This window comes from Pinus tabuliformis, chromosome 9, assembly GCF_031772625.1.
Source record: "Pinus tabuliformis cultivar Carrire ecotype Pingquan chromosome 9, CPIR1, whole genome shotgun sequence".
In the NCBI taxonomy this organism is placed as follows: Eukaryota; Viridiplantae; Streptophyta; class Pinopsida; order Pinales; family Pinaceae; genus Pinus; species Pinus tabuliformis.
In genome coordinates, this window is record NC_142307.1 from 550,162,094 (window position 1) to 550,450,451 (window position 288,358).

Below are 288,358 nucleotides of genomic sequence, written 5' to 3' on the forward strand. Positions count from 1 at the left end.
ACCATCTAAAAAAATAGGTAATTTAGGAATGGCCTCCTCCGGAAAATCATGGAGACGGTGAGTAAAACGACATGGTTTAAATGAATAATCCATGATGAATAATAAGGGATCAGATGGATGATAGAACTAGCTCTTTGTTCAAGAAAATCAAAAGATGAAAGAAGTGGAGTCGCCACTTGAACAATGAATCTGATTCTAAGATCCAATAAGTAATCAACAAACAAATATGCGGGATGCTTCCTGTCTGGGAAAAATGAAAAAAATGGAGTCGCCACCCAAACAGGAAACAAACCCAAGAGATGTTGCTGATATGGAATGAAAAGATGCCAAAAATATTGAATCTGCCAGCTCAACTGAGAGATGAGAGATGAGAAGATGAATGTCGATGAAACCTCTAGGAACAGAAAAACTCTATTCCCCGGCAACGGCACCAAAAAATGTTGGCGTTGCCGGGCCAGATGAAAAGATAAAAAAAAATGAGAAGGATGATTGTCGTTGAAACGCCGAGAAAACAATTTCCCCGGCAACGGCGCCAAAAAATGTTGTCGGATTGGCACGACAACGCTCAGACCGGGGGCTGTCACTCTGATCCCCGATCCCTCCATTTAAGCCTGTCTCCCGCGGCTAAGGGGGGTAGTCCCTGTGAGATGATGAGGCCAACTGTCGACCAATTGGCTGGGAGACACGAGATACGATTAAGATAAGCACTAAAAAGATTTGATTAAATTAGCAGACCAGTGCCTTAAGAGATTGTTATTTAAAGGATTACTTGTTAGATGATATAGAAACATGAACCGCGAACATCAATCATATGTCATCACAAGATATCACAATGCTCTTAGAATAACCAAAACGATATCCAGTAACTGAGAATTTTGAAAAGATGAATGCTTTAAACCACCACGATAATCATAAATCATTAACCAGATATCATATTTCGCATCTCGACTTGAAAATTCAGCATGAAAGATATAACATGAAAACCACTGAATCTGGCAAAATAATTTTCCACGAAGTTTTTTTTTTTTTTTTTTTTTTTTTAATTATTAAAAGAAAACGAAATTTTAAAACTAAATCTAAACTAAAACCCTAAAAAACTCATTAAAAATATTTTTTATTTTTTATATTATAAAAATGAAAATTAAAATAAAATAAAATAAAACTAAGGCTAAAACAATCAAAACATCACACTTTTTTTGTTTTATATATATATGTTTTTCAAAAGAAACAGAATTAAATCTAATTCTAATTCTATAATCTAAAAAAAAATAAAATTAAAATCTATGAAAAACTAAATCTAAACGTTAATTAAAATATAAAACGAACTATATATAAAAAAAATCTACGTTAAAAGGGAAATCAGATTTTTATTTTCATATGATTTAAAGTTATTAAATCTAAAACTAAGACTATGCTTACCAGCGTTAAAACAAAAAAGGAATCAGAAGGCATCGACATGGAAACCCTAGCCGTCAATCAGAAAATGATAAGCAAGCGCTGACCAAAACAACGCATTACCACTTCAGCAACGTTACCTGGCATGTGATATTTCTCAACTGAATTCGGAAGCAATTTGCGTTATCGCCTGTGTAACCTTACCAGAAATTCGACGGCCAGAAGGGGACGGATTTCGTGCTTGCTGAGAATCCTTCACACTGGCATTGTGATCTGGCCCGAAAAAGACTGCGTGATGGAGGACTAGCTTGGTAACCTTGACGGCCGACAGAGAAGCTCACCACGGTTTTCGTTGATATCACAGGCGTGACCAGATGCGTGAAGAAATCTGAGTCGCTGTTCAGACAGAAGAAATGTAATCCTAGACCGAAGGTTAACCACATATTGCATACACGATGATGAAGAGCAGAGAAGAAATAAATGCAAGCTGTAAAAATTTCGAACTGCCAGTCGTATTCTTAAACCAAACATTAAATCGAAAGTGACGCTGCGTTAAATTTACCTGAGCCCAAAACGTGCTATATGGTCACAAAAAATGAAGACGATTTACCTGTTCCGGACTGCAAGTGATTGGAGCTTACCTGCGGCGATGAATCGATTTTACCTCAGCTGGTGGTGCATATATGGTCGATTGCTACTTGATTGAAACGGAGAACACATGTCCCACGTCATGATCACGCTGACACAACCTCTAGATCGCGTGACCCATTATTGCAAAGAGACAAAACCCTATGCCTGCAATCACAAAAAACAACAAAACCCTAATGAAACCTGAGATGAGCAAAATTAAAACCCTAGATCAGAAAAATTTGAAAACCCTAAGACAACTGATTAATTTACAGATTTGGCCCCTTAACAGCTAGATTCAGCAGTAGGCACAGAAATATTTTAAAGAAATAAAGATTTTCAGATTTTCACTGTGAAGAACTTCAGAAAATCTCTCATGCAAATAAAAAAAAATAAACTGAATAATAAACCCAGGATCAAATCCAACTGGGCTCAGCAAAAAAATGCTTGCGGGAGTTGGCTGGTTCAGCCGAGAACTTCCTCGAACGCCCACAATTTCCTTCAGAAAGGGTTTTCTGCACAGCTCAGAACAACCATCAGTAAAGAGGGCAAAAATGCTGCTAGATCTCAAAAAGTAATGGAGATACCTGCGATTACTTCAGAAACCCTAACAACACCCAAACCCTAACAAGTGAACAAGATACCTGTGCTCACAATACTCTACAAAAAGCTATTATTAACGACTGAAAATAACATATGCAAAAAATGAAACAATCTCACAGCATTTTAAAAGAGTAACACCAGCAAGATATGGACCCCAAAGTCTTCTTTTATTAACCAGAAACAGATTTACAAGAGAGCTTCTTCAGTATCAGACTCACAGATCGAATGATCTGAACTGACCCCTAGCACCCTACTTAAAGGAAATGACTCCAACGGCTAGTTCGAGTGATCCATGTTGAAATGATCTCGACCGTTGATGAGGATCAAGACATCTCTTGATCTCATTCGTCGATTTATTAAAAATAGTATTTTGCATTCATTCACCTAAAATATTATTATTTTATTAGTTAGGGTTTTTGCTTTATTTTTTAATTTTTATTTATTTTATTATTTTATTATTTTTATTCATTTTTTAATTTCTTAATTCATTTTAAAATGGATCATCGAACTAAGCCTTCGGAAACATCACCTAGGACCTAGGACTTAAGACTCATGAGGGGATTCAAAACATTTTCAACCCTCAAAACACATTTCATGATGACTTTTTACAATTTACATCTCAAGGGGACAAACCCACTTAACATAGACCCTCATAAACCACCCAGTTCTGCGACACAACTATAATCTAGCAGATCAACACACTAGGATTCTCCTAAAATTCCAATGACAAAATCCATCCCGGCTTTGGGGTCAGGTTTGAAGGAAAACTCTGCCGATCCATGGATCGGTGAGACGAAAAACCTTCCAGGACGTAGATTACCACTAGAAAGTTAGGTCCACCTAGGCAATTCACATACACGACTCATGTCTGCTAAGATTATTTACAATTAATACATGCAGACTGGGTTTACAATAAAAAATGATCAATTTGCTGATGACGGCAGGATGGCACGGACATGCTGATCAGGTGCTGCCCCTTTCTTGGCAAAAAGGGGGTGCACTGCATGGGTAGTTGACCAGTAGAGGTCAACAGGCTGCTATGGTTGTGCTTTCTTCTCTTGCATCTTTTCCAAACCAAATATAGATACCAAATTCTTCTTCAATCCCAACACATACATCACATCATGAAGTAAAACAGATTCCCTAGATTCCAAATGAAATTTAACAGACCTAAAGCCTTTCACATGATGACTGGAGTTGTCTCCAAGAATAATTTTCAAACTTGATTCCCTCTCCACCAAATTAGAGAGAACATCCTTATAGCCAGAGAAATGATGAAAGAACCCACTATCAACCATCCAACTATCCCAAGTATTTGGAGGAGAGGAACTAGAAAGTGCAGAAATAAGAATATATTCAGATTGATTTGCAACATTACTTTCATACCTAGTGTTTCTTGACTTCTTTTGAGGACGGTGGTCTTCTTCATGATCATTCGGAGCATCTCTTCTTCTCTTTCATTTCTTCCATTATGATCATATCTTTGATCATCTCTTCTTCTTTGATTATTAAACCTGCTATTGTTGCTTCTAGTGTTGTAGCATGGACCATTATTCGTCTCAGGGCAATCTTGAGCATAGTGAACTTTCTTGTGACAATTGTAACATTCAATATGCAATGCTTCTCTTTCATTCCTTCTCTTTGATTTTCGAGGAGGCTTCCTTGAATTTGATGGACCTCCTTTTTGTTGATTACTGGTAGCATCGGATGTGCTCTAAGCCTCAAAATTTGCAGGGAGGCTAGGACACATGTATTCCACCATACCCAAAAATCGGTTTGGGAAATTCCACCCGGAGACATTTTATTAAAATAATTAATTATTTTTAATGGGTGCCTAAGTCTAAACTTGGGAAATTAAAATAATTAAAGGGTATTAATCTAACTATGGGTGAAACTTCTAGAAGAAGACAAGGATCAAGCAAAAATGATTTGAGCCATTGATTAGGATCTAATCTGGGCAGTTGGTTCTCAACATAAGGATTATAAGAGGAGGCTTGAGGGGAATTTGGAAAACACATCGAATAGAGTTCAGAAGATCGAATTTCTGAAGCAGAGCAGCTGCTAGTGAGAAATTCAAAGTGAACTTTTGCAATGAGGGGCAGGGATAGTTCCGGTTGGAGATTTCTCTTGATCCGGGAATACTCAGCAGAGGAGGCAAAGAGAGATCCAGGAGAGGCAGCGCAGAGCCAAAAGAGGTCGACACAGGGCCACCCAGAGGCAGTGTAGGCTGACATAAAGGCAGTGCAAAACCATGAGGAGATCTGAAAATTGATGGAGGGATCGATTTCTGTAGCTGGAAGCTAGGGTGTGAGACCGAGAGAGCAGAAGTCAGAATCTCAAAGGCAAATCGATCAGCCGGGAGGAGTGACGCAGACCCCAGACAGTGTGACGTTGGGCTGACGTAGTGACTGCGTAGAGGCAGCCAGGGGCTAGTCATTCAATGGTTGGATCAACCAGGGTCTCCTGTGATAGTGTGAGGTAATCTCACTTATCTCTCTGTCAGTGATATTCTCTGTATTGGATAGCCAGGAGGGCATCCAGAGATTGTATTCAGAAATTACTACTGCATAATAATAAAACCCTCAGCTACTGCACCGGTTTTCCTGCATTGGGTTTTTCCGGGGACATTTGTCCACAAATAATTGTGTAGACGTGTGATGATTATTTCTCTCTTGTGCAGTATTCAGTGTCCGCAATTTTTATTTGTGTAGGTTGCAATGTATTTAATTCGATATTTGTCGTAGCACACAACAAGTTAATTGGTTAATCGAATTAACAATTAGAAGAATTAACATCAGCTGCTGCAATAGGAATCAGGAACCGATTTTTCACATGGTATCAAAGCACAAATCGTGAGTAGAAGAGCTTAGAAGCAGAAAGGAAGAGGCATTCGAATTCACTGCAGAGGCAGCAATTCGAAACCCAAAGGCAACGCAGTTTGTGGGCCAAGGAGGTCGAAATTTTGAGGAGAATTCGATTTCTCTTAGTGAGTTGACCAAGAAATTCGATCTCCAAATCGAAGCTTTCCAAAGGCTGAAGTGAGCAGCATACTTTTCCTTGCAAAGCTCATCTTCAGCTGGGACGCAGATATTTTGCAACAGTTGCTGGCAGAATAGCATCAGTGGGAGAGAAGGAGACACACTAGAGGGAATTTCTTCCTCAGAGAATTCCTAACCAGGGAATTCGAATTCTCAGTTGTTGAGCAATAGCAAGGGGAAACAAATCTATTGACTCCAAGAGTGAGTGCATAGGCTAGCCCTACAGCAGCGTAGAGGAGAGAGGAGGTCATTCGACTATGGCAGAGATGGCAGCTAGTGGATTACAAGATCAAGACCGGTTGGATGGTGCATCCAACTATGTGATCCGGAAGTCGAGGATGTCATGCCTTTCGAATGAACATTTTCTCAAGATCTACGTCGACAGTGTGGTAGTTGAGCCTGCGGATCCAAATCCGCTCAAAAAGTACAAGGGAGAGATGGCGAAGTCCAAGTGAATGATCCTCGACGGAGTAAAGGATCATGTATTTTGTCACATATCAGGCAAAGGGACTGCCAAGGAGATGTGGGATGCCTTGCCCACACTATATCAGGGATCTTCCGACCAACGAGAAAGATACTTGGAGCAGAAGATCAGATCCACGCAGATGTAGAAAGGGGAAAGCATTGATCCGTTCCTTCCAAAGCTTCAGGAGACCTGAGATGAGTTGGCAGCTGTGGGGTCAACACCTCAGCGTATCGAGATGGTGAGGCTGCCCCTAAACTCAGTTTCAAAAGAGTGGCAAGTATTTGTCCAGAGCATCCTGGGCAGGGAGAAATTGCCACACTAGGAAGGAATGTCGTTCGCCCTTCAACAAGAAGAGATGAGGAGAGACTTAGTCAAGTGCAAGCTTGAAAATAACAATAGCAATAGTGGGTTGAAGCCTAAGGATGAGAATGAGAATGCAACCCTCACATCTAAGGGGCAGCAGGAGCAACAAAGAAGAAGAAAGATGTTTCAAAGATCAAGTTCTTCTGGTGTGGAAAACTTGTCACTATGCTACACAATGTCCTCTCAAGAAGAAGGACAAGGATGAGAAGCATGATCCGAAGGCTGCATCCACACAGATCGAGGAGGATTTTGCCATGGTTGCCCAGAGGTGGGGTGATATAGAACTATAGTTCGAAAAAACTGCAGATGGGCAAGATCCTTGAGGAGTCCACCTCTTGGATCAATACCTTGCTACGAGAGTCTATATCAGTAGTAACAGGATGGATAGGGTCAGTTGATGCAGAGGAGTGTTGGAGTGACAGTTGCAATAGCTAGGAGCGTCAAAGACTGAGCAGCGCAGAGGCTTCAGAAGGTCAGTGCAGAGACTAGCAGCAGTCAGAACTCCAACGACAAGGTGCATCATGCTGAACACCAGTTCAATAAATTGGGATTCTTTTCCATTGTTGATGCAGTGGCAACAGCAGTTGGAGAATATTACAATGCAGATGCATTGTTGGCAGTGCCAGCAGCAATATCATGGATGCACAATTTGAGAGGGAGTTGCAGTACGGATGCAGTGTTGGAACTTGGAAGTGGCAGCGTCAGCAGCAATATAGATGTAGCATTTGCGCAGTAGTCGCTGGGCAGCGATGTCAGACATCAACAACGCAGAGGGAGATGTTTCAGAGTAAGAGTGATGCCTCAGCAGGTTGCATTACTAGAGCACATTCCTCGATAGGAGGGAGTGTTGATTTATGGTAGCATCGGATGTGCTCTAAGCCTCAAAATTCGTAGGGAGGCTAGGACACATGTATTCCATAATACCCAGAAACCGTTTTAGGAAATTCCACCCGGAGACAGTTTTATTAAAATAATTAATTATTTTTGATGGGTGCCTAAGTCTAAACTTAGGAAATTAAAATAATTAAAGGGTATTAAGCTAACTATGGATGAAACTTCTAGAAGAAGATGAGGATCAAGCCAAAATGATCTGAGCCATTGATTAGGATCTAATCTGGGTCGTTGGTTCTCAACAGAAGGATTATAAGAGGAGGCTTGAGGGGCATTTGGAAAACACATCGAATAGAGTTCAGAAGATCGAATTTCTAAAGAAGAGTAGCCGCCAGTGAGAAATTCGAAGTGAGATTTTGAAGTGAGGGGCAAGGGTAGTTCCGGTTGGCAATTCTCCTGATCTGGGAATAGAGAGAGATATGGGAGAGGCAGCGCAGAGCCAGAAGAGGTTGACGCAGAGGTAGCACAGAGCCATGAGGAGATCCGAAATTTGTTGGAGGGATCAATTTTTGTAGCTAGAAGCCAGGGTGCGAGACCGGGAGAGTAGAAGTCAGAATCTTAGAGGCAAATCGATTAGCCAGGAGGAGTGACACAGACCCTAGATAGTGTGACACTGGGCTAAAGCAGAGACATCCAAGGGCTAGTCATTCAGTGACTGGATCAGCCAGGGTCTCCCGTGATAGTGTGAGGTAATCTCACTTATCTCTCTATCAGTGATATATCTGTATTGGATAGCCAGGAGGGCATCCACAGATTGTATTCAGAAATTCAAAAATTACTATTGCATAATAATAAAACCCTTAGTTGTTGCACCAGTTTTCCTGCATTGGGTTTTTCCGGGGACATTTGTCCAAAAATAACTGTGTAGATGTGTGTGATGATTATTTCTCTCTTGTGCAATATTTAGTTTCTGCAGTTTTTATTTGTGTAGGCTGCAGTGTATTTAATTCAATATTTGTCGTAGCACACAACAAGTAAATTGGTTAATCGAATTAACAATTAGAAGAATTAACATCAGTTGCTGCAGTAGGAATTGGGTAACCGATTTTTCATACTTTTCCCTTCTTTTTCTTGTTATGAGTGATAAATGCAATGGGTTCTCCTTCTTCATGTTTTTGTATCCTGCCTCTAGAAACCATCCTTGATTCTTCTTGAGTGAGCTTTCCAATGAGCTCATCAAATGATGGGACCACATTGTTATTGCTTATAGTGGTAATGAAGGTTTCCCAAATAGGAGGGAGACCTCTAAGGGTCACAATCACCAATTCCTTGTCATGCACAGTTTCCCCAACTCTCTGCAATTGATCTCTAAGACGAGATATCCTCATAATATAGGATTGCATAGACTCTCCTTTATTCATCTTCATATCTTTGAGTTGATCTTTCAAGGAGATGATTTCATTCAAATTGTTGACTTCATACATGCCAACTAGCTTATCATACATATCCTTAGACTTCTTCAAATTCCCAACATAAGCAAGTAAATGATCTTGTAAACCATCAGTTATAATTTTCTTTGCTTTTAACTCACCTTTCTTGTACTTGTTCTTGGTAGCAACGGAAGCATTCTCTGGAGGCTCAGGTACTTTTCCTTGTATGTATTCCCAAGCATCATTATCTTCAACTATGATTTCCAACCTGATCTTCCAAGCAACAAAGTTAGATGAGTCACCCAACTTCTCATTATCCTTGAAGAAAGAGGAAGACATCTTGACTTGATTAGATAGGCTCCTTCAAATTTTCAAAGATGATTGCTTCAACTCTTGTCTCCTTTGGTCTTGTCCTTCACCTTAGCTCTGATACCATGTTAATTTTTACACTGCTCTATGTTGTTTCAATTACTTTAGCCCAATTCAATTGTTCAATTAGCAATCTTTTAATAAAAATTAATATTTTTCATCAATCAATAGTAACTGAAGTTATAACAGTAATGCAATGACAATAGGAGACAATCAACACATCAACAAGAGACACCAAATTTGGTCAAAGACCAGGGAAAAATCCCACAAGGGGGAAAACCATTTGTAACCATTTGTAATTCTTCTTCTATTAGATTGTCATAAAATGTTCAGCAAAGAGTACAATGAGCCCATACAAAATATCCAACAATATCAGAAATATGATCCCAGCAACAATACTAATCAAATTTAGCTTTCCCAATCTGCAGTCAACTATCAAACTGAAACCTTAGATCCCAACCACATGGAGGAAGAGTTATGCATGCAGTTGAGTTGCTCCAACCGCATGCATGAGCCTATGTGCCTATGGCTATAGCCGAAAATTTTCAGAGTCAACCCTGCGGCTGGAAACCAAAAACCGTAATCACACGTGTAAGCTTCAAACCCTGCAATTTCAGACATGTACAAACCAAACTTCGCAAACCAAACTTCAAACCTTATAAACCAATCCAATGAAGAGAGAGAAGAATAAGATTCCTGATGATGGTGTCCAAATGAGGGTCACTTGACTTGTATTTATAGGCTTCCAAGGGTGACCAATTTGCCTTAGGGCCGACCTGATCAAATGTGACATTGTGGGCTTCAATTCAAAAATACACTTTCCCTTGTCCAAATCGAATGCTTCAAAAGTCAAAATTGATCCTCTTGAAAAGAGGAATCTAATACCATGATCGGAATTTGTCATTGAGTTTCCAAATTAACAGTTTTGTCCTTACCATATTTTTCACAACCCTTTGTGTTGGAGTGCGATGCATCTGGATAGGGTATTGGGGCAATTTTGATGCAGGGAGGCCACCCAATTACATTTGAGAGTTGAAAGCTATAGACTTGTGAGGGATTGTATTCCATCTATGATAAGGAGATGTTGGCTATACTGCATGCATTGGCCAAATTTAGACAGTACTTGGCGGGTAACAGGTTTAAGGTGAAAACTGATCACAATAGTCTTCGCTTCTTTTTGGAGCAGAGGGAGCTTCAAGAGAGGCAAAAGAAGTGGGTCAGTAAGATCCAGCCTCATGACTTTGAGATAGAGTATGTCAAGGGAAAGCAAAAAGTAGTAGCAGATGCACTATCTAGGAGGCCCGCAATGCTCTCGCTCATGGACATCACCCAGGATTGCAAGGCACCGCTGTTGGTAGAGTACTCCAAGAATCAACAGGCATGCGAGATCTTGGATGGTACTTTTGGGGATGACAAATATCAGGTGATGAATGAGGTCATATATTATAAGGATCAAATATATTTAGTACCAAGCTCACAACTAAGGGATAATATTTTGCATGCAGCACATGACTCACCCATGGCAGGCCACCAGGGGCTTTTCAAAACCTACTGGGCCATTAGGGAGTGTTTTACTTGGAGAGGCCTGAAGGAGGATGTTCCAAGGCATGTTTAGGAGTGTGATGTTTGTTAGAGGAACAAAGGGGAGTAGACACACGCAGCTAGTTTACTTCAACCCCTTCCAATTCCAGGGAGGAAGTGGGAGAGCATCTTTATGGATTTCATAATTGGACTTCTAGCAGTACAGGGGCGTGATTGTATATATGTGGTGGTGCACAGATTGACCAAGTTTACTCATTTCCTCGCTATTCCATCTAGGTCCTCAACCTCATAGATAGCTAAGCTCTTTTTCAGTAAGTTATTCAGGTTGCATGGTCTTCCCTAGACCATCATCAGTGACCGAGACAACAAATTCATGGGGGTAGTTTGGTAGGAGTTATTCAGATTGGTGGGTACTAAGCTCACTCCTAGCACTAGCTACCACCCCCAGATAGATGGGCAGGCAGAGATTACGAACAAATGATTGGAGGGATATTTGCGAAACTATGTGACTGAGCAGCATCACACATGGGTGAAATGGCTTCACTTGGGAGAGCACCACTACAACACCACTCAACATATGTCCATCGATATGTCACCTTTCCATGCCATTTATGGTTATGATGCATTATCTTTTGCTAACATGATTTTTGGAGAAAGACAGTCGATCCCCTGGGTAAAAGGATTGGATACAGGAGAGCCAGGAGATCCTAAGTGCTCTCAAAGACAACTTATAGACAATGCAAAACTAGCATAAGATGTATGCAAATAGACACTGTGTGGGGAGGATTTTTGAGGTTGGAGACTTAGTTTTCTTACGTCTCTAGTCGTACAAGCAGTCTACACTGAAGTAGAAGAGAGTCGAGAAGCTCAAACCACATTTTTATGGGTCGTAAAGGGTGATCCACTGAGTTGGGAGGTGGTCTATGAGCTACAGCTTCCGCCAGGATGCAAGTTGTGTAATGTGTTCCATGTGTCTTGCCTGAAAAATTCCTTGGAACAAGAAGCTACTACTACCACAGAGTTGCCACCCCTGGATGATGAGGGACACTTAATTTTGGTACCTACTACCATCTTGTAGGAGAGGGAGAGGAGGCTCAAGAACATGACTATTAGAGTATCTTCTCAAGTGGAAGGACCTATCAGAGGAGGATGCCACTTGGGAGTGAGAACAGGTTCTACAGCATCCAACATGGCAGTTGTTTGAGGACAAGCAACATCCAGGAGGGGAGGATTGTCATGTCCCCAATAAATAAATTTTGCTAAGAATTATTCTCAATTTTGCAATTTTGGCGATTAATAAATATTTTGGAATATAAACTTAGGAAAAGTGGGCTATGGAGACACTAATTAATTTTTGGAGAGAAAAGAAGGCTAAACTTAGGAGAAAAGATACATTAAAGTGGTAATGGGTTGTGGGGGGGCACTCAAGAGGGGAAATTGAACACCCTTAAGAAAAATTGAACCACAAGGAAAGAGATGAGAAGAAAGATAGAATTAGAGGAGCCCACAAGGAAGAGAGGAGCAACAAATATAAAAGGGAGATAAGAGACTCACTTTTGGCATCTTTTGGCATTTCATTTCAAAACTAGAGAGTTTGCTTGAGCTGCTTAGCCAAGTCAACCAGTGTTGTTTAGCACAAGGAAGTTCCAAGCAGGAATTCCCTCTCTTCTTCAGTGAAATAGGAGTATCACCCCAGAAGAGGATTGAGAGCCAAATTCAGAGCATTTGGAGGGCCAATTCACAAAAATCCTTCAGCTAGTGCGAGTTCCAGGAAGACGCAGAAGGAAAAATCATGGAGCTTAGGTGGGAAAATAATTGGTGGAATTTGGGTCGAAGAATTTGCAAAAAAATTCCATAGTGGAGGACGAATTTCCCTTGGAGATTTTTCGGGCTGAGATTACTGCTAATTGGAGGACCGAATTTCTCTCTTCCAAGTCTGCGCAGGGATTTTCTTGCACCATATAGCATAAAGGTTTGGAGTGGAGGTTTTGAGTTGGAGTTGGACTAGAATTTTGCACTTATTTTAGGAGGAATTTTGCATAGGAATTTCCAACAGCTTGAAGGAGGAAATTGGAGCCATTTTGTAGCACAGGTTTTTGGCTGGGCACAGAACCCATTAGCTGGGAATTTCACACTATTATAGGCATTTTGGGTTAGCTAGAATCAACCCAAAACATTTATGGGTTTTGTTGGTTAGGGTGTGAGGAGCCTATCTCTAATTTTTCAGAATTTTTGAAGCCGTTTTGGTTAGTTTTTGTAGCATCGGATGTGTTCTAGTCTCGAAACTTGGTCGAGAGGCTAAAACACATGAGATCTCCATAACCCAAATATCGTTTCTAGAAATTCCACCTAGAAATGGCTCAATTAAATTAATTAGCCATCATTTAATTTTTTTATAAGTCTAACGTAGGAAAAAGGGTTAATTAATAGAAATTAATTGAGAAAGACATGAATTATCTAGAATAGAAACCCACATAAATTGACTTAGATATAATCTCAACCATTGATTAAATTTTAATCATGGTCGTTCAAGACTCAACTGGAGAACAAATTTTGTAGATACTCAATGATCTAGATAGTTTGAGAGATTGAGTAGCAAGTATCACAGGGGCAGAGACAGTGTTCCAGAGGAGGATTTCCAGATCCAGAAGAGGCAAAAGCGAGTGACTGAAGTATTCCACGACGTAGCTAGCCCAAATCAGCCACAAGGGTCGCCCGGATTTTTCTGATGTCATAGATTAGGGCTATGTGATTTTTCCCAAAACAGACGCGTGGATCGTATGGGATTTCCCAATACAATTGCGCGGATCGTCAGAAGCATATTTGGCTCGCACAGAGGTTGACAACCAGATTTCAAAGGCCGCAGGTGGCTCTCTAAGTATTTTATGTCAAATCTTGTTGTTTGGAACCACGATTAGACTTCCAAATATTGTACTCAGAATTCACTACTGCATAATAATAAAAATCCTCAGTTGTTGCACCGATTTTCCCACATTGGGTTTTTCCGGGGACTTTTGTCCAAAAACAATTGTGTCATTTTATGTGTGTGCTATAGCATTTCTTAGTTCATATTTTTGCTTAGCAGTATTTAGTTTTGGTGAAGAAATTGCAATGTGATTAAATCAGTATTAATCCAAAAATTAATAAATTGTTAATCAGTTAGGAGAATTAATTCCATTTGCTGTATTTCAAGGGAATTTTCACATGGAATCAATGCGTATTTGATCAAATAGGGAGCTCAAAGGCGGAAAGGAAAAATTTGCAGCATAGAAGGAGTCGCGGGATTTCGCGAGATTTTCCTGTACAGACACGTGGATCACGCGAGTTCAGATTGAACGGTCGTGCAAGTACGGAAACGCTGCAAGTGCAGCACAGGCAGGAGTAGCAGTGACTTAGATTTTCACAAAGCAGATTCTTTTCTAGGCACAAAGGGTTCGCAGGAATTTGCAAGAGCAGATTTAGTGCCAGGTAGAAGAGAAAAGCACATGCACAGGGAAAATTTCTCTCAGGGGGCTTCAAGTTTCAAAGGTCCAATTTTCCGAAGTAGATTGGCAGTAGTTGAAATCATATTTCCTCACTCCAGAAGGGAGTGCGAGTAGTAGAACCAACATCCAAGCAGAGGGAAAGAGGGAGTTTTCAACTAGATCAAAGATGGCCACAGCTGGGATTAGAGATCAGGATAGGTTGGAGGGTTCCTCCAACTATGTCATCTGGAAGGCCGGGATATCCTTTCTGTTAGATGAATTCGGCCTAGAAGCCTATATCGATAATGTGGTAACAGTGCCCTAGGATGTGGATCAGCTAAAGGAATATAGGAAGGAGATGGCGAAGGCGAAGCAGTTGATCCTGGATGGAGTTTGGGACTGTATAGTCTCGCATATATCTGGCAAGGACACTGCCAAACAGATGTGAGATGCTCTTGCCCAGCTATATTAGGGTAATTCCGAGTAGCCAAAAATGTTCCTAGAAGAAAAGATGAGGTGCATCAAGATGCAGAAAGGGGAAGGCGTAGATCCCTTCCTCACCAAGATTCAGGAGGTCCAAGACTAGCTTGCAGCTATTGGGGCAGTTTCTCAACCAACAATTTTTTTTGCACTAAACAAGGTCTCGAATGAGTGGCAAGTTTTTGTCCAAAGTATATTGGGTAGAGACAAGCTACCAGAATGGGACAGGATGTGGTCCAACTTGCAGCAGGAGGAGTTGAGGCCAACTCTTCTAAAGAGCTCCATCAGTCGCAGCAGTAGTAGCAGATCAAAGGCTGTGAAGGAGGAGGAGAATGTGGCCTTGGCATCAAAAGGTCGTAGTCAGGGACATGGGGAGAAAAAAAAGGACCTGTCAAAGGTCAAGTGCTTCAGATGTTGTGAGCTTTGTCACTACAGTGCTCAATGTCCTCTCAAGAAGAAGGACAAGCAGGAGAAGCAGGACCAGGCAATAGTGTCGCGAAGATTGAAAAGCTATATTCTAGGTTGGAAGAAGAGTTTGACATGTTTGCATCCATACCTCCAGGAGAGAGGTGGGGCGACTTGGAGTCATAGTCCCAAAGATTACAAAGAGTGGGCAGGGTCCATTGAGGAGTCCACCTCATGGATCAACACCTAGATACTAGGGCCCACAGTATTCAGTAGCAGGATGGATCAGTGTCAGAGGTGTAGTCAAAATTCTAGAGTGACAGTTGTAGACTAGTAGCAGTCAGCTGCAAGGGAGCATAGTGCAGTGTTTAGAGCAGTGCAGATTGGCATAGTGTAGCGTCAGCAGCAACACAGATTCTTCAGTGACAACGCAGTGTCTAGTAGTAGTCAGATGCTCAGGAGACAGATGCATCATACTGAACACAGTCGATTCAATATTTTGGATGCTTCTCAGTTTTAGTAGGTGTAGTTGTAGTTGTAGTCGCAACAAATGAGAGGGAGTTGCAGTGAAGATGCAGAGTTGGCAACAATATGGCAGTGTCAACAGCAGCACGGATGCAGCATTAGAGTTGTGCAATGGTTAATGGGCAATAGCAGCTAGACATCAGCCGCGTGATAAAGGGTGATACAAAGACAGGGTGTTGTGGCACAGTGTGCAGCACTAGAATGTGAAAATTCTTAAATCTAACACATCAGAAACCCCTACTACAATATCTGGTTTATTATCTCCTACTTGTTATTTACATTAACAAGTTATTTAATAATATAAACATCGAAATAAACACAATTGCAACCTTCACAAACATACAGATCAACAACTTAAATAAAATGAGACAACACAAGGGACACCGTTATTTTTGGACAATCGTCCTTGAAAAAACCCAATGTGGGAAAACCAGTGCAACATATAGAGGGTTTTATTATTAAGCAAATTTTGAATACTAATAGGGTGCCAAAAATGGCTCACCCTTCAGAGAATTTCCTTGGCAGCAATACCTCTACCAAAGACAGATATTCCGGCTGCTCAGCAACATGATTAACAATCCCAAAGCAACTCTAGTTGTTCCTTGTGTTGGACAGCGAAAGCTGCTCCATGCACTCTTTGGAATTGCGTCACCCTCTTAGAGACTGCGTCAGCCTCTCTGGCTCAACATCAGCCAATCAGCTCTCAGTCTGTCCCACTGGATCACCTCAATGCAGCGTCTAAAGTCCTCTATGTCAACTCCGTCAGCCACTACGGCTTCTGCGTCAGCCTCTTGGCCCTCCTATGTCCTCTGCATTGGCCTCCTCAGCCTTTGCGTCAAACCTTGTTGTCTCTACGTCAGCCTTCCTAGACTTTGTGCTGCCTTTTTTGGCACTCTGCTGCCTCTCTGATATGTATTCCTCGGCCTCCTGCCGAGTTGCCCCTCACCGCAACTGATCACTTGTTCGATTCCCTCAGCGAACCATGCCCTAGAAAATCGAACTGACTGATCTCTCAAGTTTTTTGGTGTGTCTCCAACTGACCCTCAAGCCTCCTCTTATACTTTTCCTATTGATGATTCAACGGCCGAGATTAAGTCCCTAATCAATGGTTAAGATTAGATCTGGCTTGATCCTTGTTATTTAGAACTTTCTCACCCATATTATATTAATACACATTAATATTTTAATTTTCCTAAGTTTAGACTTAGGGTCTCATTAAAAATATTAATTATTTTAATATCTCTCCATCTGGGTGGAATTTCTCCAAATGATTTCTGGGACTTGGAGATCTCATGTGCCTTAGCCTCTCCACCAATTTTCATGGCTAGAGCACATCTGATGCTATCAAAAATCAACACTCCCTCTTAGCGAGGAATGTGCTCTAGTAATGCTTCACCATAGAAACATCACACTGATCCTCCACATCGGTACCTGTGCTGATGCTTGGCCTGCTGCCTCACATCCCCTGCACTGCTGCTTCTTGTACTACTGCCCATGACACTACCACTGCCACTGCTACATCTGTACTGCAGCTCCCTCTCAACATGTTGCATCATGCTGCCCATAGCACTGCCACTGCTAACTGTCGCACTGCAACTCAGTTACCGAGAAGTAAGCATCTAATTTCTCCCAACCACTAACATCCCAGTCAGTCTGGAGGCCTCGTGATGCTGAAGCTACCTTTGCTGCTATCCTGTGTTGCCTTTGTTGCCACTACGCTGCTGCAAACACATCTGTGCCTCTCGCACTGCTACAGCCTCCACTGCGTTGCTATAGACTTCTGCATTCTAGCACTGCCTTGCCGCTCCACCACACTTTGCTCCACCTGACACCTGTCATCATGCTACTGTCATTAAGGGCTCTCGTAGCCGAATGTGATCCAAGAGTTTGGATACCTCAAGGATCCTACCCCTCTTCTGTAGTCTTTCAACTATAGCTCTATGTCACCCCACCTCTTCTCTAGAGGCGCATGAGCACTCATGGCACAATCATCATCAGTCTCGACATCCTTCTCCGCCTTTGCTGGAACTACCTTTGAATCAAAAGCTTCTCCCTTGCCTTTCTTCCTGGGGCACTGAGATGAATAATGTCCCAGCTCCCCACAATTGAAGCACTTGACCTTGGAGATATCCTTCTTTTTCCTCTTCCCTTGCTGTCTCACAGATGCTAGAGCCGCATACTCCTCCACCTCTTTCTTGACTCGAACTCCCTTACCACTACTCCCCACCTTGGTCAACCTCCTCATCTCTTCCTGTCGAAGAGCTTCCCACATCTCTTCCCAACTGGAGAGAGTCGCTCTGCCCAAAATGCTTTGGACAAACATCTTCCAGTCCTCGGAGACTACATTCAGAGCAGTCTTGACCATAAACTCTGGATCCGATGTAGACCCCACGGAAGTAAGTTGGTCGCGAATTCCTTGCAACCTGAGGAGGAAGTGATCTATCTCCTCTCCTTTCTGCATCTGATATGACCTCAGTTGATTCTCCAATAGCATCTTCCGTTGCACAAAAGAGCCCTGGTATAAGGTGGTCAGGGCCTCCCACATCTCCCTTGCTGTGTTCTTCTCAGCAATATGTGGTATGACATGATCTTTGACCCTGTCTAGGATCATGCATTTCGCCTTCGCCTCGGCCTCCTCATACTTCACATTCACATTCGGGTCAACTGGGATAGCTACCGTTTTCAAGGCATAGTATTTGATGCAATGTTTATCTAGGATTGCCAGGATCCTGGCCTTCGAGATGACAAAAGTGGAAGCCCCGTCCAACCAGTCCTGATCCCTTAATCCATTCACTACCATCTCTACCCCTCTTCTAGACTCCCTCTAAGTCTTGACTTCCCCCCTGGAAATCAGTCAACTGTCAAATCGCTCCTCTCCAATCCTCCTTTGCCTTTGCAACTCGGATTTGGATTTCTTGGCAAGAAATCTGTCGAGGTAGTGCTTCCCTCTACCTTGGTTCCGTCTCCTTAGACACTGTTCTGTACATACAAAAACAACGTCCCACCAGCTCCTCAAATCACAATCTGCACAACTCCCTTAGCCCCGGCAACTAAAGAATCTGAGCCCTTCAAGCTCTGTGCAATCACGGCGAAGGTTGAATATGCTCCTTTGGCCAACTGTGTCAATCCTACCTGGCAGAGAAGGATGACGTGGCTCTGCGTGAGCTTCTTCTGCCTCTGCACTGGCCCTTCCCTTGGCTCGAAATCCTGACACAGGCTCTGCGTGAGCCTCTGCGTCACCTTCTAAACACTGCATCACCTCTTCTCTTGCTGCTTCATCTCTGGAACAACGTTGTTGTAATATCCCATTTCAGGGATATCCCTCAAACCCAATCGATCTCTAACCAGATAATCAAACTCTAACCAGATAACACACATGTGATACAGTAGCCGGAAAGATCAAGAGATAAAAATAACAGTGATGCAACATACAATAATGTATACACAGAATATAAGCAGATACTCAAGAAATGTGGAGAGAAATGCTAAGCCATTTTATTATACTGAGTAATGGAAAGAGTACGGAGGTGATTAGAAATATAGCACCTCGACTTGCACAAGGCAAGTGAAGAAACACACTCAGAATAGTAAGGAAATGGCTCCTCTCCGAACTACGTCCAAGCTGACGAAGAACCGCTGTGTTGCTGCTACTGCTGGAATCAAGTGAGGATTTGCGGCTGTTCCCCTCCTCAGAAAATGCTAAAACTCTGGAATCAACCTCTGCTCAATAAACCCAGAAAAGCCCAGAAAGTTTTTCTAAGATAGCTGATCCCCGAAAATCACCCCCTTGAGGATCTACGCAATCCCTCAAGGCTCTGTGCTGCCACTGAATAGAACCCTCTAAAAATCTACCTGAAACTCTGCCAAAATCCTCCAATATGCAAGGACTGATCCCTTGCTCAATCTCCAGCTCAAATCCTCCACATAAACCCAATCCGGAACTCCTACTAGAAGAGACTGCGTCCTCCTCTCTCAAGACTGCACAATCATCAAAAGGTTCAGCTCCTCCACAACTCCAAAAGATAGATCCTCCTGTAAAAGACTGATGAAAACTACCTTGCCCGAGTAGGCACTCGAAGTCCCTCAGGGCTAAGGGTGAGATCTCCGAACGGAGACACTCGATGCACTAAACAGTGCTGTAGACAGGCTAAACAGCGAGCGTGCTCTAAGTCGAAGTGACTAGCTAAAAATGCTCATAATCGAATGCCAAAATGAGGAGGCTCCTCTCTCCTTTATAGCGTTGGCCTCTCTCAAACCCTAAGGCCCACCTCCTCCAACGTAGCCTCTCTCTCTTGCCACGTGCTCCTCTCCATCTGCGCAGTCCCTCCAAGTGTCTACGTGGGCCCCCTTCTCTACGTGGTCTTTTGGCCCCCTTGGCTCCCCTTTAAGTTACAACGTTGTGCTACTAGGGAGTGACTTTATTCTAAAAGTGAGTTATGTCCCCCTTTCCTCACCTTTTTATTTATAAATAACTACAGAAGGCAAAATTGAGGAAAATCGAATATTCCAATTAGCCATGGCTAATTAGGAATATTACAGCTGTCTCTCGGGAAAGCTTCTTCTACTGCAAATTTTTCAGATTTCTCCTACTGGAGTCTTCAGTCCTCCTGTGATCTGCAATCGCTTTGATACCATGTGAAAATTCATGAATCTAACACATCAGAAACCCCTACTACAATATCTGGTTTATTATCTCTTACTTGTTATTTCCATTAACAAGTTATTTAATAATATAAACATTGAAATAAACATAATTGCAACCTTCACAAACATAGAGATCAACAACTAAAATAAAATGAGACAACACAAGGGACACCGTTATTTTTGGACAATTGTCCTCGAAAAAGCCCAATGCGGGAAAACCGGTGCAACATATAGAGGGTTTTATTATTAATCAAATTTTGAATACTAATAGGGTGCCAGAAATGGCTCACCCTTCACAGAATTTCCTTGGTAGCAATACCTCTATCCGAAGAAAGATATTCCGGCTGCTCAGCAACCGGATTAACGATCCCAAAGCAACTCCGGTTGTTCCTTGTGCTGAACAGCGAAAGCTGCTCCACACACTCTTAGGGACTACGTCACCCTCTCTGGCTCAGCGTCAGCCAATTAGCTCTCAAGCTGTCCCACTAGATCACCTTAGCGCAGCCTCTAAAGTCCTCTGCGTCAACCTCTACGGCTTTTGCGTCAGCCTCTTGGCCCTCCTGTGTCCTCTATGCTAGCCTCCTCAGCCTCTACATCAACCCTTGTTGCCTCTGCGTCAACCTTCCTAGGCTCTGTGCTGCCTTTTTCAGCACTCTGCTGCCTCTCTGATATGTATTCCTCAACCTCATGCCGATCTGCCCCTCACTACAACTGATCACTTGTTCGATTTCCTTAGCAAACCACGCCCCAGAAAATCGAACTGACTGATCTCTCAAGTTTCTTGGTGTGTCTCCAACTAACCCTCAAGCCTTCTCTTATAATTTTCCTATTGACGATTCAATAGCCGAGATTAAGTCCCTAATCATGTTGGATGGTGTTGTCATTGATGTCAACCCATGGAGTTGACTGGGTTTGAATTTGACCAAAAACACCAGCCATTGATATCAAATGGTTAATGAATGCTTCTTAGTAATTGTCGGATTACATCAAGATGGCAGCTATATTGTTGGATGGTTAAAAACCCAAGTTTTAGGGTTTGGGTTCCTTGGACTGAGGATATGCCCCGACTTTGTTGAGGGATTTTGGCAGGTCAAATCATTGAGTTTGGGTCAAAGATCTATGTCATTAGATTCTCCTCGAAAACATGTTTTTTTTATATGTGGTACACCCCAAGAGGCCTCTTGGTTTGAGAGATATTCACAATTGAAGTTAGTGACCCTAATTTCTAGGCTAAAAACCCCAGGGGTAGTGACATGACACCTCTTCCAACGATTGTCAACATACGACATTGTTTATCACTGTAATCTCACCCCATATAAGTTACATAACTTCAAAACCAAAGACAATAAATCAATCATTGACTTAATACACTCATATGTCACCTACAAAACACACAAAAGAGGGTTAGTGTACAAATTCCTTAGAACTTAAACAAACAAATTTATAATACTTATAAAATAAGTTAACCATACCTTAAGCAATCTTAAGAAAAGTATTAAATTGTTTATTTATTTTTACAATAGGTATCCCTCATATTGTAAAGGCTAATATCTTTCACTCATAAAACTCACAGCCTTTCTCACTCCTAAGGCTCAAGGCCTTTTTTACTTAACACACAAGACAAGACTTAATTAAAATCACGGCCTTTCTTACTTAAGACATGAATTAATTAAAATTTTAATAACTCCTTCATGAAGCCCTTTCCTTGTCCTATAACGGTCACTTATGAAGTCCCTCTACAAACTATAAAGGAAGAGCCATCACTCCTCTAAAGACATAACTTCTCGCGTGTCTTCTGAAATTTTCGGCCTAATTTGAGGCAAATTACAACGAATAGGGCTCCCTCTCAAGCAAAATACAAGGTAAGTTCTTGTAGATTTCTTTAAGTTGTTTTGGTTTTCGTTTAGTCCAGGTGTAAGGTTAGGACACAATCCTGTTTGAGCAGTTTTCTTTTGCTAGTAACGTAGACTATACCATGGTCGAAGGCATCAAATTTTAAGGCCTGTTTATGTGGCATAATTTGACGTTGTAGTGTAGTACTAAAGTCTCCATCTATGTGGCATTATTTGTAGGTACCGGTGACCTTTCAAAACTAGTCTTGAATCCTTTTAGGACTGCGTATTTCTGATCATCTCTAAGTATACATGACTGTGGTTCTTGTGGAGTACTTCAATGCTTGATGCTTGTGCAAAATTCTTATAACTTCACGATAGTACGGTCTCTCACCTGAAACACTACAAGCAGTACTCTAGTATATATACTTGTGACTACAACTTAAAGTTAAGCCGACCTGTTGAAGTCACTTAAGTAAAGAAGCCAACTTTACTATCATTCTAATAGCAGTCCAAATTAAGTTCATTATAGTAACAGTTTTGCATGAAAGAAGATATCTAACAAGGTATGATCATGTGATGTTTGATCCTTGTAGTCACTGTGTGAGTAGGTTGATCTAAGGCACATCTTTCTCAATTATCCAGAGAGTTGAAAACTAGAGTCTCTAGCAAAATTCTGAGGGTAAGCGCATCTGTTGTGGCATGCACTGAACCACTAATCAAAGACGTTGAAGGGCTGATACTTAAATAATTCATTGTGAAAAGTCTTAAGATTGATGTTGCGCTCTTTTCGATGCTATTCTTGCAGACCTTAGAACAATGATTTGGAATTTTGACATAACCTCTGTAATATGATGACTTTTTGGCAGCCGCAGTAACACTAAATACAAAATGACATTCATCATCATGTGTTAATAATTGTGATAACAGTCCTCAAGTGTATAGATAGATTTAACAGAGACTTATAGCCAAAAGTGATGCAGTGATAGCCAGCAGTTATGCAATGACAGTGATGTGCAATTGAACAATGATAGCTTGTTGTGTAGCATCGTGCAGCAACCCGTTTGTGGGCACAATGATCAACGACTACCAGGATTCGACATCTATTCTACATTTTCCTTACAGCTATTCTACATTGGTTCAAAGTACAATGGACCTAGTCTGAAAATTGTGAAACGTGGTCTTCTGGCTCGTCAAGGCAAGTGATTGGAGTCACCTTCAGGGTGTGGCTTGAGAACACTTCAAGGTGGCAAGGTGGTGCTAGGGCAAGTTGTGGCTTGCACAGGGCATTGTGGCTGATAAAGTTCCATAGTTTTAAAATTCGGCCGATTCGAAACGGAAACGGCCGAGTTGATCCGTTTCATTGCCCAAAAATGTGACTCGGTGGAGGAAACGGTTCAGTAGGCTGAGTCAGCCATGACTCGGCCGAGTCATGGCTGACTCGGCCAACTCGGCCGTTTCTGTATTGACTCGGCCGAGTCATAACCAGTGGCCTGTAACCCCATCAAAACAGCGATTTGACATTTTTTAATGAAATTTTGAAGTGTTTGATGATTCGTTTGAACTCCAATGTGTTTTATGAATTAGTTATATGTTATTTGGGGTCCATTTCCCCCTCCCAAACCCTATTTAACACACTCAAATGCTCTCTACTATTGATATGCTATTCAAATTTCATGGTAATGTTAAATTCTTAAAGTAAAAGTGACATTCTCCTTAATCTTCATTTTCATCCTTTTACTTAAATTTTTAACATTACCATGAAATGACTCAGGATGTTTGAGAGTGGTTTCGGCCTCATTGGATTTCATATGGAGAAAGTAGAATTTTATATTTCATTCAAAATCTAGCAGACTTATCAGTTTTTCAGGATTTCAGGATTGGAGGATTGCAATGTTTCCATTGATTTTTGTCATGTATTAGGGTATGGAACTCGTACTTAATCAAGAGCACCAATCCCTCTATGTACCTTGATGTTAGTGACATTGGTTGTCGAACCCCTCTGGGATTCGATCCCAAACCAAGAGCTTCTGAAAATGTCGCTCCCGCTCCCGTTTTCGCTCCTGCTCCCAAGTAACACAAAGAAGAGAAACCGTTTGGATCAAAAACGGTTAAATGATCTAGTTTATGTCCAATACAACCTCCAGCTCAAATGAAACCATTTGCTGAACAAAAGACCTGATTCAGATCCCATTGTGTTGGAAGACATTGATCCAACATCAGATTGGGTAGTGGAGAGTCGTCCAACAGAGTTTGATCCTGATGAGGATCTTGATTTAGATTTAGATATTGAGACATCACTTGAACTTGAACATGCTGTTCAGTTGAATGCAGATCCCAATCCACTAGCCTCAGTCTCACAGCCAGCAAGGACTCCAGTTGTAGGTGCTTCCTCTGCTCAACCACGACAGAAGCGCAGCCGCATATCTACTCTATCTCAGCTTGCATCTGCTGCAGTTGCACAGCTTGCTAGTGGTACCACTTCTACAGCTGCAGTTGGAGATGATGATGATGAGGAGGAGCCATGGGGCCCCCTGTCTGACTCTGATGATGATCCAGAGATTGATCGACATGATCTTGGCTCATCTGGCAGTAGCTACTAGCCAGTAGCTGTAGTACTAGTACTAGAGTCTGGTCACAGTTTACTTTTGTTGTAGAGGCCATTTCTAGCCTCCTTGGTTATGTGTTTTTTGTTTTGTGTCTTTGATCATGCATGACAGTTGACTATGTATTGCCATTGGGTACCATTTTGATATAATGGATTGGTTCATGAGCCTACTTTGATCATATGTTGTCTTCCATCTATATTATAATGCTGTGCGTTTGGAAACATGAATGAAAATCTTTAAAATTATGTTTAAAATCTTTAAAATTATGTTTTTTTATAAAAAAAAAATATTTAATGTATTTTTTACAACGACCGAGTCATTGAAATCGAGCCGGCCAAGTCATTACCGTTTCGGAGTCGGAGTCGGAGTCAATCCTCGGCCGAGTCAGAGTCGGAGTCGGAGTTTTAAAACTATGTGATAAAATAATAGGGAAGCGAAGCATCCTTTCCGATAGCAGCCGGTAAACAAAGTGTTGGGGCACTCATCAGATTGTGGCCTGATCTACAGGGTGTTGGGGCACACTTTTGATTGCAACAAGATATTAGGGTTTAGTAGCGTCCTACAGGTTATGGCCTGTGAATCAGGGGGTTGACGCCTCCCTCAGTTGTAGCTGAAATCTTGAAGTAATCAATTTTCTTTTAACAAGGATAAGACAATTACTAAAGAAGCGTTTGGTGGTTTTTGACTTAGAGAGAGTTTTCCACCTAAAAATCTGTGTCCTTTGTTTTATCTTTCTGCATTGTTGAATGATGTTGTCTATTGTTGATTATTGTTTATGATCATCTAAAGAAGAACAATAATAATAACTGAAGATTAACTAATGCTCTGGAAAAGATTAAAAAGTGTTAATTGCTAAGAAATACTGATTCACCCCCCTCGCAATATTTCCAACAAATCAACGACTAATATTAGATCTGGCTTGATCCTCGTTATTTATAACTTTCTCACCCATATTATATTAATACACTTTAATATTTTAATTTTCCTAAGTTTAGACTTAGGGTCTCATTAACAATATTAATTATTTTCATATCTCTCCGTCCGGGTAGAATTTCTCCAAACGATTTCTGGGTCTTGGAGATCTCATGTGCGTTAGCCTCTCCACCAATTTTCATGGCTATAGTTCATCCGATGCTACCAAAAATCAACATAGAACACAGTCCTCCCTAAGAGGGAGTATTGGTTGTTGTAGCATTGGAGGTGTTCTAGTCTCGAAACATGGTGGAGAGGCTAAAGCCTAAAACACATGAGATCTTTATAACCCATAAATCGTTTCTGGAAATTCCACCTAGAAATGGCTCAATTAAATTAATTAGCCATCATTTAATTTTCTTCTAAGTCTAACTTAGGAAAAGGGGTTAATTAATAGAAATTAATTGAGAAAGGTGTGAATTATCTATAAACTCACACGGATCGACTTAGAGATAATCTCAACCATTTATTAAGTGTTAATCATGGTCGTTAAAGTCTCAACTAGAGATTATAAGGATTCGATGGGTAGATGGAGAACAAATTTTGCAGATACTCAGTGATCTAGACAGTTCGAGAGATCGAGTAGCAAGTCTCAGAGGGGCAGAGATAGTGATTCGAAGGAGGATTTCCATATCCAGAAGAGGCAGAAGCGAGTGACTAAAGTATTCCACGATGCAGCTAGCCCAGATCAACCGCAAGGGTCGCACAGATTTTTCTGACGTCGCGCAGGTTTTCCCAGAATAGACATACGAATCGCACAGGATTTCCTAGTACAGTTGTGCGAATCATCAGAAACAGGTTGACAACTAGATTCCGACACTGCGGGCTTGCTTGTGGAGGGAGGGAATTATTCTCTCTAAGTATTTTCTGTCAGATCCTGTTGTTTGGACAACCAGTTGGGCTTCCAAAGATTGTACTCAGAATTCACTACTGCATAATAATAAAAACCCTTAGCTGATGCACCAGTTTTCCCGCATTGGGATTTTCCAAGGACTTTTGTCCAAAACCAGCTGTGTCATTTTATGTGTGTGCTAGCATTTCTCAATTCATCTTTTTGCTTCTGCAGTATTTATTTTTGGTGAAGAAATTGCAGTGTGATTAATTCGGTATTAATCATAAAATTAATAAACTATTAATCAATTAGGAGAATTAATTCCAGTTGCATCATTTCAAGGGAATTTTCACAGTTTTGAGGGTTAAAATCACAATTTTCCTCCAGCAGTAGCAGCAACAGCAAAAATTCTTAGGCAGTGCATTTGGAAAGATTGGGCCATTTCAGTTGGAGATTTCACTTAGTTTCACACCTAGGTATTGAATGCTACCCGAGTTCTATCACTTCATTCCATTGTACTTGGTTCCAACTGTGAAATTTAATAAAATGGCTCCGATTTTTGGCACCTATTCTATGGTTCATTGATTTATATTTGCTTGTGTAAATTTGTGCCTACATGTGTGAATTTCCTTGTTGTAGTTTAGTGCATGTATTCGATATTCACTGTATTTCCTAGTTAGGAACATTACAGTGGTATCAAAGCATGTCCTTTTCCAATGTGGGGGAAATTTGATAGGTGATGTCGCCCATATAACAAGGTGTAGTCTTCCAAAGAGGCAGAGGCAAGGGTAGAGGAGAAGAACCTGATCATTTCTCTGATACAAAACTTGACAACGCCAGAGAACGCGTGGAGGGTCAAGAGGGAAATGAGCAACCAAGACGAGGAGGTCAGAACCAGGTTATGGATGAGTTGTTGAGGGTAAACCAACAGATGTTGAGGTAGGGCCAATTGATGATGGATATGATGCAGCAAATGATGGGCCTGCGAGTGCAGAACCAACTAGGGCATGACCACAATGGAGATGGGGGTTGTAAAGCAGGAGGTGGAAGCCACCACACACATGAGCGTACATTTCAGCAGCCGCATACTTTCGTGCGTGGCCAAGATAGCCATCCCACTATGCCATAGTTTATGGATGAGCCAGAGAGAGATAGGGAACCAGATCTTGTTGCAAATTTGGTGCACTCTGTGGAGACGAGGATTGATGAGTATGAGGGGCTAGACCCTAGGATTCAACGTGTCATTTCTTTTGGAGAGTTTATACACCTCAAGGGGAGATGCAAGATCGAGGTTGGTACATCTTATAGAGGAGAGCAATCAAATCAGGAGGGGAAGAAGGTGTCGGGGAAGGTCACACTTTCGAACTTTGAGGGGTCAGCCAAGAGTTCAGCTAAAGCTTGGGTCCAGAAGCTAGACACTTATCTCCACCTAAACCCCATACGAGAGACTAATGCTATATGATTTTCCACCCTACATTTGGAGGGAGATGCACAGGAGTGTTGGTACACCATGGCCTGATCACTCTTGGGTCACTCTGCGTGGTTCTGTGTCAGCCTGTGTGAGGATTGCGTCTCTCTGGACTGCGTCTTCCCTCTGTGCTGTCTCTTAATACCTCTACATCGCCTCCTCCTCAATCACTGACTGTTGTTGATGCCCTCCTCTACCTCCACCCTGCAACACTCCCTCTGAAATTGATCTCCTTCTCTTTGAGAATCGAATTTCCTTGGGATACTAAGTGTTATCGGGAAATCTAGTGTCTATGCAGAGCTGCTAGTCCCACTAAGACGGGTAGCTATCTTAGAAACAAACAGATTAAAGTTACTTTCGTTTTCCTTTATGAGAAGTAGATAGGAGAGGATCAAAGAATACCAACCTCGATTTTTCGCTCGGTTCCTTGCTTGTTCCTTCTCCTCACCAACAGGTCTTTGTCGTTTCTCCCTTGACCACTCTGCTTCAAAGAGTACCTGTAAAGTCAAAGCAACATAATACCTTCAAAGTGCAGAGATCTACAATCATAAGCAATATAGGACCAGATATATATTGACCAAAAAAATGCATATACTATCAGACATACAAGAATGTGGAGGAAAACTTGAATAGCTTTATTGATGTGAAGATTAGAAGAGAGGATTACAACCCATTGATCTGACCCAGCGTCATCCTCCCAGCATGAAAGCCCTTCTTCACCTCATGAAAAGCTTAGATCACCCAACAATATGATATTCCACCAGGAAACCAACAGCACTTCCTTACAAGATACAAAATTCCAGCCTCTGGATCTCTGGGATGAGGGATCCATATATAGATGATTGCAGGGAGGTGAGTCAGCTTCTGGGATTTTGATTAGTGTCTTCTCTCTGATAGTTCTTGATTCCACTTGGAGATTGATGATCTCTTACTCATCCCTGGGTGAATTCAGAGAGGCAAGTGTCACAGGAGAAGTTTCTGGAAGATTCCATGATCATCCACCTTGCAAACTGTCTCTGCCATTTGTCCATTCTTGCCCATCGCACCCTACAGAAGGGCTTTTCAGTATGCATCGTACCTTTTACACTGGGTAGGTGAGATGCATCGCACCCTTAGCACTGAGCAACCTGTATGGTCCAGTTTTGACCAGTTTTGAGCAGTTTTCTGTGGAGAACTTCTGGGAGATGATGTAATCAGCTGACCTTGTTCCTTTAGGGCATGAAACAACACTTTTAGGGACTCAGAAGCCCTTGGTTTATGGACATATATGATTGGGGTTGCAGTGCCCAAAAATGTCTATAACAGTTTCCCCCTAAAGCATGAGGTCGTTAATCTTTTGATGTCGGGTGAAATGCTTTATCATGAGGATCTGAGGTTTTTTGAACTAGAAGGCGACCTGTAATAAGATACAATACAATACATTATCTCCAAAACATTTTCATGATCTAGCTGGGCATTCCCATGCTCAACTTTATAGATTCATTTTCATGTACATAGGACAAACAACCGTCTGTGTGGCAGACTGATGATTCTGATAGAGCCATCATCCTTTGATTTGGATGATCATCTGTGCGGCAATGATGTACATTTGATGTCTTTATTTCCCTGAATATATCGCAGCCCGGATGGATGATGTATAAATTTCTGTTTTCCCACCCCGGTTTTCAGTTTCACCTTATTTCTCCCATGTAGTTAAATGCCCTTTCCCATAACCATACATTTAACAAGCTGAAAAAATAAATATTGCTGAAAACACAAATTCTGGAAATTTTACAGAATGCTGGAAATTGCAGAAATAAAAATCAGCAGTAATAAACAGCCTTTAAAACACATTTAAAAACTGAGATTTTTGGTCAACTTGACCCTGGAAAAACCCCCTACAACTCTTGGGGAAAACCAGTTTGAGAGCTCTTCTTTATTTCTGGAAAATGCCTTTTTACAGTGAGAAAATTTTCAGCAAAACAATTTTTTCCAGCAAGTAAACTTATCTGTTTTTCAGCTAATAGACAATCTGGAAAATGCGCTGTACGAGCTGTACAGACCGTACGGATGTACGGACTGTACGGACGTACAGACCGTACAGACTGTACGGACTGTACGGACGTACAGACCGTACGGACTGTACGGACGGCCGTACGGACTGTACGGACAGAACTTGAAATTTGTGCAGAAAATCGCCTCCTCGATATTCGTGCCTGAAAATCAGTTTTTCCCTATTTGCTCACAAAAATCTGCCTTTTTCTACTTGTTCTTTGAGCTGTACGGATTTGCTGAAGTGCTGCCTTGGTATGTGTGCCAAACTGCTGCCTCTTTCTCCTCCTTGCCCAGAAATCTCCCTTGCTCTCTTGCTCTCCTTCTCCCAATCTGCTCATGAAAGAATGAATGATCTTTTCCTCATTTTCCTCCCTTAACCCAACCCTAAGTGACTTTTGGGTGATCCCTAAATCCAATGGCTGAAATAGATTTAGATCAATGGCTGAGATTAAATGCTCATTTAAATCTCACTTTCTATTTTTTAATTCACCCCACTTTAATAAAGACTCACTTAGTCATTTATTTCCAAAGTCACTTTTCCTTTCTAATTTTTCATTGACTTTATAAAAGTCACTTTAAAATTAGACTTAGTAACTTTATCACTTAAAGTCACTTTTAAATTAGATTTAACTTTATAAAAAATTATAAAGTTGCTTTAGGAGAAAAATTAAATTCTTTTGGACACTTTTCCCTAGGCCAAATATCAAAGCCTAAGGGAACCACCTGTCCTCCGGTACCAAATTTCAACACTCCCTCTTACCGAGGAAGGTGTTCCTCACCACACCCATCTTGTCTCTAAAGTAGACATGCTTGCCCCGTGGTATGGCTTTGGTAAGAATATCTGCAACCTGCTCATCAGTGGAAATATACTCAAGCTTCACAGCTCCCTTCTGAACATAGTCTCTGATGAAATGATATCTGATCCCGATATGCTTTGACCTGTCATGAAATACTGGATTCTCCGTGAGTTTAATGCAACTCTGATTATCACAGTAAATCACTGAAGGTCTCAACGGCTGACCAAATAAGCCAAACAACATCTTGCGAAGCCAGATGGCCTCACAACTAGCTAGACTGGCTGCCATATACTCTGCTTCCGCTGAACTCAGTGCTACTGACTGCTGCTTCCGGCTGAACCATGACACTACTGCTGAACCCAACCCAAAACAGCACCCTGAAGTGCTCTTCCTATCAGAAGCACAACCTGCCCAATCAGAATCAGTGTATCCTGCCAATCTCACTCCATCTCCTTGCCTGTAGTCCAGACCATAATCCACTGTCCCCTGCAAGTACCGCAAAATGTGTTTTGCAGCCACCCAGTGAACCTTCCTAGGCTCACACATAAACTGACTCATCGTGTTGACTGCAAAACAGATATCTGGTCTAGTGTTGATCAAATACATCAAGGAACCAATCAGCTGCCTGTACAATGTGGGATCCACCAACTCGGAATCCGAAGCATGAAGCTTCTTCCAGTTGGTGATCATCGGTGTCGACATGGGTCTACAATCCTCCATGTGGAATCTGCTAAGGATGTCCACAATATACTTCCCCTGCCCCAGGAAGAAATGGCCATCCTCCTGCCACACCTCCAAACCCAAAAAGTAATGCATCAAGCCGATGTCCTTCATCTCAAACTCCACCGCAAGATCTCTCTTGAAGTGCTCTATGAGTCTCTCTGCACCTGTAATGACCAAGTCATCCACATACAGCACCAGAATGAGAGGCTCCTCACCAATCACAACAAAGTAAAGGTTCAGATCTGCCTCACTCTTTGTGAAACCCATCCCTTGCAAATATGTATCTATCCTGGAGTACCAAGCTCTGGGAGCTTGCTTCAGGCCATAAAGGGCCTTCTTCAGTCTGCACACATGGGACTCCTTCCCATGCACCTCAAAGCCCTGTGGCTGCTCAATGTACACCTCCTCCTGTATGAAGCCATTGAGAAATGCGGTCTTCACATCCATCCGATGGATCTTCCAACCCATCTCTGCTGCTATCGATATAATGGAGCGGATCGAAGTATATCGAGCCACGGGAGCGAAGGTCTCCTCATAATCAACTCCCTCTACTTGGGAGAACCCTCTAGCCACAAACCTTGCTTTGAATTTCTCAATGCTGCCATCTGCAACATGCTTTACCTTGTAAAGCCATCTGGAAGTAACCACGGATTTGCCCTCAGGCCTCGACACCACCTCCCAAACATCATTCTTCATGATAGAAGAATACTCCTCCTGCATGGCCTCTCTCCAGACCTGCTGGCTAGCTGCCTCCTCATAGCTAGAAGGCTCAGAGTCAAGGATGTTGGTAACCATCGCCATATAACTACAAAACCTCTCAGGTGGTCTACTCTCTCTGACTGGCCTCTTCGGCTCAGCAACAGATGTGGCATCTCTCAAGGTGTCCTGAAGCCACTTGGGCTTCCTCTTCCCTGAGCATGCTTCTCCCATCGGAGAATGAAACTCCTCCTCATCACCATCAGTAGCCTGAACTCCTGACTGTCTGTCTGTTGTCCTCCTGCCTGCACCTGAACCTGTAGAAGCTGAGGTACCATGTGAATTGTCCATCAGTGGACTCCCTAGTGAACTGCTTTGTGAACTGCTCTGCATGTTGCCCGGAGCACCACCCCTCTGGCTCGGCAGGCCACTACTCACTGATGGACCTGACATCCTCATAGATGTACCTTCGGATCCTCCTGATCCCTGCCCACTGGATCCCTGCGACTGACTCAACTGCTGCTGAGGGTCTGGCTGATCCAGATACTCTAACTCTTGTGACCTCCTAAAGGCCCTGTCCTCCTCGAACTTCACATCCCGTCTGACAACAACTCTCCTCTGTGCAGGAATGTAAATCCGAAAGGCCTTTGAGGTCTCACTGTAGCCCACAAAGATACCCTTCTCTGCGGTGGGCTCTAGTTTGGTCCTCTTCTCCTTGGGTATATAGGAGTATGTAATGCATCCAAAGATATGAAGATGACCAATATCAGGCTTCTTCCCAGAGAAAGCCTCCTCCGGAGTCATGTGCCCCAAGGCACAATGCGGACTCCTGTTCTGCAAGTAAACAGCTGTGTTGCAGGCCTCTGCCCACAAGAACAATGGCAACCCCTGATCATGTAACATGGCTTTGGCAGCCCCTATGATGGATCTGTTCTTCCTCTCCGCAACCCCGTTCTGTTGGGGGTTGTAAGGAACAGTGAACTCCCTCCTAATGCCTGCCTCCGCACAATAGTCAACAAACTCTCCAAGGGTGTACTCTCCTCCATTGTCCGACCTCAGGGACTTGATCTTCCGACCTATCTGTGTCTCCACAAGAGCTCTAAACTCCTGAAACCGCTTGAAGACCTCACTCTTGGTCTTCAAGAAATAAATCCAGGTCCTCCTGGAGTGATCATCAATGAATAAAACATAGTACTCATATCCACTCAAGGAAACATGAGACATCCGACCGCTCACATCGGAATGAATCAAATCAAGTATCCCAGTCGCTCTGCTGTCACTGCTGGGAAAAGGGGATTTGGCAAACTTGCCCATCGCACAACCTCTGCAAGTATCAAAGTCATCAGTACTGAAATCTGGCACACCTGTAGTGATCTCCTGCAATGTCCCCAAGGCTCCATGATACATGTGTCCCATCCTGCGGTGCCAAATCTCACACAGCTCAGAACTGCTAGCTCTGCTGTCGGTACTACTGCTCAATGCCAACAGGGGCTGGAATGCAAACTTGTACACCTTTGCATGGCGTACACCTATCACTCTAGCTGAATCAATTGGAGCGCCCCTGGGATACATCAACACCTGTCCTCCCCTGAACAGTACCTCATATCCTCTGTCCTCCAAAGCTGAGACGGATATGAGGTTCTTCCTCATCCCTGGTACATAAAGAACATCTGACACTTTCAAGGGAGGTTTGGACTCCCTCTGAAATGTCAGTGTCCCCACCGCGACTGCTCTAACAACTCTGTCATCACCGAGTACTACCTCTATATCAGTGCCACTCTCTGAAAGCTCTGAGAAGTACTCACGGACTCCTGTCATATGACGTGAAGCCCCACTGTCCACATACCAGATACCTGAAGATGCTCCGCTAATCGAGGAAAAGCATGCTCCCTCTGAACCTGTGTGGCAGGTGATCCTGCACTAGAGGACTCATATGTAGTGAACGCAAACTCCCGGTCAAAATGACCTGCAAAGTCCTCAATCTCTGTTGAAGCTGCCACGTCCTGGTTCTTCCCCTTCTTCTTCTTCTTCTCCGGACACACAGCTGCATAGTGTCCCATCTTCTGACAATTCCAACACTTCACCTTGGAATAGTCCTTCTGTGTGTTCCCCTGTTTAACTTTACCTTTGCCTTTGCCCCCACCACCGCTTGTGGAAGCCTGCTTCTTCCCTTTGCCTTTCTTGCCTCCTGCCACCAGTGCTACGTTCGCATCCTGCTCAACTGGCTTGGCTGCCCCAAGCTGTCCTTTCCTGATCTCTGTCTGAATGCAATCATCCCAAAACCTCTCCCATGTGGGAAGGGTCTCACGTGCACAAACCCCATCAGCAAAGTTCAACCTCTTACCCTTGTTGTTCCTTTTATTATAAGCTGTCAACTGAGTAGCATCAGTAGGCACAACAACAGGGTTCTGTGTGGTATGCACTATGATATCCCAGACTTCTGCCTCCTCAAAGATACTCTGCATTCTCTCCTTCCAAACGCTGTAATTTGTATGCCCATCTAGCCTATCCTCTACCCTCAATCCCAATGACATCCTGCTGTCCTAAAACTGAAAAATAGCATTGCTGTGGTAAAAATAAAACTGCTGTTTATGAAAAATCAGTTTGTTGGAATTTTCTGAGTGAAAAATCAGCAGCTGTAATTTTTCCTTTTGTTGTCCCAAACTGCCCTTCAGCACTCAAGCTCTGATACCATGTAGAAATTTCTGTTTTCCCACCCCGGTTTTCAGTTTCACCTTATTTCTCCCATGTAGTTAAATGCCCTTTCCCATAACCATATATTTAACAAGCTGAAAAAATAAATATTGCTGAAAACACAAATTCTAGAAATTTTACAGAATGCTGGAAATTGCAGAAATAAAAATCAGCAGTAATAAACAGCCTTTAAAACACATTTAAACACTGAGATTTTTGGTCAACTTGACTCTGGAAAAACCCCCTACAACTCTTGGGGAAAACCAGTTTGAGAGCTCTTTTTTATTTCTGGAAAATGCCTTTTTACAGTGAGAAAATTTTCAGCAAAAAAATCAGCAAAACAAATTTTTCCAGCAAGCAAACTTATCTATTTTTCAGCTAACAGACAATCTGAAAAATGCGTTGTACGAGCTGTACGGACTGTACGGACGTACGAACCGTGCGGACTGTACGGACAGACCTCGAAATTTGTGCAGAAAATCTCCTCCTCGATATTCGTGCCTGAAAATCAGTTTTTCCCTGTTTGATCACAAAAATCTGCCTTTTTCTGCTTGTTCTTTGAGCTGTACGGATTTGCTGAAGTGCTGCCTTGGTATGTGTGCCAAACTGCTGCCTCTTTCTCCTCCTTGCCCAGAAATCTCCCTTGCTCTCTTGCTCTCCTTCTCCCAATCTGCTCATGAAAGAATGAATGATCTTTTCCTCCTTTTCCTCCCTTAACCCAACCCTAAGTGACTTTTGGGTGATCCCTAAATCCAATGGCTGAAATAGATTTAGATCAATGGTTGAGATTAAATGCTCATTTAAATCTCACTTTCTATTTTTTAATTCACCCCACTTTAATAAAGACCCACTTAGTCATTTATTTCCAAAGTCACTTTTCCTTTCTAATTTTTCATTGACTTTATAAAAGTCACTTTAAAATTAGACTTAGTAACTTTATCACTTAAAGTCACTTTTAAATTAGATTTAACTTTATAAAAAATTATAAAGTTACTTTAGGAGAAAAATTAAATTCTTTTGGACACTTTTCCCTAGGCCAAAGATCAAAGCCTAAGGGAACCACCTGTCCTCCGGTACCAAATTTCAACAGATGAAACTAGATCCGGGGTCTTCAAACTCGTCCAATCTTCACCCGAAGTACAAGTCGATCCATGTGAAAAAATGTTCTGGAGTCAAACATGGAAAGACATCGCCTGATTACCAGCCAATGATGTAAGTTGTTAACAGGCGCGAGAGGAATCACCGATAATGATGATGACCCTCAAGGTACAACAATACAATTCGCGTGGTGTGAAAATGGGACTTGGCATCGAACACCACGCAAAATCTCTCGGTCGAAGGCCATTGATGTAAACCTGTCGCCAAAAGTGAGAAACTTACCATTGAGGCATGCAAGCTTCAAAGTACTGAAAGGGGTGTTCCTAGGTCGACTTCTTGGATAATGAGCTGATGTCGACAAGAAGTGACCTGTCGTAGGAGGGCCTTAATGAATCCCACATCTATGACACGGAACGGAGCAAATGACTTTTGGAGGTGAAAACGATCTGATGAAAGAGGGTTCAGAGTGGCGGTCATGAAAGAATGAAGCGTAAAGGTATTACAACGGATGAGACACAAGATGGGTTGGTGAATTCTCTGAGCGACTTCTCTTGAACATATCGGCGACTCTGAAATGGATTGGTAGCATTAACCCCAAAGATGGATGGTACGGTGGACCAATGGTAATTTGACCGATGAACGGAATAACCCAACCTGACTCAATCATGGTGACGGAGTGTAAGTGTCATGTTCAAGAGCGACTCGCTACCAATAAAGTTTCTTCAAGTTTTCTTCCCAATTTTTCCCCTGTCATTGCTGACCAGTACCTCTTTATTTTTATCAAGCTTGAGGAGGATAACATATGCTTGTTCTATAATTTGCCCTTCGGGAAAACCCGTCGCTATGTTTTAAGTTTTTAATGAGCCTAGCGACAGTGAAACTCGTTCTTGTTTGCATGGACAAGTTTGTCGCTATTGGTTTTAACGAGTTTAACGACAAAGACAACTCGGTCCTCTTTCAATTTTAGAGAGTCTGAAAAGGGACAGAAAGGAAACTCCAGTGATCCTTTTTCGTCATGTAATCCCTTAAGTCCGAAAAAGTATAAAATAATACAAAAGGGATGAATTTTCGATAGTTTTAACGAGCCGAATAAGACAAGTGCTCATTCTTTTTGTGTAATAATCCCTCAGGTCCAAAAAGATTAAAATCTAGAGGGATAGCACTCTCGGTAGCTCTAACGAGCTGGAGAGGCCAACTGCTCTGCAATATTTTCATATTTTATGAGTTAGACGAAAAGAGCTTAAAAGAGACTCGTTTCTTGAGGAACGAGTGATATTTTCAGGTAGCAGCTGATTCCAGGTAAGGTTTGGAATTTTCCAATCACGATAGTGTCACAAGGATGGCTAATAGAATCACTCTTCGCAGATGTTCCTCAAAAAGGTAAACAATCAAATGGAGGCGAATGATTGGCTAAAACAGAGTGGAGGTGATGGTAAGAACACGACCAAGGCTCAAAAAGCTGATGATAATGCGTTCGCAATGGTTATTTACCGGAGGTTGGTTCATTTTTTAATGAGCTTAAACTCTGGGGGAACGTTTGCTCATTGCTTAGGTTTAATTTTTAATGAGCTTGAACTTCACATAAAAACTGCTCATGCCAGTCGTATAATAAGGATGTCTCATCGATAGGTTCAATTTTTAGGGAGCTTGCACCATTCGAAACTTTGCTCCGGATCCTTTCTTTACGCAAGCTAGGGACGACCAATCCTACGAGTTTAAAGGGTTGAGAATCTACAAACTTAAGAAAATAAAAGGTCGTCCTTCGCTTGCATGTAAAAAGGTTTGCATGCCCCCAGGTATAGTGAAGTAGAGTTTCGAGGTTACCCTTCAATTTGCAGACAAAACATTTGCTTTATCGGGAAAAGCCTACCTTTTCCAGGTTACCCTTCAATTTGCAAACAAAAAATTTGTTCTATCGGGAAAGGCCTACCCTCTAACGGAGGTATCTTATTCTAGTCTAATCCCATCTTCCTATACGGACGGGTGTCGGACCAGTCATATATCCTTCGCGGAAACCTACCTTATACCTAGAGTTTTCCTGCCAAAGCAGGCTAGGGTGCATGCCCCCTGGGTTTCAGTCATGACCCCCCAAACTACTCGCGTTTTTCAGGTGGAGGGACTGGGGATTGATGAGACATACCTTGCATGAAAAGACCATTTAGGGATGTGTTGATGCTTCGAAAATCGCTGCAACAACATCGGGGAAAACCACCCGGTCCGGACCTTAAAGGCAGCTCCTTTTCCGTTTGGTGTGGTGGCTCCGACTGGAAATAATGGGACCAGTTTCCCAATAATTTGTAGATAGGATGGATGAGTGGTTGATTCTCTAATATATAATGATAATGGATGAATGATTTAATCTAAAAAGTAAAATTATAAACAACTATCCTATCCCGGGAAATTTCTGCTTTAGTGTAACGTTTGATGATCTTTATCTACAAACAGGCATATAGATGACTCTATTGGTAAACAAAGACATTTATTCATATGATAATTACTTTGTTCAAGTAGTTGAACAAAGTAATCATGAAAACATTATTACACTATTCTTCATATATCATTGACATAAATATGGTTGAAAGAATAACACTCCTTAGACATTCAAAAGTGATAAGTATAAGGATTGTTGTTAAAACTCATGCATATATTCAATGATAGCAAGATTAAATAAATGCTAATTCACATGAAAGAATGAAAAAAGCACCGATAATAGTACCATATGTTAATTGGATCACTCCCGATATCAATCACATTCAGATTCCTTCTTCTAACTTAGAAGCGCTTCCACAACAAAGCAATAGTGCACATCTCATCAAAGCTTTCTTCGTTAAAATTCAGAATATTGGCCCAGTCTTCATAAAAATATATCAGAAGCACAATAGTGTGACTTTCTGATTTGAGTTTATACAAAAACTGAGGACCCTTTCTAAAAACAATGAAAGGGTGTATAAATACTATCTAAGCTAACTAATTATGAAATAAAAATGCTATTAGGTGGTATAACTAAATCATGAGAATCTCCTCGAAATAGGCCTGTTTGCAGTCGGCAGCATGATTCACTGTTTCAGACGATCTTCCTTTGGCTTGAGCTGGCAGATAGCAAGCATTGGTTGCAATTCTGGAGGGTGACTCAGACGAGAATGCAGTTGGGCTGAATATGTGGCATCATGGATTTCGGGAATCATGTAACCGATTGCATCGGTTAAACATTTGAGTGCTGCCCTTTGACTGTATGGTTTAACTAGGAAAAACCAAAAGGTATCCCAAGTTAAACTTTGGATGCCGACGATTAATCTTCCGTTCTTCTCCAATTCTTGATTGCATGTTTGTTCCAATACTTTGGTTGACGGCAATTTACCTGGAGTGCACTGTGAAATCAAGTTAGATAGATAAAGAGTATCATTGATTAACTCAATTAAATTACTGGTTGCTAATCTGCATCTTGAGGTTTCTCTTTCTGCTTTCATCAATTGTGACTGCCATTCTAGGAAAAAGATTTATTTGTGTGACTCTAGAATTTTAGGCAGATTTGCGACTTGCCTTTCACTGGTTTCTTACCAAGCAAGAAAGTTCGTTAAAGTCTCATCAGCGTGTTCCAAATCCTCCCTGGCGTCGACTGATTTGTTAATTATTGATGAAGTAATCTCACAGAGGGGCTCCACCAGGGAAATATTATGACATAGCAATTTTAGCTGTTTAACCAATGCTTTATTGATCTAGAGAGCTTCAGACCTGAAGTCTGTTGGTTGAGGAAGACTCTTGAACTTTTCTACTTGGTGTGACAGTTGAGCGATTTGCTCATCTTTTGTCTTACTCATTTGTTCATTCATTGTCTTCAGCTTGGCCAATGCTTCGGATAATTCTTTTTGTTTCTGTACTGCGCTTTGGTCTATCCTCTGCTTCTCCTTGAGCAATTGCTCATTTAATTGGTTGTTTACCTGCTACTGTGTTGATAGTTTTTTTTTTGCTAAGTAAGTTTAATCTATTAAGAGAAGAAAAAAGATATTTACAGAGTGGTTCTGGCTGTAAAGGAAAACAGCCTATCTCAGCTTGCCGAAGAACTAGTTCTAAGACTGCCCCAACAGAGGGGAAACCAGTCTGATAGTGCGGGAATTACAAAAAAGAGGACATCATTGAACATTTGCCACAGTTTTCTGGAAAGTGCTAAGAAAACAACATAAAACCAGCAATTCATCCTCCTGGATGCGCCTACGTGGACAAAAAAGAAGTAGAACCAAAAGTTAGATGAAGTGCCACCTGGCATTGGTAATTTTGTTGATGAACTCCTCCGTGGCAGGTTCCTCCACTATCGGGCAGCTCCAATCTTCGCGATTGTCTGGCTGAGATTGCTCGCCTTCTCCTCTTCCTTCAACCAGCTGCGTGTCCTCCTCGTTCAGCTTGCGCTTCTCCATGGCTGGCGTGGCAAGCTGAGGCTCTGAATCCTCATGCCTTTCCCGCACAACCTCCTTTCCTTTCCGTTTGGGCTGTCCACCATGCGCAATTTCCTTGTCTTTGTTTGCATTCTGCTGAGCTCTGTGTTGATTGGGTTCCACTTTAAGCGTATCGCTCCCGGGGAATGGCATCTGGGTGCTCTGAACCGCTTCCTCAGAGAAGGAGATGGAAATGGTTGCGGTGATAACTCGCTGATTGAGAGTGCTGCGGAAGTGGAAGAGCGTGGTATGGGGGGAGTGATGCTGGGGTAGAGGAAAGGGAGCTGAGCGAAGGCCTGCTCTACCCCGTCCGCTTCTGGTATTGGGATAGCGAGGATTTTCCGCCAAGGAAGAGGGAGAGCCCGAGGTGCTTCGCCTCCTAACCTGCTGTCGAGAGCTTCCACCCCTCTAGCCACCCCTTCTACTGATCAAACGTTGTCGCACCATGATGGGATAAGGAACAGAGAGAGTGCAAAGGTACTCAGAGAGTGGAAAGAAGAGCAAATTAGGAGCAGGCGGAGGGCACGACTCAGAAGCCAAGCGTAATGCAACAGCCTCCCATAACCCACCTTTGCCAGACCATCGATGCATATGGAGCTTCCAGACGAGTCTGTTGCAATACATTAAGTTAACTTCAACGCCTCTCCTCGGCTATCCCCCGCCATTACTCCTGCATTGAATGGAGCCGAAACCCAACTTGGCCTGAAGCATGCAGAGGTGATGGTCCGTTCCTTGTTCAAATTGTGCATGCCGTCTTCCCAATTCTTGAATCCATGTGATCTCCCCTTCCTCTGTAGTAGATGCGTCCCTTCCTTATCCAGGTGGTGCTGGGCTGGCAGGTGTCGTCCAGCTTTGCCGCACCCTTGTCCCATCACCTTAACTGTAAGCTGAAGCACCCGCATCCGGGGAGGCTGCGTCCTTTTGGACTAGAATGTTGCATTCCTGTTCCTGTTCATGATTCTGTATTATATCTAGGGCCCCTGTGATCCGGATTTAAACAAGAACACAACAAATCACAAAGATAACCATATACACAAAGATGCAGCGGAAATAATACTTCATTTCATTAATGGAAAATACTGAAATATGCTTACAACCAGAAATGGAAATAAACCAGCTAGGGCGATGGTAGCTTATCTCTGAGAAGAGATGTGATGGCTACATGCCTCTGAACTGTGTTACAATGAGGCTCGAAGGCCTATTTATTGTTGAGAAACAATGGAAAACCCTTAACATTCCAAAACCTAACCCTAGGAGATGAAACGCCAAACTGTGGGCCCCGTTTGGGGGTAAATTGGTACATCAACTTCCCGGGGTCGTAACTTTGGCATATGATCTCCATTTGACGCGTACAATAGCTCATTAGAAATATCTATCTGAGCACTATCATTGTTGGAACGGGCAACATGGTCCATTCCATGGACCCATGTTGCCCCTGGATTCCCCAAAAAACGTCGTTTAGGGCCTCAAAACGGCTCCGGAAGTTCAGGACCCGAAAAACTGCTAAAAATAGTAAGTTGTGCTACAATTAAGGAAACTGAAAATGCTGAGAAAGACAATGGTGGGGGTCAGGTGGACTTGGCAGGTGGCCACCAATATCCACCTGGATCATTCCTCCCCCCTTAGGAAGCAATGGTCCCCATTGCGTTGAGCTCTTCCATGAGATGAGGAAACTTCTGCTGAACTTGTTCCCTGGTGAGCCACTTGCCCTGCTGAAGGAGTTGGCCTGCTTTGACAACTCGATACAGTTGGATATTCTGTTGGCGAGTGTTCTTGATCTGTGTGTCCATGATCCGATCAGTTGCAGCTTGTTCCATGCAATCTAGATTTAGTTCTGTGGGTTTGAGCTGTTCTGCAATGTCGGATGTGTCTAGCAATGGTGGAAAGTATGGCCGAAGGCGGTCCACATTGAACACTGGGTGCAGGCCAAGGAATGGGGGAATGCTGAGCTCAAATGCATTGTCTCCCATAGCCTTAGTAATGGTGCAAGGACCATATCGGAGTGGTCTCAATTTTCGATAGGCTCCAGTAAGGCATTCCTTTTGCAAATGCAACCAAACTTTGTCGCCCACCTGAAACTTGTGTGGCACCCGGTGTTGATCATGTCGCTGCTTGTACTTGGCATTTTATTTCTCAAGAATATCATGCACCTGCTGGCGAATATGTTGGATGCGCTCAATGAAGCTGGTGGCCTTATCTGTTTCGGACTGGACATGAGCTGAATTCATGTGAGTAGCTGCAAGGGGCATGGCCACATCAATGGGGCATAGTGGCTGGAATCCCAAACCCACCTGAAAAGGGCTATGGCCAGTGGAGCTGTGAAGAGCTCGGTTGTAGCTGTGCTGAACATAGGGGAGGCTCTCGTCCCATGTGCGTGGATGCTTTGAGTTATACATGCGCAGAATGTGCACAATCATCCTGTTGACAACCTCTGTCTGGCCATCAGTTTGAGGATGGAAGGTTGTGGACTTCGTGAGTTTGGTGTCCAGCATTGACCAGAGACTGGACCAAAATGTGCTGAGAAACCGACTGTCCCGATCTGAGATGATAGACTGTGGGATCCCAAAGTGCACCCACACTCGTTCAAAGAAGAGTTTAGCAGTGGCTTCTGCTGTTATATTCTTCTTGCAGGCCATCATAATGGCCATCTTCGAGAACCTGTCGACGACCACAAAAACACAGTCATTTCCATGCTTAGTAGAAGGAAGGCCTGACATGTAATCCATGGAGATGGATTCCCAAGGTCGACTAGGGGTAGGCAACGGGGTATAGAGGCCGTGCTTCTTAATGGTCGGTTTGGCAATGGCACAGGCAGTACATGATCGGATGTACTTCCCAACATCCTGTTGAAGATTCGGCCAATAGAAATAATTTTGCAGTTCTGCCACTGTTTTCTCGACCCCGAAATGCCCAGCAACCCGACTGTAGTGTGCTTCCCAAATCATCTTGGCACGCTCGCTTGAAGGAACACAAAGGTGACCGAGGTGGCATAATAGGGCGTCCTGGAGGTGAAAATCTACAACATGCCGACCCTCCAAGAGTGTCTGGTATGTGTGGCCGAATTCTGGGTCGCTTTTGTAGAGAAGTGGCCAATCAGCAGTCTCGTGCCCACAAGAGTTGAGCACGGTGGTTAGTGCCATGATCGGTGGCCGACTGAGGCAATCTGCAACATTATTGGTGCTGCCCTTTTTATACTTGATATTCAAGTGAAACTGTTGCAGGTATGTAGACCACTTCTGATGGCGATCATTCTGCAATTTCCCTTGGGTCTGTACGAACTGCAGAGGTCGGTGGTCTGTGTGGATGACCGTTTCCTTCCCCAAAATGTAATGCTTCCATTGTCGGCAGGCCTGTACAATGGAATACATCTCTTTATCATAAGTGGGATACTTCCGCACTGTGTCTGAAAGTGTTTCACTGTGATATGCCACTGGATGTCCATGTTGAATAAGGACTGCCCCAATAGCATAGTCAGAGGCATCTGTCTCGACCTCAAATGGTTGTTGTAAATCTGGTAACGCGAGCACTGGTGCCGTGCAGAGGCGATCCTTCAATTCCCTGAATGCCTTCTGTTGAGATTCAGACCAAAATAATTTTGCTTTCGCCCCGCCCTTGGTGACTTGACTCAAGGGCCAAGAAATATGAGAAAACCCCAACACAAACCTGCGGTAGAAGTTGGCAAGACCTAGAAAGCTGCGAAGCTCTGTCAGAGTGGTTGGAGAGGGCCAGTCCCGAATGACTTGGATCTTGCCCGGATCGACATGCACCCCCTGTTCATCAATGATGTATCCCAGATACTGAACCTGGGTCATGCCAAAAGTGCATTTCTCCAAATTGGCACATAGCTTGTGTTGCCACAGTGTTTGGAGAACCTGTCGGATGTGGTGGAGGTGCTCTTCCCAACTCTGGCTGAAGATCAGAATGTCATCCAAGTATACTACTACAAAGGAGTTGGTGAATGGCCGCAAGATGTCATCCATTAACCTCATAAAGGTTGCAGGAGCATTCGTCAATCCGAAAGGCATGACCAACCATTCGAAGAGGCCCTCCTTGGATTTGAAGGCAGTCTTCCACACATCGGAGGGTTCGATTGGTACCTGGTGATATCCTGACTTCAGATCGATCTTGCTGAAATATTTCGCCCCCTTTAGTTGGTCTAGGAGGTCATCAATCCGCGGGATCGGGTACCTATTAGGGACAGTGATCTTGTTCAGCGCCCGATAGTCAATACAGAGTCTCCACGTCCCATCCTTCTTCTGTACCAACACGATCGGGCTCCCACAGGGCGATGAACTCGGACGGATGTGACCTTTCTGCAGGAGCTCCTGAATCTGCCTCTTGATTTCATTGTTCTCCAGAACGGAGCGCCGATAAATTGGTCCATTGGGTAGCGGCGCACCTGGGGTCAGATCGATGGAGTGCTTGACCTGACAGTGCAGAGGAACCCCTGCCGGGGAGGTGAAGATGTCCTCGTACTCCTCCACAACCTTGTCCATCTGTAGTTGTCGTGCACTGGGACCCCGTTTGGAGGCCGCAGCCACTGTCTTCTTCTTTCCTTGAGGGCGTATCATCAGGAAAACAAATTTCCTGGTTTTGGAAATGATCTTATTGCATTGTTTTGCAGTAATCAAAGAGATGGCGGCAGGTGGTGCTACCTCTGGTATCCTGAACAACTTATTTCCCAATGTAATAATAACAGCACGGGGCCTTGATTCATACACAGCATGTCGCTTCCACAAGTATGGTTGTCCTAGTAATACATCACAAACTTCAAGGGGAGCAATGTCACACAATACCTCATCCGTGAAGGGCTTGATGTTGTATGGAAGGCGACACTGCTGGCTCACGCGAAGATCTCGTCCTTGGTGAAGCCACCCAATGGTGTATGGTTGTGGATGTGCTATGGTTGGTAAGCCCAATCGCTTCACGACCTCTGCCGAAATGAGGTTCTTTTGACTCCCGCTATCAACAATGAACTGTATCGGGGAGCCCTTTACCCACATCTGGGAGTGGAAGAGACGCTCCTCCTCCTCTGGATCTTCGGGTTCATTTTTCTGGATCTTTGCGGTAGCAATAGTGGCGCTGGGATCTGCATCAATGATCTGCTTCCCTTTTTCATACCCCTTATCGGGTTCTGACTCAGAGTCGGAACATGCATCTGATTCTGAAACCTTTAGCTCAGCCACCAGTGACTGCTTGGCCCGACACTCACTTGTGTTGTGAGTGGAGCTCTTATGGAACTCGCACCATTTTCCAGTGTCCTTTCTCAGCTTCGCGGCGCTGTTCTTTGCTTGCGGCTTCGGCTGGTTGTCTTGGGCTGTCCCGCCTTGGATTTGTCCTTTGTTCTGTGGTTTAGGGGCACCTTTCCCCTGCTTTGGATTCGCAGATCCAAAGTCTCGCTTCTTTTGTTTAAACTTCTGCTCGACCTTGACGGCATATCGGTATGCAGCGCCGAGCGAGGGGATGTTTAGGAATTGTATTTCTTCCTGGATGTACTTGTGTAGGCAGCCACGGTATTTGAGTATCAAATGTTGCTCCGAATCCTTGATGCCCAACTTTGTGCGAAGGGTATGGAAAAGATTGGTGAACTCCGGCACGTCTTGGTCCCTTCCCTGCCGCAGCGTGGTCCACTTTATGTATTCATCCTCATAGCTTCCGACAGGGTAGTACTGCTCCTTGATGGCATCCCGGAACGAATCCCAGGTGGGTGCGGCTGAAAATAGTGAGCCAATACTTTCATCCTTCTGCTCGCAGTAGGTTTCCCACCAGTCCTTGACATGGGGGGCTGCTTTGAGAAGAGCAAAAACAATCTTTTCCCGACTCGAAAATTCATGAACAGAAAAATAACCCTCTAGCAGATTTAACCATTTATCTACAGCATCTGCGTCTATCTAACCCTCGAATATGGGGATTTCAAAATTAACTTGTACCTTAAACTTTAAAGGGTGTGGCGTTTCCAGAGTAGCTGCTGGAAGCCGATGCGTTGCTTCTGGGTAGCCGCTGAAGGATCTGGCAAAACTGTCCATCATCGCGTTCCGTTGTCGCTCGAGGGCTTCTTCGAGCAAGATTTTGGTGGGATCTCCTGCCCCCTCGTCTTTCTTCTCGTCCGCCATGGGAGGCCGTCGGGATTTATGAGGCTGGTCTTGCAAAGGTTCAACCAGTTCAAGCCCTAACTCCTTATATCCCGACCTTGTTGGGGACATGCAAAGAAAAACAGAGAAAAAGCATACCGCTCTGATACCACTGATCCGGATTTAAACAAGAACGCAACAAATCACAAAGATAACCATATACACAAAGATGCAGCGGAAATAATACTCCATTTCATTAATGGAAAATACTGAAATATGCTTACAACCAGAAATGGAAATAAACCAGCTAGGGCGATGGTAGCTTATCTCTGAGAAGAGATGTGATGGCTACATCCCTCTGAACTGTGTTACAATGAGGCTCAAAGGCCTATTTATTGTTGAGAAACAATGGAAAACCCTTAACATTCCAAAACCTAACCCTAGGAGATGAAACGCCAAACTGTGGGCCCCGTTTGGGGGTAAATTGGTACATCAACTTCCCGGGGTCGTAACTTTGGCATATGATCTCCGTTTGACGCGTACAATAGCTCATTAGAAAGATCTATCCGAGCACTATCATTGTTGGAACGGGCAACATGGTCCATTCCATGGACCTGGATTCCCCAAAAAACGTCGTTTAGGGCCTCAAAACGGCTCCGGAAGTTCAGGACCCGAAAAACTGCTAAAAATAGTAAGTTGTGCTACAATTAAGGAAACTGAAAATGCTGAGAAAGACAATGGTGGGGGTCCAGGTGGACTTGGCAGGTGGCCACCAATATCCACCTGGATCACCCTGTGAGAAGAGAGTGCCTATTTTCTACTCCCAGGTTGGCAAGGAGATTTGCTACCTTGTTGCTTTCCCGCCTAACATGGTTGAAAATGATTGCTCTGTTGGTGTTGAGAATATTTTCTATGGCTTCCAGTCTGGCCTCAAGTCTCCAGCTAGTGGAGATTTTATTCGCATGAGCTCCATTGAGCAGTTGTTTGGCCATGTTGATGAGGATTTGGGAGTCTCCTTCGATCTCCAGAGGCTGGAAGCCATGGTGTTGGGCTAAGAGTAATCCCTGCCAGAGTCCCTCCAGTTCAGCTGAGTTATTTGTGTCCCATCCTATATTGCCGAAGTAGATTAAGAGAGGAGAACCCTTATGATCTCTGAAAATGCCGCCAAATCCTGCGTTCCCTGGGTTACCCTTAGAAGCTCCATCAAAGTTGAGCTTGAATCTGTGTCTTGGAGGGGGGAGCCAAAGATGCTTACTGATGTTTGTTTTTCCTATGGGTTTGCAATCAGGGCTTCCTTGCGGGAGTTGGAGGTTCCAATTTTCCCATATGGTTTTCTCATTAGCCTGCATGGGAAAGTCATCCGGGAGCCAAGTTTTAAGCGACAAAGTCTCTTCTAGGTTCTTGCCGAACTTGTCCCAGATGATTTTTGGAGGAGTGCTTTGGTCTTTGAAAATACGCTTGTTCCTTTCTTTCCATATAGTCCATATAAGGAGGCCGGGAATGATTCTCCATAGATGGTTAAGGATAGCGCTTTTGTAAGGACTCTGGTGCCAGAGGCGAATGGAGTTGATGATGTCCTCAGATGTTCGGCAATTTCTTTGACAGCGGAAACTGGTTTTCTCCCACAGATGGTTGGCCAGAGAACAAGAGTCCAGGAGATGTTGTAACGTTTCCTCTTGAGATTGACAGTTGGGGCATATGGAGGGCCCATGTATGTTCCTTTTTCTTAAATTGTCCCAAGTTAGGATTTTACGATGCCCAGTGAGCCATAGAAATATTGAGACTTTGGGCCAAATGCCCGGAGTCCAGACCCTTCCCCAGATGGGATCCTGAGGCGCATCATCTTGGCATTTGATTTTGTATGCTTCTTTCGTGGTAAAGGATCCCCTTGGGGTATATCCCCATCTCAATAAATCTTTACCTTCGGTATATCTGATTCTTCGTTTTTGGAGCTCTCTTTCCAGGTTTTCTCTTGTCTGGTTGTCGATATTTCTTGAACAAATGGGTATCCGAAAAGCATGTTGTCATCCACGAATTGTTGATGGGTGGTAGCAGGGGTATTGTGAATGGAGATTCATTTAAGAAGCTGGGAGTGAAGGGCATGCTTGATGAGTCTCCCTAGCCCTTCTACCATCAGAACAAAAAGGAAAGGAGATAGAGGGTCCCCTTGTCTGATACCTCTAGAGGGGCTGAATGGTCGAGAGGGGATGCCATTAATGAGGAGGGAGAAAAAAGTGGAGGAGATTAAACTTTGAACCCAGCGAACCCACATTGGTGAAAAACCAAAAGCATGTAGCATTTTTTGAATGTAAGTCCAACTTAATTTATCAAAAGCTTTGGAGAGGTCAATCTTGAGAATCATACCTGCCTGTTTGGAGATCTTGAGGGAGTGTATGATTTCATGAGTGAGGATAATGCCATCCAATATTTGTCGACCTTCAACGTACCCTGATTGTTCCGGCGATATGAGCAGGGGTAACAGCGGCTTCAGCCTGTTTGCAATGACTTTAGAGATGACCTTGTAGATGACATTACAAAGTGCAATTGGGCGAAATTTGTCCGGAGTGATAGTGCTGTCTTCTTTGGGGATGAGAGCAATAAAAGTTGAATTGAGCGAAGGCAGCAGCCAGTGAAGAGATCGAGATTCCTCCACCACTTGCCATACTTCCCCTTTTATGAGCTCCCAGAATGAGTGGAAGAAGGTGGTGGAGAAGCCGTCAGGACCTGATGCTTTGCCTTCCTTGAGTTGCTTCATGGATAAGTCCACCTCCTCGAGTATTACAGGTGTTAAACTCACATGGAAAACATAGAATATAGGAAAGATAAATCAGTGAGTGTATTTTTTATTAACATAAGATACACATTTATAGTACAATAGGTGACTCTTGGGATTCAGATCCCAAGGTCTCTTGGACTGCTTTGTCCATTCGAATTCCACACTAACCCTTTAGGATTAGGTGTCCAACATTCCCCCCCTTAATCCGAAGGGTTATGTATGAGTCCAAGAAGAGAGCTGTAATACAAAATGTGCAAAGAATGCATGGCAGCACTAGGCTGAATGTGCTCTATGAAATGTTGGTATAAAAAGGGCGGTGGTTTAAGGATGACCACCAACACTGGAACGCTTAGTGCAGTTCCCGGAACTCTTCCAAAACTGGCAAGAAACTGGAGTCTTCTGCTAGAGGAAGTGTTCTTAATCTGTGATGGTTTAAGGATGACCAACAACTCTGGAATGCTTAATGCAATTCCTAGAACTCTTCCAAAACTGGCAAGAAGCTGGAGTCTTCTGCTAGAGGAAGTGTTCTCAATCTGTTCCTGGAATGCTTCCGAAACTGGCAAGAAGCTGAAGTCTTCTGCTAGAGGAAGTCCCAGATTGCCAACTGAAGGCATGTTCAGGCATCTTGTCTCTGGCTACAACTCTGAAACTGGTGTGGCAGGTTGTGGCTCAGGCTCGCTTGATGTGACTTTGAAGCTTGTAGATGACCATCATTTTCCCCCCTGTCAGGTACAAGGTGAGAAGATGGAGAAAACTCAACTGCAAGATTGTTCAATACTCTGGAACAAGTTCTGACATGTGTTTGGAATATCTTCTTGGCTGTTGATGCCCATTGCCAAGAAGCGATCCATCCAAGATGAATCTTTGTTCTTGCAGGACGTTTGTTTCTGAAGCATCTGTGTGAAGAATGGCTGGTTTTATGACAGTGCTTACATGGATGAAGATCAAAACAGTGATCTTTCAGATGGCCAACTCGGTCACAGTGTTGGCATTTGACGATCTGTTGTTGTTGTTGTTGTTGCTGTGGAAGAGGGGCAGAATCAGGAACAGTTGAAGCTGAACTATCATAAGGAGCAGGTGAACTGTCATAAATGAATCCAGCACTCTGAAACTGAATGGGCTTGGCATAGTCTGGAATATGAAAGGACAAGTCCTTGTCATATCCAAGACCAGTTCTGTGCTTGTTGTGGACAAGCTGTTCCCAAGGTCTGATGATGGGCTTGGGAAGTGCAGAATGAGTTTCTGCATCTGCATGTACGACTGCTGCTTTATTGGAATGAACAGTAACATTAATGACTTGCTGCTGATGGGTGGTTGTATCAATGTTCTGAACAAAAACAGGTTCAGAATGGTGTCTATTTTGATGTAGCTCTTCTTGCTGTAGCTGTGATTCAATCTGTAAAAAATCAATCTTTTCCTGTGCACTATATAAGCATGTCTGAATTTCTGAGAGAGATCTTTTGCTGATTTGTAATGTGTCATCAACAGTAGATTGTATAAGAGTTTTCATGAACTCTAATACTTCACTGATTCTGGCCATTTATGCGTTAAAAACTGATCAAAACTACTACTTAATGCAGAAAAGTAGTACCCACTCACAGTACACAGCAATATTCTTTATAAATGTCAGCAAATGATCAGTGTGCAATATAAAGGATTACAATCAGCTCACCAAAAACTTTATGCAGCAGTGGAATCAAGAAATCAATGCACTATAATGAGTTTTAAATACAACAACTGGGGCAGCAGCAACTGCAAACTTGTTTGGATCCTTCACTTTCAAATCAGCGTCAGCAACAAATCAAAAAACTCAATAGCTGGCAATTTCACAACTGTACCATTGCATGCGGAAGCTTATCTTTCATGTGATTCAAAATCATTCACCATTGATTTCTTACTTTCATTAAAAGCCATCATATATGGAATTATCTCAATTCCAATATCTACTCATCAATAGGAAAATTCATAACTTCTTAAACCCAATGACTCAAATCATTCAGATGCTCATCAACCAAATAAATATCATTCATATATGACCAAAATTTAATGAAACAATGTAACCAGCTTCATCAATCCAGCTAACATCCCTCATCTCATCTAAGTGAGCCAACAAGTTGTTTGCATCACACTTGATGTTTGCAGGCCTTTCAAAAAACATAAACTTCCGGTTAGAATCTCAGCCTACCTCCGAATACAAGGCATCAAGTAAATAGACCTTGGACCTTCATGCCCAAATTCGCATCAAGGAAACTGACCTTATATAACCTTATAGCCAAATGAGCAGACGGGCATCCAGAAAACAGATTCGAAACAAACTTGAGAATCCTATCTGCATGTGGGTGTCAAACAAAAGAGTCGAATGAAACCAGAAGCGTTTCCCCAGTAGCATTCTGAAAAACTTTTGGCCAACCTTGGACCGATTCACAAAATTCCTCAATACACCCCTTGCTAAGTTATGTATTTGCTTCACAACATTCTCACTAATATTCTCAGTCTCCATTGATAGCCATTTCACTCTAGTGCATATATCCAAACAAATTCAGATGAATACTGTGAAGGTAATTAGTGAAAGAGTGGTTACTAAATTATGGAAAACCTACTCGAACGAGAAATTCAATGAAACACTAGAAACATAGTCTCTTTGGATTACATTAACTTTCCTTTGAATTCTTCTCATGACTTTTGAATTTATTTATGCACTGCACTCTTTATTACATGTTGCCGCTCATAGTTACCTTCCATGCGATGAATGAGGATTTTCCCACCCTTGTGCACGTTTGAAGAATAAGCATTGTATATTGTATTCGATAACGTTATCAGGCAGTGATGGCTTCACCCGCAGCTGAATTAGCGTTCGTCAGGCCACTCATGGATTCCTCGCTGAGCCGAGTACAAACGGGTTATTCTTTCTCATTCTGCACAAATCATTTCCATCCCCAGCAGCAGAAGAAGAAGATTCAGCTCTTTGTAAGACGTGGGACTAGATGCAATAACATCAGGAACGCTCTGTTGGAAACCCGAAGAGATAGACTTTTTTTCATTTCTTTACATTCAAATGTTATGTCCTCGTACACTTAACCCTGTCTCAAGTACCTGATCAAGCTGTAAAATCACACAACTTGCACCGAACTTCAAGTAACAGGGAAGCCACTCACTGTGAAAATACCGGAATATTTGTAGCTGCTAGGATGGTTATGCTCACTCACTCATGTATATTACTGGCTGTGCCTTTAGGCTGTCAGTGCCTCTGATAGAACTTAAACACACCAACAAACTTTAAGAAAATCATGTGGTTCATGTGGGCAAACAACTTATGCACAGGAAATTAAACAACCCCGACAGACAGAATAATTGTAGCTCTTGCTACATACCATCTAGGTGATGCAGTACCCACAGTACTTTGTCATTGTTCCCAGTAGATACATGTCCTTATATTTCACTCAGCTAACATGTCAAATAATGCCTCTGGATAAATGCAGTTGCAATTTCAAATAACACAGATGCAATCTATCCAAACACCAACAGCTGGGCAGACCCCTTGTGTATATCTCTATTTTTCTTTTTTTAATTCAGAGGGGACTCGGCAACGTCTCTCTTATATTTATATATCTATATATACACGCAAGATATATCTCTACCGAATTAAATACCCATTTAGACAGATCATCTTCTGTATGTACTGTGTATATATATCTGGATTGGATGTTGGAGAGAACCTGAAACTGAAACATATCTGAAACGAAATGCCAAGTTGAAATGTATTGCTCGCTTTGAAATCTTCGAAGGGGCCAGAAGGTTGCGTGTAAAGATCGTATTCTGGAAGTCCTCCCAAAAGAAACGCTCAACAATTACTCATGATCTGAGGGCGCAGTCTCCAGAGAAAACGGATGCGCAGTCAGGTCAGAGGCAGCGCAGAGAGGGGCAGAAGATAGACGCGTTATATGGCAGAGGCAGCGTTATATGGCAGATAAATCGACAGACAGTGGGGTAGAGCCTATTAATGAGTAGGTTGTTGCCAACCGCTGGAGTGTCTAGGCGTTACATATGGGATGCGTTACTATGCTCAGCAGAATGGCAGCCAGAATGGCGCTGACCAATGTTCAGATTCAATATGCTGCTCGGTCTCTCTACGCATCCATCTCCCAACGTTCAGATGTAATAAGTGCAGGCTTGAGCCCAAGAATAAACCTAACTAAGTAATCAGACCATATCAACGCGTTATTCAAGGCAGCTCAGACACAAAATTATGGAGAATTATGGGCAGAGGTGCAGGATTGACATGCACATAACAGGCCACAGAAAAACAAGTGGCTCTGATACCATGTTAAACTCACATGGAAAACATAGAATATAGGAAAGATAAATCAGTGAGTGTATTTTTTATTAACATAAGATACACATTTATAGTACAATAGGTGACTCTTGGGATTCAGATCCCAAGGTCTCTTGGACTGCTTTGTCCATTCGAATTCCACACTAACCCTTTAGGATTAGGTGTCCAACAACAGGTCAGAGAAGGAGTTGGTTGTGTTCTTCCGTAATGACTTTTGGCACATGTTGAGTGATCTTTTCTATGGCATCCCTTCTGTCAATTTGGGGTTCTTGTAGGACTTCCTGAAAGTAATTGATAAATTCCTGTTCGATCTCTGCATGGTCCTCCACTCTCCCCCCCCCCTTGCTTTTGGATAAAGGAGATAGTATTGTGCATTCTTCTTTGAATAGTGGTTCTGTGGAAGAATTTGGTGTTTCTCTCGCCTTCTTTCAGCCATCTGATTCTGGATTTTTGCTTCCAGAGAATTTCTTCCTGCTTATTTCTCTCATCCATTTTATTATGTATGTGCTTCTCCCGTTCCAGAGTTCCGTCCTTGTACCCCTCTGTTATTATTTGTTGTTGGAGATCCCTCATTTCCTTGTTGAGGTTTTTTTGGGCCTGAAAGATATTGCCAAAAGTCTCCATATTCCATCTTTTGATTTGGGCTTTCAGATATTTGAGTTTCTGTTGGAATTGGAACATTTTTTATCCTTTAGGCGCTGAGAAGTTGTTCCAAGTATGTCTGATGAAGTCTTTGAAAGCGGGATGAGATAGCCAGCATGCCTCAAATCTGAAAGGATGTCTGGTGGAGTTGCCTGGTCGCTGCCATTGGAGCGCTATAGGCCAATGACCAGAACTGGAGTATGGGAGGATGGATGCTGATAGGTCGCCTCCGAGATGAATTGCACTATCCGAGATGAGGAATCTGTCAAGTTTCAAAGCAATTTGATACTTCCCAGCCCTACGATTGCTCCAAGTGTGCATGCCATTGGGTGTTTGCATGTCGATAAGCATGTTGTTGTGGATAAAATCTTTGAAGTGGTCCGTTTCCTGATCCAACTTGGCCCGGCCTCCCTTCTTTTCCTCTAATTTGGTGATCATATTAAAATCTCCACCTATGAGCCATAGAGAATGTTCTCTGTTGGAGTTGAGAGTTGCGATGGTGTCTAAAAGAGCAATTTTATTGGGAGCATCCTGTGGAAAGTAAACGTTGGTCAGGTGACCATGTATGTTGGTGCCAATTATATGAAACGTTGCCTGGATGATGTTGTGGGATGCGTGGAAATTTGACAGCAATATTGCTTGCGTATTCCATGCAATTGCTAAGCCTCCAGATGCACCTGATGCATCCACTGCTACCGAGTGACATCCTGGCCAAGCTTTTGAAAGGATGCTTCCCAGGGTGTTACTGTTGCACTTTGTTTCCTACAGGAGGAATATCTGGGGTTGTCCCTGCCTTATCATATTTTTAATCATTTTGAGTTTCCCAGGGCTATTGAGCCCTCTTACATTCCATGAGGTGAGCTTCTTTGTTCACTGTGTGGAGTGGGCCTATAGTACTTTGTCAATTTAGCATATCTGCCTAAGTCGACCAGGATTTTCCCTGCTACTATAGTTCTCTGGAGATCTGTCTTTCTTCCCCTCTTTTTGGAGTCCTTTGGAAGGAGGTTGCCATCCCATTGACTTCCTGGTTGTATACCCAATTGTTGTTGCTGATATGCTCTGGATAATATAGTTTCCAGAGTACTGAGCTGATGCTCTTGGATTTTATCATACTCCTTCTTTCTACAAGCTTGCTCCAGTCCAAAAATGTCTAGCCCTTTTAGATCTATGCTCTCCGGTTCTTCATCCATATGCTGCACTTGACTGCTTTCCTCTGAGATAAGCGCTAGTTGCCAGGATTGATTTTGTGGTTCATCCGTCTCCATGGCTTTGGATGTTCCTTCAGGGTTTTTCGGGTCTGCTATGGGAGTTCCGCTTGATTTAGATGGAGTGCCCTCAACTTCCATATCCTTTACTTTCTCATTAAGTCCCTTTTGGCTCTCTTTGGGGGTTGCATTGTCATCCCGGGGGAAAAGTGATGCACGGGAAGAACCAGGAGGGGGATGGAATGCAGAGGAGGAGATGGGCATGGAGCTGTGCTTCGAGTTCAAGGGTTGCTCTTCTGAGGCTTGTGCTAGAATTTCAAAGCTATTACTCGTGGAAGGGATAGAAGCCGTATCTTGCTGGGGTTTTTTCCCGGTGGAAGGTTTTTTGTGCGCTCGTTTGCGGCTAGGGACCTTGGTAAAACCATCTTGGGCGACAGTTCAGAGGGATCGGAGGCAGTGGCTTTGGCATTTAGCGGACAATCCCTAAAGAGATGCCCGTGAGCATGACATTTGCGGCAGCGAAAAGGTACATGTTCATAATCCAAGGGTTGAATCCATTCATAATCATCATGAGAGAGACTTACCGAGTCCGGTAGGGCTTTGTCTAGGCGCATGAAGACACAGATGCGGGCATAGGAAGTGTATCTTCAGAGCTTTGTCTCTTCCGCTGCTTTTATGTATTCCCCCAGTCCATTTCCAATGTCTTTGAGCAGCCCTTCATCCCAGTATTCCTCTGGAAGTGAATACATTCTGATCCACACTGGAGCCCAGGTGAGGTCTTCCTTATCCGGGTTAAATCTTGCTACCCAATCCCTTAGATACAATCCTGCTGAGTTGAAAAAGTATGGCCCCTCATCCATGATTCTGAACTTGTCTTCTAGGCACAAGAATATCACAGTAAAGAACCCCTTCGGTCCTAGCTGCAATGTTATATGGCCCTTGGGTTTCCATTTAGCAGCGATCCAGCCATACAAGGCTTTTTCTGTCGGCCAGAATCCTATAAATTTTCCGATGAGTGCATGATCCGTCATATATTGGATTCGTTCATTGATCTTCTGACTAGGCAGTTCTATCTTGGGTCTTTCAGCTGCTATTGGTTTGCATGTTTTCGAGGTGACCTTGGTCGTTTCCTCTGGCTTGTCTTTTCCTTCTGGTGTTTCACTGCTCTTGTCTGACTGACTAGCAGGTGCATTGGGCTTATGCTGCTTCGGCATCTCACTGTTATCCGCCTCTGCATGGATCGATCCAAAGACTAAAGACCCCGTTTGCCCTGGCGGCGAGGTATTGGACGAGGGGGAGGGCTTTGAGGCCCCCCCTGCGGGGGTTCCATGCGCTTTGTTGTTATGCCTGCGGTACTCTGTCGAGACCAGGAGGTCAGGCCCTCGGTGGATGCTGAGTCGTGCTTGTCTGCGCCGTCTCAGAAAGTTGCCAGAACCCTAGTTGCAGAGCCCTCAGACTGTCTCCCTGCTAACTCTTAACCGAATGGGAACCTCCTGCTGTGTTGATAGTTGTTGTTCTAACTGTTCTATTTTTTGCTGTCTTTCGGATACCTGTGACTGTAATGAAACAATTGTTTGGTCTTTTTCCTTAAGTAAATTGCTTACTTCCGATGCTTTATCCATAGTAGCTGCCGAGTAGGCTCTGGCATACTGAGAAAGTTTTGTGAGGTCTTCAGAAAGATTGAATTCTTCTTTCCATACCACATTAGCCATCTCTGTTTGTGCTGGTAAAAGGGAAGATTGATCAAGTCTTCTCCTTTTCCTTTGTCTTTTTACTACAACCCTATGTTTGGGACTGTAAAAGACATCTAATGGTGGTATGTCTTCTATCTACAAAACAATTTGATTGGATGGATCCTTAGGAATTATTTCTACATCTTTGCTGGTGGGTAGGTCGTTGGTTCCTTCAATTGGAACCGTAGTTGTTGTTGTCTCCTGACCAATTGTTACTTGAGGTGTGTTGAAACCTTGTGAACTTTCAGGATTGCTTATAATGGAATCAAATTGTTGCCATTCTTTAAGGAGTTTTGGATCAATCTGAGTATCTATATCGATATGTTCACTGTCCTGTCTCTGTTCTTTCTCCTATTCTGGCTCTTTTCTTTTCTCGGGAATCTTCTCCATAGCAGGAGGTTTGTCAACAATTTGCTGTTCAGGCTCGCTTGACTGGGTTGTTGGGCTAGTAGCTAATAAGTCCAGAGGCAGAGTTTGCAACCTCTGTTCTCTGAGCCTATTGAATTCTACCAGCCTTTCATCTTTATATCTCATTTTAGCTAGTGTTTTTACCTGAAATAATGATTCTGCTGAGAAAAACAGGTCATCAAATTCATCTTTTTCATGATCAAACTTTGTGAGTTTGGCTTGTTCAAGAACATTATAGGCAACATTCCTTGGATCATATTGCCTGTTAGGAATGGTTGCAAGATTGAGCATGTTTATTTTCCCTGCCTCCTTTTCTGCATGTTTGTAATTCCGTAGAGTGTAAACACCGCATCTCAAAGGAAATGTAGGCCACGCCTGCTTTTTAGAATTCCTAAGAGTTTTGGATGTTCCTGCTGTTGTTATCTGGTAGGCCAATTCTCGAGCTAACAGCTTATCAGGTACATACAAAGGAAGGACATGGGGTCTTGCAAGGCTACCAAAAAGCCTTATATATGTGAACTTGTCTTCCCCGAACCAATTTCCTACAGCAGTCAAATCGATCCCTGCTTCCTCGGAAATCCTTGGGGCAGGCTTATCAAAAATAGCATAGTAGATAGGCAACATGAAACCATTACAGATTTGGTACAAATGGTCTTTATAGTGAGCCTTCCATAACATCTGATGATAAATGTGGATTGGCTTAGGGTCCTGGGGAGTCCATCTCCATCCAAGTACCGGATATTCAGAATTAAAGCAAAGAATATCCATAATATAAGCACTGTAATAAAAAGGGGGAATGGTCCTGGTAGTTTTGCGTGAATTTGATCTAAATTCAAGAATTGCAGTGGCTAATTTGTCAAACAATATGTTTGCCCAATCCATCACATAACTATTGACCACTGCTTCCATTAAAGGAACCATTTCAATAGTGAACTTTGCAGAGTCATGCATTCCCCACATTCTACACATCATTGCCCCAGCATAACAATAAGGAGAAGATAATGATTCCACAAAGTACTTACCTGATGATTCATTTTTGTGCTTTGCGAGAATCTGTCTCCACTGCTTAATTGGGGCCGATTCAGTCTCGTTCTCATCTGCGAACTTTTCAAGAAAGGCTTTGTTGTATTTCTTTTCAGGTTCAGGTAAGTGATACATTTTCTTTAAGTCATCAAGCTGAAATGGGCCAAAGATCCTTCCATCAACTGTGCAAAACGTTCTATTTGAAACTGGAATTTCTTCTACCACCCATCTCACTACATCAGTGTATGGAAGAATTTTCTCACGCGTTGCTATCCTGTGCAAATATGAATCGGCTAAATCTTTGAGGAAAGCTTCCGATTTATTAGTTGAGTCTGCAGTAGCTTCTTCTGATACTTCCTCAAGCTCCTCTGCTTCAATTAAATTGTAGATGCTTTGCCAACTAGTATTTCCAAGGCCGAGACACGTAGTGTCTGAGATTAACCTTTTTTTGCTTGGTCCTGGATCATTGGTTGGCTGCACTATTGTTGTAGGAGCCGTTGTTGCTACGGATTTCTTTGATTTCTTTCCCATTTGTTTCAAATTCGTTATTTCGGCGAAGTTCTGCACAAGCAATGAAACCAACGTGATACAGAGAATAGCTAGTATGAACCAATATGAAAGAATTATGTCGATTAGCGGATAATAATTGATTATAGTGAAACTGCCGCAGATACAATCTAAAGGAAAATCTCGCCATAACTGCTTCATTAATTAGCCGTTTAACCTGTCAATCATGGTAAAGGAGTTTTTAAATACCCATTATATCGTTTATATGATGAATGATCCATTCAAGCGTGGCTTAGATTCTTTGGCGGATAATCAGAAGTAAATCGCAATCAACGATTGGTAATGTGAATAGAAAGGCTTCAATATTTGTCCAAAATATCTTTCGATCACCGAAAGGTGATACAATGCATGCAAGCCTTTTAATTACGTTTTCGAAACACGCACCTTGATTTAATGCATCGCAATCGGAGATGGATTCGGGTCTTATTACTTATGCTATTGTAACTTCGCCGATTGCGATATGCCTTATCGCATCGGAGGATTTGAATGTGCCATTAAACATGTGTTGGGTTGTTACTGCCGATTGCCGATAGCGATATCGCATCGGAGAAATGAGGGAGGCTCTTTCATTATACTTGTGATTTGCCTTTCCCGATATCCGATAGTTATTTGCTTTTCGGATCGGAGTGAGTCAATGGGTCTTTATATATGTTTTCCTTATCATTGCGATATGCGATCTTGCAATCGCTTTATCGCAATAACAAAGAACTTTATATTTATTTAAAAGACCGACTAAAAAAGGTTTATTTTAAAATGTATCATTTCCATTGAACCTTTTGATGAGGGTTTTTCTAATGATGGGTTAATACCAATTTATTCACATGTCTAAGTTTAGAAGGGACCCATTTCATATTATGATTTTTTAAGTAAAAATTTTATGAAATGGGGGGGGGGGGTTGTTGTACAGCACAACAATTGGCGATTCACTGGGAGAAACAGTTATCTCTGAGAAATTAATTAAAATACTTAAACTTTCTTAATCTGGAAATCTCATCTAATAGAAGACTTCTAATATAACTAGGTAATCATAAATCCTGAATATAATAATAACTATTTTTGCTATTTTCTTCTCTTGTTAAAATTAAATACATTCTAAGTTTTAAATTAGCCTTAATTGGATGATAATGATAACAAAAGAATTTTCCAACTTAGCTTTATAATGACTCCTTTGTCATAGGTAGTCTCTGCTGCCAGCAAACGTCTATAGTTTCAACAGGGATACCTTTTAACCATTTGATCATTCATTATTCCATCCATTTCAGAGTATAATAAAAAAGAATGAATCTGCAAATATGTCTCCGTATTTTTGTATCACTTTTCCTTTTTTCTTATTTTATAAGATAAAAAGCCATTGTCTTGGTTTGGTGGCCAACTGTTTAGACAATTCCATTCACTGGTTGTAATTTAACTGAACAAGTTGGCTCGTGATGAGACCCCTTGTCTTATAATTATAAGCCATTACCCTGTTTTGGTATGCAGTATTGGTAATGTCAGTTGAACTATTCCCCTTATGATCATGGTAAGCAGGCTTGTAATAAGACCTCTTATCTTTTATATCATATATATTTTAGAATTACACTCTGAGTAAGTATAAACTTTGATGAATGGGATGAACAATTTTCTCCTTAAGAGAACATGGATGACAAGGTAAGAGTCGACGATGCTAAGATTGAATTAGTTTCTGTTTTGTATTGATAACCGTTTTCAAGCTGCTTGAAAACAATAAAATGATTTACAATACTTCTAAATCTTGATAAGATTTCACAAAAATAAAATGGGGTTTTCAGAATCTAAATATATCTAATTCCATAGAAATTTTCCTTTCGTTAAGGCTTCCATTTCTCAAAAGTAAATACCAGAACTATTTCTTTTGAGTAACTTTTCAATATAGCAAAGACCAATGGGAGGCTTCTTACAACTTTATTTTCCTAAGATCCTAAAAATAAGTTATGTACACAAAAATTGAATATTTACAAAGGGAGGAGGGGTTACCTCCCTAATTGAAATTTTTTTTTCAAGATAAGGCCGTTAACAGGAAGAGAATCTCTCTTTCCCGTTAGATCTTGCAATATGAATGTGGAAGGGCCTATCTTCTCGCTGATTTGAAATGGTCCAAGCCACATTTTCTGGAACTTAGTGTGTTTCCCTTTATCTTCATGGGCTTTGTCCCATTTCAAAACTAGATCACCGACTCGTAATTGTTTTGAACTGGTCGAAGTTGTATCGAACCATGACTTGATAATTTGCTGATGTTTTGCATGTATGAATCTGGCTTATTCCCTTTCTTCTTCTAATTTCAAGATTTGATCATATCTTAGTTGAATACAAGATGAGGGACTTTCTTCAATAAACTACACTAAAGCTAGAGATGGAAATAGTAAATTTGCTGGTATGACAGCTTCCTTTCCATATACTAGATTAAATGGAGAAGTTCCTATGGAGGGCTTCTGTGTTATTCTGTCAGCCCATAGTGCAAATATCAAAGATTTATGCCAGTTTTTATGATTCTGCTCAATAGTCCTCTTAATGATTTTGATAAGATTTTTATTGGTGGATTCTGCTAAACCATTACCTTGAGGGTAGTAATTTGCAGAATACTTCAATTTAAATCCCCTTTTAATAGCAAACTCAAATATAGAATTTCCAGAGAAATAAGATGCATTATCAAAAACAAGAGCGTTTGGGACACCGAATCTGGTAATAATGAATTGATCTATGAATTTCATAATTGCCTCAGAGTTTGTTGTCTTCAACGGAATTGCTTCAACCCACTTAGTGAAGTAATCAATGGCGGTAAGAATATATCTGTGCTGTTTGGATGAATGTGGAGTGATTTCCCCAATGATGTCCAATCCCCATTGCTCAAAAGGTTGTTCAATGTTAACTGGTTGCAAAGGGAAAGTTGGCTTCCTTTGTCTTCCACTAGTGGTTTGACAACTTTGGCATTTCATTACGTATTCATGAGTATCTCTGAACAAAGTGGGCCAATAATATCCAGCATGAATGATTTTGTGAGTTATTGTATCAGCTCCAAAATGTCCTCCTGCTGGTCCATCATGTAGTTCCTGCAAAACATTTTGCGCTTCAGGTTTTTCTAAACATCTTAATAAAATTGAATCATAATTTCACCTAAACAATACATCATTTACAATTATGAAGTTCTTCGATTTCAATCTAATGGCACGTTTGTTTTTATAGGAAAGATTAGAAGGAGCGTATCCATTTTTTAAATAGAAGATCAGATCTGCATATTGTGATTCAAGATTTGTGATACTTATCTGATTGATTTCTTCAGTATCTTCTATACCTTCAGGTTCCTGAATATTGGATGCTCCTGCTAACAACCTGCAAAAACCTTGGCCTTTGACAATCTTTGCTGGCTTGATTTCTAAGTCATATTCTTGTAATGCTGTGACCCAATTTGCTCTCTTTTCTCCTAATTCCCTTTGAACTAGTAATTGTCTTACTGCTGAAAAAGGAACTATAACTTTTGTGTGAGCTTTTAAGAGAAAGGGTCTGTAGTGTTTAATGGCTTTGTACACAGCAAAGGCTTGTTTTTCAACTTCCAAGTAATTAAGTTCAGCACCTTGAAGATTTGAGCTGTAAAATGAGATTGGTGCTTCCAAGTTTTGATCATTAATCTGAGTCAGCACTGCTGCATAAGATGAAGCGGATGCGAGGGTATATAGCATGAAATGACTTGAAAAATTGGGAGTGCTTAAAGCAGGGGCATTAATGATTGATTGTTTGATGGAATCAAATGCCTCTTTCTCTGCAGGTCCCCATTTAAACACCGAATTTTTCTTGATCATCGTTTGCAATGGTAAAATAATCTGGGAAAAATCTGGAACAAATCTTTTAACAAAGTTAATTTGACCCAAAAATGACTGCATGGATTTTTTATTATGAGGGAATGGAATATCAGAAATCTCTTTAATTCTATCTGGATCAATATAAATACCATCCTTTGAAACAATGAAGCCCAAAAGCTTTCCTTGATTAAGAGCAAAAAAGGACTTCTTTGGATTAAGCGAGATACCATACCTTTTGCAGCGTTCAAAGATTTGTTTCAAATCATGTAAATGATTAGATCTTTTCTTGGAAAATACAGTAATATCATCTAAATAGACAACTACTGATTTATTGATCAATCCTTTGAATGCTATGTCCATTGCTCTCTAGAATGTAGCTCTAGCATTGATAAGTCCAAAAGGCATTTTTTGGTAAGCATAAGTTCCCCACTTAGTTCTGAAGGTAGTTTTAAGCCTATCATCAGGATGGACCAAAATTTGGTTATATCCTGAAAAACCATCTAAAAAGGACATTAACTCAGAACCAGCTACCAAATGGAGTGTTTGTTCCATGGTAGGTAAAGGGAAGTTATCCTTTTGGCTTGCCTTGTTAAGATTTCTGAAATCGATACAAATCCTAATGTCGCCATTTTTCTTTCTTACTGGCACCATATTGGACACCTAGTTTGAATGTCTGACAAGAAAAATTATCTTAGCCTTCAAGAGTTTATTTAGTCCAGCGTTTATTTGACTCTCTCGGTTAGGATGAATCTTCCTTAACTTCTGTTGCACTGGCTTTTGTTCGGAAAGTATTGGAATAGTATGCTGAATGATTGATGCATCGTATGTTTTCAAATCATCATATTTCCAAGCGAAGACATATTTATTTTTCCGCAATAATCTAATGAATGTCGTTCTTTCTTCTAAAGAAAGTCCTAATCCCAAATTGATGTTTTGAGGATTTTCCTCAGTACCTAGGTTTATCAATTCAAATCATAAAGTCGAACTCTGAAGCTTTGAATTGGTCACCTATTTAAACCTGTCTTTAATATCATAAAGATCTTCAAGCTTGACCACTGGTTTAGGTATATAGTTTTCTTCTTGCTTTTCCTTCATTTGAAGGTCATGATCACTTTCATCAATGATTTTATCATCGTAGGACTTGTTAAAAGTCAAGAAATTTAAAATGTCTTCATCATGATTGAACACTCGCCAATTGGCGACATTATTGGGAATTGATGGCCTAAAAATTAACTCTACTAAAAATCTGTCTGGGTTGTAATCTTCGGATGGAAGGAGTTTGGAAGCAACATTAGCTAGTAGGTCTGCTGCTGCATTCTGGGACCTAGGGATGGGAGAAATATTGAATGCTAAAAATTGAGATATGAGTTCCTGCATCAAAGACTGATAGTGCTTGAGATAACTAGAAAGGCAATGAATTGTATTTCTAACTTGTTTTATAAAAATTTCTGAATCACCGAACACTTTCAAATATTGAACTTTAAGACCAATTGCTTTGTAGAGTCCTTGAACTAAGGCCTCATATTCGGCTGTATTGTTTGTGCATTCAAATTCCAATCTGCATGATAACATAGTTTTTTCTCCCTCAAGACTAACTAAAATACATCCTGCTCCTGCACCTTCACTAGATTTAGACCCATCAAAGTATAGTGACCAAAATAAAGAATTATCAACAATTTTATTTACAGTTTCCTCAGTAATATTAACACATCTTGATCTATCTGTTTGTGAAAAATTTTCGATTTGAGATGTGAAATTATTAACTGAGAAAGGAGATGGTTGGGCAGTGAAATTGCCAAAGAATGATTCAGATGAGTAATTCCCCAAAATATTGTTATTGAATGCTATTGGTTGATTTTCTTGTTCAAATTCAGTAACAATATGGGTCATGTGTTTCTCTCGATCGATCTTGATCTGATTTGGCTTTCCTTTATAAGGTAGCCACATATGGGACCAATCGGTGGAAATATAACCATGGAGTTTCTCAGACCAGTCTCTACTCAAAATCAAACCATAAAATTCAGGTATATCAGCGATTAAAAATATCAATTTTCTGAACCACTCTTGGATCAGCTGATAACTTGATAGTTACTGAGTTGATTTCCCCTAAAACCTGGACCTTGGTTCTATCCAACTGTATAATATGAATTGCAGACTTTTGGGGTTCAATGTTCAGTTTTGAACAAACTGAAGTTGGCATTATATTAGAAAAAGCCCCTGAGTCAATCAAACAGTTGTGTAAATTTCTATTATAGATCTCATAGGTTAAGAGGAAAGGAGGAGGGGGGATATGTGTGAGCCAGTGAACGAAAGCTGGTCTACGAGTTGGACCACTCTGCCTTCATGCGGAAAACACATTACTCGAAAGAGTGAGGAGACGATGGCTCCCATGCAATAAATATAGTCACGCCCAAGGAGTAGATTGTAGTCTAAAGGTCCTTGGACTACCATTACGTTCATGTACACGGTTTTCCCTCTCAAAGTTATGGGCAAACTTGGAAGGATCCCTAACGGTCGACTGGTTCCTTTGTCGAAGCCTGTTAGATTTCTCATCTCAGGCATAAGCGATGGTGAACCAAGCGCTTTCCAAGCAGTTGAGGAAAGGATACTCACAGAAGCCCCTTCATCTATGATGGTACCGACCATGACCATTCTGTAAGCTTGTACAATGATTCAGAATGGTACACTAGCCGGTAAACGGGGTCTGCCTAGTAGATTCCAATCGAAGGAAATGACTAGGTTGCTCGGAGGTGGGACTGAATAAACGACCGGGTATGACTCTGACGAACTTCCTTCCTGCAGTAAAGGAACGGGTAGATTGGCCCCATGTTCATCGAAGTCTGTGTTTACGAAAAGAATTTGAACGGTGTCGTTCTCATTCTCTTCGGTGATTGTATCATCTGAAGATGGACCTTCTGAAGACAAGACCGGGTCGACTGCCGCCTCAACCTTTTGACTTTCGTCTGGTATGGATTTAGCGGGTTTATCTTCAATGATAGATGCTTCGACTGACCACAAAGTTGTGTCGGTCGGATTTTCAACTAGCGATGGACTCGGTAAGAGTTTCTTGTATCCAGGAGGAAGCCACAGCGGTGAAGCGGGACGGTTATCCAAGACTCTTTTAGCTTCGTCCAGGAAGGGACAACGGTGGACGACATGATTGCCTTCGCACAGTTTGCAAGGAAATTTACATCTTCCTTTCTGTCCAGAGACTTCGTTTTCACTAGTTGATGGTGTGCTTTCAACATGATCATCAGAGGTTGATGACACCGCATTGTGCAAAAGAGGAGATCAGTCCCTTAAGATCCGAGGGATACAAGGGCAATCTCGATGATAGTGGTCCCCTTTGCAAATGACACATGGAGATTTAGGTCTAGATGGTGTCGTGTGTGGATTTTCGCTAGATGATGCATGGTTACCCCTTTTTGCCTTTGGCTCCTTCTTCTTCTTTTCCTTTTTTTCCTTCCCCTTCTTCTCCTTCTTAGTTACTTGATTTTTTGTTTTTACCAGCGTCATCAAGCGAAGAGGAAGGAGAAGAGGGAGAAACGAACGAAGTAGAAGGTTGGGGGGTAACTCTAGTATCATCTAGTTGCTGACTTGATTGTTCAGGAATCACGGTATTCTGAACGACGGAGGTCGAGAAGAGCCATATTGGCAAGCCAATCGTCAACCCTGGAAGTGACAACGTGGCCATATGAGGTGCACCAACATCTCCCCAAGAGGAGAAAGAACCAGGATTTCCTCCAAGGGGAAATCCTTGGTTAGTGGACTCCATTTTCCCAACCTAAGACCAACGAAGCGAATAGTGATGTTATTCCGATTAAAATAAATTTTAGACGCTTTGACACAACTTGCTTTTTCAATTTTTAAGAGTCCAGAAAAAACAAAAGATGACTCTAGTTGCCTTCGATTTTTAATGAGCCTGAAGTGACAAGTGCTCAGATGGACCTTTTCCTTTAAGGAGTCTGAAAAGGAACGAAAGAGACTACTCTAGAAATCTAGACAGAGGGATTACCAAACCAATCGCAAAACTGCAGAATACTTTTTATGATACGGCAGTCAATCTTCCTGAATGATGTGTTCAGTGCATTGCGATCGATAGGGCGGCAGACACGGCTTCGTAAGGATAAAGGATATAGCCTATTGTGGTCTCCCAATATATACTCGACGGTATGTGGGAGCACAAGTCCATACTGGCACTTGTCGTCTCAAAGAGGAGGAAGAATCACCCAACCTACGATGAAAGCGATAGTTACCAGGCTTTACGACGTCGGAATACGTCTCTAGCCTAGACTTCTAGACATTGTGCGTTAGGTTCCAAAGCGTTTTTATGTTCATTGAATTTATTTTACAATTGATCTTTCTTAAGAAGTTTGCCTTTCAGGTTCACCACGCGATGTAGATATACAATTCCTAAAATGCAATCTAAGATGATAAACAATCTTTTGATCTTCTTCTTGCAATGAAAATCCTAGCTACTAAGCAAAGAGAAATGAGATTCTTTCAACATAGAGCAAAGAGTACACATTAGATGCACTGTCCTAAATCAACAAGCAGTCTAAATGCAAATGCACATGCATGTATTTGTTTTCAGCCTTCTTAATGTGTGAATGACAAGAAGAATGCTAAGTACAAATCTGAATTATCTTCTCAAAGCGACAATACTAACAATTTTTCTTCAAAACACGAAAGGAATATAATGACGACACTTTGCGATTTTGAGTTGAAAACTGTTTTCGACACTTAAAAAACCACTAATTCAAATCAAATACAAGAGTAATTGTATAATCGACCATCAAGAACGATAGGATTCTTTTCTTTGACTGAAAACAACACTTGCGACACTTCCAAATCAAAAAACGACAGTTTGATTACGCTACTTTTTTGTAAAAGAGAACTGTAAATGGCGCACAATACATAAAAACATTCACAATTCTTTGTATTATGGAGGAGGAATCATGCAAAGGAAGGGAGTTTCCACAGTGGTATACTGATCACAGACAGCAAAACTCCTGAATAATGCTGAAGAGAGTGGACAAAAAAACCAAAATCTGGAAGTAAAAGAGGTCTTATCTGATCAGCGCACCTGCAACACAGGGAAAGTGCGATGCAGCGCACCTACTGCACACGGGAAGTGCGATGCATCTAGATTCCCAAGAGGAGAAAGTGCGATGGGCCAGTGACGAGACTTCAACTTGGTTTTTGGTCACAGTTTGCAGCTTAGTTCAGGGATTTAGGCCGAGCTAATGATAGTCAGTAAATAGAAATCACAGGGGCTGATCTAATGAGGTTATTAGACACACCACCAGGGCAATTAGGATGTTTGCAAATCGATTGTTCAGTTTATAAACAAAACCCGGAGATAGACTGAAGTAGCATTGATCTACTTTGCATTTGCATAGCAAATGCAGTTCGAAGGTTAGCTGGCTTGACTTCAGGCTCCGTCTGTAAGTTTATAAAACAAACAAATATAGACAAGCAAACAATCTATTCGCTCCCCAGTGGAGTCGCCATTTTGTTATCGGGAAATCTAGTGTCTATGCAGAGCTGCTAGTCCCACTAAGACGGGTAGCTATCTTAGAAACAAACAGATTAAAGTTACTTTTGTTTTCCTTTATGAGAAGTAGATAGGAGAGGATCAAAGAATACCAACCTCGATTTTTCGCTCGGTTCCTTGCTTGTTCCTTCTCCTCATCGACAGGTCTTTGCCGCTTCTCCCTTGACCACTCCGCTTCAAAGAGTACCTGTAAAGTCAAAGCAGCATAATACCTTCAAAGTGCAGATATCTACAATCATAAGCAATATAGGACCAGATATATATTGACCACACAAATGCATATACTATCAGACATACATGAATGTGGAGGAAAACTTGAATAGCTTTATTGATGTGAAGATTAGAAGAGAGGATTACAACCCATTGATCTGACCCAGCGTCATCCTCCCAGCATGAAAGCCCTTCTTCACCTCATGAAAAGCTTAGATCACCCAACACTATGATATTACACCAAGAAACTAACAACACTTCCTTACAAGATACAAAATTCCAGCCTCTGGATCTCTGGGATGAGGGATCCATATATAGATGATTACAGGGAGGTGAGTCAGCTTCTGGGATTTTGATTAGTGTCTTCTCTCTGATAGTTCTTGATTCCACTTGGAGATTGATGATCTCTTACTCATCCCTGGGCGAATTCAGAGAGGCAAGTGTCATAGGAGAAGTTTCTAGAAGATTCCGTGATCATCCACCTTGCAAACTGTCTCTGCCATTTGTCCATTTTCGCCCATCGCACCCTACAGAAGGGCTTTCCAGTATGCATCGCACCTTTTACACTGGGTAGGTGAGATGCATCGCACCCTTAGCACTGAGCAACTTGTATGGTCCAGTTTTGACCAGTTCTGAGCAGTTTTCTGTGGAGAACTTCTAGGAGATGATGTAATCAACTGACCTTGTTCCTTTAGGGCATGAAACAACACTTTTAGGGACTTAGAAGCCCTTAGTTTATGGACATATATGATTGGGGTTGCAGTGCCCAAAAATGTCTATAACACTAAGTATCCGCTGGTGTGTCTCCAAATGATCCTCAAGTCTTCTCTTATACTTTTCCTGTTAATGAATCAACGGTCGAGATTAAGTCTCTAATCAACGGCTAAGATTAAAACAGACTTGATCCTCGTCTCTTTGAAGCTTCTCACCCTTATCTTTATTAATACCCATTAATATTTTTATTTTCCTAAGTTTAGACTTAGGAACCCATTAAAAATATTAATTATTTTAATAGCTCCTTATCCGGGTGAAATTTCTCCAAACGATTTCTGGGTCTTGGAGATCTCATGTATTCTAGCCCTTCCACAAAATTTTGAAGTTAGAGCACATCCAATGCTACCCAAAATCAACAAGACACACTACACACCAAGGGGATAGAGATACTAGACAAATACATAGGGAGGTTGGACGTGGACAACTTGATGATGATATCAGGAGGGACCTCCAGAGGAGGAAGTTGGGTTTCCTGTGTTAGGAGCTGCGGGAACCACGACACAAGTGCACCAAGGGCAAGGCCCATTTCATTGAGGTGTATTCAGATAGCGAGCCTGATGATGAGATTGCGCAAGAGGTTGTTGTAGGAAATAGAGGACCCAAGTGCGTGGGAGGTGGACCACCACCACCACATCCACTTGGGGAAGGAGGGTCGTTGTTGCCTACTGGAGGTATTATTGCTTCACTTCAGGAGTTTTGAAGTATCTAACACTACGGATCACAGGCACGGTGCAGGGACAATGTGTTACAATGATAGTGGATAATGGGGCTACCCACAATTTTATTGATGCTCAAATGGTCGAGCGGAGAGGCATATGTACAAAGACATTTGGGGGGTTTCCAGTGCTTGTTCCAGGGGATGAGACCATGCAGTGCACAAGATATGTTCCCAACTTGACACTGGCCATGGCGAATTATTTAGTGACAAATCATTTCTTTGTGGTGGATGTGTCGGACACCAATGTGGTGATGGGGGTCTAGTGGTTATATTCTTTGGGGCGTGTCACTACTGATTGTAAGAAATTAGAGATGGAGTTCTTGGGGTCGAATGGGAAGCTAGTAGTATTGAGGGACATGCATTCGTACTAGTGTTGCAAACATCGCGATAAAATCGAGATTTAAAAAATGGTGATCCAATGCGAAAAAAATCATCGAGTTGCGTGGTAGAGCGTTTTTAAAGGTCATTTTTCATTTTTTTAATTCATTTTGTAGACATAAGGCAGAAATGAGAGCTAAGGAGGAGGAGAACTCATCTATAAGGGCAAGAGAGGAGAAAAGTGAAGTAATTTAACATCCCAAGCAAAAAAAATTCAAGTTTGGACCAAGTTTCTTCAGCAAGGGGTGGTTTTCAAGTATGGGCATCAAATTTGGCCCTATTTTTTTTGTTTTTTCCATCCTTTTCCATTGGTCTTTATCACCCATATATTTTCCATGATTTTTGCTTGCATTTGAGTGTGTTTTTTTGTTATTTTTGTTGCATTTAGTGTAGAAATTTTTTTTGGTAAAAAATGCAAATCTTGATTGCTAGTTTTATTTGTTTAATTTATTCTTGTGCCCTATTTTTTTTTCCATCATTTTTGCTTGGGTTTGAATGTGTTTTTTCTGCCATTATTGTTTCATTGAGTTGAAGATCTTTTTTTGGTCAAAAATTCAAAATGTTTTATGTAAATTTTAATTTCATTTATTTAACTTGCATTTCTTCTTGTGCCCTAGGTTCAAACTCCAATCTTACATTAAAACTCAAGATTCAACAAAGTTATATACCATGGAAATTGGACCCTCTGTGGTAATTTGGTGAACTTGATGGAGTGTTTGACAGATCAAATTTGAGTTGCAAGTTATGTGGCCATCATTTAACAAGGGGGGTATATAGATTGAAGTTCCACGTTGCACAAATTCTTGGACATGAAGTAGGCCCTTACAAAAATACAAATCCAGAAATAATCTACAGAGCCCTCAAATCATTGGAAGAAATAGAGACAACCAAAGTGACCAAAGCAACTCTGAAGAGTCAAATGGTAGAGGATGGAGTGGCAGGATTGGAAGGTGACCATGAGAGTGGTATTGGTTCTTCTTCAGATCAGCATCAACACTCAACCACGTAGTTGCCTCATCATTTTGTGTTCCTAGAACCACACCTGGTGCACAACCATATATCACGTCACCTCTTAAAAAAAGGGAGAAGGAAGAAGCTGACAAGTTGTTGCGCATGTGTCTTCTTTGGAGTGACATTCCTTTCAGCATTGCCAGGTGTTGGAATTTCTAATTCTAACTGTTATAAATCCTTCCTGTACTTTCTGATTTATTTATTTCTGCTTGTTATGTTAATTAACAAGTTATTTACCATGTAAATACTGAAAATAAATACAAGTACAGTCTCAACACATACAAATCATCAACTGAAGGAAAAAAAAGAACACAAGTGACACCATTATTTTTGGACCAATGTCCCCGGAAAAACCCAATGCGTGAAAACTGTTGCAACTATCTGAGGGTTTTATTATTAAGCAGTTTCAGAATACAATCTGGGTGCCAGCAATGGCTCACCCAACAGAGAACGCCCTCGGCAGTAGTACCTCTCAGTCGGAGACAGATATTAGCCCCAATCTGCTCCACGAAATCTCCCAGCGTCAGCCTCCAGGGTCTGCATCAGCCTCTCTGGCCCAACGTCAGCCCAGCATCAGCCTATTTGGCCCAGCATTAGCCTCTCGGGGCTCTGCGTCAGCCTCTGGAGCCTCTGCGTCTCCCATGTTGGCCCTCCTCAGGCTCTGCACAACGCCTGGCTACCTCTGTGTGCCCTCTAGCTGGCTCTGCGTCAAACCTCTCCCGATTTCTGCGCTGATGCTCTCGATACTATCTCTGCCTCTCTACTACTGCATTCACTGCCCCTTAGCTACAACTCTAATAACTCCTTCAATTTCCTCAGTAAGCCCTACCCCAGAAAATCAAATTCTTGATCAACTCGGTGTATTCTCCAAGTGACCCTCAAGCCTCCTCTTATACTTTTCCCGTTGAAAATTCAACGACCGAGATTAAGTCCCTAATCAATGGATAAGATTAGATCTGGCTTGATCCATGACTTTTGGACCATTCTAACTCAATTTTATATTTTATTTTCCCTAAGTGTAAACTTAGGGACTTCATTAAAAATATTAATTATTTTAATATCTCCCAAACTAGTTAGATTCTGCCCAAACCATTTCTGGGTCTTGGTGATCTCATGTGCTTTAGCCTCTCCACCAATATTCGTGGCTAAAGCACATTCGATGATACCCCAAATCAACAGCAGGAACAATCCATTTTTCCAGTCCGCGATTATTGCTATTGCTACTGTTGGCTTGGGGTACAAAGCCCCGTCGTATGATGAGTTTAAAGGGCACATTCCTCAAAATGAAAAGGTTGAAGGCACTAAGATATTGGAGGAGTTTTGGGTCTCATTGGCACACACAGGATGCACTATGATGTCAAATGGTTGGACCGATCAAAAGGGTAGAACCCTTATTAACTTCTTGTTTAATTGTCCCGAGGTGACAATGTTTATGAAATTTATCGATGCATCTACACATATAAAAAATGCATGGTTATTATGTGATTTGTTGGGCGTGTTCATTCAGGAGATGGATCCACAAAATGTTGTCCAAGTCATAACAAAAAATGCTGCAAATTATGTTGTTGCTGGAAGGATGCCTATGGAGAGGCATCCTAACTTATTTTGGACACCTTGTGTTGCACACTGCATAGACTCGATGTTGGAGGACATAGGAAAAATTCCTTTTGTCAAGGATATTGTTGAATCATCAAAAATCATTAAAAAAATCTATGTATAATCATGCATTTGTGCTTCATTTGATGAGAACATTCACCAACAACAAAGAGTTGGTGCACCCTTCCATTACACAGTTTGCCACTAGCTTCATATTTCTTCAATCCCTCCTGGATTTTATGTGGGATGTGAAGACAATGTTTCTTTCAGAGGAGTGGCATTCTTTGTCATATATCCGCAAATTAGAGGGAGATGCCATATGCAAGCTAGTTTTATACCAAGAAAGCTTATGGGCGACAGTGCAGAAGGTGTGTAGCATTATTCAACCTTTGATAAAGGTTCTTCAGTTAGTTGATGGAGACAAGCCTGCAATGGGCTACTTGTATGAGGCCATGGATAGGGCCAAAGAATCCATTATCAACTACTATGATGATAAGGGGGATGAGGGATTTGAGAAACAACAACTCATATGGGCAATGATTGATGAGCGATGGAACAATACACTCCATCGTCCCATTCATGCTGCATGGATCTACCTGAACCCCGCATTTTCTTACTCTTGCGGTTTCTTATTTGATGCTGAGGTCATGGATGGATCCATCACTTGTGTTCAGAAGATGGTGCCATCTCCAGCGGAACATGCAGAAATCTCCAAAGAAATGGAGATATATAAGATGGCCGGTGACACATTTAGCTTTGGCATGGCTATCCATTATAGGAAAACCAAAATTCCAGATAAGCTTTAGTTTATTTCAATTTTCAAATTTCATTGTCTCTTCATACTTTGCATAAATTTTCAAATTTCATTTTTTTTCTTATGTTTATCTTATTTGTTGTAGATGCATGGTGGAGAAGCTATGGTGGCAGAGTAGCCAATCTACAAAGACTTGTCATGCGAGTGCTATTGGAATTTCTAAGTTTAACCCATTAGAAATTCTTCTTGTACTATCTGATTTATTTCTTCCTACTTGTTTAATTACTTCACAAGTTATTTACCATGTAAATAATGAAAATAAACACAAGTACAGTATCAACATCTACAAATCATCAACTGAGAGAAAACAAGCACACAAGTGACACCATTATTTTTGGACCAATGTCCCCGGAAAAACCCAATGCAGGAAAACCGGTGCAGCTATCCGGAGGGGTTTATTATTATGCAGTTTTCAGAATACAACTAGGGTGCCAGAAATGGCTCACCCAACAAAGAATGCCCTCGGCAATGGTACCTCTCCTCGAAGACGGATATTTTGGCTTGTTGACCACTACGTGTCAACGACTCATAGCAGTACAACTCCTTTTTTTCACAAAAGGGATAGCGCTTGATCAATGTGTCCATGCCATTCGACTATCATCATCAACCTGATCATGTTATTTTTTAAACCCAGTCTGCATGTGTAAATTGTAAATAATCTTAGCAGATCCGTGTCATGCATGTAATTGCCTAGGTAAACCTAATTTTCTAGTGATAATCTACATTCCGAAAGGTTTTTTGTCTCACCGATCCATGATTGGCAGAGTTTTCCTTCAGCCTAAACCCAAAGCCAGAATGCATTTTGTCATTAGAATCTTAGGGGAGTCCTAGTGTGCTAGATCGAGTCTATGTAAAAGTGATTTGGGAATAATCCTAACTATTTGGTTAGGTTATTTTATTACAAATTGCTTGATCTGCTAGATTATGTTTGTACCGTAGAACTGGGTAGTCTATGAGGGTCTATGTCAAATGGGTTTTCCCCCTTGATATGTAAAAATGTAAAAATCATGATGTAAAATGTCTTGAGAGTTAGAAAAATAATTTATACCCTCATAAGTCCTAAGTCCTAAGTCCTAGGTCCTAGGTAATTTTAAATTTTCCAAAGGCTAAATTCGAGGGTCCTTTAAAAAAAAAAATTTTAAGAGGTCTAGGGACTAAGGTGAAACGATTATTTTGCTAAATTATATGCCCTTGGTCCCTAGGGTTAAGTCAAAGTCAAAATTTTGAGGAAATTAATTCCAAAATTAATTAAAATGCATTTAAATGATAATTTCGAATTTCCTCATTATTTTAATTTCGACGGATGAGATTAAAAGATTTTTTGATCCTCATCAACGGTCGAGATCGCTTTGACAAGGATCACTCGAACTAGCCGTTGGGAAATTTTTCTTTAAATAGGAGGTCAGTTGTCCATTGACATCATTTGATCTTGGAGTGGTGTGCTAAGTGATAGCTCTCTTGTAATCGTTTTTTCATGTGCAAATAAAGAAAGACTTTGGGGTTAATCTTTGCTGGTGTTACTCTTCAGGAAAATGTTGTAAGATGTTTTAGTTTCTTGCATAGATTTACTTTCAGCCATCGATGTTAGCTTATTGAAGAGTGATTTAGACACAGGTATCTTGTTTAATCACTAGGGTTTGAATGATAGTTTAATTTCTGAATATAACGACAGGTATCTCCATTTAAATCTGAATTTCATTGTCATTTTCTCCCTCTATGTTAATGGTTGAATTAAGTTTTGTAGGAAATCCTTGATTTTGAGATCACCGGGCGTTCGAGGAAGTCTGTAGTTGGACCAGCCAACTCCCGGATATCATTTTCTGAAGAGCCCAGCTGGTTTTGATCCCAGGCTTATCATTAAAACTTCTGTTGTGGATGCATGAAGGGTTTTCTGAAGCACCTTATCTTAAATTCAAAATTTTAAAAATATATGTGTGGCATAATGACAAATCTGGCTGCTTAGAGCCTTTAACTTATGAATACTGTAATTATTTAGTTGGTTTTTGGGTTTTTTGTTTCATCCTTGCATATTTTGTTTTTGGGTGTCTTGTTTTGCCATCACAGGTTGCAGCTCTGAAGGAGAATTCTGGTTTGAAGCCAAATCTAGGCCCTAGAGGGTAAGATTTGGCCTCAGAATCAACGCTTGCGGGTTTTCTAAAAAATTTCGAGGGTTTGTTCAGTGCTTACAGGGGTTTCTAAAAATTTTTGAGGTTTTTTTTCAAGCCATTTGTCTTCTGTTGCCTAGGGTTTCATTTTCGCAAGAAAATTTCAGATTTTTTTTAAGGGTGTACACTGCCCTAGGCATGCAATAGAATCTCCATCCATGTCACACTTCATTCTCAATCTCCCTACACATCCATACAAGCCCCACGTCCACTCCTCATCTGCTGCCTCCAAACACATTTTCGAACAGCGTCTTTCTCCTACGCTGCTCTTCCTCAACGCTCATTTCCACTGTCAGTGTCTTCCCCTCCCTCACTGCGACTCCTCATCAATTTTTTACGCATTTCTCACACTATCTTCCTACCTGCATGCTCTCCTTCCCTCCGCGCAGCCTCCACACTGTCAAACGCAGCGCTCTTCAACGCCTTCAGCCCATAGTCTCCTACCAATCGTTGCACCATTGAACCCTCTCCATGCAGCTTCGGATTACTCTTCCACGCTTTTCTCCATCACTCAGCTCCATCGCTCCATCAGCATGCAACATCCTCTTCCTCACTACTCAACTAAGGTTCTCCCTCTGCGTTGTCTTCTTTGTTACCTACGTATTACCTCACACAGCTCTCACGTGGTCCTATCTCTCATCTGCTGCTCCAAACCCGCACTCTCAGCCATGATTTTTCCCATCCGGTCTGCGGTTTCCTCAATCCAGAACCTCTCCAACTTGCAGCTAGCTTGAGCTGCTGCCACTACCCATGTCGTCCCCTCGCTCGAGCTTCTCCCTTCCGTCAACCCTGCGTTCACCTGCATATCAAACAACGAAACATAAAATAATCGAAAGTCTTCTGATTTACATTAGGTTGTATATCAGGTATATCTATAGATAGTTCTTTCCTTTTTCATGTATATTTGTTTAGGGTTTTGGTTAGTATATGTGTATATTTGATTAATCATTTTAAGTTTCATTTTAACAAATTTTAGTTTAGATTTTTTATTTTTTTTTGGTTTAAGCTTAGGCTATATTAAAATTTTAGACTTTTTTATTTTCGTTCAGATTTTTTATTATTGTTTTATTTTAATCATAAAAAATCTAAAGAACATAAAAAAAAAAAAATTTAAAAATCCTAAAAATTCAAATCATTAAAAAATTAAAAAATAAAAAAAATGGAAATTCCTTTTGATGTCTTTTTTTTGTTGTGGTATCAGTATTCATCATTTTACTATAGTTAAATGTGCTTAAATTTTTATCTGGAGTTTTCCTAGATTTCGAATTTCAAGCATAATCATTTTAAATTCTAGGTGCTTACCTTTTAAAATTTCGTGGTTATTCAAAGTATTCGATCTTTTGAAAATTTAATTGTTGGAGCTTCGCTGAGTCATTGAAATTGATCGTTATTGCTTGATTGTATTAATGTTCATCGTATGCTAGAGATTTCAGTAAGTATTTTCAAGCAATTGTTAAAAGGATTGTTCATATTTCTATTTCCTAAGCAGCAGCGACAAACCAATTACTCAGTTTTCACTTCATCTAGCGAAGGCACTGGTCTTAAACATTTAAAGATCTAATCAAATTTTAAACATCGATCAATTGCTTGTTTCCCCCGCTGTGTCTCCCAAGCCAGCTAATTTCTAGTTGGTCTTCCTTTATCCCATAGGGTCTACCCCTCTTAGCCTAGGGAGACAGCTTAAATGGAGAGATCGGGGATCAGGGTGACAACCCCCGATCTAAGCGTTGTCATCGTGCTTAGACACTCTGTGCGACAACATTTTTTGGCACTGTTGCCGGGGATAGAGTTTTTTCTGTCCTTGGTTTCCTCGACATTCATCTCGTTTCTTTCCTCTCGTCCTTTCCTGTCTTTGACTCCTTCCTTTTGAGTTTTTTCGTGTTACACTTTCTATCCGGGTGGCGACTCCACTTCATTCACCTTCCGCAAAGGTGTATACTAGAAGACATCTGAGCAATTTGGTTAATCCTACTCCTAATCATGAAAGGGCTCTCAGAGTACGATTACACAAATTCCCTTCTCGTACACTTCTTGTTAACCTCGGATAAGAGGCCCTCTCTGATATCCGCTTGCTTTTTACTAGCCTGGATGAGCACGACATCAAGGATATATTTGCCCCTTGTGATTTTTCTAACATTCAAGGTTATCCCGATGATATTCCGAAGCATGGGATGGATAAATTTCCTATCTTTTAGGGAAATAATGCAATTAGTGCTAACTCGCATCTGAAAGCTTTTAGTTCATGGCTGGGAAAATTTGCAAGGGCTGCTGATTTTAATCATGAAGACGTTAAAATGACCCTTTTCGTTCTAACCTCGGAAGGCGATGCTTTAGATTGGTTTATGGAAAAGCCTCGAGATTCATTTGATTCCTTGCAATCGATTGTTAATGCCTTTAAGGAAAAGTATGGAGATAAGAGAGAAGGAAGACACCTCGTGAAAGCTATTAGCATAATCAAAAAGAGAATGAAACCTCTGAAGAATTTAACAAAACGTTTAATGATATTATTAAGGAATTACCTCAAGATTATAAACCCACTGACAAATCTCTTCGAGACTTTTAAATTGATGCCTTTAGCCCTGAGCCCTCTTACGAGCTAAGACATGCTAAACTTCCTGATTATAGGGACTGTCAAGCTTTAGCCGTAGAGCTTGAAAAAGATAAGGCAGCATTTGGGAAGTCTGAAATCCCAGGTTTCGATAGGCATTCAACGAAATTGAAAGAGCCTAAAGGAAAAGAGGTTCAAGAACCTGATAACGACCTTGTTCAGAAATTGTTGCAAAAAATTGAAAGCATGGAGATTAACCAAGCAAAATTAACCTCTAACCATGCTAAGGAAATAAGTACTTTGCAGAATAGGTTGATCCAAATGGAAAGGGATTAAACGCAGAATTTCTAGCCTAGAAATAATAATAATAATCGAAATAATAATTGGCAGAAGAAGGGTCAATATAGTGAGCAGAGACCACCTAATTCGCTTGAACATACTAATTTGGTCGATGATGCTCCGCCTTATTGTCGGGCTTGTGATGGTATTCATGAAGAGGCTACTTGCCCCATTGTTAGAAGAATTTAGGATAATGGAATGTTTGGGGCAGGTAATCAAATAAATGTATTGGGTAAAGAGTTTCCTTTGTCTATGAACGACTGGATGGAAGTTAAGGAAAATAGTCGAGATGTTATGCATCCCTCGTCAGCTTTTGGTATAAATAATTTTGAAAATGAAGATGATATTTTGGCTAAATTATATGGTGAAAAACCTTCTCCAGAGCAAATCATGGAAATTGCTAGAGATAAAGGTTTAACTTATCAAAAAAGGGATAAAGATCAGAGTGGGAATCAGATTCCCCCTCAAATTTTTAACCCAGGTTCAAACTCTGGATTAGATGTCGATTTGGGAAGTTGGTTTAATAATGCAAAAATCTGGGTTCCTGTCTCCGAGATTGTGAAAATTCCTTCCCAAAGAGCTAAGCTACTAAAAGCTATTGAAGGTTCTCAAGCAAATGTTTCTCAACAGAAAGCCCCGGAGGTTGATTATCACGATGCTCCTATATATTTGCAAAGTTTAGATTCAGATAACAAGGATCATCAACCTTTCTTTATCACTTTGATGGTTAATGGGTATAAATTGAATAATTGCATATTGGATTCTGGTGCATCAGCTTGTATGGTCATGGAACAACTTAATTTAAGAGTTTCTAGACCCTATTACAATATATGTGCCATGGATTCTAAGAAGATTGAAGTTCATGGTTTGATCAAAAATTTAGAAGTTCATTTATCAGTTTACCCTGACATTATGATTGTTATGGACATTGTTGTTGTTGTTGATGTGCCTGATGCTTGGGGTATGATTTTATCTAGAAAATGGGCCTCTGATCTAGGAGGGAGTATTAAAATGAATTGGTCATATGCTATGATTCCTTCTCCTAGAGGCGATGGTTTTGTGAGACTTAATAGAGAGCCCAAGAGAAAATTCCATGTTGAAGATCCTAAGAGACCTCATAACGAGATAATTAAAGAACAATCCGACATTGGGAATTATGCTATCATGTCTAATTTCATAGTTCCTCCTGATGATAAGGTTGATAAAAAGATTAGGGATCTCAATGATAAAGTTTGGTACATGTATTTTGATGGTGCATCGTCTAGGCATGGTAAAGGTGCAGGAATAGTATTAAAATCTCCCCTTGGTCATATTTTCAAGTTTGCCTATCGATTGGAATTTGAAGCAACCAACAACGTTGCTGAATATGAAGCTTTGTTGTTGGGTCTTGAGTTGGCAAAGGCTTTAAGAATCAAGTTGCTTAGCATTAAGGGGGATTCTGACTTAATTATCATGCAGCTTAAAAATAAATTTACATGTAAAAATCAAAGGTTAAGGAATTATCGAAATGCTGTATGGGATACTATGGAACACTTTGATGCCCTTGACCTTGAAGCTATCCCAAGAGAGCATAATAGTTCGGCGGATGAGCTTGTTGTAGCTGCTTCTACTTTGCAATTGTCTGATGGGCTAATTGAGGATAAGATTAAAATGGAAGTTATATTTAGACCTTCTGTTCCAGATAACTCAGAGCATTGGCAAGTCTTTAATGATGAAAAGCAAGTGATTCGTTTTCTTGATAATTTGGATGAGTTTGAAAATTTTCGGATAAATTCTGAGGAGGATGGATCTGATAATCATGAGCATATCATAAATCCTACTCCTAGGAATGTGGTTTCTTTAGAACAGCACTTTGATAGGCATGATGCCACAAAGTTGAAAGAGGAGAATAAAATGGATCCGGGCGAATACCTCGAGGTAAACATTGACACTTGTTAAAATTGGAAACCAGGGCAAAACTTCATGTGGGTTATCTTATTCATGGCTGATAATATTTTTATTAGATTCCTCTCGTCGAGAGGTGTAGGATTGATATAAAGATCATCCGATTCCGATAAGTATTCATGGAGATATGAATTTATTTTGATTATGGAATTATTATCAAGCCGACCTACAACTCATGTAGGCTCAGAAGCCCAACAGTCGCATCTATTCACCCACCAACGTTGTGTATAAATATAAGAGGACTTCCTCATTTGGACTCACTCATTTCATCACATCTCTCTCTCTCTCTCTACTATGCAGAAATGAGTCTCTTCTCTACTGCGCTGAAATGGGTCTCTCTCTCACACATGTGAAGCCGGAAGCTGTTGAATCTGACGCTGCAACTGCAGAAGTAAAGATTGACTTGTGTGGCTTAGAAGATCTCCTCTTTGGAACTACGATGTAGGTTCATCTGAACCTCCTTTGAAAGCCACAACTTTTGGTGGTGGAATGAAGTCAATCCGACGAACGGTTTGCAAGATATCGACTGCCCTAGTTTGAAGCCGGAAACTGCTGAAACTGAAGCTGCAACTGCAAAAGTAAAGATTGACTTGCGTGGACTAGAAGATCTCCTCATCTGAACTGCGTTGTAGGTTCATCTGAACCTCCTCTGAAAGCCGCAACTTTTGGTGGTGGAATGAAGTCAATCCGATGAACGGTTTGCAAGATATCGACTGCCCTAGTTTGAAGCCGGAAACTGCTGAAACTGAAGCTGTAACTGCAGAAGTAAATATTGACTTGCATGGCCTAGAAGATCTCCTCATCTGAACTGCGATGTAGGTTTATCTGAACCTCCTCTAAAAGCCGCAACTTTTGGTGGTGGAATGAAGTCAATCCGACGAACGGTTTGCAAGATATCGACTGCCCTAGTTTGAAGCCGGAAACTGCTGAAACTGAAGCTGCAACTGCAGAAGTAAAGATTGACTTGCGTGGACTAGAAGATCTCCTCATCTGAACTGTGTTGTAGGTTCATCTGAACCTCCTCTGGAAGCCGAAACTTATGGTGGTGGAATGAAGTCAATCCGACGGTCGGTTTGTGAGATATGGTCTGCCCTAGTTTGATAATGAAGCCACTAATGCTGATGCTGCTGATCTAGGGTTTGCTACTGCTGATATGAATCATATTTATTGTACTATTTCTCTCTACTGAATTATTGAAGATAAAAGAAGATTTGATCAAAGGGTTTCCCCACACGTTGTGGGGTTTGTCCCTGGCTAGCCGCCACATCTTGTGTCTCTTGTCTTGGCTTGTTTTCTGTCGATCGTTTAATGTTCTATCTGCACTTTACTTTATGTACATGTGATTGCTAATCGGTGGAATATAATAAGAAAAATAAGTAAACTGTAATAAGCATAGAACATACCATAACTTAACATGGTATCAGAGTTGAGGTGAAGACAAAGCCCGAGCAAGAGCAAGAGCAATCATCGAAGAGAATATTGGCAAGGCTATCCTAAAAGAACTATGGGGTCCTCAACACTATTTCCTGCTGAAGACAAGCTCCGTGAGAAAGCTGACTATCTCGGATGGAAGATGTCTATCGATCTAACCCTTGAGAATCAAGGAGTGTTGGATCATGTGAGAGGCAATATTGTTGAGCCTCCATCAAATGCATCCGCTGCTGCCTGGAACAAATGAAAAAATGGAGAAGTCAAAACAATAGAAGATCATCCGAGACTCTATCGACAAGCACTTGGTGGCCTACATCTCTGAATTGGACACCTCCAAGGAAATCTACGATAGACTGGTGAGTTTATTTAAAGTTAATGATGCAAATCAAGTTTTGTTTCTTAGAAATAAGCTGAGGGAAATCAAGAAGGGTAAAGATAAAAGTATGCAAGCATACTTCTTAAGAATCATCGAGATCAAGAATGATCTCCTATCTATTGGGGAAACTATTACTGACAGAGAAATGGCACTCACAACTCTTGGAGGATTGCCATTTGAATGGTATGTGTTCAGGACTACTCTTTTGAACTATAATGTAATTCCTGGTTTCGAGGAATTAATGGCTAGATGCATTCAAACAAGGAAAGAAGTGCAAGAAATGCCCATGCCTAAAGGTTCTCCCGCTGCCTTTTCTTCTCATGCAAAGAAAAGAAATAATTCCGGGACTAAATTAAAAGGAAAGGCTGGACCTAAGGCTAGAAGAAAATGACGATGTTACATTTGCGATAAAGCAAGTCACTATGTATGAGATCATGAGCATCATGATGGATAAAATCATGGACATGGGCAGCATGATGATAATCATGATTAGAGAAGCATGGTACAGTATGCAGTGGTGCAAGTCGAAATCCCTCTGATGGCAATCAAAGGAATGACAAATTCAACAGCAAAGGTAAGAGGAGAGCTGGGAATCAAGGAAGAGGACAAGCATTCAAGAAGGCTAGAAATTCTAGGATGTATTAAATGCACCTAACCTCAAAAGGAACCTAGTGTCCATCTTGGCAATGGAAGACAGAGGCTACAAGGTAACCTTTGGCAATGGCAAGGTATGTATATGGAAAAATAATGTTAAAGATGCCTTTACTCTTGGGTTTAGTGTTGATTCATTATATCAAGTCGATGGAAGTCCGCTAGGTGTCATGTCTTGTGACACAACTCTTTAGTCCAAACTTTGGCATCGGAGGTTTGTCCACCTTCATTACAAAGCTCTACCCGATGTAAGCCAAATGGTGACAGGGATGCCCGAATGCTGAGTAGAGAAAGAAGGTGTATGTCCAGGATGTGCCGAAGGGAAGCTCAAAAGGGGACCATTCCCATCAAGCCAAAGCAAGACCTCCGATATATTACAATTGGTTCACTCAGGCATACCTGAGGTTGGAATTAAGAGGGAGACTACTACACCACATACTCCTGAGCAGAATGGTGTGGTGGGAAGGAAGAACCGCACGATGATGGAAGTTGTCCGGGCCATGCTACATGATCAAAGACTTCCGAAGTTTCTATGGGCTGAAACTACAATCACCGCCGTATATGTACAAAATCGATGCCCTCATCAAGCATTGGGTTCCAAGACTCCTGAAGAAAAGTTCACCGCAAGGTGAACAATCTTCCGACTTTGAGGAGCTCTCAAGAAGCCGACACCAGGGAACCGAAAGAAAAGGATGATGAATCAATGCCTGATATAGAAGAACCCATGGATCTGATTGATTCTCATCCACATGAGCCTTCCTCTTCTAGGAAGAGATCTTCATGGCTTAGGGGGATACTTGATGATGCTGAAGGACATGCTGCACCCTGAGGAACCTTCCATCAAAGTAAGAATCTTAACAGGTATCAGGGATACCTGACCATCATGAGCATGATCATACAAAATGAACCTTCATCATTCTCAGATGTCATCAAGCATTAACTATGGAAGGATGCTATGACCATAGAATATGAGTCTATTATGGAGAATGATGTCTGGGAAGTAGTTCCCAGACCCTGGACAAGACAATTGTTGCTTCAAAATGGTTTTACAAGATAAAGCATGTAGCAAATGGAAGTATGGAAAAGTATAAGGTTCATTTTGTTGCTCATCGTTTATCCCAGAAGGGAGGTATAGACTATGATATTTGCACCTGTTGCCAGATATACGACCATCCGCTTGATCATAGCCCTTGTGGCTTCACAAGGATGGAACCTACATCAGATGGATGTTAAGACCGCGTTCTTGCATGGTTCTATCAAAGAAGAGGTCTATGTGGAGCAACCTGAAGGATTTGAGATTTATGATTGAAAATCTCATGTATGCAGGTTGAAGAAGGCTCTCTATGGGCTGAAGCAAGCACCCCGAGCATGGTATGAGAGGATCAATAGCTACTTGATGAAGCTGGGATTCACTAGGAGTGAAGCTGATCCTAACCTTTACTTTAAGGTTGAAGATGACAAGCCTCTCATACTGGTGTTGTATGTGGATGACCTCTTTCTAACAGGTGCAAACCCTCTCATTCACAAATGTAAGAGGGAGATGGCTTCTGAATTTGAAATGAAGGACCAAGGACTTGAAGTGTGGCAGAAGCCAAGGGAAATTTTCCTATCTCAAGGAAAATATGTGGTAAATATATTGGAAAGATTCGGTATGATGGACTGCAAGCCTATGACTACCTCGAGGATCTTAACTTTTAGAAGTTATATGGTAGTGATGTCGGACCAGACTTGGGAAATGCCTCTGAGTTTCAAAAACTCATTCGCATTGATGTTCTTGGTGAACCTCCGTCCGAACATATGTTTTGTAGTTAGCATTGTGAGCTCATATTTGGTTGAGCCTCATTAGATTAATGCCAGGAATCTTCTGAGATGTCTTCAGGACACAATCTCTCATGGATTAAGATACACTGCCGAAGATGTGAGACTACTTGGATATACTGATGTTGATTGGGCAGGCAGTGTGGTGGACCGTAAGAGCACTTCCGAGTACTGTTTCACCTTGGGATCTGCTTCGATATCCTGGATGAGCAGGAAGCAGAAGTCGGTGGCTTTGAGCACCGCCGAAGCAAGATATATTGTTGCTAGCATAACGTCGTGTGAGGCAGTCTGGTTGCGAAAGCTCTTCAGTGAGCTGTTTGGATTTACATTGGATACCATTGTGATTCTCTGTAACAACCAAAGGTGGGATTCGATTATTGAGCAATCCCGTATTCGTCAATTGCTCCAACAGATAGACATCATCTGGGATATGGTAAGTCGATGAGCAAGGAAGCTCCATCACATTAAGATGATGTACAGGTTGATACAACTTGTCAAAGCCCCGAGGAAAGATCTAATCTGTGATTTTCCCAAACGACTTGGAGTCGGAAAGAAACCCTTGTACAAGGGTCCTGAATGTTGCATACATTGAGCTCTGGGAGCTCTGAGGGCTTGCGGTTCCTACTGGAGCAACATATGACCACAGGGTGACTCACCCTCCCCTGGTGGTGCACACTGGAACAAGATGATTCGCTCTCTTGTGGGACAAAATGATTTGCTCTCTTGTGGAACAGGATGATTCGCTCTCCTGTGTAGCAGGATGATTAGTTCTCTGTGAGGCCTGGATTGATTAGTTCTCCTGTCGAGGCATCCTACCCATGCAGTCTGGGACTCATGGGAAGTACCTCTCATCTGATCAATGAGCAGGGAAATGAAGTTAGGGACCATAGTAGTACCGATGGACGCATCGTTGTATCTACCGTACTCCCTACACTAGGATGACCTCCATTGATCTGGGATCAATGATACTGGTCTGGGACCAGTGGTAGGAGTTGTACCATACTATGACGCTGACTTCGGGTCGGTTGAGACTGGTCTGGGACCAGTGGTACATACTCCGAGACTGACTTTGTGTCAGTGCAGTACTGGTCTGGGACCAGTGAGAGTGGTACATACTATGACGCTGACTTCGGGTCGATTGAGACTGGTCTGGGACCAGTGGTACACTCTCTGAGACTGCGATACTGGTCTGGGACCAGTGGTAGGAGTGGTACTTACTATGAAGCTGACTTCGGGTCGGCTGAGACTGGTCTGGGACCAGTGGTACGCACTTTGAGACTGACTTTGAGTCAGTGGAGGATGATACTGGTCTAGGACCAGTGGAGTTGTACTCACTATGACGTTGACTTCGGGTTGGTTGAGACTGGTCTGGGACCAGTGGTACATACTCTGAGACTGACTTTGAGTCAGTATGATACATCCTCGATCATTTCTTCTTCTTCATAATTCGGACAAAAGCAGAGCAAAACAGAACAATGCAAGAGCAGAGCAGAACAGAGCAAAACAGTACAGATCAGTGCAGGGCAGAACAAGACAAAGCAGAACAGGCAGAATACAGCAGAGCAGGGCAAGGGTCAGGCTGTACAGGGCAGTGCATTTGATGGATGAATAGTAACGACTGATAGACAGATCGCAGATGAAGTTCTCCATGGTTGAGAGGGAGTGTTAAAATTGGCAACCAGGGCAAAACTTCATGTGGGTCATCTTATTCATGGCTGATAATATTTTTATTAGATTCCTCTCGTCGAGAGGTGTAGGATTGATATAAAGATCATCCGATTCCGATAAGTATTCATGGAGATATGAATTTATTTTGATTACGGAATTATTATCAAGCCGACCTACAACTCATGTAGGCTCAAAAGCCCAACAGTCGCATCTATTCACCCACCAACGTTGTGTATAAATATAAGAGGACTTTTCCTCATTTGGACTCACTCATCTCATCACATCTCTCTCTCTCTACTACACAGAAATGAGTCTCTTCTCTACTGCGCTGAAATGGGTCTCTCTCTCACACATGTGAAGCCGGAAGCTGTTGAATCTGAAGCTGCAACTGCAGAAGTAAAGATTGACTTGCGTGGCTTAGAAGATCTCCTCTTTGGAACTGCAATGTAGGTTCATCTGAACCTCCTCTGAAAGCCGCAACTTTTGGTGGTGGAATGAAGTCATCCGACGAACGGTTTGCAAAATATCGACTGCCCTAGTTTGAAGCCGGAAACTGCTGAAACTGAAGCTGCAACTGCAGAAGTAAAGATTGACTTGCGTGGACTAGAAGATCTCCTCATCTGAACTGCGTTGTAGGTTCATCTGAACCTCCTCTGAAAGCCGCAACTTTTGGTGGTGGAATGAAGTCAATCCGATGAACGGTTTGCAAGATATCAACTGCCCTAGTTTGAAGCCGGAAACTGCTGAAACTGAAGCTGTAACTGCAGAAGTAAAGATTGACTTGCGTGGCCTAGAAGATCTCCTCATTTGAACTGCGATGTAGGTTTATCTGAACCTCCTCTAAAAGCCGCAACTTTTGGTGGTGGAATGAAGTCAATCCGACGAACGGTTTGCAAGATATCGATTGCCCTAGTTTGAAGCCGGAAACTGCTGAAACTGAAGCTGCAACTGCAGAAGTAAAGATTGACTTGCGTGGACTAAAAGATCTCTTCGTCTGAACTGCGCTGTAGGTTCATCTGAACCTCCTCTGGAAGCCGAAACTTTTGCTGGTGGAATGAAGTCAATCTGACGGTCGGTTTGTGAGATATGGTCTACCCTAGTTTGATAATGAAGCCGCTAACGCTGATGCTGCTGATCTAGGGTTTGCTACTGCTGATATGAATCAGATTTATTGTACTATTTCTCTCTGCTGAATTATTGAAGATAAAAGAAGATTTGATCAAAGGGTTTCCCCACACATTGTGGGGTTTGTCCCTGGCTAGCCGCCACATCTTGTGTCTCTTGTCTTGGCTTGTTATCTGTCGATCGTTTAATGTTCTATCTGCACTTTACTTTATGTACATGTGATTGATAATCGGCGGAATATAAAATGAAAAAGAAGTAAACTGTTATAAGCATAGAACATACCATAACTTAACAACACTCCTATGAACCCAAAGATTGTTAAAATTGGTAAGGGTACTAATGTTGAAGAAAGAAAAAATTTGACCAATTTACTTCACAAATATCGAGATGTTTTAACATTTTCTTATGGAAGACGTCATGGAACACACTATCCCTTTGAAAGATGAAAATGCTAAACCCTTTCGTCAGAAGCTTAGGCAGATTAATCCTAAGTTAGCCTCTTTGGTTCAAAAGGAGCTTTTGAAGATGCTTGCAGCAGGAATTATTGCTCAAACGAGGCATTCAACATGGTGTTCCAAGCTGGTGATTGTTAGGAAAAAGAATGATACAATAAGGCTTTGTGTCGATTCTCGAAACCTTAATCTAGCATATAAGAAAGATAATTACCCTTTGCCAAACATGGAGACTATGTTGCAAAGAGTAACTAATTCTGGAATGATGTCATTGCTAGATGGTTTTTCTGGATATAATCAGGTATGGGTTAAGAAGGAAGATTGTCACAAAACTACATTCACCACACCATGGGGTACTTTCGAATACATTAGAATGTCGTTTGGATTAACCAACGTTGGGGCTACATTTCAAAGGGCTATGGATTATGCCTTCAAGGGCTTAATTGGAAATTTATCGAAATTTACCAAGATGATCTCACTGTTTTTTCTAAGGATGGTATTAGTCATGTAAGTCATCTTTGGCAAGTTTTTGATAGATGTAGAGAGTACGGGATTTCTTTAAATCCGACTAAGTCTGTTTTTGGAGTAACTAAAGGGAAATTACTTGGTCACATCATTTCTAAAGATGGAATCAAGATTGATCCTGAAATAGTTGAGGCAATCCAAAAGATTCCTCTTCCCCATAATCTTAAATCCCTTCAATCTTTTCTTGGAACAACAAATTTTCTTAGAAGGTTTATTCCAAATTACACAGAAATAGCTAAGCCTATTCAAAATCTTCTAAAGAAAGATGTAAAATTTGTTTGGCAAGAAGACGACAAAAAAGCTTTTCAGGAAATCAAAGGCGCTATTGCAAGAGCCCCTGTTTTAGTTAGTCCTGATTACTCTAAGGATTTCATGATTTTCTCTTTTGCTTCTGAAGATACCATTGCTGATGTTTTATTGCAGAAAAATAAAGATGGTCACGAGCAGCCTATTGCTTTCATGAGTAGAGCGCTTCAAAATTTTGAATTAAAATACAATACCATGGAAAAGCAAGCCTATGCCTTAGTCAAATCTCTTAAGCATTTCAAGACTTGTGTGGGTTATTCCAAAATCATTACTTTTGTCCCACATTCTGTGGTTAAATATATATTAATTCAAACTGATTGCTTAGGGACTCGTGCTAGGTGGGTCACTAAAAGACAAGAATATGATTTATAGATTAGACCCACCAAGCTAGTCAAACACCAAGGCTTGGCTCAAATGTTGACCGGAGATAATGAAAAGGCTCTTGGTTTGATTTGTCTTAACGATCTATCTTCGCCTGAGTTGCAGAGATTAGGAGAGCATGAGTGGTACAAGGACATTATTTATTACTTGTTAAATCTTACATGTCCTAACCATTTAGTTGCTCATAAGATAAGGGCTCTTAAGTTAAAGGCCACTAAGTATTGCCTCATGAAAGATGGCCTTGGATGGAGAAATCTTGAGGGCATAGTCCTTAGGTGTATTGATGAAATTGAGTCAAAAAAGTTAGTTTCTGAGTTCCATTCAGGATTTTGTGGTGGTCATTATGCTGCTAGAACTACTGCCCACAAAATTCTGAGAGCTGTTTATTATTGGCCTTCAATTTTTTTTGATGTACATAAGTTTGTTAGAAGTTGTCAAGCCTGTCAACTGTTCACTAGAAAACAGAAGCTTGTTGCCCTACCCTTACAACCTGTCGTTGTGGAGGCACCTTTTCCGCATTGGGGTCTGGACTTCATCAGGATGTTTCATGAAAATTCTAGCAATGGCTACTCATGGATTTTGACTGCTACTGATTATTTCACTAAATGGGTCGAAGCCATCCCTGCTAAAAATGCCACTAAAAAGGTCATAATGGATTTCATTGCAAATAATATCATTACTAGATTTGGTGTCCCTGCTAAGATCACTACTGATAATGCCAAGGCTTTTAGTTCTTCATAATTTTCGTCTTTTTGTTTCAAGTATGGTATTCTCTTATCTCATTCCTCAAATTACTATCCTCAGGGTAATGGTCTTGCTTAATCAAGCAATAAAAATATCATAACCATTATCAAGAAGATAGTAGGAGATAATGAAAGATCTTGGAATAGCAAAATCAAGTATGCTTTATGGGCAAATAGGATTACTAAAAAGAAAGCCACTGGTAAAAGTCCCTTTGAATTAGTTTATGGCTTGGATATAACCTTACCTGTGCACCTAAAATTGCCATCTTATCAGCTCCTTCAGCATTTTTCTACTAATAAAGATGTTGTTCAAAATAGAATTGATCAGATTGTGGAGTTAGATGAAGCTCGTAGGACAACTTTTGATAATATATGTAAGAGTCAATCTAACATTAAGAAAAGCTTTGATAAATCATCTCGATCTAGATCTTTGCAGGTTGGAGATATGGTACTTCTTTGGGATCGCAAGAATGAAAAACCAAGAAAACACAAGAAATTTGACAGTTTGTGGCTGGGACCATACATTATTCGAGACATTGTTGGACCAAACTCATTCCACTTGAGCAGATTGGATGGTGAACCACTTGACTTACCTACAAATGGCCAAATGCTCAAGCTATTCTTCAAAGATGACATCTGATGCCATGGGGCATCCTCTGTATTATATTTCTAACCCTACTCCTTGTCTTTTCAGCATTTCATTTCTGTTTTAGGATTAGATTTACTTTTCATGTTACTAGATAGTTAATAAATGAAGAGCTTATATCTTTCCTGTGCTTAATGTTATATGATGATTTTTGGATGGACGCTACTTATGTTTTGTTGTGTGTTGCATGGATGCAGATTCTGGATTCTCACATTCCTACAGTGCAGCAACGTGTCCCCAAGTAGAGCCAGATGTTGACCACTACGTGTCAACGACCCATAGCAGTACACCCCTTTTTTTTCACAAAAGGGATAGCGCTTGATCAATGTGTCCGTGCCATTCGACTATCATCATCAGCCTGATCATGTTATTTTGTAAACCCAGTCTGCATGTGTAAATTGTAAATAATCTTAGCAAATCCGTGTCATGCATGTAATTGCCTAGGTAAACCTAATTTTCTAGTGATGATCTACATTCCGGAAGGTTTTTTGTCTCACCGATCCATGATCGGCAGAGTTTTCCTTCAGCCTAACCCCAAAGCCGGAATGGATTTTGTCATTAGAATCTTAGGGGAGTCCTAGTGTGCTAGATCGAGTCTATGTAAAAGTGATTTGGGAATAATCCTAACTATTTGGTTAGGTTATTTTATTACAAATTGCTTGATCTGCTAGATTATGTTTGTATCGCAAAACTGGGTAGTCTATGAGGGTCTATGTCAAATGGGTTTTCCCCCTTGAGATGTAAAAATGTAAAAATCATGATGTAAAATGTCTTGAGGGTTAGAAAAATAATTTATCCCCTCATAAGTCCTAAGTCCTAGGTCCTAGGTAATTTTAAATTTTCCAAAGGCTAAATTCGAGGGTCCTTTAAAAAAAAAAAATTTAAGAGGTCCAGGGACTAAGGTTAAATGATTATTTTGCTAAATTTTATGCCCTTGGTCCCTAGGGTTAATTCAAAGTCAAAATTTTGAGGAAATTAATTCCAAAATTAATTAAAATGCATTTAAATGATAATTTTGAATTTCCTCGTTATTTTAATTTCGACGGATGAGATTAAAAGATTTTTTGATCCTCATCAACGGTCGAGATCGCTTTGACAAGGATCACTCGAACTAGCCGTTGGGAAATTTTTCTTTAAATAGGAGGTCAGTTGTCCATTGACATCATTCGATCTTGGAGTGGTGTGCTAAGTGATAGCTCTCTTGTAATCGTTTTTTCATGTGCAAATAAAGAAAGACTTTGGGGTTAATCTTTGCTGGTGTTACTCTTCAGGAAAATGTTGTAAGATGTTTTAGTTTCTTGCATAGATTTACTTTCAGCCATCGATGTTAGCTTATTGAAGAGTGATTTAGACACAGGTATCTTGTTTAATCACTAGGGTTTGAATGATAGTTTAATTTCTGAATATAATGGCAGGTATCTCCATTAAATCTGAATTTCATTGTCATTTTCTCCCTCTATGTTAATGGTTGAATTAAGTTTTGCAGGAAATCCTTGATTTTGAGATCACCGGGCGTTCGGGGAAGTCTTCAGTTGGACCAGCCAACTCCTGGATATCATTTTCTGAAGAGCCCAGCTGGTTTTGATCCCGGGCTTATCATTAGAACTTTTGTTGTGGATGCATGAAGGGTTTTCTGAAGCACCTTATCTTAAATTCAAAATTTTAAAAATATATGTGTGGCATAATGACAAATCTGGCTGCTTAGAGCCTTTAACTTGTGAATACTGTAATTATTTAGTTGGTTTTTGGGTTTTTGTTTCATCCTTGCATATTTTGTTTTTGGGCGTCTTGTTTTGCCATCACAGGTTGCAGATCTGAAGGAGAATTTTGGTTTGAAGCCAGATCTAGGCCCTAGAGGGTAAGATTTGGCCTCAGAATCAGCTCTTGCGGGGTTTTTTGAAAAATTTCGAGGGTTTGTTCAGCTCTTGTAGGGGTTTCTGAAAAATTTTTAGGGTTTTTTTCAAGCCATTTGTCTACTGTTTCCTGGGGTTTCATCTTTGCAGGAAAATTTCGGATTTTTTTAAGGGTGTACACTGCCCTGGGCATGCAACAGACTCTCCATCCATTTCACGCTTCATTCTCAATCTCCCTACGCAACCATACAAGCCCCACGTCCGCTCCTCATCTGCTGCCTCCAAACACATTTTCGACGAGCTTCTTTCTCCTACGCTGCTCTTCCTCGACCCTCATTTCCACTGTTAGTGTCTTCCCCTCCCTCGCTGCGGCTCCTCGTCAATTTTTCACGCATTGCTCACGCTATCTTCCTACCTGCGTGCTTTCCTTCCCTCCACGCAGCCTCCACACTTTCAAACGCAACGCTCTTCAACGCCTTCAGCCCATAGTCTCCTGCCAATCGTTGCACCATTGAACCCTCTCCACACAGCTTCGGATTACTCTTCCACGCTTTTCTCCTTCACTCAGCTCCATCGCTCCATCAGCGTGCAACGTCCTCTTCCTCACTGCTCAACTAAGGTTCTCCCTCTGCGTTATCTTCTTTGTTACCTGCGTATTACCTCACACAGCTCTCACGCGATCATATCTCTCATCTGCTGCTCCAAACCTGAACTCTCAACCATGATTTTTCCCATCCGGTCTGTGGTTTCCTCAATCCAGAACCTTTCCAACTTGCAGCTAGCTCACGATGCTACCACTACCCATGCCATCCCCTCGCTCGAGCTCCTCCCTTCCGTCAACCCTGCATTCACCTGCATATCAAACAATGAAACATAAAATAATCGAAAGTCTTCTAATTTACGTTAGGCTGTATATTAGGTATATCTATATATAGTTCTTTTCTTTTTCATGTATATTCGTTTAGGGTTTTGGTTAGTATATGTGTATATTTGATTAATCATTTTAAGTTTCATTTTAATAAATTTTAGTTTAGATATTTATTTATTTATTTTGGTTTAAGGTTAGGCTATATTAAAATTTTAGACTTTTTTTATTTTCGTTCAGATTTTTTATTATTGTTTTATTTTAATCATAAAATATCTAAAAAAAATAAAAAATAAAAATATTTAAAAAATCCTAAAAATCCAAATCATTAAAAAATTTAAAATTTAAAAATTGGAAATTCCTTTTGATGTCTTTTTTGTTTGTTGTGGTATTAGTATTCATCATTTTACTATAGTTAAATGTGCTTAACTTTTTATCTGGAGTTTTCCTAGATTTGGAATTTCAAGCATAATCATTTTAAATTCTAGGTGCTTACCTTTTAAAATTTCGTGGTTATTCGAAGTATTCGATCTTTTGAAAATTTAATTGTTGGAGTTTCGCTAAGTCATTGAAATTGATCGTTATTGCTTAATTGTATTAAGGCTCATCGTATGCTAGACATTTCAGTAAGTATTTTCAAGCAATTGTTAAAAGGTTTGTTCATATTTCTATTTCCTAAGCAGCAGCAGCAAACCAATTACTCAGTTTTCACTTCATCTAGCAAAGGCACTGGTCTTAAACATTTAAAGATCTAATCAAATTTTAAACATCGATCAATTGCTTGTTTCCTCCACTGTGTCTCCCAAGCCAGCTGATTGCCTATTAGTCTTCCTTTATCCCATAGGGTCTACCCCCCTTAGCCTAGGGAGACGGCTTAAACGGAGAGATCGGGGATCAGGGTGACAGCCCTCGGTCTGAGCGTTGTCGCGGTGCTTAGACACTGTGCGACAACACGGCTGATAAATCACCAGATGAACGATCCCACAACAACAATTGCACCTTCCACTGCTCTACATCACTCTGATAGGGACTGCATTAGTCTATCCGGCTCACCAGCTCCCAGTCTATCCCACGAAATCCTCCCAGCACTGCCTTTTGGCTCTGCGTCACCTTTGCCAGCCTCTGCGCAGCTTCTAGAGCTTCTGCGTCAGCCCTTAGACCCTCTATGTCACACACATTGGTCTCTCCTGCCTCTGCGCAACTCTTGGATGCCTCTATGTAGCCCCTAACTGCCTCTACGTCAACCTCTCCTACCTTTGTGTTGTCTCTCTGGTACCAACTCTGCCTCTCTGCTATGTATTCACTGCCTCTCGCTGCTCATCACTGATTCTATCTCTCTTACCAAACCCCGCTTTAGAGAATAGAATGACTGATCACTTTAGTGTGTTCTCCAACTGACCCTCAAGCCTCCTCTTATACTTTTCTCGTTGGTCCATCGACAGTCGAGATTAAATCTCTAATCAACGGCTAAGATTAGATTTGGCTTGATCCATGTCTTTTGGAACATTCTAACCCAGTTTTATATTAATACCCATTAATATTTTATTTTTCCTAAGTTTAGACTTAGGAACTCCATTAAAAATATTAATTATTTTAATATCTCCCAAACGAGTTAGAATCTACCCAAACCCTTTCTAAATCTTGGAGATCTCATGTGCTTTAGCCTCTCCACCAATTTTCATAGCTAGAGCACATCCGATGCTACCCCAAATCAACAGCTCAGCCAAACATGTAGCTCCTCTAGATGCGAGTGCAACTGGAGTGTATTTGAAAAAATACACACCAAGAAGCGCAACAGATTAAAACTTAAAAATATTCCAATTAATTTTTTGAATTCATTGAATAATAATTTTTTATGATTATTAATTTATTATTTATAATTTATTAATTTATGACCATTGTACACGTTGGAGTCCCAGCGACTCAATGCCATGGTCTACATCTACTACAATCTTTGATTGTGGGTGAGGCAACTTGAGAAGACATCTAATGTAAAGGCCATGTCATTGAATGGGATTGACACCACTGCCGCATGGAGGGTTGAGGCCGAGAGGCCTATCATGGAGCCGACCCCTGATTGGTTAGAGGAGGAGGTAGTAGAGGGGATAGTAGTTGCAAAGGAGGAGGAGGGGCAATAGGAGGAGGAGGTGACACTACTTACCATGTTCACCAGTAGAGGACGTGGTCTACCTCATATAGTTCCTAGTTCTTTAGCTCCTAGAGCACAACAAAGTCCACGGCCAGCCCCAGTGCCTTCTTCATCTAGAGGTAAAGTTGTCGCATTATCTCACAAAAGGGGCAGAGGAAATCAATAGTAATAGTTATTTGGTTCATTTGATTGTATATGATATTATGACTCATGATATGAGATACATTATTATATTTTTTGTTGATATTTTGAGGTTGAGTGAGGACTCAAGACCTAGTATTCAAGACATGATTCACTGTTATGTGTGATGTAGCACTAGAGATGATATTACACATCTTATATATTAGTTATATTTTCATATTTATGTGTCAGTGCATTTATTTTATGTTGTGGATGCTTTAGATATTAAAAAAATGAATTTTTTGTATTTGTCGATTTTTTTCAATTTTTTCCGATTTCGGACCCTCGTTGATTTAATCCCAATCAAGATTATCGTAACATTGATTCGTACCTGCCACAGACTGTGTTAGCTCACAGGATCGATGCCAACTTGAGACATGGGGACATAGCATGGGCTGTAGAGTTGTGCATTCAGAGGCGGGGAAGTAGCAGCAATAGCCACACCTAGATATCTTGTCACTACTAGACAAGCGTCACGCCATGTTCAAGGACATTCCTCCAGGTCATCCACCAGATAGAGGGTTTAAACATACTATAGAGTAGGAGGAGGTTGTGCATGCAGTGTTCATTACTCCCTACAAACATCCCAAGGCATACCAGGACGAGATTGAGAGAGTCATACAAGAAATGTTGGCCTTGGGACACATCAAACCCAGTTCCAATCCCTTTGCTTCTTCAATCGTGCTGGTGAAGAAGAAGGATGGGACACTTCGCATTTGCATTTATTACAGGGCCCTGAAAAAGAAGACACTAAAGAACAGGTACCTGATCCCACACATTGATGATCTGATGGACGAGTTGAGAGGAGCTAAATACTTCTGTAAGATAGACTTGTGTTCAGGGTACCATCAGATTCGGGTGAGAGAGCAAGATATCCCGAAGACCGCATTCTAGTGCCACAATGGGCACTTTGAGTTCTTGGTGATGCCCTTTGGCCTAACCAACGCACCAGCCACCTTTCAGTGTTACATGAACCATGTGTTCCACAAGCAATTGCGTAGGTTTGTGCTGGTATTCTTCGATGATATTCAGATATACAGCAGGACAAGGGATGAGCATTTACAACACTTGGAGGAGGCCCTACGCATCTTGGAGGAGTAACAGTGTTATGCCAATATGTCCAAATGCGAGTTTGGATTGACAAAGATGTTATATCTGGGACATGTGATTGGGGAGGATGGACTCATGGTCCATCAAGTGAAGATCAGAGCCATTTTGGATTGGCACAGCCCCAGGAATGTGAAAAAATTGCGAGGCTTCCTGGGTATATGTACTTACTACAAGCGGTTTGTGAAGGGATTCTCTCAATTGGCAGTACCCCTCACAGACTTGACAAAGAAGGGAGCATTTGAGTGGACAGACGTGGCACAAGAGGCTTTTGAGGACCTCAAAAGGATGATGAGAATTTGTCCAATTTTGGCCTTACTGGATTTTTCATAGCCCTTTGTGTTGGAGTGCGATGCATCTGGAGAGGGTATTGGGGCAGTTCTGATGCAAGGAGGCCACCCAATTGCATTTGAGAGCCGGAAGCTACAACCTCATGAGAGATTGTATTCCATCTATGATAAGGAGATGTTGGCTATAATGCTTGTGCTGGCCAAATTCCGATGGGACTTGGTGGGTAACAGGATTAAGGTAAAGACTAATCACAACAATCTTTGCTTCTTTTTGGAGCAGAGGGAGCTTCAAGAGAGGCAACAAAAGTGGGTCAGTAAGATCCATGCTTATGACTTTGAGATAGAGTATGTCAAGGGCAAGCATAAGGTAGTAGCAGATGTACCATCTTGGTGGCTCGCGACACTCTCACTCATGAAAATCACCCAATTAGAAGGCACAACTGCTGGTAGAGTACTCCAAGAATTAACAGACATGCATTATCTTGGATGGTACTTTTGGGGATGAAAGATATCATGTGATGGATGTGGTCATATATTAAGGACCGGATATATTTGGTACCAACTCACAACTGAGGGAGAAAACTTTGCATGCAGTGCATGACTCACCCATGGTAGGCCATCAGGGGTTTTTCAAAACCTACTGGGCCATTAGGGAACGTTTTACTTGGAGAGGCCCCAAGGACAATGTTTAAAGGCATGTTCGGGAGTGTGATGTTTGTCAAAGGAACAAAGGGGAGAAGGCACACCCAGTTGGTTTACTTTAGCCCCTTCCAATTCTAGAGAGGAAATGGGAGAGCATGTCTATGGATTTTATCACCGAACTTCGAACAGCACAAGCATGTGATTGTATATATGTTGTGGTGGACAGATTGACCAAGTTTTCTCATTTCTTCGTTATTCCATCCAAGTCCTCAGCCTCACAGATAGCTGAAATCTTTATTAGGGAGGTATTCAAGTCGCATGGTCTTCTCAAGACCATCATTAGTGACCGCGACAATAGATTCATTGGGGCATTTTGGCAGGAGTTATTCAGCTTAGTGGGCACTGAGCTCACTCCTAGCACTAGCTACCACCCCTAGACATATGGGCAGACAAAGATTGTGAACAAATGGCTGGAGGGATATTTACTGAACTATGTGACTGAGCAGCAGTGTGCATGGGTGAAGTGGCTTCACTTGGGAGAGTACTTCTACAACACCACTCACCATATGTCCATCGGTATGTCACCTTTTTGTGCCCTTTATGGTTATGATGCATTATCTTTTGTTGACATGATTTTTGTAGATAGTCGAGGCCCTGGGGCAAAGGATTGGATATAGGAGAACCAGGAGATCATAAGGGCTCTCAAAGACAACTTGCAGGGAGTGCAAAACCAGCATAAGATGTACGTAGACAGGCACCATGTGGAGAGGCATTTTGAAGTTGGAGACTTAGTTTTCTTACGTCTCCAGCCGTACAAGCAGTCTACACTAAAGCAGAAGGGAGTAGAGAAGCTCAACCATGTTTTTATGGGTCGTACAGGGTGATCCATCGAGTTAGGGAGGCAGCCTATGAGCTAGAGCTTCCGCTAGGGAGAAAGGCACATAATGTGTTCCATGTGTCTTGCCTGAAAAGGTCTTGGGACAACATGTTACAACTGCCACAGAGTTGTCACCCTTGGATGATGAGGGACACTTGATTTTGGTACTTGAGGCCATCTTGCAGGAGAGGGAGAGGAGGCTCAGGAATAGGACCATCAAAGAGTATCTTGTCAGGTGGAAGAACCTACTAGAGGAGGATGCCACTTGGGAGGGAGAACAAGTTCTACAGCATCCAGCATTGCAATTGCTTGAGGACAAGAAACATTCGGGAGGGGGGGATTGTCATGTCCCCAATAAATAAATTTTGATAAGAATTATTCTCAATTTTGCAATTTTGGCAATTAACAAATATTTTGGCATATAAAGTTAGGAAAAGTGAGCTATGGAGAAAAGATAAATTAAAGTGGTAATGGGTTGTGGGGGCCACGCAAGTGGGGAAATCGAACCCCCTTAGGAAGAATTGAACCACAACGAAAGAGAAGAGAAGGAAGGTCGAATTAGGGGAGCCCACAAGGAAAAGGGGAGCCTCATTTTTGGCATCTTTTGGCATTCATTTCAGAACTATAGAGTTTGCTTGAGCTACTTAGCCAAGTCAACCAGCGCTATTTAGCACAAGGAATTTCCAAGCGAGAATTCCCTCTCTACTTCAGTGAACTACGAGTGTCACCCTAGAAGAAGATTTGGGAGCTGAATTACGGGCATTTGGAGGGCCAATTCATAGTAATCCTTCATCTAGTGTGAGTTTCAAGAGGACGCAAAAGAAAAATTTGTGGAGCTAATTGGTGGAATTTGGGCTAGAGAATTTGCAGAAATTTTCCCTGCCGAAGGACGAGTTTCCCTTGCAGATTTTCGGGCTGAGAGAACTGCTAATTGGAGGACCAAATTTCTCTATTCCATGTTGATTTTAGGGTAGCATCAGATGTGATTTAGCTCCAAAATTTTGTGGAGGGGTTAGAATATATAAGATCTCCAAGACCCAGAAATCATTTGGAGAAATTCCACCCAAATTGTGAGTTATTAAAATAATTAATATTTTTAATGGGTTCCTAAGTATAAACTTAGGAAAATAAAAATATTAATGGGTATTAATAAAAATATGGGTGAGAAGCTTCTAAGAGGCGAGGATCAAGTCTTCTTTAATCTTAGCCATTGATTAGGGACTTAATCCCGGTCATTGATTCATCAACAAGAAAAGTATAAGAGGAGGCTTGAGGGTCAGTTCGAGATACACCAAGTGATCAGTCAGTTCGATTTTTCTATGGCGTGGTTTGCTGAGAAAATCGAACAAGTGATCTGAGTTGCAGTGAGAGGGGAAGAAGCAGAGATTTGGATCGGAAAGGAGTTCCAAGCCAAAGAGTATGTGGTAGAGAGGCAACGCAGAGGCCTATGCAACCTAGGAAGGGATTCAAGCAGTGCTAACGCAGGCCAGCAGGGTCTCTTGCAGTGGCAGTGCAGAGTATTCGTCAAAAGTCCGAGATTTTACCAAAAAAGCAAGGTTCTGAACCGGAAGGTCTGAACAACAGTTTTCCTCCAGCAAATCGATCCAGCAGAAAATGTGACACAGTCTCCTAGAGGCAAGACGCTGGCCCAAGCAGTGATTGCGTTGGGATTTCGCAGTGTTTGTCGGAGTCAAGCCACTCAGGGGATCAGTTGTGACTTGGAGAACGAGGTAAACTCTCGTATGTATTTCTTGCTGCCGTAATTTCTCTTAAAGGTTGGCCAGTGTGAGAGGCAACCTATTGCACTCAGATTCTGCTTGCTTAATAATACAAACCCTCTATCTGCTGCATCAGTTTTCCCGCAAAGGGTTTTTCTAGGGACGTGTTGTCCAAAAATAATAGTGTCCCTTGTGCGTTTGTCTCATATATTGTTTCAGTTTATGATCTATATGTCAGTGTAGTCTGTAGTAGTGTTTTTCATCATTGTTTATAATTAAATAACTTGTTGAATGAAATAACACGTAGGAGATGATAAACCAGTGACTGCAGTAGGATCTCTATTTGTAAAGATTCAAAAAATTTCACATGCTATCAGAGCATTGAAGATCATAGGACACTAAAGCCATCAGTCGGGAGATCCAGCAAATCTGCTACAGAGAGGCAGTTGTCCCGAGTGACAGCATTGTTTCAGAGCCAGAGAAGCAGCTGAAGGAGTGACGCAGTGCCAGAGAAGTGACGCAAAAGCTCATGTAGTGCTTGCATCAACTTTCTGAGCCAAGAGGAGGAGACACAGTAGCTGAGAGGAGCTCACGTAGTGATTGTGTCAGCTCTCTGGGCCAGCACAGAGCCTGAGGGGCTCAAATCAGTGAGTTGTCGGGGCAGTAGGAGCAGTGCAGATTCGATCTGTGGTGCTGGTGGGACGTTGTTACTGTTGTTGCAGAACAGTGTCTGTGGAGACGAAACCGAGGTAGAGGGAGTCACTACCTTGACGGATTTCTTGCCAAAAGAAATCTAGGTCCGGGTTGCTAAGCAGTAGCAAAGGAGGATTGGAGAAGGTGTGATTTGACATTATTTGGCGGGAGGATTTCCGTGAAGGAAATCAGGGCTTAGAGAGAGTCTAGAAAGAACTTGTTCCTTAGAGGATTTCTAGCGCCAAAGAAATCCATATTCGAGTCTTGCTGAGGCAGCAGCAAGAGAAGGAGAAGAGAACCTGTTCTACACTTGTTTGAGCAGAGATGGCAGTTAATGGAGTGAGGGATTAGGACAAGTTGGATGGAGCTTCCAACTTTGTCATCTGGAAAGCCAGGATCCTAGCAGTCTTGGACAAGAATTACATTAAGGATTATGCCTTGAGGTAGTTGTTGTTCCAGTCAATGCTAATCCTCTCAAGAAATACGAGGAGGCTCAAGCGTAAGCGAAGTGCATGATTTTGGACTAGGTCAAGGATCATGTGATCCCACATATTGCTAAAAGGGACACAACAAGGGAGATGTGGGTGGCCTTTACCCCTTGTATGAGGGAACTTTATTTCAACAAAAGATGTTTCTTGAGAACCAGCTGAGGCAGTATCAGATGCATAAAGGAGAAGGAATCGATTTCCTCCTTCTCAGGTTGCAAGGGATTCAAGACCAGCTAACTTTCGTGGGGTCTACTCCAGATCCTCAGTGCATGGTCAAGACTGCCCTAAATACAGTCACTGAAGACTGGGAGACCTTTGTCTAGAGCATTTTGGGCAGGGCTTCTCTCCCCAGTTGGGAGGAGATGTGGGCAGCTCTTCGACAGGAAGAGATCAGGCGATTAACCAAGGCGGGAAGTAGCGGCAAAGGAGTCAGAGCCAAGAAGGAGGAGGAGGAGGATGCAACTCTTGCATCATCGGGACAACAAGGGCATCAAAAGAGGAACAAAAAGGATATAACGAGAGTAAGATGCTTCAGGTGTGGGGAATTGGGAAATTTCGCCACACAGTGCCCTCGGAAGAAGGGAAAGGAAGAGAAGTCTAACTCGAAGCTGCTCCAGCAAAAGCTGACGAAGAAGGCGAGGATGATGATTGTGCCATGAGTGCTCATGCACCTCTAGAGAAGAGGTGGGGTGACATCAATTTGTACTCGGGAGGACTACTTGGGGTAGGATCCTTGAGGTGCCCAAACTCTTGGATCACATACGGCTACAAGAGCCCTTAATGATAGTAGCAGATTGACGGGAGTCAATTGGTGCGAGGGATGATGGAGCAACAGTGGCAGAGCTAGAGTGCAAAAGTTTGAAGCATCGCAGTGGAGGTTGCAGTAGTGCAAGAGGCACAAAGAAGATTGCAGCCACGCAGTAGCAACAGAGGGTCAACACAGATTAGCAACATAGCAACTGAGTTGCAGTGCAACAGTTAGTAGTGGTAGTGTTATGGGCAGCATGATGCAGCATATTGAGAGGGAGCTACAACACAGATGTAGTTTTGACAGTGGCAGTGACTTGGGCAGCAGTACAGGATGCAACAGCGTAGTAGATGAGGGACAGCACGCCGAGCATCAACAACACAGAGGACTGATGTTGTGGATCAATGTGATCCTTCTATTGAAAGTATTACTAGAGCAAATTCCACGCTAAGAGGGAGTGTTGATTTTGGGGTAGCATCGGATGTGCTCTAGCTTCGAACTTTTGTGGAGGGGATACAATACATAAAATCTCCAAGACCCAGAAATCATTTGGAGAAATTCCACCCAGATTGTGAGTTATTAAAATAATTAATATTTTTAATGGGTTCCTAAGTCTAAACTTAGGAAAATAAAAATATTAATGGGTATTAAAAAAAATATGGGGGAGAAGCTTCTAAGAGGCGAGGATCAAGTTTGTTTTAATCTTAGCTGTTGATTAGGGACTTAATCTTGGTCATTCATTCGTCAACAGGAAAAGAATAAGAGGAGGTTTGAGGGTCAGTTGGAGATACACCAAGTGATCAGTTAGTTCGATTTTTCTGGGGGGTGGTTTGCTGAAAAAATCGAACAAGTGACCTGAGTTGCAGTGAGAGGGACAGAAGCAGAGATTTGGATCGGAAAGGAGTTTCGAGCCAAAGAGTACGTGGCATCGAGGCAGCAATAGCATCAAAGAGGCAGCGCAAAGGCCTACGCAGCCTAGGAACGGGCTCACGCAGTGTTGACGTAGGCAAGGAGGGTCTCTTGCAATGGCAGTGCAAAGTATTCGTCAGAAGTCTGAGATTTTGCCGGAGAAGCAAGGTTCTAAGCCGGGAGGACTGACCAACAGTTTTCCTCCAACAAATCAATCCAGCAGAAGGGGTGAAGCAATCTCCTAGAGGCAAGACGCTGGCCCAAGCAGTTATTGTGTTGGGATTTCGCAGTGTTTGCCGAAGTTAGGCCACTCAGTGGATCAATTGTGAATTGGAAAACGAGGTAGACCCTTGTATGTATTTCTTGTTGCCGTGATTTCTCTGAAAGGTTAGCCAATGTGAGAGGCAACCTGTTGTACTTAGATTCTTCTTGCTTAATAATACAAACCCTCTATCTGCTGCACTGGTTTTCCCGCATTGGGTTTTTTTGGGGACATGTTGTCCAAAAATAACGGTTTCCCTTGTGTGTTTGTCTCATATATTGTTTCAGTTTATGATCTATATGTCAGAGTAGTCTACAGTAGTTTTTTTCATCATTGTTTATAATTAAATAACTTGTTGAATGAAATACAAGTAGGAGATGATAAACCAGTGATTGCAATAGGATTTCTGTTTGTAAAGATTCAGAAATTTTCACATGGCATTAGAGCATTACAGATCATAGGACACTTAAGCCATTAGTCGGGAGATCCAGAAATCTGCTGCAGAGAGGCAGTTGTCCCGAGTGATAGCGTTGTTTCAAAGCCAAAGGAGCAACTAAAGGAGTGATGCAGAAGCTTATGCATTGCCTGCGTCAGCTTTCTGAGCTAAGAGGAGGTGACACAGTAGTTGAGAGGAGCTAACGCAGTGACTGTGTCGGCTCTCTAGGCCAACGCAAAGCCCGAGGGGCTCAGATCAGTCAGTTGCAGGAGTAGTAGGAGCAGTGCAGATTTGATCTGTGGTGCTCATGGGACATTCTTACTGTTGTTGCATAACAATGTCTATGGAGATGAAACCAAGGTAGAGGGAGTCACTGCCTTGATGTATTTCTTGCCAAAAAAAATCTAGGTTTTGGATGTTGAGCAGCAGCAAAAGAGGATTGGAGAAGGGGTGATTCGACATTATTTGGCGGGAGGATTTCCATGAAAGAAATCAGGACTTAGAGGGAGTCCATAAATAAATTGTTCCCTAGAGGATTTCTAGCGCCAAAGAAATCCAAATCCGAGTCTTGCTAAGGCAGCAACAAGAGAGGGAGACGAGAACTTGGTCTACACTTGTTTGAGAAGAGAGCAGTTAATGGACTGAGTGATCAGAACAGATTGGATGGAGCATCCAACTTTGTCATCTGGAATGCCAGGATCCTGGTAGTCTTAGACAAGAATCGCATCAAGGATTATGCCTTGAAAATAGTTGTTGTTCCAGTCGATGTTGATCCTCTCAATAAATACGAGGAGGCTCAAGCGAAGGCGAAGTGTATGATTTTGGAAGGGGTCAAGGATCATGTGGTCCCACATATTTTTGAAAAGGACACATCAAGGAAGATGTGCGAGACCTTGACCACCTTGTATGAGGGAACCTCTGTCCAATGGAAGATGTTGCTTGAGAACTAGCTGAGATAGTATCAAATGCAGAAGGGAGAAGAAATCGATCCCTTCCTTCTCAGATTGCAAGGGATTCGAGACCAGCTGACTTCCGTGGGGTCTACACGGATCCTGAGTCCATGGTCAGGACTGCCCTGAATGCAGTGACTGAAGACCTGGAGACCTTTGTCCAGAGCATTTTGGGCAAGGCTTCTCTCCCCAGTTGGGAGGAGATGTGGGTACCTATTCAACAGGAAAAGATCAGGCGGTTAACCAAGGCGGAAAGTAGCGGAAAAGGAGTCAGAGCCAAGGAGGAGGAGGATGCAGCGCTCGCATCATCGAGACAGCAAGGGCAACAAAAGAGGAAGAAAAAGGATATAACCAAAGTCATATGCTTCAGGTGTGGGGAACTGGGACATTTCACCACAAAGTGTCCTCGGAAGAAGGGCAAGGAAGAGAAGTCTAACTCGAAGGTTGCTCCAGTGAAAGTTGACGAAGAAAGTGAGGATGACGATTACGCCATGAGTGCTCATGCACTTCTAAAGAAGAGGTAGGGCGACATTGAGTTGTAGTCGGGATGACTACCTGGCGCAAGATCCTTTAGGTGCCCACACTCTTGGATCACATACGGCTACGGGAGCCCTTAATGACAGTCGCAGATTGACGAGAGTCAGTTGGTGCAAGGGATGATGGAGCAACAGTGGCAGAGCTAGAGTGCCAAAGTCTAAAGCAACACAATGGAGGTTGCAGCAGTGCAAGAGGCACAAAGAAGATGGCAGCAGAGGTTCAACACATATTAGCAGCAGAGCAACTGAGTTGTAGTGCAACAGTTAGCAATGGCAGTGCTATGGGCAACATGATGCAACATATTGAGAGGGAGTTGCAGTACAGATGTAGAAGTAACAGTGGAAGTGTCATGAGCAGCAGTACAGAACATAGCAGCGCAGTAGATGAGGGTCAGCAGGTCAAGCATCAATAGTGCAGAGGACTGATGTCGTGGATCAGTGTGATGCTTCTATTGGAAGTATTGTTAGGGCACATTCCTCGCTAAAAAGGAGTATTGATTTTGTGGTAGCATCAGATGTTCTCTAGCTCCGAAATTTTGTGGAGGGGCTAGAATACATAAGACCTCCAAGACCCAGAAATCGTTTGGAGAAATTCCACCCGGATTGTGAATTATTAAAATAATTAATATTTTTAATGGGTTCCTAAGTCTAAACTTAGGAAAATAAAAATATTAATGGGCATTAATAAAAATGTGGGTGAGAAGCTTCTAAGAGGCAAGGATCAAGTTTGTTTTAATCTTAGTCGTTGGCTATCAACATGAAAAGTATAAGAGGAGGCTTTAGGGTCAATTGGAGATACACCAAGTGATCAGTCAGTTCGATTTTTCTGGGGCGTGGTTTGTTGAGAAAATAAAACGAGTGACCTGAGTTGCAGTGAGAGGCAGAAGCAGAGATTTGGATCGGAAATGAGTTCCAAGCCAAAGAGTATGTGGCAGAGAGGCAACAGTAGCATCAAAGAGGCAGTGCAGAGGCCTACACAGTCTAGGAAGGGAATCACGCAGTGCTGACGCAGGCCAGGAGGGTCTCTTGTAGTGGCAGTGCAGAATATTCGTCAAAAGTCCGAGATTTTGGTGGAGAAGCAAGGTTCTGAGCTGGGAGGGATGAACAACAGTCTTCCTCCAACAAATCGATCTAGCAGAAGGGGTGATGCAGTCTCCTAGATGCAAGACGCTGGCCCAAGCAGTGTGTTGGAATTTCTAAGTTTAACCCATTAGAAATTCTTCCTGTACTATCTAATTTATTTCTTCCTACTTGTTAAATTACTTAACAGGTTATTTACCATGTAAATACTGAAAATAAATACAAGTACAGTATCAACACATATAGATCATCAACTAAAAGTAAACAAGCACACAAGTGACACCGTTGTTTTTGGACTAATGTCCCCGGAAAAAACCAATGCGGGAAAACCGGTGCAGCTATTCAGAGGGTTTTATTATTATGCAGTTTCAGAATATAACCAGGGTGCCAGAAATGGCTCACCCAACAAAGAATGCCCTCGGCAGTAGTACCTCTTAGTCGGATACAAATATTCTGACTAAATCACTGGATGAACGATCCCACTGCAACACTAAAGCTTCTGCTGGTCTGTGTCACCTTATCTAGCTCTCCAGCTCCAATTTGTCCCATGAAATCTCCCAGCGTTGCCTCTAGGGTCTACGTCAGCCTCTCTGGCCCAATGTCAGCCTCTCGAGGCTCTGCGCCAACCTTTGCGTCTCACACGCTGACCCTCCTCATCCTCTGCGCAGCTCCTGGCTGCCTCTGCGTGGCCTCTGGTGGCCTCTAGCTGGCTCTGCATCAACCCTCTCCCGACTTTTCCGCTGATGCTCCCTCAAGTTGCTATCATGTGAAAATTCCTGAATCTAACACATCAGAAACCACTACTGCATTTTCTGGTTTACTGTCTCCTACTTGTTCTTTGCATTAACAAGTTATTTAAATGCATAAATATCGAAGTAAACACAAATGCAGCCTTCACAAATATACAGATCAACAACTGAAATACACTGAGGCAACACAAGGGACACCGTTATTTTTGGACATTCTTCCCCAGAAAAACCCAATGCGGGAAAACCGATGCAGCATATAGAGGGTTTTATTATTAAGCAGATTCTGAATACAACTAGGGTGCCAGAAATGGCTCACCCTTCAGAGAATTTCCTTGGCAATAGAACCTCTCTCCGGAGACAGATATTCTGGAAAATCAGCAGCCGAATGAACAACCCAATAGTGACTCTGACTGTTCCTTGTGCTAGACAGCGAAAGCTTCTCCAAGCACTCCTATGGAACTGCGTCACCCTCTCTGGAACTATGTCACCCTCTCCTAGCTAATATTCTCTCAGTCTGTCCCATAGACTTCCTCAACGCAACCTCTTCAGCCCAGTGTCAGCCAATGTTTTTAAAACCGGAACCGGTGACCGGACCGGTCCACCTAATGAACCAGTTTACCGACCGGAACCGGTCTAACCGGGACTGGTTTGGTCTAAACGAACCGGTTTTAAAAAAATACATTAAATAATTAATTTTTAATGAAACAAAACTATTTTTAAGATGTAAAACCATGATTCCAAGCCAATAGAGACAAAATATGCAAAGTTTGCTCATTTATATACCATGTAAAGGTGAATATATCAAAATGGCACCGAGTGCAATACATATCATTGACAAAATAGCAAAATACATAAGAAATGAGGCTCTAAATGGCCTATAAAGTCTAAAAGCAATGTTGTAAGCTATGAGGCCATTGGCCTACTACAAGCCTACAGTGTACACATGATCAATCATCAAGTTCATAACCACTACTAGACACATGATCATCATTAGGAGCTACAGACATCATCTGGTTTAGAGTCTGAAGATGCCTCAGCTTGATCTGCAACCTCAGTATCAATGCCACCAATGACAATAGAAGTGGACCTAATGGAAGCACGAGTTTGTCGACCTGCATGACTAGTGCCTTCCATTGGTTCTTTGCCTTTCCTTGATGCCGCTACTGATCCTGGTTCTGATGCCACCACATAATCTGCTTCAACCCCTGCTAAAGCCATGTCGATATCAAAATCAACCTCAAACACAGGTTCTTCAGTCTCCTCCACCCATTTTGATGTTGGATCAATATCGTCCAACACAATGGGATCTAGATTAGGAGTTTTGCTCATCATTTGGAGCTCTAATTGCATTTATTGTTTACCCCCAAACCATGAAATCCTGAAAACCATTAAGTCTGCTGAATTTTGAGTGAAATCTAAAATTCTAGTTTCTCCATATGAAATCCAATGAGGTCGAAACCACTCTCAAACATCCTGAGTCATTTCATGGTAATGTTAAAAATTTAAGTAAAAGGATGAAAATAAAAATTAAAGGAAATGTCACTTTTACTTTAAGAATTTAACATTACCATTAATTGCCAACATTGTTAGGGTTGAAACACCCTTAGTTTCCCCCCAAAACCCCTAAACCACAATTAGGAATACACTTTTTGCAAGTTTTGGTGGGCATGCCTAAAACCGGCCGGTTTAGGACGGAACCGGCCGGTTTGATACAAACCGGCCGGTTCTGTCCTAAACTGGCCGGTTTTTCACCGGTTAGGGCAAAAAATGGGCGAAAGGGCCTTTCCAACCGGGTTTTTTGGCCGGTTTAGACCGGCGGCCTTGCTAACCGGTCGGTTAGACCGGTAACCGGTTTTTTAAAACGGTTTTGAAAACTATGGTGTCAGCCTCTACAGCCCTTTGCGCTGTTTGCGTCAGCCTTTGCGGATTTTTACGTCCTCTGCGTCTGCCTCTGCAGCTTCTGCATCCTCTGCACTGGCCTCCTTAGCCTCTGCGTCAACCCTCCTAGGCTTTGCACTACCTCTTCTGACTCTTTGTTGCCTCTCTAATATGTATTCTTCGGCCTCCTGTCGAACTGCCCCTCACTACAACTGATCACTTGTTCGATTTCCTCAGCAAACCTCGCCCCAGAAAATCGAACTGATTGATCTCTCTTGGTGTGTCTCCAACTAACCCTCAAGCCTCCTCTTATACTTTTCCTGTTGATGATTCAACGACCGAGATTAAGTCCCTAATCAACGACTAAGATTAGATCTGGCTTGATCCTCGTTATTTTGAACTTTTTCACCCATTTTATATTAATACACATTAATATTTTTATTTTCCTAAGTTTAGACTTAGGAACTCATTAAAAATATTAATTATTTTAATATCTCCTCATCCGGGTGGAATTTCTCCAATCGATTTCTAGGTCCTGGAGATGTCATGTGCCTTAGCCTCTCCACCAATTTTCATGGCTAGAGCACATCCGATGCTACCAAAAATCAACACTCCCTCTTAGCGAGGAATGTGCTCTAGTAATGCTTCACCATAAAAGCATCACACTGATCTTCCACATCGGTACCTGTGATGATGCTTAGCCTGTTGCCTCACATCCCCTGCACTGTTGCTTCCTGTACTGTTGCTCATGACACTACCACTACCACTGCCACATCTATACTGCAACTCCCTCTCAACATGCTTCATCATGTTGCCCATAGCACTGTCATTGCTAGCTGTTGCACTGCAACTCAGTTACCGAGAAGTAAGTAACTGACTTCACCCAAATACTGACATCCCAGTCAGTCTGGAAGCCTCGTGATGCTGAGGCTACCTCTGCTATTATTCTATGCTCCCTTTGCTACCACTGCGTTGCTGCAAACACTTTTGTGACTCTCGCACTACTGCATCCTCCACTGCGCTGCTACAGACTTCTCCACTCAGGCACTGCATTGCCGCTCCACCACACTTTGCTCCACCTGATAGCTGTCATCATGCTACTGTCATTAAGGGCTCCCGTAGTCGGATGTGATCCAAGAGTTTTGGCACCTCAAGGATCCTACCCCTGCATGTAGTCCTTTCGACTACAACTCTATGTCTCCCCACCTCTTCTCTAGAGGCACATGAACACTCATGGCACAATCGTCATCAGTCTCGACATCCTTCTCCACCTTTGTTGACGCTGCTTTTGAATCATAAGCTTCTCCCTTACCTTTCTTCCTGGGGCACTGAGATGCATAATGTCCCAGATCCCCACAGTTGAAGCACTTGACCTTGGCGATTTCCTGCTTCTTCCTCTTCCCTTGTTGTCCCGCAGATGCTAGATTCGCATCCTCCTCCTCTTTCTTGACTCGACCTCCCTTACAAGTTACCACCACTCCCCACCTTGGTCAACCTCCTGATCTCTTCTTGTCGAAGAGCTACCCACATCTATTCCCAACTGGGGAGAGTCGCTCTGCACAAAATACTTTGGACAAACGTCTCACAGTCTTCGGAGACTGCATTCAGAGCAATCCTGACCATAAACTCAGGATCCGGTGTAGACCCCACGGAAGTAAGTTGGTCACGAATTCCTTGCAACCTGAGGAGGAAGTGATCTATCTCCTCTCCTTTCTGCATCTAATATGACCTCGGCTAATTCTCCAATAACATCTTTCACTGCACGGAAGAGCCCTAGTATAAGGTGGTCAGCGTCTGCCACATCTCATTTGTTGTGTTCTTCTCAACAATATGTGGTATGACATGATCTTTGACCCCGTCTAGGATTATGCATTTCACCTTCGACATGGCCTCCTCATACTTCTCATTTGCATCAGGGTCAACTGGGACAGTTACGGTTTTCAAGGCATAGTCCTTGATGCAATGTTTATCCAAGATTTCCAGGATCCTAGCCTTCTAGATGACAAAATTGGAAGCCCCATCCAATCTGTCCTGATCCCTCAATCCGTTCACTACCATCTCTGCTCCTCTTCTCGAATCCCTCTGAGTCTTTACTTCCCTCCTGGAAATCCTCTTGCCAACTGTCGAATCACTCTTCTCCAATCCTCCTTTGTTGCTGCAACTCGGATCTGGATTTTTTGGCTAGAAATCCATCGAGGTAATGCTTCCCTCTACCTTGGTTCAGTCTCCTTAGACATTGTTCTACACAGACAAAAACAATGTCCCACCAGCGCCTCAATTCATAATCTGCACAGCTCCCTAAGCCCCGACAACTGAAGAATCTGAGCCCTTCTAGCTCTGCGCAATCACATTGTGAGCTGGATCAACTCCTCTTTGCCACAATGTCAATCCTGCCTGGCTGAGATAGATGACTGGGCACTACGTAGGCATGATCTGCCCCCTTCTGTCTCTGCGCTGGCCTGGACTGTTGACGCAACAAATGTGTGGGCTCCTCCCAACTACTACGTCTTCCCTTCCTGGCTCAGAACGCTGACGCAGGCATTGCGTGAGCCTCTTGTGAAAATTTTATTACTGCAGCAACTGATTTATTTTTCGTACTTATTCTTCAATAAGTTATTTACGAAATCGCTTCAGTAAATATTAAAATAAATTCTACTGCAGATATCACACCATAGAACGGAAACAAATACATGCAAAAAAACCAAACACATCAACACAGTTATTTTTGGACAAATGTCCCTAGGAAAACCGGTGCAACAGAGGAGGATTTTATTAATCAGTTATTCTTGAGTACAATGCGGTGCCAAACTAGCTTACCCAACAAAGATAAATTCTACAGCACCTCCCCCAGACTCAGCGTCAAACTTGCTGGCCTCTGCGCAGCTCCTAGACCCTCTAGGACAGCACTGGGCCTCTCGACGTCACCCACGCAAGCCCTCCAGTGACTGCACAATCCTGCTACCTCTGCATCTGCCTATCTGATCTCTGCGCTGATCTTCTGGTACTGTTCCTACCTCTTTGTTCCGTACTCGCTACCTCTTGCTGCAATCTAGACCTTTAGTTCGAATTTCTCAACAAACCTCGCTCCAGAAATCGAACTAACTGGTCTCCCTCAGTATGTCTCCAAATGACCCTCAAGCCTTCTCTTATACTTTTCCTGTTGATGAATCAACGGCCGAGATTAAGTCCCTAATCAACGAATAAGATTAAAATAGACTTGATCTTCGTCTCTTAGAAGCTTCTCATCCTTATCTTTATTAATACCCATTCATATTTTCATTTTCCTAAGTTTAGACTTAAGATCTCATTAAAAATATTAATTATTTTAATAACTTTCCATCCGGATGGGGTTTTCCAAAACGATTTCTGGGTCTTGGAGATATCATGCTCTTTAGTCTCTCCACCAATTTTCATGGCTAAAGCACATCCAATGCTACCCAAAATCAACACCTCTGTGTCACTTTCTTTGCACTGCGTCACTCTTCATTTTGCGTCTCTGGCTCGGGAACAACGTTGTCTCTCGGGACAGCTACTTCTCTGATGCAAATCCTCGAATTTCTTCTACTGGTGTCTTCAGTCCTTCTTGATCTGCAATCGCTCTGATACCAAGTGAAAAATTCTGAATCTAACACATCAGAAACCCCTACTGCATTTTCTGGTTTACTATCTCCTACTTGTTCTTTGCATTAACAAGTTACTTAAATGCATAAATATCGAAGTAAACACAAATGCAACCTTCACAAGTATACAGATCAATAATTGAAATAAACTGAGACAACATAAGGGACACTGTTATTTTTGGACAATCATCCCCGGAAAAACCCAATGCGGGAAAATCGGTGCAACATATAGAGGGTTTTATTATTAAGAAGATTCTGAATACAACTAGGGTGCCAGAAATATCTCACCCTTTAGAGAATTTCCTTGGCAATAGAACCTCTCTCCATAGACAGATATTCCAGCAAATTAGCAGTCGGATGAACAACCTCACAGTGACTCTGACTGTTCCTTGTGCTGGATAGCAAAAGCTGCTCCAAGCACTCCTTTGGAACTGCTTCACCCTCTCTAGACTACGACACCCTCTCTTGACTAATCTGCTCTCAGTTTGTCCCACAAACTTCCTCAGTGCAGCGTCTTCATCACAGCGTCAGTGTCTACAACCCTTTGTTGTAATATTCCTAATTAGCCATGGCTAATTGGAATATTCGATTTTGTTCAATTTTTTCCTTCTATAGTTATTTGTAAATAAAAAGTGAGGAAGGGGGACATAACTCACTTCAGAATAAAAAAAGTCACTTCCTAGGTAGCACAACGTTGTGACTTAGAGGGGAGCCAAGGGGGCCAAAGGGGGACACAGAAATGGAGCCCACACAGACACATGGAGAGACTGCGCAGGAGGGAAGAACACGTGGCAAGAGGAGAAGCACGCAGGAGGAGGTGAGCCTAGGGATTGTGAGAGGCAGAGGCTATAAAATAGAGAGGAGCCCCCTCATTTTGGATCATTCAGTTATGTGCATTTTGAGCTAGTCGTTTCGACTTCTGAGCACGCTGGCTGTTTAGCTAGTCTGCAGCACTATTTAGTGCATTGAGTGTCTCCGTTCAGAGATCTCACCCTTAGCCCCAGGGGACTTCGAGTGCCTACTCGGGCAAGGTATTTCCATCGGTATTTTAGCAGTAGTTTTATCAGCATTTCAGCAGGAGTTTCATCAGCATTTCGGAGGACTGCGCAACACTTGGAGAGGGACGCGATTCTTTTTGGTTGTAGTGCTAGATTGGGGTTTTGCAGGTGGAGTTACACTGGGAGATTGAGCAGGGGTCCAGCTCTTGTCTCATTGGAGGATTTTTGGCATTGTTTAGGCAGAGTTTAGAGGGGTTTTCTTCAGTGGCAGCGTAGGGCATTGAGGAACTGCGCAGAACCCCAAGAGGGTGTTTTTCGGGGGTCAGCCATTCGAGGAAAGCTTTCTGGGTTTCTTGAGTAGAGCCCGAATCCAGAGTTTTAGCTTTTTCCGAGGAGGGGAGCAGCCCCAAATCATCATTTGTTTTCTAGCAGCAGCAACAACATCCACGCAGAGAGGCCATTCTTGTCATTCTGAGAGTATTTCTTCACTTGCCTTGTGCAAGTCGAGGTGCCATCTGTCTAATCACCTCTTGTACTCATTTTATTACTCAGTATAATAAAATGGCTTAGCATTTCTCGCTGCATTTCTTGTGTATTTTCTTATATTTCCGGTTTACATTATTATATGTTGTTCCACTGTTATTTTATCACTTTTGGGTTATTATATCATTTGCACATATTTGGTTGGAGTTTTTGCTAGGGTTTGAGGAATATTTTGGTTTAGGAATATTACAGTGGTATCAAAGCATAGATCTGGCTCAGCTTGTGGAGCTAGCACTCTATGACACCAGAGGAAAAACCCTACATTTGTTACAGAGGTAGGAGGTACAGAGACACTGGACGTAGGTTGGAGAATACCTACGGGGAGGGAGATTGTGTTCCTGTGGTGGACGCAGAACAGGTGGAGCCTGTGGTAGACGCAGAACAGAGAGAGCCAGTAGTGGACACAGAACAGATGGCCGACGAGGACGGGAAGAGATTTGCGGATATGCTCCTCAAATCAGTGCAGGATCTGTCGAGGCAGATTGAGGTGATGGGGCAGAGATTCACGGCAGTAGAGGCCAGACAGCGTGAGAGCCCACGAGTTTTTCAGATTGGTGAGGGATCAGGTGCATCCCATCACTTGCCAGAGCAGCGTGATACTGCGTAACAGGTGGCCTCACATGCCCCTACATGCTCTACCATGCCCACTTTTTAGGAGCAGACACGGGTGCCGTAGCCTAGCAGGAGGCAGAGCCCAGATATATGGGCGATTTTTTTGCAGAGTACCAGGCCTATGGGCAGGAGTTCAGGGAAGCCCTCTCATTCAGAGATTTTGTTAAGCTCCAGCAGGATAGTAGACCCCGCGACCATCACAGAGGGTACCAGCATTACCATGAGGGTGACACCCACCGTGCAACGAGTAGATTCCACTTGCCTACGTTTGATGGTTCATCAAACAATTTGGCAAATTCTTGGGTGGAGAAGCTGGACATTTATTTCCAGCTTAACCAGATGTCAGAGGCAGAGGCCATCAAGGTGGCAACATTGCATTTGGATGGCGAGGCCCAGGATTGGTGGTTTCATGGGATGGTTACACTGGGGCACTCCACAGTGACGACATATGCCGAGTTTACCAGGAGACTGATGGAGCGATTTGATCGGAGGGATCCAGAGCAACATTTCGTTGAGCTGACGAGGCTCAAACAGACAGGGAGCCCAGAGACCTACATTGCAGATTTCTTGAGGGTCTCCGTGATGGTGCCAGACCTATCCACGACACGGAGGATCTATATGTATGTTGAGGGGTTAGCAGAGCCACTTCGGGGTCTAGTCAGATCCGCTAGACCGACCACCCTTCAGGATGCTATCAGCAAGACCCGGGACCTACAGGATGTCTTACCCAGGACCCAGATACCTTACCCCCAGAGAGAGACTTTCCATTATAAGGGGAAGGATGTGAGGATTCCACCTCCAAAGGGGAATCCAGGACGAGTGCAGATTGACGATGATGTCAAGAGGGAGGTGAAGAAGAAGCGGTTGTGCTTCACATGTCAGGAGCTGTGGGCACCGAGACATAGATGTGCTGCTGGCAAAGCACATTTTATTGAGGTCTTCTCCGAGAGAAGTGGAGAAGAGGATGACAAGGATGATGTGGAGGCAGAAGATAGCCACGCCATACAGGGACTTTTGCCACCTCCACCACCAGCAGCAGGTGGTGCATCTTTTGCACCTATCGGAGGGGCCCTTGCAGCATTGCAAATTTGCGAGGAGTTTCCAAGTATCTGACGCTACGCGTACGGGGGACAGTACGTGGCCAGCGAGTATCAGTTTTGGTGGACAGTGGGGCGACCCACAACTTCATCGATGCCCAAATGGTTGAGCGGAGAGGTATTCAGATAGAGAGCTTCGATGGGTTTTCAGTATTGGTTCCAGGAGATCAGACCATGACGTGTGCTCGCTATGTTCCAGAGCTTTCAGTGACGATGGGCACCTACACATTGACTGACCACTTTTTCGTGGTCGATATTCCCGACACCAACATGATATTGGGTGTTCAGTGGCTTATTACTCTAGGGAAGGTCACGACAGATTGGAAGAATCTAGAGATGGAGTGGGATGATGAGAAGACAGGGAGGCATGAGAAGATATGGGGACAGCACACATATCCGCCTCAGACTGTTTCAGCTCATCGGATGGAGGCAGTCTTCCAGAAGGGAGACATAGAGTGGGCAGTGGAGCTACGTGCATCAGAGGCAGGGACTACAGGGCAGACAGTACATCCAGAGATCTAGTCCATCCTTGATCGGTATGCCATAGTGTTTGGAGAGATTCCACCAGGACAGCCACCAGATCGAGGGTTTGAGCACATTATTGAGCTTGAGCAGGGCATCCAAGCAGTGATCACCACCCCCTATAGGCATCCCAAGGCCTATCGGGACGAGATTGAGCGGGCTATCCAGGAGTTGCTGGCTCTCGGGCACATTCGACCGAGCACGAGTCCTTTGAAGAAGAAGGACGGTACGCTGAGGATGTGCATTGACTACAGGGCCCTGAACAAGAAGACCCTGAAGAACAGGTACCCCATACCCAGGATCGATGAGTTGATGGACGAGTTGAGAGGGGCACGTTCCTTCTCAAAGATTGATTTGAGATCGGGGTATCATTAGATTCACGTGAGGGAGCAGGACATTCCTCAGACCGCCTTCAGGTGTCACTATGGGCACTTTGAGTTCTTGGTTATGCCTTTTGGGCTAACCAACGCCCCAGCTACATTTCAGTCCTGCATGAATCACATCTTCCGTAGTCACTTGAGGAAGTTTATGTTGGTATTCTTCGATGACATTCTCATTTACAATAGGACTTGGGAGGAGCATCTCCAGCACATTGAGACGATATTGCGTATCTTACAGGAGCAGCAGTTCTATGCCAAACTCTCCAAGTGTGAGTTTGGGTCGACGGAGATGTTGTATCTGGGACACATCATAGGAGTGGATGGAGTGAGGGTCCATGAGGATAAGATCAAGGCCATCAGAGAATTGCCAGAGCCGAGAAATGTGACAGAACTTCGAGGATTCATTGGCATTTGTACTTACTACCGGAAGTTCGTCAAGGGTTTCTCACAACTTGCTGCATCCCTGACAGATTTGACGAGTAAGGGGGCATTCAGTTGGTCGGATACAGTGCAGCGAGCCTTTGACAGGCTCAAGGAGGTTATGAGCAGCTGCCCAGTGCTTGCGTTGCCAGATTTTATGCAGCCATTTGTTTTGGAGTGTGATGCGTCGGGAGAGGGGATCGGCACAGTATTGATGCAGGGAGGTCACCCTATAGCCTTTGAGAGCCGGAAGCTCCTTCCGCATGAGAGGTTGTATTCCATATACGAGAAGGAGATGCTGGCTATCATGCATGCATTGGCTAAGTACCGGCAATATTTGGTGGGTAACAGGGTCAGGGTGAGGATTGATCACAACAACCTCAAGTTCTTTTTGGAGCAGAAGCAGCTACAGGAGAGGCCACAGAAGTGGATCAGCAAAATCCAAGCATATGACTTTGACATTGAGTATGTCAAGGCTAAGAACAATGTGGTAGCAGATGCCCTTTCACGTAGACCAGCCATGTTGTCTCTTATGAGCTTGGATACAGACTGGAGGGCTCGACTTTTAGTAGAGTACTCCAAGGACAGGTTTGCATGTGAGGTTCTAGATGGGCAGGTGGCAGATGACAGGTACAGGGTGGTCGATGAGATCATCTATTACAGGGACCGGATCTTCTTGATTGAGGGGTCTCAGCCCATAAAGAAGATACTCCAGGCATCTCATGATTCACCATTGGCAGGACATCAGGGGTTTACCAAAACCTACAGGGCCATTAGGGAGAGGTTCTCATGGAAGGGCCTCAAGGAGGACGTACTCCAGCACATTCGGGAGTGCGATGTTTGCCAGAGAAACAAGGGAGAGATGAGCCATCCCGCGGGATTATTGCAGCCTCTTCCCATCCCGGAGGGGAAATGGGAGAGTATTTCGATGGACTTCATCACAGGGTTGCCCATGGTACAGGGCAAGGATTGCATCTTTGTCGTCGTTGACCGACTGACAAAGTACGCACATTTTTTTGCCATATCCACACACTATACAGCAGCACAGGTGGCCGAGCTATTCTTCAGAGAGATCTTCAGGCTACATGGTCTTCCTAAGACCATCATCAGTGATAGGGATAGCCGTTTCATGGGCAGGTTTTGGCAGGAGCTTTTCCGACTGGTGGGGACGGAGTTGACACCAAGTACCAGTTATCACCCACAAACGGATGGACAGACAGAGATAGTTAACAAGTGGCTAGAGGGCTACTTGCGTAACTATGTCAGTGGGCAGCAGCGAGCATGGTTGAGGTGGTTGCATCTGAGGGAGTACTGCTACAATACTTCACATCACATGTCCATTGGTATGTTACCATTTTATGCCTTATATGGGTATCTTTTGTTGACGTGATGTTTGGTGATAGCAGGGCTCCTAGATCCAAGATTTGGATCCAAGAGAGTAAGGATATCCTCCAAGCTCTCAAGGATAACATGGCTACAACACAGAACCAGCAGAAGCTGTATGCCGATAGGGGTCAAGTGGAGAGGTAGTTCGAGGTAGGGGACATGGTCTACCTATGATTACAGCCATACAGACAGTCGTCACTGAAGCAGAAGGGGGCTGAGAAGTTCAAGCTTTTATGGGCCATACAGGGTGATACGCAGGATTGGACAGGTTGCATATGAGTTGGAGCTGCCCCAAGGCAGCAAGATTCCTAACATTTTTCATGTATCATGCCTAAAGAAGGCATTGGGGCAGCAGGTGACAGTGACAGATAAGCTACCACCCATGGATGATGAGGGGCATTTGGTATTGCAGCCGGAGGTTAACATTGATACCAGGGAGAGGCAGTTGCGGAGCAGGACAGTCCGGGAATTCTTGGTGAGGTGGAAGAATTTGCCAGATGAGGATGCGACTTGGGAGAATGAGAAGATCTTGCAGCGTCCATCACTTCAGTTGCTTGAGGACAAGCAACATTTTGCCGGGGGAGACTGTAATATTCCTAATTAGCCATGGCTAATTGGAATATTCGATTTTGTTCAATTTTTGCCTTCTATAGTTATTTGTAAATAAAAAGTGAGGAAGGGGGACATAACTCACTTTAGAATAAAAAAAGTCACTTCCTAGGTAGCACAACATTGTGACTTAGAGGGGAGCCAAGGGGGCCAAAGGGGGACGTAGAAATGGATCCCACACAAACACATGGAGAGACTGCGCAGGAGGGAAGAACACGTGGCAAGAGGAGAAGCACGCAGGAGGAGGTGAGCCTAGGGATTGTGAGAGGCAGAGGTTATAAAATAAAGAGGAGCCCCCTCATTTTGGCTCCTCATTTTGGATCATTCAGTTATGTGCATTTTGAGCTAGTCGTTTCGACTTCTGAGCACGCTGGCTGTTTAGCTGGTCTGCAGTACTGTTTAGTGCATTGAGTGTCTCCGTTCGGAGATCTCACCCTTAGCCCTGGGGGACTTCGAGTGCCTGCTCGGGCAAGGTATTTCCATTGATATTTCAGCAGTAGTTTTATCAGCATTTCAGCAGGAGTTTCATCAGCATTTTGGAGGATTGCGCAGCACTTGGAGAGGGACGCAGTGATTTTTGGTTGTAGTGCTGGATTGGGGTTTTGCAGGTGGAGTTATGCTGGGAGATTGAGCAGGGGTCCAGCTCTTGTCTCATTGGAGGATTTTTGGCAGTGTTTCAAGCAGAGTTTAGAGGGGTTTTCTTCAGTGGCAGCATAGGGCATTGAGGAACTGCGCAAAACCCCAAGAGGGTGTTTTTCGGGGGTCAGCCATTCAAGGAAAGCTTTCTGGGTTTTTCTGGGTTTCTTGAGTAGAGCCCGAATCCAGAGTTTTAGCTTTTTCCGAGGAGGGGAGCAGCCCCAAATCATCATTTGTTTTCTAGCAGCAGCAGCAGCATCCACGCAGAGAGGCCATTCTTGTCATTCTGAGAGTATTTCTTCACTTGCCTTGTGCAAGTCGAGGTGCCATCTATCTAATCACCTCTTGTACTCATTTTATTGCTCAGTATAATAAAATGGCTTAGCATTTCTCGCTGCATTTCTTGTGTATTTGCTTATATTTCCAGTTTACATTATTATATGCTATTCCACTGTTATTTTATCACTTCTGGGTTATTATATCATTTGCACATATTTGGTTGGAGTTTTTGCTGGGGTTTGAGAAATATTCTGGGTTAGGAATATTACATCTGTGTTGTCTGCGTCAGCCTCTGCGGCTTTCTGCGTGAGCTTCTGCATCCTCTGCATCTGCCTCTGCAGCTTCTGCGTCCTCTGCACTAGCCTCCTTAGCCTCTGCGTCCTCTGCGCTAGCCTCCTTAGCCTCTGCGTCAAACCTCCTAGGCTCTGCGCTCCCTCTTCCGACTCTTTGTTGCCTCTCTGATATGTATTCTTCAGCCTCCTACCAAACTGCCCATCACTACAACTGATCACTTGTTCGATTTCCTCAGCAAACCTCACCCCAGAAAATCGAACTCACTGACCTCTCTTGGTGTGTCTCCAACTAACCCTCAAGCCTCCTCTTATACTTTCCCTATTGACGATTCAACTGCCAATATTAAGTCCCTAATCAACAGCTAAGATTAGATCTGGCTTGATCCTCGTTATTCAAAACTTTCTCACCCATTTTATATTAATACACATTAATATTTTTATTTTCCTAAGTTTAGACTTAGGAACTCATTAAAATATAATTATTTTAATATTCTTCATCCTGGTGGAATTTCTCCAAACGATTTCTGGGTCTTGGAAATCTCATGCGCCTTAGCCTCTCCACCAATTTTCATGGCTAGAGCACATCCGATGCTATCAAAAATCAACATATCATAAATACTGCACTTAATGAGGTTGCTTGGGTATACAACATTCATGGATCTGATATAGCATATAATCCAGTTGCAAAGGCATATGTGATTGTGACTGTGAATTCTACTTTCTTATATGTGGACAAGATAAAAGTAACATCTGAGGTGGAGGACCACGTATGGTTGGCAGCAGAGAATGTGCTATTATATTTTATTGTTCAATGTTGTAAGCACACACTGCAGGCAAAGTTACTTTTGTTTGTCTAGATAGTTTCTTGATTATTGTATGGGCTTTGGTAGAACAGGAGAGATGTCGCATGTCATTTTATGGCATACAATGTGTAGGAAATGTACCTGATAATGAGGCCTTGTATGTTTTGATCCTGGAGATAAAGCTGATATCCATATGCAAATGTCAGATCAACCCCTGCATTGTCATACTTTTGTAGCCCTTCGAGTGGCACCCTTAATATTTTAAGAACTTGGGACAGCTGATGAAACAGAGAATTCTGAGTATGAAGCCAAGCAAAATGAAGATTTGAGGAAGAGAGTTAAGCCCATGCCACACCTTATCATCTTCAGTTAGTGGATTTTGGTATTGGGGGGTTCGATCTACAAGGTTCTGATCATGATTTTCTTTGGCAATGTGTTGAGGAAATTGTAACATATTGCAATGTAAATTTCAGTATAGCAGACATGGGTCTCTCAATGGGTATCCAAGGAATGAATGTTGCCAAGGAAAACTCAGATATCATTATTTTAAATGATAAATTTGTTACTGTCATGATGATGGTTTGGTAAATTCATTCATTCCCATCTTGCTGAAGACATTGCAACATTTGTAATAATTTTATGTCTGCTGTTTTATTCCTCTAACTGCTGACCAGTTTCTCCTGGTTAACCTTATCGTGGATACTTTGGAACTGCAATGGAAACTAAATAGAGCACCATTCAAAACATGTTGTGTTGACTCCACGGAGATCCTTCTTCTTAGGCTCTGGATCTAAAACAGGAGAAAACAATGTGAATGCAGAGAAGAGAGCAAGGACTCAAAACAGAATAGTATAATGGATTGTTCAGGAGAAGATTGCCATTTTGGTTTGAAGTTTGGAGGAGTTTATTATTCTGAAAATGCAAGTGGTGGAAGAGCAATAAAGGCCAAGAGCCAAGTGTATGTCTTCTCTAGTTTTCTTGTTCAATTAAAGAAGCCTCATACTATGGCCAGGCCTCTCAAGCCCCACATTGTCAAGTCAGGGTCGTAGGAGCTCATTTGTGTGAAAAAAAGAACCACCATCGCTCGCACAAGGGTTGTGAAGTTCACTCCAAAATCAAACTGAAATGACTTGTGATTACACGCATATATACATGTAGTAATCTCCACGGATGAATTTTTGGCTAAGCCAACCTTCTGAAAACATTTGATACATAAATTAAATAATAAAAAAGCACAGCCTCATGGAAGACCACACTGATCACTTAGGAGGAGATTACCAGGTCCAGTGGCTGAATTTTAATGGTTACTTTCCCCACACATGGTCTTGAAAACTAAGCTTCGGGTTGGGGCGTGGGGTTGTTTCTAATCTTTAATGTTTGCCCCAGTGGTTTTCTTATATATTTGGATCTGCATTTTCACTAGAAGGGGGCTTGGTTATCTTGATTGGCACACCTTGCGAAGTTTGTGGACATCTATATGCTTTGGGAAACCCTTGAAGAGCCTTTGAAGGATGAGCACGAACCTTGGAAGCCCATTTTCCCACCGTGGAGACTTAGAGAATGGATTGTCTGTGTTGCTTGCACAGGAGTTCACTTTTGAAGTGCCTTTGGAGGTTGGATGATATACACTCAAGCACTTATCTGAAAAAAGTCTCCCTCTCTATGGGGCTTGTTGACGTAAAATTTGTACATATGGCATAAATGGCCCTTATTTATGTAATTTAGATTAGTTAATTGGAGAAGAGGGTTTTAACCCCTCCAATGGTTTCAATGGGAGATTTTAGCTAAAGAAACTAATATTTTATTGTAAAAGGAAGTTGAGCATCTCCCTATGAGTAGAGATGCATTTCCTCTTATTTTTTGATGGAGGAATTGGGGAGAAATCCCTTGACGAATCTAAATTTCTGAATTTTTTAAATTAATTTTGTCTTGGATTTGTGCTATGGATTGAAGACTAAGGTGCCTTTATTGACAAGACTATTCATGGATGAATACTTCAATCCCTTTGATGTTTCATGGCTAGGGTTTATAGGTGAGTAACAATTTTGAGAGTAAGTGGTCTATTGAAGTTTTATGGATTTATTTTTTCGATATATTAAGTGCAAATGTACTTATCTAGTGGTAAGAGTGCATACTCTTTATAATTTTCCTTGGATGGATGCTATCTTGTAAACCTCAATAAGAATTCTAGTGGAAAATCTTTCATTGAAGTTGTCTTGAAGCTTGTGAAAATCATAGGAAGATCCTCTAGGGTTAGTAGTAAGCAACCCAAGTCATCACCCTATAGGAGGATCTTTTAAGGTTAGTCATCACCTTGTATCCATTCATTACCTTCTCAAGGGAGACTTGGTTGACCCCATATACCCAATGAAAAGACAATAGTCTCTAGTCCTCCCATCATCTTTCATACACTAACATTTTTTTCTAGGAAAATAATTTACTCTTCATATTACCTTGAGGTTGATTGCCCTAAAATCCTAGTAATCTTAACCTAGGGACACCCCCTTGAGCTGTGATCTGATCCTCTGACAAATTTGATTAATAGTGATACTATTGAAGTCCTTTTCATTTACCATTGTTGCTATGATGATTGCCGAGTCTCCTATAATTATAGGGTCCTTGATAAGGACAGATGGTCTGAAGTGAGAGAGTTTTAATGAGTTAGTTGGTGTAGCTCATATAGTGTTGTCTATGAGGCTAGGGAACACATTTTCTCCAATACCCAAAATTGGTTTCCTGAGAAAATGCCATAATTATATTTAATTAAGCAAATAGTTAAATTTTCCTAAGTCCAACTTAGGGAAATAGCTTAATTAATCAGTATTAATTAGGGAAAATAGATTTTGCTCTAGAGACCTTGGAAAAGTCACTTGGTGGAGTCAAGATTATCTTAGCCTTCAATTGTGATTAGATCGTGGTCGTTGATTGCTCAACGAGAGATTATAAGAGGAAATCAATGGGCATTTGGAGAACACATTTTGAGACACAAAATTGCAATGAGAGCAAGGGCGCAGAGGCAGTGCCGGGACATCAGCAGCAGCGGTTTCAGAAAAAATTCTTGAAGAGATCCTTCACAGCAATATCCAAGGAAGATTGGAGATCGATTTTTCTGCAGTGAGGTCAATTTTCCAGAGGCGTGAGTTGCTCCAACAGGGGGTGCGAATTACCTAGTTTGGCAGTGCGAATTTCGCAGTGAAGAGAAATTCCAGAGCAAGGAAATTTGCACAGGAGGGGTCGATTTGCATAGGAGAATTGATTTGTCAGGAGAGACAAAGATTTTCCAGTGGAGGTCGTATTTATTTTCCCAACCAATGTGAATTTCTAGGAGGGTCGAGTTTCTCGGCTAGGGTTGCACATGTGAGCCGAAATCACCTTCAGAGGGAAGTCGAATTGATTTTGGTGGGTCAAATAGCTTCCAGGAGGTCTGAGGAGTCTTGCAGAAGTGAAGAAATAATTTTGTCGGATTTGTGCTAGTGTCGGGCAAGCAGTTGTAATATTTTTGCTAAAGAATTTTAATAATAAAACCCTCATTAGCACATTGGTTTTCCCTTCAAGGTTTTTCCAGGGACATTTGTCTGAAAATAATGGTGTTCTATATTTGTGTGTGTGTGTGCATATATTTCTTAGTTACTGTATTTATTTTTCATGAAGTTTCAGTAGTGATTTATTCAATATTTTCCACAAGCTAATTGCAATTGACAAATAATTTGAAAAGATAGGAGAATAATAACTAGAAATTGCAACAATAATTAAAATTTCACATGGTATCAAAGCAGATCTGAGAGCAGAACCTAGATCTGCGCAGGAACAGGAAGGGAAAGCACATGAGGGTTAATACCCAATTTGATTATACCCAGTTTGAGTTATTCAATCTATATCTCCAGTTTATTTGAGTTCACAGATTTCCAGAGATGGTTGCAACAGGATTGAGAGATTAGGACAAGTTGGATGGAGCCTCTAACTTTGGAGTCTGGAAGGCCAGGATGTTGTTCCTATTGGACGAGTATGGTCTGAAGGAGTTTGCTACAACAGTTATTGTTGTGCCAACAGATCCCATCCAGTTTCATGAATACAGGAGGGACAATGCCAAAGCGAAGAGGATGATTCTCGATGGAGTGAGAGATCATATAGAGAAGGGTACAGCGAAAGAGATGTGGGATGCCATCATCAAACTATACCAGGATCCATCAGAAAACAAGAAATTGATCCTCAAGGAGAAGTTAAGGACCATCAAGCAGAATAAGGGAGAAGGCATGACTACCTATCTCACCAGAGTTTGATTTGTTAGGGATGAACTAGCTACAGTTGGAGAGAAACCTAATGATGAAGAGCTAGTGCATATAACACTCAATGGGTTCTCCAAGGAATGGCAAATGTTCGTCCAAGTGATTTTAAGATGAGACAAACTTCCAGATTGGGATCGGCTATGGAGTGACTTCACTCAGGAGGAGCTGAGGCTCAGCTTAGTCAAGGGCACCAACAGCAGTGGCAAGGTACCGAAGGTTGAGAAGGAGCAGGAGAACGTCACCTTAGCAGGAAAGGAAAAGTGAAGAAGGGGTCCAGCAAAGGACCTAGCTCGAAAGGAGAGAGGAGAAAGAAGAATGACCTATCAAAGGTTAAATGCTATGTTTGTCACGAGTTTGGACATTATGTCAGCGATTTCCCATTAACGAATAAGAAGGGAAAGAAGCAAGTTGCATCTTCAACAGATGCAGATGAGCTCTAGAAGGATGGAGCAGGAGTTCACATTGATCGCTTGCCTGACTAGTTTGAATTCATAGGGTGTCTAGTACATAGACAGTGGAGCGTCATTTCATATGACAGGAGTTAGGGAGTACTTCTCTAGTTATAAGGAGGAGATTACCAGGTTCCAGATTCAGATGGGGAACAATATAAGTGCATTGTTGTAGCATGAGTAATTGTTTTATTTCAGAGGGAGAACAACACGCAACTTCCTATCCATGATTTGTTGCATGTGTCAAGCTTGGGGATCAATTTGATCTCTGTATCAGCCCTTCAGGACAAAGGGTATGATGTTCTCTTTAGAGGGGCTAGAGTGCTTTTACAGCGCAAGGAATGTAGGTCTCCTATAGCAGTTGGGTTGAGGAGTGGCCAATTATATAGGTTTCAGTTAGACACGCCCACGATACTAGTAAGCAACAGTTGTCCGAGAGACTAGGGGGAGCTATTAGATGGGAGGATGGGCCATATTCATCATGGAGCACTCAAGATCAATGTTGCATGAAGCAGGGACGAAACAGGGACATTTTTTAGAAGCGAGGACAGAGAAGCGTCATTTTCCATAAATCTAGGAAGCGAAGCATCTCAGAAGCGTCTACTATATATATATGTATATATATATATATATATATATATATTATTATTTTTTTTTGCATTTATATTAAAAAAAACATCCAAAATACCAAATTAGTTGTAGAAGACATGAATGCATATTTTTACATAGATCAAGATAGATATGGCATCCATTGTACATCAATGATTAATCATTCCAACATCAACCATCTACAATCTAGATTCCTTTTCTCTTGTATATCCTTTGCCTATACTTCAATTCTATAGGGATTTTTGTCAACATTGCCTAATTTTGACCAAACAGCTTAATCCAAACCTTATAATATGGTAGGGAAAGCTTAACATGCCTGATCAATGATTTTGACTTTAGTGAAGGGCACATAATTGCTAAGGCCATGACAAAGGAGTTCAACAATCAATAACACCAACACTGGGGGGGTACATATAGGGCTTGTTGCTCTTGATTAAATGCCAATCACATGCCCTCATACATGATATAATCCAATGAAACGCCACAATCCCATTGATCCTAAAAATTGTTAAGTCTGCTGAATTTTGAATGGGATATGAAATTCTATTTTCTCCATATGAAGTCCGATGAGGTTGGAACCACTCTCAAACATCCTGAGTCATTTCATGGTAATGTTAAAAATTTAAGTAAAAGGATGGAAATGAAAGATAAAGGAGAATGTCACTTTTACTTTAAGAATTTAACATTACCATTAAAGAGCGCCTTGGGAGTATTCGGAAAGTGTAGTTCCTCACAGAATTCGAAATTTCCAAAAACAAAAAAACCCCGCGGAACCGTCCACCGTCTCTCGGATCCGCTCGCGATCCACAGTGGATACACACCCAAACCTCCACAGATCCGCGGTGGATACACGCCCGAACCTCTACAGATCCGCACCCGATCCTTTCTGGATCCGTGGATCGGGAAATAGGAACCGCGGATCGGGCAGTAGGAGCCACAGATCGGGGCCCCACGAATCCATTTTTGCAAGAACCGTAAAAAAAAGACGATCCGCAGATTCGATTTTCCGATCCGCGGTTCCGCCGAAGGATCGGTGGCGGATCCGTACGGGACGCGGATCTGCCTTTGGATCCTAGGGGGATGGTTCCTGAAACACTACTCAAGATGCTTCGTGAGATGGTGAATAATGTTGGAATTTCTAAGTCTAACCTATTAGAAATTCCTCCTGTACTATCCGGTTTAGTTCTCCTACTTGTTTAATTACTTAATAAGTTATTTACCATGTAAATACTAAAAATAAACACAAGTACAGTACCAACATCTACAAATCATCAATTGAAAGAAAACAAGCACACAAGTGACACCGTTGTTTTGGACCATTGTCCCCAGAAAAACCCAATGTGGGAAAACTGGTGCAGTTATTTGTTGAGTCCCAAACTTGCATCTTCCCTATACACCTTTTTAGTCTTCTTTCCCAGTCACTTGAACCACCAAGCTGTCAAATCATTGCATATTAGTTTAAAAAGAGCTTATAAAATGGTTTCCTAACTATGTCTTGTGACTGTTGTTTGATCTAGAATTTTGCTAAGTCAGCTGCGAAATCTTGTCACTTTCCGCAGCCAGCTCAACTTTCCGTAGCCTTTTTGTTGAAGTCTATGTTACATGTGTCTACTGAAGAATCCGGCCACATGGGCAAGCTACAAATGATGTGGACATGGAACGTGTCCCCTTGGTTCAGCCGAATCACTCACAAAAGGCCATGGTCAAGGACAGTCAAAGCGGTGGTCAACCTAAGAGTTTTGCGGTGGCAGGACTCTGTTTTTACCACGTGAAGACTTGCGTGGCAAATTCCTCGATCTCAGGAGGAGTGTTAACACCTGTGGACTGTTCCATGAACCAAATCTAACAGCCACCACTCCTTGGATTTAATTGTCACGGCTACCATATTGCTCGATTTCAGACGTGGTTATTCACGTGTTTGGTTAGAAGCGCAGAATTTAGGAAGTAGTTGTATCATCCTCAGTTATAAATAACGCGTTATCATACGCATATTAGTTAGCTTGGTATATGTAATTTTGACTGTTTTACGAGCCCACTGTGCCGTGCTCTATCTTTATATTATGACTGCATTTTAATATATGAGAAGACAGTGTTCTTAAGTTCAATTTGTGACTGATTGCTGATTGGCCGAGGTTGCAGAGGGCCCCTGTACACCAAGGTTCTGTAATTGCTGTATAGTTTCTTGCTTTCTTCCTTTATGTTACTGATGCCATAATCGTTTGCTTGTATATATTACACTATTTTTGGTATTCATGATAGTTGTTGTCCATAGTTTCTTTTATGCTTTCTAATGACTGTTAACTGATCAGTGTTTTTCTTTCAGGTTCTTATAGACAGCCCGAGAAATTGCACATAGCTTTTTAATGACTAATGACATGAAATCATCTTGTCCTTCTGCTGATTTATTTTTTTGAGTTCTAATTCCAGCACTGTTTATTTCTTTCAGTTTTGTTTTGCTCATTTACTTTTATGCAATTTAGAAATCAGATTACTCAATTTGTTTATGATTACCTCCTATAGCCAGAGCGAGTCGAATGGTGAGGGGTCAGAATATGAGTTGATGTAGTATGATTTAGTTTACTTTTCTGCAAGTTAGTGATTAGATTATTCATGTCATTTTCAGTTACCTCCTATAGCCAGAGCGAGTCGAATGGTGAGGGATTGAAGTATGAATGTGTAGTTTGATCTTAGTTTCATTTTATGCAATTTAGATATCAGATTACTCAATTTGTTTATGATTACCTCCTATAGCCAGAGCGAGTCGAATGGTGAGGGGTCAGAATATGAGTTGATGTAATATGATTTAGTTTATTTTTCTGCAAGTTAGTGATTAGATTACTCATGTCATTTTCAGTTACCTCCTATAGCCAGAGCGAGTCGAATGGTGAGGGATTGAAGTATGAATGTGTAGTTTGATCTTAGTTTCATTTTATGCAATTTAGATATCAGATTACTCAATTTGTTTATGATTACCTCCTATAGTCAGAGCAAGTCGAATGGTGAGGGGTCAGAATATGAGTTGAAGTAGTATGATTTAGTTTACTTTGCTTACAGTTTTTGAATTGCTTTGAGTTCAGTTTTTTTCCTCTTTTTATACAGCAGCAAGGATACTAGGCTTCATTGTCACTAGCTTACTGTTTGGTACATTTTTATTTTCTCTTAGGAATTGATTTCATTATTGCAAGTTTTAAAACCTTTTTGAGAAGTTTGAAGTTTGGAAATCATTGTAGAGGTCACCATTGCCTTGAACACTTATATCCATACTTGACTTTTAATTTTGCCATCTTACATTAGGGAAACAACAAAAGATAAACCCAAAAACAAACCAAAAATAAAAAATGACAAAGAAGTAAGAAATTGGTTATCTTGCATATATAGTGCACTTCACTTCAACAGTTTACGACTCCCGGATTGACAATTTATATAGCATTTAGAACACACTAAATTGACCAAACTAGTGACAATGAAGCCCAGTATCTTTTCTGCTGTATAAAAAGAGAAAAAACTGAACTCAAAGCAATTCAAAAACTGTAAGCAAAGTAAACTAAATCATACTACTTCAACTCATATTCTGACCCCTCACCATTCGACTCGCTCTGGCTATAGGAGGTAATCATAAACAAATTGAGTAATCTGATATCTAAATTGCATAAAATGAAACTAAGATCAAACTACACATTCATATTTCAATCCCTCACCATTCAACTCGCTCTGGCTATAGGAGGTAACTGAAAATGACATGAGCAATCTGATATCTAAACTAACTAACAAAGCAAGTAAATAAAACTGAAATCAAAGCATAACTGAAATTGAAAAGCAAAAAAAAACAAAGTTAGCAGAGAGGCAAATCTCATGTCACTATTTGATGCAAAAACATGTAAAGAAAAGAAACTAATCTATGATCAACCGGTTGAACACACTTACATGAATTAAAATTGCATGAATGGAAAATCTAAACTATCAAACTTGAAAGCAATCAAATGACATAATGAAATCAAAGCAAAATTACAAAATGAAATCTACTCTACCTTACATTCTAATATGCTCCATGACATCTACTTCACATCTCCTTCCATGTTGAGAACATCAAAGCTTTATTCAAATTCTTCAAAATTACAAAGTACAACAAAGCTCTCCAAAGCTTTCAAAAGCCATCAAAGAAGAACTACAAACTCCAAGCTACATAACTAAAAGCCAAGCCAAGCTAACAAATGAAGGAGAGAGATCTCCTATTTATACAAAAAGATGAGATCCATCTCATTAATGAGAGTCCATGAATCTCTCTCTCTACCTCTAGAATCCTAATCAAAATAGGAACTGATAAGACACATGTCTTCTTAGAGTTACAATACAATTAGGAGATGTGACACATATCCTCATGATCCCATGATACTTTCCACTCAAATTCGAATTTGGCCTTAGAGTGCCACATAAGGGTCTTTTAGAAGCCTTCTTTTAACCTACACATGTCAACAATCTCAACCCATTTGTTAGGTATAAGCATATGCACATTATTTTTTAATTTTTAACCACAAATTCACTTAAAAGGCTTAGAATTAATAAAGTTTGAAAAAACATAAATGTGGCCCAATGATAATGAAAGTGGGATGAATGTGGTGACATGGTAGTGAAATAGATGTGAAATGGAGGTGATATGATGGACATAAGAGTGAAAGTGTAATGGAAATAGATGACATTTTCAAGAATCAAAATGAATCCAAACCTTAGGGAGATAGTGAAAGAAGAGCTCCAAAAACTACTCAATGTAAACTTCATTTATCCAATCTCAGATAGCCGATGGGTTTCTCCTTTGGTTATAGTACCTAAAAAGAATGGTAAATGGAGGGTATGCATTGATTACAGGGAATTAATCAATCTCAAATTCAGATGTTTGATAAGGAAACCCAGGATGGTGGTAGCACCAAGAAAGAAGAGAAGAGGACTAGATGTACTAGCAGAGGCTTCAGAACATATGGACTAAAGGGGAATGACTAAAATTTTGGTCCACCTTCATAGTGGGGGTATGTTGAGTCCCAAACTTGCATCTTCCCTATACACCTTTTTAGCTTTCTTTTTCAGTCACTTGAACCATCAAGCTGTCAAATCATTGCATATTAGTTTAAAAAGAGCTTATAAAATGGTTTCCTAACTATGTCTTGTGACTGTTGTTTGATCTGGACTTTTGCTCAGTCAGCTGCGGAATCTTGTCACTTTCCGCAGCCAGCTCAACTTTCTGTAGCCTTTTTGTTGAAGTCTATATTACAGGTGTCTACTGAAGAATCCGGCCACATGGGCAAGCTGCAAATGATGTGGACATGGAACGTGTCCCCTTGTTTCAGCCGGATCACTCACAAAAGGCCATGGTCAAAGACAGTCAAAGCGGTGGTCAATCTAAGAGTTTTGCGGTGGCAGAACTCTGTTTTTACCACGTGAAGACTTGCATGGCAAATTCCTCAATCTCAGGAGGAGTGCTAACACCTGTGGACTGTTCCGTGAACCAAATCTAACAGCCACCACTCCTTGGATTTAATTGTCACGGCTACCATATTGCTAGATTTCCGAACGTGGTTATTCACGTGTTTGGTTAGTAGCGCAAAATTTAGGAAGTAGTTGTATCATCCTCAGTTATAAATAACGCATTATCATACGCATCTTAGTTAGCTTGGTATATGTAAATTTGACTGTTTTACGAGCCCACTGTGCCGTGCTCTATCTTTATGTTATGACTGCATTTTAATATATGAGAAGACAGTGTTCTTAAGTTCAATTCGTGATTGATTGCTGATTGACCGAGGTTGTAGAGGGCCCCTGTACACCAAAGTTCTGTAATTGTTGTATAGTTTCTTGCTTTCTTCCTTTATGTTACTGATGCCATATATATTTGCTTGTATATATTACACTGTTTTTGGTATTCATGATAGTTGTTGTCCATAGCTTCTTTTATGCTTTATAATGACTGTTAACTGATCAGTGTTTTTCTTTCAGGTTCTTATAGACAGACCGGGCAATTGCACATAGTTTTTTAATGACTAATGACATGAAATCATCTTGTTCTTCTGCTGATTTATTTTTTTGAGTTCTAATTCTAGCACTGTTTATTTCTTTCAGTTTTGTTTTGTTCATTTACATTTACGCAATTTAGAAATCAGAGTACTCAATTTGTTTATGATTACCTCCTATAGCCAGAGCGAGTTGAATGGTGAGGGGTCAGAATATGAGTTGAAAAAGTATGATTTAGTTTACTTTGCTTACAGTTTTTGAATTGCTTTGAGTTCAGTTTTTTCTCTTTTTATACAGCAGCAAGGATACTGGGCTTCATTGTCACTAGCTTACTGTTTGGTACATTTTTATTTTCTCTTAGGAAATGATTTCATTATTGCAAGTTTAAAAACTTTTTTTAGAACTTTGAAGTTTGGAAATCATTGTAGAGGTCACCATTGCCTTGAACACTTATACCCATACTTGACTTTTAATTTTGCCATCTCACATTAGGGAAACAACAAAAGATAAGCCAAAAAACAAACCAAAAATAAAAAACGACAAAGAAGTAAGAAATCGTTTATCTTGCATATATAATGCACTTCACTTCAGCAGTTTACGACTCCCGAATTGACAATTTATATAGCAATTTAGAACACACTAAATTGACCAAACATTTTGGCGCCGTTGCATCTTCCCTATACACAAATTGATGTAGGTTTCACATCTACATCGAGGGAAACAGTAGACCAATCAGACAACCTCAGAAAAAGATGAATCCAAACCTTAGGGAGATAGTGAAAGAAGAGCTCCAAAAACTACTCAAGGTAAACTTCATTTATCCAATCTCAGATAGCCGATGAGTTTCTCCTTTGGTTATAGTACCTAAAAAGAATGGTAAATGGAGGGTATGCATTGATTACAGGGAATTGAATAAAGCAACTTTGAAGGATCACTTTCCTTTACCCTTTATCGATCAAGTATTAGATACTCTAGCAGGCAAAAAATACTTTTCATTTTTGGATGGTTTTAGTGGCTATAATCAAATTCAGGTAGCACCTGAAGATTAAGATAAGACCACATTTACCTGTCCATGGGGAACTTTTGCTTATCGAGTGCTTCATTTTGGATTATGTAATGCACCCGCAACATTTCAAAGGGCAGTACTAAGAATTTTTTCTGATCTAATCCAAGATTGTGTATGGATGATTTTACAGGTTATGGTGATTCATTTGGAGAGGCATTAGAGAATTTGGAAAAAGTCCTTATAAGATGTAAAGAAACAAATCATTCATTGAGTCATGAAAAATGCTTTATGATGTTTACTGAAGGTATTGTTTTGGGACATCATATTTCAGGGGATGGAATTAAATTTGATAGGTCAAAAGTTGAAGTCATCTCCAAGTTGCCTATTCCAAATTGTCAAAAAGATATTAGAAGTTTTCTGGGATTTACTGGGTACTATAGAAGATTTATAGAAAACTTCACCAAAATAGCATCTCCACTCTTCAAATTACTTACAAAAGACTGTGAATTAAAATGGGATCCTGATTGTCAATCAACATTTGAAACTTTGAAAACAAGAATATCTGAAACACCCATTTTGAGAGAACCAAATTGGAAACTTCCTTTCCATATTTCTACAGATGCTTTAGATACAGCTCTAGGAGCTGTGTTGGGTCAAAAGGATTTAGTTCCTTATGCCATTTACTATACCAGTGAAAATTGGACTCCCACTGAGTTGAACTATACTATAACTGAAAATGAGCTCTTAGTTGTTGTTCATGTAATCAATAAGTTTAGACATTATATAACAGGCTATGAAACTTTTGTCCATACTGATCATTCTGCGATTAGATATTTAATGAACAAACCTGTTACTAATGGCAGAGTTACAAGATGGCTCTTACTTTTACAGGAATTCAATATTATTGTGTTGGATAGACTAGGGAAACAAAATACAGTAGTTGATTTCTTGTCTATGATCCAAAATACTAACGAAGATTCCCCTGTAGAAGATAAGTTTCCAGATGAATATTTATTTGTAGTAACTATTAAGACTCCTTGGTATGCAGATATTGCTAACTATTTGATTACAGGGAAGCTACCTCCACATCTATTTCCTAGTGAAAAAGAAGAACTATTTAGGAGAGTTCGAAACATTCATGGATTTCTAACGAATTGTTTAAAACAGGGCCAGATTGTGTGATCAGAAGATGTGTTCGGGAAGATGAAATCCCTGACATCCTTCAGGCATGTCATGATGAACCATGCGATGGACACTTTGCTGACAAAAGGACGGCCTATAAAATCATTTCTTTAGGATATTATTGGCCTTCCCTCTTCAAAAATACAAAAGAATATGTTAGAAGGTGTGACAGCTGCCAAAGAGTAGGGAAACCGACTCTTTCAAATGAAATGTCATTACAACAACAGGTACTCATCGAACCCTTTGAAAAATGGGCTTTAGATTTCATTGGACCCATTAATCCACCATCTAAACAGAAGAAGTATATATTGGTATGCACTGATTATGTCACTAAATGGGTAGAAGCCAAAGCATTACTTTCCACTACTGAAAATTCAGTTGTTAATTTTCTTTATGAAGATATTTTTACTCGCTTTGGTGTCCCAAGAGAAATTGTGACAGATCAGGGAAGTCAATTTATATACAACATGATGGAGAAGTTGATGGAAGAATACAAAATTAAGCCCAGAAAATCTACTTCTTACCATTTGCAAGAAAATGGTCAAGTTGAGTCTACAAACAAAGTTATTGAAAGCATCATCACCAAAACTGTTCATCTACACAAAAGAGATTGGGCAGAAAGGCTTCCTGAAGCCTTATGGACCTACAGAACTACATGGAGGAATACAACAGGACATTCCTCCTATGAACTTGTTTATGGGAAAGAAGTCCTGCTCCCCATTGAGTTTCAAGTCAAAACTTTCAAGAAGGCAGTTCAGTTGGGGATGGATCTATCAGAAGCCCAAAAGCACAAAATGGAGCAGCTGAATGAGCTAGATGAGATCAGACAAGAAGCAATCCTAAGCACTGATCTAGTTCAACATCAAAGAGCTAAGTGGCATGACAGATACATCAAAGAGAAAAAGTTTCAAGAGGGAGATTGGGCATTACTATTTGATTCCAAGTTTAAAGACTTCAAAGGTAAATTTCTGTTAAGTTATGGTATGTTCTATGCTTATAACAGTTTACTTCTTTTTCTTATTATATTCTACCGATTAGAAATCATATGTACATAAAGTAAAGTGCAGATAGAACATTAAACGATCGACAGAAAACAAGCCAAGACAAGAGACACAAGATGTGGCGGCTAGCCAGGGACAAACCCCACAATGTGTGGGGAAACCCTTTGATCAAATCTTCTTTTATCTTCAATAATTCAGCAGAGAGAAATAGTACAATAAATCTGATTCATATCAGCAGTAGCAAACCCTAGATCAGTAGCATCAGCATTAGCGGCTTCACTATCAACTAGGGCAGACCATATCTCACAAACCGACAGGCGGATTGACTTCATTCCACCACCAAAAGTTTCGGCTTTCAAAGGAGGTTCAGATGAACCTATAGTTTCTTGCTTTCTTCCTTTATGTTACTGGTGCCATAATCGTTTGCTTGTATATTACACTATTTTTGGTATTCATGATAGTTGATGTCCATAGTTTCTTTTATGCTTTCTAATGACTGTTAACTGATCAGTGTTTTTCTTTCAGGTTCTTCTAGACAGCCCGAGCAATTACACATAGCTTTTTAATGACTAATGACATGAAATCATCTTGTCCTTCTGCTAATTTATTTTTTTGAGTTCTAATTCCAGCACTGTTTATTTCTTTCAGTTTTGTTTTGCTCACTTACTTTTATGCAATTTAGAAATCAGATTACTCAATTTGTTTATGATTACCTCTTATAGCCAGAGCGCGTCGAATGGTGAGGGGTCAGAATATGAGTTGATGTAGTATGATTTAGTTTACTTTTCTGCAAGTTAGTGATTAGATTACTCATGTCATTTTTAGTTACCTCCTATAGCCAGAGCGAGTCGAATGGTGAGGGATTGAAGTATGAATGTGTAGTTTGATCTTAGTTTCATTTTATGCAATTTAGATATCAGATTACTCAATTTGTTTATGATTACCTCCTATAGTCAGAGCGAGTCGAATGGTGAGGGGTCAGAATATGAATTGAAGTAGTATGATTTAGTTTACTTTGTTTACAGTTTTTGAATTGCTTTGAGTTCAGTTTTTTTTCTTTTTATACAGCAGCAAGGATACTGGGCTTCATTGTCACTAGCTCACTGTTTGGTACATTTTTATTTTCTCATAGGAATTGATTTCATCACTGCAAGTTTTAAAACCTTTTTGAGAACTTTGAAGTTTGGAAATCATTTTAGAGGCCACCATTACCTTGAACACTTATATCCATACTTGACTTTTACCATCTCACATTAAGGAATCAACAAAAGATAAACCCAAAAACAAACCAAATATAAAAACGACAAAGAAGTAAGAAATCAGTTATCTTGCATATATAATGCACTTCATTTCAGCAGTTTACGACTCCCAGATTGACAATTTATATAGCAATTCAAAAACTGTAAGCAAAGTAATCTAAATCATACTACTTCAGCGCATATTCTGACCCCTCACCATTCGACTCGCTCTGGCTATAGGAGGTAATCATAAACAAATTGAGTAATCTGATATCTAAATTGCATAAAATGAAACTAAGATCAAACTACACATTCATACTTCAATCCCTCACCATTCGACTCGCTCTGGCTATAGGAGGTAACTGAAAATGACATGAGTAATCTAATCACTAACTTGTAGAAAAATAAACTAAATCATATTACATCAACTCATATTCTGACCCCTCACCATTCGACTCGCTCTGGCTATAGGAGGTAATCATAAACAAATTGAGTAATCTGATATCTAAATTGCATAAAATTAAATGAGCAAAACAAATATGAAAGAAATAACAATGCTAGAATTAGAACTCAGAAAATAAATCAGCAGAAGGACAAGATGATTTCATCTCATTAGTCATTAAAAAGCTATGTGAAATTGCCAGGGCTGTCTACAAGAACCTGAAAGAAAAACACTGGTCAGTTAACAGTCATTAGAAAGCATAAAAGAAACTATGGTCAACAACTATCATGAATATCAAAAACTGTGTAATATATACAAGCAAACGATTATGACACCAGTAACATAAAGGAAGAAAGCATGAAATTATACAATAATTACAGAACCTTGGTGTACAGGGGCCCTCTGCAACCTCGGCCAATCAATAATCAGTCACAAATTGAACTTAAACACATTGTCTTCTCATATATTAAAATGCAGTCATAACATAAAGATAGAGTCGCGGCACAGTGGGCTCGTAAAACTGTCAAAATTACATACACAAAAGCTAACTAAGATTCGTATGATAACGCATTATTTATAACTGAGGATGATACAACTACTTCCTAAATTCTGCACTCCTAACCAAACACGTGAATAACCACGTCCAGAAATCTAGCAATATGATAGTCGTGACAATTAAATCCAAGGAGTGGTGGCTGTTATATTTAGTTCACGGAACAATCCACAGGTGTTAGCACTCCTCCTAAGATCGAGGAATTTGCCACGCAAGTCTTCACGTAGTAAAAACAGAGTCCTGCCACAACAAAACTCTTAGGTTGACCACCACTTTGACTGTCCTTGACCATGGCCTTTTGTGAGTGATTCGGCTGAACCAAGGGGACACGTTCCATGTCCACATCATTTGCAGCTTGCCCATGTGGCCGGATTCCTCAGTAGACACCTGTAACATAGACTTCAACAAAAAGGCCGCGGAAAGTTGAGCTAGCTGCGGAAAGTGACAAGATTCTGCAGCTTACTGAGCAAAAATCTAGATCAAACAACAGTCACAAGACATAGTTAGGAAACCATTTTATAAGCTCTTTTTAAAGTAATATGCAATGATTTGACATCTTGGTGGTTCAAGTGACTGGAAAAGAGGGCTAAAAAGGTGTATAGGGAAGATGCAAATTTGGGACTCAACATACCCCCACTGTGAAGGTGTTGCATGTTCTCATGCAACCAAAATTTTAGTCATTCCCCTTTAGTCCATATGTTCTGAAGCCTCTGCTAGTACATCTAGTCCTCTTCTCTTCTTTCTTGGTGCTACCACCATCCTGGGTTTCCTTATCAAACATCTGAATTTGAGATTGATTAATTCCCTGCTCAACTTTCTGCACTTTTTTTTTAGTTTCTTGTTCTTCTTTTGCCATAGTTCCAAATGTAGCATATTATTATCATGAATGATTTTGTCCACTTTGCTCTGCTCCTTTAATGCTTCATTGTCTTGTTTAATGTGTCTGTTTAAAACCTCCAATTCAAACACTTCTTGTTTTAAGGATTGGACTTGTGCATCTTGTGTTATGTGGGGCAAAGTGGATGATGTGCTCCGGACCGCAGCTGTCTTTTCTAAGGATTCGAGGTAATCATACACCTCTTGCTGACTTGGATCTATTTCGGGTGTTTTCCTTGGACTGACTTCAAAGTCTTGTTGAGGAGGAGGACTGCTTTCTAGTTCTGGCCGAAAAGGACTTACATTAACATCTGGAGGGCTGGTTTCAATATTTGGCTGAGGATGAGGTGGACTATGGCCAGTTGGAGGTTTCTGGGGTGTTTCCCCACCCAAGTCGATGAAGTGGGGTCCTTTTACTTGTGTTTTCCTCCACCTTCCTCTAAGCCTGTTGCTTCTTCTTAAGTACTGTGGGCTAGTACTCCCTTCTTCTATGCTCTATTTTCCTTTTTCTTTCTTCTTTGCTGTAACGGCTTGTTTTCGAAGATGCACTAGTCTGTCAGACAATGTTTGATAGTCTTCCTCTATATATGGCTCTGGTGATTGGTAGACATCTTCTATGTTCCTTATTCCTTTCAATTTCCTCTGTTTTCTGTCCTTAGTTCGTTCCTCCTTTTCTTTTTGACCAACTTCTTTAGTTTTGATAATATAAGAGTCTTGGATTATGGCACTCTTTTCTTTTCTCCTACTCCTTCTTGGTGTTTTTGGTGTACTTCTTTCAGGTGCCTCAGATGGCTCTTGAAAGTAATTTCTTACTAAGAACCGTTCCCAGGTATCTTTGTTTTTCTTCAGTTGGTCTTCAATGAGAATCCTTACAAGTCCATGATGATATAAATGAACTTCTATGTATCCTATGTTCTTTTGGACTGTAGTGCTCATTTTTTTCAAACTCAGCAGTAAGAAATAAGGTAGATTAAGGGTTTGACTCTCTAAGAAGTTCATCAATAACCTAGCATGATACATGTACATTGCTCTAAAGCGTCCTTCGCAAGTGATGAACTTTTGAATGATTAACAGTAAGCTGGCCCATTCTTCTTTTAATGCATGAATAGGAATGCTTTTTGTAAATATAGTAACATCCATACTTGGGTTACGTAATATAATTCTCCATGCCTACTCGTCCACACTTTTGTTTTTAAACCAACGCTCACCTTCCTGGGGCAAGTTTGTGGCAGCTACTATTGATGCTTCAGTGACCGTGAACTTCAGGTCTCCAATTTCTACCATCTGGCCGTTGAAAGACCGTGCAAAGGCTTTTGTTACCTCTTTATTATGGCCTTTAAATTTTTGAATGAAGCATAGCCATTTTGCTTTCTTCAGCAAATCTTTTACTTGAAGGTATCCTTCTAAATACTTAGGTCCTTCGAGTTCTGCCCTTAATAATCGTCCCATCCTTTCCTTTGTTTTGAAATTCAACTGAAATTCAACTGCGTGTGAGGGTTTAGCAGAGGTAAGATGGTTAGGTTGCAGGGTTTATGGCAACAAAAACAGTGGCTGCAATTGGAAGATGCATAACAGACAGGTAATGGGAGTGTTCAGGAATTGCAAGCGGAAACAGAGGATGAGCAGCCGAGGTGAGTTCACAAAATGGAGTGGAGACGTATGTGAACGAGGTGGCTTTAAAAAAATGGCAGGGTAGTGAAGTGAAGTCGGAATTTTGAATTGAACAGCTGCGTACGAGATGTTACACGTTTATGGAATGGCTGCGAAAAATGCGGTGGGGAGGAGCCATAATGAAATAGGTCACATCTCATGATTACAAGTGGAGTATGAAAGTGTAGTCATCTACGAGTTAAACCCGAAAATTAATCATAGGACCGTTTAGGGAATAAATGCATGGTTTATGGGATAATGTCGTGGAATGGCAATGGGTAATGGAGCTATCGTGATAATCATTGCACATAGTGGAGCTTTAAGGTTTAATAACTATGCAAAATTGTGCCTTTAATTGCTATTTGAAAGAAATTTTTGCTCATACCTTGGAATCCTTGTCATTTGTTGTCCATTAGCCTTTAATCAACTGCTCCTTATTGATGTCTGTAGATGCTCCATGTCTTCATAGCATATGCTTAGTCACACCTACATTTTCATGATTATTGCACTAACATTTTGACTGTAAATTTGAAAAACAGAGTCATGGCTACGGAAACTGATTCGAGCTACAGAAACTGACACAGCACCCACTTGGCTGAATAAAAATAGTTAGATAATAACTGACTGAATGAAAATGGTCATGAAAGAGACATTTATTGATGAAATGGATGGAATGAAGTGAGATGAAGTGGAGTGAAGTGAAAAGAAAATGAAATGGAGATGGAGTGGGATGGAAATGAAGTGAAGTGAAAATGGGAAAGAATGAGAGATTTTTTTTGAAAAATATAGAGTGTCAGGTGTCCCTGATTTTCTCTAGATTTTCTGTATAAGACTGCCAATCAATGATTGGTTTTCAGACTCATACAATTTTTTTATTTTATTTTTTTTAACAGAAAGGAACAAAGGCTAGGCTGGTGGGGAAGAAGGATTCTTCTTCACCAGCCTTATTGCAGAATTTTCTTGAAACGTTTTGACAAATTCCTCTTTTGAGAGTGGCTTATGATAAATTTTCAATCTGTGGCCATTCACAATAAGAGGAGTTTGAAATTCATCAATGGTCTTGATTCTTACCGCTCCATTGCTAAAGACTTTGTCAATCTCATATGGCCCAAGCCAATGGGTCTGAAATTTACCTTTGAAGTCTTTAAACTTGGAATCAAATAGTAATACCCAACCTCCTTCTTGAAACTTTTTCTCTTTGATGTATCTGTCATGTCACTTAGCTCTTTGATGTTGAACTAGATCAGTTCTTAGGATTGCTTCTTGTCTGATCTCATCTAGCTAATTCAGCTACTCCATTCTGTGCTTTTGGGCTTCTGATAGATCCATCCCCAATTGAACTGCCATCTTGAAAGTTTTGACTTGAAACTCAATGGGGAGCAGGACTTCTTTCCCATAAACAAGTTCATAGGAAGAATGTCCTGTTGTATTCCTCCATGTAGATGAACAGTTTTCGTGATGATTCTTTCAATAACTTTGTTTGTAGACTCCACTTGACCATTTGCTTGCGGATGGTAAGGAGTAGATTTTCTATGCTTGATTTTGTATTCTTCCATCGGCTTCTCCATCATGTTGGATGTAAATTGACTTCCCTAATCTGTCACAATTTCTCTTGGGACACCAAAGTGAGGAAAAATATCCTCATAAGGAAAATCAACAACTGAATTTTCAGTAACAGAAAGTAATGCTTTGGCTTCTACCCATTTAGTGACATAATCAGTGCATATCAATATATATTTCTTCTGTTTAGATGGTGGATTAATGGGTCCAATGAAATCTAAAACCCATTTTTCAAAGGGTTCGATGAGTACCTATGGTTGTAATGGCATTTCATTTCAAAGAGTCGGTTTCCCTACTCTTTGGCAGCTGTCACACCTTCTGACATATTCTTTTGTATTTTTGAAGAGGGAAGGCCAATAATATCCTAAAGAAAGGGTTTTATAGGCCGTCATTTTGTCAGCAAAGTGTCCACCGCATGGTTTATCATGACATGCCTTAAGGATGTCAGGCATTTCATCTTCCCGAACACATCTTCTGATCACACAATCTGGCCCTGTTTTAAACAACTCGTTAGAAATCCATGAATATTTCGAACTCTCCTGAATAATTCTTCTTTTTCACTAGGAAATAGATGTGGAGGTAGCTTCCCTGTAACCAAATAATTAGCAATATCTGCATACAAAGGAATATTAGTAGCTACTGCAAATAAATATTCATCTGGAAACTTATCCTCTATAGGGGAATCTTCGTTAGTATTTTGGATCCTAGACAAGAAATCAGCTACCGTGTTTTGTTTCCCTGGTCTATCCAACACAATAATATTGAATTCCTGTAAAAGTAAGAGCCATCTTGTAACTCTGCCATTAGTAACAGGTTAGTTCATTAGATATATAATCGCAAAATGATCAGTATGGACAAAAGTTTCATAGCCTGTTATATAATGTCTAAACTTATTGATTGCATGAACAACAGCTAAGAACTCTTTTTCAGTCACAGTATAGTTCAACTCAATGGGAGTCAAATTTTTACTCGTATAGTAAATGGCATAAGGAACTAAATCCTTTTGACCCAACAAAGCTCCTAGAGCTGTATTTGAAGCAGCTGTAGAAATATGGAAAGGAAGTTTCCAATTTGGTCCTCTCAAAATGGGTGCTTCAGATATTTTTGTTTTCAAAGTTTCAAATGCTGATTGACAATCAGGATCCCATTTGAATTCACAGTCTTTTGTAAGTAATTTGAATAGTGGAGATGCTATTTTGGTGAAGTTTTCTATAAATCTTCTATAATACCCAGTAAATCCCAGAAAACTTCTTACATCTTTTTGACAATTTGGAATAGGCAACTTGGAGATGACTTCAACTTTTGACCTATCAACTTTAATCCCATCCCCTGAAATATGATGTCCCAAAACAATACCTTTAGTAAACATCATAAAGCATTTTTCATGACTCAATGAAAGGTTTCTTTCTTTACATCTTATAAGGACTTTTTCCAATTTCTCTAATGCCTCTTCAAATGAATCACCTTAAACTGTAAAATCATCCATATAAACCTCTACACAATCATGGATTAGATCAGAAAAAATTCCTAGTACTGCCCTTTGAAATGTTGCGGGTGCATTACATAATCCAAAAGGAAGCACTCGGTAAGCAAAAGTTCCCCATGGACAGGTAAATGTGGTCTTATCTTGATGTTTATGTGCTACCTAAATTTGATTATAGCCACTAAAACCATCCAAAAATGAAAAATACTTTTTGCCTGCTAGAGTATCTAATACCTGATCGATAAAGGGTAAAGGAAAGTGATCCTTCAAAGTTGCTTTATTCAATTCCCTGTAATCAATGCATACCCTCCATTTACCATCTTTTTAGGTACTATAACCAAAGGAGAAACCCATCGGCTATCTGAGATTGGATAAATGAAGTTTACATTTAATAGTTTTTGGAGTTCTTCTTTCACTATCTCCCTAAGGTTTGGATTCATCCTTCTCTAAGGTTGTCTGATTGGTCTACTGTTTTCCTCGATGTATATGTGATGAATGCAAATCCTAGGGTCAATACCTTTCATATCAGTATGCTCCCATGCAAATGCAGTACAATGTTTTTGCAAGATTTTGGTTAGCTCTCCCTGTTGTAATTTTTCCAAGTTTTTGTTGATATTCAATGTTTTGCCTAGAAAGATCTCAATGGCGGAACTACCAAACTCTTCCATAGAGTAAAGAGACATTTGTCTAGATGATAGATACTCAATGTCAGAATCTAACTGAAATTGTGTGTGGTCATATTCTGAAGATGTTTCAAAGTTTTCTAATATGTTCAGAATTTGACTATCTTCATTGATTTCAGAAATGGCAAAGACAGGTTGTATAGTGTCCTCATCATCAACCCATTCGTTATCTCCTACTTCTGTAATTGCTTTTGCTGGAGGATACAGATTGAATTTCTTTGTCGAACTACCATCAGAAATATACATATCCCCAGATCTACAACTGATAAAAGCATCAGCCGTGGCTAGCCAAGGTCTTCCTAAGATGAGTGGGTGCCCTCCTAGATTACTCTTGGGAGTTAAAATCATGAAATCTACTAGATATTCCCAAGAATCTAAGGAGACCGAAATGTCTTCTAATACACCATCTGGTTTGATGATTAATCGATCTGCAAGTTGCAGTAAAGTACGTGTAAAAAGAAGATTAGGGAGTTTTAGCTGTTCCATAGTCTGTCTACTCATATTGTTGATAGCAGCCCCTAAATCAATCAAAGTATTTGGAATTTCTACCCCATTGATATGTGTTTTGACAATTGGACTACCGGGATCTACATACCTCTACATGGTAATTTTTCCCATCATGATATCTGCAATTTTTCCTACCAGGTGGATTCTTCTTGTATCTCTTGGTTTCCTTCCTGGTCTTTTGAGACTCAACTCCTTTATTCGTTTTGCTAGAATAGGAATTTCTCTAATGGCTTGTAGAAAGGGAATATTGATACAGACATTCTTTAATTCATCTAGGAAATCATAGTCATGCAACAAGATTTGTTTTTCCACTCCTTTATCAATTTGTAATCTTTCAGGAAAAGGAGGTGTGGATGAAGATGCAGGTTGCTCAACTATAGGAGTTGTGGGGGTTGACTCTTTTTATTTTTATTTTTGAGTTTTGAAGAGATGCTTTAGAACCTTTATTGGCTTCAAGAGAATCTTCCTCAAAAATGATTTTCTTTTGAGCATCTATAGAAGGCTTGTCTAAAACTCTACCAGATCTGAGTTGTACATCATTGAGAGGAACAATCATATAGGTAGGAAATTGTTGTCCTTTTACCATGTAAGCATTTTGAGGGTTTTTATTATTGGGATTTGGAAATGGCTGGGAAGGTAGTTGATTTGTCTTTTGTTGGATTGGAAGCAAGAGTTGGGAATTTGGATTCTGTTGAGAAGGTTGTTGTTGTTGTGGAAATGGCAATGAAAGTTGTGGATTTTGATTTGGAAGTTGTGGAGCTTGTTGGTTTTGGAAAGATGGAGGATATTGATAAAAATGAAAAAATCTCCCATAAGGATTTTGCATACCTTGTACCCATGATTGAAATGGATTTTGAGGTTGGAACCAAGGTTGTTGCCAAGGATTCCAATTTGGTGGGGGTTGAAAGTTCGTGGGGTTGTTAAACCCTTGATTTTGTTGCCCCTGCCAAGGTCTCCTTGAAACAAAATAGAGAGACTCAATTGAATTTGGGTCTTCTTGAAAGACAGCTTTAAGCCCAGGAATTGAAGGACAATCCTTGGTCTCATGGCTTTCTGAGCAAATCACACATGTTTCTACAACTTTTGCATCCAAGGGGCATTCCCTTAGAGTATGTTTCTTCCTACATTTCAGACAAAAGATGGCTAAAGCTTCAGCTTCTGCTTTCTGCTTGTTTTGTATCTTAAGGGTGTCTAGTTGTTCACTAAGACTCCCTAAAATATCAGTTTTGAACTCATCAAGCATGTTGCCAATCTCAGCCCTACTTACTGATCCAGTTGCAGATTTGTATGCTCTAATGAGAGAAGGATCTCCAGGCCCTTTTCTGGATTTAGATTTTCCCCTTGAGAGATGGACACATAGCTCTGCTATATCATGAAGTGGAAGTTGAGATATATCTCATTTTCCCATCATGTTCAAAATATCTATCCATTCATCTCTAATGGCTTTTAATAGAAGGGCTTTCAAGGTTTCCTCATCTAAGTTATTCATTTTTGCTCTTTTCAGGTTGTATTGAAATCTTTCAAGTAAATCCTCTAAATTTTCATCTTCTTTTTGCACCATTTTGAATACCTCATCCTTGTGATTGGTGGGCATACAATAGTCCAGATATCTATCCAAAAATATTTGTTTCATATCATTCCAAGTCCTAATAGATTGAGTGACTAATCCCATGAACCATTTCAGAGCAGCTCCCTTCAATGTTGAAGGAAACAATTTGAGTTTTTGAGGGTCTTCCATATAATCATAAGTTCGGAACATGACTTCAAACTCAAATAGAAATGTTTCAGGATCCTCACTTCGCAACCCATAAAATTTTGGGAGGACAGATGGTGAGATGTTTTTCATTGTTGTTCGAGATTCCTCATCAACTATAGGAAATCCAAATGAGTTATCTCCATCCCTATTTCCCCCATTGTTACCTCTACCTCCTCCATTGTTTCCTCCTCCTCTACCTCTACCTCTACCTCCTCCAAATCCGTTTACTACTTCCTTTGTCATGATAGTTTCCTCAGAGATTTCAGAGTCCTCTGGTTCTTCTACTAATGGCGAATGAGGAGGAATTTCTCCCTCTTCTTCTTCAAGTGATTCTACTTCCTCAACTACAATGTGTTTTCCTGTAGAAGTAAAGAAAGGGTCTTTTTCTAACTCAGATTCGGTGGATAGTGTGGGAGAGTCTCCCAATTCAGCTACTGCCTCTTGAATTCCGGGAATCCTAAGGCTAGGAGTGTGAGTTGGAGATGATGGAGGTGTATCTTGTCTATACCTTGAAGTAGATGGAGTTGTAAAAATCGAACTCTTGGCCCTAGCTATAAACCTTCCCCTAGAATCTCTTGCTCTATGCATGTCATTTTTTTTATTTTTCTTCAAGTCGGGCTAATAATTCTCTTTCTGATCTTCCAGATCACTCTAGGTGAAAGAAGAGAGCATACTCAAGAAATTATTGAACCAATAACTCTCTTTTCTGATCCTCCAGGTCACACTAGGTGCAAGAGGAGAGCATACTTTGAGAAGTTATCAATTTTTACCTTTCTTGAAATTTTCTTGTTTTTTTTTAAGAAATTAGCTACCTAATTTCACTTCCCCGGCAATGGCGCCAAAATGTTTGGTCAATTTAATGTCTCCTAAATTGTTATATAAATTGTCAATCCGGGAGTCATAAACTGCTGAAGTGAAGTGAACTATATATGCAAGATAACCGATTTCTTACTTCTTTGTCGTTTTTTATTTTTGGTTTGTTTTTGGGTTTATCTTTTGTTGTTTCCCTAATATGAGATGGCAAAATTAAAAGTCAAGTATGGATATAAGTGTTCAAGGCAATGGTGACCTCTACAATGATTTTCAAACTTCAAAGTTCTCAAAAAGGTTTTAAAACTTGCAATAATGAAATCAATTCCTAAGAGAAAATAAAAATGTACCAAACAGTAAGCTAGTGACAATGAAACCCAGTATCATTGCTGCTGTATAAAAAGAGGAAAAAATCTGAACTCAAAGCAATTCAAAAACTGTAAGCAAAGTAAACTAAATCATACTACTTCAACTCATATTCTGACCCCTCACCATTCGACTCGCTCTGGCTATAGGAGGTAATCATAAACAAATTGAGTAATATGATATCTAAATTGCATAAAATGAAACTAAGATCAAACTACACATTCATACTTCAATCTCTCACCATTCGACTCGCTCTGGCTACAGGAGGTAACTGAAAATTACATGAGTAATCTAATCACTAACTTGCAGAAAAGTAAATTAAATCATACTACATCAACTCATATTTTGACCCCTCACCATTCGACTCACTCTGGCTATAGGAGGTAATCATAAACAAATTGAGTAATCTGATTTCTAAATTGCATAAAAGTAAATGAGCAAAACAAAACTGAAAGAAATATACAGTGCTGGAATTAGAACTCAAAAAAATAAATCAGCAGAAGGACAAGATGATTTCATGTCATTAGTCATTAAAAATCTATGTGCAATTGCCCGGCTGTCTATAAGAATCTGAAAGAAAAACACTGATCAGTTAACAGTCATTAGAAAGCATAAACGAAACTATGGACAACAACTATCATGAATACCAAAAATAGTGTAACATATACAAGCAAACGATTATCGCATCAGTAACATAAAGGAAGAAAGCAAGAAACTATACAGCAATTACAGAACCTTGGTGTACAGCGGCCCTCTGCAACCTCAGCCAATCAGCGATCAATCATGAATTGAACTTAAGAACACTGTCTTCACATATATTAAAATGCAGTCATAATATAAAGATAAAGCACGACACAGTGGGCTCGTAAAACAGTCAAAATTACATATACCAAGCTAACTAAGATGCGTATGATAACGCGTTATTTATAACTGAGGATGATACAAAAACTTCCTAAATTCTGCGCTGCTAACCAAACACGTGAATAACCACATCCGGAAATCTAGCAATATGGTAGTCGTGACAATTAAATCCAAGGAGTGGTGGCTGTTAGATTTGGTTCACGGAACAGTCCACAGGTGTTAGCATTCCTCCCGAGATCGAGGAATTTGCCACGCAAGTCTTCACGTGGTAAAAACAGAGTCCTGCCACCGCAAAACTCTTAGGTTGACCACCGCTTTGACTATGCTTGACCATGGCCTTTTGTGAGTGATTCGGCTGAACCAAGGGGACACGTTCCATGTCCACATCATTTGTAGCTTGCCCATGTGGCCGGATTCTTCAGTAGACACCTGTAACATAGACTTCAACAAAAAGGCCGCGGAAAGTTGAGCTGGCTACGGAAAGTGACAAGATTCCGCAGCTGACTAAGCAAAAATCTAGATCAAACGGCAGTCACAAGACATTGTTAGGAAACCATTTTATAAGCTCTTTTTAAATTAATATGCAATGATTTGACAGCTTGGTGGTTCAAGTGACTGGAAAAGAGGGCTAAAAAGGTGTATAGGGAAGATGCAAGTTTGGGACTCAACATACCCCCACTATGAAGGTGTTGCATATCCTCATGCAACCAAAATTTTAGTCATTCCCCTTTAGTCCATATGTTCTGAAGCCTCTGCTAGTACATCTAGTCCTCTTCTCTTCTTTCTTGGTGCTACCACCATCCTGGGTATCCTTATCAAACATCTAAATTTGAGATTGATTAATTCCTTGCTCAACTTTCTGCACTTTTTCTTTAGTTTCTTGTTCTTCTTTTGCCATAGTCCCAAATGTAGCATAGTATTATCATGAATGATTTTGTCCTCTTTGCTCTGCTCCTTTAATGCTTCATTCTCTTGTTTAATGTGCCTGTTTAGAACCTCCAATTCAAACACTTCTTGTTTTAAGGATTGGACTTGTGCATCTTGTGTTATGTGGAGCAGAGTGGACGATGTGCTCGGGCCCGCAGCTGTCTTTTCTAAGGATTCGAGGTAATCATACACCTCCTGCTGACTTGGATCTATTTCGGGTGTTTTCCTTGGACTGACTTCAAAGTCTTGTTGAGGAGGAGGATTGCTTTTTAGTTCTGGCCGAAAAGGACTTACATTAACATCTGGAGGGTTGGTTACAATATTTGGCTGAGGATGAGGTGGACTACGGCCCGCTGGAGGTTTCTCGGGTGTTTCCCCACCCAAGTCGATGAAGTGGGGTCCTTTTACTTGTGTTTTCCTCCACCTTCCTCTAAGCCAGCTGCTTCTTCTTAAGTACTGTGGGCTAGTACTCCCTTCTTCTATGCTCTGTTTTCTTTTTTCTTTCTTCTTTGCTGTAACAGCTTGTTTTCGAAGATGCACTAGTCTCTCAGACAATGTTTGATAGTCTTCCTCTATAGATGGCTCTGGTGATTGGTAGACATCTTCTATGTTCCTTTTTCCTTTCAATTTCCTCTGTTTTCTGTCCTTAGTTCTTTCCTCCTTTTCTTTTTGACCAACTTCTTTAGTTTTGATAATAGGAGAGTCTTGGATTATGGCACTCTTTTCTTTTCTCCTACTCCTTCTTGGTGTCTTTGGTGTACTGCTTTTAGGTGCCTCAGATGGCTCTTGAAAGTAATTTCTTACTAAGAACCGTTCCCAGGTATCTTTGTTTTTCTTCAGTTGGTCTTCAATGAGAATCCTTACAAGTCCATGATGATATAAATGAGGTTCTATGTCTCCTATGTTCTTTTGGACTGTGGTGCTCATCTTTTTCAAACTCAGCAGTAAGAAATAAGGTAGATTAAGGGTTTGACTCTCTAAGAAGTTCATCAATAACCTAGCATGATACATGTACATTGCTCCAAAGCGTCCTTCGCAAGTGATGAACTTTTGAATGATTAACAGTAAGCTGGCCCATTCTTCTTTTAATGCATGAACAAGAATTCCTTTTGTAAATACAGTAACGTCCATACCTGGGTTACGTAATATGATTCTCCATGCCTGCTCGTCCACACTTTTGTTTTTAAACCAACGCTCACCTTCCTGGGGCAAGTCTGTGGCAACTGCTATTGATGCTTCAGTGACCATGAACTTCAGGTCTCCAATTTCCACCATCTGACCGTTGAAAGACCGTGCAAAGGCTTTTGTTACCTCCTTATTATGGCCTTTAAATTTTTGAATGAAGCGTAGCCATTTTGCTTTCTTCAGCAAATCTTTTACTTGAGGGTAACCTTCTAAATACTTAGGTCCTTCTGGTTCTGCCCTTAATAATCGTCCCATCCTTTTCTCTGTTTTGAAATTCAACTGCGTGTGAGGGTTTAGCAGAGGTAAGATGGTTAGGTTGCAGGGTTTATGGCAACAAAAACAGTGGCTGCAATTGGAAGATGGATAACAGGTAATGGGAGCGTTTAGGAACTGCAAGCGGAAACAGAGGATGAGCAGCCGAGGTGAGTTCACAAAATGGAGTGGAGACGTTTGTGAACGAGGTGGCTTTAACAAAATAGCAGGGTAGTGAAGTGAAGTCGGAATTTTGAATTGAACGACTGCATACGAGATGTTACACGTTCACGGAATGGCTGTGAAAAATGCGGTGGAGAGGCGCCGTAATGAAATAGGTCACATCTCATGATTACAAGTGGAGTATGAAAGTGCAGTCATCTACGAGTTAAACCCGAAAATTAATCATGAGACCGTTTAGGGAATAAATGCATGGTTTATGGAATAATGTCGTGGAATGGTAATGGGTAATGGAGCTATCGTGATAATCATTGCACATAGTGGAGCTTTAAGGTTTAATAACTATGCAAAATTGTGCCTTTGATTGCTATTTGAAAGAAATTTTTGCTCATACCTTGGAATCCTTGTCATTTGTTGTCCATTAGCCTTTAATCAACTGCTCCTTATTGATGTCTGTAGATGCTCCATGTCTTCATAGCATATGCTCAGTCACACCTGCATTTTCATGATTATTGCACTAACATTTTGACTGTAAATTTGAAAAACAGAGTGGTGGCTGCAAAAACTGATTCTAACTGCGGAAACTGACACAGCACCCACTTGGCTGAATAAAGATAGTTAGATAATAACTAACTGAATGGAAATGGTCATGAAAGAGACATTTATTGATGAAATGGAATGAAATGGATGAAATGAAGTGAGATGAAGTGGAGTGAAGTGAAATGAAAATGAAATGGAGATGGAGTGGGATGGAAATGAAGTGAAGTGAAAATGGGAAAGAATGAGAGATTTTTTTTGGAAAATATAGTGTCAGGTGTCCCTGATTTTCACTCTACATTTTCTGTATAAGACTGCCAATCAGTGATTGGTTTTCAGGCTTATACAATATTTTTTTTTTTTAACAGAAAGGAACAAAGGCTAGGCTGGTGGGGAAGAAGGATTCTTCTTCACCAGCCTTATTGCGGAATTTTCTTGAAACATTTTGACAAATTCCTCTTTTGAGAGTGGCTTATGATAAATTTTCAATCTATGTCCATTCACAATAAGAGGAGTTTGAAATTCATCAATGGTCTTGATTCTTACCTCTCCATTGCTAAAGACTTTGTCAATCTCATATGGCCCAAGCCAATGGCTCTGAAATTTACCTTTGAAGTCTTTAAACTTGGAATCAAATAGTAATGCCCAATCTCCCTCTTGAAACTTTTTCTCTTTGATGTATTTGTCATGCCACTTAGCTCTTTGATGTTGAACTAGATCAGTTCTTAGGATTACCTCTTGTCTGATCTCATCTAGCTCATTCAGCTGCTCCATTCTGTGCTTTTGGGCTTCTGATAGATCCATCCCCAACTGAACTGCCATCTTGAAAGTTTTGACTTGAAACTCAATGGGGAGCAGGACTTCTTTCCCGTAAACAATTTCATAGGGAGAATGTCCTATTGTATTCCTCCATGTAGTTCTGTAGGCCCATAAGGCTTCAGGAAGCCTTTCTACCCAATCTCTTCTATGTAGATGAACAGTTTTGGTGATGATGCTTTCAAATAACTTTGTTTATAGACTCCACTTGACCATTTGCTTGTGGATGGTAAGGAGTAGATTTTTTGTGCTTGATTTTGTATTCTTCCATCAGCTTCTCCATCATTTTGGATGTAAATTGACTTCCCTGATCTGTCACAATTTCTTTTGGGACACCAAAGCGAGTAAAAATATCCTCATAAAGAAAATTAACAACTGAATTTTCAGTAGCAGAAAGTAATGCTTTGGCTTCTACCCATTTAGTGACATAATCAGTGCATACCAATATATACTTCTTTTGTTTAGATGGTGGATTAATGGGTCCAATGAAATCTAAAGTCCATTTTTCAAAGGGTTCGATGAGTACCTGTAGTTGTAATGGCATTTCATTTGAAAGAGTCGGTTTCCCTACTCTTTGGCAGCTGTCACACCTTCTGACATATTCTTTTGTATTTTTGAAGAGGGAAGGCCAATAATATCCTAAAGAATGGATTTTATAGGCCGTCCTTTTGTCAGCAAAGTGTCCACCGCATGGTTCATCATGACATGCTTTAAGAATGTCAGGCATTTCATCTTTCCGAACACATCATCTGATCACACAATCTGGCCCTGTTTTAAACAATTCGTTAGAAATCCATGAATATTTCGAACTCTCCAGAATAATTCTTCTTTTTTCACTAGGAAATAAATGTGGAGGTAGCTTCCCTGTAACCAAATAGTTAGCAATATCTGCATACCAAGGAGTCTTAGTAGTTACTGCAAATAAATATTCATCTGGAAACTTATCCTCTATAGGGGGATCTTCGTTAGTATTTTGGATCCTAGACAAGAAATCGGCTTGTTTCCCTGGTTTATCCAACACAGTAATATTGAATTCCTGTAAAAGTAAGAGCCATATTGTAACTCTGCCATTAGTAACAGGTTTGTTCATTAGATATCTAATCGCAGAATGATTAGTATGGACAAAAGTTTCATAGCCTATTATATAATGTCTAAACTTATTGATTGCATGAACAACAGCTAAGAACTCTTTTTCAGTCACAGTATAGTTCAACTCAATGGGAGTCAAATCTTTACTGGTATAATAAATGGCATAAGGAACTAAATCCATTTGACCCAACACAGCTCCTAGAGCTGTATCTGAAGCATCTGTAGAAATATGGAAATGAAGTTTCCAATTTGGTCCTCTCAAAATGGGTGCTTCAGATATTCTTGTTTTCAAAGTTACAAATGTTGATTGACAATCAGGATCCCATTTGAATTCACAGTCTTTTGTAAGTAATTTGAAGAGTGGAGATGTTATTTTGGTGAAGTTTTCTATAAATCTTCTATAGTACCCAGTAAATCCCAGAAAACTTCTAACATCTTTTTGACAATTTGGAATAGGCAACTTGGAGATGACTTCAACTTTTGACCTATCAACTTTAATCCCATCGCCTGAAATATGATGTCCCAAAACAATACCTTCAGTAGACATCATAAAGCATTTTTCATGACTCAATGAAAGGTTTGTTTCTTTACATCTTATAAGGACTTTTTCCAAATTCTCTAATGCCTCTTCAAATGAATCACCATAAACTGTAAAATCATCCATATAAACCTCTACACAATCATGAATTAGATCAGAAAAAATTCCTAGTACTGCCCTTTGAAATGTTGCGGGTGCATTACATAATCCAAAAAGAAGCACTCGGTAAGCAAAAGTTCCCCATGGACAGGTAAATGTGGTCGCAAAAGTTCCCCATGGACAGGTAAATGTGGTCTTATCTTGATCTTCATGTGCTACCTGAATTTGATTATAGCCACTAAAACCATCCAAAAATGAAAAGTACTTTTTGCCTGCTAGAGTATCTAATACCTGATCGATAAAGGGTAAAGGAAAGTGATCCTTCAAAGTTGCTTTATTCAATTCCCTATAATCAATGCATAACCTCCATTTACCATTCTTTTTGGGTACTATAACCAAAGGAGAAACCCATCAGCTATCTGAGATTGGATAAATGAAGTTTACATTGAGTAGTTTTTGGAGCTCTTCTTTCACTATCTGCCTAAGGTTTGGATTCATTCTTCTCTGAGGTTGTTTGATTGTTCTACTGTTTTCCTTGATATAGATGTGATGAATTCTTTCCCAGTCACTTGAACCACGAAGCTGTCAAATCATTGCATATTAGTTTAAAAAGAGCTTATAAAATGGTTTCCTAACTATGTCTTGTGACTGCTGTTTGATCTAGATTTTTGCTCAGTCAGCTGCGCAATCTTGTCACTTTCCGCAGCCAGCTCAACTTTCCACAACCTTTTTGTTGAAGTCTATGTTATAGGTGTCTACTGAAGAATCCGGCCACATGGGCAAGCTACAAATGATGTGGACATGAAACGTGTCCCCTTGGTTTAGCCGAATCACTCACAAAAGGCCATGGTCAAGGATAGTCAAAGCAGTGGTCAACCTAAGAGTTTTGCGGTGGCAGGACTCTATTTTTACCACATGAAGACTTGCGTGGCAAATTCCTCGATCTGAGGAGGAGTGCTAACACCTGTGGACTGTTCCGTGAACCAAATCTAACAGCCACCACTTCTTCGATTTAATTGTCACGGCTACCATATTGCTAGATTTTCGGACGTGGTTATTCACGTGTTTGGTTAGCAGCGCGGAATTTAGGAAGTAGTTGTATCATCCTCAGTTACAAATAATGCGTTATCATACACATCTTAGTTAGCTTGGTATATGTAATTTTGACTGTTTTATGAGCCCACTATGTCGTGCTCTATGTTTATATTATGACTGCATTTTAATATATGAGAAGACAGTGTTCTTAAGTTCAATTCGTGACTGATTGCTGATTGGCCGAGGTTGCAGAGGGCCCCTATACACCAAGGTTCTGTAATTGCTGTATAGTTTCCTGCTTTCTTCCTTTATGTTACTGATGCCATAATCGTTTGCTTGTATATATTACACTGTTTTTGGTATTCATGATAGTGGTTGTCCATAGTTTCTTTTATGCTTTCTAATAACTATTAACTGATCAGTGTTTTTCTTTCAGGTTCTTATAGACAGCCCGGGCAATTGCACATAGCTTTTTAATGACTAATGACATGAAATCATCTTGTCCTTTTGCTGATTTATTTTTTTGAGTTCTAATTCCAGCACTGTTTATTTCTTTCAGTTTTGTTTTACTCATTTACTTTTATGCAATTTAGAAATTAGATTACTCAATTTGTTTATGATTACCTCCTATAGCCAGAGCGAGTCGAATGGTGAGGGATCAGAATATGAGTTGATGTAGTATGATTTAGTTTACTTTTCTGCAAGTTAGTGATTAGATTACTCATGTCATTTTCAGTTACCTCCTATAGCCAGAGCAAGTCGAATAGTGAGGGATTGAAGTATGAATGTGTAGTTTGATCTTAGTTTCATTTTATGCAATTTAGATATCAGATTACTCAAATTGTTTATGATTACCTCCTATAGCCAGAGCAAGTCGAATGGTGAGGGGTTAGAATATGAGTTGAAGTAGTATGATTTAGTTTACTTTGCTTACAGTTTTTGAATTGCTTTGAGTTCAGTTTTTTCTCTTCTTATACAGCAGCAAGGATACTGGGTTTCATTGTCACTAGCTTACTGTTTGGTACATTTTTATTTCCTCTTAGGAATTGATTTCATTATTGCAAGTTTTAAAACCTTTTTGAGAACTTTGAAGTTTGGAAATCATTGTAGAGGTCACCATTGCCTTGAACACTTATATCCATACTTGACTTTTAATTTTGCCATCTCACATTAGGGAAACAACAAAAGATAAACCCAAAAACAAACCAAAAATAAAAAACGACAAAGAAGAAAAAAATCTGTTATCTTGCATATATAGTGCACTTCACTTCAGCAGTTTACGACTCCCGAATTGACAATTTATATAGCAATTTAGGACACTAAATTGACTAAACATTTTGGCGCCATTGCCGGGGAAGTGAAACTAGGTAGCCAATTTCTTAAAAACAAACAAGAAAATTTCAAGGAAGATAAAAATTGATAACTTCTAAAAGTATGCTCTCCTCTTGCACCTAGTGTGACCTGGAGGATCAGAAAAGAGAGTTATTGGTTCAATAATTTCTTAAGTATGCTCTCTTCTTGCACCTAGAGTGATCTGGAAGATCAGAAAGAGAATTATTAACCCGACTTGAAGAAAAATAAAAAAAAATGACATGCATAGAGCAAGAGATTCTAGGGGAAGGTTTATAACTAGGGCCAAGAGTTCGATTTTTACAACTCCATCTACTTCAAGGAATAGACAAGATACACCTCCATCATCTCCAACTCACACTTCTAGCCTTAGGATTCTTGGAATTCAAGAGGCAGTAGCTGAATTAGGAGACTCTCCCACACTATCCATCGAATCTGAGTTAGGAAAAGACCCTTTCTTTACTTCTACAGGAAAACACATTGTAATTGAGAAAGTAGAATCACCTGAAGAAGAAGATGGAGAAATTCCTCCTCATTCGCCATTAGTAGAAGAACCAGAGGACTCTGAAATCTCTGAGGAAACTATCATGACAGAGGAAGTAGTAAACGGATTTGGAGGTAGAGCTAGAGCTAGAGGAGGAGGAAGGAATGGAGGAGGTAGAGGTAACAATGGGGGAAATAGGGATGGAGATAACTCATTTGGATTTCCTATAGTTGATGAGGAATCTCGAACAACAATGAAAAACATCTCACCATCTCTGCTTCCAAACTTTTATGGGTTGCGTAGTGAGGATCCTGAAACATTTCTATTTGAGTTTGAGTCGTGTGTCGAACTTATGATTATATGGAAGACTCTCAAAAACTCAAATTGTTTCCTTCAACATTGAAGGGAGCTGCTCTGAAATGGTTCATGGGATTAGTCACTCAATCTATTAGGACTTGGAATGATATGAAACAAACATTTTTGGATAGATACCTGGACTATTGTATGCCCACCAATCACAAGGAATAGGTATTCAAAATGGTGCAAAAAGAAGATGAAAACTTGGAGGATTTACTTGAAAGATTTCAATACAACCTGAAAAGAGCAAAAATGAATAACTTAGATGAGGAAACCTTGAAATCCCTTCTATTAAAAGCCATTAGAGATGAATGGATAGATATTTTGAACATGATGGGAAAAGGAGATATATCTCAACTTCCACTTCATGATATAGCAGAGCTATGTGTCCATCTCTCAAGGGGAAAATCTAAATCCAGAAAAAGGCCTAGAGATCCTTCTCTCATTAGAGCAAACAAATCTGCAACGGGATCAGTAAGTAAGGCTGAGATTGGCAACATGCTTGATGAGTTGAAAACTGATATTTTAGGGAGTCTTAGTGAGCAACTAGACACCCTTAAGATACAAAACAAGCAGAAAGCAGAAGTTGAAGCTTTAGACATCTTTTGTCCGAAATGTAGGAAGAAACATGCTCTAAGGGAATGCCCCTTGGATGCAAAAGTTGTAGAAACATGTGTGATTTGTTCAAAAAGCCATGAGACCAAGGATTGTCCTTCAATTCCTGGGCTCAAAGCTGTCTTTCAAGAAGACCCAAATCCAATTGAGTCTCTCTGTTTTGTTTCAAGGAGACCTTGGCAGGGGCAACAAAATCAAGGGTTTAACAACCCCACGAACTTTCAACCCCCACCAAATTGGAATCCTTGGCAACAACCTTGGCCCCAACCTCAAAATCCATTTCAATCATGGGTACAATGTATGCAAAATCCTTATGGGAGATTTGCTCAATTTTATCAATATCCTCCATCTTTTCAAAATCAACAACCTCTACATCTTCCAAATCAAAATCCACAACTTTCATTGTCATTTCCACAACAACAACAACCTTCTCAACAGAATCCAAATTCCCAACTCTTGCTTCCATTCCAACAAAAGACCAATCAACTACCTTGCTATCCATTGCCAAATCCCAATAATAAAAACCCTCAAAATGCTTACATGGTAGAAGGACAACAATTTCCTACCTATACGATTGTTCCTCTCAATGATGTACAACTCAGATCTGGTAGAGTTTTAGACAAGCCTTCTATAGATGCTCAAAAGCAAAGCATTTTTGAGGAAGATTCTCTTGGAGCCAATAAAGGTTCTGAAGCATCTCTTCAAAACCCAAGCACTCAAAAAGAAAAAGAAAAAGAGTCAACCCCCACAACTCCTATAGTTGAGCAACCTGCATCTTCATCCACACCTCCTTTTCCTGAAAGATTATAAATTGATAAAGGAGTGGAAAAACAAATTTTGTTGTCTGACTATGATTTCCTAGATGAATTAAAGAATGTCTGTATCAAGATTCCCTTGCTACAAGCCATTAGAGAAATTCCTATTCTAGCAAAAACAATAAAAGAGTTGAGTCTCAAAAGACCAGGAAGGAAACCAAGAGATACAAAAAGAATCCACCTGGTAGGAAAAATTGCAGATATCATGATGGGAAAAATTACCATGCAGAAGTATGTATATCCCGGTAGTCCAATTGTCAAAACAAATATCAATGGGGTAGAAATTCCAAATACTTTGATTGATTTAGGGGCTGCTATCAACATTATGAGTAGGCAGACTATGGAACAGCTAAAACTTCGTAATCTTCTTTTTACACCTACTTTACTGCAACTTGCAGATCGATCAATCATCAAACCAGATGGTGTATTAGAAGACATTTCGGGTCTCCTTAGATTCTTGGGAATATCCAGTAGATTTCATGATTTTAACTCCCAAGAGTAATCTAGGAGGGCACCCACTCATCTTAGGAAGACCTTGGCTAGCCACGGCTGATGCTTTTATCAGTTGTAGATCTGGGGATATGTATATTTCTGATGGTAGTTCGACAAAGAAATTCAATCTGTATCCTCCAGCAAAAGCAATTATAGAAGTAGAAGATAATGAATGGGTTGATGATGAGGACACTATACAACCTGTCTTTACCATTTCTGAAATCAATGAAGATAGTCAAATTCTGAACACATTAGAAAACTTTGAAACATCTTCAGAATATGACCACACAATTTCAGTTAGATTCTGACATTGAGTATCTATCATCTAGACAAATGTCTCTTTACTCTATGGAAGAGTTTGGTAGTTCCGCCATTGAGATCTTTCCAGGCAAAACATTGAATATCAACAAAAACTTGGAAAAATCACTACGGGGAGAGCTAACCAAAATCTTGCAAAAACATTCTACTGCATTTGCATGGGAGTATACTGATATGAAAGGTATTGACCCTAAGACTTGCATTCATCACATCTACATCGAGGGAAACAGTAGACCAATTAAACAACCTCAAAGAATGATGAATCCAAACCTTAGGGAGATAGTGAAAGAAGAGCTCCAAAAACTACTCAATGTAAACTTCATTTATCCAGTCTCAGATAGCCGATGGGTTTCTCCTTTGGTTATAGTACCTAAAAAGAATGGTAAATGGAGGGTATGCATTGATTACAGGGAATTGAATAAAGCAACTTTGAAGGATCACTTTCCTTTACCCTTTATCGATCAGGTATTAGATACTCTACCCGAGTTCAAAGTAGAGCATGAAGGTGTATGTCCGAGATGTGCCAAAGGAAAACTTACAAGGGGACCATTCCTCTCAAGTAATAGCAAGACCACAAATATATTGCAATTGATCCACTCCGACATATTTGGTATGATGCCCGTAAACTCTTTGGGAGGATACTTCATTTTTGGATGGTTTTAGTGGCTATAATCAAATTCAGGTAACACCTGAAGATCAAGATAAGACCACATTTACCTGTCCATGGGGAACTTTTTCTTACCAAGTGCTTCCTTTTGGATTATGTAATGCACCCGCAACATTTCAAAGGGCAGTACTAGGAATTTTTTCTGATCTAATCCATGATTGTGTAGAGGTTTATATGGATGATTTTACAGTTTAAGGTGATTCATTTGAAGAGGCATTAGAAAATTTGGAAAAAGTCCTTATAAGATGTAAAGAAATAAACCTTTCATTGAGTCATGAAAAATGCTTTATGATGTTTACTGAAGGTATTGTTTTGGGACATCATATTTCAGGGGATGGGATTAAAGTTGATAGGTCAAAATTTGAAGTCATCTCCAAGTTGCCTATTCCAAATTGTCAAAAATATGTTAGAAGTTTTCTGGGATTTACTGGGTACTATAGAAGATTTATATAAAACTTCACCAAAATAGCATCTCCACTCTTCAAATTACTTACAAAAGAATGTGAATTCAAATGGGATCCTGATTGTCAATCAGCATTTGAAACTTTGAAAACAAGAATAAGCACCCATTTTGAGAGGACCAAATTGGAAACTTCCTTTCCATATTTCTACAGATCCTTCAGATATAGCTCTAGGAGCTGTGTTGGGTCAAAAGGATTTAGTGCCTTATGCCATTTACTATACCAGTAAAAATTTGACTCCCACTGAGTTGAACTATACTGTGACTGAAAAGGAGTTTTTAGCTGTTGTTCATGCAATCAATAAGTTTAGACATTATATAACAGGCTATGAAACTTTTGTCCATACTGATCATTCTGCGATTTGATATCTCATGAACAAACCTATTACTAATGGCAGAGTTACAAGATGGCTCTTACTTTTACAGGAATTCAATATTACTGTGTTGGATAGACCAAGGAAACAAAATACAGTAGCTGATTTCTTGTCTAGGATCCAAAATACCAACGAAGATTCCCCTGTAGAGGATAAGTTTTCAGATGAATATTTATTTGCAGTAACTACTAAGACTCCTTGGTATGCAGATATTGCTAACTATTTGGTTACAGGGAAGCTACCTCCACATCTATTTCCTAGTGAAAAAAGAAGAATTATTCAGGAGAGTTCGAAATATTCATGGATTTCTAACAAATTGTTTAAAACAGGGCCAGATTTTGTGATCAGAAGATGTGTTTGGGAAGATGAAATGCCTAACATCCTTAAGGCATGTCATGATGAACCATGCGGTGGACACTTTGCTGACAAAAGGACAATAATATCCTTTCTTTAGGATATTATTGGCCTTCCCTCTTCAAAAATACAAAAAAATGTCAGAAGGTGTGAAAGCTACCAAAGAGTAGAGACACTGACTCTTTCAAATGAAATGCCATTACAACCACAGGTACTCATCGAACCCTTTGAAAAATGGGTTTTAGATTTCATTGGACCCATTAATCCACCATCTAAACAGAAGAAGTATATATTGGTATGCACTGATTTTGTCACTAAATGGATAGAAGCCAAAGCATTACTTTCTGCTACTGAAAATTCAGTTGTTAATTTTCTTTATGAGGATACTTTTACTTGCTTTGGTGTCCCAAGAGAAATTGTGACAGATCAGGGAAGTCAATTTACATCCAACATGATGGAGAAGCTGATGGAAGAATACAAAATCAAACATAGAAAATCTATTCCTTACCATCCGCAAACAAATGGTCAAGTGGAGTCTACAAACAAAGTTATTGAAAGCATCATCACCAAAACTGTTCATCTACACAGAAGAGATTGGGCAGAAAGGCTTCCTGAAGCCTTATGGGCCTACAGAACTACATGGAGGAATACAACAGGACATTCTCCCTATGAACTTTTTTATGGGAAAGAAGTCCTGCTCCCCATTGAGTTTCAAGTCAAAACTTTCAAGATGGCAGTTCAGTTGGGGATGGATCTATCAGAAGCCCAAAAGCACAGAATGGAGCAGCTGAATGAGCTAGATGAGATCAGACAAGAAGCAATCCTAAGAACTGATCTAGTTCAACATCAAAGAGCTAAGTGGCATGACAGATACATCAAAGAGAAAAAGTTTCAAGAGGGAGATTGGGCATCTATTTGATTCCAAGTTTAAAGACTTCAGAGGTAAATTTCAGACCCATTGGCTTGGGCCATATGAGATTGACAAAGTCTTTAGCAATGGAGCGGTAAGAATCAAGATCATTGATGAATTTCAAACTCCTCTTATTGTGAATGGCCACAAAATGAAAATTTATCATAAGCCATTCTCAAAAGAGGAATTTGTCAAAATGTTTCAAGAAAATTCTGTAATAAGGCTCGTGAAGAAGAATCCTTCTTCCCCACCAGCCTAGCCTTTGTTCCTTTCTGTTAATAAAAAAAAATTGTATAAGCCTGAAAACTAATCACTGATTGGCAGTGTTATACAGAAAATGTAGAGTGAAAATCAGGGACGCCTGACACTATATTTTCCAAAAAAATCTCCTTCTTTCCCATTTTCATTTCACTTCATTTCCATCCCACTCCATCTCCATTTCACTTCACTCCACTTCATCTCACTTCATTCCATTTCATCAATAAATGTCTCTTTCATGACCATTTTCATTCAGTTAGTTATTATCTAACTTTCTTTATTCAGCCAAGTGGGTGCTGTGTCAGTTTCCGCAGCTGGAATTAGTTTCTGTAGCCAGAAGTAGTTTCCGCAGCTGGAATGAGTTTCCGCAGCCAGAAGTAGTTTCCGCAGCCACCACTGTATTTTTCAAATTTACAGTCAAAATGTTAGTGCAATAATCATGAAAATGCAGGTGTGACTAAGCATATGCTATGAAGACATGGAGCATCTACAGACATCAATAAGGAGCAGTTGATTAAAGGCTAATGGACAACAAATGACAAGGATTCCAAGGTATGAACAAAAATTTCTTTCAAATAGCAATTAAAGGCACAATTTTGCATAGTTATTAAACCTTAAGGCTCCACTATGTGCAATGATTATCACGATAGCTCCATTACCCATTGCCATTCCACGACATTATCCCATAAACCATGCATTTATTCCCTAAATGGTCTCATGATTAATTTTCGGGTTTAACTCGTAGATCACTGCACTTTCATACTCCACCTGTAATCATGAGATGTGACCTATTTCATTACGGCTCCTCTCCACCGCATTTTTCGCAGCCATTCCATAAACGTGTAACATCTCGTATGCAGCCGTTCAATTCAAAATTCTGACTTCACTTCACTACCCTGCCATTTTGTTAAAGCCACCTCGCTCACATACGTCTCCACTCCATTTTGTGAACTCACCTCGGCTGCTCATCCTCTGTTTCCGCTTGCAGTTCCTGAACACTCCCGTTACCTGTTATCCATCTTCCAATTGCAGCCACTGTTTTTTTTGCCATAAACCCTGCAACCTAGCCATCTTACCTCTGCTAAACCCTCACATGCAGTTGAATTTCAGTTGAATTTCAAAACAGAGGAAAGGATGGGATGATTATTAAGGGCAGAACCGGAAGGACCTAAGTATTTAGAAGGTTACCCTCAAGTAAAAGATTTGCTGAAGAAAGCAAAATGGCTACGCTTCATTCAAAAATTTAAAGGCCATAATAAGGAGGTAACAAAAGCCTTTGCACGGTCTTTCAACGGCCAGATGGTGGGAATTGGAGACCTGAAGTTCACGGTCACTGAAGCATCAATAGCAGCTGCCACAGACTTGCCCCAGGAAGGTGAGAGTTGGTTTAAAAACAAAAGTGTGGACGAGCAGGCATGGAGAATTATATTACGTAACCCAGGTATGGACGTTACTGTATTTACAAAAGGCATTCTTGTTCATGCATTAAAAGAAGAATGGGCCAGCTTACTGTTAATCATTCAAAAGTTCATCACTTGTGAAGGACGCTTTGGAGCAATGTACATGTATCATGCTAGGTTATTGATGAACCTCTTAGAAAGTCAAACCCTTAATCTGCCTTATTTCTTACTGTTGAGTTTGAAAAAAATGAACACCACAGTCCAAAAGAACATAGGAAACATAGAACCTCATTTATATCATCATGGACTTGTAAAGATTCTCATTGAAGACCAACTGAAGAAAAACAAAGATACCTGGGAATAGTTCTTAGTAAGAAATTACTTTCAAGAGCCATCTGAGGCACCTGAAAGCAGTACACCAAAGACACCAAGAAGGAGTAGAAGAAAAGAAAAGAGTGTCATAATCCAAGACTCTCCTATTATCAAAACTAAAGAAGTTGGTCAAAAAGAAAAGGAGGATAGAACTAAGGACAGAAAACAGGGGAAATTGAAAGAAAAAAGGAACATAGAAGATGTCTACCAATCACCAGAGTCATCTATAGAGGAAGACTATCAAACATTGTCTGAGAGACTAGTGCATCTTCGAAAACAAGCTGTTACAGCAAGGAAGAAAGAAAACGGAAAACAGGGCATAGAAGAAGGGAGTACTAGCCCACAGTACTTAAGAAGAAGCAGCAGGCTTAGAGGAAGGTGGAGGAAAACACAAGTAAAAGGACCCCACTTCATCGACTTGGGTGGAGAAACACCCGAGAAACCTCCAGCTGGCCATAGTCCACCTCATCCTCAGCCAAATATTGAAACCAGCCCTCCAGATGTTAATGTAAGTCCTTCTCGGCCAGAACTAGAAAGCAGTCCTCCTCCTCAACAAGACTTTGAAGTCAATCCAAGGAAAACACCCGAAATAGATCCAAGTCAGCAGGAGGTGTATGATTACCTCGAATCCTTAGAAAAGACAGTTGCGGGCCGGAGCACATCGTCCACTCTGCCCCACATAACACAAGATGCACAAGTCCAATCCTTAAAACAAGAAGTGTTTGAATTGGAGGTTCTAAACAGGCACATTAAACAAGAGAATGAAGCATTAAAGGAGCAGAGCAAAGTGGACAAAATCATTCATGATAATACTATGCTACATTTGGGACTATGGCAAAAGAAGAACAAGAAACTAAAGAAAAAGTGCAGAAAGTTGAGCAGGGAATTAATCAATCTCAAATTCAGATGTTTGATAAGGAAACCCAGGATGGTGGTAGCACCAAGAAAGAAGAGAAGAGGACTGGATGTACTAGCAGAGGCTTCAGAACATATGGACTAAAGGGGAATGACTAAAATTTTGGTTGCATGAGGACATGCAACACCTTCACAGTGGGGGTATGTTGAGTCCCAAACTTGCATCTTCCCTATACACCTTTTTAGCCTTCTTTTCCAGTTACTTGAACCACCAAGCTATCAAATCATTGCATATTAGTTTAAAAAGAGCTTATAAAATGGTTTTCTAACTATGTCTTGTGACCGCTGTTTGATCTAGATTTTTGCTCAGTCAGCTGCGGAATCTTGTCACTTTCCACAGCCTTTTTGTTGAAGTCTATGTTACAGGTGTCTACTGAAGAATCCGGCCACATGGGCAAGCTGCAAATGATGTGGACATGGAACGTGTCCTCTTGGTTCAGCCGAATCACTCACAAAAGGCCATGGTCAAGGACAGTCAAAGCGGTGGCAGGACTCTGTTTTTACCACGTGAAGACTTGCATGGCAAATTCCTCAATCTCAGGAGGAGTGCTAACACCTGTGGACTGTTTCATGAACCAAATCTAACAGCCACCACTCCTTGGATTTAATTGTCACGGCTACCATATTGCTAGATTTCCGGACGTGGTTATTCACGTGTTTGGTTAGCAGTGCAAAATTTAGGAAGTAGTTGTATCATCCTCAGTTATAAATAACGCGTTATCATACCCATCTTAGTTAGCTTGGTATATGTAATTTTCACTGTTTTACGAGCTCATTGTGCCGTGCTTTATCTTTATGTTATGACTGCATTTTAATATATGAGAAGACAGTGTTCTTAAGTTCAATTCGTGACTGATTGCTGATTGGCCGAGGTTGCAGAGGGGCCCTGTACACCAAGGTTCTGTAATTGTTGTATAGTTTCTTTCTCTCTTCCTTTATATTACTGATGCCATAATCGTTTGCTTGTATATATTACACTGTTTTTGGTATTCATGATAGTTGTTGTCCATAGTTTCTTTTTTGCTTTCTAATGACTGTTAACTGATCAGTGTTTTTCTTTCAGGTTCTTATAGACAGCCCGGACAATTGCACATAGCTTTTTAATGACTAATGACATGAAATCATCTTGTTCTTCTGCTGATTTATTTTTTTGAGTTCTAATTCCAGCACTGTTTATTTCTTTCAGTTTTGTTTTGCTCACTACTTTTATGCAATTTAGAAATCAGATTACTCAATTTGTTTATGATTACCTCCTATAGCCATAGCGAGTCGAATGGTGAGGGGTCAGAATGTGAGTTGATGTAGTATGATTTAGTTTACTTTTCTGCAAGTTTGTGATTAGATTACTCATGTCATTTTCAGTTACCTCCTATAGCCAGAGCGAGTCGAATGGTGAGAGATTGAAGTATGAATGTGTAGTTGGATCTTAGTTTCATTTTATGCAATTTAGATATCAGATTACTCAATTTGTTTACGATTACCTCCTATAGCCAGAGCGAGTCGAATGGTGAGGGGTCAAAATATGAGTTGAAGTAGTATGATTTAGTTTACTTTGCTTACAGTTTTTGAATTGCTTTGAGTTCATTTTTTTCTCTTTTTATACAGCAGCAAGGATACTGGGCTTCATTGTCACTAGCTCACTGTTTGGTACATTTTTATTTTCTCTTAGGAATTGATTTCATCACTGCAAGTTTTAAAACCTTTTTGAGAACTTTGAAGTTTGGAAATCATTTTAGAGGTCACCATTGCCTTGAACACTTATATCCATACTTGACTTTTGCCATCTCACATTAGGGAATCAACAAAAGATAAACCCAAAAACAAACCAAAAATCAAAAACGACAAAGAAGTAAGAAATCGGTTATCTTGCATATATAGTGCACTTCACTTCAGCAGTTTACGACTCCCGGATTGACAATTTATATAGCAATTTAGGACACACTAAATTGACCAAACACTATTCAAAGGGTTATATTATTATGCAGTTTATCTGAGTACAATTGGCTTCCTAAACTGGCTCACCCGATAGAGAAAAATACACAGCAGCAATACCTCTATATCCGGAAACAGGTATTCAGAAAATCTGTCCCACGAAACCCTCTCTGGCACAACCGAAGCTCAGCGTTGGCCCTTCTGGCCACTGCATTAACCTCTTGCTAACCTGCGTCAAGCCCAGGACCCTTTGCGTCAACCTTCTAAGGCACTACACAGCCTCTGGGAGCCTCTGCGTCACTCCCTCTACCCTCTGCGTGGATGACACAGTCCCTCTGGGCTCTACACTGCCTCTGTTGGGCTCTGCGTAGCCTGCATTGGCTGTTGCTCTCTCTCTCTCCGCTTCTGCGCTGGTCTCCTAGTATTGTCCCTGCCTCTCTGCGTCGTACTCACTGCCCCTCGCTGCTGATCACTGATTCAACTTTGCTTAGCAACCCCGCTCTAGAAAAATGAATGACTAATCACGCTGGTGTATTCTCCACCTAACCCTCAAGCCTCCTATTATAATTTTCTCGTTGGTCCTTCAACGGCCGAGATTAAATCTCTAATCAATGGCTAAGATTAGATTTGGCTTGATCCATGACTTTTGGAACCTTCTAACCTAGTTTTATATTAATACTCGTTAATATTTTATTTTTCCTGAGTTTAGACTTAGGAACTCCATTAAAAATATCAATTATTTTAATATCTCCCAAACCAAGTACAATATGTCCAAACCATTTCTTGGACTTGGATATTTCATGTGCTTTAACCTCTCCACCAATTTTCATGGCTAGAGCACATCCGATGCTACCACAATCAACACTCCCTCTTAGCGAGGATTCTACTCTAGTAATACTCCTCACTACATAGCCTCTGGGAGCCTCTACGTCACTCCCTCTACCCTCTGCGTGGATGACGCAGTCCTTTTGGGCTCTGCGCTGCCTCTACTGGGCTCTATGTAGCCTGCATTGACTGCTACTCTCTCTCTCTCCGCTTCTGCGTTGGTCTCCTAGTATTGTCCCTGTCTCTCTGCCTCGTACTCACTGCCCCTCGTTGTTGATCACTGATTCAACTTTGCTTAGCAACCCCGCTCTAGCAAAATGAATGACTAACCACGCTGGTGTATTCTCCAACTAACGCTCAAGCCTCCTCTTATAATTTTCTCGTTGGTCCTTCAACGGCCAAGATTAAATCTCTAATCAATGGCTAAGATTAGATTTGGCTTGATCCATGACTTTTAGAACCTTCTAACCCAGTTTTATATTAATACTCGTTAATATTTTATTTTTCCTGAGTTTAGACTTAGGAACTCCATTAAAAATATCAATTATTTTAATATCTCCCAAACCAGGGACAATCTGTCCAAACCATTTCTGGGACTTGGATATCTCATGTGCTTTAACCTCTCCACCAATTTTCATAGCTAGAGCACATCCGATGCTACCACAAATCAACACTCCCTCTTAGCGATGATTCTGCTCTAGTAACACTCCTTACTAAGCATCACTCTGATTATCTGGCACCAGTACCTGTGCTAATGCTAGGCCTCCCCGCCCAACATCCTCTGCACTGTTGCATCATGTATTGCTGCCATACCACTGCCACTGCCACTGCTGCATCCATTCTGCTGTTGGTCCATCCTCTCAACACTGCATCCCCTCTCATCACGTTGCATCATGATACTGAATACTACTACTACACTGCAACTCAGTTACTGAGAAGTAAGTAAGTGATCCACCCAACTTCTGACATCCTTGTCAGGCTAGAAACACTCCCGATGTTGAAGCTCCCTTTTGCCGCTAACAAGTGCTCCCTCTACTGACCTTTACGTTGCTGCAACAACTCCTTGCATCTCGCACTGTTGCACACCTCTCTGTTCCATCCAGCACTGGTGCAACACTCCCGTGCCTCTCGCACTGTTGCAGCCTGCTAGCCTCGTGTTGCCCGGGGACTCCTGCACTATAGCATTCTCTGTCGCTCTATCTGGATCCGTCTCTACCGACATCCGGCAGTCTTGCTTCTCCTCTTCGGGGCTCCCGTAGCAAGGTATAATCCAAGAGGTTGGGTACCTCGAAGATCTTGCCCCTCATCACCTGGTAGTCCTCCTGACTACAGCGCGATGTCTCCCCACTTCTTCTCAAGTGGCACATGAGCACTCATGGCACAATCGTCATCCTGCTCGACTTCGTTCTCCACCTTCACTGGCACTGCCTTCAAGTTCGAAGCCTCTCCCTTACTCTTCTTCCTAGGACACTGGTGTTTGGTCAATTTAGTGGGTCCTAAATTGCTATTTAAAATGTCAATCCGCGAGTCGTAAACTGCTGAAGTGAAGTGCACTGTATATGCAAGATAACCAATTTCTTAGTTCTTTTTCGTTTTTGAGTTTTTGGTTTGTTTTTGGGTTTATCTTCTGTGGATTCCTTAGTGTGAGATGGCAAAATTGAAAGTCAAGTATGGATGGTAATGGTGATTTCTACAATGATTTTCCAAACTTTAAAGTTCTCAAAAAGAAGGTTTCAAACTGGCTGTGATGAAATCAATTCTCAAAAGAAAATAAAAATGTACCAAAATAGTGAACTAGTGACAGTGAAGCCCAGTATCCTTATTGTTGTATAAAAAGAAACTAAAAACTTAACTCAAAGCAATTCAAAGACTGAAAGCAAAGCAAACTAAATCACACAACTTCAACCCATATTCTGACCCTTCACCTTTCGACTTGCTCTGGCTATAGGAAGTAATCATAAACAAGTTGAGTAATATGATAGATTGATATCTAAATTGCAGGAAATGAAATTGCATAAAATGAAACTAAGATTTAACTACTCATTCATATTTCAATTCCTGAAAATGACATAAGTAATTTAATCACTAACTTGCAGGAAAGTAAACTAAATCATACTACATTTAAGTAATATTCTGATTCCTCACTATTTGAGTCGCTTGGCTATAGGAAGGAAATCATAAACAAATGAGTAATATGATATCTTAGTTGCAGAAAAGTAAATAAGCAAAGCAAAACTGAAAGAAATGACAATGCTGAAATTAAAACTCAGTAAATGAATCAACAGAAAGGACAAGATGATCTCATGTCATTAGTCATTAAAACTATGTAATTTGCCCGGGCTGCCTACAAGAACCTGAAAGAAAAATACTGATCAGCTAGCAACCATGAGAAAGCATAAAAGAAAAGATGAACAGCAGTTAGTATAAATATCAGGAAATATATACAAGCAACTGATTATAAAAGCAGTAACATAATGAAAGAAAGCGAGAAACTATACAGTAGATACAGAGCCTTGGTGTACAGGGGCCCTCTGCAACCTCGGCCAATCAATACTCAGTCACAAATTGAACTTAAGAATGTTGTCTTCTCATATATTAAAGTGCAGTAAAAACATAAAAATAGAGCACGGCACAGTGGGCTCGTAAACACAGTCAAGATTACATGTAAAAGCTAACTATCAAGCGTATGATAACGCATTATTTATAAGTGAAAATGCTATAACTGATTCCTAAATTCTACGCTGCCAAACAGACACGTAAATCTCCACGGCCTGAGATCTAGCAGTATGGTAATCATGACAAATAAATCCATGGAGTGGTGGCTGCTCGATTTGGTTCACGGATTGATCCATAGGTGTTAGCACACCTCTGGAGATTGAGGATCTTGCCACGCAAAACTTCACGTGGGCAAAACAGAGCCGTGCCACCGCAAAACTCTTGGTTTGACCACTCCTTTGACCGTCTTTGACCATGGCTGTTTGTGAGTGATTCGGCTGAACCAAGGGGACACGCTCCATGTACATGTCATTTGCAGCTTGCCCATGTGGCCAGATTCTCCATTGGACACCTGTAACATAGTCTTTAACAAAATGGCTGCGGAAACTTGAGCTAGCTGCAGAAACTTAGTTTCCGCAGCTGATTGAACAAAAATCTAAATCAAACAGCAGTCACAAACATAGTTAGGAAACCATTTTATAAGCTCTTTTTAGACTAATATGCAATGATTTGACAGCTTGGTGGATCAAGTAAATGGAAAAGAAGGCTGAAAAGGTATATAGGGAAGATGCAAATTTGGAACTCAACATACCCCCACTGTGAAGGTGTTGCAGGTCCTCATGCAACCAAAATTTTAGTTATTCCCCTTTAATCCATATGTTCTGAAGCCTCTGCTAGGACATCTAGTCCTCTTTTCTTCTTCCTTGGTGCTACCACCATCCTGGGTTTCCTTATTAGACATCTGAATTTGAGATTGATCAATTCTCTGCTCAACTTTCTGCACTTTTTCTTTAGTTTCTTGTTCTTCTTTTGCCATAGTCCCAAATGAAGCATAGTATTATCATGAATAATTTTATCTACTTTGCTCTGCTCCTTAAGTGCTTCATTTTCTTGCTTGATATGCCTGTTTAGAACCTCTAATTCAAACACCTCTTGCTTTAAGGATTGAACTTGTGTATCTGGTGTCATGTGGGGCAGAGTGGTACTCGGACCTGCAGCTGTTTTTTCTAAAGATTCGAGGTAGTCATATACCTCCTGTTGACTGGGATCTATTTCAGGTGTCTTTCTTGGACTGAGTTCAAAGTCTTGTGGAGGAGGAGGACTGCTTTCTAGCTCTGGCCGAGAAGGGCTTTCATCAACATGTGGAGGACTAGTTTCAATACTTGGCTGAGGACGAGGTGGACTACGGCCAGCTGGAGGTTTCTCGGGTGTTTCCCCACCCAAGTCAATGAAGTGGGGCCGTTTTACTTGTGTTTTACTCCCCTTTCCTCTAAGCCTGGTGCTTCTTCTTAAATATGGTGGACTAGTACTCCCTTCTTCTATGCTCTGTTTCCCTTTTTCCTTTTTCTTTGTTGTAGCAGCCTGTTCTTGAAGATGCACTAATCTCTCAGACAATGTTTGATAATCTTCCTCTATAGATGGCTCAGGTGATTGGTAGACTTCTTCTATGTTTCTTTTGCCTTTCACTTTTCTCTGTTTCCTGTCCTTAGTTCTTTTCTCCTTTTCTTTTTGACCAACTTCTTGAGTTTCGGTAGTAGGAGAGTCTTGGGCTATGGCACTCTTTTCTTTTCTCCTACTCCTTCTCGGTGTCTTTGGTGTACTACTTTCAGATGCCTCAAATGGCTCTTGAAAGTAATTTCTTATTAATAATTGTTCCCAGGTATCTTTGTTTTTCTTCAGTTGGTCTTCAATGAGAATTTTTACAAGTCCATGACGATATAGATGAGGTTCTATATTTCCTATGTGCTTTTGGACTGTGATACTCATCTTTTTCAAACTCAGCAGTAAGAAATAAGGAAAATTAAGAGTTTGACTATCTAAGAAGTTCATCAACAATCTAGCATGGTACATGTACATTGAACCAAAGCGTCCTTCGTAAGTGATAAATTTTTGGATAACTAACAGCAGGCTAGCCCATTCTTCTTTCAATGCATGAACAAGAATTCCTTTTTTAAACACAGTGATGTCCATACCTGGGTTTCGTAGCATAATTCTCCATGCCTATTCGTCCATGCTTTTGTTTTTAAACCATCGCTCACCTTCCTGGGGTAAGCCTGTGGCAGCTGCTACTGTTGTTTCAGTCACCGTGAGCTTCAAGTCTCCAATTCCCACCATCTGGCCATCGAAAGACCGCGCAAAGGCTTTGGTTACCTCTTTATTATGGCCCTTGAATTTTTGGATGAAGTGTAACCATTTTGCTTTATTCAGCAAATCTTTTGCTTGAGGATAACATTATAAATATTTAGGTCCTTCTGGTTCTGCCCTTAGTAATCGTCCCATTCCTTCCTTTGTTTTGAATTTCAACTGAAAATTCAATTGCGTGTGAGGGTTTAGCAGAGGGAAGGTGGCTTGGTTGCAGGGTTTATGGCAAAATATAGTGACTGCAATCGGTAGATGGATAGCAGGTAACAAGAGTGCTTCGGAATTACAGGCGGAACAAAGGATGAGCAGTCGTAGTGAGTTCACAAGATGAAGTGCAGACATATGTGAAGAAGATGGTCTTAATAGAATGGTAAGGGAATGGAGTGAAGTCGAGATTTTGAATTAAACGGATGCGTACGAAATGTTACACGTTTTAATGGATGGCTGCGGAAAATGCGGTGGAGAGGAGCCGAAATGAGATAGGTCACATCTCATTGGTGAATGAAAGTGCAGTCGACTATGAGTTTAAACCCGAAAATCAATCATGAGACCGTTAAGAAATGAATGCATGGTGTGCGGAATAATATCGTGGGATGGTAGTGGGTAATGGAGCTATCGTGACGATCATTGCACATAGTAGAGCTTTTATGGTTTGATAACTATGCATAATCGTGACTTTAATTGCTATTTGAAAAAAAAATTGCTCATACCTTTGGAAACCTTGTCATTTGTTGCTCATTAGCTTTTAACCAACTGCTCTTCATTGATGTCTGGAGATGCTCCATGTCTTCATAGCATATGCTCAATCACACCTGCATTTTCATGATTATTGCACTAACATTTTGACTGTGGATTTGAAAAACAGAGTGGTGGCTGCGGAAACTGCTTCTGGCTGCGGAAACTGCTACCAGCTGCGGAAACTGACACAGCACCCACTTAGCTGAACAAAGATAGTTAGATAATAACTAACTGAGTGAAAATGGTCCTGAAAGGGACTTTTATTGATGAAATGAAATGAAATGAATGAAATGGAGTGAAATGAAGCGGAGTGAAGTGAAATGAAAATGAGATGGAGATGGAGTGGAATGGCAAATGAGGTGGAGTGAAGATGGAAAAATGAGAGAAGATTTTTTTTTGGAAAATATAGAGTGTCAGGTGTCCCTGATTTTCACTCTACATTTTCTGTATAAAACCACCAATCTGTGATTGGTTTTCAGTCTTATACAATATTTTTTTTTTCACTGGAAGAAACAAAGGCTAGGCTGGTGGGGAAGAAGGATTCTTCTTCACCAGCCTTATTGGAGAATTTTCTTGAAACATTTTGACAAATTCCTCTTTTGAGAGTGGCTTATGATAAATTTTCAATCGGTGGCCATTCACAATGAGAGGAGTTTGAAATTCATCAATGGTATTGATTCTTACCGCTCTATTGCTAAAGACTTTGTCAATCTCATATGGCCCAAGCCAATGGGTCTAAAATTTACCTTTGAAGTCTTTAAACTTGGAATCAAACAGTAGTGCCCAATCTCCCTCTTGAAACTTTTTCTCTTTGATGTATCTGTCATGCCACTTAGCTCTTTGATGTTGAACTAGATCAGTTTTTAAAATTGCTTCTTATCTGATCTCATCTAGCTCATTCAGCTGCTCCATTCTGTGCTTTTGGGCTTCTGAAAAATTCATCCCCAACTGAACTACCATCTTGAAAGTCTTGACTTGAAATTCAATGGGGAGCAGGACTTCTTTTCCATAAACAAGTTCATAGGGAGAATGTCCTGTTGTATTTCTCCATGTAGTTCTGTAGGCCCACAAGGCTTCAGGAAGCCTCTCTGCCCAATCTCTTCTGTGTAGATGGACAGTTTTGGTGATGATGCTCTCAAGAACTTTGTTTGTAGACTCCACTTGGCCATTTGTTTGCGGATGGTAAGGAGTAGATTTTCTGTGCTTGATTTTGTATTTTTCCATCAGCTTCTCCATCAAGTTAGATGTAAATTGACTTCCCTGATCTGTCACAATTTCTCTTAGGACACCAAAACGAGTAAAAATATCCTCATAAAGAAAATTAACAACTGAATTTCAGTGGCAGAAGGCAATGCTTTGGCTTCTACCCATCTAGTGACATAATCAGTGCATACCAATATATACTTCTTCTGTTTAGATGGTGGATTAATGGGTCCAATAAAATATAAAGCCCATTTTTCAAAGGGTTCGATGAGTACCTGTGGTTGTAATGGCATTTCATTTGAAAGAGTCGGTCTCCCAACCCTTCGGCAGCTGTCACACCTTCTGACATATTGTTTTGTATCTTTGAAGAGGGAAGGCCAATAATATCCTAAAGAAAGGATTTTATAGGCCGTCCTTTTGTCAGCAAAGTGTCCACCGCATGGTTCATCATGACATGCCTTGAGGATGTCAGGAATTTCATCTTTCCGAACACATCTTCTGATCACACAATCTAGCCCTGTTTTAAACAATTCGTTAGAAATCCATGAATAATTCGAACTCTCCTAAATAATTCTTCTTTTTTCTCTAGGAAATAAATGTGGAGGTAGCTTCCCTGTAACCAAATAGTTAGCAATATCTACATACCAAGGAGTCTTAGTAGTTACTGCAAATAAATATTCATCTGGAAACTTATCCTCTACAGGAGAATCTTCGTTAGTATTTTGGATCCTAGACAAGAAATCAGCTACTGTATTTTGTTTCCCTGGTCTATCCAACACAGTAATATTGAATTCTGGTAAAAGTAAGAGCCATCTTGTAACTCTACCATTAGTAACAGGTTTGTTCATTAGATATCTAATTACAGAATGATCAATATGGACAAAAGTTTCATAGCCTGTTATATAATGTCTAAACTTATTGATTGCATGAACAACAACTAAGAACTCTTTCTCAGTCACAGTATAGTTCAATTCGATGGGAGTCAAATTTTTACTGGTGTAGTAAATGGCATAAGGAACTAAATCCTTTTGACCCTGTTGTCGCGCGGATTGACACGACAACGCTCAGACCGGGGGCTGTCACTCTGATCCCCGATCCCTCCGTTTAAGCCTGTCTCCCGCGGCTAAGGGGGGTAGACCCTGTGAGATGATGTGACCAACTGTCGACCAGTTGGTTGGGAAACACGAGATACGATGACAAAAGGGCTCGATGGATTTGGTTAATTTAGCAGACCAGTGCCTTGTGGAGTTAATGTTTAAATGATTACTTTTTAAATGATATAGAAACATGGACCATGAACAGCAATCATCTATCATCAGCTAAACACACAATGCTCTTAAAATGACAAAAACGATATCCAGCAGCTAAAAATTTGAAAAGATGAATGCTTTTAAATCACCACGAGAATCATAAACCATCAACCAGATATCAATTTCGCATCTCGGCTTGAAAACTTTTAGATCTCAGCAATAAAGATATAACGTGAAGCAACTGAAATCTGGCAAAAAATAATTTTCCAAAATTTTAATATTTTTTCAAAAAATTTTTAATCTTTTTCAATTTTTTTTTTATTTTTCAATATTATGGAAATTAAAAATCTAAAAAAGGTTAAAATTCTAAAACTAAATTCTAATCATTAAAAATAAAACTAACTAAAAAAAATATATTTTTTCATTTTTTATTTTATTAAACAAAAACCAAAAGAAAAATCTACATTAAAATTTATAAATCTAAAAAAAAATAAAATAAAAAAGGGTAAAACTAAATCTAAACAATTAACTATACAAACATAAATCTAAAACCTAAATATTAAAATCTATTGTAAATCATAAATCAAAACTATACAAAACTTTAACTAAACTAAAAATAAATTAAAATCTAATAAAAATAAATCCTAACATTTACAAATCAAACCAAATATAAATATTTTTTAGGATTTTTTATTTATTTTTTTATAAATCTATGAAATCTAACAAATACGTGACCAAACTTCTAAAACAAAAGATTTAAAATCTATAACAAACTTTATGAATTTACAATCTACGTTAACCTACGAGTGACCCTAAAACGAATCTAAAAAATTTTAAAACATAAACTACATAAAAGCGAATATATCAAGGGATTTCCATCTGAGGCTGAAGAATACATAGCAAAGAGGCAGTGAAGTGTCGGGAGAGACAACGCAGGCCCTACAAGGGCTGACACAGAGGTCGTAGGAGCTAACGCAGAGGATGCAAAGGGCTGTAGGGGCTGACATAGAAGCAGTAGAGGCTGACGCAGAAGCCGTAGAGGCTAACGCAGAAGTCATAGAGGGCTTCAGAGACAATGCTGGGGAGATTCTGTGGGACAGACTGGGAGTAGATCAGCAGATTCTGAGCTGGGATAGGGTGACAAAACTCCTGGAGGAGTGACCCAGTTCCTGAGCAGTGCTTGGAGAAGCTGTCGCTGTCCAGCATAGGGAACAGTCGGAGTCGTTGTGGGGTTTGATCATCCAGTTGCTGATTTGCTAGAATATTTGTCTCCGAATAGAGGTACTACTGCCAAGGATATTTTCTATTGGGTGAGCCATTTCTAGCACCCCAGTTGTATTCACGAAATTTGCTTAATAATACAAACCCTCTATACGCTGCACCGGTTTCCCCGAATTGGGTTTTTCCAAGGACGATTGTCCAAAAATAACAGTGTCCCTTGTGTTATTGTTTCTATTTATTTTAGTGCATGATCTGTATATCTGTGAAGGTGACAATAGTGTTTACTTCAATGTTTATGCAATTAAATAACTTGTTAATGTAAACCAGTAATTGCAGTAGGGGTTCCTGATGTGTTAGATTCAGGGATTTTCACATGGTATCAGAGGGATTGCAGGTCATAGGCGACTGAAGACACCAACCAAGAAATCTGATAATTTGCAACAAAAAAGCAGTTGTCCCGAGTGAGAGCGTTGTTCCAGAGCCAAAGACGCAGAAGGAGTGACACAGTGTAGAGAAAGTGACACAGAGGCTCACGCAGTGCATGTGTCAGCAGTCGGAGCCAGGGGAAGGTGATGCAATAGCTGGGAGGAGCCCACATAGTAGTTGCGTCAGCTGTCCAGGCCAGCGCAAAGGCAAAGGGAGGCAGATTAGGCTTACGCAAGGCCAAATCATCTTCCTGAGCTAGGAAGGATTGACGCAGTGGCCAGGAGGAGCTGATCCAGTTCTCACTGTGATTGCGTAGAGCCAAAAGGGCTTAGATTCTTCAGTTGTCGGGGCTAAGGGAGCTGAGCAGATTTCGATTTGAGGACTTGGTGGGACGTTGTTTTTGTCAGCGAAGAACAGTGTTTAAGGAGACTGAACCAAGGTAGAGGGAAGCACTACCTCGACAGATTCCTAGCCAAGAAATCTAGATCTGGGTTGTAGCTACAAAGGAGGATTGGAGAGGAGTGATTTGGCAGTTGGCCAAAGGATTTCCGAGAGGGAAATCAGGACTCAAAGGGAGTATAGAGAAGAGGAGCAAACATGGCAGTGAATGGATCGAGGGATCAGGACAGATTAGACGGGGCTTCCAATTTTGTCATCTGGAAGGCCAGGATCCTGGAAATCCTGGATAAACATCGCATCAAGGACTATGCCTTGAAAATAGTAGTTGTCCCAATTGACCCTGATGCAAATGAGAAGTATGAGGAGGCCCAGGCAAAGGCAAAATGCATGATCCTAGATGGGGTCAAGGATCATGTAATACCACATCTTGCTAAGGAGTCAACAGCAATGGAAATGTGGGAAACCCTGACCACCTTATACCAGGGCTCTTCCGTGCAGTGAAAGATGTTATTGGAGAATCAGCTGAGGTCATATTAGATGCAGAAAGGAGAGGAGATAGATCCATTCCTTCTCAGGTTGCAAGGAATTCGCGACCAACTTACTTCCGTGGGGTCTACACCGGATCCAGAGTTCATGGTCAGGACTGCCCTGAATGTAGTCTCAGAGGAGTGGGAGACGTTTTTCCAAATCATTTTGGGCAGAGCAACTCTCCCTAGTTGGGAGGAGATAAGGGCAGCTCTTCAACAGGAAGAGCTCAGGAGATTGACCAAGGCGGGGAGTAGTGGTAAGTGAGTTTGAATCAAGAAGGAGGAGGAGGAGGAGGAGGATGCAAATCTTGCATCAACGGGACAGCAGGGAGTATAGAAGAGGAAGAAGAAAGACATCTCCAAGGTCAACTGCTTCAACTATGGGGAGCTGGGACATTATGCTTCTCAATGCCCCAGGAAGAAAGGTAAGGGAGAAGCTTCTGACTCAAAGGCTGCTCCAGCAAAGGCAGAGAAGGATGTCGAGACTAATGATGATTGTACCATGAGTGCTCATGTGCCTCTAGAGAAGACGTGGGGAGACATGGAGCTATAGTCGAGAGGACTACAGAAAAAGGGGCAGGATCCTTGAGATGCCCAAAATTTTGGATCACATACGGCTACGGGAGCCCTTAACGACAGTAGCATGATGACAGGTGTTGGGTGGAGCAAGGTGTTATGGAGCGGCAAGGCAGTGCTAGAGTGTAGAAGTCTGTAGCAACGCAGTGGAGGTTGCAGTAGTGCGAGAGGCACAAAAGAGGTTGCAGCAGTGCAGTGGCAGCAGAGGGAGCACAGGATAGCAGCAGAGGAGGCTTCAACATCATGAGGCTTCCAGACTGACTAGGATGTCAGTGTTTTGGTGAAGTCAGTTACTTACTTCGCAGTAACTGAGTTGCAGTGCAGCAATTAGCAATGGCAGTGCTATGGACAGCATGGGCAGCATTTTGAGAGGGAGTTGCAGTACAGATGTAGCAATGGCAGTGGCAGTGGCAGTGTCATGGGCAGCAGTATAGGAAGCAGCAGTGGAATGGATGTGGGATAGCAAGACAAGCATCAGCACAAAGGACCGATGTGGAGGATCAATGTAATGCTTCTATGGGGAAATATTGCTAGAGCACATTCCTCGCTAAGAGGGAGTGTTGAATTTTGGGTAGCATTGAATGTGCTCTAGCCTTGAAATTTAGTGGAGAGGCTAAGGCACATGATATCTCCAAGACCCAGAAATCGTTTGGAGAAATTCCACCTGGATAAAGAGATACTAAAATAATTAATATTTTTAATGAGTTCCTAAGTCTAAACTTAGGAAAATAAAAATATTAATATGTATTAATATAATATGGGCGGGAAAGTTCTAAGTGATGAGGATCAAACTAGTTCTAATCTTAGTCGTTGATTACGGACTTAATCTTGTTCGTTGATTCGTCAACAGGAAAAGTATAAGAGGAGGCTTGAGGGTCAGTTGGAGACACACCAACAAAGATCAAAAATTCGATTTTTTGGGGCGAGGTTTGCTGAGGAAATCGAGCTAGTGATCAGTTGCAGTGAGGGGCAGTTCAACAAGGGATTTCCATCTGAGGCTGAAAAAACATAGCAGAGAGGCAGTGAAGTGCCAGGAGAAACAGCGCAAGCCCTATAAGGGATGACGCAGAGGTTGTAGGAGCCGATGCAGAGGACACAGAGGGCCATAGAGGTTGATGCAGAAGCCGTAGAGGCTGATGCAGAAGTCATAGATGGCTTCAAAGGCAGCACTGGGGAGATTCTGTGGAGAAGACTGGGAGCAGATTAGCAGATTCTGAGCCGGGATAGGGTGACGCGGCTCCTGGAGGAATGACGCAGTTCTTGAGCAGTGCTTGGAGTAGCTTCCATTGTCTAGCATAGGGAATAGCCAGAGTCACTGTGGGGTTTGATCATCCAGTCACTGATTTGCCGAAATATTTGTTTCCCGATAGAGGTACTACTGCCAAGGATATTCTCTATTGGGTGAGCCATTTTTGGCACCATAGTTGTATTCACGAAATCTGCTTAATAAGACAAACCCTCTATACGTTGTATCGTTTTCCAAAATTGGGTTTTTCTAGGGACGATTGTCCAAAAATAACAGTGTCCCTTATGTTATTGTTTCTATTTATTTCAGTGCATGATCTGTATATCTGTGAAGGTTGCAATAGTGTTTACTTCGATGTTTATGCAATTAGATAACTTATTAATGTAAAGAACAAGTAGGAGAGTGTAAACCAGTAATTGCTGTAGGGGTTCCTGATGTGTTAGATTCAAGAATTTTCACAGTGTCATCATTAAACATCATCTAGTGTATAAATGATGCAACATGGACTTATCAAAGTTTAACAAAAACAATCTATGATAGTAACATCTATTTATGTGATGTTTTATATCATGTCATTCTTTCTTTATGCCTATGCATCCTGCTATGGTCAATCTATGCTCACGATATTTACTTTTAACATAATCCTGCTCTATAGTACATGGTTATTAGTGATTATTACATTTTAAAAAAAAATCTAGAATTACTAAACTAAATCCATTATACTTCTTGTCTGGTAATTTACAACATTTGAGCAACCATGGTGTTAGGTTAACTTTTAAGCATGCTTATATCTATTTTATAAAAATGAAATAGCTCATTAAGAAGATTACTTTTGTATATCATTGCTAAACTTCAATGATGTGCTAATTCACAATTTTGACTTGTTAAGTTTAGGTTAGCATTAGTAACCCTAAACATTTTTCTATTTGTAATAAGGAAGAGTGAGAAAGGATCAAACGTGTTTCAAGCAAGACTTGAACCTGGGTGGGGAGGGTAACAACTTCTCCTCTTAACCACCCAAGTTAAACCCAATTGACAATGTTAATATAAGCTATATTAAATATATAGTATGCAAGTGTATTAGCAATGTCTTGCAATTAGCATATGGTATCAAATATGATCGATCTAAATTCATAAGACTAAACTCACTAAAACTCCAAGTCAACCATAACTTGATCGCTGTGTCACACTTCAATGTATTATCTATTGTGCCATTTGAAAATTTTAATCTCAACCTTGCCCAAGGGGAAAAAATGACATTAGAATTATCCTTGAAGACCATGAATAAAGAGTTATGACTTCCATTTCTCATCAATGTTATCAACACAGGTAGCTAATGAGACACCTTAGGGTGGTGTCTTGGTTAACGACCTAGATCCATAAGAAAAATGGATACCTTATGAAACACCCTGGTTTAGTATTTTGGTTAAAGATTGATATCCATGTGGAAAGGTTATGAGTTATGTTTAAATTGCATTCTAAAGTTCAAGTAATGTCATTAACTAATATATATTTGAAGCCAACCCCTTGAAAATAGTGTGTTCGAAAGATATTTGTAGCAAATTGGCATCAAAACTTTCCTACTGGACTTTTTGTGTCCTCAACCTAGCTAGTAGGGCCACTCTTCTCAAATCGGTACTCCAGGCCATTCCTATGTATCAGTGGTCGACTCTTCCATCCCTCAAGTGTATCTATCGAGTGTTGGTTTCCATCTTTCGTAGATTTCTCTGGCAAGGGGATAACTCTACTAAGAAATGGTCACTTGTGGCCTTCCTAAAGCCCACAGTGGATTGGGACTACGAGATCCTGAAGTACTAAATGAGGTTATGGGGGCCAAATTATGGTGGTGTTGGATACAAGGATGGAATGAACAATGGAAAAAGATCTAGAACTGCAAGTATGGAAGGGGTAGATCCTCATGTATCCTTGTTCTTGATGAAGAAGCCCTAGAAATCATGATGATGTTCTTACTCTTGATGAAGAAGCCTAGAACCCGGATGATGTCCTTACCCTTGATATTGAAGGAGTATACATGAATGACCACATTTGATGATGTCATACGTGATGGCACTTGATGATGGTCTTGATGACATGGACAATGATTGGAGACATGACATGAAGGACTTGGAAATCACGTAATGGCAAGACATGACATGAAGGACTTGGAAATCTCCTAATGGAAAATTAATAAGTGCTGCACTATGGTTGGTGACATATCACTGCACTATTATTGGATACATGATGCTACACTATCATGAAGAAATGAATTCTAAATTCACTATCATGATGCCAGATACACTATCATGGTGACATGGATGACTTACATGATGACAAAGCACTTGGGGACACACTAATAACCTCTTGCTGTCCTAATCATCAAGCCTTAATGACCTATTGCTGTTCTAATCATTTTCTGCACTAAAAATTCCAGAGTCATAAAGAAAATTAATTTTTGACATCTTGAAGGCATCATTTCATTATGACTCCTTGACTATCTTGTAGAGGACTCTTTCCTCTTTCTAATGAGCCCTCACTTGCCTCCTAACTCCTAGTAGTCTAAGAGAAATTAATTTTTTAAGTTAATATATCCTATTTTTTAAAGCTAGCCGACCTACACTCAGTCTGTCATGTCGGCCTCCCTCCATAAGACATGTCCATTCATCTTAACGTCAAACTCATATAAAAAGGAGGTACGGACTACTCATTTGACCAAGCAATTTTGGTGAAAATTTCAGAGATAAAAGGCAGAAGAGGACAGAACAGCAAAGAGGCCGAGGAGGATTGTTTTTAGAGCACTGTTTGGGCATTTTTTAAGCTCAGAATTGCTGTAAGCTCGGAATTGCTGTAAGCTCGGACAGCAAACAGTAGCAGACATAACACACCTGTGGAGGCCTGTAAATTCGGACCTGTGGCACTGTAATTGCGGACAGCAACCTGTGATAGTTACAGTCACCTGTAGCTGCATTTTTAGACAGAACAGTGGTGGATTTTGACTCAGACCTGTGGTAACAGGATTGCAGAACCTCTTTTCTAAATGCAGTCTTGTGGAAGGACTACACCTTCAGACATGTGACCAGTCTCCTTGGAGACACAACTTTTAGGCTCAGTGGTGTACTATCCTTGAAGGACAGTCATCAAGATGTGGACAGTCCTGTAGTGACACTTCTCTCGACCCTGTGACAGCTTGAAGGAGGAACCAGACCTGTGGACAGTCAAGGTGGTTGGATAGTAGTTCGAGGAGCTGAGTTGAGGAATCCTGGAGCAGACTTAAAGACATCCATGGAGCATCATTGAAGCATTATTGAAAATTCCTGGAGCCATCTTGAAGCAGGTTGGATCAACATTTTTGGATCAGCCTTGCATAGGATATCTTGGGCAGCCTTGATCAGCACTTTGAAAGCAGTTTTTGAGGCAGTTTTGGATCTGAGCTTTAGAGCAGATTTGTTGAAGAAAAATTGAAAGGCAACCTTGATAGACTTGATCTCAGTTTTGGAGCCGCTCCCTTGTGAACACTCTTTGCATCTTTTGGAGGCCTATAGTTGTGAACCTTGGAGGCTTGTGCAAGTTGAAGAACTTGAAGACCTTGAACAGTGGAACATTTGGCGATTTGCACAAGAGAAGTATTAAATCTTGAAGAACACTCTTGGAGAAGCCCATTGAAGATTCTCTTGAAGAAGCCCATTAAAGACACTCTTGAAGAAGCCTGTTGAAGTCACTCTTGGAAAAGCTTATTGAAGCCATCATGAGGTGACCTTGAAGTTTTTGTTTGGGTACCATGAAGGACAGCGGAGACACACTCATGAGAAGAGATCAAGGTTTTCATTGATGACATAACGTGGATACTACATTGAAGACAAAGATAGACACGGCTCATTGAAGAAGACATTGGGAGCCATGAAGTATAACCAAATACATCTTGACAAAGTGAAGCTAAGGGTTGGAGCCCAAGAGGTTGGAGCCTTGAAAAGACAAGGTTGGTGCCTGGGAAGATAGGGTCAGAGCCCTAAAGGATCGGAGTCCTCAAGAAACCAAGTCGGAGCTCGAACCAGATATAGGGTTGGAGCCCTTGGGGTTGGTGCCTTAGAATTGACAAGGTTGGAGCCTTGGAAGTCCAAGTTGGTGCTTGGAAAATACAGGTTGGAGCCTGGGAGATTGAAGATTGGTGTCTTCATCTAGGGTTGGAGCCCTACATATATTGTACTTGATTTATTGAAGAAATTAATAAAAGCATTTATTCTTATTGTTGTTCATTTTGTGTTCTAAATATAAGTGATCTAACTGGTAAAAGTAACAATTGAAAAGGAATACTAGTTCATCCCCCCTCTCAGTATTTTCAACAAGGAGACAATGGAGCATCTACTAAATGAGTGCCCAGCCGCTAAGGCGATCTAGTCTGAAGCTCAGACTTTGTTTGGTACCTGTGACCATGACCCAACTTGTTTAGCCCGCAAAATTACTAACTGGAGGCCATCCTACTTTAAAAATCCAATAGTTAACCATGCATGGATCCTAGTCATGGGGTTAATTAGTTGGAATATTTCAAAAGCCTAGAATAAGTTGATATTTCGAGATCAGGAATCTCCTCCAGCTACTATTTGGAACACTATGATTGAAAACATAAGAGAAACTATTATGGCAGAAAAATGGAGCAAGAAAGATTGGAAAACTAAACCTTTGGAAACTAAAATTCTCAATGCCCTGCACCTCTCTGCTGGGAGGGATGCCACCATCCAGAGGGAGAGAAGGAGCTTCAACCCCGTTCTCCTTCCTCTTTCCTCAAGCCCCCACAAATATTTTGTGAAACTCAGTTTTGATGGGGCTTCTAAAGGGAACTCTAGCCCAGCGGCATTTGGAGGTATTTTGCAAGATGAGGGCGGGAGGCTAGTGGGTATTTTCGTTGGGCACTGTGGAGACTCCTCCAACAACATGGCAGAAATGATCGCCCTTGAGAACGGTCCGCAACTAGCAAGATATCTCGGGGTCCCCAAGATCCAAATCAGTGGAGACTCAAAACTGGTTACTAACACTCCCAGAAAATTATCGATGGAGCCACTACCTCCAAACTTGTCCGAAGTTGGTGACTAGAGTCGCTTACTACGAGGATCAAAGTGCTGCTAGATCACTTTCCCTATGCCATCACCCAACATACCTTGAGGGTTGGAAACTCAGTAGCTGATTGGTTAGAAAATTGGGGCACCAAGGAGGACCATAAGGATTTTGCTCTTGGAATGTAGTCCATGAGTGTAGTAACTTGACCCTTGCAAAAATAGAGACTATCTGTTAGCTAGTGGATCAGGACTTATCTTCCCCTGATGGGGGTGACTGACATACAATAGAGGGGGGCCTTGGGATCCCCACCTTCCGCCAGTTGTTCACCACGCGTTGTTTAATGAGACAAGATGGGGAGCTCTCAGCCTATCAATGGAAATCTCGGGAGAAAGGGAGGTTTTATTGCTCACTCTGGAGGAAGAAGGCCTTAGTGTGTCTATGGTGGACGATGAGAACGAGCAGAGAGCGGAAGGGCGACGATTATCTTCACTGGCCAGGTCTTCAGCGAGAGCTGAAAGGCCAGGGTGCTAAGCTGCCAATGGGTGCCATAAGCCTATGCATTTGGTTTTGTGTCCAAGAATTCATTTGGGATCCAAGGGAGCCACAAGCAGAGAAATTTGTTCGAGCAGTTGTCTATATCATCTTTGGTCTGTGGCATCTTCACCTGCTAGCTGCTCACGTGCTACATCAGTGGAAATTTGCAATCCGACAAGTTCGGATAATGTTCTTTCGCCTAGTCGGGTGTCTGTGGATTGTTTTCGATTTATGTTTTGTTGTTAGTGTTTGGGTTATCAGTCAAGGGGGACGGTGGCTTTGTTGGGCCAAAACAATCGGTCGTTTAGAGAGGAGGTCTAAGCTTTGTGTGAGTTGTTATGGGCATTATTGGGGAGGGGAGGTAATTGGTGTAATATGTTTGGTGTCTACGTCCCTTGTGAGACGAAATTTGTGCTTGCAGAGTCCCATTTGTGAGCACCTGTATCTTGCCCCTGCGACAATAGTTTCACCCGATCTAGAGGTTGTTGTGACTTGGGGTCTCAGGTGGAAGAGGTATAGAGCTTGGGTGTGTTCTGAGGGTGGGAGTGTCAAAGCTGAAGACACATTACAGCCTGAGGGGTTGCGATTATGTATATGTGAGGGGTTGAATCATCACTATGGTATTGGGTGGTCCGGGACAGCCTAGAGGTGGTCAAGCGATACCCATCTCCTGATTCCAAGAAGGCTTGTAGTCTCGTGGTGGGTGGAAGGGGCTGAGTTCCAGTGCCTGTGGGAGTGGGGTGAGTGCCAATGCCTGAGGAAGTGTGGCGTCATTCTACCTGTAGGTATGCAAAGACAAAGAGGAAGACCCCAACAAGGGGTCAGCCAGTGCGGTTGTATTAATAATAGAGGTGGTGGTGCCTCTTCCTCCAGCGAGGCACATTCAACTAGCCTGCATAGAGAGGAGGGGCTCGCTCAGATTCCTGTGATGCCTCCCGGCCGAGTAGTCCAGGCTACCTCTTTAGGCTCCATTGTTGAACAACTGAGGAGAACCCAGGCCAACCTAGACATGCTCCAGGACCATAGGTATGAGGACCGCAATGATAATGTTTCCTATTGGAAAGACATTCAATTTACCCAAGAGGAAATTCTAGAGCAATTAGCACATGTCTGTTGAAGCCAGTGCAAATTCATGATTGTCTGCGTGAGATTGAAGATCGTCTGGCGCACATTGAATTTCACCAGCATGAACAACAAATTCAAAGGGAGCATCCAACTCATGCAGATATGCATACACTGCGCCCACCACCCTGAAATGAATGTGATAGGTTGTGTTTTAATTTTGGTGGTTTTTTGGCTTGTATGGTTGAGAAGCCCTCCAGAAATAAGGTGCAAATTGAGAAATCTTATGTTGTATATTCCAGCTCTCCTTGCCAACAAATCCGGTCATAGTGAGGCAGGACAAGTTGATGACCAACAGTATGTACTTGTTTTATCATCGCTAATATAAACTTAGTTCTTTGATCGACAAAAAAAAACTAATATATATTTGAAACCAACAAATTTACAAAATACTCAAAATATACAACCTTAAAATCTATCTTGAATAAATAAAGTTAAATGGATATAAGTATGAAAGTAACAAATTTTAGAAAAAGAATATATATTCTCATAGAAAATCATATAATATTGCTACCGGGAATCTATCTTCTCCATGGAAAATAATATACATATTGGTACATTGAATTTATATTCTCTATGGAAAATTTCATATATTATCAATATATTATAAAGTCATTTATAGATAAATTATTATTATTATTATTATAAATGATTATTATATTTTTGGAAATTGATCAAATCCGTGACAATCTCTCATTAGCATGTAATTCAAGCAAATATCTTATTTTTTTAACATCAAAGTAATGATAACAACATATTATACCAAAACACATCTCACGTGTATAGCTCACATGACAATAATGGGTATGACATCATGAAATTTGATTTTGTTTATTTAAATAATATAACCAAGGTTAAGGTAATTAGCCATGGTTCATCTCAAAATTCTCAACATAAAAAACACTAAGAAAAAGGTGAATTTAAGTATAGTCTCACTAGACTCTAATTCAACCATAACCTGAAATTTATGTCACATTTTAATGTATTATCTACCTTGTTATTTGTAAATTTTATTGTTGATCATGCAATGACCTTGTAATCAAGATTCAAGAAGGTTTATCTTTTGAAATGTAGATTTGGTTTTGCGTTTTTTAATTGACTTTATCAGGATTCATCTCAAGCTTGTTGAGGGGTTAAAAAAGAGACCAAAACAATCCTTCAAAACCACACCTAACAGGTTATGAGTTATATTCTCACTTGGTGTTGTTGGAATGGAAATCATATTAAACTCCTAGCTTGGTGTTTCCCTTAAAGACCCATATGTTCAAGGACATAGAATTCTTTACTAAACACCCTAAAGGATCCATATCCATAGGAAAAAGGCTATAAATTATGCTTAAATTAAAATTTAAAATATAAATAGAGTAAACCATCCAATAATATGTATTTAAATTCTACAAATTCGTCAACTAATATATAGCATTTTTGAATTCAGACTTTTGTGATCCATATTGAATAATTAAGAAAATATTTTCGGTAGTAATCACATAGGAAAAAGTTTTGCCAATGCTTTTCGAACCATCCAATGTGGTTCATCGCCAAAAAAGTTGAAGAGGCAGATCATGGCACCCGCTTAAATAGAGAGCAATGTACAGACCATTTGTCAAGTTAACAGCTATAATAAATGGCTAGATCTTGAAAAAAAATATTTTAATATATAACATTAATTATTAAGATTAAATTAGATTCAATAAAATCTAATAATAAGTAACGGTTCGATATATAGTCAAATAATTAAATTAAAAAGAAATAAAAATTCAATGTCAAACATGAAACAAGGAGCAAAGTTGGCTCATGTGAAGAAATGAAAAGAAAGATCATTGAATGATTGAAGGAAATCAGGGGAAGCGGAATGAGGGTTTTGAACAGGGAGCGACGGGTGCGAGCTGGTAACAATGGAGGGGCGAGGAGGGGGGAGCTCCACTCCCTCCTACAGTCATGTAGTTGCGAACAGAAGCAAGGAGGCTGGTTCGAATCGATTCAAGAAACCAATGGAGGCAGAAACGGAGAAGATAAGCACAAAAAGCCGGAAAGCATCAAATCTCATGAACAGGAAGAGAATCACGAGGAAGTCAGAAGAGAGAAGAGAACAAGAGACAGCAGTCAGAGAACTGAGCACAAGACTGTGACAGGACCCTGCAAACCCAGGTCAACCATTAAACCCCGGGTTGTCTTAAATGATCCAGCACTACAGGTGCACAGGGATCACATGGCGGCATACGCGGTTATATGCAAATTTATGGGAATATGGCCAACGGAGAAGGCTTTGCACACATGGATAAGAAACCACTGGAAACCAAAGGGAGAAATAAACCTTCATCTTGGGTCCAAGGGTTTCTTCACAGTGGTTTTCACAAACCTAGAGGATAAAGACAGAGTGTTCGAAGGAGGACCATATTTCTATGCTGTTGCAGGCCTCTACATGCGACCATGGGTGATGAATTTTGTCCCGGAGTGAGAAACATTCACATCGGTACTGGTATGGATAAGACTCTACTCCCTACCTTTAGATTATTGGCTACCAGAATCCTTAAAAGCCATAGGCAATAAATTAGGTCATTTTTTAAAAATATCAGATGCGACTCTGCGAGGTAAATATACCTCCTTCGCCCGCATATGTGTAGAAATGGACCTATCAGGAGCACTTCTGGATAAAATCATTCTAGAAGTATATGATGAAGAATGGGTACAAGCGGTGGACTATGAACATGTCCCATTCAGATGCCGTAAATGTCATGAACACGGGCACCTCTTCAGAGACTGCCCACTCAACAAACTGGAGGACAATATGAAAACCAACACAGGCAAAGATCCTGAAGGCTTTACCAAGGTGGGAGGCAAAGGGAAAGGAGGAAAAAAGTACCAAAAGAAAACTAACGAGGATAAGCAACCAAGTCATAACAGTTTCAAGACTTTAGAAGAAGAAGGTGGGAACACTGAAATGGACCAGGCACTGGAGGATAATCCTGTAGAGAAGGAAAAAGATGACAGCATGGAGGACATACATGAGAACAACAAACTACAGGAGGATCTACCAAGCACTATGGAACTTGGCAGGGACCATGAGATGACCCCAAGTGAAGTTGGTACGAAGGACCACGAACTACAAGAGATTCTTGAGAGGGAGAATCTTGATCTAGAAAAGTTCCTGGAGCAGGGAACCACCAAAGGTGTTGATTCTCTACCACAAGAGGAGTTTGATAGAGTGCAACAGCTCTTCCTCTGGAGATCTCAAGCAAAGGGTTTTGGAGTCAAAAGGAACCATGATAGCCAGGAAAATAGAGGGGTAAAACCGATGGAGGTAACATCAGGACACTCTTCCAAGAACCCAGGCAGGAAAAGAGGAAGGAAGAGACAGAATGAGCTGCTAACAGAGTGTGGGAAACTCATGATTAACTCAGGCAAGATGAAAGATCTTACTAGTTACTCATTTACAAACCTTTCATAATGAAGCTCACAACTTGGAACATTAGGGGTCTAGGAAGTAAAAGAAAACAAAGAAATCTCAGCAATAGAATAAAAGAAGAAAAACCAGATATGGTGTTCATACAGGAAACAAAATGTTCAATAGACAAAATCAAAGAGATACATAGCAGATGGCTTATTAAGTACGAGTATCTAGAAGTTAAAGCAAACAACACAGCAGGAGGGATTCTCACTCTTTGGAACCCCCAGAAACTTGGAATACTAGATGCTGAAGCATCCAGGAACTACCTTTTGATGGTTATCCAACCTTTGGGTGACAAGGAACTCTATATGATCACAAATGTCTATGGTCCTCAAAAACTTGAAGACAAACTCAGGCTTCTCACCTCACTGGAGGAGCTGAGAGAGAGACATCCTGTTATGCCCTGGATTCTGGGAGGGGACTTTAATATGATCAGATCTCTTACAGAAAAAAAAGGCGAGACCAGAATACTAGGCAGAGACTCCATTGCCTTCCAGAACTTCCTAAACAACATGAGGCTAGTGGATACAGAGACAATAAATGGCACCTTCACCTGGAACAATAAGAGGGGAGGGGCTTCTCAAGTTGCCTCTAAACTAGACAGATTCATAATCTCGGAGGACCTCTTTCTCACTGGCCTTGACTTGACTGCTTTAATCCTTCCTTTTGGAGGCTCGGATCACTGGCCTATCTAGCTTGAAGCTTCTTTTATAGGCACTCCGAGGAACAAACCTTTCAGGTTTGAAAATGTCTGGCTCACTCACCCTGACTTCATCACTAATATTGGAAAATGGTGGGTGGAAGACATGCCCATTCAAGGCACAAAGATGTTCCTACTGCAACAGAGACTGAAACACATCAAACTCAGGCTTAAAGAATGGAACAAAAATGAGTTTGGCAATATTTTCAAAGCCAAAAGAGAAGTTGAACAGAAACTACAGGGAATTAACCAAATCCTCATCATAGATGGCTTTACCGAGGAAAGGAAAATGCAAGCTGACTCTCTTCAACAGGAATGGGAAAACAGATGCCAGCAAGAGGAGATCTTCTGGAGACAGAAATCGAGAGTGCAATGGATTAAAGAAGGGGAAAGAAATACAAAGTTTTTTCACAAGTCAACCATGGATCACAGGGCACATAACAGGATTGTAAAACTCAGAGATACTCAAGGGAAAGAGCTAAGTACCCACAAAGAAATGGAATCTGCTCTGGTACAACATTTTCAAAGCATAGCAGAGGAGCCTCTCTTAGACAGATCACAATTTATCAACAGCTTCACACAGTACATTCCAAAACTAGTAACCAGGGAAGACAATTACAATCTCAACAGGCCAGTGACTGAAGAGGAGGTCAATGAAGTCATCAAAGAGATGCAAAATGGGAAAGCTCTAGGCTCAGATGGGTTCAATGTAGACTTCTTCAAAACATGTTGGGAAATAGTCAAACAAGATATCCTTGATGTTGTGGAGGACTCGAGAAAATCTAAACAGTTTTGAGGGCGCTCAATGCATCTTTCATAGCCTTAATTCCAAAGCAGGAAAAAGCTATGACACCAGATAGATTCAGACCCATAGCTTTATGCAATGTGGTGTACAAAATTATTTCTAAAGTAATTGCAAACAAACTCAAGCCCCTTCTTCCAACTCTTGTGTCTGAGGAGCAAACTGGATATGTGGAAGGAAGGCAAATTCTCAATAACATCATTCAAGCTCACGAGGTGGTTCATTCTCTCAAGAGCAATAAGAAAGCGGGTATGATCATACAACTTGACCTAGCGAAAGCTTATGATAAGCTAAGCTGGTCGTACATCAAGGAAGTACTAAAAGCGTATGGCTTCAACCACAACTGGATAAGATGGGTAATGGCCCTTGTTACCACAACTAGTTTTTCAATCCTACTTAATGGCTCTCCATCCAGAACATTTAGGCCTTCGAGAGGCCTCAGACAAGGAGATCCACTCTCCCCCTTCCTCTTTATTCTCATGATGGAAGGATTAGGCAAAGCGATCAAATCAGCCAATGCAGAAGGAAGAATCCAAGGTCTCAAACTAACCCCGAATGGGGACACCTTGACTCATCAACAATTTGTGGATGATACCATGTTGCAGGGTACACCCACGGTCAAGGAAGCTAAAGCTTTCAAACAAATCCTGAACGATTTTGCTATGGCTGCTGGTACAGAGGTAAGTCTCACAAAATAAAATAAAAAAATCTTTTTTAATACTGACATTGCAATTCAAAGAAATCTCTCCAGAATTCTCGGCTTTCAAAGAGATCAACTACCCTCCAAATATCTAGGAATACCTCTCACCGACAAACCTCTGAGTAAGGAAGTTTGGGAGCCAGTGACTAATAAACTGCAGGACAAAATCAGAAAATGGACAAGCAGATCTTTGAATTTAGCAGGACAGCTAGTGCTTACAAAGGTTGTCCTGCAAACCATCCCCATCTTCATGTTTTCAGCTCTTCCTGCCCCAAAAGGAGTTTTACAATACATCAGGAACATCCAAAGAGATTTTCTTTGGGGCAAAGGGGAAGAGAAAAGGAAATGGGCTCTGGTAGCTTGGGAAAAGCTCTGCAAACCCAAGATCCATGGAGGTTTGGGACTTCATGACCCGGAAACCCTAAGCAAAGTTTTGGGGGCAAAACTTTGGTGGAGATGGCTAAAGGAAACAAGAACTCCTTGGGCCAAGCTCTGGAAACAGAAGTATGCAAATAACTGGCAAGAAAGGGATCATATTCGAATGACAGGGATCATCAAGGGCTCCCACATTTGGAACAATGCTTGGGAGAATAGAGCCATTGTTCAGAAGCATAGTTTCTGGGAGATCAGAGATGGAAACCTAGCTTGGTTTTGGGAGGATAACTGGCAGCAGGAGCCTAACCTATGTAGAGAAGAACTAGACATTCTCAAGAATGACACTGACAATAAAGGGTTGCTCAGGGTAAGTGACTTCTGGGATCAGACAAGGGACAAGGGCAAATGGAGAACATGGAAGGACCTAGTATATAGTGAAGAGACCCCTTTGAAGGCCCAGGCTCTTGCAGTGATCCTGGAACAAAGAAAGATTTTGACTTCAACATCGTCTAACCAACTAAGATGGGGAAGAAACAACGAAGGCAACTTCAACCTCAAAGAAGCCAAAAGAATTGCCACTGGGCTTGACTTTCCAAACCCTGATAAGATATGGAAGGACCTATGGCAGAACCTGCACTGGATGAAAATCAAACTGTTCATGTGGTTGGTGCAACATAAAAAAGTTCTGACTTGGGAAAATCTTAGAAAAAGAGGTTTAGCTGGTCCATCTAGATGCCAGTTGTGTGGTCTACAAGAAGAAACAATAGATCACCTTCTCAACCTCTACCCTTTCACCTCTACCTTATGGAATTGGGTAGCCTCAATCTTCAAGCAAACTGACAGGGACGAATACAGCATCACTGGCACTTTAATGAATTGGAGGAGAGACTTCTCAGAAAATGAAATAGTCAACAAAGCCTGGACTCTGGTACTAGGTTTTTTGATCTAGGATGTATGGAAAGAACGCAACAATAGGATTTTCAAAAAGAGAACTGGCTCAACCTAGAGCATCAAAGATTTTAAGACAGCTCAAAGAAACTGTGAGCACCCTTTTTTAAAGCAATTCCCCAAGAACACTCCTCTAAACCAGGATTCTCTTATTCTTTTGCATTTGGGTCTCCAGTTGCCTGTCCCCCAGGGCATAAGCAAGATCGTAAGACATCCAACAGCGGGGAAGGACTTCTGGCAACCGCCCCCTCATGGATTTTTGAAATTTAATATAGATGGAGCCTCTAAGGGAAACCCTGGGGTTGCTGGTTATGGAGGAGTCATAAGAGATGAGCAGGGAAACATAAAAGTCATCTTTCATAGTCATTTGGGGAATGCCACTAATAATATGGTGGAACTCATGGCCTTAGAGCAATGCCTAGAAATCTTGATTGAATCCAATTTACACAATACCATCATAGAGGCAGACTCTGAATTGACAATTAATTCGGTCAAAAAGATAGGCAACGGCACAGCACCAAAAAAAGTATCAAAGCACTGGTGGTTATTGCAGGTCTATCAACGTATACAATCCCATCTGAGAACCCTAAGAACACTCAGATTTGTTCACGTGCGCAGAACAGCCAACAGGTTAGCGGATCGTCTGGCGAATGAGGGAGTGCTCTATACAAGAGATAACAGAAGCTATGCATGGGAGTCAACACCCTCAGGGAATCTGCGCGAGGACTGTCACAGACAGGCGATCACAGACAGGGAGTATTGTCAATTTATGAAAGAAAAGTAGCAAATCGACCAATGGAGACAGGAGAAAATGAACCAATAACAGGGAAGAAGCAAGGGGTAAACAGTGGGCAGGTTGACAGGTAGTCGACCGACGATGGCAGTGAGCACCAGCATCCAATGGATTTCGGGCAGATAGATGCATGAAGGATATCCCATAAAACGGACCCGAAAAACTATAGAGCGGCGGTTTAGGCCACCCATCGGGTCCAATTGGAAAAATAGAGAGTGGGCATGTTACTGGCCCGAAATCAACTCTGGACCGTCGGATCGACAAGGGCCAGATCGCACGGTAGTCGGGTCATAAAACTAATTGAGGGATATTCCACAAATCAGACCCGAAATTTTATAGAAAGATGGTTTTAGTTTCTCATCGGGTCCGAAAGGCAATTAAGGAGCGGGCTAGTTGGTTGATCCGAAATCAGTTATATACCGTCGGATCTTCGAGGGATGGATCGCTCGTTCATCAGGTTGCCAAGTCAACCACAGGTTAAGGCCTGTTTTTAGTCACTCACTGTTGCTTTGTGGGCCGTAGGATATGTGGGCCATAGGATTTTGTGGGCCGTAGGTTATGTGGGCCCTCGTCATTAAGAGCTGTCGAGTTCTTTGTGGCTCGAGACTCACGACGTTTAGCGGACCCGAAAGTACCTTAGAACTTTTCAAATTTACCTTTCGGGTTAGGTTGGAAGGCAGGTTTTCTAGAGCGAAGCTTTGAGAATGAGCAGTTCATTGGTGGTTTAAGTATCATTCCTTTTGTAGTTTTGTATGAGTCAGGTACAGGGTTGTGTCAACCCAGTTGTCTGCTGAGTGTTCACAGAGCTGGTGTTGTTGTTCTTCGCACAGTTAAAAAAGTGTACATTATGTAATTTTTTCTTGATTAATAGAAGGCTCCACTCTTACTGGATCAAAAAAAGAAACAAGGAGCAAAGTCCTAAAAATAATTAATAGAGTTCAGATCCTAGAAACAATTAATAAAATTATTCTGAAAATACAATAACATAATCAAAAAATATTCCAACAATGTAAATAAAATCAAAACTAAAAAGCCCCAAGAGTTAGCTCAATCGGTCAAAACAGTGCCTCGCCAATCGGGAGGTCACAGGGTCAAATCCCGAAAGCTCTTGGGGTCAGGTCAGTATAGGCCGAGGGGTGTGCTCCCCTTCGGGGTCGAGCGCCCAGTTATTTCGTGGACGTAGCGGCTGCCCATTGACCATGGGTATCCGTGAACCACATGTGAAAAAAAAAAAAAAAAAAAAAAAAAATCAAAACTAAAAATAGTCAAAAATAGAAACCTTAAAAAAATTTCAAGGTCAAACACAAAACAAAGAGCTAAGGCTCTAAAACTAAATAGAGGAGCCAAGAAAAATCAATAAAAACTAGACTGATTGTTAAAATGATGGAAAAAAAGTTAACTTTTCTTTACCATGGAACCAAATGACACAGGTGTCATCCACAAACCTCTTCCACATCTTATGAAGAAGTCGAGAAGAGGTGTTTTTATCTTCTTTATATCTTTTGTTTTTTACTAGTTTTTCATTTAATGTTTTGATTAGTTTTTCATTATTTTTTTTTTCATTATTTTTGGGGCCTTTAATTATTTGTAGGGCCTTGCTCCTTGTTATGTCTGACTTGGATTTTTTCATTGATTTTTCTTGGCTCCTCTATTTATTTTTTTGTATTTTCAAAATAATTTTATTAATTGTTTCTAGGATCTAAATTATATTAATTATTTTTAGGACTTTGGTCCTTGTTTCATGTTTGACTTTGAATTTTTATTTCTTTTAATTTAATTATTTGACTATATATGGAACCATTACTTATTATTAGTTTTTATTGAATATAATTTAACCTTAATAATTAATGTTATATATTAAAATATTTTTTTTCCAAATCTAGCCATTTATTATAGTCGTTAACTTGACTAAGGGTCTCTATATTGCTCTCTATTTAAGCTCGTGCCATGATCTGCCTCTTCAACTTCTAAGGGTCTCTACATTGCTCTCTATTTAAGTTGGTGCCATGATGTGCCTCTTCGAAATGCATAGGCAAAACTTTTTCCTATGTAATTACTACCGAAAATATTTTCTTAATTATTTAATATATAGCATATTAATTTATCTCAAATAAATATAAACTATATGTAAGAAAATTATAGTTTTAAAATTATATTTAAAATTTAAAAAAATTATTTATTATATTAAAAACATAACCTAACTCAAAACTCTATTAAACTATATAATTTTATGAGATTAAATTTTATTTTTAAAAAATAATCTAATCACATTGTCTACCTACAATTTTGCCGCAATCTTGCCACAAAAATTCCAACGATAAGAGTGTTTAAATCAAGTTTTTGATGGTGGAAATAGATTCAACACCATCAAAAATCTATGGGGCACCCAAAATCCTAAAGCTTGACAATTGTAACCTAGATTTTCCAAAATCTATAGGGCACCCAAAATCCTAAAGCTTGACAATTGTAACCTAGATTTCCCAAAATCTATGGGGCACCCAAAATCCTAAAGCTTGACAATTGTAACCTAGATTTCCCAAAATTTCTGCCAAAATGGATTCAGCACCATCAAAAATCCATGGGCACCCAAAATCCTAAAGCTTGACAGTTGTAACCTAGATTTCCCAAAAATTCTGCAAGATTTTAGTCAAAATCTTGTCAAATTTCCACCATTTTCGAAACAAAATTATAACCTCATTAAACTAATCTTAATTAACCCACCAATAATAATAATAATAAAAAATTAAGATATAGAAAAATTGGACAAGAAACAAAAAGAAATATGAAAAAACGCTCGAGCCAAAGTACGTGTAACCTGGGTCACAGGGTCGCCCAGAAATTCGGCGAACATGAAAAAAATGTTAAGGTTTCGTTCCGGAAAGACGAACCTAAGTCGAACCGAATCCAATCAAATCGATTTGAACCGAATCGAATCGAATCACAAATTTAATGGAAAGAAGTCGGGTGTCATCGACTTGAGGTTCGACTTAGGGTTTCTAAATCGGCTTTAAAAATAAAATAAAAGTAAAAATGGAACCCAATTTTCAGCATGTAGAAACCCTTTGCCACCAGGTAACTCACTTCCATACGAATTTGACATGTGTAAAAGAGTTAACGGGCAGAGGAACTTGTTACACACTGTAATTGTCAAATAAGGAAGGGCCGATGCCAGAACATGGAATCCAACCTTATCTCGTCCATGTATGAGCTTTTCGGAGAGTTTTGATGGTCTTCATGCTTCACTATCGTAATTTTGTGCAGGTTCTTAAGCTATTATGCGTTTGCTGTTTACAACAAATAAAAATTGAAATTTACAAGACGTCGATGCAAATTACAAAATGAACATTGCCGATTATGGCCGGTTCTGCAGGTTCCTACAAGCATTCCATTCAAATTATCAATGGCAGAGCGCATGGCAAACAGGCCTGTCCGTCGTCGATTATTAAATTTAAAATTTGATATATATATATAATTCATGGAATATTAAATATTATATTAATAATATGTATTTAAAGGTAATTAATTTTTAAATAATTAATTATATAAAGTTTTCAAAAAAAAATTATATAATTAATTATATAAATTTGTCTTTATTGTTCTGAAAGCCTCGCTAAAAATATTATAATGTGCTCTCTGCCAAAGAAATCTTCTCAAAAATTTATATAATTAAATATAAATTTATATATATAAATAATATAATTGAACTACAAATTATTATATATATATATATATATTATACCATAATATATAATCCAATTTAATTATATTTTATATTTATTAATCAAAATTCTTATTACTGCATTTATTAATATGATTTCTTTATTTATATATATCCTAATCCCTAATCTCATCTAAATCTGAAAATTCTAAGCTGAATCAAACTTAATAGTGGTCGAACTCAAGCCCCAACTTTGTGACTTTAACATGTAAATATACTGGTTCACATTACATTAATAACCTGACATGCTACAAACCAAAAGAAAAACACAAATGCTACATTAATGGTATGAAATGAGTACAGCTACAACTATCTGTTTAACGTTAGGAGCCATACTTGCCAACAAAAACAAATGAATATTAATGGGTACAACATGAATACAACTCGCAATGATTATCGCTCGGTACAACATGACTAGGGCTCATAATTACGATTATGGCTGAGTACGACATGACTAACCTGCCACTTCATATTGGTTTCTGAGTTGGAAAGAGAGTAAACATGGCAAAATGTATAAGTACCTGCATCTTGGCGAAATATAGGTGGAGACTCTGACAACAGGAGACCCTACGAACCAGCCAATTCCGCATCCAAGATGATTCAGAAATGTAATCTTCTTGCCTCGTTTTGTCTTCAGGGGTGGCTCTTCCTGGAAGGCAGTTAAATCAGATTTCAGATTTCATTTCAAACTTCAAATAAAAATATCCTTAACCAGTCAAAACCTACATAAGCAAATGCCCCATCAAATAAAGTTGGTTAGTATAAAACGCGCTTTACCTCAAATTACTCTCTCCTGTTGAAATCTCAATGGCTTTTATCAGAATACATAAACCTCTGCAATTTCTCTGCAATAAAAATGAAAGATAAACTCAGGGAAGAAACCGTCCAACAACCCTTTAAACTATATGCATATCCATCTAAAATTCTAAACCATTATCTGCCAGAGAGAATCTTCTCCGTTCTGTAACAGAGGGCATCCAATTATGTACATGTTTATTGCTAAAACATCTCTACAAATATATCATATCAACTCAAATTAAGCAAAAATATAAAACATACCTGGTTCCAGTTATTATCCTTCATAGAAATCATGGGTTAAATCTCTTCTGCTGCAATGAAATCCACCAGACAACCAACAAAAAAAATGAAATCTACCAAACAACCAATCCAATCAAAAGGAAAACAAAAGGGAAAGGAATCAACAAACACCAGCTGAAAAATAGAAAAACCTATAAAGAAAATGGACTATTAAAATCAATAAGCAGGCATGGCCATGCCTTGGACCAAAGAAATAACAAAACAAAACAAAAACCAATCCAAGGCAATGCAGAATACAGAAGAGATTAACTTGAACTAATACAATGTTGGTTGTCCTATAATGTTATATATCCACCCCATTGCAAACGGTCACATGCCCGCTCCATATTCTAGTGCTTTTTCACGTCTGCTTTTATCTATATTTAAATTTTAATTCACCTTCATGTCCACCGCCATGGCCTTGACCTTGCATCTCAAGGTTTTTTTTTTTAAATATACAGATTGGGAATAATCCCAGCGGTATTAAACATCCCCTTATATGTTCGATATAAATATTTCAAAACCAATGGATTAAGTTTTTGAAAGGAAAAGTGAGCTGAATATTTTACAGATCTGAAATACTTGCAGGTGGCTTCAATATTTCACTGCATGTCGTTTCAAAAAATTCAATATTATTGGCTATTTTTATAAATGGTAGGGTTTACATCGCCATGCATGTTAAATGAGGCTGTAGGGCCCATTAAATAGGAGTGTTTTCCAAGATCGCTCTAATGATTGGGGCTCTAAAAGGGTCGCAGATTTAGACGATGAGGGAAAATGTGTTAGTCACAGTTATATAGTCATATGAAAGATTTGAGAAAGGTGGTAATGTTTGTTTATTGTAGGAAAGAACATGTGGTTAAAGATATATTTAAGGAAGGTGGTAATGTTTTTTTGAATTTAGGAAAATATATGTGATTAAAGATAGTGAGGGTTGATGATAGATTGGAAAAAATATGTAATTAAAGAGAATGAGGGTGAGATAGATTTTTTTAGATTATAAGATTTCTTTAGGTGTTGTATGTATAGAGGTGATAATTTCGTCTGGATGGCCTTTTTTTTTAATTTAGTATATTTTTATTTTTAAAAAATGTGACTATGCAGTGTTTAAATAGTTTTTTTTATGATGGAAATAGATACAACTTTTAAATGGTTTGACTATGCAAGACAATTTTATGAGCAGGTTCCCAAGGTTGACCCTCCCTCCTTGGTCAACACTGATATTGAACTCTTCATGATACAAGAGGTAGAGATCGGTATCAAGAAGTTGGGTGTTGGAAAAGCAAAACACTTAGCTGAACTCCAAGCAGAATATCTAGGCTCAAAGATTCTTGCACATCACATTACAAAAATCTTCAACAACATCATACAACAAGGGCTCCCCACAGATTGGACAACTAGCCTGCCAATACCTCTTTTCAAGAGCGGTGACGTCAATAATCCCTCCAATCATAGGACCATCATGATAAACCCTTTGTTTGCAAAGCTATTTGGAAGCATGCTAGAAAACAAAATTAGTAAGTGGGCAAAAGAAAGAGATAAGTGTGCTAAAGGCAAGCAGGTTTTAGACATAAACATTCCACAGTTGATCATTGAATAAATTTAAGGCACATCATTGAAAAAATTTGGGAGAAAAAGGAAAAAGTCTTTTGTTGCTTTGTTGATTTCAGAAAAGCATTTGACTCTGTTCCTAGGGATAAACTTTGGCACAAAATGGAGGAACTTGGGGTTCCTAAACATTTGAGAGTAGTTGTGCATACACTATATGAAGAGGTGAAAGTCAAAATTAGAACTTCAGCAGGCATTTCTGAAAGTTTTAGAAGCGATATCGAGGTCAAGCAAGGTTGCCCACAGTCTCCTACCCTTTTTGGTTTATATATCGACAAGCTTGAGGAGTGGTTAAATTCGCAAGGGGGTGATGGTATCTATTTGGGCAAGTTTGTTATAAGGCTTCTTTTGTATGCAGATGATCTTATTCTGATTAGTAAATCGGCTCTTGGTTTGCAAGAGAACTTACTATCCCTTGAGCATATTTGTAGAAGTGTGGGGATGCAAGTCAATATCAGCAAAACGAAAGTAGTGGTCTTCTCTAAGAAAAGAAAACATAACCAGCATAAGTTCTACTTTGAAGGCAACATTCTGGAAGAAGTTGCGGATTACAAATACCTTGGAATTGACTTCAACAAAAATCTAAGCTGGAATGGTTGTAGAAAGAAAAGAACTTTGGGGGGTTGGAAAGCATTTTATGCTTTTCAAAATAGGTGTAGAGAGGCAGGGTTATGGGACTGGAAAACCACTCAAACTCTTTTTGGGCTTCTAGTGATTCTCTATGGTTGTGAAATATGGGTTAGCAGTACATCGACATGCAGTGGAGACAAATTGAGAAAATTCAGAAGCGTTTGATTACAAGCAAATTTAAGATTAAAAGTGTAGTTCCTTATGATATCTTGTTAAGTGAAACAGGCACTGCTCCTATTGAAGCAATTGCTATGGTGCAAGTCATAAGGTATTTAAAAGAAATTGAGCAAATGGAAGAGGGTAGATGGCCTACGGTTTTCTTTAATGATAGATTGTGCAAGAGCGAAAAAACTTGGATGCAACAAAATAATAAATGGTTTAGTAAATGGGGTATTTGCTTGAACGTGTGTCCCATAAACAACAAAGAGATAAAACATTTTGTTATGGAAAAGTTCCACAAGCATACTTGGGATAAGGAGCTAGGAAGAAAGAAAAATTACTATATTGAAGTGTTTAATCCTGCTCATAGTCAACAACCAAAAGCATACATAGAGGCCAATATCTCTTGGAGAGCCAAAATTCTTATTGCTCAGTTAAGGAATAATTCTCATCAACTCTGTTGTGAAATAGGGTGCTAGAAAAGGCCAATGAATGGTAATTTATCTTGGCCATGCAACAACAAAGATTATCCACCATACATTAAGCCAATGATTGACTTAGTGCATAATGGTATGCCATGAGATACTCTTTTTGACATTATATCTATGGTGATGTATGGTGAAGTGTGGCGGATATTATCCAATGATTATGCTTCGATGAGGATCACATGAAACATACATGAGGTGTCAGGGCGAGGAGTCAAAACAACTGACATGATGACAGAAAAGGTCTCAAAGTGTGTTAAGGTGAGATCTTACCATTAATATCATGTTAATTGTCATAATATGTTTTACCAACTCATTTTAATGGTGCACCATCATCCCCTATCCACCACCTTAATGTTTTTCCTTCCAGTAATGTGTAGATAAATCCAATGCTCAACCAAAACCACTAAGGTGATCCACCACCCGAGTGGCTAAGTAACCCACACTTGGCTAAGGAAAATATTATCCATGGTATGCAAATGGTTCCACGCATAAGAATATGCTTCAAGTTTAAAGAATGTTCTTCTATAATTTTCTTTCAAGTTTAGATAATGTTCTTATATTATTTACAGTGTTGGAATTTTTGAAAACACATGTTTTCGATACAATTCACCTGTTTTGGATGCAATTTCTATGGAATAAATGACTTAACCCATTTCTATATAACGATGTAACTATTGTTTACAACTTGAAGGGATCCTTATAAATTCCCTTGATGTTTCATTCTTAAGATTACCGATTCATCTAAAATTATAAATGGTGCTAGAAGGGTTTCTTCATTGAATTGTTGTAGTGTCACCTTCAACTCCCTCTTCAGATTTGTACATTTCAAAATTAATTTTTGTCTCTATCTAACATGTATTATTTTCTTTTGGGTCATTTGTTCATTGAATTGTTGTAGTGTCACCTACAACTTCCTCCTTGGATTTGTACATTTCAAAATTATTTCTCATCCATATCTAGAAGATCATGCTTGCTCTTGGGGCCATTCAATACTAAAGATAAAATTATCACCATTACCAATAGGATTAGTAAACTTGACCTCCACTCCATGGTAGATGAGCTTCTTATCACAATCTCTGCATAAATGTCTCAATCAACTCTTGGAGTAGTTGATAGAACTTATCAACAGCATGACAACCATGTAGTTCTTGATGATTTTGGGAAGATGAAGTCTTGAGCAAGGCCTCATCAGTGAGTTGTGATCCACTAAAATAATCTAGCAAAATTTTTAGAAAGGATGTCATGATTGTCTCTTGAATTGCGCCCATGGAGGAATTTGTTGAATCACCTATTCGAGCTTCCATAATGGAATTGTTCAGATTTTTCATGAAATTACAATATTCCTCATATCTTGGAAATTTATCAAATTGTAGCAGATAGAAGAAATGCTTATTATTCATTTTGCAGTAGTTCAAAATGCCATACTTCAACCAGCTTTCAATTTGACTTGGAAGTTGATAACCTTCCAAATATTTCTCCTCTGTCCATTTAGAAACACTTTAAGGCTTGTAATCTGCAGTGAAAAAAGCACAATGATTATATCCATCACATAATACAAGAAACATCCTTCCTCAAGGCTTTTTTGATATTTTCACCTTCATGTTAGTAGAAAACAAAAATGGTTGATTTTTCAACTATTTCATATAGTCTTGGTTCTAACTAATCAAGAACAATTTTTTCCCTTAACAAGCCTTGCTTCCTTAAAACATCTACCATCATTTTTTTGTTCATGTAAAATCAAACCACCATCAAGCATTTAGGGGTTTATAGCCAGGATTTTGCTCATTTTTGGGTGCTTCTAGATACAACTAACATATCTATTGGAGTGTTTGAATAAGGCTCGTGAGGAGCCCGTCTAATCTATGGCATGCATTCTTCAATTAAATCCATTCATCATATGGCCTCCTTTGTTAACTTCTTCTTCCTCCTTCAATATTTACCGATTATTCTATAATTACTAGAAATTTTATAGAGCCAAATAAATATATACCAAATTGGCATGCAAATATTGAAATAATGTACCTTTAGTTGGCATGAAGACAAATCAACATATATCTTAGTTCGAGGGCAAGGTATGATATACCAAAATTGGATTTATATGTGCGACTATCCAATATACTTTGAGGGGGCTTCAAATGATTCTAATAGATTCCTATAAAAGATTAAGGAGAAACGTATCTCAAACTCGAACAAAACTAAGAAGTGTTTAAAAAAGACACTGGAACAAATTGATAAGGAGAGTCCTAAAAAAGCCAAACTTGAACAAAAACATGAGTTTTATCTTGAAAAAAATACGCAAAGAGTTATGACAAAAGGGTGGTACTTACCTCACCCTTCAAAGATTTCTATAAGACATAGGTTGTATATACAACATATACTAGCTATAACATTTCCTCATATATATTTAGAAATTTATAAACAAGACATGAATAAATTTGAAAATGTATGCAAGATGATATGGTTTTTAGCACCTAAGATTTTATGATGTTTTGGATTAGATTATATATAGTTTGGTTTCTATCGATTTTGGATGACATAGGGATGGACTTTTAAAGATAAACTTTATGTGATGAGACAATTTACTCGATCAAGTGTGATTAAAATTTTCTAAAAACCCTCAAGGGTGTTTCTTATTAACACTGCCAAAATGGACACTGAGCTTGTCAAAACCATTAGGATGTTTAGTTATGCAATTTTATGAAAACTTATTCAATTTTTATTTCACAAATTAGCTAAATAATTAATTCAAGTTAAGTCAATCATTTGGTGATCAATTTTGAGTCATAATTTAATTTGTATAGCATCGCCTTGGTTTATAAAGTTGGGAAAGATGGTTTGTAAAGAAAATGTACATTAATCAGTTGGTTCTGTAAAGATGCAATGGTTAATTAATCGAATCAAGAGGTTAGTAACGAACAAAGTTCGTACTCACAAGTTAAATACTCCATAACACTTGGAATATGAAGATGTCCATTGAGAATATATATATATATATATATATATATATATATATATATATATATATATATATATATATATATATATATATATATATATATATATATATATATATATATATATATATATATAGAGATATATAGATATATAGATATGAAATGAGAATATAGTTTGGTTACAACTGAGGGTCCCATATATATACCTAGGTGGGTACCCTTTCATGAACAATCATGTCTTTTGAGACATGCCTTTACTAATCATTGTTAACTATTAATTATTAATTATTTACATTCATAACACAATAAAAAAGGGTGACCAGTGCACTAGGGTCTCTCACCTGTGAAGGCAAGCGAACACTCTGATAGTCTTTTACTCAACCTAGTTGACCTAGACTCAATAATAGTTGTAGAGATGTGAATGCACTATGACCTTTCCCATCTATGAAAGTGAAGATGAAGGGTCTCGCTCATAGTCATCTACTCACCTCATCAATCAGAATTTACTTCATCATTTAACTATAGGAAAGCAATAAATGATGCAAGGAACTATGGTTTTTGAAAGGTTCAAGTCAAAAGGATATTTTGCTCAAGAGGTTAGGCCTCCATCTCCTAGAAAGGTGGGGATGGTAGTCCCGGTCTCTTGGTTACCTTAACTAGTTTAAGTTGATTTTCAATTAACGATTAATCTTTGATAATAGAGTTCAGGCTTCTGTGATCCATATCAATTTAGAGAGAGAATCTTCGACGAAAATCACATGGAAAATCATTTGATGGCCCCCTTTTGACCTTTGTTAGATCTTTTATTAATTTATAATTTTAATATTTTAAATAATATTATGTTATATATATTGCTTTTAAGGTCCATTATTTAACTAATTTTTATTAAAATTTGTAAACTAAATTACCCTTCAATTTATATTTTGGTCCTAATTCTGCTAACTAAACTAATAAAATATTTTTGACCCCGATCCTGGAGTCAAACTAGCCGTTAGTCAGGAGTCTCTGCTCTGCCTATTTAACTTGCTCAGCTGGATCTGTTTCTTCAACCTGTCCTGATGATGAACCACACTTGTTGGTTCGAAACGCGTCGACAAATGATTTTCCATGTGATTTTTGTCGAAGATTCTCTCTCTAAATTAATCTTTGATATTCAATAATAAAAAATGACATGGAAATATAAAACTATGGGCAACCTTACTAATTCAATGATCTAATGAAATTATCATTTAGCTTTTAATGCAACTAAGATGGTTATGATAGGCTTACTAAAGTAAATCACACCAATAAGACCAAGATCTATTAAGCCAATAATACCTTTACTTACAAAAATATATTCAATCTAACCTGAGAATGCTTTATACAGTCCAAGAATGATTTATACAATCTGACATCTAATTTCTATGTACAACTTAAAATGTTGGGTTGTGTTATATTCTTTCCACGACTAGCCCACATAATTACCTGGGGGTTAGAGGGGGGGTCACATGGGGTTTGAGGCGTACCCGTAACCCCCCTATATTAGGTTGGGTGGACCCACCTATGGTTTTGTGCATGATTTTTGCACATGTTTTTGGACGCAATAGTTTTCAGTCCATGGTATTGGATGCTTCGGCATGTATAAATATGTATTGTAACATTGAAAGGAACATAATGAAAAATCAAGCTGGTAGTTTCGGTTTTGGGATCCAGGGGAAAATCTCTGTGTATATGTGTTTTATGTGTTATTCTCTCGCATTGTTTATTTTCTACGTTTTAGAATTCGTATGCAGGTAATTTTTGTACGAGGTTAAAACCTACATTTGGTATCAGAGCAGTTTTGGCTTCAAGCGGATGCCTTTTTTGCTGAGGGGTTTTCGCTCGGGCCTGTGGTAGACTCTGTTCAGTGAGAGATTTGCAAGATCGATTATGGTGGTGAAAGAAGATGGTGAGCAGTGGAAAGATAGAGATCAAGAAATTTAATGGTCAGAGTTTTGAGTCATGGAAACTCAAGATGGAGGATCTGTTGGTCGATAAAGATCAGTGGATCGCGGTAGATTCGAGTACTAAACCAACGGGAGTGTCCGATGAAGAATGGAAGAAGTTGGATCGGAAGGCAAAGAGCACAATATGATTGTGTGTCTCAGATTCAGTATTGCTAAATGTATTAGGGGAAGCTACAGCGAAGGCTTTGTGGGACAAGTTAGGGACTTTGTACCAATCTAAGTCTCTGGTGAATAAATTGTTCCTATGGAAAAAGCTGTATAACCTAAGGATGAAAGATGGAGACTCAGTGGCAGAGCATCTGAATGCATTTAATATTGTGGTAAGTCAGTTAGCATCTGTTGATATTAAAATTTCAGATGAATATACGTGCATCAGTTTGTTGTGTTCTCTACCAGATTTGTGGGATAGTCTAGTTATTGCAATAGGTAGCAATGCAACTGCCTTGCAGTTTGATGAAATAGTCTCATCCTTGCTGAAGGAGGAGATGAGACGAAAAAATATGGAGAGCCGGAATGGTGATGCCTTGTCTGTACGAGGACGGTCCCAGAACAGAAACAAAAATAAGTCATCGAGTGGGAGATCTAAATCTTTAGGAAAACCTATAAAGGTGGTGTGTTGGAAATGCATAAAGGAAGGGCACTACAAAAGGGACTGTAAATCTATTGCTCCTGACAAAGGAAAGGGATCTAATGATGCTCCTTCTGCAGAGGCAAAAACGACCTCAGATGAAGGTGGGGATGTGTACTTGGCTTCTTCAGGTACACATGTAGATCATGAGGCATGGTTGATTGACTCAAGTGCATCCTTTCACTTCACTCCCCATAGAGAGTGGTTTTGCGAGTATGAGAAATATGATGGTGGTGATGTTTTCTTAGGGAATGATAGGAAGGCTAGAATCGTTGGTCGCAGAAAGTAAAATTGAAGTTGCAAGGTGGAAGGGTTAGAACACTTCCAGGTGTTCTGCGTATTCCTGCATTGGCCAGAAATCTGATTTCTCTAAGCAAGTTGGATGATGCAGGTGTAAAAACAGTGTTCGAGAAGGATACCTGCAAGATGGTTTGGGGAGCACTGGTATTGATGCGGGGAGTTCGGATTGGAACTTTGTACAAGCTGCAAGGTAGCACTGTTGTTGATCGGTGCAACAGTTCTGTGGTTCCTGAAAGTGGAGCAGAAAATCTAGTGGTATCTAGAGAGAACACCATGTTGTGGCATCAAAGGCTTGGACATATTTGAGAGAAAGGCTTTCAGATACTTCATGGTAAAGATATGGTAGAAGGTATGAGTAATAGCTCTCTGGATTTTGATTTCTTTGAAAATTGTGTATATGGGAAGCACAATCGGGTGAGTTTCCCCTCTGGTGGTAAGAGGGCGAAACATATATTAGAGCTTGTGCACAGTGATGTGTTCAAGAACTGTGAAGGTTCCATCACTGGGTAAGTCTGTGTACTATGTATCATTTATAGACGACTTTTCAAGGAATACATGGATATATTTCCTTAAGAAGAAATCTGAAGTCTTTGACAGGTTTAAAGAATTTAAGGCTCTGGTGGAAAACCAGACAGAGAAGAAGATAAAGGTGATGAGGACAGATAATGGTGGAGAGTTTTGCAGTAAGGAATTTGAAGAATTCTGCAAGAAGTGTGATATAGCACGGCGGAAGACTACTCCATATACACCTCAGCAAAATGGAGTTGCAGAAAGAATGAACAAGACATTGATGGAAAGGGCAAGAAGCATGCTTAGTGGTGCCGGGTTAGGATAGGAATTCTCGGCAAAGGCAGTGGATACTGCATGTTACCTATTCAACAAGTCACCTTCATCAGCGTTGGAGGATAAGACTCCACAAGAGGTATGGACTGGTAAGAAACCCTCTCTTTCACATCTAAGGGTATTTGGATGTGATGCATATGTACATGTTCCAAAGGAGAAACGAACCAAGTTGAATAGTAAATCTGAAAAGTGCATCTTTATTGGGTATAAGGATGGTTTAAAGGGTTATAAGCTTTGGAACCCAGTAACAAGGTTCTGTACAGCCGAGATGTGGTGTTCAGAGAGGTGAAATATGTTATTAAACATGAAGTCCAACCAAAGGAACCTGAGAAGATAGAGTCTGAGCTAAAGGAGGAAGAATCAGACTCTACAACAGAGGAGGAATCAGAAGATGAAGAGCCACAAACTCTGACTGTGAGAAGATCAGTTCGAGAAAGAAGGCAGCCAGAAAGGTATAGTCCATCTGCTTTCTGTTCAAATTTTGCTTTGTCTGTTACTTATGATGATCCCAGAACTATGAAGGAAGCAGTGGATTCAAAGGATGGAAAACTCTGGAAAGAGGCCATGGTTGATGAAATGGCATCTTTGCACAAAAATGAGGCTTGGGATCTGGTGGAGTTTCCGACTGGAAGGAAACCCATTTGCAGCAAATGGGTGTTCAAAAAGAAGACAAATGCAGAAGGAAAAGTGGAGAAATACAAAGCTCGGTTGGTAGCAAAAGGTTATTCCCAAGTGTCGGGAATTGATTTTGGTGATATTTTTTCTCCTGTTGCGAAGCTAACTTCTATTATATTACTTTTATCTGTTGCTACTTCTTTTGATTTTGAGGTAGAATAGATGGAAGTCAAGATAGCATTTCTTCACGGGGATCTGGAAGAGGAGATCTACATGAAGGAACCTGAAGGCTTTGCGGTGAAGGGTAACAAAGAACTGGTATGCAAGTTAAAGTCTTTGTATGGGTTAAAACAGTCGCCAAGGATGTGGTATCAAAAATTTGATACATTTATACGGGGACTTGGCTTCACCAGAAGCAAAGCAGATCACTGTGTGTATTTTAAATTAATTGGTGACCGTGTTATTTATTTGGTCTTGTATGTGGATGATACGTTGTTGGCTGGAAATGACAAAAAAGTTATTCACGATTTGAAGACATAATTGTCCTTCAAATTCGACATGAAAGATCTTGGTGCTGCAAACTATATTTTGGGCATGGAAATTAAAAGAGATCGGGCAAAGAGGAAGGTCTGGTTAAACCAAAGGAAGTATGTCGAGACAATATTGCAAAGGTTTAATATGCAGGATAGTAAACCGGTGAAGGTTCTTATTCCTGTAGGTGTGAGGTTATCTGTTGAACAGTGTCCCAAGACATAAGAAGAGGAAGAGGACATGTCCCGTGTTCCATATGCAAGTGCAGTCGGTAGCCTGATGTATGCAATGGTCTGTATTATACCAGACATTGCACATGCAGTGGGAGTATTGAGCAGGTTTATGTCAAAACCATGGAAGGAGCACTAGACATCGGTGAAGCAGGTTTTCAGGTATTTGCGTGGCACTAGTGATTATGGTTTGTGCTACCAAGGAAGACCACGATTGGACAGAGTGTTGGATATTCATGGCTTTGTTGATGCAGAAGGGGCTGGAGATCTGGATCTGAGAAGATCTACAAGTGGGTATGTGTTTAACCTATTTGGAGGTGCAGTCAGTTGGATGAGTAAGAAACAATCTGTAGTGGCACTATCAACTACAGAGGCAGAATACGTGGCAGCCACTCATGCAAGCAAGGAAGCAGTTTGGTTGCAGAGATTGTGTTCAAGTATGGGGTTAGTGAAGGAAGTTATAAGGATAGACTGTGACAACCAAAGTGCAATTTTCTTGGCAAAGAACCCTGCATATCATTCAAAGACGAAGTACATTGATGTTCAGTATCACTTTGTGAGGGATATGATAGAAGACAAAAAGGTGTTGCTGGTAAAGGTCGACACTTTGAAGAATACTACAGATGCATTGACAAAATCTGTGAGCTCTGAGAAGTTCTCTTGGTGTAGAGAAACAATGGGCATTGCAGGGTTGGATAAATGACTAAGCTCTCTTGTGGCCCCCTGTGGAAAGAAAACAACAAGTGGGAGAATGTTGGGTTGTGTTATATTCTTTCCACAACTAGCCCACATAGTTACTCGGGGGTTAGAGGGTGGGTCACATGGGGTTTGAGGCGTACTCGTAACTCCACTTTATGGGGTACGGGGTAGCGCCCCAGAAAATTTTGGTTTTGGACCCTATGTTAGGTTGGGCGGACCCACCTATGGTTTTGTGCATGATTTTTGCACATGTTTTTGGACGCGATGGTTTTCGGTCCATGGTATTGGATGCTTCCGCATGTATAAATATGTATTGTAACATTGAAAGGAACATAATGAAAAATCAAGCTGGTAGTCCCGGTTTTGGGATCCAGGGGAATATCTCTATGTATATGTGTTTTATGTGTTATTCTCTTGCATTGTTTATTTTCTGTGTTTTAGAATTCGTATGCAAGTAATTTCTATACGGGGTTAAAACCTACATAAAATACTTAATGATTAAAAACTAATAACTAGTACAACTAGCTACTAGTAACTTTTTCTCAAAAGTTAGTACAAAATTCCTATTAAATATCCATTATTTAACAAATTTATCAAATATTCTAACTTAATAAAACAATATTAGATCTATCTAGCTACAACAAGTGCTATATTTCACAAAAGCAAGACTAAACAAGTGAAGATGTTATTTTTAAAGCTAAGGAATTTACGACTACTTTCCTAACTAAACTAACAATTTATCGGTTGAGCAAAATTTGTTGCGACAACATTAAAAGCTTCAAGAAACAAAAATTGTAGTCACAGGATAAGAAATAAAATCATATGCAACAACAACACTAGAAACTAGTTATCAAGCCTAGCCTTACATCAACAAGTGAGCTAGTTTGCAAGTTGATTGAAACCTGAACATATACAGATATAGATCATAGATATGAACATGTATATTAACAAGAAGTCATAATATTTACCTGTCAAATGTACAACAACCACACAATATACTAACTTGAGATATGGGAGCTCTCCATGCTCAAGAAAGCACACGAGATGGAAATTATGAACTAAAGCTCAATCACCATTTTCATTACTTGACAAAAGTCACCATCAACAAGTCTAAAAGTTGATTTCAGCCACACAAGTCGAAATCAAGGTTTATAATCAAAATATTTGAATAATACATACCTTAGAAGGCTAGTTTCTTGCTTTTATAAGCAAATTCTCAACAAAATACTCACAAATCTTGCTCAAAATTAAATGTTTCCTATTCTAGTACTTATATATAGTCCAAATATCCCTTCAAAAGGCTCAAGTCGTCGATTCAATGTACAAAACACAAATCTAGGCATTTTTGGCTTGTTGTTCTATGTTTTAACAATCTTACTAGCCACGTTGACCATGAATTGACTGCACATTTCAGGACATCTTTGGCTTGGGTGAATAGGTGTTTTACCATCTCAGGATGCCTAGAAAAAAAAGCCATGTTTTAATATTTACCCAAATTTCCTGGAAACATAAAAATGAATGATGAATTATAAATTCTCCTACAATCTGCAATTTACGTTTTACAATGCATTTATTTTCAAGAAAATTGAAAAAATAGAATTTAATTAAAATACCTTGGGGAAACATTATTATGGGAAAAATGTAAGAGAATATCATCATAAATGATGAAAATGAGTATTTTTAAGGGGAACAAGAGGCAAAAACCATAGAAAAACTTTATCATAAAAGAGGACAAACATCTCCCCCGAATTGAAGATGGATCACGTCCTCATGCAACCAAAACTATCTATACATCTTCTACATCTTTTGTTTCTTTCAAGATTGTCTTCATCCCTTTATATCCTCCTTAAGTTTAAAATTTCGTTTTCCTCAAACTGTACATGTGGCTTCTCAAAGTGTACCTATGATTGCTTAAAATGTACCTATGGTTGGTTGAACAAACCCTAGCTTTATAATAATAAACAATAAAGTTGAGCTTCTTATGGTTAGCTCTTGTATGACAACTACAAGTTTTTGAGTGTTATTTATTGTGTGGTATCACTTCATCCTTCACTTTTCTCCTTGCAGTATGTAGTTGACTCCTAATTTGACCATGAGTTATTGTTGACTTCTTTCAACCTAGAGTAGATAAAAAAAACATAGAACCATTGTGGTGCATCTAGAAACAAAAATTATATGGTGGGCTTCTCTGAAGACATGCTTTAAATGAATAAATGATGTAAGGTTCCTATAACAAACTTGATAGGCCATTTTCCCCTAAACTATAAATCAGTTTCCCATGAAATTTTGTGAGGTTGTTGGTATCATCTTAATTCTTATATTCACCAAATTTCATAATCAACAGATGCACGAATATCGAAAAAAATGCAAAATGTTTGAAGATTACAATAGCCTTTTTTTTACAAAATATAAATCCATTTAAATTAAAATTTGATTTTCTTATTTTCACTACCATAGTTCATCTCCCTACCAAATTTCATAATAACCCAATGCACAAATTTCAAGAAAATGGAAAATAGTTGTAGGCGACAACAGTTAATTTCTTGAACAATAAAAATCGGTTTGACCTGGAAATTTCACTGCTTATTCCCCTCACCATAGTGCATCTCCTTACCAAGTTTCATAGCAAACAAACATACGGTTTGGAATATATAAGAAATTTCATTATTGCATTGCATATAAGGAAAAGATGCTTTAGAGGGTATTTGAGCGGAGCCGGAGTGCGGGAGAGCCATGCGTCACAGGGAGCCAGCCACCTGACAGGAGTTAGCTTTGGTCCATGCACCTCTGGTGATCCTAGATTCCTAGCTTTCGGTTTCATCATAGGAGCCAAGCAGCTGATAGATTTCCGGTCATTGGTTTTCGGTCGGAGCCAATCACCTTGCTGGGGAGTTTTGTGTCACTCCAACAGACATCCGAAGACGTGCCAGCTTCCAATCTGCATGGCTTCTTATCTTATTTTCTGCCACGTTCTCCCTTCTTGCATGGATTAGCCGGCGTGGCAGCTCGGAATCTCTGTAGCATGCATGGGGACGCCTGGAGGGTAATCTGTACTCAACGAAAGCTCCCATTTTTCTCCTTTTTAAAGTCTTCCCTGCAGTTGTCATCTGTTTTCTCGACCCCGGGCCTTGCGGCCTCGGAGTCTCTCTGTTTTTCCTGGTTTTCTCATCGTGAAGACTCCTGCTTTTAAATTTTCCCCTTCATTATCTGTTGGTGTTATCGATATTGCTCATGGACGCTCTCTCTCGCTGCTCTCGGTGAAGCTCAAAAGGTCAGATTTTTATCCTATCCCTGTGCTGGTAGTTTCTGGTTTTTCGATGAAGTTTCTCTTAAAAGGTTTCTGTAAAAGCTGATGAAAGTTATATTTTCTCCATTATATGAAGTCTATATGGCTTAGAAATATGGCTTAAAATTGCTTTGATATCTGATTATGGTCTGAACCTTCTGTTTCTAAATATGTTGAAGTCTTTATTTGTTAAGATTAAGAATTCTATAGTCATTTACAGTCCGTGCTCAGATTTTCGCATTAGAATTGGTAAATGGTGGTGCATTTTTCAGCTATATTGTTGCTGCATTGACTGTCAGGACCATTCTTCTGCTTAGTTTTTCTGCTCTATCCTGGTTTTGGCGCTCTTATGGCTCCTGTTAGGGTGGCTGTCGGAATAACCAGTCAATTTCCGTGATCGTTTTTTTTCCGACGATCCGTCATGGGGGATATTCAAATTTTCCGGAGAGTAATCTGGCTCTATCCTAATCCTTTGTGTCTTCTGTACTAATTAGTACCCTTTTTTCATCTGGTTCAGCTTTTCAAATCCTTCTCATTCATTTCTAGTCTAGAATGATGGTGGGGAATTGTCCTCTCCTGTCTCCTCAATAGGCGTGTTCTAGAGTGCTGGTCTTATCGCCTTCAATTTCCCTTTCCGGAGCATTCCATCTTTCGGATCCCGAGAGTTCAATCTGCTGAAACTCTTAATTATCCTTATCTAGTAGTGTCCTTAAGTCAGGATAGGATCTACGGATCGGATCCTTCCTGATCTGTCTTCTTAATTCTTCTCCTCTAGGAGTTATTCCATCTGGGGATTTTGTTCAGAAGGGATCTACGGATCGGATATCTCTCGTACTGTCGCTACATATTTTTATGGTCTCTAGGTATCTGCCAGCTTTATTGCGTCCTATATTCCATCAAAATGGCGGATGGGTCTGATTCATCTGCCACGCGGGCTCTCATTCAAGCCTCTATCCAAGTTGAGGAGGCTCGAATGAAATCTTTGAATTGTACAGGTTGGCAAGCCACGGTGGAAGATATGATAATCAATCCTGCCTGGCATGAAATAAATATTCCTCTTTCTGCGGAGCATGCTTCGGGAGTATTGAAAAAAGGAAAGGATTTTTCTAGAGAAGACGGGCTTCCCGACCAAACTTTACATTTCAACAAATCTAGGAACCCTGTCAAAACTGTACCTCCCCCGAAGGCCATTTCTTTGGACAGTGTCGTTCTTACAGAACGTATTGACAGTTTGCAAAATCTAGCTCTGGTTGGGAAATGGCATTTCCCTAAAATGGGTGAAGCGGATATGAGGAAGTGGCTGACAGACAAATGGTCCCCCCTGATCGGATATACTCCTATCATCTCCCGTCTTATGAAGGAATGGTACTCTTTCCATTTCCTAAAAGCTTCTGATTTAGAGACTATTCTTCATAATCCCTGGGTTTTTGGCAGAAGTTTCTTGTCCCTCTCTCGATGGTATATAGGTTTCGATCCATTAAAGAATACTCCATCGAACAGCCTGATCTGGGTGAAACTTCCAAATTTGCCTCTGGAACTGTGGTCGGCGGAATCTCTCTCAAAGATTGGGAACTCGATAGGCAAGTTTGTTTATGTAGACCCCTGGTGCAGAGGGGAGAAAGATAAGAGAATTGCGTGGGTCCTTATAGAGAAGCCGTACAAAGGAGGTTATCCTGATCATATCGAGATAGCTTGGGGTAGTTTCAAAATCCATCAAAGATTAGACTTTTGGGGTATACCATTTAGGTGTTCCTTGTGTCATAAAACTGGACACCTGATCAAAAATTGCAGTCATCGCTTCTCCCGAAGGAACAAGAGATTTTTTTTAAACAAGATAGGAGGTCTGAGTCTGAACGCTCCTCGGATTCTTTTGGTCTTCTGGAGAATTCTCAAAAGAAAAATCTGAATCAAATGGCTCCCGACCAAAAGTTGTCTCATAATCTCTCTGTCCATGATCCCCATATCGAGCCGGACCCTCGCTGCTCTCTTCAAGATTCTCTAGGCCGACCCGATGCTTTCAACTCGCCTCCTTTTGAGTGCACTCCTATTCCTGAGCCCCTGGAGGAAAATCTTGTTCCCTCTCCTCCTGCTATGAACCAAAGGGATCTCGTGGTCGGCTCTCTTCCCATTCAGATCTCTTCCTCATCTCCGACTCCTGTCAAATCCCTTTCTTCTGATCCAAAAGGAAAAGAACCTATTCACATGCCTACTCCTGTTAACTCGCCTTCTGAGTCCCCGGTCAATAAGTTCGACAGTGATATCGACCTTCTTCTCCATAGAAAATCTTTGGAACTTGAGCCATTGACCATTCATAAACCTTCCAGCCCGTCCTATCCTTTCATTAGTCCCAAATCAGCAAAGAATATTACGGTCAGGAAGAAACACAAGGGTGGTAGTCGCCACTTTAGAGGAAGATCTATAGTTTCTGAGCATGGTGTGAGAAATTTATCTCTAGTGGAAGTTCCTGTTCTGGATTCATCAGAGTTTCAGCCTCTTAGAGCATGTGTGGCTGGCGAGTCATCCAAATGACCTTTCTTGCTTCAATGAATATCAGGGGCTTGGGCGCATCCCCTAAATTCATTGCGCTTAAAGAAATTTTCTACTCGGCTCATCCTAAAATCATCTTTATACAGGAAACCATGCACCCCAGCAATGTGTCTATAGCTTTCTTTAGGAGAATGTTCCCTTCGTGGTTTATGGTTGCCACTGAGGCAAATGGCCAGTCAGGTGGTCTTGCGGTCCTGTGGGACCCCGCTTGGATTAAGGCAAAAGCTTTTAAATGCTGTGCAGGAATTTTAATTTCGGCCTCTATCAGGGGTCATGCTTTAGTTCTCAATATGCTAAATGTCTATGCTCCTTATAAGAATAGACTCTCTTTTTGGGAAAGGCTGTTTGCCTCGGAAATTCTTGAGATTGAATCGTTGATGATAGCAGGTGATTTAAATCTGACTCTCAGCTCTGATGAATGCTGGGGTAAATGTAGGAAAATAGACCCTCTGGCCGATAGACTCAGGAAGGAATTACTGAATAGGAATCTGGTGGACATTGTGCCCAATAAAATGAAGCCTACCTGGGATAACAGCAGGACTGGGCAGGCCTATATCGCAAAGAGAATCGACAGATTTATCATTCATGCAAGCATTATTGGAAAATTGGGAATGCCAGTATCGTCTATTGGGAATGACTACACTTCTGACCATAGACCCATTTTCCTTGAATGGCGTGGTAAGGATGTCAGGCTCGGTTACTCATTTAAATTCAACAGGATCCATTTAGAAGACCCATCTTTTAATGAAATCATCTCAAGCAAATGGAAGGAACTCCTGGAATCTGAAATGGCTCCCTTCATGACATTTCGGGAAAAGATGGGAAGCCTGAGGTCTGTGGCAAAGGATTGGCAAATTCGAAAGAAAAGGAAGGATAAACAAGAGTTGAATGATATCCAAAAGGAACTGGACTCCCTATTAAATACAGCAGATCTGAATAGCCTGTCTCTAGACCTGAAAAGCTTGATAAGAAAATTGGAGAAAAGGAAACAATTGATTTTGCTAAAGGAGGAGGCTACATGGAGACTTAAGAGCAGAGCCATCTGGCTCAAAGAGGGGGACAGGAATACGAGGTTTTTCCATAATTATGCAAATGCAAGAAGAGAGAAAAATTCTATTTGGAGGATCAGAGATGACAAGGGAAATTTTCTCTTCTCTCAGCACGAAATCTCGGCGGAGGCAACGAGATTTTTCCAGAATCAATACAGAAGAAGGGAGGTAATCTTTCAAGATGCTCTATGGGGAATTGAACTGGTTCCGGAAATGTTTGATGACACAGCAAATGAAAGCTTCATAAAGCCGATTTCTGAAGAAGAACTCCTGAGAGTTATCAAAGCTTTCAAAAAGGATAAAAGCCCCGGGCCGGATGGATGGCCAATTGAATTTTTCTCTCACTTCTATGACCTTTTTAAAGCGGATCTGCTGCGGATGGTGGATGCATCCCGGATGTCAGGAAGCATTCATAGTGCTATTTCCTCTACCTTTATTGCTCTAATTCCTAAAAAGGAAAGGTCTGATTCCTTCCATGATTTTAGGCCTATCTCGCTCTGCAATATCATGTTCAAAATTATCTCAAAAATCATTGCGGAAAGGATGAAGCCTATTCTAAATTCCTTCATCTCTAGGGACCAACATGCGTTCTTAAAGGGCCGTATCATCTTGGATGCTGTTGCCATGACCCAGGAAAGTCTGTTCTCAATGCTGTCAAACAATTTGGACGCGGCTATTCTCAAGATTGATCTGCAAAAAGCCTATGATTGCGTAGACTGGGGCTTCTTAAGAATTCTGCTGGCTAAAATAGGATTGAAATCTCAGAGCATCAACTGGGTAATGTCTTGCGTCGAGAATGTCAGATATTCAGTCATTATAAATGGAATTCCTTCGTCTTTCTTCCAAGCGGAGAGAGGTCTCCGACAGGGTTGTCCCCTCTCTCCACTGCTCTTCATCCTGGTAATGAACTCTCTCAGTCTGCAGATAAATAAAGCAGTTGAGGACAAGAGATGTCGCCCGGTTAAGATTTGCAAGGACATTTCCCTTTCCCACAATCTCTTTGTTGATGATGTCCTCATTTTTGCTATGCTCTGTAGGGCTTCTTGGGCTTGCCTAAACGATATCCTTGCAAATTTTCAGAAAGCAACTGGTCTGTTTATCAATAAGGAAAAATCTTCTTTGTTTCACAATGATTCTAACATGGAAATCATTCTTTGGATTTCTGAATTGATGGGCATTGCTCCTTTTTCGATCAAGGAAGGGATTAAATATTTGGGTTTCAACTTAAAGGCAAAGGGCAATTCCAAGAGGGATTGGCAATGGTTATTGGACCATTTTTATAAAAAGATTTCAGGCTGGGAGTTAAAATTTCTTTCATTAGCCGGCAGATTCATTTTAGTGCAGGTTGTTCTATCTCAACTAGCAGTCTATTGGGCACATATCTTCTTTCTCCCTGCTAGTATTATTAACCGAATGAACAGTTTGGCAGCCAATTTCCTCTGGGGAGGACAAGTAAATCAGAGCAAATTTCACTTAGTCAAGATGGCTTCTATATCAAAACCAAGAAAGGCTGGGGGTTGGGGTCTTTTAGACATGCGCTCCTTCGGGAAAGCACTCCTCTGCAAGTCTCTTTATAGAGGTATTTTTGGTGATGGGCCATGGAGCAAGGTTATAAGGGCGAAATATTTAAAAGGCAGGAGCTTAGAGTTCTGGTACAGAAGGCGCTCCATTGGCATAAGGAAGGGTTCGACAATTTGGCAAAGTCTCAGGAAAGTCCACCCTTTCTTCTTGGAAAATCTTCGATGGAACCTCTGCTCGGGATCTAGTATGCTAATCGGTTTTGATTCTATTTTATGTGGTCTGGATTTCTCATTCCCTCCTCCGTTGGTATGCTTCCTTCATAGACTAGGATGTTTCTCATGGGACAAATTGATAAAATCTTGGTCAGATTCTATCCCTGTCTGGAAGGATGGGGAGGACCTGCATCTGCCTCAATCGCTGATCCCTCTCTGGATCTCTGTAAAAGAGAGACTAAATAGCCTGGGGATTTTTCGAGCGGGATCAAAGGATTGTTTGGTTTGGTCTCTTCCAAAAGCAAAACTGCCAGTGCGCGTAAAGGATATTTATGCAGAAATGATCTTTGTTCATGCTCGGAGTCCTGGTCTGCTTTTCCCTCCTTGCCTCTGGGAGGCTGCATGTCCTCTTAAAATGATTATATTTTCTTGGCTGGTTTTTGGGAACAGGAATCTTACATGGGAGGTTCTTCAAAGGAAAAACTGGCAGGGCCCAAGTAGATGTGCCATGTGCCACAACGCAGAGGAATCAAACCTGCATATGTTTTTTCAATGTGCCTCGTCCCTCCATATCTGGTATGATCTTTCTTTAGCTTTTGGTTTTCCTTACCTTATCTTTCCTTCTGTACAGGATGGTTTTAAGTGGTGGAGTGGGCAATGTCTATCCTGGAGATCTTTGTTCATCATTGCTTGTTGGTTCTTGTGGAAATGGAGAAACGCACAAATTTTTCAAGAATCAAAGGAGCCTCTTTATGCAATTCTTCAGCGTATTATGGCATGCCATGACTCTTTTCATCAGGGCGACTCACAGCCAAAAAAAGTCTGCAAAAAGAAGCTGGATATCTTTTCCTATCAGACTCCTGCCGCGTTCTTTGATGGAGCTGAGCGCAACCATAGTTGTGGCTGCGGGGTCGTCGTCGTTATAAGTGACAACCTTCACTATTCAATATCTTGGCATGGTGGTTTTGGCTCAAACTCTCTGGCGGAGGCTAGGGCTCTCACAGGGTTGCTTGCCTTTTGTGTCTTCTTGGGCATCCAGTCTATTTCAATCTTTGGAGACTCGAAATCGCTCATTGATCATGTTAACGGTCTGGGCCTCATAAACTGTCCACATCTCCTTGGATGGTTAAGCCGCATCAAGTTCTTTCGGAACTTAATTAACCAGATTTCGTTTCAGCATATTCCCCGTTCCTGGAATGCTCAGGCTGATATCCTCTCAAAGGATGGTCTTCGCATGCAGCCTGGTCTGTGCTCATTAACAGTCATGCATGATGGTATCTCCTTCCTCATTCAGGATTTCAGTATCAATGGAATGTGACTCTCATCCATGGCAAGGCCGCGAGCTCTCTATATGAATGTGTATTATCATGCAATCCTTTGCTGTTTTTGTTTCTTCTGCGGTAGAATGATTTTGTATCAAGATCGGATAAGCAGGTTATGTTTATGTTTCTGTTTTAGTTTTGGATGAACTGGAAAATCTGTCCCTATATTTAGTATCAGCTTCTGGGCTTTTCTTTTGCCCTCAAAACTTGTTATGTATTGCAGATCTTTATATTTTCTTAATATAAATCCATGTTGGCTTTTTTCCTCTGAAAAAAAAATTGCATATAAGGAAAATGGGGTTGACTAAAGCGTTGACCTAGAGTTTCCTTGGTTGTTGTCCTTGCTTATGTGGTCTCTTTGTCTTTCATCTTGTTCCTTTGTCTACTTCCACTTAATTTTCCCATTGATCACTGCTTATTTTTTTAATCTTGTAGGTTGATTGTGTACTCACAATTACTCTGTCATTCATTCAATATCAATTGATCACAACAATCTGAGACATTGTTTTAAAAACTCATTTTTCTCAATGAATTTCAATACCTCTTTTTGTTGATGTAATCGTTCACTAAAAATTAGAGTAAATAAAAGTTATGATAGGTTTCATGAAAATTTGTCAAGAACTTTTCACCTCATTTAGATTGATAATTTTGAAAATTCAAACCTCTGATGTCTCACAAATTCAAATTGATATTCTGAACCTGAGTCTTCAAGTTAATCCTGGCAAATTCACTGAAAAATGGTCAATTTGGTTTCTAGGGTTATGAGTTTTTGATTTTTCAAAATCAACCAATACCCTACAATGTTTACAAATCATTTTCTTAAATAATAGAGAGTGATTTTTAATTTTTGATCTACTTAAAAATTATTTCTCAACCCTAATTTTATATCTTCAGAGAAAAACACAACTTATTGTTGAGTTGTTGAGTGTGAATTTTTTTTCTATGCGGTCAAATTTTTGCTTTTGTCATGAGAAATTGAAATTGAAATTTCATTTTCGTTACAAACTACATTCTTTCCCTTTGTCATATCCATTAAATTAAATTCAAAGGAATTCAATTCATTTACCTTTATACACTTGTAACTTGAGGGTTTTTTTACTAGATTTAGTAACTTCCTATGCGATCAATTTCTTCTCGTAGGCACCAAAATCATACGTTGTCAGAATTATATGATGTTGTAGACTTGTCTTTGAATTTTCTTGAATTCAGACATTGTTAACATGTCTAACAAACTGAATTCATGGACCTTTGTGTATACATGACATTTTGACTATAACCACATGTTTTCCCTTACCTCTGTGAGCAATTTGACTAAATTTTTCAATGTAGGTGTTCTGGCATAATTTGTTAGCTGAGAGGAAGTCAAATTTTAGCCTGAGAATGTTTAAATAAGGACATCAAAGTTGTAACCACCCTTGTGATAGAGTTCTCCTTTGAAAACAAGGCTTAAAACAATTTCATATGTTGGATTTATAATGTTGAAACTCTATGAGCATTTTCCATATTTCTAACAAGAGATCTTGTTGCTCCTTTTGACCTTTCAACACTCAACACTTCGGTTTTATTTGCAAGATTTAATATTGCTATTGATTGTTTTGTTTTGCAACCTCGCCGGTCAAATAAAACAGATTTCATTACACAACCTTTAAAAATCAATCATTATTTTCTCAACGAAACTTGATTTTATTTGAAATACTAGTTGTTGCCATTGAGTTTACTGCATCTTGTTTTGAATTTGAAATATCATCCCTATCCAACAGAACATGTATCGTTAACATTTGGTCCTTCAAGAAAAATAGAGTATGATTTCAAAAAGAGTAGAGAGTAATGCAACTCCTTCGTCCAACTATTGTGATATTTTGTGATATTTTCATGATGTTGTTTGTCTTTTATGGTAATACTATATTTATAATGTATATGAGCTCCCTTATAAATTATTATGCACTATCTCACCCCATTCATTTTGTCATTCCATTGTCATGATTAAACAAAATTTATTTGCCCTCTAGCTGACTTATATTACAATTTTCAAAGAACCCAACTTTTTGATGCTTGTGAACCCCATGGTATCAACTCCTTTTTTACAAGAATCTTGCATATCGTTATGAGGTAAGGTAATAAAGTAAATAAAAGAGTAGTTTTTGGATTTTTAAAGGAAGAATAGAGATAGGAATATATGAATGGTAATAGTCTAAAATATTTTATGGTTTGAAAAGAGAGAAATACTAGGGTTTTTTACAAAATTTTAGGTCTAAGACCATAAAATTTTGTATTGTGGATGAATTTCTAAAGAGGAAGGTATTTTTAGTAAAAACTTCAATTCTAAAATTTAATGAAACAAAATAAGCATTGTAAAACAAAATCCAAAACCTTCCTTCTTGTTGCTTGAAGTTATTGTTGATGTTGTGTTTCCTTGGCAGGTTCTTTGATGCTGAATTGAAGTTTATTATAGTTCCTTGAGGGGTGAATAATTTTGATGACTCGGGTCCCTCTGAAGATTGTCGTTTTCAGGTCCCTTTGTAGTTGTCTAACGCTAAGTGCACTGCTAGTTTTGATAATAAGATGAAGCAGTTTTCAAATTTCTTTGTCAAGAGTAGATTGAGGTTGATGATGCTACTACCAATTAGAAATGTCACCAAGTAGATATTTTATTAAGAACTTTCATTGGCCAATTTCCATTGAGGGTATTTTGAAGTCTAAAATGGGCTTCCTAAGAAAAATGTACAACAAAAATAAACTTTAGAAGAACCAATAGGATTCAAGATGATGGTGTCAACCATGGGGGGTGATTCACAATTTTTGGAGTAAAAAAGTAAAAAGATTAAAAAATAATAAAATAATAAAACTACTTTTTCAACTCGTATCTTCAACTTATCTCCCTAAGGTTTTACTCAAATTTTGAGCAGGAGTACTCGTTGGATGCGAAATTTAATTATTCATCCAAGGAGTACCCATGTTGCATACTTTTGATGGACCTTACTACATGAAAAATGAGAAATACATGAAAAAATGTGATTGCAATCACGTTTTTTATGTATTTCTTTTTTTTGTGTAGCAGGGTCCATCGAAAGTATGCAACATGTGTACTCCTTGGATGAGGAATCAAATTTTACATCCAACGAGTGTTTTCGCTCAAAATTTGAGTAAACCTAGACAAAGATAAGTTGAAAATACGAGTTGAAAAAATAGTTTTTTTCTTCTTTTTTTCCCTCTAAATTTGATGATGTAATATAATATTATTTTGTTATTTCCACTATTATTTTATTATTTCCTTAGGAGGCCCCTTTTAGACCTCAAAAGTCCCCTAATGTTGATATTCGTATGAAAATTCAAGTTTAGATTGTGCCAAAAACCTGGGTTTTCACAACTAAACTCATTATTTTTCTTCTTCTTCCTTTTTTAGTGATAGAAGAAAGGTGAATAGGGTAAAGAAGGATGGTAAAATTGTAAAATAAAATGGGTTGAAAGTGATATGGATGAATAGATAAAAGTTTATATTATGAAACTTAAAAGAAGGAAAGTAGCCTAGAATGAGTTTTGATGAATGACTTTACGTATAATAGGGCTTCTGAGAGGCACTTTGACAATATATGTGATTTGAAATCAAATAGAATTTGAATTATTCTTTTGATGATTTACTTCATGGAATTTTCCTTGATCTTGATCCATCTTATAATATTGTAAGGTTGTTAGTGTTCTTGGTCAGTAGTTGAAGGGAAGCTCCAAGGATTTTGAGCTTCGTTGATGAACTCAACATTATATAATGTTCCACTTTGCTTGACTTGAATATTTTCATTTCATATTCTTTCATATGAATTTTTAAATATTTGACATTAAAAAACATTCATATGTGAATGTGACCCCTTAAATCCTTCCGAGACTTGAAAAAATGTGCACTCGCTTGTAATAAAATGTGAGATGGTCGGGAAGAAAGGTGATCGGTTTTTCTTCCTCCAATATTTACACAAAATAATTACAAGCAATGCATAGGAAACAAATACAAAGAAGGTAGATCAAGACAAATGCATTTGTTTACTTGCTAAGAAGTGATAGCTAGCATAGACCTTCTCGCAGTGTATTCTTCATGAAATATTTGTTTTATGTCCAATTAGAGTGATTCCAAAGCCAAATTGAATCAGATTCATGTGTATACTTCTAGCATAAACAGGTTTTAAAATTGCTTTTAAATTATGTGCTAAACATGATGATGAACACTGTGCTTGATAGAGTTGCTTATAAACTTTTTACTAAACAAACAATGACTTTTCGTTAAATATTGGATCAATCTTATTCAACTTGGAAATTAAATTATATTTATTTGTGTATTTCCAATAGAAACAAGTTTCTAATATGTTTTTATTTGATATCACAGAAATGTTGATTATCATACCTAGGAGGTAGAGTTTTACTATGTTGATTTTAAGACAGACGACCACTAAATGTGACATAACTTTTTCACCTCACCTCCAAATGAGATTATTCAAATTGTCACTCAAACTAGCCTTGAATTTATATATCTATTAGAAATATTTTTTGAAAAGAATATGTTTTGATATGTGAAATATGTCAATGAACAATCAATCTCTAAAATTGTCACAATGCAAATTTTTCGACAAGCAATTAGTAATTTGAGCACAACTTTTTCATATGATGTCAGAATGAGGTGATTAAAATTGGGTTGGAAATTATATTCCAAGGGCTATTCCTCCTAGAAATAACTTGTAAAATTATTTCCATTAATTCCCTCAAATCATGATTGTCCTAACTTTGTCCTCAAATTTTTCACTTGGGACGTAATAACTATTTTGACCAAATCTTTTTCATTTAAGACCAAAATTGAAAAATTCAAATTGGTTAGAAAGTAGGTTTCAATGGTTACTTTGTATAGAAACGTGTTTTAAGAATTATATCACATGGTCTTTGAAAATAGGACTGGTACAACTGCATTATGCCATACAATCCTCTCAAAATGAGAATTGAGCAATGATTTGAATAATTAAAGATTGAATCAATTTTATTACAAAAAAATTTCCTTAATATTATAATTTATTTATTTATTTATTTATTTATACATACTACCTTACACTATTTTAGAAAAAGAAGTCATTTCTTCAAGTATATGAGAATTTCCAACGCATCCATTTGCATAACAAGATCATAAGTAAACTCATATTCAATTTTTAAAAACATATTTTAATAAATGCTTGGAGATAATAGATCAATTATTCATATAGATTTGATGTTAAAAAATGTCGAGAAATGGAGTGGTATTGTGGGCTAACTATTGTCTTGAACCAAGTTTTTATATGATTTTTATGTCCTTGTTTTTCTTTGATGGCCATACCATAAGGTTCTTCTGAAAGTTGTTGATTACAATCCTAAACGAATAAGAGATCTTGTGATACGAATACAAGAAGCTCTTCCATATTTGGCTCTAATGTATAATATTCATCAAATATTGCTTATGTTTCCTTGGTATCTTAACAAGGATAATTAGAAGGAACTTCTAGGATTTCTTATTATGGATCTTCTTATGGAATTTCCACAACACTCAAGAATATGGTTTGGGTCTTAAAATATCAAACACAAACACTCTCAAATTCCACAACACTTCTACTTTGAACAACAGAGTAAAGACAATAGTGAATCAACTAGTACATAAGATAGTTTTTCAACCCAACTTTGTTATATTACAAATATTCAATTCAACATTCTAGGGCTCTCGTACTAGACCCTCTACAATATTCCTTGATACAAGACAACGGGCTTGGAATCAACAACAACTATGATAACCAATATGCCCTGAATAAAGTACAACTGACCTATTTGTTGATGTAGCACGCTCCACAACTCCTTTTAGTCCATGTACCTTGAACGCTTTTGGCAACCCTTTACCTTCCAATTTGTAGCTCCGCATTCTTCCTCTGACAATGAACACAACTCCTTCAGGTAATTGAACCTAGGCCCAATCAATCTTCCCTCTAGTTGCTCCTTAGTCCATCAAATATGCCAAGACATAGGGTCTTTACATTGTTTCCCACTTTTTGTTCTCTACTGCTCCAATGAAGACAAACTTAGGGTATTGGAGGCTTCCCACTTTCCACTCAAGGTGACCTCAAGAATGATGAGATGTTTTATAAAAAGGCATCAACTTTATTTATTATGAAAATGTTAAATATGAATGAAGCACAAAAAAAAATTGTCATCCCAAGGAAGAATTAAGAAATTGTAAAGAAAGAATTAAAACACTCAGAGAATTAATTCCCAAATGTGACAACATTAATACAAGACGTGCTTATTTATTCTACATTAATTGAGGTGACCAAGGAGCTAGAGGGTCCTAATTTAATTATGGATGCAATTGTATTGAACTGAGAACAAATGCAAGAACATATCGATATACTAGAGGTCACATGGAGTAATGACTTTAATACACTTGATGATTTTCCAAAAGAGGGAATTGAGAAATGGTTAATTCATTTCATCAACAAAAATGAAGACCAACCAGAGATAGTACATCAAGTTTATTATGATTTAAAAGAGATTGAATATGAGTTACTTGAAGTCCAAGTAAAGAAAAACGTAAGCATTGTACCTTTATAGTATCACATTGAACAATAGGTCAAAGATACTATAAAAACGGTAATGACTTCAAGATGACTCATCAAAAGTTACAACAATTAGGTCTTCAACAAACATCCAATATTTAAATTGAAGGAGTCTTCAACACAAAAAGAGGGTCCTAATCTTCCATTATTATAAGTAAATTGTCTAGTTTGGTCCACTACCTTTTTTCTTCTCTCTTAACAATCATTTAACCTTCTTAGCTTTGGATTTTACCAAGTATAAAGGTTGATTCCAATCACAATTTATTTTCTCTTCTACGTATTTTTTTCTTTATATGGTTCGGGGGAGACTCATTCTTGTTTGTAAATGGACAAATGCAATTTAATTTCTCAAATATTATAAACTCTTATTTTAAAATTTGGATATTTTTCAAAAAAAATTCCTTAAAGAAGACCTTTTGACTTTGAGTTATAAGCTTGTTGATGTGTTTTCATGTCAAACATCAAATAGAGTGATTTTGAAAACAATAAGTTTTTGGTTAGTTTTAATGTTGTAAATATTCTCCATGCAAAGGTAGTAGGGGTGGCTTCTCTTTTGAATAGAGAGAAGAAAATAAAATATATCATAAATAAATAAGTTGTTAATGTTCATCCTTTCAATTGATAGCCTTATATATTAGCTTTGTTTAGCATTTTACGGAATAAAAAATAAAAGTCATATGCCAAAGATATCATTGTTTTTCTCCATATGTCTCCTTTACTTCCTTTTTTATTATTATTTCCATTATTCATGTCATTTGTCCATTTTCCATTTTTCCAAGTAATTATTGTTTTCATGATGAATTACCTTTTACCTTTTCACACACCTCTCACCCCACTCTTTATTACTTATTATTGTGACACATGGAAACCAACTGGACATATCACACAGGATGACACTTGGAAGATATTAGTTGGACAGAGAAGATTAGGTAATGACATAGCACAATAATTGGGCAATGAGATGGAAACCAAAAACTACACTATGCATAAGCCATACAAGGTTTATGGTTATTTCTATTTTGCACACAAATATTATAAAGAGTCCATTTCTTTATAAAGCATTATAAATGAACTCCCAAAATGCATGTGGGATGAATGAAGCTTATTTATAAATTGAAAGGTCAAGACTTATGTGGAGTTTATCAATGGTTGTGGAGTCACTTCATGCAAATCAACGGTGGTCGAGTCATGAAATTCTAGAGGCCATAACTTGAGTTCCCAATGTTCTTTTTGGGAAAATGAGAGCTTGTTGGAAATACAAAAGAATGAAGAACATAATGAGAGTTATTCTAAGGCTAAAATTATAGGTATCATCTTAAAAAAAATAGTCATGGCAACCTATAGGCCTATCACTAAATTACTTTTGAAAATGATTTGAAAAGGGAAAATTGGAATATTTGAAGCAGGATTTGGCTTGGAAGATGAATTCCTACCTTCATATTTTTTAAACTGTACCTCTATTTAGTTAACACCAAGAGGAAAAACTTAATCATCAAGAAGTTGCAAAGATAGAGACAAGATATAAAGGGAGAAAATTATAAACATAAGGTAGTTCTTGAGAGAGTGAGATTCTATTTCACTAAGAATCCTTTTGCAATTTGTGAGTGTTTTTAACTTATTTTGAAACAATTATCTTTCTTTCTCCCCAATCTTTGATCATCCAACTTTATGATTTTTTTTTTTTAATATATTTGTAAAGTTGTTATGTAACTATAATTTCTCTCGCTCTTCCAATTACCCTCATTAACTGGTCCATGGGAGCCCAATTTCAGTCCCTTAGGGACAAACGTCTTTACATTTTACATCTAAGTATCAAGATTTTATTTGGTGCCGCATAAACTTAAAGTCTGTAAAATTATTCTCTCGCACTGAGATATTTTTGGGAAGGAATGCCATTGTGGTTTAAAGACTTTTAAAATAGTGAAAACTCATTAATGTTTTCCATATTCTTAATATTTTGTCTATTGCTTTACTTCAAATGTGTTCTCCTTGTGATAGATGAATAGATGTACGCAATGAAATGAATCTTGAAATTATATATATTTATGATATCGTTATTTTATTTTCCTTTTAAAAACTCATTCAACTTATAAGTGAATGTGTTGAATGATCATGTTTCTATGCTTTGAATTATTTTGAATATCTTAGTGAGTGAAAAGAAGAGTATCGTCTCTATAAAAAAATGTAGAGGAAACCTAAGAGCGGGCCCTAGGAGTTTGACTCTTTTCCATAACAAGAAAAAGCGCCAACAAAGCTTAAGATTGTGAAGGTGTAACTCTTTTTATCCCTATGATTCTAAATGCAATTATATTTTAAATTTCTCTACAAATGAGTTATGTGATTACTTCCATCTATCTAAATGTGTGATTCTTTACTTTTATTTTTGCTAGAAATTGATGATAATCAATTTTATTCATGTTATGCCATATTGTTGTGAATATTTAAGGCTTGGTCCTATCTTCGGCCATTCCTTTCTTGTATTTTTTTTAATTTGATGTTTCTTGTTAAATAGGAGTGTTGCATTTTAAAAATGAGGGGAAAAGGTTATCTCCCAAATATTAACCTTGAGATTTATTCAATCTCAATGATCGACATCAATTCCGGAAACACCATAGAATGAAAAAGTATGTCTCATTTGCAACACTAAGCGGGTTGAAGACGAAACATACTTTCTATTAGATTGTCCATCTTATACTCAAACTAGATCTAAATTTCAAAATATTTTTTATACTACCAGCTTTCTTGTCATTTAAGTTAGAAAAATTATGATGATCTTAGAACATTTCTCTTAATATTTTATAGCATATAAATAAAATACTAAAAAATACTAAATAGTTTCTTATCTTCTTAAAACTTAATAAACCATTTAAATATTAATAAACATTTATTATTATCATTCGTTTAGTCGATCAAATAATTTAGAGCATTTTGATCTTTCGTAATACCAATATAGCAAAACACACCTTTCACGAAGAGTTATAAACATTTTAAATAAGTAATATAAACTTATTATTAACGGTTTTCCTAACCCCACATTAGTTGACTAATTGAAAATCCTACATTCAAATATATTAAACCATCCAATTAAATAAAAACAAAAGCACACCTTTCTCGAAGAGTTATAAGCAATTTGAATGAGTAATATCAACTTATTAATTTTTTTTTCCTAACCCGCATTAGTTGAATAATTGTCAAACTTACCCTTCAAATAAATTAAACCATCCAATTAAGTAAAAATAAAAATTAAGTAAAAATAAAAATTATGAGGTGGAGAGAAGAGGGAAAATTGGGTTTCTCCAACTTTAATCATTTATCAAACTATACAAGGATTCAAATCTCAAATACAAAGGGAAGCCAAGTGGTGGCTCATTATTCCCTAAGAAAGAATGGGTCGAACTAAAAAATCTCTATATAAGAAGAGAATTGGGGCTAAGAACTTGAAATGAAAAAGTATTGATACTGACTAAGCCAAAGAAATTGGGTTTTGGATTTGTTCCCATGTTTGGGGAATATTTATGATATAATATATATATGAAAGAGTAATTTAACGTTTATTATTTTTAATTTATATTTATTTAAATTAGGGATTATTTATAATATAATATATATGAAAGAGTAAATTAATGTTTATCATTTTTAATTTATATTTATTTATATTAGAGAATATTTATGATATAATATATATGAAAGAGTAATTTAATGTTGCTCTAAAGGTTAGTTCAATTGGTTGAGTCCCCATTGTTAAGTGCCTCGTCGATCAAGGGGTCACAGGGTCAATTCTCCTCAACGCGTTTGGGGTTAGGCCCTGCTAATCTGGCCGACAGGCTTTCAAAGATTCCCTTCGGGGTTGATCTGCCTAGATTTTCCCGTGGATGTAATGGCCACCCAGTGTCCGTAAACCACAACGTAACACAAAAAAGAAGAGTAATTCAATGTTTATCATTTTTAATTTATATTTATATACATTATTTTACATTGTTTTTTAGTAACTATATACATTATTAACATGCAGTATATAAAGGAAAGCTTTGTGTATACATTACAAATAATATATTATAATTTTATTTTATTAAAAATTAATTAAAATTATTGATTTATTTTTTTCAAATAAAGTTTGTGGAGCATAGAATAGATAGTGAAAAGATAATCAATTTGAAGTTTTGTGGGCAAAAATCTAGTCATGCTAAGGGCTAGTGTGACCTAGGTCATGTGTGATCCTCAAGTTATTTTAAGAACTTAGGTACCTCTGAATAATTATTACTCAAACCACACGTTAGACGTGTTAATCATCTCACAACTCACATTACCAAACAAATAAACAAAAAATCATTTAAATAAACAAAAAAAAATAATTAAAAAAAATTAATGAATTGTAGGAAGAAAAATGTCAAAGAAACATAATCATTCAAGTTGTTTCAAAATTATTCTTTTAGATAACTAAATAAAAATCTACTTGCCCCAATAAAGGAGCAAAAACATGTTCAAGAAAATGATGATGTGTCTATTACAAATTATGATATATTAGTTAAAAATTATCAATTTGAGATAATTGAGTATTATTAATTAGTTTTAAGGTTTCAATGTTTTGATTTTAAAGATTTAATATTAGAAATAAATATCTATATATTCTCGTTTTATGATGAATTTTTAATAGGTTTTTTTTAATATTATATTAATTTAAAATTGATTGAATTATTTTTTTAAGGTAAATACTATTTGATTTTGTTATTTTTGAACGTGAAATATAAAAAAACGATAAACAAGAATTCAATAATAAACATAAAATTATTCTATTTCACATAAAATTTTAGATCAAAAATATTTTAAAATATATTGTTTATTTTATATATATATATATATATATATATTTTGGGAAGTATGGATTATGATGTGAAATAAAAATTAAAAGATGTTTAAAAATAACATTTTACATTGTATGTATAATGGGGTGATAGGAGGGGGAGGAATTCTCATTAATCTTAAAGGAATAATAGTTGATATTATGCATGGGGCTTGGGAATGAAGACCAACAACCAAGCGGAAGCATATGGCTTATATCTTGGACTAATTTTAGCTCATCAAAGGGGAATTAAGGAAGTGAAAATTTTGGGTGACTCATTCTTGGTCATAAAGCACATGAGCTTCAACTCTTCAGTCCAGAATAACAGGATCGATCAAATTCTCAAAAGAGTCGTAGGCATGCTCCCTCCCTTTGAGAAATTACATTTTTTTCATATACTAAGAGGCCTAAATATGGAAGTGGATACACAAGCCAATAAGGCATGCCAGCTGAACGAAGGCCATACTATGGTCAATGGAATTGAGGGTTTCCTACCCATTCCCTAAGTTTAAGAATGATTGTCTCCTTTTCTATGTTAAAGTTCCACTCCTCAACTAAGGTACTCTTCCCAAATTCCCTAATCAAGGTGCATATGGATTATATAAAATATAAAACCTCATCCTCCCTCCCCGCCTCCAATAGGCTTCCCCCCTCTTATCTTCCATCTGGCATCGATTGAATCCTCCACTCTCACCTCCCCTGACACGAGGTATTTGTATTTCAAAGCATGTGAAGCCACTTGGTGTGGTTGAAAGGTTAAGTGTGGGAAATCTTCAGTTTGTCCCTCGTATTTGGGTTCATTACCGGATTGATCAATTGAACTCCATGTGAAACCCCTCTAAGAGTGAACTGCATTTACTCCTCCTGGTCCAGATCGGATGGTTCACCCGCTTGAAGGCTTGAATGTGTGAGGTGAAGGTCACTTCGTATAATAGTGAAATTATGGGAGCACGGTGGAATCTTGGAGGCACGCAGACCGCTTCTCTTTGTCGCACGAGGCTCCTGTTTGGCTCAGTCTATAAATCGTGGAGTTACAATTCGAAATTATGCATGGTGAAGGCATCTAGCTTTCTCCTATGGGTTGCTAGTGATAGGTATATTTGGTAGGGTTCGGGTTGCCACTAGATGGTCTCAGTGGATGGGGGATGCCCCTTCCCCCAGTCTAGGGAGAGTTTGTCACATTTCAATTTGGTTTGGTCTGGCAGGTAGAATTGGTCAAGGAATTTTGTTAAGTTCTTAGTGCCTTTGAAAGTGATCGGAAGCTGGGTGGAAGGTCCCATAGTGTTATTTGCCATGGATTCTGGTTCCTGGGGATGCCGTCGTCCACACTCGAGTAAGGTGGCAAGTCACACTGTGCAAAATTGGGAAAAAATCCCTCCTCTAGCCACTTACTCTCCCCTACTTGAGGAACATGTTCAAGTGAGCATGTTGAGTTAAGTGATGATATATTCTAGTTTCAATTGTTGCTTCAACAACATAGGATCGAGGCAAGTGAGATGCATGAGTTGAACGTGGATAAACGCAAGAAAATTGGCCAACTAGAAGATGAAGTTGTGGAACTCAAAAACATGCTTGAGGACCTCCAAATTTAGCTTGTCAAGTAGAACCCCCAACCAGCAGAAGAAAGCCTTGGCTTCGACCTCAACTGTCTAGTCATCTTGGATGATTAGTCTATTTTAAATGCCTGTTTTAAATATCTGGTTTTAAAAGTATATTGCTCCTATCGCAATTCTGTAAATTTTATACTACTATAATAGTAGTTGTTTAGTCCTATTTTGAAATTTTGAAGAAAAACTAGGCTTGGTTTGACAGATTTCTCTTGTGGCTTATAAAGCCCAGTATTAGCATTGTAATGATTATGTAAATCTCTCATACTCTTTCGTGTTAAAAAAAATGTATAATATTCATATTATAATATATTGTATATTTTAATATGTTAAAAACATAAAGTCAATGGAAAAAAAAAAAAAGATATTATTTTTATTAAATTAAAAAGAACAAATAAATGTGATCTAAAAAAAATGGACTTTAAAAAGTTGTAATGAAGTTGGTAACTATGTTTTATTAGAAAAATTAATTAAATATTTAGTACGTGACAAATATTTAACTATAATCTTATTTGATATATTTGTATGCAACTAATTTTTTGCAACATATATTTTTATGTATTAGTTTTAATACATGTTTATGGTGTGAATATGGATTTATTGCATTCCTTTGAGTAAAAGAAATGGAATTTGATCATTGTTGGTTATTAGTTCGATAAATATTTTGTCTAAAATAAATTGGCTTATGGATTATAACACCATACAAGATTCTACTTATAAAATGAGGGTATTGAACCTAGGTATGATAAGAGGCTTATATAAGTTACACCAATGTATAACCTTTGCATGGCATATGTTTAAGAACTTGGGGTTCCTGAACATTTGAGATCAGTTGAGCATAGGCTGTATGAAGAGGTGAAAGTCAAAATTAGAACTTCAGCAGGAATTTCTCAAAGTTTTAGAAGCGATATTGGGGTCAATCAAGGTTGTCCACTGTCTCCTACCCTTTTTGGTTTATATATCGATAAGCTTGAGGAGTGGTTAAATTCGCAAGGGGGTGATGATATCCATTTGGGAAAGTTTGTTATAAGGATTCTTTTGTATGCAGATGACCTTATTCTGATTGCTAAATTGACTCTTGGTTTGCAAGAGCACTTACTATCCCTTGAACATTTTTGTAGAAGTGTGGGGATGCAAGTCAATATGAGCAAAACGAAAGTAGTGGTTTTCTCTAAGAAAAGAAAACATAACCAGCATACGTTCTACTTTGAAGGCAACATTCTGGAAGAAGTTGCGGATTACAAACACCTCGGAATTGACTTCAATAAAAATCTAAGTTGGGATAGTTGTAGAAAGAAAAGAACTTTGGGGGGTTGGAAAGCATTTTATGCTTTTCAAAATAGGTGTAGAGAGGCAGAGTTATGGGACTGGAAAACCACTCAAACTCACTTTGGGCTTCTAGTGATTCCAATGATTCTCTATGGTTGTGAACTATGGGCCAGTAGTACATCCAACATGCACTGGAGACAAATTGAGAAAATTCAGAAGCATTTGATTGCAAACAAATTCAAGATTAAAAGTGCAATTCCTTATGCTATCTTGTTAAATGAAACGGGGATTTCTCCTATTGAAGCAATTGCTATGATGCGAGTCATAATGTATTTAAAAAAAAAAATTGAGCAAATGTAAGAGGGTAGATGGCCTAAGGTTGTCTTTAATGAGAAATTGTGCAACAACAAAAACAACAAGAAGAACTTGAATGCATCAAAATAACAAATGGTTTAATAAATGGGATATTTGCTTGAACATGTGCCACATAAACAGTAAAGAGATAAAAGCTTTTGTTATGGATAAGTTCCACAAGCGTACTTGGGATAAAGAGCTAGGAAGAAAGAAAAAATATTATATTGAAGTGCTTAATCCCACTCATAATCATCAACCAAAAGCATACATAGAGGTCAATATCCCTTGGAGAGCCAAAATTCTTATTGCTCAGTTAAGGACTAATTCTCATCAACTCCGTTGTGAAACAGGGCGCTGGAAAAGGCCAAAAGAAGTGTGGGAGGAAGGAGTTTGCATTTTTTTTTCTTCTGGAAAAGTGGAAACAAAAAAACATTTCATTTTAGAATGTGATGCCTTCAAAGACAACTGGGAAAGTTATGTAGATATGTTGGCAACTAGCTCTTGGGATAATCTATTTAGCGAGGGGTTTGTCGAGAAGATGGGAGCATTTATTGTGAAGCTTCATAGAAAAAGGTTGAATACATCAAGCAGATGAAGAAGCAATTTGTCCCATATGCTATCTTTAACCTCATGGACGTTAAAATAATTTCTTTCTTTCTTCTTTCTTTCTTTCTACAAATATAAAGATATAGGAAGATTACTCCAAGTTTTAAAAACTATATTAACAGTGGTTCTAGAAAAGAAATATGTAGGATTTGTTGAAGATTGTATATTAATATAACTTGAGATTCTAATAGTGCAAATGAATAGTAAATGTTATGATGTGATGATGTGACAAATTCTTGTGTAAAACACTCAAAGTCCATAAACTTAACTTTTATGTACACAAAATAGATTTGAACTCATATGTATTCCAATGTTATAGTTAATCTTTGTAGCACTAAACCCTAAGAATAGAGTTGTCAAAGAACCCTATGGATACACATTTTAACTTAAAATGAATTAGGAATCAATTATGGACTTATAAAGGTCATTGCCTTAATGGACAAGATATGCAACCCTTTTGCAAATGCGATAAAGGAACATATATTGAGATGAAAGAATGTTGTGCTTGTAGATTCTTGGTTAGCTATGTGCTCTCTTATAGCTTTACTTCTGACTTGTATGAAATAACCAATTATATGTAGAACAATTAGACAAATGGATTGTGGACATAGATGATAATGTCCATGAACTTTGTGATGTTTGGTGTAATCGAAATTTTGAATATGTTTGTGTAAACATTTATGTTTAAAATTTTTTATCTCATTTCAATTTAGTCTTTGTTGAAGTAGCATTAAGGATGATACATCTAGTTAAATAGTAAAATCACATCTTTCATAAATGTATGTATAAATATATGGTCTAAGTATGAGTGATTTTTGATCAACATCATTAGATATCGATGTATGGTCCCAAAGGTTTTCTTATTCTATGAAAGGGGCACATATTTAGGTAACTCAAAGTAACAATAATTTGCCTTCGGAACCTAGCAACTAAGGAATTACTCAAATGGAAATAATAATAATTAATCACCATGAAAAGAGAATAATGTAACATCAAATTTATAATCACAATGGGTGTCAAGGTATAATCCTACACCAATACACCACACCCAACCCCAAACCTCACCTCCCTCTCCATGCGATTAGCTTCATTTTCTACTCACACCATGTTCAATTCACAACATGGGTGCATGATAGAAACCAAGAAATCTTTTCCACCAAATCCATCAGTTTCATGTCAAAGAATAACATAGATGTATAGCACACTCCTCCTTCCCTTCTCGTCGGTTTTTGTGGGCTCCCTCTTATCCTGGGAAGGGCTCTTTCCTTTGCTCTAACTTGCATTATTATCAAACCAGTATTCTAAAACTCCACCTTAGTTCAGTCTTCTCTCCTTGGTGAGTTGTCAATGGCCAAAGACAAGCCCTCCATCTATTCTAGTCTTTAGGATGTCTACACAAGAGTGTCACCTCTTTCTCTTACTAGTTCTCACTCTTGGGCATTTGGGTGTATTTTCATTTGTGGGGTCTCCATGACAGTCCTCATGGATCTCTTTTGATTAGCTTATCATTTTTAGGTGCCTCAAGCTCCTCATGGTGAGAGGTAGAGGAGGTATATGTCCACAAGGTCGATGGGAGCATGTGATGTTAAAGTTTGCAACTAGGGCCAAATTCCACTTTGGATAGCTCATTTGATGGAGATAATTATTGCATTGAATTCCTCTTTTTGAGAGGACCAAAATCGACCTAAAGATCACTAAATTTGGACAAGGGGAAATATGTTTTTGAAGTAAAGCCCACACATGTGCAAATTGTCAAGGTCGGCCACATCATCATGTAGGCTCATGAAGCCCAACAGACATGTCTTTTGACCCTCATCGATTCATATAAATAAGGGAGACCACCCTCATTTGGTATCATCATCACAAAATATATTCTTCTCTCTCCTTATCTGATTGGTTCATACACCTCATAGGGCAATTGTTCTTTTCACACACGGCAGAAAGGAGGACGAATTTCAGGAGGTCAAAAATCTGAAGTTGTCTGCAACTTTGACCAATGTTAACTTTGACTTGCTCGACAGAATTTCATTTTGTTCTTTTGGGTAGGTCGTACTATTTGGCACAGAAACCGAGAATTTATGGGCACTTTAACCTGCATTGACCACAAGCTTGTTTGACCACGTAGTCGACTTCAAGTTGACTGAGTTTGACTATTATTTTGATGAATTCTTTGGGATGATTTTGACCAGCAAGAGAGGTTGAGTTCCTCTCTCCTTTGACCGAGTTGTTTTGGATAAGTTTGACCAAACTTTGACTATTGTTGACTTTATGGTTGGGGATGATTTGATTGTTTTTTATTGAGGGAATAATTGCAGATTTGGTTAAGCTGTACTATTTGGCACAGAAACTAAGAATTTCTAACACTTTGACCTGTGTTGAACACAAGCTTGTTTTACTGTAGATTTGACTTCAGGTTGACCGAGTTTGACTATTGTTTTGATGACTATTTTGGGCTAACTTTGACCAACAAGAGAGGTCAAGTTCCTCTCTCCTTTGACCGAATTGTTTTGGAGAAGTTTGACCAAACTTTTACTATTGTTGACTTCCTGGTTAGGGATGATTTGACTGTTGTTCACTAAGGGCATAATTGCATATTTTGCAAGGTTGTTTTGGACAGTGATTTGGCAAGTAAATTTTGACTTTGACTTTGTATTATTGTACTCTCTCTGTTGAACATTTGATATTTATAATAAGAAGAATTGATCAAAGGTTTTTCTCTAGCATTAGCCAAATTCTTGTATTCTCTTGCCTTGGCTCGTCTTTTACAGTTTATTGTTTATGTTCTATCTATAGTTATTGTCAATGTGATTAATGCTTTATGTGATTGTCATTAAAAACTAAGTGGAAATTATCATTGGGCTAATAAAAGGACATTGAAGTAATTGTTGTAAGCATAGAACATACCATTGTTATCTAAAATTAACATGGTATCAGAGCCCAGGTGAAGACAAAGCCCAAGCAAGAGAGAAAATAATCACTAAGATATTTGTTGGACAAAGATTATTGGACAAGTATCAATGGCCTCTACATCTTACTTCAAGACTGAGGACAAGCTCAATGACAAAAATGACTATCATGCATGGAAGATGACTTTGGACCTAAATTTGGAGGAGCATGAAGTATTGGACTATGTGCAGGGAAAGTGGCGGAGCCTTCTTCAAATGCACCAGTTGTTGCTAAGACAAAGTATAGAAAAGGTGAGATCAAAGCAAAGAAAATTTTGATTGACTCCATTCAAAAGCATTTGGTTGCCTATATTTCTAATTTGGAAAATTCTAAGAAAATATATGATAAGTTGGTTGGGATTTTAAAAGTGAATGATGCAAATCAAATCCTCTTTCTCAAAAACAAGTTGAAGGATATCAAGATGGATAAAGGGGAGTCTATCCAATCCTACTTCATGGGAATAACTCAAATAAAGAATGACCTACTATCTATTAGAGAATTTATTGCTAATAGGTATCTCACTCTCATTGCACTTGGAGGTCTTTCAAGACCATGGGATATATTTACCCCCACTATTCTCAACAACGACAAGATACCTAGTTTTGATGATTTATTAGCTAGATTCACTCAAGAGGAGACAAAGATGATGGAGAGAGATAAGTCCTCCAATCGAAATTAACGTACTTCCTTCTCCGGTCATGTGAAAAGGAAGAATAATGTTGGTCCAAGGAGACGGGGTCAAGGATTTAAGCTACAATTGCAACAGGTTCAACCACTATGCTAAAGAGTGTCCTCACAAGAAGAACCATCCAAGGGATGATGACAACAACAAAGGAAATAGAAATGCTCCAGCTGCTTGAGATGGAAATGGTCGACCTCCCAAAAGGAAAAGAAATGTCAAGTATCATGAAAGTAATGTTGCAGAAAAACAATATGAGTTCTATATGATTTCTTCTCTATCCATTGCCTCTCCCCGGATACTTTGGATCATTGGTTGATTTATAGTGGAGCCTCAAGGCACTTCACTAGATAAAAGGAGTCCCTCTCAAATTTGGTTGAGAAGAAAACTAATCTAAAGATTATACTTGGAGATAATGCCACCTACCTCATGAAAGGGATAGGAACTATCACTCTTCACTTGAATAAAATTCAAACCATATATCTACAATCAGTATTGTATGTGCTTGATTTGAAGAAGAACGTGGTGTTTATTTCTGTGATGGAAGGTAAAGGCTTCAAGGTAGCATTCATTAATGGAAAGGTACATATTTGGCATAGAAACCCTAAAGATGCATTTACTCTTGGATTTAGGGTTGATGGTCTCTATCAAGTTGTAGGAAGTCCTTTGGGAGATTTGGTGAGTGATACTTCTCTTCAATGTGAATTATGGCACTGGAGATTTTCTCACTTACATTACAAAGCCTTACTTGGGGTAAGGAAGATGGTCACAAGTATGCCTGAGTTTAACATGAATCATGAAGAAGTTTGTCAAGGTCATGCATTTGGGAAACATACAAAGGGACAATTCCATTCTAGTGAAAGCATGACTATTGATATTCTTCAATTGGTCCATTTTGACCCGTCTAGTATCTTGCATGCAACATTTTTGGATCACTTCTCACACACAACATGGATCTACTTCTTGAAGAGAAAGGATGAAGTATTCAAATGGTTATGTTCTTTCAAGGCATTGGTAGAAAATATCACAGGGAAAAAGATCAAGACGTTAAGGATCGACAATGGACCGAATATGAATCAAATGAATTCAATTACTTTTGCAAAGAGGATGGCATTAAGAGGAAGACAATTGTTCCATACACTCTTGAGCAGAATGGTGTTGCTAAAAGGAAGAATTGAACAATTATGGAAGCCACCTGTGCCATGATCTATGATCAAGGTCTACCGAAATTCTTGTGGGGAGAAGCTACCAACATTATCGTATATGTTCAAAATAGGAGCCCGCATCAAGCTTTGGATTTCAAGACACCCGAGGAAGTCTTCACTGGTAAGAAACCTGATGTTTCTCATTTTAGAATCTTTGGTTGTCCAGTATACTTTCATGTGCCTAAAGAGAAAAGGAATAAGTTGGAAGCTTCTGGGAAGAAAGGTATATTCATCGGCTACAATGAAAATTCAAAGGCGTATAGAATCCATGTACCTAGTTAAAAGGATGTGGAAGTAAGTCGCAATGTCACCTTTGATGAAGATGTTTCCCTTGGGAAATCCATATGTCTCCCCATTGGATGATGATGATGCTGCCTAAAAACAAGATGAACCTTCAACGCATGAGCCTATGCTCGATGTAGATGGCCTGATGGATCCTAGTGATCCACCTCCTGGTGATCCCTCTACCTCAAGGAAAATACCATTATGGCTCGAAGACACTCTCGAAGATGTTGAGATACATATTGCTCAAAGAGGGACATTTCACGAGAGTAAGGAGTCGAACAGGTATCAAGGGTAATTGGTTACCACGAGTACTATTGTTCAAGCCTAAGCTTGCATGTTCGAAGAAGTTGTAAAGCGCCGAATATGGAAAGATGTGATAAATGAGGAATATGAATTGATCATGAAAAATTATGTCTGGGACGTGGTGCCTAGACCTAAGGACAAGTATGTTGCCACCTCTAAATGGATTGACAAAATTAAACATGGAGCTGATGGGAGTGCTGAAAAATATAAAGCCAGGTTTGTAGCTCATGGCTTCTCTTAAAAGGAAGGAGTGGATTATGACGAAATATTTGCACCAGTTTCCCGATATGCCACTATTTGATCTATTATTTCTCTCACTACCAGCCAGGGATGGAGCCTACAACAAATGGATGCCAAAATTGTTTTCTTGCATGGCTCGCTTAAGGAGGAAGTCTACTTGGAACAACAACAAGGGCTTGAAGTACAAGATAAAAGGACACATGTCTGCCCACTGAAGAAAGCCCTATATGGGTTGAAGCGAGCCCCTAGGACTTGGTATGAGAGGATTGATAGTTATCTTATGAAGCTAGGATTCATGAGGAGCGATATTGATCCTAATTTACACTTCAAGGTTGAAAAGGACATGCCTATTATTTTGGTCCTCTATGTTGATGATCTCTTTCTCATTGGTGCAAACCCTCTCATTTATCAATGCAAGAGGGAGTTGAAAGAAGGACCTAGGACTGATGCATTACTTCCTAGGCCTGGAGGTCTGGCAAAAATCAAGCGATATTTTCCTTTCTAAAGGAAAATACATTGTGAAGTTGCCATAGAGATGTGGGATGGTGGAATGCAAGTTTGTGTCTACTTCGATGGAACTTAACTTCAAGAAGCTATGTGGAAGTGTTGTTGGGCCCGAATTGAAAAACCCTTCTGAGTATAGGCAACTTGTGGGGGGCCTCATGTTCTTGGTAAAATCTCGTCCGGACATATGCTTCGTTGTAAATACTTTCGTCAATTTTTGGTTGAGCCTTATCACATATATTGGGTTGCTGCTAAGAATCACTTAAGATATCTTCATGGCACTATCAACTATGAATTGAGATACATTATCGAGAATTTGAGGCTACATGGATATTATGATGTTGACTGGACTGGCAATGTAGTGGATAGAAAGAGCATGTTATAATGTTGCTTCTCATTGGGATCTGCTTCAATTTATTAGATGAGCAGGAAGCATAAATCAGTTGCTTTAAGCATTGTCAAGGCTGAATATATTGTTGCTAGTATGGCATGTTGTGAATTTGTTTGGTTGAGGAAGCTCTTCAATGAGCTATTTGAGCATGTGTTAGATACCACCGTTATCTATTATGATAACTAGAGTGGGATTCTCCGTTCAAAGAACCTCATGTCCCACGACCGCTCCAAGCATATTGATATTAGGTACCACTTTATTCGGGATATGGCACAATGGGGAGAAATAAGGCTCCAACACATCAGGACTGATTAGCAGATTGCTGACATCCTTATAAAGCCCTTGGGAAAGGTCAAGTTCTTAGCCTTCCAAGAGAGACTTCGAGTCGTAGAAGGACCCTCCCATGAGGGTCCCACTTGAGTTGTACATTGAACTCTGGTAGCTCCTAGGGGCCCGGGGTACTTCTTGGAGCTATGTACGACCATAGGGTGAGTGGTTCACCTTCTCCTGTGGATGCCCCAGCATACATCCTACCCATGTAGTCCAAGACTCTTGGGAAGTACCTATCATCTAGCCAATGAGTTAGGAAAAGAGGATAAGGACCATAGCACTACATATGGATGCATCATGTACTGTCGTACTCCCTATGTCTAGGATGCATGATGTTAAACAACTTGATCATTCAAGATCAAGTCTGATTAGGGTTCTACCTCTGGTTATGTTGATTGACTTTTTTCAATGGAAAGTGGTAACGTCTTGTGACTCACTCTCAATTTATTCTTCTTCATTACCTATATCAATGTTCAGCAGAGTTGAGACGATATGCAAAGATGGTTCATGATGACAGGATGGCATGATGATCAATGGTCAAATATTGATAGGTGGAATTTCCCCTAGTTGAGAGGGAGTGTTAAAGTTGGGAATTATGGCCAAATTTCACTTTAGGCAACTCATTTGATGGAGATAATTACTGCATTGAATTCCTCTTTTCGAGAGGATCAAAATCAACCTAAAGATCACTAAATTTGGGCAAAGGGAAATATGTTTCTGAAGTGAAGCCCACACATGTGCAAATTGTCAAGGTCGGCCACATCATCATGTAGGCTCATGAACCCCAATAGACATGTCTTTTGACCATCATCAATTCATATAAATAAGAGAGACCTCCGCCCTCATTTGGCATCATCTTCACAAAACACATTCTTCTCTCCCTCATCTGATTGGTTTGTACACCTCATTGGGAAACTATTATTTTCACACATGTGGCATAAAGGAGGATGAATTTCAAGAGGCTGAAAATCTGAAGCTATTTGCAACTTTGACCAACATTGACCAATGTTGACTTTGACTTTCTAGGCAAAATTTGAGTTTGATCTTTTGGGCATCTTTCTGTTTGGGCAAGCCATACTATTTGGCACATAAATTTTTTGGGAAATTTGACCTACATTGACCATAGGCTTGTTTGACCGCAAATTTGACTTCAAGACCAAGTTTGACTGTTGTTTTAATGATTGTTTTGGGTTGACTTTGACCAACAAGAGAGGTTGAGTTCCTCTCTCCTTTGACCAAGTTGTTTTGGAGAAGTTTGATCAACTTTGATTGTTGTTGACTTTCTAGTTAGGGTTAATTTGACTACTCTTGATTGAGGGAAAAATTGCAAATTTGAAAGGGTTATTTTGCATAGTGATTTGGCAAGTCAATTTTGAGATTGACTTGGTATTGTACTCTCTCTCTCTTTGTTGAACATTTGATATTTATCATAAGAAGAATTGATCAAGGGTTTTGTCCATATTGGGGTTTTTCCCTGACATTCGCCAAATTCTTGTGTTCTCTTATCTTGACTTGTCTTCTGCAGTTTAATGTTTATGTGATTACTAAAAAAATTAGTGGAAATTATCGTTGGGCTAATAAAAGGACATAGAAGTAATTGTTGTAAGCATAGAACATACCATTTTCATCTATAATTAACATCTGAGGACCTTTATATCTTGAGATTAGTAAGCTACAAAAAACTCAACCAACATATATTATAGTTCCATTCCTTTTTATGCTCGACAAGAGATTGAAAAGGCAAAAAAGGAGGCAAGATATGAAAGGAAGTTTGTGACCAAGGAGGAAGTGTTGCCACAAGTAGGAAAATGGATCCCCGATACAAGCGCAACAAAGACTCGCAAAACAAAATACATGAGGCAACAGATATTTATTGGCATATCAAAGAAATAAATGGAGGACGAGTCCCAAAAGAAAATAAGGAAATTGGACAAGAGCGGAACCAAGATGGCCACGCTTTAGCTAATTTAGAATTCACAAACTTTGAGGATGATACCAGCCCACCTATCACCATCCACATGGATTCACCCTCCAAATGATCTACCATGTTTTGTAATCTTGTTAGTTAGTTTGGTTTCTTTTCTTGTTTGGCAACTAAAAATGTTCAGGATATTATAGGCAAGGCTAGCTAGGTCAGTGGTATCTTGCATTTTGTACAAAATTCTATTACAATTTTAGATATTTCAGTTAGATGGAGTCTATTTTGGGGTGTGGCTGGTCTAGTTTCCCAGTGCTAGACCAATCGCATGCAAACATCTGTATGTAATGCCCATTTTGATATAACATAAAGTTTTTTCTGCCTAATTTATAAAATAAAAAATGTAACATAGATGTAAGATGCAAAAATTTTACAAATATTAAAATTTTGCTAGAATTCCTTTGCATTTTTAAAGCCCTATATATTTAGATTTTTATTATAAAAAGCACACTTCTACATTTTAGAACCTTGTTTTTTTTCAATACATATAGTGTCCATCTAATATAGTATCACTTATTCAAAGAAACTTAAACCTAACCAAAACTACATTTTTTTGAAAAATCTCACTATTTTCATTAATGAATAATAAAAGAAGTGAATATAAGTGTTACACTAATCTTAAGCTAAAGCTAATTTACATTTATTTTTTTAATCTCACTATTTTCATTGATGAATGGTAAAAGGAAATGAATATCAGTATTACTTAATCTTAACCTAAATCTAATTTACATTTTTTTAAAGCCTTGTATTTAAATGGATGGATACTAACCATTATCACTATCATATTTTTTAAAGATATATTGACCAAAGATATTTATACACGAAGTATTTAAACATATATCCATTTCATGATTAGGTAGAAAAATAAAAGGAATTTATATATTTGTTCGAAATATTACTTGAAAATGTTCGAAACCTTATTTGAGTTATATATATATATATATATATATATATATATATATATATATATATATATATATATATATATATAATTCTTCAACGCCTTTTTGGATTATGAAAGGGAAAAAAATCAAAATAATACTCAAAATAAAAAATTACATTACTCGGAACAATATTATTTTTTAAATTATGAATTTAAAATAAGAAAAATTAATAAAATTAATACTATAAAACAAGGAAGCAGTCTAATTATTAGATCTTTTTTAGTTTTTATGTTAGAATTTGGCAATAAAAAAATCATAGTGAGATTATACATTTTTGTTATTTAAAATGTTTTTTCTAAATGCATAAATGGATTTAACATCAAAAACTCTTTCAAAACTTAAAATTACAAATCACAAAACTAAAATTTACCATTCCAAAAAAAAATATATTGCCATAAAAAAATATAAAACATCTCACAAACATCTCACACTTGGACTATATCTAAAACAAAACCCCTATAAATGATAAATTCAAAATAGACAGAAAAATCAAAATAAATGTTTATATATATATATAGTATAGTTCTATGAACAAAAAAAAAGCTAATAATAATAAACAAAAAAGCTAAAAATAATATAATATGAACTAAAACTATTTTTTATTCATCTTTTAATAAATTGAAATACTACATTATTAAGTAAAACCATTTAATTCATTTTTCTTTAAATAAATTAAAGGAAAGAACACAAGAGGGATCTCATCGAACGTCAAAATGTAGTTGCATTAAGAGTTTTCGGTTGACATGACACAACTGGTCCATGAAACATAGATCCTTCTATGTCTCCACAATGCATTTAAGGCTAGATATGCATAACTTGAAATCCATTAACTAACTCAAAACCGCTTCTTCTCATAGGAAAGAAAGCCATGAACACCACCCTTAACCTGAGCAACACTGGTGCATGTCTGCAAATTAAACAAAAGATACATCTTATGTTACTTTGAAATACATGGAATGTTCCTAGCAATATAGACTTTATCTCAGCATATCCACAGGCAAAAGCAAAATTTCAGGAAGTGATCCAATGTGGAGCAATAATGAATAGGTTGCACATATTTTATACCTCGACTTTCTCCCTCAAGGAGAGTCAACATCTTTTGAAATAACAAAATACAGTGGTAACCATTTTTGGAGATTTTGAGATTGACAGAATTATAATAGGTTTAAATGCATAGCCTTATTCATAGGCCTGACTTTTAAATTGACCTGGGGTAATATACCTACCACTCCCTTAGCATCAAAGAGAATATTTTAGGTCACAACAACGACTAAACAATGAGTATTGCACTGCTCTGATGCAATGCCATATGCCCTTTATATTCCTTGGTTGGAGATTATCATTAACCTTACAACTTTGCAAGCATCAACTCATTATAGTTGTATAGGAGTTTCTAAATTCAAGCTTTCATGCACTATTTAAAAATCCTACACTGAAATAATACACTAAAATTCCACCTTCTCATGAGCGGTGTTGCATTATAAAATGTCACCTTATAAAATTACCATAATCAAAAGAATTGAAAACCTAAAACAATTGCAATATACGCATGTATGGATTTCATTTTATGTTGCGTAGTTTAAGTGGATGTGTGCCTTGATTACATAGGAATAGTTTACTAATTAAAAATGCTAAACACTGCCGATTTAATAACAAAATGACAATTTCCGTATGCCACGAGAATGCTTGTTCTAAAAAATACAATGGAACATGAAGATAGTGCTACTATGCATTCCTATTATAATACTCCTTTATGCAGAGCTAACTAGGGTGAAATGTGATTACGTTGAGGTTTAAATTTATATAAACATGGTTAAATAATGTTAACAACTAACTAAAGTTGAGGGGTATTTAGAAAAGGATATTGCCATCAAATACAGGCATTATAGCAATATAATTTGCCTCACATTTGTTGTCACAACAATCATCTTTATGAAGCAATCAATATTTTATTCATCAATTATATTTATTTATATATTAATATTAGTCTCAAGATATATCCCATAGGTGACCAACCCTATAAATGTGCTCAAATAACCATTAGGATTTTTTCAAGTGGCATCAAATATATATATATATATATATATCATGGACACCTGAAGATGCAGCTACATATAAATTTTTATACCATCCAAAGATACTTGACCAGAGGTTAATTTTTCTCATCAATTTCTGAGTTACTTCCATTAACCTTAAAATTTGATAGATCAAAATTTTCTTGTGACTAAGTTTGATTCTAATCATTAAGATGTTTTTTACTCATAATTTTAAGACATGGTAATTATGACATGAACAACACATATTTCATTTACATGGGACAAAGGAAGAAGGAATATTAACCTCAAAATTTGATAGATCAAAATTTTCTTGTGACTAAGTTTGATTCTAATCATTAAGATGTTTTTTACTCATAATTTTAAGACATGGTAATTATGACATGAACAACACATATTTCATTTACATGGGACAAAGGAAGAAGGAATATGCTCATTACCTCAGACAAGTTATTGTATGTCAATTTGGGAGAAAAAGGAACAAAACAACACAATTTTCACATCCCTTGTAGTGACCACGTGTCATATCACCATTTACATGATTTTGAATTTTTCTAGAGTTAATATCATAGAAGCAATTCAAGTAGGTGACCTCAACTTGAGACTCATTAAATATCAAAATCAACTTGGAGCACTCTAGTGGACAAGATTGTTCCAAAACACATAAACAATATGTCCCAAAACAAAGGTCAAAACAAATTTTGCTTGAGCTACAAAAGATGGACAGAAAATTGGATACACTACCCATAGATGTCCAATAAATAAATAAATAAAGTCTACACCTATCCCAATATGTATCTGAGAAGACTGATTCGAAGATCACATGGAAGAAGAAAATATAGAGAAGATATATGTGAACATACTAAGGCCATTATACCTATTGACAACAATTTAAAAGAAAATGATCAGTAAGTTGTAACCAATTACGAAATGGCCCTTTTGAGAGTAGGAAGTGCAAGGGGTGTCATCTCAAACCCAACAGCAAATCACAATATTTCTTTCACGTGGAGTTTAGGAGCCATTACAAACAATGAGGAAAAGATTTTGATGGCATATAATGGGGTCAAACAACTCATGGAGATCTGGTTTCCCAGTGGTAGACCAGCCACGTGCAAACATCTGTTTGTAATACCCATTTTGATATAACATATAGCTTTCTCTGCCTAGTTTATAATAAAAAAAATGTAACATAGATGTAAGATACAAAATTTTTACTAATATTAAAATTTTGCAAGACTTCCTTTCCATTTTTAAAGCCCTATATTTAGACATTTATTATAAGTGCACACTTTAACATTTTAGAACCCTATTTTTTTTCAATACATATAGTGCCCATCTAATATAGTATCACTTATTCAAAGAAACTTAAACCTAACCAAAACTACATTTTTTTGAAAAATCCCACTATTTTCATTTATGAATACTAAAAAGAAGTGAATAACAGTGTTACACTAATCTTAAGTTAAATCTAATTTACACTTCTTCTTTTTTAAATCCAACTATTTTCATTGATGAATACTAAATGGAAATGAATATCAGTGTTACACTAACCTTAAACTAAATCTAATTTACATGTTTTTAAAGCCTTGTATTTAAATGGATGGATACTAACCATTATCACTAGCATATTTTTTAAAGATATATTGACCAAAATATTTATACACAAAGTATTTACACATATTGTCATTTTGTTGTTAAATCAATTCCTAAGTTAATGGAAGCAACTTAGGAATTGATGAGAAAAATTAATCTCTGGTCAAGTATCTTTGGATGGTCTAAAAATTCATATGTAGATACATCTTGAGGTGTCCATGATTTTTTTATTTTTTTTATTCTGTGAAACCAAACAAAAGATTAGAAGATCATAAATAAATTCAGCATAATCACAATGTTCAAGGTTAATATTTGATGCCACTTGAAGCAATCCTAATGGTTATTTTAGCGCATTTATAGGGTGGATCACCTCTGGGATATATCTTGAGACTAATATTGATATATAAATAGATAGATAAATTGATGAATAAAATATTGATTGCTTCATAAAGATGATTGTTGTGACAATAGATGCGAACCAAACTATATTGCTATAATGCCTGTATTTGATGACAATATCCTTTTTCTAAATACCCTTCAGCTTTAATTAGTTAACATTATTTAACCATGTTTTAGGGTTGTATACATGAACAAAAAAACTAATAATAATAAACAAACAAACAAAAAAGAAGCTAAAAATAATAAACTAAAAATAATATAATATGGAGTAAAACCATTTTTAATTCATTTTAATAAATCAAAATACTACATTATTAAGTAAAACCATTTTATAGTTCATTTTTCTTTAAATAAATTAAAAAAAAAAAAGAACAGAGGGAACCCATCAAACGTCAAAACACAGTGCCACTAAGAGTTTTTGGTTGACATGATACAACTAATCCATGAAACATAGATCCTTTTATTTCTCCACAATGCATTTAAGGTTAGATATGCATAACTTGAAATCCAGTAACTAAATCAAAATCGCTTCTTCTCATAGGAAATCAAGCCATGAACACCACCCTCAACCTGAGCAGTACCGGTGCGTGTCTGCAAATTAAACAAAAGATAGATCTTTTGTTAATTTGAAATACATGGAATGTTCCTAGCAATATAGACTTTATCTGTGAATATCCACAAGCAAAAGCAAAATTTCGGGATGTGATCCAATGTGGAGCAATAATGAATAGGTTGCACATATTTTATACGTCAACTTTCTCCCTCAAGGAGAGTCAACAGCTTTTGCAATAACAAAATACAGTGGTAACCATTTTTGGAGATTTGAGGTTGACAAAACTAGAGGTTTAAATGCATAACCTTATTCATGGGCCTGATTTTTAAATTGACCTGGGGTAATATGCCTAACCCTCCCTTAGCATTAAAGAGAATATTTTAGATCGCAACAACAACTAGACAATGAGTATTTCTATGCTTTGGTGCAATGCCATACACCCCCTATATTCTTTGATGGGATATTATCATTAATGTTACAACTTTGCAAGCATCAACTCATTATCAATGTTTAGGAGTTTCTAAATTCAAGCTTTAATGCAATATTTAAAAATCCTACACTGAAATAATACACTAAAATGCCACATCGTGAGAGGTGTTGAATTCATCCACTTATAAAATGACCATAATCAAAAGAACAGAAAACCTGAAACAACTGCAATATATGCATGTATGGATTTAATTTTATGTTCCGTTGTTTAAGTGAATGTGGGCCTTGATTAAATAGGAATAGCTTACTAATTAACAATGCTAAACATTGTCAATTTAATAACAAAATGACAATTTTCGCATACCACGAGAATGCTTGTTCTGAAAAATACAATGGAACACGAAGATAGTGCTACTGTTCATTCCTATTATAATACTCCTTTACGTAGAGCTACCTAGGGTGAAATGTGGTTACATTGAGGTTTAACTTTATAAAAACATGGTTAAATAATGTTAAGAACTAATTAAAGTTGAGGGGTATTTAGAAAAAGGATATTTCCATCAAATACATGCATTATACCAATATAATTTGCCTCACATTTATTGTCACAACAATCATATTTATGAAGTAATCAATATTTTATTCATCAATTTATCTATCTATTTATATATCAATATTAGTCTCAAGATATATCCCAGAGGTGACCCACCCTATAAATGCACTAAAATAACCATTAGGATTGCTTCAAGTGGCATCAAATATTAATCCTAAAACATTGCAATTCTATTGAATTTATTTCTAAACTCCTAATCTTTTGTTTGGTTTCAAAAAAAAAAAATCATGGACACCTCAAGATGCATCTACATATAAATTTTTAGACCATCTGAAGATACGTGACCAGAGTTTATTTCTTCTCATCAATTTCTGAGTTACTTCCATTAACCTCAAAATTTGATAGATCAAATTTTTCTTGTGACTAAGTTTGATTCTAATCATTAAGATGTTTTTTACTCATAATTTTAAGACATGGTAATTATAACATGAACAACACATATTTCATTTACATGGGACAAAGGAAGAAGGAATATGCTCATTAACTCAGACAAGTTATTGTATGTCAATTTGGGAGAAAAAGGAACAAAACAATACAATTTTCACATCCCTTGTATTGAGCACATGTCATATCACCATTGACATGATTCTGAATTTTTCAGGAGTTAATATCATAGAAGAAACTCAAGCAGGTGACATCAAATTGAGACTCATTAAATATCAAAAGTAACTTGGAACACTCTAGCAGACAAGATTGTTCCAAAACGCATAAACAATATGTCCCAAAACATAGGTCAAAACAAATTTTGCTTGAGCTACAAAAGATGAACAGAAAATTGGATACACTCCCATAGATGTCCAATAATAAATAAATAAAGTCTACACCTATCCCAATATGTATTCGAGAAGATTGATTCGAGAATCACATGGAAGAAGAAAATATAGAGAAGATACATGTGAACATACTAAGGTCGTTATACCTATTGACAACAATTTAGAAGAAAATGATCAGTAAGTTGGAACCAATTATGAGATGGCTCTTTTTAGAGTAGGAAGTGCAAGGGGTGTCATCTCAGACCCAACAGCAAATCACAATATTTCTTTCGCGTGGAGATTGGGAGCAATTACAAACAATTAGGCAGAGACTCTGATGGCATATAATGGACTCAAACAACTCATGGAGATCTGTTTTCCCAGTGGTAGACCAATCACATGCAAACATCTTTATGTAATACCCATTTTGATATAACATAAAGTTTTCTCTCCCTAATTTATAAAAAAATTGTAACATAGATGTAAGATGAAAAATTTTTACTAATATTAAAATTGTGTTAGACTTCCTTTGCATTTTTAAAGCCCTAAATATTTAGACATTTATTATAAAAGCACACTTCTACATTTTAGAACCCTATTTTTTCCATACATATAGTGCCCGCCTAATATAGTATCACTTATTCAAAGAAACTTAAACCTAACCAAAACTACAAATTTTTGAAAAATCCCACTATTTCCATTGATGAATACTAAAAGGAAGTGAATATCAACGTTACACTAATCTTAAGCTAAATCTAATTTGCATTTTTTTTTCAATCCCACTATTTTCATTGATGAATACTAAAAGGAAATAAATATCAGTATTACACTAATCTTAAACTAAATCTAATTTACATTTTTTTAAAGCCTTGTATTTAAATGGATGGATACTAACCATTATCACTATCATATTTTTTTAAAGATATATTGACCATAAGTATTTATACACTAAGTATTTACACATATATCCATTTCATGACTATTAAGATAGAAAAATAATACTAAAAAATAGAAGAATTTTATATATTTGTTCAAAATATTACTTGAAAATTTTGGAAACCTTATTTGAGTTATATGTGTGTGTGTGTGTGGCCTTTTTGGGTCATTAAAGGGAAAAAGACTCAAAATAAAAAGATACCTTACTCAAAACAATATTATTTTTTAAATTATGAATTTAAAATTAAAAAAAAAAAAAAAAAAAAAAAAAAAAAAAAAAAAAATCAACTTAACACTATAAAACAAGGGAGCGATCTAATTATTAGATTTTTTTTGTTTTCTTTTGTTATAATTTGGCAATAAAAAAATCTTAGTGACATTATACATTTTTGTTATTTAAAATGTTTTTCTAAATGCATAAACGGATTTAACGTCAAACTCTTTGGACTTTTAAAATTACAAGAATCGCAAAGCTAAAAGTTACCGTTCCAGAAAAAAAAAAAAAACAAAAAAATTAAAAATTAAAAATTAAAAATAAAATTAAAAATAAAATAAAAATAAAAGTAATAAAAATAAAAATAAAAATATAGAAAATCTCACCAACATCTCACAGTTGGACTATATCTAAAACAAAACCCCTATAAATGATAATTTCAAAATAGATAGGGAAATCAAAATAAATGTTTATATATATATATATATATATATATATATATATATATATATATATATATGTATGTATGTATGTATGTATGTATGTATGTATGTATACAAACAAAAAAAGCTAAAAATAATATAATATGAAGTAAAACCATTTTATAATTCATTTTTCTATAAATAAACTAAAGAAAAGAACAGAGGAGGGATCTCATCGAACGTCAAAACGTAGTTCCACTAAGAGATTTCGATTGACATGATACAACTGGTCCATGAAACATAGATCCTTCTATGTCTCCACAATGCATTTAAGGTTAGATATGCATAAAATGAAATCCAGTAACTAACTCAAAATTGCCTCTTCTCATAGGAAATCAAGCCATGAACACCACCCTTAACCTGAGCAGCACCGGTGCGCGTCTGCAAATTAAACAAAAGATGCATTTTATGTTACTTTGAAATACATGGAATGTTCCTAGCAATATAGACTTTATCTGAGCATATCCACAGGAAAAACCAAATTTCGGGATGTGATCCAATGTGGAGCAATAATGAATATGTTGCACATATTTTATACCTCAACTTTCTCCCTCAAGGAGAGTCAACAGCTTTTGCAATAACAAAATATAGTGGTAACCATTTTTGGAGATTTTGAAGTTGACGGAACTAGAGGTTTAAATGCATAGCCTTATTCATGGACCTGACTTTTAAATTGACCTGGGGTAATATACCTACCCCTCCCTTAGCATCAAAGATAATATTTTAGATCACAACGATGACTAGACAGTGAGTATTGCTCTGCTCTGGTGCAATTCCATATGCCCCCTATATTCTTTGATTGGAGATTATCATTAACCTTACAACGTTGCAATCATCAGCTCATTATAGCTCTATAGGAGTTTCTAAATTCAAGCTTTCATGGACTATTTAAAACTCCTACACTTAAATAATACACTAAAATGCCACCTTCTCGTGAGGGATATTGCATTCATCCACTATAAAACGACCATAATCAAAATAACAGAAAACATGAAATCATTGTAATATACGCATGTATGGATTTCATTTTATGTTTCGTTGTTTAAGTGAATGTGTGCCTTGATTAAATAGGAATAGCTTACTAATTAACAATGCTAAACGCTGCCGATTTAACAACAAAATGACAATTTCAGTATCCCACGAGAATGCTTGTTCTGAAAAATACAATGGAACACGAAGATAGTGCTATAGTGCATTCCTATTATAATACTCCTTTACATAGGGCTAACTAGGGTGAAATGTGGTTACATTGAGGTTTAACTTTATATAAACATGGTTAAATAATGTTAAGAACTAATTAAAGTTGAGGGTATTTAGAAAAAGATATTGCCATCAAATACATGCATTATAGCAATAAAATTTGCCTCACATTTATTTTCACAACAATCATCTTTATGAAGCAATCAATATTTTATTCATCAATTTATCTATCTATTTATATATCAATATTAGTCTCAAGATATATCCCTGAGGTGACCCACCCTATAAATGTGCTAGAATAACCATTAGGATTGCTTCAATGTTATGAAACCAGCTGACAAAATGATAGAAAAGATAGATCAATGCCTTAGAAATAAGCCTCTTCGAGGGGGCAACCTCCTTTACATTACACAAATGAACAATTCTTGGATGATACAAATGACAAGACCTCCTTTCTATATATAAGAGTCTAAGGGTCCATAATATAATCAGAGCCGACATAACAATAATAATGTAAGGGCACAATAATAACAATAGTGGGCTTCTATGGGGCACAATAATAACAATATGGGGACTACATGGACACAACAATATAATAACGGGATTGTACTAATAATAATAAGGGGTTACACTAGTAGTATAGGGATCTAACTTGCCCCACTCCTTCAAAAAGTGTTGTCCTCAACGCTTGAGTAGTTCTTGACGCTTCTATACAAAATTCTTGTCCTCCCATGTGGAATCTTTAGCGGGTAAGTTCTTCCACTTGATGAGATACTCTGAAATTGATCGATTTCGTAGCTGTCGGGTTCTTGTTTCGGTGAATGCTCCAGGTTCCAATGTGATTTTTCCTTCCACATAAAGCTTTGTCGATATTGTTTGAATTGGGACCTTCTGCAACTTTTGAATGAGTGGCCACACTTCTTCGTCCTTTTTCCATTCATCCCTTGCTTCGTGTATCCAATCTGGTTGGATAATAGAAATAGCACAAAACAATGCTTCCACATCCTCATCCTTTCTTGAGAGTGCATATGCAACAACATTTTTCTTCCCTTTTCTGTAGATGATTTCAAAGTCATAACCAACATATTTGTGACCCATTTTTTATGTTTTTCTAACGATAATCTTTGTTCTAAAAAGTATTTAAGACTATCATGATCCATTTTTACCTTGAAGTGTCTTCCCATTAGGTAAGGTCGCCATTTCTTAAGTTCATGTAATATTGCCAACATTTCCTTCTCATAAATTGCTTGCTTGAGATGTAGTTGTAAAAATACCCAATCACCTACATCAAAACTTCTTTCACTGTGATGTTGATATGCTTGTTGTTTCATTCGATTTTACACCAAAGTAGCGTTATCCTTTAAAAGTTGGAGAACTTGTTATTGATGCTCGATGTGATCTTTCATTGCTTGAATATTTTTCTTCTTGATATGTCCTTCTATCTTGAGAGTTTGAGGAGTGGTAATTTCTTCGAATGCATTACAAGATATGGTCGGATTCATTTCTTGATGCTCAATGTGATCTTTCACTTCTTGAACATTTTTCTTCTTGATATGTCCTTCTATCTTGATAGTTTGAGGAGTGGTAATTCCGGCCAATGCATTACAAGATATGGTCAAATTCATTTCTTCTTTCTCGATGTGATCTTTCACTTCTTGAACCTTTTTCTTCTTGATGTGTCCTTCTATCTTGAGAGTTTGAGGAGTGGTAATTCTTGCCAATGCTTTACAAGATATGGTCGGATTCATTTCTTCTTTCTCTGGGGTTGGTTCCTGGTGTATATCCTCTTCTTTTGATGTTTCTTAATCCTTTTCTTCCTCCTCTTCATAATCTATGTAAAATAATTTCTTCTCAACACACTTATGACCTTTAGTGTATTTTTTATCACAATTATAACAAAGCCCTTTTGCTCTTTTTTCTTCCAATTGTTGTGGTGTCAACCTTGTAGGTTGTGGAAGGATATGAGAAACAATACTTCCATCTTTATAGTTGTGAGGGGTAGACTTCCTTGTTGCCATAATTTTGCTTTGCACTTTTCTTTCCCTCTCCAATGAATCAAGTTCCCAATGACGAACCTCATGTTGAATGTTATCCTTTAAAGTCCCTATGGAGACATCAATCGTCTGCTTCTCTAGAATATCGTTTTCCCTTATATTCAATTTTTGAAAGTCCTCAATGTTCTCTGCCATTGAACACTTTTTTTTGAGATTTATCAATAGGTTAAAGAAGGTGTTGCTCTTTGTATCGTCATAATGTGTTATCATTTGCTCCGTGAAAATTGACCACGTAACAAGTGGTTTACGAGAACAAAGCCCTTTATACCATAAAAATTGATCTGGTTCTAAATAATTAGATGCAATACATACCTTTTGTAATGGTGGTACGCCATGTAGATCAAAATATTTCTTCATCTGTAGTATCCAATTTACCAAATCCTTGCCATCAAACTTCATCATCTCATTTTTTCTTGATTTTAGGAGCTCGATTTTGAAACGATTGCAACTCTGTAATTTCATATCTCCAAGTTCTGCAATTTCATCCTGTAGTAGCCCTCTGAGTCTTGTTTCTAACCCCGAAATTCTTATCAACATTGGATTTTGTAAGGAAGCGTTATGTCAAATCTCCCACGATGACTCGATTATAGACTAGTTCAGCAGAGCGAAATTATACGAAGTGCCATGTGTCACTATTTCGACCTTAGGACCTGAAACCTATACATAGAAAACTAAAGTCCGTACTCTTTCTGAAACTTCTTACGAAATTTCAATTTGATGCTCAAAGAGAAAGTTATGACGATTTTCCCAAGGTCACTTGTTTAGGATGTAATTCGGGAGCATACAGAAACCCTAAATGTCTTAGATTATATCTCTAAAAATATAGCGATACAAGATCTGAAATTTGGACCCAAGCTTCACCAAGACTTCATTTCAAATGGGTTTTAATTTCAGAGTCCGAACCTTTGTATAACGGATATTATAGAGAAAATTCCACGATGACCTATTTGAGTTGAAATTCTGGAGCTTGCAAAAACCCTAACTTCCTCAAATCATATCTCTGAAAATATAGCGAGACAAGATCTCAAATTCGGATGCGAGGTTCAGACCGATTTCCTCTCAAACGAGTTTTTGTTTTAGCTTCTGAAACTTCGTAGCGAAAATGCCACGATGACCTGTTTGGAGCAGCGAAACCCTAAAATCCACGCTCCGATACCAAATGTTATGAAACCAGCTCACAAAATGATAGAAAAGATAGAACAACACCTTAGAAATAAGCCTCTTCGGGAAGGAAACCTCCTTTACATTACACAAATGAACAATTCTTGGATGATACAAATGACAAGACCTCCTTTCTATATATAGGAGTCTAAGGGGTCATAATATAATTAGAGCCGACATAACAATAATAATGTAAGGGCACAATAATAACAATAGTGGGCTTCTATGGGGCACAATAATAACAATATGGGAACTACATGGAAACAACAATATAATAAGGGGATTGTACTAATAACAATAAGGGGTTACACTAATAGTACAGGGACCTAACATTCAAGTGGCATCAAATATTAATCTTGAAACATTGTGATTTTGCTGAATGTATTTCCAATCTCCTAATCTTTTGTTTGGTTTCAAAAAAAAAAAATCATGGACACCTCAAGATGCATCTACATATAAATTTTTAGACCATCCAAAGATACGTGACCAGAGGTTAATTTTTCTCATCAATTTCTGAGTTACTTCCATTAACCTCAAAATTTGATAGATCAAAATTTTCTTGTGAGTAAATTTGATTCTAATCATTAAGATGTTTTTTACTCATAATTTTAAGACATGGTAATTATGACATGAACAACACATATTTCATTTACATGGGACAAAGGAAGAAGGAATATGTTCATTACCTCGGACAAGTTACTGTATGTCAATTTGGGAGAAAAAGGAACAAAACAATACAATTTTCACATCCCTTGTATTGAGCACATGTCATATCACCATTTACATGATTTTGAATTTTTCAGGAGTTAATATCATAAAAGAAATTCAAGCAGGTGACCTCAACTTGAGACTCATTAAATATCAAAAACAACTTGGAGCACTATAGCGGATAATATTGTTCCAAAACAACAATATGTCCCAAAACATAGGTCAAAACAAATTTTGCTTGAGCTATAAAAGATGGACAAAAAATTGGATACACTACCAATAGATGTCCAATAAATAAATAAATAAAGTCTACACCTATCCCAATATGTATCTGAGAAGATTGATTCGAGGATCACATGGAAGAAGAAAATATAGATAAGATATATGTCAACATACTAAGGCCGTTATAGCTATTGACAGTGATTTAGAAATTATCAGTGAGTTATAACCAATTACGAGATGGCCCTTTTTAGAGTAGGAAGTGCAAGGGGTGTCATCTCAGACCCAACAACAAATCATAATATTTCTTTCACATGGAGCATAAGGGTCATTACAAATAATGACACAGAGACTTTGATGGCATGTAATGGAGTCAAACAACTTATAGAGATCAGGTTTCCCAATGGTAGACCAGTCACATGCAAACATCTGTATGTAATACCCATTTTGATATAACATAATGTTTTCTCTACCTAATTTATAAAAATTAAATGTAACATAGATGTAAGATGCAAATATTTTACAAATATTAAAATTTTGCTAGACTTCCTTTGCATTTTTAAAGCCTATATATTTAGACTTTTATTATAAAAGCACACTTCGACATTTTAGAACCCTATTTTTTTCAATACATATAGTGCCCATCTAATATAGTATCACTTATTCAAAGAAACTTAAACCTAATCAAAACTAGATTTATTTTTTTTAAATCTCACTATTTTCATTGATGAACACTGAAAGGAAGTGTATCGGTGTTACACTAATCTTAAGCTAAATCTAGTTTACATTTTTTTTTAAGTCCCACTATTTTCTAATTTACATTTTCTTTTAAATCCCACTATTTTCATTGATGAATACTAAATGGAAATGAATATCAGTATTACACTAATCTTAAACTAAATCTAATTTACATGTTTTTAAAGCCTTGTATTTAAATGGATGGATACTAACCATTATCACTAGCATATTTTTTAAAGATATATTGACCAAAAATATTTATACACAAAGTATTTACACATGTATCCATTTCATGACTATTAAGACAGAAAATTAATACGAAAAAATAGAAGAAAAAAATTATATATTTGTTCGAAATATTACTTGAAAATGTTTGAAACCTTATTTTAATTATATATATATATATATATATATATATATATATATATATATATATATATATATATAATAAAAAATCTTCAAGGCCTTTTTGGATTATGAAAGGGGAAAAAATCAAAATAATACTCAAAATAAAAAGTTACCTTACTCAAAACAATATTATTTTTTATATTATGAATTTAAAATAAGAAAAATAATTCAAATTAATACTATAAAACAATTGAGCAATCTAATTATTAGATTTTTTCAGTTTTTTTTGTTAGAATTTGGCAATAAAAAAATTGAGACTATACATTTTTTTATTTAAAATGCTTTTCTAAATGCATAAATGGATTTAACATCAAACTCTTTGGACATTTAAAATTACAAAAATCACAACTAAAATTTACCATTCCAAAACAGAGAATATTGCCATAAAAAAATATAAAAAATCTCACCAACATCTAAAACAAAACCCTTATAAATAATAAATTCAAAGATTCAAATTAAACAGAGAAATCAAAATAAATGTTCATATATATATATATATATATATCTACGAACAAAAAAAACTAATAATAATAAACAAAAAGAAACTACTAATAATAGACAAAAAGGCTAAAAATAATACAATATGAAGTAAAACCATTTTTTAATCAATTTTAATACCACATTATTAAGTAAAACCATTTTATAATTCATTTTTCTTTAAATAAATTAAAGAAGAGAATAGAGAAGGGATCCCATCGAACGTCAAAACGTAGTTCCACTAAGATTTCTAAGATTTTTCAGTTGACATGATACAACTGATCAATGAAACATAGATCCTTCTGTCTCCAAAATGCATTTAAGGTTAGATATGCATAACTTGAAATCCAATAACTAACTCAAAACGGCTTCTTCTCATAGGAAATCAAGTCATGAACACCACCCTCAACTTGAGTGGCACCGGTGCGTGTCTACAAATTAAACAAAAGATACATCTTTGGTAACTTTGACATACTTGGAATGTTCCTAGCAATATAGACTTTATCTAAGCATATCAACAAGCAAAAGAAAAATTTCGGGATGTGATTGATCCAATGTGGAGCAATAATGAATAGGTTGCACATATTTTATACCTCAACTTTCTCCCTCAAGGAGAGTCAACAGCGTTTGCAACAACAAAATACAGTTGTAACCATTTTTGGAGATTTTGAGGTTGACGAAACTAGAGGTTTAAATGCATAGCCTTATTAATGGGCCTGACTTTTAAATTGACGTGGGGTAATATAACTACCCCTCCCTTAGCATCAAAGAGAATATTTTAGATCACAACAACGACTAGACAGTGAGTATTGCTTTGCTCTTGTGCAATGCCATATGCCCCCTATATTCTTTGATTGGAGATTTTCATTAACCTTACAACTTTGCAAGCATCAACTCATTATTGTTGTATAGGAGTTTCTAAATTCAAGCTTTCATGCACTATTTAAAAATCCCACACTGAAATAATACACTAAAATGTCACCTTCTCGTGAGCGATGTTGCATTCATTAAATTATAAAATGACCATAATCAAAAGAACAAAAAACTTGTAACAACTGCAATATACGCATGTATGGATTTCATTTTATGTTTTGTTGTTTAAGTGAATGTGTGTCTTGGTTAAATAGGAATAGCTTACTAGTTAACAATGCTAAACATTGTTGATTTAACAACAAAATGACAATTTTTGTATGCCACGAGAATGCTTGTTTTGAAAAATAAAATGGAACACGAAGATAGTGCTACTGTGCATTCTTATTATAATACTCCCATTACATAGCACTGACTAGGGTGAAATGTGGTTACATTGAAGTTTAACTTTATATAAACATGGTTAAATAATGTTAACTAATTAAAGTTGAAGCGTATTTAGAAAAAGGATGTTGTCATCAAATATAGGCATTATAGCAATATAGTTTGGCTTACATTTATTGTCACAACAATCATCTTTATGAAGCAATCAATATTTTATTCATCAATTTATTTATCTATTTATATATTGATATTAGTCTCAAGATATATCCTAGAGGTGACCCACCCTATAAATGCGCTAAAATAACCATTAGGATTGCTTCAAGTGGCATCAAATATTAATCTTGAAACATTGTGATTCTACTGAATTTATTTCTAATCTTCTAATCTTTTGTTTGGTTTCACAGAACAAACAAACAAAAAAAATCATGGACACCTCAAGATGCATCTACGTATGAATTTTAGACCATCCAAAGATACTTGACCAGAGGTTAATTTTTCTCATCAATTCCTAAGTTACTTCCATTAACGTCAAAATTTGATAGATCAAAATTTTCTTGTGACTAAGTTTGATTATAAACATTAAGATGTTTTTTACTGATAATTTTAAGGCATGGTAATTATGGCATGAACAACACATATTTCATTTATATGGGACAAAGGAAAAAGGAATATGCTCATTATCTCGGACAAGTTATTTTATGTCAATTTGGGAGAAAAAGGAACAAAACAATTCAATTTTCACATCCCTTGTATTGAGCACATGTCATATCACCATTTACATGATTCTGAATTTTCCAAGAATTAATATCATAGAAACAATTCAAGCAAGTGACCTCAACTAGAGACTCATTATATATCAAAAGCAACTTGGAACACTCTAGCGGACAAGATTGTTCCAAAATACATAAACAATATGTCCCAAAACATAGGTCAAAACAAATTTCGCTTGAGCTATAAAAGATGGACAGAAAATTGGATACACTACCCATAGATGTCCAATAAATAAAGTCTACACCTATCCCAATATGTATCTCAGAAGATTGATTTGAGGATCACATGGAAGAAGAAAATATAAAGATATATGTGAACATACTAAGGCCATTATACCTATTAACAACAATTTAGAAGAAAATGATCAGTGAGTTGTAACCAATTATGAGATGGCCCTTTTTAGAGTATGAAGTGCAAGGGGTGCCATCTCAGATCCAATAGCGAATCACAATATTTCTTTCACGTGGAGTTTAGGAGCCATTACAAACAATGAGGCAGAGACTCTAATGGCATATAATGGGGTCAAACAACTAATGGAGATCTGGTTTCCCAACCGGAGACCAGTCACATGCAAACATTTGTATGTAATACCCATTTTGATATAACATAAACTTTCTTCTGCCTAACTTTTAATAATAAAAAATGTAACATAGATGCAAAAATTTTACTAATATTAAAATTTTGCTACACTTTGCATTTTTAAAGCCCTATATTTTTAGATTTTTATTATAAAAGCACACTTCTACATTTTAGGACCTTTTCTTTTCAATACATATAGTGCTCATCTAATATAGTATCACTTATTCAAAGAAACTTAAACCTAACCAAAACTACATTTTTTGAAAAATCCCACTATTTTCATTAATGAATACTAAAAGGAAGTGTATCAGTAATACACTAATCTTAAGCTATATCTAATTTACATTTTTTTAAATCCCACTATTTTCATTGATGAATTCTAAAAGGAAATGAATATCAATACACTAATCTTAAACTAAATCTAATTTACATTATTTTAAAGACTTGTATTTAAATGGATGGATATTAACCATTATCACTATCATATATTTTAAAGATATATTGACCAAAAATATTTATACACGAAGCATTTACACATATATCCATTTCATGACTATTAAGACAGAAAAATAATACTAAAGGATAAAAGAATTTATATATTTGTTTGAAATATTACTTGATAATGTTTGAAACCTTATTTGGGTTATATATATATATATATATATATATATATATATATATATATATATATATATATATCTTCGGCCTTTTTGGATTATGAAATGGAAAAAAATCAAAATAATACTCTAAAAAAATACCATACTTAAAACAATATTATTTTTTAAATTATGAATTTAAAATAAGCAAAATAAATCAAATTAATACTATAAAACGAGGGAGCAATCTAATTATTAGATATTTTTTAGTTTTTTTTGTTATAATTTAGCAATAGAAAAATCTTATTGAAATTATACATTTTTGTTATTTAAAATGTTTTTCTAAATGCATAAAAGTATTTAACATCAAACTCTTTAGACATTTTAAATTACAAAAATTACAGAGCTAAAATTTACCATTCCAAAAAAATAGTCATAAAAAATATAAAAAATCTCACTAACATCTAACATCTCACAGTTGGAATATATCTTAAACAAAACCACTATAAATGATAAATTCAAAAAAGATAGAGAAATCAAAATAAATGTTAATATATATATATAAACAAAAAAAACCAATAATAATAAACACAAAAAAGCTAATAATAATAAACAAAAAAGCTAAAAATAATATAATAGGAAGTAAAACCATTTTTTAATTCATTTTTAAATAAATTAAAATACTACGTTATTAAGAAAAACCATTTTATAATTCACTTTTCTTTAAATAAATTAAAGAAAAAAACATAGGAGGGATCCCATCGAACGTCAAAACATAGTTCCACTAAGAGTTTTCAGTTGACATGATACCACTGATCCATGAAACATAGATCCTTCTATGCGTCCACAATGCATTTAAGGTTAGATATGCATAACTTGAAATCTAGTAACTAACTCAAAACCGCTTCTTCTCATAGGAAATCAAGCCATGAACACCACCCTCAACCTGAGCAGCACCGGTGCGCGTCTGCAAATTAAACAAAAGATACATTTTCGGTTACTTTGAAATACATGGAATGTTCCTAGCAATATAGACTAAAGCAAAATTTTTGGGATGTAATACAATGTGTAGCAATAATGAATAGGTTGCACATATTTTATACCTCAACTTTCTCCCTCAAGGAGAGTCAACAGCTTTTGCAATAACAAAATACAGTGATAACCATTTTTGGAAATTTTGAGGTTGGCAAAACTAGAAGTTTAAATGCATAGTTTTATTCATGGGCCTCACTATTGACCTGGGGTAATATACACCTTACAACCTTGCAAGCATCATCTCATTATAGTTGTATAGGAGTTTCTAAATTCAAGCATTCATGCACTATTTAAAAATCCTGAAATAATACACTAAAATGCCACCTTCTCGTGAGCGGTGTTGCATTCATCCACTTATAAAATGACCATAATCAAAAGAATAGAAAACCTGAAACAACTGCAATATACGCATGTATGGATTGCATTTTATGTTTCGTTGTTTAAGTGAATGTGTGCCTTGATTAGATAGGAATAGCTTACTAATTAACAATGCTAAACACTGCCGATTTAATAACAAAATGACAAATTTCGTATCCCAAGAGAATGCTTGTTCTGAAAAATACAATGGAACACGAAGATAGTGCTACTGTGCATTCCTATTATAATACTCCTTTACGTAGAGCTAACTAAGGTGAAATGTGGTTACTTTGAGGTTTAACTTTATATAACCATGGTTAAATAATGTTAAGAACTAATTAATGTGGAGGGGTATTTAGAAAAAGGATATTGCCATCAAATATAGGCATTATAGAAATATAATTTGCCTCACATTTATTGTCACAACAATCATCTTTATGAAACAATCAATATTTTGTTTAGAAAATCTTCCGCAAAATCACATAATCAATCTTTTGTCGAAGCGTTTCGAACCAACCAGTGTGGTTCATCGTCAGGACAAGTTGAAGGACTGATCTGGCTAAGCTTGATTAAATAGAGTGTGCAGAGATCCCAACGGTTATATTGCAACGGCTAATTTTGACTTAGTCAAACTAATAATTTTTATTATTAACCGAAACCTACTATTATTAGTTAATTGAATATAATAAATATAATGTTTAAATATAATGATCATTATATTTATTAAAAATCTATATTTATTATTATTCTTAAATTAATTAATTCCAAATAAATAGTATTAAAATACTATTAATCTTTAGAATTTAGTTACAATGGTAATTGGTATTTAAAAATTGTTTATACCTAAGGATCCAATGGTAAAGATATAATAGTTAATCAATTATGGTAAATTCATAATGGGAAACTACCTATAATGGTCATTAATAAATTATATTAATATTCCCAAATTATTTAACTCTAAATGGTAATAAATTACTATTGTTTTTAGAATCAAGTTATAATAGGTAAAAGTTTAAACCAAAAAATCATTTTAATTTAAAAAAATTTTAATTGTAAAGGCCCATTCGAAATTAAATTAATAAGTACTAACCACTAATCTATATTTTCTTAATAATTTATAGTTCTAATAATATTAAAAAACAATAAATAGTATTTTAGTTAAATTAATATTCCTAGAATGTAGTTTACCTAAGGTAAATGCCCTAATTAACATACATGTTTATTAATAATAGTATATTCATTAACCTAATATTATTGGTATACCATATACTTTTCTAATAACTTCTTGTTTATCATTTAACCTTAAGGGTCATTAGGTAAAATTGGATTACCTCTTATCATTAATTATATTCAATAATTTATCAATAATAATTTACTAAAATTCTTATTAGAATTAATTATGTTATTAGTTATTAATCTTATTACTTATAAGGTTTAGAAAAGGAAGGCCTTTATTAATTCAATATAAGGAAATCAGTTAAAAGTAAAAATCAATGAAACAATCTAATCTAATTTAAAATACCCCTTGGAATAAGGTTAATACTAACAAACTAAAACCTCAAGCACTCCAGATTAATAAGGCAACCCGCCAAACCCAGAACTTGAGGAGAGAGAAGACAGAAACCCTAAGAAGGAACAAAGAGGGAAGGGTGGAGGCTAGGAAGACAACGCTGGGACCCAGCAACTGCTAATCTTCCAGCCATCATCCCTATTTTATTCATCAATTTATCTATCTATTTATATATCAATATTAGTCTCAAGATATATCCGAGAAGTGACCCACCCTATAAATGTGCTAGAATAACCATTAGCATTGTTTCAATTGGCATCAAATATTAATCTTGAAACATTGTGATTCTGCTGAATTTATTTTTAATCTCCTAATCTTTTGTTTGGTTTTAGAACAAAGAAAATTATCACGGACACCTCAAGGTACATCTATGTATAAATTTTTAGACCATCTGAAGATACTTTACCAGAGGTTAATTTTTCTCATCAATTTTTGAGTTACTTCCATTAACCTAAATTTGATAGATCAAAATTTTCTTGTGACTAAGTTTGATTCTAATCATTAAGATGTTTTGTATTGATAACTTTAAGACATGGTAATTATGACATGAACAACACATATTTCATTTACATGGGACAAAGAAGGAATATGCTCATTATCTCGGACAAGTTATTGTATGTCAATTTGGGAGAAAAAGGAACAAAACAATACAATTTTCACATCCCTTGTATTGAGCACGTGTCATATCACTGTTTACATGATTCTGAATTTTTCAGGAGTGAATATCATAGAAGCAATTCAAGCAGGTGACCTCAACTTGAGACTCATTCAATATCAAAAGCAACTTGGAGCACTCTAGCGGACAAGATTGTTCCAAAACACATAAAAAATATGTCCCAAAACATAGGTCAAAACGAATTTTGCTTGAGCTATAAAAGATGGACAAATAATTGGATACACTACCCATAGATGTCCAATAAATAAATAAATAAAGTCTACACTTATCCCAATATGTATCTGAGAAAACTGATTCGAGGATCACATGGAAGAAGAAAATATAGAGAAGATGTATGTGAACATACTAAGATCGTTATACCTATTGACATCAATTTAGAAGAAAATTATCAGCAAGTTGTAATCAATTACGAGATGACCCTTTTTAGAGTAGGAAGTGCAAGGGGTGTCATCTCAAACCCAACAGCGAATCACAATATTTATTTCACGTGGAGTTTAGGAGCCATTACAAACAATGAGGCAGAAACTTTGATGGCATATAATGGGATCAAACAACTCATGGAAATCAATGGTACTGACATTATCATAATTGGTGATTCCACTGTAATCATAGAGGTATCAAGTCAAGGGATTTCTCTCTCCTTTCCCCCTTTAGGTCACCTCTATTATAAATTGAACCTTTTCATGCATGTCTTTGGCTCAATTCAGTACTTCCAGGTAAAGCAAAATTTCAATTCATATAATAAGGAAAAAGGCAATAAAAGGGTCCTAGAAAGGCCGGGGGTTATAAAAAATTGAGGGAATAGAACATCCATTATCTCTCATACTCCATGCCAAATATTTAACCGAAGAAGCTCTCCAATATCTCTCATGGTCCATGACAAGGAGTTTAACCGGAGAAGCTTTGAGGTGATTAAAGAGTGTCATGTGAGGTTCACATCACAATTGAGTAGAGGGAGTCGGCGCAGCATCTCCTTGTCACTGCTCCACATGGAGGCCCATTGTTCCTCCTCTTAATGCACGTAGAAGTTAATGGTTATTAGATTGAAGTCAACATGTCTCAAGACTCTTCCTTCCTCAACCATTTCACAGCCTATGCGAAACAGTCCCTCCCAACATAGGAGCAATTACTCTTGCAGATCATCATATCTTCGCTTCACCAAGCTGGAGGGATCTGTTCATGAAGATATCACTTTTCATTAGAATTCAATTGATGACTTATTGAATCTGTCCAAATTTCTCAAACGTGAGAGGAGGTTCTTTCCCCCAAATGCAGGTTTTGGCTCTACTCTACGACCCATAGGAAAATTGGCAGGCGATGGCAAAGTATGCATATTATCCGGCTTTTATGGGGATGTCAAGGAAGTTGGAGGAACCACAAAGAAAAATACAACAACCGTCAAAGCCATGCAATTTAAATTTGCAGAGGCATAGAGAAAATAGAGGCCTAGAGGGAATATGCACATGCGAGATTGCATGAAGACAAAAGAACATGGATAATATTTACAAGGATGTTATCAAGCACATTTTAGGTTGAGAGTCTAGGAAAATGACTACAAGGGTACTCTCGACTCTTTGAAGCAAGATAAATAAGCTGCAGTCTTGCTATTGTTTAATAATTGTTAAGTTGCATGCCAACTTTGTTGACCTCCTATCTGCTATCTTTGGGATTGCTCCAAAAGTGTTTACACCATGCTAGGCCTGCCTTCATTTGATGTTGGAGCGATGTGAAATCCTAGCCCCTTCGGTGTATCTTCGAGCTTTTGGTTGATGAAATCTGGAAAGCATTTTATATGTGATTGCTTGACCTTGGACATAGTGTTAGACATGGCACAATCCTTGATGAGGTGATTAGTTTATGTGGCATTGATATCTTCTACATAACATGCATGTTGAGGAAGATGGTTGCTTGCATGGGTGTTGCATCTACCTTGGAGGAGTGATAGGCACAAGGAGGTAGGGTCCAACCCCCTAGAGACAGCATTATTATCCGCCTAGAGACACATGAGACCACTTTTGTGCCCCAAAGACAAAATTGGGATCCACAAAGGCATAATGACAAAGGTCTAGGGTCCAACCCCCAGAGGATAATTTTAGAGGGCTTCTACACACTTCATGGCACCCCTACCCCTCAATGTCAACCCTAGAAGGGCCTACACATGTATGACATCATCATTTATCACTCATATGACTCACACATGTGGGAAAGAGTTGGTTTATTTCATTGGCTACTAAGTTAGCTTGTGACCTAGATTGTTACTTACCCATTATTTTATTATTTTCAAGGAATAATATGCTAAATTAGGATTTTGATTCCTCGTATATGTAGAAGAACCTTTCATTCTTGTAAATCATCATCACACAATTGGAGATTTCGGCCTCTATCTCTCTAGAGAAATTTCGGCCCTTTTTTCTTGTGCTAGAGATTGGATCTATAAATGCACTTTGATATTTGTAGTTGACTTTGGTTATCATTGGAGCTTATCTTCAGAGAAATGGATAGAATCTTTGCATGTTATCTTGTAAGTGTACCTAATTGTTGAATATCTATTTTCTTCATGTCTAATGTATGGAATAATGTTGATTCTAGGTTATGTTATTTGTGCCCTAATTTGTTGAAGATATACTTAATTACTCATATAACATGTGAATGAGTTGTCCTAATGGTGAACTCCTTGTAGCTCTCCCATGAAAAATCCATTATCCATTGCATAGGTAATTGTTGAAATTTTGGTTGTTAGGGCATCAAAATCTCGACCTCCTTGGAAACTTTTTGGTTGACTTATCACATTATAGACTCCACTCACCCAAGAATAATGCACTTGCCCTCATTTGTTGGTTATCACTCTAACTTTTATCCATAAATTTCCTCTTTTCTCTTTGCCCTAATTCTGCCTCTTCAAGGATAAGCTCATAAACCATGGCTTGGTGCGAATCCCTAAGCAAGGAGTATTTTGGTGGTTGGAGAGCCTAAACATCAAGAGGGTATTTGCTACAAAATCTCTCCTTTTGGTGGGCATCCACTTCAATTTCATCCATAAATTTCTTTGACCTAGTTGTTTGCCCTAAGGTAAACCCTAGCTTGTGTCGCTTCAACCTAGAGGCTTTCTTGAGGGTTTCATGTGCCTTGGCTTTATTGAAAATCATTATTGGAAACCCTTTCTCTTGCATCTTAGCCCTGGGTCTCACCAACACTCAACCTATCTATCAAACCCTAGGCTCTAGATCACCCTTCATAGGTCTCTCTAAGGAAAGCATATTGTCTCCTCTTGGAGCCTTGGGCCATCAAATTGAGTCTTTCAATTGTAGATTATTTGTGTCATCTCATACCCTAACCATAGAATATCAATTAAGTGATTTGCACACATATCAGGACTCCTCGCATCAGTGAAAATCCGTAAAGAACAGGGGGTTTAGCTGTGGTGAAAGTGGGCCACTACTCCATTGTTGTCCCTTGGTCTAGTTTAAGCCTTGTAGGGTTCCCTCTCCAAGGCCTGCTAGATTTTGTGGCAACATAGAGCACACCACTTGAAAAGCTTGCTTTGACATGCATACACTTTAGATATAGAGTGCTTCACTAAAAGAGCTTATCTTGACATCACATTAGGTTGCTTCTATGTTGATTTTCCAATGTCAACTCTAACTTAAATTCCGAGAAAATTATTTTATGCCCGGAAAAATATATTCACCCCAGTAAATTATTTTATGAAAAAATGTCGAATAAATACATTAGCATTTTAACTTATAAATATTTGCAACAGAAACAAGTGGAAAATCAATTGCAAACAACAAAAAATTTTGCCCTCCAATTTATCCTTCATTAAATTTCTCAAAAACATAAGGGATCCCTTAATAAGGAAAATAGCCCTTAGAGAAATACAAAAATTATACGACAAAATGGAACTTGGAAATTTCAATCCCCTTGAAGTTTTGACCCTATAAAAACTCAACCTCCTGGAAATTTTTAACCTTAGAAAAATCAACTTCTCTAGCTTACAATTCATCCTCCTCTCTCATAGCCCTATACGTCATGCACACTAGAAGAATAACCCACCCTTCACCTAGGCCGTACGGCCCCCTGTGCAACCCTCCAAGGTGAGTTTCAACTTCCCTACAAATTCAGCGTCCTCTCTCCAATATCTTAGTGCCTTCAAAATTATCTCACGAGAATCTCCTTTTTGCACTTCATCCTTTTCTTTAGCCTTTAATCTCTTAGTCCACTAGATAAAATCTCTCTCTCAATGATTCAATGTGTATTTTTTCTCCCTCAAAGTCTCTTTTATAATTATCATTGAGACAAAACCCTAACCCTTAATCTCCAAAGTGATGGATAACTAGGATCAAATCCTAACCAACTTAGATCAACAGTAGATATTAGATCTAATTCTTGAAAGTGATTAAATGACTTTTCCTTAGAAAACTTTAGCTCAATAGCCACCATTGATTAAATAAGTTAATTAATGTGTTTTTCCTAAGTTAGATATAGGAAAGAAATCATAAAAGTCACTTACTCAACACAAGCAAGTTCCTAGAGAGTCTTGGACCACTCCTAGACGTTTGACACCTAGCCTGTGTGGAAGTACCTATCTACCACTATATCATCAATACTTCCTCCTAGTGAGGAAGGCATTTCGCACCACCCCCAACTTGTCCCTATAAAAGACAAACTTCCCCTTCACTAGAGGCTTGGTGAGAATGTTTGCAACTTGCTCATCTATGGAGTTATGCAAGAGCTTCACAACTCCCCTCCAAACCCTATGTCTGATGAAGTGATATGTGATCTGTATATGCTTCAACTTGTCATGAAACATTGGATTCTCCGAGAGTTTAATGCAACTTTGATTATCTCAGTGAATCATTGTAAGATCCAATTTGAAACCAAAAACCATGTGAGCACCTTGCAAAGCCAAATGGCCTCACAACTTGCCAAATTGATTGCCATGTACTCGGCCTCTACTAAACTGAGTGCCACAAAAGATTACTTCTTGTTAAACCACGAGATCACTGTTGACCCCAAGTTGAAACAACGTCCTAAGGTGTTGTTCTTATTCACTGCACTCCCAACCTAATCTGAGTCTATATAGCCCTGCAACTACACTCCACCACTTCTAACATACCTCAACCCATACCCCATTGTACCTCGTAAATACCTGATCACATGCTTCGCTACAACCTAATGCACCCTCCTCGAATCCACCATAAATTGCCTCAAGGTATTCACAACAAAGCATATATTTGTCCTAGTGTTGACTAGATACATCAAGGAACAAATCAGTTTTTTGTACAGTGTGGGATCCACCAACTCTAACTCAGAAGCATTCAGCTTCTTCAAGTTAGTAATCATGGGTGTAGACATAGGCCTACAATCCACCTTTCCAAATCTCAAGATATCAATTGCATATTTTCCATGTCTCTAGAAAATCCACTTGTCTACTACCACACCTCTAATCCCATAAAATAATGCATCATGTTGATGTCCTTCATCTTGAACTCCAAAGCAAGATCTCACTTGCACATCTCTATGAGCTTCTTTGACTCTGTGAAAAAGGCCATCCACATAAAGAACTAAGATGAGTGGACCATCAACAACAAGTATATAGCACAGGTAGGGATCCCCCTTGCTCTTGGTGAAGCCCATGCCTAGCAGATACCCATCAATCCTCAAGTACCATGCTCTCGCTACCTCCTTGAGTCCATAGTGCTTTCTTCAACCTACATACATAAGAATATTTCCCATGCACCTCAAAACCTAGAGGCTACTCAATGTACACCTCCTCAATTACTCCATTGAGGAAGGTTGTCTTCAAATCCATCTAATGTATCCTCCACCCCATCTTTGAAGCAATATATATAACAACCCTGATAGAAGTATACCTAGCAACTAGAGCAAATGTCTCCTCATAATCCACTCCCTCCTTCTAGGAAAACCCTATCACAAAGTACCTCACCTTGTACTTTTCAAATCTACCAGTCACAGCATGCTTAATCTTTTAGATCCATCTAGAGCTAGCCACATATTTGCCTTCTAGCCTAGGCACAATGTCCCACACATCATTCTTCATGATGGAGGCATACTCCACCATAGCATACCTCCAAATCTATTAGTTTGCAACCTCCTCAAAACAACAAGGCTCAGAATAATCAATGTCATTCAAAAGTGCCATAGAACTAGAAAAATTATATGATAGTTTGCTCTTCCTAAACGTCTTCCTAAGAGCCTCCACATGCTCCTGAGCATCTCTCAATGTCTAATGAAGCTATCTCAACCTCCTCCCGATAAAACTGGAAGGAGGCTCCAACTCCTCCTCCTGATCTAAAGATTGAGTCACAACTGCTACTAGTGTTGGTTTCTCCTACACAATACATAGGCATGATATATGTATTAGTAACTTGGAGCATATGTCCTAAATGTATAACAATGAGCCTGTAGAACAACAATGACAGGTACCCTTGGTGACAATGATGAAAATAACCTTGTATGACAGAGATCTTTGGAGTAGCAATAACTTTGACAGTGATCTTTGGTATGGCAATAGCTTTGACATATGGCTATGACGAGTGTCCTTCGATGACTATAATATCATACTCTTGTTGACGTTGATTTTGATGATAATAATAACATACCCTAGTTGACAGTAACCCCATATATGTTAGTGAACTTAATACAATGACTTTGATACAAGACATTTATCCATATGTATGGTAGTGATCTTGTATGGCAATAGCCTTGTTGTGTGGCAGAGATCATGATGAATGACATGGCAAAGATAGCAAAGACCTTGATGAACGACATGGCAAAGATAGCAAAGACCTTGATGAACGACATATCAGTGACCTTGATCTTCATAACAGTGATCTTCATATTGTATGTGACAGTGATATGATAGTAGCTCTCTTGGACTTGATTGATTATCGGAGATAAGATCGTTCAATTCACAAACGTAGTTGTGAATTGACTTGGGTTGGCCCTAGGAGGCCCGATGTGATTAATTATCTCATTCTTATTGTACTTTGTATCTCAGCTGAACATTTGATGAATATCTAATAGAAGAAGAATCTAGTTGGGTTTTCCCCTTGTGGGATTTTGCCCTAGTCTTTGACCTAAATCCCGATGTTTTTATTATGTATGCCTTTCTTTTGTTGTTCTTTACTGTTTCGTTGCATTGTTGATGTTTATTTTTCTCTCTATATAATTGTTGATGATGATATGATATGATGGGATGAATGTAATGTGAAAATGTTGAAAAAGTTTATAAATGTAATTATCTATAGCATATAACAATCTACCTCTAAAATTAACATGGTATGAGATGTGGGCTGAAGAAAAAGTCATTGAGATCACCCTCATGAAAACACCTATGATGAAGTTCATGATCAAAGCAAAGTGAAAGGGATGAAGATGGCAGAGACCTAAAAGAATGCTAGGGTTTGAAGGAAACCCTAGGGAGTCGTTTCTCTTGCGAATGGAAGCTAGGATTTGGGAGAAACCCTAGGAGTGGCCTTGATATGGAAAGGGCTTGGTATGATTTCAAAATTTCTTCATATGATATGATCAATGAGAAGATTATTTGGGACATATTTAGAGAAACCCTAAGTGAGGATAGCATTGACATATGGTTGATGGACTATGGTGACTCATGGAGGCAGGATCAAGAGGGAGCAAATAGCTTGCTACAATCCTCATGAAAGATAAGTACTTTACAAGACTTATGTTATTTTCTGCTCTTGTTTAGATTTATTGTTTTAGGTTATTATTCATTCTTCCTACATGAATACCAAAATGATTATTTCATTGACTCGTTGAATGAGGATGTGAACAAGGAAAGCAAATCCTTCTTAAGGATCATCATGATGTAGAGCATTGCAGGAAGAGTTGGCTCTCAGAGGGAGCTGGTGCAGGAAAATGAAGGAGCCACTCTCATATTTAGAGAAGAAATAAAGGCATGTCAAGTACACTTTCATTATGTTTATTTATTTTGCTATTATTGCTCTTGCTCTTGTCCTAGGGTCAGCAAGCATCGCGGGTAGATGTAAATCGAGATTGAGAAGAATGTAGAACCATCCCATGATTAGAGTGGCACTTGAAAAATGGACAAGAGCTCAAACCTTGAAGGAATGATCCCAGGTTGATATCTATGTTTGAAGAAGCTTCCTATTCAAAGGGAGTAGAGTGTCAGGTTGAATGTACCAATCTGATGAGATGATGCGAGGATCATTCTAGTTGTCAAGATGTTGTAGTGCCTAATGCTTCTGTGATACTAAACAAGGATAAGGAATATGCTCTAAATAGGAGAGGGCTAGGATGAGAACTTGGCTCCCGTTGTCAAATGCACTATTATCAAATGTATGTGAATTTGGCTTCCTTCATGATGTTATTAAGGAAGAAGCATAGTTGGAGCTACCTAAAGGCTTTGAGGCACACAAGATGAGATTCATGACTACTAATTGAAGAAAGACCCATATGGACCCAAGCTAGTCCCCTGAACCTGGCATGATTGAATTGATGGACACCTGATGCAGACCCCGACCTCTCTTCAAGGTTGAAGGTATGTCTATGATATTTGGTCATTTATGCTGACAATTTATTTATGACAAGATCAGATCATCTTCAAGTTCAGTGATAGAGGGAGTTGACCTTTGAGCCCAAACAGTGTAACAGAAGGATGACTTCCTTGTTAAGTATGTTGTTAGAGACTTGGTTTGATGGATTACACTGAAGCAGTTGTGAGAGACTTTTCTTCAGTTTCAAATTTGATGGATCCCATGATGAGCTAAAGCCTAATAGTCAGATGGATCCTTGCTTTGCATTATGTACTCTAAGCCAAATAGAGCCTGGACATGTATATTGGGTTGTTGCTAAATATATGTTGAGATATCTACATGAAACTAATAATCATGGACTAAGACACACTGTCGGAAACTTAATGGATACACAAATGATAACTGAGACTGAAAATGTTGTTGACAAGAAAAGCACATATGGGTGTTGTTACTAGCTTGAGACCTGCCATGAATTCTTGGATGAGCTGGAAACAGAAGTATGTTGCTTAAAGGATAGCTAAGGCAGTGTGGTTAAGAAAGCTCTTTGAAGAGCTATTTAAGCATGTGTTGGGCACGACTGTGATATATTGCGATATTAAGAGTAGGATATGGCTTTCAGAGAATCCTGTGTTTTATGATCGGTCCAAGCACTTCAAGATTCAATATGGTGCAGAGGGAGCAGTGAGGCTTCGAAATTGATTTGTTGTGGAATTGAAGCAGTAAGGCTTCAACAGATGAGCATAGAATAGATTGGTCTTCAAAGAATAGCTTGGACTCATGGATGTGACCCTCCCGGGTAAGGGTCACTATTGATCGAGAATGTTGAGCTATGCTCTTCCCCCCTGTTTGAGCTCCCAAGGAAAGGAATTGAGTTGGACAGCTCCTAGGGTTGAGGGAAATCTGTGTTGATTTGTGGCAGCATCGGATGTGCTCTAGGCCTCAAATTTTGCAGGGATGCTTGGGCACATGTATTCCAAAGAACCCAGAAAGCATTTTGGGAAATTCCACCCAAAAGCAATTTTATTAAAATAATTAATATTTTTTAATGGGACCCTAAGTCTAAACTTAGGAAATTAAAAATATTAATGGGTATTAATCTAATTGTGGGTGTAACTTCTAGAAGAAGACGAGGATCAAGCTAAAATGATCTTAGCCATTGATTAGCTTTTAATTTGGGTCGTTGAATGTCAACGAGAAGATTATTTAAGGAAGCTTGAGGGTCATTTGGAAAACACACCGAGAGATCAAGAGATCGAATTTCTGAAGTGAGAAGTTCTCAGGAGGAAATTTTGATCGAGTAGATTTCTTGCAGAGAGGGGCAGTGAGTATCCGGAAGAAGGAAGTTTTCCTGGGCCGGAGAGTACAAGGCAAAGAGAGGGCAGAACAACGTCCAGAGAGAGGCAGACACTGGCCCACGCAGAGCTGACGTAGTGGCAGTGCAGGCCTTAGAGGGAAATCGAATTCCTGCTGAGGAAATCGAGTTTCAGTAGCCAGGAGCCGAGGTGTGAGACCGGGAGGCAGAGATTCAGATTTTCCAGCTAGCAGAGGGTCCAGAGAAGGAGCAGTGTGATACCCAACAGGGGTGACACAGGAACTGCGTGGGAGTGACACAGGAACTGCGCAGAGGCTCCAGTTCAACGTGATCAGACTCAAATTTTCCCAGTGACAGGGTGAGAGCACTTCACAATTCGTTTTGTCTAGTTTCTCTCTATATCGGATTGCTAGTTGAGCATCCAAGAATTGTACTCAGATTTACTACTGCATAATACTAAAACCCTCAGATCTACTGCATCGGTTTTCCCGCATTGGATTTTCTAGGGACCTTTGTCTAAAAAATAACAGTGTCATTTGTGTTGTACTTTCTTTCTTGCTCAGTCTCTTGTTTCCGCATAATATTTAATTAGGTGAAGGTTGCGGTGTATGTATTATGATATTTGCCGTAGGAAACTGCAAGTAATTTGTTTAAAGGAATTTAACAAATAGGAGTAATATCATCAGTTGTTGCAGTAGGAATTTCAGTTGTGGAATTTTCACATGGTATCAGAGTTGTAGGTGGAACAAGAAGAGCAGTGCGAGAGAACCCAGTGCTGAGCAAAAAGAGGGAGATCGAAAAGTTGCAGGAGGTAGCAGTTCAAAACCCCAGGGGGTTTGCAGAGTTCTTAGCCGGAGGGCCGAAATTTCGAGGCAATCTCTCTCTGAGTGAGTCGACGGAGAGGACTCCCAGTTCGAATTTTTGTCGGAGCAGAGGGAGCAACGTTGAAGCCTTAACATGAGGAGATCTGGTGGGACGCAGATTTTTCTGCAGGCAGTTTTCTGGGCAGAAAATCGTCAAAAGAGAGGAGAAGCACGGTTGAGGGAATTTCTTCCTCAGAGAATTCCTAGCCAAGGAATTCAAATTCTCTAGAGTTGAGCAACAACAAGGGGCATCAATTTACTAGCTCCAACAGGGAGTGTGTAAACAAGCCCAGCAACAGCGAAGAGGGAAGAGGAGATTTTTGACATTTGTGGCAAAAATGTCAACCAGTGGGTTGAGGGATCACGACAAGTTGGACGGAGCATCCAACTATGTCATCTGGATGGCTAGAATGTCATTCCTTTTAGATGAGCATGTCCTCAAGACATATGTCGACAGCGTGGTGGTTGTTCCTACAGATCTAGATCGTTGAAGAAGTACCAAACAGAAATGGCGAAGGCCGAGAGGATGATCCTGGTTGGAGTAACGGATATCATGGTTTGTCACGTCGCTAACAGAGGGATTGCTAAGGAGATGTGGGATGCCTTGGCTACGTTATATCAGGGATATTCCAAGCAGCGGAAGGTGTACTTGAAGCAGACGCTAAGATCTGCTCAGATGTAGAAGGGGGAGCATGTGGACCCGTGATGAATTGTCTGCTGCGGGGCATACACCTCAAGATTCAGAGTTGGTTAGACTTGCCCTCAATTCTGTCCCAGATGAGTGGCAAGTCTTTGTCGAGAGTATCTTGGGCACAGCAGCATTGCCGAATTGGGATGAGATGTGGGCAGCTCTAAAACAAAAAGAGCTGAGGAGAGACTTAGTCAAGTTTAAACTTGACGGAAGCAGCAGCAGTGGGTCGAAACCTAAGGATGAGGAGGATAATGCAGCCCTTGCATCAAAGGGACAGCAGGAGCAGCAGAGACATAAGAAGGACGTCTCGAAGATCAAGTGTTTCAGGTGTGGTGAAATGTCACTACAGAGGAGTTCGCCATGACAGCCGAGATAACTCCAGGAGGGAAGTGGGTTGATTTGGAGTTGTAGTTCGAAAGAGCTACAGATGGGCAGGATCCTTGAGGATTCCACCTCTCGAATCATTTCCTTGCTACGAGAGCCCAGATCAAAAGTAGCAAGGTGGACTAGTGTCGGATGCTACCGAGGAGTGTCGGGGAGACAGTCGTAGGGGCTAGGAGCGTCAGAGACTGAACAGCACAAAGCAGAGTTGGCAACAATGCAGATGGCACAGAGCAAAGGTCAGCAGCAACGCAATAGATTCAGAGGGTCAGTGCAGAGACTAGCAGTAGTCAGGCTCCAGCATTCACGTGGTATCATATTGAACACAGTTAGTTCAGTAATTTTGGATGTTTTTCCATTGCTGATAGAGTAGCAGCAACAGTTTGCAGTGCAGTGGCAGTTGGCAGTGGCAGTGCTAGCAGCAACACAGATGCAACACTTGAGAGGGAGTTGTAGTACGGATGCAGTGTTGACAGTGGCAGTGTCAGCAACAGTACAGTTGCAGTAGCAGCGTAGTAGTTGGTGGACAGCATGTCAGACATCAACAACGCAGAGGACGATGCTTCAGAGTCAAAGCAGTATGCAGCAGCGTATATTGTTAGAGCACATTCCTCGCTAAGAGGGAGTGTTGATTTGGGGTAGCATCGGATGTGCTCTAGGCCTCAAATTTTGCAAGGAGGCTTGGGCACATGTATTCCAAAGAACCCAGAAAGCGTTTTGGGAAATTCCAACCAGAAGCAATTTTATTAAAAAAAATTAATATTTTTTAACGGGACCCTAAGTCTAAACTTCAGAAATTAAAAATATTAAAGGGTATTAATTTAATTGTGGGTGTAACTTCTAGAAGAAGACAAGGATCAAGCTAAAATGATCGTAGCCATTGATTAGCTTTTAATCTATGGCCGTTGAATGTCAACGAGAAGATTATTTACAAAATCTTGAGGGTCATTTAGAAAACACAACGAGAGATCAAGAGATCGAATTTCTGAAGTGAGAAGTTCTCAGGAGGAAATTATGATCGAGTAGATTTCTTACAAAGAGGGGCAGTGAGTATCCAAAAGAAGGAAGTTTTCCTGGGCCAGAGAGTACGAGACAAAGAGAGGGAAAAATGACGTCCAGAGAGAGGTAAACGTTGGCCCACGCAGAGCTGAGGCAATGGTAGCGCAGGCCTTTGAGGGAAATCAAATTCCTGCTGAGGAAATCGAGTTTAAGTAGCCAAGAGTCGGAGTGTGAGACTGGGAGGAAGAGATTCAGATTTTCCAACCAGCAGAGGGTCCAAAGAAGGAGCAACGTGATACCCAGCAGGGGTGACGCAGGAACTGCGTGGGAGTGACACAATTTTGCGCAAAGGGTACACAAAGGCTCTAGTTCAACGTGATTAGACTCAGATTTTCCCAGTGACAGGGTGAGAGCACTTCACCGTTCGTTTTGTCCAATTTCTCTCTGTATCGGATTGCTAGTTGAACATCCAATAATTGTACTTAGATTTACTACTGCATAATAATAAAACCCTCAAATCTATTGCACCGGTTTTCCCGCATTAGGTTTTTCCAAGGATATTTTTCTAAAAAATAACGGTGCCATTTGTGTTGTATTTTCTTTCTTGCTCAACCTCCTGCTTCCCCATAATATTTAATTAAGTGAAGGTTGCAGTGTATGTATTACGCTATTTGTCGTAGAAAACTGCAAGTAGTTTGTTTAAAGGAATTTAACAAATAGGAATAATATCATCAATTGTTGAGGTAGGGATTTCGGTTGTGGAATTTTCACTGTGGAATTTTCACAAGTTGGGTATCCTCCCCTACCATATGTTTGGGACTTGATAGAGTATATCCTAGTTTGCATCCTACCCACAAGTTGGGCTTGTCGGGATTGCCACCCATCTGGCCAATGGGTGAGGAGAGACTTGGAAGTGTGTGATATTTACCTTTGGTAAGTTGGGTATCCTCCTCAAGTTAAAGGATGCAAGTGTTTTACCACTTGACTCTTGAGGGTCAAGGTGGGAAGATCAACAAACAATAGGATGTGTGATCCTTGTCAATGATGGCAAGTTGGGTATCCTACCTATGGTCGAACAATAAGATAGACTGTGATCCTTACCTCATCTAATGATGGCAAGTTAGCTATCCTACCTATTGTCGATCGGATATATAGGGTGGTATATTAATCTCCACTATTGTCCGTGGATATAGGGTGGTAGTCGAAGCTCCCCTGTGATGATTCTTCTTCTTTAGATCAAGACATCATTGTTTAGTTGATGATTAGAGGAAACAAGTTTAGACGAAATGTGATGGATGTCTTGTTGATGCAATTGAAATAACGATCATGAAACATGACTTGGAAACTAGTAGGGTTTGGAGAATCTAATCAATCTCCCCTACCGTCACTTGTGGATTATTCTTCCTCTACAGGATGAGATGAGATGAGAGAGACGAGATGAGCTAACATGTACATCCGAGACGAAATTTATGATGCAGATGAAAATTCCTCCCTAGCCGAGAGGGAGTGTTGAAATTGGGGCAGCTATGGGACGAATTTCCCCATAAGAAACCCTACTACCCCAAAGAAGCCCATCTTGCCCTAAGAAGGAAAAGTTAACTAAATAAAAGAAATATTATTATTAATGGGCATGGCTTTCCTAATTGATGTGTCATATTTATGTGGGCAAGCAATGGTAAATATATGTAAAGAGAAATTAAATTTGAATGCAAAGAATTTCCCTCCTACGTCGACTCCAATATTAAAGGATCACTTCCACCATCAAACACATATATAAGAATATTGTATGGCTCATTCTATTCACATTCAGTGAGTCGCATCTATTGATCTGCTTTTGTGGTTCGAGTATATATATATATATATATGTAGCTCGTTCATCGTTTGGTTCGTTTTCTATAACTCAGATGCCCGCGTATATATTTGTGGCTCGTTTGTGTGACATCGCATTTATATATTGTGGCTCGTGGTTCGACTCTGTTAAAATTGGCAACTAGGGCCAAACTCCATGTGGGTCATCTTATTTAAGGCAGCTGATATTTTTCTTGGATCCCTCTCATCGAGAGGTGTAGGATTGATCTAAAGATCATCCGATTCCGATAAGTATTCATGGAGTTATGAATTTATTTGCGTTATAAGAGGTCGGCCAGCAACCAAATAAACCCCACATGTGCTCAACGTTTTAGTATAAATAGAGGTGGCCTTCAAGTCATTTCAACACACTTGGGATCTCTTCCTCTCTCTACTTGTCTTTGGGGTTTAGTAGGAGGAGGGATCCTAAAGAATAACGTTGCCCTGATCCAGAGGGCAGAAAGCCGGAACTACTGAAAAAGCCGAAAATGCCGAAAAAGCTGGAAAAGCCGGAACTACCGGAAAAGCCGGAATTGCCGGAAATGCCGGAATTGCCGGAAATGCCGGAAAAGCCGGAATTGCCAGAAATGCCGGAAAAGCCGGAACAGCCGGAAAGCCGGAACTGTCAGAAAAGTCGGAAAAGCCGGAACTGTCGGAAAAGCCGGAAATACCGGAAAAGTCGGAAATACCAGAAAAGTCGAAACTGCCGGAAAAGCCAAAACTGCTGGGACTGCCGGAACTGCCGGGAGCAACTGGAATTGCCAGAACTACCGGGAACAGCCATGTTCAGTTTCATTGATCCCAAATCAATGTCACAAGAGAGTGGTTTGAGACACTCTCTTGTGACATTGATCTGGAATCAATGAAACTGATTTGGGATCAGTATGAGTGGTTTGAGACACTCTCTTGTGACATTGATCTAGGATCAATGAAACTGATCTGGGATCAGAGTGAGTGGTTTAATACACTCTCTTGTGATATTGATCTGGGATCAATAAAACTGACTTCGGGTCAGTAAGAGTGATGTGACACACTCTCTTCAAATGAAACTGAATTCGGGTCAGTAGAGAATGGTATGAGACATTCTCGATCAATTCTTCTTCTTCATGGTTCAGCAGAGCAGAGCAGAGCTCAGCAGATCATAGCAGAGCAAAGCAGTGCAGGGCACTAATGGCAGGGATAGTACAGTCGGACATATGGATCAACGTATGGAGTTCTCCCTAGTTGAGAGGGAGTGTTAAAATTGGCAACTAGGACCAAACTCCATGTGAGTCATCTTATTTATAGCAGCTGATATTTTTCTTGGATCCCTCTCATCGAGAGGTGTAGGATTGATCTAAAGATCATCCGATTCCGATTCCGATAAGTATTCATGGAGTTATGAATTTATTTGTGTTATAAGACAATTCTTCAAGGTCGACCAACAACCAAATAAACCCCACATGTGCTCAACGTTTTAGTATAAATAGAGGTGGCCTTCAAGTCATTTCAACACACTTGGGATCTCTTCCTCTCTACTTGTCTTTGGGTTTTAGTAGGAGGAGAGATCCTAAGGAATAACGTTGCCCTGATCCAAAAGGCAGAAAGTCGGAACTGCCGAAAAAGCCAATACTGCCGGAAAAGCCGGAATTGCCGAAAAAACCGAAAAAACTGGAACTACCAGAAATGCCAGAACTGTCGGAACTACCGAAAAATCCAGAACTGCCGGAAAAGCCGGAACTGTCGAGACTGCCAGAACTGTCGGGAATTGCCGGAATTGCCGGGAACAGCAAGAACTACCAAAACTGTCGGGAACTGCCGATACAGCCGGAGCATCTGTCTCCGAAGGAGAGCAGCATGCAAGGGACAACTAACTAACATTGGGACAGTTGTATGGTACTTAGTAGCAAATACACCAAGCATGCAATGTTACAGCTAGCATGCAAGGGACAACTAGCATGCTAAGGACAACAAGCATGCTAAGGACAAAAAGCAAGCAAGCGACAACAAGCAAGCAAGGTGCAGCCAACACATAGGTCAAGATGGCAACATGGTGCAGCAATGGCACATAATGCAGTGCAATGATGGGTACAGTCATGATTAATGAAGCGTGATGAGATGCAACATAGTGATGATGGGTGCAACGTGGTGAGGTGCAGCAAGATGACGAAATGCAGCACAACAATAGGTGAAGGAGTCACCTTGGAGAATTAGTTGAAGCAGCATGTCTTCAACTGATCTCATGTATCATTGTCTTAGAGATGATCTATGCTCTTATCTAGATAAGTCAAAGTGTTGACTTCTGTTGTAAACGTACTATCTCTCTCTCTCTGCTGAACTATTGAAGAACATATAAGAAGAATTCATCAAAGGGTTTCCCCACATTGGGGTTTGTCCCTGGCTAGCGCCACATCTTGTGTCCTCTTGTCTTGGCTTGTCTTCTGCGATTTATGTTTATGTTCTATCTGCAATTTACTTTAATGCTGATGTGATTGCTAATCTGGAAAAGATATGGAGCTAACTGTGAAAATTGAAATAAATTGCTCTAAGCATAGAACATACCTAAAATTAACAGACTTTGACATTGCTCGTAGAGTATCTCAATAGATTGAGATAGATTCTCTGTTGATACGAGGTATTCCGACAATCGATTACCTACAAGTTAACGTTGTTGGAATAGGACAGTGGATCACACGTAGGATCAGATCTTCTCTACCTAATGAGGAGTCCATTCCGAATACACCCTCGTATTATGAGGTATATTTCATTAAGGACACAGATTGAGAAGATCGATACATAGATTGACCAAATACCACCTCTCTCAAGATCTTGCAATATACGGGAGTTACGACCGAACCTCACCAACTATATCCATGTCGGATCCTGTGACTCTATCCTTTCCTCTCTTCAAATAGTGTGGGAAAAAGGAATGCTAGAACCAAAATCGAGGAAATAAGGAGTAAGCATAGTCTAGTTAACTTAATGAGATATTCTCTACTAGACTATGCTTACTCTTACATGGTCGAGATCTCGGAGTGAGGAACCTCAAATTAAAGATCTATCAAGTCTTTATAGGATCTTAAATTGGAGCATATGTAGAACCTCTCATTGATTCCCACGACCCTACTGCCCGGTCAGTTTTCTTTTACTTCATTCCAGATTCTCCCAGCTGATATCAAATCTTAATCCTGTTGTATGAATTGAGTGTTCAATTTCATTGGGAAAAAGCCATTTCATTCTCTGGGTGGCTTGCATCAATTATGAGGCTCATATTTCCTATGATAGGGGCTCGCTTCAGTTCCGAGGCTCGCATCTCTTATGACATTGGTTCGCATATATTCTAAGGTTTGCATTATTCTTACGTGGCTAAAATATACATAGTGGCATTGTTTTATCTCTTCAGTGGCTCGCTTAATAGAGGCTCTGGCTCGCATTTCCTTGACGTTACAAAAACTCACATACATGATGGTGGCTAGCATACATAATGATGGCTCGTAGATATAATGGTGACTTGCTACAATGACTCGCGTCTACTTTACATCGGCATGGTGACTCCTTATTGTTATGATTATCGCATTATGATAGCACATCTCCAGTGGTTCGTACAGCACTATCTTCTAAGGTTCGTATAGCATCATCCTCTGTGGTTTGTTTGGCTTATCGCTTGAGCAGCTCACATTTGTAATCTCACTATGACTCGAATTAATCATCTCATTCTTATTGTACTTTGTATCTCAGTTGAACATTTGATGAAGAATCTAGTTGGGTTTCCCCCCTTGTAAGGTTTTGCCCTGGTCTCCGACTTAAATCCCAGTGTCTCTATTGTGTATGTTTTTCTTTTGTTGTTCTTTACTATTCTACTACATTGTTGATGTTTATTGTTCTCTCTATATAATTGCTAATGATGATATGATATGATGGGGTGACTGTGATGCGAAAATGTTGAAAAAGTTTATAAATGCAATTATCTACATTTGAGAACAATCTAGCTCTAAAATTAACAGTGTTGAGAGAAAAGCTAACGCAACCTAAGATGACCAAAACTAACAATGTATCCTCATACCTCACCAAGATCACTCAAGTGAGAGATGAGTTGGCAGTCGTAGGAGAAACCATCTCTGATGTGTAGATGGCTAAGTCATCCATGAGTGGTTTTTCCAAGGATTGGGATGCCTTCATTGATGGGATAGTTCCTCGTAAGCATCTTCCATATTAGGGAAGAATGTGGGATGATTTCCATCAAGAGGAGATAAGGTGAAATGCCAAGAGTGGTGTGCAACATGGTGGGGAAGATGAGAAGAATGTTGCTCTTACTGTAAAGGGCAAAGGAAAAGGTAGGGTAAAGGGAAGCGGGGGATCTGCTTTTGTAAAGGACATGAGCAAAGTGAAATTCTTTGCATGTCACAACACTAGTCACTATGCAAGCTAGAGAAGAAGAAAGAGGCACATGTAGCAGCAGTAGTAGCATTAACTAAGATTAATGACTTTGTTGAGAAATTTGAGAAAGAGTTTTATCTTATTGCCTGTATTTCGAATAGTAGTATTGTTGTGTACGAGGACATTGGGCTATGGCTAGTGGACAGAAGAGCATCCAATCAAATGACAAGGATTAGGTTAGTGTTTCACAGTGTTTCAGAGATAGATTGTAGTGTGATTATTGGGACTAGTACCACGCATGCAGTGAAGGGAGTTGGATGTGTTAGATTCCAACTAGAGTCAGGAGGACTTTTGGAGGTGACAAGGATGTTGTTTGTTCCAAGACTGACGATACACTTGCTCTCAGTGTTAACCTTGGAGGGGTATGGATATAGAGTTTTGTTTCAGGATGGACAGGTGCTTTTATGTTCAAAGGGAGCGACCTTGAATGTAGCAGTAGTGCTTGGCATCAGGCAGGGGCATTCATACAGGTTGTTGGGA